We start from the raw sequence: 271,369 nt of genomic DNA on the forward strand, positions 1-271,369 counted from the left end.
CGCAGATCCTATCTCCCGTCCGCGGCGGCCGAAGCAATCGGACGAATTCGTCCCCCCCTGCTTCGCCTCCTCTTCGCTGTGTAGTTTGTGAGCGATGCGAGCGGATCGTCTGATGGCGGAGGGGGGCAAGCGGATCGACCTGGGGGCGCCGCTCCGGTCGGTGCGCCACGCCGACGCGCTGCCCTACTACAAGGCCGACCTCAACTCCGGCCCCGTCCGCCACCCCGGCGCGGTGCCCTTCGTCTGGGAGCAGCGGCCCGGGCAGCCAAAGAGCGTCCGCACCCGCCGCGCGCCGCCGTCGCCCATGACCGCGTCCCATCCTCAGCCGCTGGAGCACGGCGTGGAGGATGAGATCGACGGGAGCCCATACCACGACGCCCTCGGGGAGCACTATGTGGGGATACTCCATGGCGTGGACGCGTCCCCCGCCTGTTCCCGGACTGGCGCTCCGGCGCCGGCGCCGGCGCGTGATGAGAAGAGGGCGCAGGTGGCGGAGGCGGCGGTGTTACAGGCGAAGAAGGAAGTGACGGAGAAGCAGGTGGTGTCCGTGGCGGCGGTACTGCGGAAGGGAGATGACGACGACGACGATGAGGAGAGGTTCTCGGACGCGCTCGACACGCTCTCCAGGACGGAGTCCTTCACCGTGAACTGCAGCGTCAGCGGCCTCAGCGGCATGCCAGAGCCCACCTCCCGTGCCGCCGCCGGCGCTGAGGCAGGCGTACGCGGCATCATGATGGATAGATTCCTCCCGGCTGCGCAGGCGGTGGCCATAGGCTCCCCGCAGTACACCTTCCGGAAGGCCGGGGCAGCCAGCGCCACGAGCAATTCTGGCCGCGAGCTTGCGCGTGCAGCTGGGTCTAACGCGAGTGGAAGCAGTGGCGATGATCCCGGGAGGAGGACGCCCGTCCAGCTCCCCTACCAGCATTTGCCTCCCAATTATTTGTCTTGCAGCTATCCCAGACGTGAGGAGCAGGAAGATGAAGACGACGACGATGACTATGATGTGCATAGCACCCGGGGTTTTGCCTCCAAGGGATGTGGCTTGCTCCCTAGTCTCTGTGTGAAGAGTTCATTGTTACTTCTGAATCCAATGCCTGCGATGAAGCGTGGCAAGCCGCGGGGGAATGGGAGAGTCCGGGAGTTCGCATCCAAAGGCAGGGGACGAGGGGCGCCGAGTCCGCTTGCCCGGAGCTCACAAAACAAGCATCTTGGGTGTGCTTCCAACGGGGTACTGATGCAGATACATGTTACACAGTCCATTTCATGAGTTCAGAATTTATGCTACTTGTTATTAGTGCTAGGGATGAGTAACATCTCACTGTATATTGTGTTGCAGCAGTCCTGGGAGGATGTATACAAGCACAAATTAGAGCAGAAGTATGTTCGTCCAGGAGAGGATGGGAGGAGCAAGCTGACAAGTGAATCAAACCAGCTGACGTTCTGGAGTGACTCGCAGGCGGGCAATGGGTCTTCACCATTCCATCATTCCGCAGGTGGTGGTATGTCTCCCTATTACAGGGATGTTGTCCTGTCATCATCGAGTAAGGCAGATGAGTCTTTTGGAACAGGGGTAAAAGAAGACAAAATGAGTAGTAGTAATGGTTCCAGCTCACTTGGAAGAGACCATGATCGTGGTTCATTGCTTGGATCAGACCGCAGTAGTTTAAAGGGGTCAAGCTCCATTAGCTCAGGGCTGGATAGACCAGTGCATGTAGAATCAATGGATCACCGTGGAGATATTGACTCAGAAACTAGCCACTCGGTTCTGTTACTGGATTCAAGGACATCACTGGATGCTGGTGGGTGTGGCTCTCAGCTTGGAGAACAGATTGTCGGGAAAAACCCTATTGGGAAAGGTGAAGATAATGATCCATTGACAGAAAGGGTCTCTGAAGTTACAGAATGCACGTTGTTAGCACCTTCTGAAAAGTTAAGATCAGTGAATTTGGATGATGGGAAAACTTCTGGTCATCTGGAAGATAGTAGTGTTTCCAAAAGGGATATGCCTTTGCAATCTCTACTCCCATTACCAGTCCCAAGATCACCTTCAGAATCTTGGCTTTCTCGCACTTTACCATCCGTAACAAGCAAACCACCAGTGCCATCTTTTCTTGGAATTCAATTGCAGTCGAAGAAACAAACTCCCTGGGCCTCAATTCAGCCAAAGGAGAATAATGTTAAACCTCCTAGGCCACGACAGATAAGATTTGCAGATGTAATACTTATTTTTCTTCTGTTTTGCTTATATTTCCAATTGTCACAGAGCCATTGCTGAACATTCATTTTGGCTGCTTGTTTTAGGTGGTAGAAAGGCCTAATTCATTGGATGCTGAGATATGATGTCTTCCCTCAAGACCAATATCTGTTCATAATGCCTTGAAGGACAGCACGGCCATGTATCTGCCAGCGCCCAAATTTTCCCTGGATGCCCCCCTCAGTTTGCTGTCGCAATCTTGGCTATTAGCAGCTTTTTTGTATACCAGTACATAGGTAATTGTCGTTGTGCATGCCATATTTGCGTACTCTGTGAACTCAAGGTAAGTTGGCGTTGGCTTAAATCTGTTGTAAATCACATATCTATACAGCATAGCTTCTGTTTGCTTCCTTACAGTCCATACATCATGTAGTACTCTTTAGTCCATAAAAGGTTGAGTTGATCATCAAATGTAATTGCATGTATCATAGAATAAAATGGCACAAGAAGTCAGGCTTCCATGCCTGATATTTGTCAGCTCAAATGTATATCCTCCCTGAGCTTTTTCTCATGTGATTCCAGTAATACTCTCATTTGTCTTGTCTGGTTCATGTACAGATTGCCATGCCATGATAGACAGCAGTTTTATTTGGTACATTGTTGCCGGAATGCCGGCTATTCTATTTGCCACGTTGCTCGTGACTCTTTCGCATTGATCATACTACTGTATCATTAGCATTTAGCAGGAAGCTTGAAAACCTGTCAAGCTTTCGAGGTGTTGTAGTAAGTGGTATCCTCGGATGAACGAAGCAACCTAGATGCTTGACACACGATCTGGACCAAGATGCCCTCTTGTTGAAAAGGGGGAACTACAGGTGGAAAGCACACCTGTTCACCAAAGTGATTCAAATGCTAATCATCGTCACTCATTTGGTCCTGACAGGGTGCATACTTGTGTATCTGATTTCAGGGATTAGAGTAGCCATGGCACTGGGCATAATATTAGATGGTAGTCATCTACTGCTCTGAATATGTGCGGTTCACCTTAGGACACTACTAGTGCTATTTTAGTTAGTGATAGATATTTTCTGCACTTCATCCTGACTGCACAGTAGACGGATGCAACGTGTTCTACTCGCTAATAATGGCACATCATGTTTTGCCATTTGCGATACTCTTATCATCCATTTAACAATCCTGTACAACTGGCCTTTTAGGAGATATTGCCAAGTGAGATGGCCTTTGGCAGTTCGGGAAGATCATGCTCCATTAGCAAGCCTACAATTTAAGTGTATTAAGTGAACTATTCTGAACTTCAGTTTACATGTCCAGACAAGTAGGAGTAGGTAAAATCATCAAAGTAATTTGAATTTCAATGTCCCTGCATGCTTATTTTTTCTTTCATAAACAGATATAAAGTTCAGTTCGGTTCGAACAGCTCTGAATCTCTGATATGCCCCAAACAATCTCTGATTTTTTGGGACGGAGGAAGTTGAAGCAGAAGAGAGTGAGCAGAAATGAGTAGTTGCCGCCAGGGGCACAAGCAAGCCTAGGGCTGCTTGGGTTGAGCCCTAGGCTTGCCTCCATAATCATGCTTAAATTCTCTTAATTCACCATGTAATTTTTCGAGGAAAATACTCCATTAGTTGAGCCCTACTTAGCCTTTGGCTTTGATAATTTCTTGCTCCGCCAACTGCAAAAAACGTTTTGGGAAGTAGTTTGAGAGAGTGATGTTTAGTCAGACAAACAAGTTAATTGCGAAAGGGCATGTAGCTTAGTGGTTATAAGAGTCTCAGTAGCACCTTAGATCCTAGGTTCGACTCTCCGTGGGAGCGAATTTTTCAGGATTTAACGGCGTTGTGCTTTGCGTGCGTGTGTTCATAGGGGTGAATTCTCAAAAAAAAAAAAACAAACTGTCGGAGAATGAACTCCTCCACCAGGGAACTGGGGGCAGCGGGTGAGATTCGAGGATTTGGTGAGCGAAACTGTGTGGTCTTGAGGGGGTTAGGCCCCTCCAAGACGATCAGACCAAAGAGGTTTATACAGGTTCGGGCCGCTATGAAGCGTAATATCCTACTCATGTGCATGATTGATTGAATGTACAACACTAGTGCTTGGGGTTGCGAGACCCAAGCGTCAGTTCACTCGAAAGTCCCCCCCTCCACCACTAGGCCTGGACCTCCTTTTATACCTCAAGGGATTACCACATGGGCCCAACAACCTAACCTAGCTCCGGTGGAGAAGTATTATAATCTTTGCATTAAATGCATGTCTTGTCTCTTGACTTGGGAAGCCAAGCACACGTCGTCTTGATGATGGGGCCCGTCAAATCTTGCCGCCTGACACGGGGGGTGCCCCTATTAGTCACCATTTAATGGGTGAAGACTTCTGGGCTCCTGTTACACCGGGAAACGGGAGCATTGCTTTGATCAGAGCAGGAGGACCGACTCCGGCTGGGATAAGAGGATGAGAACCTCTCACCATCACTATTTGATGGGACATGTCAGGCTGCACACCGCCTGACACACGAGCAGCGCACAGGCGCACTAGCGAGTCCCATTGGTCATTCGACCGGTCACATACCGGTTGAGTGCACTGCACGCCACATTAAATGCGGCGTGGCGCGACTGCTTGGGACGCCATAAATGCGGGTAGGTGGGCACCTGAAGGCGGACACCTAACCCACCGTACGTGGTGACCTAGAGAGGGGGTCGGGAGAGCCCGACCCCTAGTCACAGGAGGGGGCAGCCGCCGCCCGACCTCGGGCCCGATCCCCCCTCGAGGGGGGGGGGGGGGAGCCACGTGGCGCCTGGGGCGGCCTTCTCCCTCTAGTCTCGGCCAGGTAGTGGCCGCCACCCTACCTCGGGCCCGACCCCCCTCGGGGGAGGGCCACGTGGCATTGGAGGGAAGCCTCCTCCATCCAGTCTCTGGGAAGGAGTGGCCGCCGTTCTACCTCGGGCCTGCTTCCCTCCATCCAGTCTCTAGGAAGGAGTGGCCGCCGTTCTACCTCGGGCCTGACTCCCCTCGAGGGAGGGCCACGTGGCATCGAGGGACAGCCTCCTCCGACTAGTCTTTGAGGAAGGAGTGGCCGCCACCCCACCTCAGGCCTGACTCCCCTCGGGGGAGGGCCACGTGGCATCGGGGGGCAGCCTCCTCCGACTAGTCTTTGGGGAAGGAGTGGCCGCCACCCCACCTCGGGCTTGACTCCCCTCGGGGGAGGGCCACGTGGCATCGGGGGGCAACCTCCTCCCTCTAAACCTGATACCCCCGGGCCCATATCACCGACAGTAGCCCCCGGCGTTAGCCCTGACCAAAACTTTCCCCAGGTGGTCAGGGTTGATGCCACTTTCCTAGTCTGATGATATGTGGGCCCGATCTCTTATTCTTTCTTTGCTGGCACTAGGACCCATGCGCCTTTTTTGCCCCAGCCTGAGGGTGACTCGCTAGCCCGTATCTTAGGCTGTGAACTTATTTTCTGTATATATTCAGCAAACGTTGTTATATTCTCTCGGGCCCGTGACCTTACGCCGCGTACCTCGCTTGCCCCTGCCATTTGTTAACCTCTGTTCATGTTCTACTTCATCTATTCAAACGATTATTTTCGTGAGTGTGAGGACTGAACTTTCCATAGCCAGCAATCTTCACCCACGATCAAGCTAAGCTGGGCACCGTAGCCAGCCGGCGGGGCCAAAGCCAGCCGCTACGGAAGAGCTAGCATAGGGGACCCCGGGCGTCGACGGTACCCAAAGCTCGACACAAGGCTAGGATAGAGCTAGGAATCGTAGCCCCCGCACTTTAAGCAAAGAATCGTTTGAATGGATGAAGCGAATACAAACTTTTTGTTACCAAGGAAGGCAAGCCGGCGCGCGACACATAGGTACCGCGGGACCGCGAGGAAGAGATGGGCGAGACATAAATATAAGCAACAATAATTTTATGCAAACGATTATCTTCGCGCGAGTGTGAGGATTGAACTTTCTATAGCCAGCAATCTTCGCCTGCGATCAAGTGAAGCTGAGCGTCGTAACCAGCCGACGGGGCCAAAGCCAGCCGCTACGGAAGAGCTAGCACAGGGGGCCCCGGGCGTCAACGGTACCCAGAGCTCGACGCAGGGCTAGGATAGAGCTAGGAATCGTAGCCCCCACACTTATAGCAAAGAATTGCTTGTATGAATGAAGCAAACACAAACCTTTAGCTCGAAGAGGGCCCCCCACCATGGGTTCCGAACCATCTTGGGAAGCCTGTGACCACTTAGCAAACGAGGTCAGGTTTCCACGAGCCTGTGTCCCCATGCTACACATTCTGTTTGCTCTTTTCTTTCGGTGGCCTCCTTCCAATCTCTTTTCCTTCTACATGGACGATTACTTTCGTATGAGTGTGAGAGCCGAAAACTCTAGAGCCAGCAATTCCCGTCCACAGTTGAGCCAGGCCAGGTACCGTAGCCAGCCGGCGGGACCAAAGCCAGCCGTTACGGAAGAGCCAGCACAGGGTGTCCCGGGCGTCGACGGCACCCGGGGCTCAACTTAAGGCTAGTATAAGGCTAGAAAACTTAGCCCCCACACTTAGCGAAGAATCGTTTATGTAGATGGGAGAGAGGTTGGGCTCTTACCACCGAGGGAGCAAACAAATGCGCAACACGCGGGCGTCGCAGGGCCATGAAAATAGAATGGGGGAAATAAATATAAGATTTCAAGCTAATGAATTGAAAAATTGAAAATACTTGAAGCTTGAAAGGACGATCAGTTGAGCCGGGCCGGGCACTGTAGCCAGCCGGCGGGACCAAAGCCAGCCGCTACAGAAGAGCTAGCATAGGGAGTCCCAGGCTTCGACGGCACTCGGAGCTCAAAATTGCAGGAGTCCTCCCAGGAGTGAACCGAGGCGGTAGCAGGTTCATGGGCCAACCCCGTGCTTGGCCCCTAAGGGTCATGAGGAAGACGTTCACCATGACTCGGTCGCCACCCCCCGCCGCCTCTATGATCGCCGTGCAGATCTGGAGGGACTCCGAGGGGTCGGCGCCATCGTCGTACTTCTCGGTGAGGCAAGGCTGGAGCTTTGGGGGCCCTCGGACATTCCGAAGACTCGCCACAAAGACCTGGTAGCCAAGCTTATCTAGTGGGGATGTGGGGGGCCTTGCCCCCTGCCTAGGGTGGCGCGACACTCCTGAGGATGCTGCGCCTTCCCCCGTAGCGACGGTGCGACACTCACCACGCCAGCGCTCGAAAGAACCTCAAAAATGACGAACACGCCCCCTACCTGGCACGCCAGATGTCGGAGAATGAACTCCTCCACCAGGGAACCGTGAGGCCCCCCTTTGTGAGTTCGGCCGAGGGCAGCGGGTGAGATTCGAGGATTTGGTGCGCGAAACTGTGTGGTCTTGAGGGGGTTAGGCCCCTCCAAGACGATCAGACCAAAGAGGTTTATACAGGTTCGGGCCGCTATAAAGCGTAATACCCTACTCCTGTGCATGATTAATTGAATGTAGAACACCAGTGCTTGGGGTTGCGAGACCCAAGCGCCAGTTCGCTCGGAAGTTCCCCCCCTCCATCACTAGGCCTGGACCTCCTTTTATACCTCAAGGGGTTACCACATGGGCCCAACAACCTAACCTAGCTCCGGTGGAGAAGTATTATAATCTTTGCATTAAATACATGTCTTGTCTCTTGACTTGGGAAGCCAAGCACACGTCGTCTTGATGATGGGGCCTGTCAAATCTTGCCGCCTGACACGGGGGGTGCCCCTGTCAGTCACCATTTAATGGGTGAAGACTTCTGGGCTCCTATTACACCGGGAAATGGGAGCCTTACTTTGACCAGAGCGGGAGGACCGACTCCGGCTGGGATAAGAGGATGAGAACCTCTCACCATCACTATTTGATGGGACATGTCAGGCTGCACGCCGCCTGACACACGAGCAGCGCACAGGCGCACTAGCCAGTCCCATCGGTCATTTGACCGGTCACAGACCGGTTGAGTGCACTGCACGCCACATTAAATGCGGTGTGGCGCAACCGCTCGGGACGCCATAAATGCGGGTAGGTGGGCACCTGAAGACGGACACCTAACCCACTGTACGTGGTGACCTAGAGAGGGGGTTGGGGGAGCCCGACCCCTAGTCACGGGAGGGGCGGCCGCCGCCCGACCTCGGGCCCGATCCGCCCTTGGGGGGGAGCCACGTGGCGCCTGGGGCGGCCTTCTCCCTCTAGTCTCGGCCAGGGAGTGGCCGCTGCCCTACCTCGGGCACGACCCCCCTCGGGGGAGGGCCACGTGGCATTGGAGAGCAGCCTCCTCCATCCAGTCTCTGGGAAGGAGTGGCCGCCGTCCTACCTCAGGCCTGACTCCCCTCGGTTGAGGGCCACGTGGCATCGGGGGGCAGCCTCCTCCCTCTAAACCTGATACCCCGGGCTCATATCACCGACACAAACAAACAGGTTAATTATGATAAAATATTAAAGGAACCAAGCTATTTTTAAAATAAAAAATCGAACGGGATATAGAAAATAGGGTTAGAATTTTCAACGGTATGGCTTGTGCATTGAAACATGTTTGCTAGAAATGATATAGTGCAACATATGAATGCCTAATGATGAAATGGTATACTGGCAAATCTGGCATAATAACATATGAAATAGCCTATTATGTGACATTTTTCTTTAACTTTGAACTTCCTTTTTTTTTAAAAGAGAAAAGCAACGTGAACATCTCCTCCATCTATAATTAGAGAGAACGCAACTGAACCGAAAATCGTAGTTGGTGGTGTAAGTGCAACAAGGGATGGCATTGGTATAATATTAATGGACTATGGACAAAAATAATAATGAATTATGAGACACAATGGAGCAGTATGTGTGAATCTTGTCGAGTTCAAACATAAAAAGAAATAAAAAAAATACAATTACAAGTCATTTTCAATGTAACTAACAATAGATGATAATGCAAGTGTTTGAAATGGTGAATGTATCAACGCCCATCCAATGATCTATGGTGAGATTTACCTAAATTCATGTTGTCAAGGACGCAATGATGTTGATTTTCTGCTGTTGCTAGCCTTTTCTACACATTGCACCATTGGAACTCAGTGCTGCCATATTATTACCCGTTGTTCTTTTGTCGCACGGTCGTGCCTTTCGTTTTTCGATGTTCAATCTATATAGTTTCGAGTAAAGTTTCTTTATTAGGTGAGCTCATGTGCCACCGTTTAGTTGTTGCATAGCCAAGCAAAATGTGTATCCTAAATGACGTGACAGGGCGTGCATACGCAGGAGTTGACACATCCGTTCTGTCACGTTTCAAGAACAGAACATCTGATAGCTCCACAACATCGAAGCAGTGACACTGTCACGAACTCGACCACGCTCTCCACGCTTCGCTCGATTTGGTCCCCCATGGGAAAAAGGCTGAGGCCCAGGTTGTCCACTTGGCCCGTAAGGCGTAAGCCGCGACACCCGCAGCCGCAGGCGGCAGGCGGCATCGCGGCGCGACGGCCATGGAGCCCGAGCCCCACCGCGTCGACGCCTCCCTCGCTCCAAACCCTAGCCGCCGCCAGTCACTCCTCCGGCCGGGCAAGTCGACGGCCTTCAAGCGCGAGGAGCGCCGCAAGCGCAAGGAGCGAAAGCAGCAGGAGCGCCTCGCCCTCGAGCTCGAGCGGTGGGAGCCCCTCGGCGCCCCGCCCCGCCCCGCCGCAGCTGCGGCCTCCCCATCCCGCGCCGCGCTACCGGACACGCCGTGGGTGTGCGACCCGCCCCCGGAACCCGAGCCCTCCGCGGCCTGGGGCTGTGGCTGGGGCCCGCCGGCGGCGGAACCCCCTCGGGAGCCGCCGGTGCCGGCGGCCGTGTCCCCGCAGGCCGCCGCCGTGGAGGCTTGCCGCGCCTTCTTCGGTGAGCACGTCGACCACGACGACGGCGACGACGAGGATGAGGAAGAGGAGGAAGGCAATGTGGCCCGGTTCTTCCAGGAGCTACTGGAGAAGGACGCGGGCCTGAGGGGGTTCTACGAGGCGGAGCGGGAGAAGGGCCGGTTCCTGTGCCTCGTGTGCGAGGGGATCGGCGCCAGGGCGGGCAAGAGGTTCGCCGGCTGCGCGGCGCTCGTGCAGCACGCCGGATCGGTCGCCCGGGCCGGGAGGAGGATGGCGCACCGGGCGTTCGCGGACGCCGTCGGCCGGCTGCTGGGCTGGAGCGCCGGCCGGACCAGGGCTTTGCAGGTAAACATGTCTTCCGCGCCAGTGTTTAGTGTTAACCATATCGCATTGCTGAATGTTTGTTTCTGTTATACGAGATGCAGACGGATTCTGACAATGCTGGCATGTGCGATGAAGATATTCACTGCGAGGATGTTCCGCAAAGCGCAGAAATGGGGATGTGTCCTCATCAGTGATCGGTGTACAAGGACCCAGTAGCCTATTTAACAGCTAATTTCCCTCCGGAAGAGAGTCGTCTTTTGTTCAGAAAGCTTTGCTAATCTGAAGGTCGTTTTTCTTTTGTCAGAAAGTTTTGGTTCTCTGAACGTTCTATGCTGCGAATTGGGAAGATTAACTATTTGAACCCCATGACGTGTATAAGTGTATTGGCACTAAAAGGAAATGGCTTCTTGATGAGTCGATATCCATTAGGCACAAACTATATATCTGTCATTGGCGAAAAGGAAATGTTCCACTCTACAGTCTATAGAATGCCACTCAGAAGATTGTAGTAACAGTCTTATCGCACCTAAAGATTCTGCAGTCATACATGACTACACTGAGGACTGCAGATTTACAAGTCTTCCTCATCCTGGATACATATACAGATTTAATAGGATCCCAAACACACAAGCACAACGTTGCATTATGACATGATAATACGGCAACACCTCACATATAGAATTACACTTTCGGCCTGTTTCACTTTGAAAACCCTTTATCCCATCTTTTCACTCTGGACTACTCAAACTATTCTTTTCAGCACATCAACGATCTTGACCGCATTAGCTCCAAAGTGCTGATGAACTCCCGTAACCATGCACAAGCTATATCTCTTGTCGGAGGAGTTGTTAGACGACATGGCTAGAGACGAGAACAAAATGGTCAGAATGGGCAACAAAGACTGTAATGTAGGATGTTAGCCTCATTTTAGACATCCTCCTAGCCAGTATTATAAATAAATTCTGTTACTGGTAACGAAAACAATAAAATCATACTACAACAATAATAAGTGCATGGAGCTACCTATTCACAAGCAAGCTTTGTGCCAAAGTTAAGCAAGCTTTGTGCCAAAGTTGGAGAGGCAGATAGCAAATGCCTGGAATGCCGACAGAGGCTGCCGGTAGTCCATTGTAAAAACGTCATCGTCAATTTTTCCAAACTGCAGTACTACTGTCTCATCCGACGGCTCCCCTGGTTCGACTGGAGCAATAAGCTGGAAGTTCTTCACAGATGCAACCATAACCCGGCCGTGAAAATTCAAGCACCAGCACTGAAGATGCTCATGCCAACTTGGTACTTTACTGTTCAGAACCAATGAACTAGGGATGCTATTGCTAAGTCGTTTTCCGTCTTGTGGATCTACTGCAGTACCCTTGAGGACGGGACACTGAACACTGCAGCTCATTCTTCTTGGACCTCTTGGTCTGAGTAAACTGTATTTATAGGATACCTCTCCAACTTCTACATCACCCGTGGAAACCAGTGGGCATCTGTGTTTGTTTCCAAACCAGCGACCGGATCTGCTGCTGAACGCCTTAGCACCTTCATATGGTGGTTGCCAATCACGAATGGTGAACTTTGTTCCCGTGAAATTAGACCTAAATACAAAAATTGCGAAGTCATTATTAGCATCGTGGAATTCCAAGGAAAATTGTTATCAATTTATTTGCAATATAAAACTGACCAAAAAAATTGAGAATAGAAGTTACTGAATTACTAGCGGCTAGGCCTCACTTTAGATTTCCAACGCATGACTGGCTTCCATGGAAGAGACCATCAGAGTTAATGGTGATGGCATATTCCTTATGCAACCCACGCCTGCACCTCCGAGCCGCCAACAGAAATTTCCCATCATCTGTTAGTTCTGCTAGAACAGGAAAACCACCCATAAAGAAATTGGACGTGAAAAAAAGATAATACAGTTTACACAACAATGCATGTCAATTTATTCAAGCGTCAGAACAAAATGTCCATTTGTAACTATCTCACCATGATGGCCATTGTAAAGCATAAACATGCAGGTATGAAACTCCTCCCTGAAACGGTCGATAACACTAAAAGGTTGTTAAAGCAGAGTCTTCGTAACCCTCACTGTATTTCAGTTCAGTCTAAAAGCCTCAGGGAATAGAAAGTTTCCTTGTCATTCTTATTCGAACACAAATAACCTTCAGCATAGATGCATGACACCTTCGCCAATGATCACAGTAAAGAAAATAAAACATTACATCCTTTCTTCTGAAACAAGATCTACTAACATTTTCTTTTCAAAAATTATAACCATTGTGGCATCATTTGTCAAAGATAGAGCAAAAACATGGCCAAGAGTTAATATTTTCTGCATAGTGTTTAAGTAAGAGATAACAAAACTGCATGCAGGCTTACCTTGTGTTAATCCAAGATATAGGAAAAAGGTAGAGTTTTTCTTGTTCCTCTTGATGAAACACTGCATTGGTGCGTCCCTTGTTCCAGGCTGCAGCGATAGCATTGGTATAAATATACATCTTATCAGAATAGCAACAATAGTTTCCCAAACTGAACATAGCAAACAACTAAATAAATAGATATTAAAAAGAAAGACCGTATGCACTTTACATTTGAATGATGAAAGATTGAGGTTTTAACCGATCCTCTGATAAATTGGAACACACAAGCTGGAAGCTGCTTTACTCATGCTGTCCAGAGAAACTGACCTTTTGCTCCCCAAGGTACAGAGTAAAAAAATTCTTAGATTATTTGAGAATTAATAGACAACCATCCAATTACTCATATTGAGTTATAGTAGAACTAATGCATTAGGGATTTAGGATCCATTGGATGGGGTCAATGGGAGAAGCATGGATTCCCGAGTTCAGGAATCAAAAGTAACGGACCATTGTCTATGCATCCACCAAGTTTAACGAGACGGCAATCCAATACAGGTTGAAGTTAGGGTATTGATCGGTCGTCACCTGCTTCAATGAGGAGGGGAACGTGATCTTCCCGGACTCGAGCGGCGGCTGCACGACGGCGACGGCGACGTCGCGCCACCGGCGGCAGACGCTGGCGCAGGCCACCACGTCGCGCCGGGGCGGCCACCTCTCTGAGCCGGCCTCCACGCGCCGCAGGATATCTGCCAGAAGGTCGGGCACCAACGCCGACCACCTCTCCTCGCCTGCCCCCTCCTCCCCCGCCAACGGCGACAATTCCGACGAGACGTCTGGGGAGACCCTCGCATTGGTGCGGGCGGGACGCCGCGCGGGCCGCGAGGAAGGGGCGGAAGAGGAGGAGGAGGAGCGGCGCCACGGAACCATCGCGAATCGCCGGCGATCTCTTCCTAGAGACCTAGCTTCGCGGCAACGGCCCGCGGGAGATCGAATGCAACAGAAACAGAGTCGGTGCGAATAATCGGGGGACAAATAAAACCGAGTTCGTTAAAATAAAATAAAAATAAATCGCGCTGTACGTATAGATTCAATCTACTTCAACGAGTGGATTCGATGCTTCGTTTTGAAGTATAGATCAAAATCAAATCACCCGCTAACTGTTTGCTACTTAAGGTTTCTAGCTTAAATATTAGCACGTTTTATCATATTTTGGATATTTTGTGCCCATTTGAACTTGGCCCTTATTTAGTTCCAAACTTTTTTTTTCAAACTTCCAACTTTTTCATCACATCAAAACTTTTCTACACACATAAATTTCTAACTTTTCCATCACATCGTTCCAATTTCAACTAAACTTCCAATTTTAATGTGAACTAAACACACCCTCCTCTTTCTTCATTTATCATGTCATGTTGTAGATGGCAGGTGACCGTCTTATCCAATGAACAGTTTATATGAAAAATCTCCATGGTGATTCCTCCTATGTCCTAGAGTGGATTTTGAACTCTTGAAGTACCACTTGTTGTTTTTATGCCACTCAAATAATTAGGGTATTCTAGTGAATCGTACCTGTCAATCATCCCAGTTGTCCTGGACTAGACAAGTACGTAGAGATCTTCGTGGAACTGGGGAGGGAGTCTCAATCGATCTTTTCTAGGATTCCAACTCACGCCACGCACGAAGGCCCAGGAAGCGAAGGGAATGAGCTCGGCTGCTTCTCCTCCACACTTCTTTATTTCTCCGTGCACCCCAGCGTCGGTAGGGACCCAGAGAGCTGTCTTCGCTTTTGGCGTTCCTTCGTAGATCTACGGATTTCACCCAAAAGTTCTTTATTACTAACTAGAAAGAAAAACTTATCGCCTGCCTTGTTGTTTTTCCCGTTCAACCACCCTAACTTGTGACGTATAACGATGCAGGTATCTGGCCAGCATTGACCGTTCGAGTTGATGAGCGGAACCCAGACCCATGCCAAAAAAATTAAGAAGGTATATTAATATGTGATGTATCACTTCGCAAATATGCAAGTTTCACATAAAAAATAATTTGGACTGTAAATATACATGAATTAACTATAATTTATTTTATTTTTTTAGTTGCGAGATGTAGAAGTTAAATTGAATTTACATGTTTATTTAATTTATCATATATTAATACATTTTCTTAAAATTTTTTATAATTATTTGAGCAACATGTAAACAAGGATAGACATTTTCTTGAGAGTTCAGTTCCAGTCACACCCCTAGTTTTGCCGGGAAAGGACACTGTCCAATGAACCGTCACGTAGGTATAGGCGCGTGCCTATGGTTGGCGGGGCTCGCCGCGACAGCTGCTCGACCCTTCTACGAGGTCGAGGGCTCTCGCCTCTCGCTCTGTATCCTGATCTGGGCTGTCGCGCCGTGCGCCCCGGCGAGGTGCCAGCCGCGATTGATCAGAAAACGGCCAAGCCGCGCGCGCCATTGGAGTTTGGAGCTGGACCCGAGCGGCGCGCGCGCGTCCCCGGGCTGGGTTTTTGTTGGCACGACGGCGCGCGCGGCGCGATGCGCCCTCCGCGCGCGTGCACGCGGCGACGCGTGGCGGAGCCGGCGCGCGCGGCGCGACGACGCCCATGCCCATGCCACGGCGAGCGCCGGGGGCGGTATGTGCGGCACTCGAACGCTAAGACGCGAGCGTTTGCGTCGGTAACATCCTACTGCCCCTCCTGTGACTCCTGCGCGTGTGCGTACCACAATATTCCTCTCGAGTTTTTCCTAGGAATTATTAATTAATTATTCCTCTCGACTTGTTTGGATCCCTGGAGAAGTTGAGCCATTGCGAGTACCGTTCGATCGATTATATATCTTGCGTGGTTGTCCGATCTGTTCAGATCTCAGAACGTGCGATGAACGTACCATGTACGTGACTGCACCAGCCCCCGGCCGCCAACTCTACATGTGTGAATAGATTTCCCATGTCTATACGGCGTACTCTATCTACTTCTTCATTCAACAATTATTATATCATCATCACTATTTTTTTTCAGTGAAAGAAACTGCCGTGTCTAATAACCTCTCTATATATACTTCTTCCTTCGATAATTAGAGTAAGCTTCCGCAGGGCATATTTGCTGTTCTAATTTTCTTATAGGAAAGCTACTTTCTCGTTTAACGTAAACACATTTTCCGAACGGCTAAAAGTACATGTTCTGCGAAAACTTTACATATCAACGATTCTCTAAAAAAATACTAAACACTTCATTTATCAAACTTATAATAATTAATACTTAAAATCATTAGCCAATGAGCTATTTCGTTTGACTCAGCCATAGTAAAACAAACTCAGTGTTTTTCTTTTTATTTTCTTTCCCAGGCTATATAGACATAATGACATATGCCGGTTGATTTAATCCTATCTAAAACAATCATATTACACTACTGATTTCATAAACGGCATATATCTCGATTTCAAAACATGTCTTATTATAAAATCCCATACTACGTAACACAGTAATTTTGGACTTTTTTTATCAACATATAGTTTGGGTGACTGAAAAGATAAAATATTCACGCAGCTGAAATCTTGCAAATAGCTACATAGATACCCCGTAAATCCAAAAAAAAAAAGTACCATTGCGAATTGCAAAATACCGTTGCATGTGCATATATATCGGTCCGAATGCTCTCAACTGAATCTCCCCATCTCCAAAGGAGATAGAGAGAAAGCAAGCATGCGAACTAAGAAAAATAAACATACATAATCTAGCAAAATGTGCACACTATACGATCAGGAGAAAACTTAACCGGAGAAAGCGAGGAAACTTAAACCGGAGAAAGCCACGAGCCACGCAGTCTGCAAGCCAGGTGGAAGGCACTGACAGAAAAATAAAATACATAAAAGTGCGCACCTGATTGCATGAAACCCTCGCTCCATCACTCCTGCATTTGTTTATCTTCTCCGGTGCACGCTCAATTGCTCCTCTCTCCCGCGACAGTGAAGAAAAATCAACGAAAAGGGGAGCATAAGGAGAAAAAAGTCATCCGTTACCCTAGCGGCTAGTCGGCGTCATCCCTTTCACGCCGTCATTATCGGATAGAGATACATCCACGTAGGCTCCAGTTCGATCTACACGCACGCCACATCGATAGCTGGTTAACTCTCCCCCTCTGACGTGTAGAGGAGGTCGCCAGCATCAGCGTGCTCGGTGCTTCCCTCTCTGCTTTGCATATGCCACGAGAAACAAACAAAAACGGATGAGCTATATAGAAGGGTCACGATATGGAGACCGAGACAAAATCCAAGCGAACGAAACGGACCGGCTTGTGTATATGTAGTTAGTGGTAGCTAGCTTTGCTTACTCGTCAGTCGCTTGGCACACGGGCCGGGGCGGAGGGGGTGACCAGCTGCATGCAAGCGATGGGCGCGGCACGGCACGTCGCGTGCTACCAGCGGTGGATCGCCGGCCAGGAGGCGGGCCTCGGGGAGCTCGAGGCGTCGTCGGCCAATGCGGCCGCGGGCCGCGCCACCGACGGCGAGCTGAGGGCGGTGGTGGAGCGGTGCATGCGCGGGTACGCGGAGTACGTCTCCACCCGGCGCGCGCTGGCGCGGGAGGACGGCGCGGCGCTGTTCGCGCCGCCCTGGTGCACGTCCTTCGAGAACTCCGTGCTCTGGATCGGCGGGTGCCGGCCGTCGCTGACCATCCGGCTGCTGTACTCCCTCTCCGGCGAGGGCCTGGAGGAGCACATCGAGGAGTTCATCAGCGGCCGCGGCGCGCTCGGCGCCGCTAGGGGGATGGGCCTCCTCGGGATCACGGCCAGGCAGCTGGAACTCGTCAACGACCTCCACCGCCGGACGCTGCGCGACGAGGACGCGCTCTCGGATCGGCTGGCCACCTTGCAGGAGGACGTCGCCGACCGACCTCTGCTGCCGATCGTCCGGGAGCGCGCCACGGCCGCGGCCGCGGCACTGGGTGCAGGCGCCAGCTGCGACGGCTTGGCCACGCGCACGCGGCTCGTGGTCTCCACACCAGAAGGAGCCGTGGACCACGAGGTGGACGCGGCGATTGGGAGGTACAAGGCCGGGTTGGGCAGGCTGCTGGAGGAAGCCGACGAGCTTCGCATGTCGACGGCGCAGACGCTGGTGACGGAGATCCTGACTCCCCGGCAGGCGGTGGAGACGCTGGTGGCGGCCAAGCAACTGCACCTCACGGTACGCAGCTGGAGCCGACGTGGGGAGGCGGCGGTCACGCAGCCCGCGCGGTCGCCGGTCACCTTGCCGCCGGCCCCCTCTTCAAACCCGTGACAGGCTCGCCAACTCCCCTCACTATCTACCTTCGTAGTACTAGCTAGTATATATGCTCTATATTGCTGTGTACATAATATTATACCGTCGTGGCTCGTGTTCGTTAATCTGTACAAACAGCTGTACTCCAGCTTGGTTTGCTCTTGCTGATGCGCTCTCCCCAGCCTGGTTCATTTTGTCTTTACTGTTCTCTGTTCTTCCGTGCACCGCGCGGAGCTTATATATATAGATGATCGGTGCTCTTATTCTCCCGGGAAACGGACGGGCACTGATCGGATGGTGCCGTAGACGTCTCGTCTTTGTCCGGTTTTTACGGCAGAAATATGAGAGACACGGTCGCGCCGGCGCCGCGTTGGCTTTTTGGGAGGTCGGAGTGGTGCATATGCATGACGGTGGGCGGCTGGCCGGTGGCGTGGTCGATCGACACCGCGCTTCACCTTTTTTTCGCTTTGTAATTCGCATCGATATGTCCAGGCCGACGGTCTCCCATCTCTTTCCGTGACTTTGGTTTCCCGTCGCTTTTCTCACGGCGCGCCGAGCGAGGATAACTGCTGTACATGCATGCATGCATGCATGGTGGTGGGCGCGGCAGGGTCCGAATGGCCCGGCGTCCCTGGTGGCACAGTGGCGCTGCGCCTGCGCGTCAGTTTGGCAGCGTTCGGCGTGGCCGGCGCCTGGGCTAGGACGCTGGCGGGCGGGTGCTTGCATGCGGGACGCGTGTGCCCCGGCCGCCCGGGGGGAGCGTGGCTTGCGTAGTCGTGTGCTTGTTTAATAGTTGGCCCTGGCCACTAGGCAGTCGCGCCGCGCGGCGCGGCGCCAGGCGGCCCGGGGCACGGGCTGGCTGACCGCCGAGTGATGCCAGATTTGCTGTAGCCTTGTCATGTAGCCCTGCAAGCTCAGTCTGTAGCACTGTAAGTTATTAGGGCGTTCACAGTGCGTCCTTATGGTGTTCCGCCTCACCCCAAAAATCAAATATTTGTGGCCACGTTCTCAAACCGCTCGGCCTCCTCAAGACCGCGTGCCTAACTTTAGCCACAGGTTCCTTGTCAGTTTTACAGGTAGGCCCGTACTCGTGCGACATGTCATCCTACCGTCCCCCAACCCCACCTCGCTTCCACCGCCCGACGCTGCCGGATAGAGGAGAGCATCGCCGGAGAGGGCATGGCCCCGTGCGATGCCCCCACAAACCCCATGCAAGGGGGCAGTGGTCGTCACTGGCAAGGTCACCCGAGCTCAATGGGGCGGCGTCAGCGGCCTGGGAGAGATGAAGATAGGGAGAAGGGAGGAAGGAACCATTGTCGTCACCGCCGTCCGAGAGCGGATATGGCGAGCTCGACGGCACCGCCATCGTCATCCACCGGAAAGGAGAGGGGGACCCAGCACCGCCTCCTCCACCGCAGTGGCTCGGGTCGATCCGTCCTCGCTCCTGCACGGAGTCCACGCTACCAACCTCGTTGCCCCCCGCTGCCAGATCCGCGCCGCCGACCTCGCCTTCCCCAGCTCTCGTGCCGACTCCCTCCGTCGCTCCCGCCGCTGAACTTGCCCTCCGTCGCTCCCACCGCACCATCCTCTCGACCGCCCCGTCGCCCGGCGCCATCCTCTCGACCACCCCGCCGCCCGGTGCCGCGCAGCTCGGGCCGCTGCTTGACCACCCCGCTGGTCATCGCTGCTCGGGCTGCTCTACCGGTCGCTCCACTACTACTAGTACTTGAGTGAGAGAACTGAGTGGAAAGAAACAATGCAGAGAGATTGTGAGATGAAAAATGAAAAGATGTACCAGTGGGGCCAGCTACTAGCACTTGCATTGTGGAGCATGAAGCTTATGAGGTTCTTCGTCTACGTGGTACATGAGGAACGGCAAAAATTGGTGACGCACTGTGAACGCCCTTAATGCCTAGTAAGCCGTAGATGGGACAAAGTACACGATTCAGAGTGTGTATACGCACACAGCGCACTTCGAAAGTTCAAATTCAGGATCGACAATGTTTGCTTTTTTTTTTACTAGCAAACTAGCATGATGGCCCCCGCAGATTGTGCGGCTAGCATCATTATATTTTCTCTCATATAATAGCATATATGTTTTGTTAGTGTATTATTCAAATATAGTAAAATGACAACATAATTTTAAATTTTGTACTAACTTTACGAAACTACAAATGTGTAATATTCATATTGTATTTTATATACGTGTTAGTTATTAATTATTTTTAATATCAAATTTTAGTTATTTGTAAATTATATTCCTATATGCACTCTAGGCTCGTCTTTCAATATTTTTTTAATTCCGAATTTTCGTTATCTGTAAATTGTATTTCTATATAGACTCCATCTCTTCTTCCAATATTATTTATTTTTAATTCTGAAATTTTCATTATTTCTAATTGTATTTCTATGTGGACTCTAAACTCATCTTTCAATATTCTTTAATTTTTAATTTCGAATTTCAGTTACTTCTAAATTATATTCCTATATTGACATTAGACTCTTCTTCCTAGGTTTTGTTTAAATTCTTAATTTTAGTTATTCATAAATTATATTTTTATACGGACTCTAAACTCTACTTTTAATTTTATTATGTATATTCCGAATTTTAGTTAGTTTTAAATTCCTATATGGACTCTATACTCTACTTCTAATATTCCTTATTTATAATTCTGAATTTCTGTTATTTATAAATTGTCTTTCTATATGGACTCTAGTTTCCTCTTCCAATATTCCTTATTTTTAATTCTGAATTTCAACAATTTCTAAATTGTATTTCTATATGGACTCTGTTTTTCTTTTTCTCCGATTAATGTGGGAATTTCTAGGCCATTAGAGCGAACATGGAGGCTCCTTTTTCTATTCCATTAATAAGTTAATATATATGCCCATGGGTTGCAACGGATTATCTAAATTATATGTGTATTATTCCTATTTTATTGTGTATTTTTTCTTCTCTTGTACGATAGCGGAGAGATGAATGATTGACATGGGATTTGGAGAGTTTTAAAATGTTTGGCGTGTATGCTTGATAGATGAAACATATAATAGAGATATGGGTCTTACCTAGAGATGGCAATAGGTCCTGAAGGTCAATTTACGTAGGGACAATTTCGTTTTTACCCCCACTTTCATCTCTAATATTGATTTTGCCCCTACTTTTTAGGATTGTCGTTTTCGCCCCCACTTTTTTGAACTGAAAGATACTTTTGCCCCTGTTTTGGATGAAGGACTTAACGGTGTTAAATATGACATTTATGCCCTCTCCCAAATGTATTCATTAATTGTGTTTTTGCCCCCATTATGCAATGGCTTTGGAAAAAAAAATTGTGAATATATTTAAAATTAAATGACAGATTTGGACATTATAATTTGGACAAAATTTGAATTTGAAGGAATGTTGGCAAAATTTCGGCAACATTTTAATAGAAATTGAACAAAAATTGACAAAATTTCAACAATATTTTACACAATCATATGAAGTCAAATTGTACCTCACAAGTATCACAAAGCATCACAACATAATAGCCAACACCAAAATAGCAAAGTTCAGTTCATAGCACCAACATAGACAAGTTCTCATCATAACTAACACAGTATCACATATTACAAGTTCAAATCATAGCCAACATAGTAACAAGTAGTTGTCCAAATCATGCATTCAAACAAAAGCACCAATAGAGCTATTACATATGAGGCCCAAATCATTGAGCTAGCCTCCCTCCTCTTCCTCCCCTTCCCATCCCACCACCACCACCACTAGCAGCACCAACTCCACCAGGGGCAACACCTGCACCTACTCTTCCCCTCCCACCACCACCAGCAGCACCATCACCTCCACCTCCACCTCCACCTCCACCTCCACCTCCATCAGGGGCAACAGCAGCACCTACACCTGCACCTCCCCTTCCCCTTCCCCTTGTAGTTCTACTTGCACTAGCACTAAGTAATGCAAAAAATTAGCGATGACAAAATAAACAAAATCAACATTGGATTAGTTAAAAACAAGGAAAAATGCTAGTAGCAATGAATGACTCACACTGATGTGGGTGCATCACTTGGGTCATTGATCTCCTCTCCTGTTCCACTTTGTGAAGATGAGAGCTTCCTCTTTTGACTTGCTGTGAGACCTCCCTGGCAATGCTTGGCTGTATGGCCAAGCTCATGACATTCACTGCATTTTTTCCTTTTACTAGTGCTAGCCTCATCAGAAGCTCTTATCCTAGCCACTCTTGGTCTTCCAGGTTTCCTTCTCAACCTAGGCTTCTTGATTTATAGCCTAGATCAACATGTGCCCACTCATCCTTAGATGCCTTTGGATTGAACTGTCCCGCATAAGCCATTTTCAACATCTCCACAGAGAAGCACTTATCCACAAAATCATCCATTTGTACCTTCCTATTAAGCTTTGCAATGAAAGCCAAAGCATGATCACAAGGCTTTCCAGTCACTTCCCAAGCCCTACAAGTACATGTCCTTTCCTCCAAATTTACTGCATGTGTAATGGTGCCCACAGTTACTTCAATAGTTCCACATCCACATATCAATACCTCATATGAAGTGTTCAGCTATGAAATTTACTAATTCTAGCAAGCCATAGTTATGCATGTCAACAAGTTGGGTTGGCAATGTTTTACCCTCCATATAGGTCTTTGGCCCTTCATCTAGCAAGCTGAAAAACGATCCAACTCTAAGAACTAATTTCAACTCACTGTGACTTGTCCTACAAATCACAGCAACAAAAATATACATTTAGCTAATTGTTGCATGGTACCAATAGCCACAAAAAAATACAATTCAAAATATATAAGTTTGTTTGAGGGGGAGGTTCAGAGATTTCAACATTGCAAATCATCTAGCTACCCCAAGTCAGCGCAAATAACATTCACATTTCACACCATTCTTTGGATTAAATCCCAATATTTTTCCTAATTTGGCACCATCATTGAAATAAGAAAACATATAAAATGGTTCCTAACAGAACAAGGATGATCTCAACCACATTAAATTGTATTACTGCTAGCTTATTCGTTGTACAAACCAAACTGATAACAACTACACTCACAAGAATAGCACAAAGGTATGAACTACTACACTCACAAGAATAGCACAAAGGGTTACCTGTTAACCTCTACCATGAAAATCTCCTCCATTTGAAAGATTTCCTCCATGATTCACTAATAGCTCACATCACAGGGCCGACGCCAGCTGCATCCGAGCCCCCTGTTGTTCGCCGCCCATCCACCTCAACGCTGCCGCTAGCCCCCTCCCCCGCTACCTACCCCTCTGCCCACCGCCGCCTAGCCACCTCAACGCCGCCGTCTAGCCCCCTCCACCCTGCTGCCTAGCCTTCTTCCCACCGTCACCGCCTAGCCCCCTCCACCCCGCCGCCTACCCCTCTCCCCGCCCCCACCTAGCGCGCTGCTTGGCCACCTCCCTCTCCCCGGCCGCTCTCCTTCACGCGCCAGGAGGAGCGGTCCCTGGCCGACGCCGACGCCGCCCGCTCGCCGCCGCCTAGCGCGCCACTGGGCCGCCGTTAGGGCCCCTGGCCGACGCCGCGCCGCTGTCGGGCCCCAAAACTAACGATTCGGAAATCGACATGTTTAGACTGTATCAAGCCCTGGATCAGTAGATTGATACAGGTTCAACAATCTGGTTCTTTATTGCATACATTTGAACAAGTTTTCGAGGGAGATATTATTACAGAATAATATTAGGGTATTTTCAAGCTTGTGGCTAACTATTACAGCAGAAGCTATAGAATGATTCAACCCTAATGTTTTGCTATAGACTGAAACCATCTAACTAATCTAGACTTGAGAACTAGGTTGAAATGAAACTAACTTATATGATTGAACTCCTAGCTTCGGCAAGAATTCCAAATTAATTCTGAAAGAAGGGGGTTAAAGCAAGGGTGAGTACAACGTACTCAGCAAGCTATTATATCAAGTATGAATGCATGAAATAGTATCTGAGTAGAGCTAGATTTAATTGCAGAAAGCTGAGAAAGTAGAAGGAGAAAGCTTGTAATGTTTTAAATGCAACAGTATTTAATAAAATTTCGATTTAGCTTTCTATCCAAGATGCCATAGTGAGTCCCAATGCCCGATAACCACGAGCACGGCTATTCAAATAGTTTTAAGAATATTCATACTGCAGTTGATGTACGTTTTACCCGCAATCCATGATGTGCCAAACACATTAGCCTTGTTATGGCAAAGCTTTTCAGTTACTAACATCAGTGGTACCTGTTCCATGAACTCTAGTCCCCATGCGCTCTGAACGTAACGTTATCAGCAGCGTGAGGAGTTCTGGCGGCGTTCCCGAGGTCTTTAGAGAAAACTGATTGTATGACACCATGTCATCGCAATCAGGGTTCACAAAATCACATGGCCATAATATAGTCCCCTGGACTATCAATATAAGTATATTTACCTGCGCCTAGGTAAATATCATAATTGCCCTGCTCGGCATAAGTTTACCTCCTACGCAAGGACTTAAAAAGAACCACTATACAGAGGTACCACCTTTGCTAGATAACTTAATCAGCTAGGTCTATGCCCATACGAGAATTGCAGTCATACTCGTATGTTCTTCACATGTACTTGGCAGTCTTATGTCGGTTGGAACAGTACTAGCCACCCGGAAATCAACCATTTCTACCGCACTATTCCAATCTAAGTTCATTATATTTTATGCAATCTAACTAGGCATGGCTAAGCAAAATCTAGCATATCTCTGGTTTGCTATATATTCAGGTTATGCATTCAAAATCATGTATGGCTAATGCACAAGATACTGGAGATATAGAATATAGGATTATTATGCTCAAAGGGGAGGAATAATAACTTGCCTTGCTCCAATGCAAATAAATCTGAGATAGACAACTTGATTATCCAATCCTCGAAATATCGCAGGTTGCCATCCAAAATAAAATAGACTCTAGGGTCAGTGTGTTTTCTTTTCTTTTTCTTTCTCTTCTTCTTCTTCCGTTGCCTCTTCTCTTCCTTTTCTTTGGCAGGCGAGAGAGAGGGAGAAGAGAGGGCGAGCGGGGCGCCGGCTCTCCGGTGGCCGGGAGGTGGGAACGCCGGTGGGAGATGGTGTTCCCGAGCAACACGCACCCGGGGAGGGTAGTGGAAGGGGGAGGGAGAGAGAGGGATGGCTGGAACGGCGTCGACAAGAGCTCTGCTCCAGCGATAAGAGAAGGTGGTGGTGGCGGCTTATCTCTAGGTAGAGGGAGAGAGGGAAGGGGAAAAATGGAATCACCTCGTCGAGGCGAAGTTAATGGCGCGAGGATTTGGCTAGTGGAGCTCTGGTGAGGGAGATCGGCTAGTGGCTGGTGAAGCATGCCATGGCAGGAGCGAGAGAAGAGAGGAGCTCAGTGAGCTCGGCTTGACGAAGAAGGATGGGGCTCTTGCCGGCTATTTAAAGGGAGAAAAGGCGGTGGTTCAAATCGGTTTGGAGGAGGAGGATGAGGAGAGGAACACGGCGCCAACGGGTGGAGGAGAAGAAATCGGCGCCGGCTCCGTTTCTTAGCGGCGACGGAGGGTTAGCAGCGGCGTGCGCGTGTACAACACGCGCACCTGGAGGAGGAGAGAGGCAGCTGCCTCTCTTGGGCCGGCTGGGCCGATCTGGGTCGAGAGAAGAAAAGGGAGTTCCGGCCCAATTTGAAAAGAAGATTTTTAGAATTTTGCAGATAATTAAGGGATGGAGTTTGAATTCAAATTAATATTTGGAAGGAATTTAGGTGGCTAACTTTTGAAATGAATCTATTTTTGGAGATAACTTTCAAAAGAGATATTTCCTAAATATTTGAGTGCCAATAATGTGGTCTAAATATTAAAGCACTCAAATGGGAGGGAATTAATATAATTCCTCAAAATATTTTTGGGAATGAGGTAAGAAAACAAAGAGAGGAAATAAATATGATTTTTAGCCACAAACTACCTGACATGGATTTAGAAAATTATTTGAGGAATTATATTAATTCCCTCCCATTTGAGTGCTTTAATATTTAGACCACATTATTGCACTCAAATATTTAGGAAATATCTCTTTTGAAAGTTATCTCCAAAAATAGATTCATTTCAAAAGTTAGCCACCTAAATTCCTTCCAAATATTAATTTGAATTCAAACTCCATCCCTTAATTATCTGCAAAATTCTAAAAATCTTATTTTCAAATTGGGCCGGAACTCCCTTTTCTTCTCTCGACCCAGATCGGCCTAGCCGGCCCAAGAGAGGCAGCGAGAGGAAATAAATAGGATTTTTAGCCACAAACTACCTGACATGGATTTAGAAAATTATTTGAGGCTAAAAGGAGATTAATTTGGAAAATAAAAATATATCCTTCTTAGCACAAGAGCAATTATTCTAAAAATATTATTCTTGTGCCAAAGAGGGTATCAAACCACATGAATTAAATTAGTGGCTAGATCAAAATGAAGGAATTTGGATTTGGAAGAAAGTTAAGGATAGGTTTCGAATTAAAGGATGGGTCGACAATTAATTCCAATAAAATTGGAATCACTTGGTTTAGGTTCTAGGACAATAGTGGAGAATTTCTTAGACCATAATTCATAAAAGTGGTAAGGGTTTTTAAACTAAATTTGAATAAAAGGAAATTTGTCAAAAGAAGGTATTAAGGTACTAAGAATGAAGAAGAGGATTTAGAGTCAACCTTGATGAATAGGGAGAATCGGGACTATACTCAGAGAAGAGTCAATTTCCATATGGTCTGAGATATTGGGTGAAAAGATTTATATTAAATTATGAAAAAAATAAAAATAGAAAGAATATAGAATAATTTATTTTTGAAATCATCTAAAGAATATCATTTCACCGCATTCACGCATGCACATGAACTGATAATTGCGTCCTGCACAAGCTGTGTGGTGTGGTGAGGGGCAACAGGCCCATTTGTCTCAGGTCGGCGAAGGAGGACCTGTTTTAGACTTGTAGTTGAGGGCTGTTGGGTAGATGTCCCAGCTGGCCCAGAGAGGAGATCGGGATACATGCCACACGGGTCCTACTCTGAGCGAGCGCGTGTGTGCGTGAACTGGTTTTTTGCGCGAGTACAACAGATAAGAAAATCATATACGGGCATTTTTTTTTAATCTCGAACGAAAATTTTTTCTCTGGTTTTTATTTTTATTATGGACAGCGGAAACTCTTTAGAATTTTTAAGTAGTAGAGAAAAGCACAAGTCATTTCCTTACACACACATATATTACCTCGCTGGATTTTTTATGTTTTGGTTTTCTATAACTTATTTTATAAATAGTTGATAATAATCCAGTCCAAGTGGGGTCAGCCGAGGCCTAATAACTTAAGCTTGTCTGGACCCCAACAGCTCTTAGGCACACCCACTCGGGCCTAAATAAACTAGTCCAATAGGCCTTTTAAGGTGGCTTCCTCCTCCCAAGCTAAGCAAGTAAAAGACGTCGGCGGAGGCCCAATAACTTAAGGTTGCCTGGACCCCAACAGTTCTTAGGCACACCCACTCGGGGAAAGGCACAATCTCCCTAAAAATCTAGTCTAATAGGGGAAGGGTGGCTCTCCCTTTTAAGGTTGTTTCCTCCTCCCAATCTAACCAAAGTGGGATTATTCAGAGACTCACATGGTCGCCACCCGACTTTTGCGTCTTTGCCAGCGGGTAATAGTAGAGGATGTCCTCATCAATAGTTGTATAAGAAAAACTTATTTCAAAAAGGATACACTTATATCTTGACATCCTCATCGTCCTAACTGCCGAGATGTAGAGGATCGACGCTTAAGAGAAGGATACCGAGAACCTATCTGTAAAATAATTTTTCTAAAAATGTTCAAAATAAGTCTTTTGACACTGATCTCCTTCGTATAAGCAACTTATTTATCATGGGGTGCTAGGACATAAACACTGAGACAATAATCTCGGCGCCAATGACCCTGGTGCCAAGAAAATGGGCACATTTGTGGAATAAGTTTTTCTAAAGGATTTATTCATAAAATAAATTTTTAAAAGGTTTAAAATATATTTTAAAAAATCCATCATTGCTCGTACTGAAACCGGGAAAGAAAAAATTGACAGTGCAGGTTTAGAACTTTTAACCTCAAAAGACAGGTTATACCGTTTTAGACACTAACGGCCACCTTAAAATATACTAGGATTTCAGTCTACGTTTGATTTCAGTAATATTTTTCTGTACACAAATCTTTTTTCGATAAAATGGCCAAACCATGTTTCGACTAAAATAGAAATGATTCACGTGATTATCACAGAAACGTTGATATATTAACGTGGGTGCATAATTTTCCTGAAGGACACAAATATTAGTTGCGAACTCCGGAGATGATCGGGGCGCTAGCCGTTTCGTGGCTGTGGGCTCTTCTCACGTAGCACACAATAAAAGGGGGAGCTATTGGGGCACGCGATCCAAGGTTCGCCGTGTACACACACTCCCCATAGAATACCCTTCAATTTAGGACCGCGCTGAAGTGAGGGGACTGCTCACAGTCTCGCCGCTGCCGTCGCCCACACCGACAATACCATCCTCAGCGACGCCCTCACACCGCCACACCGTTGACATGGCCACATTAAGCTCCAAGACCGACGCCAGTATGGGTTCCTCTCTCCCTCTCTCTCTCCTGTTCGCTCTCTAATACAACCACCATTATTTCTATGAGCATATCACCCCTAGATCCACACATGAGGGAGCCCTAGAATCTAACAACAAAAATGAACCAACAGTTAGCCGGGAAGAATCCTATTTTTGCCGAGATGAGCTTTTTTTAGAAATAAAAATGACATTTGCGATAGCTGTGTTCTACGAAATATTTCTATGCACTACTTCAAAGTTTTGATCAGCGAGATATCAGTATCAGCTAAAAAAGAGGATATGGAATATCATGTTTTTTTAAAAAAAAAGAAGAAGAATTGGAATGTCACGTCCTACGAAACTCTGATTAGTTTAATCTGACAGCGGAATGCCAACGTAAGTGTAATTCGTGCTTTTAAAAACTCACAGATCAGCTGGACGGTGGTTCACCCATCACCCTTCACAAACACGTACGAGAGATCAATAAGCAGAGAGCATATCAATTACAACGTGATAATTCGATATCGAGTCGGCATATCAAGAGCGCTTCGTGATCGGCCTCCTCCCCGCCGCCGGCACGAGCGGCGGCGGCGGCGGCGAGTCACCTCCCTGCCACGCCCACACCATGTCGCCAAGCGACGGCTTAAGCTCCTGCTTGTAGAAGTCCCGGAAATCCGGTGAGTCGCCGCCGGTCTTCCTCACCTCCACCACGTGCACCTCCGGCGCCACCTTGAAGATCTCCGCCTCGATGGCCAGCGCGCCCTTCCGCCCGTCCTGGCTCCCCTCCAGCTCGACCCTCCCTTTCTCCTTCAGCTTGAAGCTGAACCTCCCCGCCTCCGCGATCTCCTCCAGCTTGGAGACGATCGCCGTCGTGGTCTCCCTGGTGGAGAACCGCGCCTCCGACCTGCGCTCCTCCGCGTCGAACATCTTGGACAGGTCCAGCCCTCTCGACCGCGAGATGATGTCGAAGGCGTTCATGCTCGAGGGCCTCACGTCGATCACCGGCGACGACATGATCACCTTGGACCGCTTCTTCTTCTCCCGTGCAAACCCATCGTCCTCCTCGTCGTCGTGCTGCTGGCTGGCTTCCTTTCTGGCAAGCAGCACCGAGGGCGCGCTCGCGACGAGGGACATGTCGCCGAGCGGGCACGTCGCCTGCTGGAACCATGGCCTGTCCATGATCTTGGAGATGGTGATCCGGGTCTTGGGGTTCGGGTCGAGCAGCCTGGCGAGGAGCTTGCGCGCCTCGACGGAGAACCACGGCGGGCACCTGTAGTTGCTCTCCGTGATATTCCGGTACAGGATCACGAGGTTGGTTTCGTTGAAGGGGAGGTAGCCGGCGAGGAGCACGAAGAGGATCACGCCGCACGACCAGATGTCCGCCTTGGCGCCGTCGTAGCCACGCTTCAGGAGCACCTCGGGAGCGACGTACGCCGGCGTGCCGCACGTGGTGTGCAAGAGGCCGTCGCCGCGGAGGCCGCCGTCTAGCGCGCTGAGGCCGAAGTCGGTGACCTTGAGGTCGCCGCGGGTGTCGAGGAGGAGGTTCTCGGGCTTGAGGTCGCGGTGGTACACGCCGCGGCTGTGGCAGAACTCCACGGCGGTGATCAGCTGCTGGAAGTAGCGGCGCGCGACGGGCTCTGGGAACCGCGGGCTCCGGGAGAGGAGGGTGAAGAGCTCGCCGCCGCTCGCGTACTCCATGACGAAGTAGATCCTGGACCGCGTAGCCATCACCTCGTGGAGGCGAATGACGTGGCGGTGGTGCACACGCCGCATGACGTCCACCTCGCGCTTCACCTGCTCCACCGTGCCGGACCGCTGCACCGCCTCCTTGTCGAACACCTTGATGGCGACGGCCTCGCCAGTGGCCAACTTATAGGCCTTGTAGACCTTGGCGAACGTGCCACGGCCGAGGAGCCGGCCGAGCTTGTACCGGCCCATGATCACCTGCGAATCTTGGCTCGTCGTCTCCATGGCCATGAAGAGCAAGGGAGGTGTTTCAAGTGATCATGGGCGAGGTTCCGCCGTTCCGGCCGGCCGGGAAATTGGCCGGAGGGACAATGAATCCCTCCGTGCACAGATGGAGACGGTGGATGATCGACCATTGCAAATTGGTTTTGGGGTTTGATTTGTTCGGTGAGTTCTGAGGCTAGGAATTGCTAGGAGATTGTTGGCCAGTGGTGTTGGAGAGGAAGGAAACGAGGCGTCTTTGGCTAATTTTAGGATGTGTTAGTTCTTAGTGGATAGGCTTGTAATAAACATAGTAAATTGGAAGTCAATATTCTTTTAGGGAAACTAGCTAGCATGGTGGCCCGCGCAGATTGCGCGGCTAACATCATTATATTTTCTCTCATATAATAGCATATATATTTTCTCATTATATTAATAAAATATATTACAATGACAACATAATTTTAAATTTTGCAATAACTTTTCAAAACTACTAATGTGTAATAACTACTCTAGTCTTCTCTTCTAATATTTCTTATTTTTTAATTCTGAATTTCAGCTATTTCTAAATTGTATTTCTATATGGACTCTGATTTTTCTTTTTCTCTGATTAATGTGAGAATTTCTAGGCCATGAGAGCGAACGTGGAGGCTCCTTTTTATTCCGAATTTTAGTTGGTTTTAAATTCCAATATGAACTCTATACTCTACTTCTAATATTCCTTATTTTTTAATTCCAAATTTCTATTTTTTTCTAATTGTATTTCTATATGGACTCTATACTCTACTTCTAATATATCTTATTTTTAATTCCGAATTTCGGTTATTTCCTAATTGTATTTCTATATGGACTCTATACTCTACTTCTAATATTCCTTATTTTTTAATTCCAAATTTCAGTTATTTCCTAATTGTATTTCTATATGGACTCTATACTCCTCTTCTAATATTCCTTATTTTTTAATTCCGAATTTCAACTATTTCTAAAGTGTATTTCTATATGGACTCTAGTCTCCTTTTCTAATATTCCTTATTTTTTTAATTTCGAATTTCAGCTATTTCTAAATTGTTTTCTATATGGACTCTGTTTTTTTCTTTTTCTCCGATTAATGTGAGAATTTCTAGGCCATGAGAGCGAACGTGGAGGCTCCTTTTTCAATTCCTTTAATTATATAATAGATTGCCAAAATATTCCTATGTGATCCATAAAAGTGAGACTAAAGTTTATTTAGAGGTACAAATGTTGTTGGATGATTTTTTTTCTTCGAAACACGGTATCGACATATACGCTCATAGACATGTGCATACATGCATTCCCTATAAGCGTATCTAACAAGTATGCCAGTATATTTTGAGATTAACGAAGTCACTTAGGTGAATATCAAATTAAAGCTAGTGATTGCTATGTGATTGTTGACTAATGGAATTGAATTGAATTGCTAGGTGGTTCTTGGCTAAATGGTAAGCTGTTGCATAGGAAGGAAACAAAGAACACTGAACAAAGATAGGCGTTGGGACAGCTTCAGCACATACAGAAAATTGTTTTATCACCAAGTTAAATATTTTAGCTCACTTGATCAAATGTTTTGAAGAGATTCAACATTCAAAAAAAAATACCGGTTGCAACACTGATAAACTATTACATGAAACATTAAGTCCCAACAAGTGAAACATTAAAAAAACCCTCATAAAATCAAGTAAAAAATTAGCAACATAGTGGGATTTCAATTGAAACATTTGTATCCCACACATGAAACATTGAATTTCATCGTTAAAACATATATACTTTTCATCAGAAATGTAATCATATGAGATTTTTATTATATTATAAAGATTCAATTGCACTAAATATAATGGTGCAATCATCACAAATCAAATATAATTTAAAAAGATTTGAAATTTGTTGATTAAGTAATTAGGAGGAATAGAGAGAGACAGAGTAGGCAATACGTGCATAAATGTATGTGTGAGAGAGATAGAGAGAGCGCACTAGCCTAAACACATGCGGCGTAGCGGGCAAGCATGTCGTGCAAGCAGTAGTGTGGCTAATTTTAAAAGTCAGAAGGTGTTACTTTCTTAGTGGTAGGCTTTGTAGCTGATTTTCTGTTGTGAAGTTGGATTAAAGTTAATAATGTTGTTCAGCGAGTTCTAAGGCTATGAATCGATGTTGGATTCTTTTCTAACGGTTTGGAAGAGAAAAAAACAGACAAAAACTTTGTTGATTTTAGAAGGCATTAGCTAGTTTCTATTTTCTAACATAGCGGGAGTAACTTTGTAGGTTCGTATCTCTTTCTTAAAATCACCTTATTTTAAAACACTAAATTTAGTAGTAGTATTTATGGCTAAATGAAAAATTAAGAGGGCCATTGGTCTATTAATGTGGTATGTGAGCTAGGTTCATAACTTCGTGAGACGGTTTGGTCCATGTTCATGTAGGCATTAGCGTATTGAGAGGATAGTTCTCTTATATAGAAGAGGACTTAGAAGGACAAACTAGATTAGTGTATCGGGGTAAGAAAATACAATGTTCGAATATTTCACTTCCGTTCCATCTCATTTTATGGCGTCACTGTGCCTTCTATGCCTAAGTCATTTCAAATGCTATTAACAAAAGTGCCTGAGCTACTACAATTGCTTAAGCTGGAGTTACCGTTGGTATTGAAAATATTTAGTGTTTTTCGTTTGGCTTTTCGAGCCTTTTGCAACCCGTAAATCTTATGTGATGAAGTACGAACCAAAAAATTGAGTGTAGTTCATTAAAAGGCCATGTTATTTTTTTTCTTGTGTGTGTGTGAGCCGAGAGTTTTTTATGTGAGGCACGACCCTCATAAATCACAAGGGTGTTGCTACAAGAGGGGGAAAGTATTGTTTGAACTAAATGGTAATAAATAGTAGTAGGCTCTTTTGGCTTGTGGCCAAACCCAACCAAACAAAAAAAAAACTACTATTATCTACTGTTTGATTTGTAGCAAAAGGAAATTAACATTGCCAAATTATTTGGTTTAGTTCACTACCTTTTTTTTGGCTATGCCAATTCTTGCCGTTGCAGAAAAAATTGGCAAGGTTACCAATGGCAGAGAACCAAACGAGCCCAAAATTCGACAAAATGAAATGACAGGACCATTATGTTTATTCACCCCAAGCATATAAGTGATATATGCTCTCTTTTTTTTTTAACCTGACTGTTAAAAGAAGAATAAATTGCACTTGGTAGATTGTACCTTATTTCACTTTGTAATGGGTAAACATATTTTCTCTTTACACCAGAGTACATCTGAACAAGTTTCGTTACACTAGATTGCGTCATATATTTACGAGGAAATTCTGTAAAGTATGAATAAAATTTATGAAACCATGTTACACAAACGTTTCTTCCATATTTTGTAAAGTTCATGAAATTGTTTTTCATGATGTATCGTAGTGTTAAGTGAACCTTATTTCAATACAACATGGTGTAAAGTGAAAGTATATGCTAAACGACCCAGTGCAAAGCGAAACATGCTACGCTTTAGCTAGTATAAAATACAATTTACTCTTAGAAAGAAAAGTGGAGGCAGAATAATTCAAAAACAAGAAGTAAAGAGGTAGTAACATTATAAAACAGAGCATCAAATTCTTATATTACAATAGGCTATATCTTATATTATGATATGATTATAATCATTGTCATTGTCGATCCTAACTATCACATGGAATTTTCATGATTTTACTTTTTAAGCGTATTTCCATTATTATGCTGATCTCTTTCACATAATCTTTGTAGGATGAAATATGATCCCTGTATCTGTTGGGTTAGAAATGCTGCATTTCCACGACATATCCGTTGAGGAGTGTAGATACCAGGAAATCGGCACGGTGGGGAATATCACCAAGAGTACAGGTCGTTATAGTGATAGCTTTCACATAAATCCAAGGTTAATCATGCCATGTCATGATTAAATGAATGCATACCTCAAATTGTTATGTACCTTAAAGCATCTCACTGAGCCATATGAAATCGCCGGTTCGCCACTGTTGTCTCCATCGATGACCACCCGTGTCCATAACTCCATATTCGAAGTTCGAATCCACAAAAAGAGCATTGTATAACAGAATACGACATACCACGGTGATCTTTATCACGGAAATGCGCAACAACGGGCCCGCCGCCGACTGCAGAGCCGTGCGCCACCACAAACGGCGCGGCGCTCTCGTGGCCCGAGCCGGCCGCCACCACTGCCGGGGTAGGCCAACCATGCCACCCACCGATGCTCTCACGTGCTCGGTGACCTCAGCCAAAGCCGCTGCAGTACAGCAGGTCCAAGTAATCTCGACCCCCAGTCCCCACAGGCCCCAACCAACCAACCGCACTGCAGTGCCCAAATCTGTCACCTCGCATCCAATAATGGGCTAATGGCATCAGGAATGGAAGATTCGGAATCCAATCGGTCGGCACATGCCCGGCTCATGCATATCCCTCCCATACCTCAATCAACTGTCCCCCGACCAGAATCATGGTTACCACAAAATTATTCGATGCTGCCAAAGAAACCAAACCGCAGATGCACACAGCCGCTAAGTCGAGAGAAAACTGGCCAGTACAATCCACTTTAAACGCCCACCTGGGCACCACCACAACCAGGGTATCTACATCCACTTTAAACGCCCACCTGGGCACCATCCACAACCGGAGTATCTACATCCACTGTCTCGATCCATTGCCTAAAAACGATCTTAGGCCATCCAGAGAAAGAGAGCTCTTGCTAGTTATCAAAACCACGAGCTCATCAACGGGAACCAGACCGGTCAGGTTTGGTCCGGTAAAAGAGATCTCCCTGTCAACTGCATGGAAGCTCCTGTCTCTAGCTCATGCTGCCTTCTGTTCCTATCAACTTCAGGGTGAGGGGAGCCTGTAAGCTTGAAGACCTGCAGGACAACAAGGAAATAATCAAATGTCAGTCTGTTAGTCTTATCACACTTGTATGTAATAACAGCAATAGACTTCTATTTCCTATTGAGTTCTGAACTATGAGAACCAAAGCAATAGTTTCCGGTTGTAGTAGCATTTCAAACAATTCAAATGGACTATAACAGTTCACTGGCAAAAGCAAAATTCTTCAAGGTAAATTGAAGATTCAAAACAAGACTACAGAACAGCTCCAGGTACACCCACGTACCATGGAGCATATTTGAACCAACTTTCCTAACTGATGCTAATATTGCGCAGTACAGAATGTACTACTCCAATGGAGGAAAATTAGGTTGACAAATGTAACAAAAAGTCTTCTGGAAACACACCTATCTACCTCCGAGGCACAGCTTACGCACATAACCCTCCTTACCTCTGAAGGTAAATGTGTCCCATGTGTTCTTCTATAATGGTGGGTGGCTAACATGTGCACCAGATTAAGTGTTCAACAAAGATCCATCAAAGTATAAAGTTATCATTAATGAAAAAAAGATAATTTATCAATAACAGCAATGAAACTGAAAAGAAAGGAACCTCCTAAAATCAGGAATTAGAGCCCATTTGAATGTAAAAAGAAACTAGAAACCATCAAAAACTCACAGGTTAAAATAGTAGAAATGGTTTGCATGAATAGTATATGGTGTTGCTATGCGCCCTTTCTGTTTTGTAATTTTCAATGCCTCAGCCATGATGTTTGCATTTTCATGGTTTCACCAAATTAAATAGATAAAATCTACCAGGTTTCCCATAAAGCAACCTGTTATTACTATGTCAGAGGGAGCTACACCAGATAATAAACCTATACAGCACTTTCAACATTTACCTAGCATGCTGAAAATCTAGTGAAGCACATGTTCTTTGTAAAAATGACATTTCGGTACTCGGAGGTACTGCCAAGCATTCCCTTCAAGCTCCCATTCTATCCCATATGCTGATGTGCAGCACAATGCCAATCCATGGAAGTTGGTGATAACAACAATGGGGAAACCAGAAGGACATGATATTGGCGGTTCCTTTCTATATTTGTTTTCAAAAGTTTTTTCAATATGAATTATGACACATGTAAACATTAACACCAATAAATGCTGGGGTAACATGGAATCATCATAAATACTGGATTGAATTCCATTATCCAAAAAAAATGGAAACATAAAGAAAAATAAATAAGAGCAGGAAGTTTACAAGCTAAGGTGCAGTAGAACAGTGCATAATCACTTTTTAAAGTAACTCCAAAAGATAGATAAGACAAGCGAAAATGTTTTCATTAACTGATGACTAGAAAAGACATTTATCTTATACAATCTATCACAAGCTAAAAAGTCCATAAGAATAGGGTGCGGGAAAGATTTTACGAAAAATTGAGTTCGTAGCATAGATTAAAAGAGCACAGATGTTAGATAAACCAAATCATGCTCTAGAATGAAGCAAAAAATCTATAATCAGTTTAACAGCCACAAACTAGGATGATTAGAACCATTCAAATTTGCTTCTTTTCACGAAGCACACTTGCAATGGTCAAGTGGCAGCAAATTTCCAGACATACGCATTATCCAAGCGCTGTGAAATTGGATTGCAGGAGGCAAGCTAGTTAATGGTTGGCAAAATCTAACAGCAAAACCTATAGCATTCTTTCACCACTCTAGAAATAATAAAAGTTCCAGTTGTTCGAGGTTTTCAATTGCAAGGCTTTCCTACTTTAAATTGTGTCCGTGCAAGGAAATCTAATTCCTTCTACATACTGGTATTAGGCAATAGGCATGATTGTGAATTAAACATACGTTAACAAAAACAAATAGCATGAATAAAAATCAATTAACTTTTAGCAAACAAACTCTTGAACGCTCAATTTGAAATACAGGATGTATAGTCAAGAAGTGAAACATTGTTATGTAATTATTGGAACTGAAGCATCAATCAATTTAACTTTCTGCCCGGTTGCGCATGTTAAACAACACAAAATCCTTGCTTCCCTATTTAGCTACAATGCATATAAGTAAAATCAGGAGAGAATCATTACCTTTCAACCTTCTCAATCACAGGAGTTCCATTTGGAGCTGGGAGCATCTGGTGCACAAGGTGCTGCATTCCTGGCTTCAACTCCATGTTGCAGAAATCCTCATACTCTTCATTATCACCTGCCTTTCTTTTTACTTCCACTACTACAAGGGAGGGTGTAAGCTCAAATATCTCCGCGCCTATGGTTAGAGGCCCCTTAACTCCTTCGCGTGTACCCTCTATGCTCACCCGCCAGTCCTTCCTCCGCACTGTGAAGCTCTTGACCTTTGCAATCTCCTCCAGCTTTTTTACAATGTCAGACATGGGCTCACCAGATACAAACCTGATCTCGTTCCCCCTCTCCTCAAACAGCCCAGACAAGTTGAATCCTTTTGAGAATGATATGATATCAAATGCATTAAGGCTTGCTGGGCGTGGTAGTGACCCACGGACTCTCTGGCTCTCCCCAGTTGACAATGTGGCCGGGCAGGATACGACTGATGAATCTGACTCAGACCCTGAACCATCAGGATCATCCCCTTGTGGAGGTGGAGGAACAGGAGGTGCCAAACCCAATGGTGGGGGAACAGGATCAGCAGGCTCCAAGTTCAGCACGTCATCAGATAGGTTGTAGAGCTTGTCATCCTCAATGTAAAACTTGACTGGCTTGTATCCTTTCTTGAACCAATCGCTCTCAATGATCTCTGGCACGGTGATCCTAGTTTTGGGGTTTGCGTCAAGAAGGCGCGTTATCAATCTAGTAAAATCCTTGGAGAACCACCTTGGACACCTGAACTCCCCCTTGTAGATCTTCCGGTACAGAACCATGATGTTGTGGTCATGGAAAGGGAGGTACCCGGCCATGAGCGCAAAGAGGATGACACCGCATGACCATATGTCCGCCTTGGCGCCGTCGTATCCGCGGCGCCTGAGCACCTCGGGGGCGACGTAGGCCGGCGTGCCGCAGAACGTGTGGAGCAGACCGTCGGGGTCGAACTGGTCGGGGCCGGCGGCGAGGCCGAAGTCCGAGACCTTCAAGTCCCCGTTCTCATCCACGAGGAGGTTCTCGGGCTTGAGGTCACGGTGGAACACGCCGCGGGCGTGGCAGAAGTCGACGGCGGAGACAAGCTGCTGGAAGTAGCGCCGCGCGGTGTCCTCCCTGAGGCGTCCCTTGGAGACGCGGGAGAAGAGCTCGCCGCCGCGGACATACTCCATGACGAAGTAGATCTTGGTCTTGCTGGCCATTACCTCGAACAGCTGCACGATGTTCGGGTGGCGCACCCGGCGGAGCACGTTGATCTCGCGCTTGACGAGGTGGACCATCCCGCCCTTCACGGCCTTCTCCTTGTCGAGCACCTTGATTGCCACGCACTCGTCGGTCTCCAGGTGCCTCGCCTGGTACACCTTCGCGAACGAGCCCTGTCCCAGGACGCGCCCCAGCTCGTACTTCCCCAGCACCGTCCCCCCGCTACCACCACCGCCTCTCCTCACCAACGCCGCCGCCGCCGATGGCATCGGGGACGCCCGCACCGCCTGCGGCGTCGGCTCCCTCCGCGCCGGCGAGACGGTCGCCATCAGCATCCCAAAGCTAGAACCCCGGGGACACACGCACACACGACTCTCTCTCTCTCTCTCTCTCTCTCTCTCCCCCCTCCTCTGCTCTGTACCACGGCTTGCTCCCTCAATATACGGTTCATATCGCCGTAGGCCGCCGCCGGGTTATTCTCCGCACAGCGCCGCACAGGTCGCGTTTTGGGGGGGAGATTTTTCGCCTTTTTTATCGTGTTGTTTTATGGGATCAAGCCCTTGCCGTTCCCTGTATTGGTGGGAATTGGGATGAGGCGGAAAGGGATTTTCTACACCAAGTTGCTATGGCACCTATCATTTGCATACGACTCAAATAGTTATAGAAAAAATTAAAAAAATTTAGTAACATCGTTTGTGATGATATAAATCTATATACAAACATGCAGGACTAAATTTGATAGTGAATAGTACCCGCACCGTACAGAAAAAATTTGTTATTTTTGTTTCTTCATATATCGATCGAATTTAGACTTGCATGTTTGCATAGTGTCTTATATTATCATGTACTATCTTATTAAATTTTATAAAATTTTTATATATCTGTTTAAATTACATACATATACCTAGATGCCATGGTATCTGGTCTAGAAAATACTTTCTGGGGATGAGGCCTCATCTCGACCGGCTGTTGCGAGTGATCTTCGTGTTTTAACTCCGGGCGCGCCAGTGAGTTACGTTTTTCTTTGCTGGCACTCGGTGTGAGTACAAATTATCAAGCTAAGCTTAAACAGAAAGTGCGGGGAGGTATTGAAGTATAACAGCTGTCCAGTAAATTAGTGGCCATTATAAGCAAACATCCAAGGTGGCTTCCATTTGTTGCTGAGGGACTGGCCACGGCTCACGCTACACCGAGGTGCAATACTAGCTGGCTTGGCTTGATTACTTTGGTACTGGAATTTGTTGGTTAGCCAGGTAGAGTGTAGGGATTGTGTGTGTTCATCGTGTAGGGATTACTCAGCTAGTATTAAATATCATAATGATTTCCTCTTTAATGCGGATCTTTCTGATTTTCATACATTTGTTGCGGTTTTGATTCGAGAGTAAGTTCATAACTTGTGATGTTCCATTCAAGCCATACCGTGCGATGCAGATACAACTTTTTTGTTTGATCAAGTATTTAGGCGGTTAGGTTTCAATACCTAATCGGCTACCTATGTTGTCGTATTCGTATACACATCATCCTCTCCCAGTAATGAAAATGGATGCTAACATCATCGTCGTCTAACCAATCGATATAGTAATCAAGTCGTATTCGTATACACATCATTACTCCGCTGTTGTATCTTATTGTGTACATAAAGCATGGCGTTCCTCATAAAATCCCAAAACTGTTTCGAGCTCCACTTATTTCTTCCGTCCATTTTGACAAATATTGGATGTCTATAACACGATAGTACAATGCTGAATGTCTATAACAAGATAACAATGCCGAACAACGTTAAATGATGCTCCTTTTTGAACATGTAAAATCCTTCGATGATTGTGTAAGAGTACCATATTCACCTTCATAAATGGGGAAATTTAACTAGCCAGGCCAGAGCCGTTGTACGCTTGATGGTTCTTCACGTGATTATGTGGTACCCAGTTCTCCAAGGGCGTACCTTACAAAACGCAACTTAACATGCCCGAACCGCATTGTCAGCCACGGTGTACGTCTCGGCCTCTCGGGAAAGCGTGCTTAATTGAGCCGTTTCAGCCACTTTACTTCTCCTCCGTTCTCTTATTTTCTGTTCTTTTCTCTGAGAAAAAAAAACTACAGTACAATACTAGCAGCAGCAGCAGTACTACCGCTGCGGTACATGTACTATACACAAGAAAATACAGCAGTACGAGTAATACTAGCACTAATAAAAAGCACCAGTACAATAAATTTTCTTTGCTTAAAATAAAGCGCAGCGTCCCCGCATATCGCCTTTTTCTAGACGCGAGGGTTTTGAATCGGATAGACCGCGCGGTGGCGACGTGGTGCACGGGCGATGCCCCGAGCGGACAGGTGGAGCGTCCCGGCTGGGTGCGCGGGCGCGAGGCGTGCCCAAGGTTTGGCCGCGATTTTTCCACACACTTGGCCGTACTTGATGCTCCAGTCCAGATAGCATAAACAAAACGGAAAATGCCGGCGTCGCGCGGCGCGGCGCCATCCCCGGGAAGGAAGGGGGACCCGGGCCTGTGGAAGTGTGGAGTGGAGGCGGCGCGTGGCCGTGGCCTCGCCCTCGCCCGGTAGACGCGCGCCGCGCTCGACCGAAGGCGGTCGGTGGCGTGCACCGACGCGTGGCGCGGTCGCGAGGAGACGGAACCTGAAATCCTGGGGTCTCCCACTAGCTCACCGTCACGGCAAAACCGTTGCCACTTTGCCAACACTTGGAGCATCATCCTGCGCTGGCAAGTACGTGGAGTGTTAAACCGTTTTATCTGAAAACCCAAGCTGCAGGAGCACTGTAAACACTAGCAGCAAATTACGCGTGCAGATGCAGGCTGGAGTACGAGCCAAGACAAGCACACGCCATTAGACCATTTAGGATTAGGTACATGACTCGAGCAAAGCACCTACGGCTCTGGAGTTCTGGTAGATACGCAGCGACAGGGACGGGCACCGGAATGGGCCGATAAGCCGAAAGGGACGTGGTGGCACGGTCTAACTACGGCACGGACGTCGGCGTCAGTCCTGTGGCTTCTGCAACGGGACAAGCAGTATCGGGAATCCTCGTCATTTTCTTCCCGGCTACGAATTGACCTGCCTAATAGGAGTATATAGCCACGCATGACAGGGACTCTGCAGAAATATCAAGAGCATTGGATTTGTAGCGGCCGCAGTTAGTGCAGCAACTATATTCAGATAATAAGTCAGAAGTGACACTAACTGGGAAATTTGGATGGGTTGTTTTAGCAACTCACATGATTGATTGCGAAGGTACTTCGACTTTTGGAGACCTGAACCAGATTCCATTTTGCAGTCACTACAATCTAACCATTTTATGCAAATGATTGATGGACAGATTATGGCCTACTAGGAAATGCTTCATTTGGTGCGATGTTCTGAACATTGACATGGAGCCATGGAAGAACTTTTCTCGACAGTAGTAATGAGGAACTTTGACTATAAAATTTGGCAAAATCACAGTACTACTATAGGATTGACTGCACTTTTCCAACCTAGAATATTCATTGAATCTAAATTTTATGAAATTGAGTAAATTTCAAAAAACTACAGATACTTTAGCTAAATTATCATAAAACTATACAATTAAAGTGATGTATCACGAAACTACAAATTTAACAATTAATTTTCACAAAACTACATGTTTAATGCTAAATATCGCATAACTATAGATTTACTAATGAAACTAGGAAGGTAGCCGCGCAAATGTGCGGGCACCTTATTTAATGGTGTTTGAAATTTTGTGATGAATATTTATGTATAAGATTTTTTTTTCAAAAAAAAATATTTTTTTTACTCTTCTAAATCTGTGTTTATCAATATTTTTTGGGATTGTTTTGGAAGCTTGTTTCGATCACTGGACGTACGGACGTGCGTTAAGAGGGGACATGTTTCTGGATATTTGTCTATATGCATATGTGACTATAAAGATAAGTTGGACCGACAGGACCGTTGGATCCTTTGAGGGGGTGTCTTAGAAATCCTAGTGCAATTACGATGTGGTCTATATTTTTTTATTTAAACGATTTGACATGTGTTGTCTATAAGCATTGTGTGCACATGAGTAGTAGTACTATCTTGCTATTTAAGCAAGAGTGTAGCCAACCTGTGATGCATTGTCCCTCCAACCATATCATTTTTGGGTTGACTATTTTATGCGAAGCGAGAATAAAAGTGTAAGTGAGATGATATTTATAAGTAAGCGTGCCAGTTGGATGGAGGCTGGGCTGCCTTGTTCTGAAGGACGGGTTGTTACAAATTGTAAACTAAAATTACTTGCATCACGTTGTCTTAAATTTATGAGAAAAATATGTCACAATAATGGAGCTGGTTCATATAAAAATATCATTTTTATACTACATGCTTTTATTTTTAAAAATATTTAGCATCTTAATTTAAACTTTATTTTTTTTCTTGTATACTAAATATGTCTTCGTAGATTTGACGATATATTAATATAAGAAATTTTCTATTAAAAATATGATAATATGACATCTTTATCTAATTAAACAAATACTCACGTACTTCTATTTACTTCTACTACCTCCATCCATAAATCAAAGGATTTAAATTTTATATCCTAAAATATAAGGAATTATTAATACTACTCGTTCCATCCAGCCATTCTTCATTTAATTTTTATCCAACATTACACTAACCATCTCCTTATTTAATGAGCCTTATTTAATGATGGGTATCTTAGTATTTTTTTTCATTCCTCCTTGATTTCTACTCCCTCTGTCCCAGAATATAAGAAGTTTCCCTCTGTCCCAGAATATAAGAAGTTTTAGAGTTATGATTAGTTGGGAAGGGAATGTTGGTGGTAATGTTGTTATATTTGAGACAAATCGTAAGTGCTAAAAGTTGTTATATTTTGGGATGGAGTGGGTATAAAATTTTAGGATCCATTATAAGACGGAGATATATAGTAATAAAAAAGAGCTTCATTCATAGACAGATTTATTTGTACCTTTGTAGATTGATTTAGCTTTACATATTTGTATAGGTAAATAGACCTGGTATACAAGTTGAGAAATATAATTAAGTTGGTAGAAAGTCGTTAGATGTCTAATGGTATGAAGTAATTAGTCTACCAGTTTTATTAAAAAATAAGGTGGATATTTTTTCGGGGTAATTTTTAGGATCTTCTTTTATTCAGTGGTTAACTTAATTGTGGTAAGGAAACAAAGAGGCGAGAGCCAGTGGGTTCGTTTCGTCCGTGAGGAGGGAACTGGATACATGTGTTGTACATACGCACTCTGACGGCCTGATCGATCGGTAGGTTTTTTTAATATATAGATCTAACAGTTTAAAATAATGTAGATCAGTTTGGGTAAAACGACTTTAGCTCAATAATGCATACTCTTGCCATAGTTACTATAATGTAGCCAGTTGAGATTCATGCTTGGCACCCTTCAGGGTATGAGTGAGAGAAAATGGAGGTGATGAAAATAGTTTTTTTTTTATGTCTTGAGTTGATTTATTATATAGAGTATACATAATTTGTTTATGGTGTTAATCGATACTACTAAATTTTAGTGGTATATATATAATTTTCTCTTTTAAAAGTTAGCAGGGTTGCTCATTGGACTCTAATTCGAAAAATCTAATAGCTTTGGTGGTGTGGACCACGTAAAAAAATTTGCTCAAACTGTGATCCTTTGCTAACATACAAGTTAATATAGGTTTTAATTTTTTTTCTTGTATTATACATCTAATTCACCATTTCATGTTTGTGGGGATTAATATTGGATAAATTTATTAAAATTATTTGTGCTAAATGTTAATACTATTTTGCTTGGGACGACATAGAAAAGAGATACAATGTTGTTACATGTATGTTTTTTCTAGCGAATAGTAGTCTCACGTATGAACGTTTGTTTTTTTCTTTTTTTTTCTTTTCGGACAAATATTTGTTTATTATAGGAATAGGGTGTGTGTATTTGTATTCATAATGTGCGTATGCACACATTTATACGAGCTCCTGCGATTGCCTTTTAAATTGTTAGTAAAAAAAGTATTTTTAAAAATTTGACAGGAAGAGGGTGGAGCAACGGGTGGCATGAGACAACGGCGTGGCAAGGAGTGATCACTACGTATATGCTCAATTTAGAAAAGAAACCTTAGATCTAGAAAGAAAGATAAAACAACCATATGGGACAAATCATATACACACTCTTCTTTTTTTTCCTTAAAAATTTGACAGGAAGAGGGTGGAGCAACGGGTGGCATGAGACAGCGGCGTGGCAAGGAGTGATCACTACGTATATGCTCAATTTGGAAAAGAAACCTTAGATCTAGAAAGAAAGAGAAAACAACCACATGGGACAAATCATATACACACTCTTCTTTTTTCTTCCTTTTTATATATCTTGCATAGGTATGTACATAGGAGTTGTGTATGTACGTAAGGAGTGATTAGATGGTTTTTAGACAGAGGGATTATTATCATAGATCTAATTTAATGGTTGAAAAATAATGGATCACCGATTTTGTGTGTAAATCGATGAATATTATTTTTATTTTATTTTACAGTTTTTCTTAGATTATTTCTAATTAGAGCATCACATGACATCTTAGAAGCGTTTGCATGAGTATAGAAATGCTATTACTCATAGTCACAATCTACCTGTAGTCAACTATTGTTTGCGGTGGATTAGTTGCATCCTCTACTTACCTATAATTTGTTGATCGTTGCACACTTATAATTGCCCTTTATCATCGGTGTTTGATGACATACATGCTTATTAGATATCAGCTATCCAGCTGTTAGGTGTGTTGTGCACGAATACCTCGTAAGTAATATGACTTGGTGATTAGTAAATAGTGACATATGTATAAAACTTATATATATGGGGATCATTGAGGATATACAATAATTGATATTTTAGGCTAGGATTGACAAAGTATATTGTATACTACATATTAAGTTTTTAATACCTAAGTAATAAATTTAAGATAATAATGTTGTAAAGTGCTTATAAGATTAGCTACTCCCTATTTAATTAATTTGGCTAAAATTATTTATTTAGTTTTTATCTCATTTGAGTAAAAAGAAAAAGAAAAAATAAAAAGAAAGGAAGGAAGGGGAAGGACGTACACTATCGAAGTATGTACATACATGAACGTACACGTACGCGAGTGATCGACGTGGATGTGTGGCTTTCTGAATTCTAAAGATGAATTAAATATATTTGGTATTTTTAGATCTAACGGTTAAAAATATGGGTCCACCAGATTAAATGAAAATCAATGGTTAGATGTTTTAAATGCCACTTGGCAGCCTAGGAGCGTTTGTAGAGTTGCCGTGTGGCGTTTAGGAGCGATTGTAGAAAGTTTAATGGACTTTTAGTATATAATAGATTATCACAAAATTTCAGATTTTGGGGTTTAAACCTTTAGCATTCCTGCTATATTTGAGTTATATATGTCCATGTTTTGTGATTAAATTAATAATAAACATGTGGTTTTGTGATATTTTTGTTACTGAATCCGTAGTTTTGCGACATTCCACCTTAAGGGTGTGTTTGAGGGAGAGAGGATTGGGAAGATTGGGAAGATACGCAAAACGAGGTGAGTCATTAGCTCATGATTAATTGAGTATTAACTATTTTAAACTTCAAAAATGGGTTAATATGATTTTTTAAAGCAACTTTTTTATAGAAAATTTTTACAAAAAAAGCACCGTTTAGTAGTTTGAAAAGCGTACGCGCGGAAAACGAGTGTCAATCTCCCCTATCTCCAATAAACGAACACAACCTAAGTCTATAGTTCTATGATAAATTTAGTGTTGAATCTGTAGTTTTGTGATACATCATGTTAAAAATATAGATTTTTTGATAATTTAACTAAAATAGTTGTAGTTTTTGTGAAATTTACTCTATAAAATTTGACCACATAAAACACATAGGTTTTTTTTAAAGGGAGTCCGTCCATTTTGTAAGGAAAACAAAACTATATATGTATGTGTCAGGGGCGTAGCCAGCTAGGTGGCACCGTGGTCCACTGACCACCTAAAAATTTGAAATTATAGTATATGTCCTAATTAATATAGTAAAAATTGTATAGTGGACCACCCTTTTAATTGACATATTATATATAGATGGACCACTTTTACTTTAAATTCTAGCTACACCACTGATATGTGTGTGTGTCTCCTGTTATTGTTCCTAAATCGTATGCTAGACAACAAAAGAACGAAGCCCAAGGTTAGCCTCCAACAGAGGCAATGACATGTAATAGTCATATGGTGACTTGCTTTGTACTAGTAATAGCAATAGTTTCAAGAGGGTAATCCGTGGATCGTGGGGTACAAGTTGTGAGTAATTACAGGTAGTTTGATCAATCTATCGTAAAACTACATATTTAAAAACGTGTATCACGAAACTGCATATTTAAAAACGTGTATCACAAAACTATATATTTAACGCCATGATTTTTTACAAAACTACAAATTTAATGAATCATAGGACAAAACTATAGATTTAACATATCACAAATCTACAACTTTTGTTACCTCAATAGTGCTATGAATATAAACTCTAAAATCTTCACTATATGTGTAGTCTTATGATACGATGTTTTAAAATATGCAATTTTGCGATATTTTGATCAAAATACACTACTACAGAAAGCGTTTTTGCATATGGGCGGAATCGATCTTCACATGCGGTTGGCCGGCCCGCATGCGCGAAATGGTCTGCAAAGATCACCATTGGCGCATGCGGCCGTCCCAGCCGCATGCGAAGATCGATCTTCGCATGCGGTCACTTAAGACGGCCGCATGCGAAAATAGATCTTCGCGTGCGGTCCATCTAAGAAGCCGCATGCGAAGATATATTTTCCCATGCGGTTGACCTAACAAGACCGCATGCGAAGATCTATTTTCGCATGCGGGCGTCTTAAGTAGACCGCATGCGAAATTCAATTTCCGAATAGCCCAAATAATATTTATTCTAGCCTTTTGGTGAGATGTGTCTCGTAATTAGTATTAAATTATTGAGGGATTTATTATCATATTTCAGAATAGTAAGCATATGAGATAAGACAAGTGCCGCAGTAACAAACATGTAATACATAACCATTAATTCAATCGTAATTTACATACGAAATATATAATACAAGTGCCACAGTTTTTTCATCATATGTATAAGTAGTATACATGTCATTGCATATGTTCTTTCTCCCACTCTCTGAGAGGTTTAAATTTGTCGTCCATTGCGAGTTCACTCTGGTTGTCGTAGAAGAGACCTCTTGCATTGCAGACATCGCGATGGATGAATCGGCAGAGGTCAGCGGCCACGTTCAAGATAGTAGTGTCGTTGAATCATTATGCAATATATGGGATTTCGGGGATCTGCGCACAGAAAGGAAAATAAAATGGTACTCAGTGAGAAGTGTATGCGAGATGGGTTTCTTTGTAGAGAAGAGTTCGATGACTTACTCGGTTACTGGTTGTTTTGTACCTCCCATTTACTCTGAGCATCTCGCACACGTAATAACCGCACAAGTTGGTTCCTGGTGGTTGTTTGTAGCACTGCGATATAATTATGGGGACCGATCTCAGTAGATATATTTAGTATATATGTACTGTTCGATAATTAGTTGTATTGGTATAGATTTGATAGTACCGGCCAGCCAGTCCTGACGGATAACTGCTTCTCGGATGGAATATGTATTGGTCCACCTCTTTTGCGGTAGTACTTGTGTGCTCTGTTTGAAGGAAACAATTGTTTTATTAGTAGTTAGAAGACTGGTGATCGACCTAAACAATTTATAGTAATGAAATGTTTATCACTTACAAATTCAAAATAGTGAGGAATTCCATAAATGTCTCCTTGTCATAGTGTGCGGGGTCCAATGATATGATCAATTGGTCTTTCGGATATACAAGGAATAATATGTAGTGGTCTCTGCATATAAGATAGGCTTATTGGAGACAGAAAATTCTGAAGAAAATAAATTAATTAAACAAAAAGAAGAGAAAGCTTACGTGAACTGGTAGGGGACCATTAAGACATCTTTTTCGGCGTGCGCCAACATTGCTATTGCCAAGTATGTTGCTACTTCTAGCTTCTTCCTCTTGTGCAATGTCTTCACATATTCTTCCTTTTCTTCAGGGGTATTGCCAACCAATTGCTCGCAGTCCTCTCTCAGCTCTACGGTGTGTTGTGTTTTGCATATTCTTGTTGGATCGACGTATCCAACCTTTGCTCTAGTTCTATCAGCTTCGTGGAATTGCATACTGTATGATGAATAAAGAAGAAATGAGATTTGGTTTATTTGTTTGGAATGATACGTGTAACATGTAATATAGAGTTCAGACTTACAGACAGAACGCCGCAACAAGATTAACGTCCATTTTATCTAGCTTGTAGAGGGCGTAAAGGTCTCAGAAAGAGATAAAAAAAATATCCCATTAGGACCACTCATGAAAGCGCCTTCCGGGACGGCGACGCTTATGAAACCGAGACCTTTCCTAGATGCCTTCATATACCATTCGTGCATTACCCTCATTTCCCATGGTAGCTTTTTCATAAGATAAGTTGGCAAGAATGGCTTGCCATACTCATAAGTTTCAGGCACATCGGCAGATAACCAGGATTGCACTTCATCTTGGGCCGCTAGTACTGATTTCTGGGAGTCTGACAAGACATGAGCAAGTTCTTTTCTCTTCTCAGAATTCCTAAAAGCTGAAAACATGAACTTCTCCTTATCCTTGTCAATCTCCTTTGGGTCGTATGTCGATATCAACTTTGGAATTATACGACGAGCTTCCAAAGGATTAGACTTCGGTTCGGATGTAGTACCATCTGGTATGTGCACTTGTTCTACCAGAGCAGATTGGGGTGTAGGTGGAGAGGTTTGAACTGAGGGCGGAGCCGGGGGAGCATGCTGTTTAGCTGGGGAGGTGGGAGAGGCTTGAACTGGTTGCGGGGCCGGGAGAGGCGGCTATTGATAAGGGGAGGGTGGTGGTGTAGGTTGGCGAGGCGGTGACCTAAGCGGTGGTGGTGACGATGGATGTCGAGGTGACGGTGGTTCAGGAGGCGACGGTGGTGCAGGAGCGGCAGCTGTCCTTGCCTGCGATGAGGATGGAGTTGAAGATCCTACTGCTGGAATGGCCGCGGTCAGGATTATGTCTCTGCGGTGCCACAAGATAAACTGATTCACTACATCACCGAGAAGTTCAATCCCCTCAGGTGCAGGTATGTCTAGTTCCAAGGAAACGTGGTCGCTATGGACCTTGTTGACCTGTACCCTTGCGTAATCCTCAGGGATTGCCGTGTTGTGGAATTGACGTCCAGGTATCGCTAAACCCGTTGCAACCTCCTTAGTCTTTCCAGCGCGGCCTATTGGTACGACGAGACTGCACGGAGTTGGTCCAGTTATACTATCCACAGAAAAGGGAGTTGTCTGCACTGAGCCTACACTGCTGGGTACATTAGTTGTTTGCTGTGTGGATTGTGTGGGTTGCTAGCCATCAGGGAATAACCTTGGAAAGGCTGTCGGGTTTTCAACCGCCAACGAGTACAAGTGTTCCTTCACTTGCGCATAGATTTTGTCTGATAGTTGTTCTTTGTATTTGTCTCTCTTCTTATAACTTGGTGCGTCTTGTGGAAACCCTACATTCCAACTCGTCTTTGAGGACAAACCCCTTACACGTCCAGAGTGTTCAGCCATCCCCAACGCCGCAGTAAGCTGGTCTCGCTCCCTCTGTGGGACGAACTGTCCTGATCTTTCTTTCTCGACTATCTGCTGCAAATTAGTAGTCACTTCTTCTATGTCTGGAGTCTCGAATAGTATGTCTCCCTCATCCGAGACTTGACCTGTGCTGCACGCCCAAACCCAGTTCTTGCTACGTTCAACCATGGGGTCTACCAGCAGGGGTTTGCCGGCCGCGGCAAATCTTTGCTCGATCTCCCGCCATTGATTGATGTGACCAGCGTATCCGCTCGACCCCAATCTATGGGGATATCTGTTCTTCTTCGCGTGCTCGGACATTTTTTTCCTCAAAGCCAATGCTTCAGCTGTTGTATGATCCGCAACAAACGTATCCCAGTCAGCCTGCGATATATGTCCATAATCCGTAAACGGTGGGAGATTCTTCTGAACATAATCCCGATTTAGATCGGACTTCCACTGTCGCCATCGATCTCCCATCTTTTTAAGTGCGTAATCTCTCCCCCTGACCTCTGATCCAGGAGGAAACACAAAATACTTCTGCAACTCATTCCAGATAAGTGTCTTGATGTTGTCGTCCACCGTTTCCCACAACTTGACATTAATGGGACAACGCGCCCTGACTAGAGTGCCACAGGCGTTGCTAAACTTGGACCGCACTATCGGTGGCTCGACGGGCTTCCCATCCTGATCGAGAGCAATCACGTTGTAAGTTTCCTTGGGTAATTTATTCTTGCTTCTCTCACCACGTCTTTTTTTCCCACTCTCGCCTGCACTTGTAGATTTCTCCGTACGTTCAGGTGCAGACGTAGCGGTGTCCATCTCAACTTCTTCCTCTCTCCTGTTCCTCCCGGCTTTACGTTTCGAGCGGCGTCGGACTACCATCTGCACAGAATAGGTAACTCTATACACCATTAGGTTCATGTCACATCATAGTTAGGAAATAATACATGGCTAACGATTTTCAGCACTTACGGCCTGTTCCATAGGTATGTAGTCCGGATCATCATCGCGAGGGGCGACTTGTGTTATTTCCATTGGAAACGGGTCACTTGGTGTGCGCCACGTTTCTTCACTAGAAGCGTCTGGCTGCTTGTTGCTACCGGATTTTTGAGGAGCGTTACCTTCTTGAGGCGCTATTGGTGCGTTCGATGGAACCTTATCGTTCAACATCTTCCAACTTGACGTAAAAAAATTTGACATAAGTCCCAATTTTACGTAAGTCCCAATTTAACTTAATTTCACATGTCTCAATTTGACATAAGTCCCAATTTAATACAAGTCCCAATTATACATAAATCTCAATTTAACATAAGTCCCAATTATACATAAATCTCAATTTAACATAGGTCCCAATTTAACTTAATTTCACACAAGTCCCAATTTAACTTAATTTCACATAAGTCCCAATTTAACATAATTCTCAATTTAACATAAGTCCCAATTTAAACATAAGTCACAATTTAACATAGGTCCCAATTTAAACATAAGTCACAATTTAACATAGGTCCCAATTTAACATCACTCCCAATTAAACATAAATCTCCATTTAACATAGGTCCCAATTTAACATAAGTCCCAATTATACATAAATCCCAATTTAACATAAGTCTCAATTTAAACATAAGTCACAATTTAACATAGGTCCCAATTTAACATCACTCCCAATTAAACATAAATCTCCATTTAACATAGGTCCCAATTTAACATAAGTCCCAATTATACATAAATCCCAATTTAACATAAGTCTCAATTTAAACATAAGTCACAATTTAACATTGGTCCCAATTTAACATAAGTCCCAATTTAAACATAAATCTCCATTTAACATAAGTCCCAATTTAACAATCCACAATTAAACATTCTTAAAGTTAAACAATCCACAATTGCACATATCACAATCCACGATCCACAATTAAACAATCCACAATCCACAATTGCACATTTCACATTTCTTTTTTTTTTAAAGTAAATGTTACCGGGGGACTTTGGACCGGAGGAGGTATTGCCGGCAGTGGCGGGAAGGACTTGGCGGCGACGACGCACGAGGGGGGAGAGGTGCTGGCTGTGGCGATGGCGACGACGAGGGGGGCAACTTCGGGGAGGAGATGGCGGTGACGGGGACGACTTGGCGGCCGACGGCAATGACTTGGCGGGGGCGAGGGGGGAGAGGTCCGTGCGGCGGCGACGGCGAGGGGGTAGAGGTCCTGGCGGCGGCGACGGCAACGGCGAGGGGCGGGGTGACTTCGGGGAGGAGCCGGCGGTGGCGGGGACGACTTGGCGGCGGCGACGGCGACGGCGAGGGGGTAGAGAGGTCCTAACAGCGGCGACGGTGACGGCGAGGGGGGCGACTTCGGGGAGGAGCCGGCGGTGGCGGGGACGACTTGGCGGCGGTGACGCGACGGCGACTTAGAAAATTTTGGCAGCCTGGCGGCTAGGGTTTCGCGGGCGCCGGGACTTAGAAAATTTTGGCTCCCCGCGCTCCCTATATATAGGCGCAGATCATCGCATGCGAGCGGCTTAAGAGCCCGCATAGAAAAATGATCTTTCCATGCGGGCGACTTAAGCCGGCCGCATGCAAAAATTATCTTTCCATGCGTGCCGTTAAGCCAGCCGCATGCGAAAAAGATATTTCCGTGCGGGCCGTAAAGCCGGCCGCATGCGAAAAAGATATTTCCATCCGGCTGGCTTAAGTCGCCCGCATGGAAAGATCTTTTTACCAAAAAAACTCATTTTTTTTCTTTCCTCTAAATAAACTGTACATATATATATATATATATATATATATATATATATATATATATATATATATATATATATATATATATATATATATATATATATATATATATATATATATATATATATATATATATATATATATTCCCAATATTTCACCACAATTAAACATTTCAAATATTTTTGGCACTAAGAAAACTCATGAAAATTGCTCAAAACTCGTAACCAAATGTTACATGCTAATGATTACAACATAAGGGAGACTTAAATTCATGCACGTACATTTGGAACACAATGAGAACTAAAGGTTACAAAATAACTATGACTTAATAACCTTGGCAACACCATCTGCTCGAACGTACGACATATTCGCTTCATTGATTGTTCTCTCAACCTTCTTAATTCGCACAGGAAGATCAGTAAACAATGGTACATCGTCGAACTGGTTGTAATCATTGGGGTCTTCGATGTTGTCGATGCCGACGATCTATTGCTTTCTGGATATGACAATAGTTTTTCTTTCATCTGAAGGGTCCTTCACATAAAACACTTGAGCCATACGCTCTGCTAAAACCCATGGATCATCCTTGTGGCCTGTTTTACTGTGATCGACTACCGTTAGCCCGTAGTCATCAACGGAAACCCCTGTTGTGTCTTTAACCCATTCACAACGGAGCACAGGGATCTGGATGTTCAGGCCATAGTCCAGTTCCCATATTTCCTGAATGGTCCCATAATACGACCTCTTTTCTCCACTCGTGTCAATCGCTTCGACACGGATCCCACTGTTTTGTGCGGTGCTTTTCATGTCCTTCGTAGTCGTACTCAAGGTAAATCCATTGATGTCGTAACCTTGCCATGAATTGACAATACTTGAAGGCCCACATGCCAGTCTTTGTAAAGTATGTTCCTCCACAGAATCACCAACTGGCAGGTTTAGATCTTTGAACCACAGAGGAAAGCGACGCTTGTGCTCTCTTGATACCCAATCATTGGACCGCCCTGGGAAGCAGGCTTTGATTTCTTCTAGGTGTCGCTCAATGAATGGCTCAATGATAGCGAGCTGTTGAAGAACGCTGTTGTGTGCCGCGGACACCTTTTTGTAATCATTATTGAAGAACTGCTTCCTACCAACAGTACTCCTTCCAGACAATCTCCCTTCATGTCGATGAACAGGAATGCCAATGGCATGAGCATCCTTTATGTAGTCCATACAACACTCGACTGCCTCTTCAGTTGTGTATCCCTCTAACATTGATCCTTCCGGGTGAGCGCAATTGCGTACATAGCCTTTGAGGATCGACATGTAACGCTCATAGGCCCACATCTGATGTAAGTATAAGGGACCAAGTTCAATAATCTGAGGGACGATGTGAACGATCAAATGCTCCATCATATATAAAAATGATGGTGGGAAATACATCTCAAGCTGGCATACAATCTCGACGGCAAATGTCTGAAGCGGACCTAATTCCAGAGGATCAAATACCTTCTGCGAAATTCGATTAAAAAGGTAGCACAACTTTGTTATAACCACCTTTGTATGGACTGGTTTGACTGCCCTTATAGCAATTGGTAGGAATACTGTTAGCAACCTATGACAGTCATGCGCATTGTATCCCGAAATGGTCAAATCCTTCATTGATACTAGCTTCCTGATGTTCGATGCGAAACCAGTAGGCACTCTAACCCCTTGTAAACATTTACAGAAGGCTTTTTTCTCTTCAAGTGTCAACGAGTAACAAGCAGGAGGAATCTCGGTCTTCCCATTTGGCAGCACTACTGGGTGAAGGTCATGCCGTATGGCCAAATCTACAAGGTCGTTACGTGACTTCAATCCATCCTTCGTTTTACTCGGGATGTCCAACAATGTGCCAATGGTGCTATCAAACACGTTCTTCTCGAGGTGCATAACATCAATTGCATGTCGAATCTCTAGGTCCTTCCAGTAATCTAAGTATTTGAAGAAAATTGAGTGCTTCTTGAAAGGCGACGCAGTACCGTTGTCACCATCAGCTTTCTTCCTCTTTACTGTCTTCTTTCCCTTTCCATATACAACCTTAATCTTCTTTGTTATCTCATACACGTATGTACCACCTCTTGCTGCTGGGGCAGTGTCATTCTCCACTGTATTATCGAACAATCTAGCCATCTTACGGTACCTATGTCTTTGTGGTAGGAACCGTCGATGCCGCATGTACACTGTCTTCAAAGACGACGTCAGGTATTTGTACGAACTTTTCTCCAGACATATCAGACATTCAGTCTTCCCTTTAATCTGCCGAGATAATGAAAAGTTTGCAAGTAGGTCATTGATGGTAACGAATATGATTGCACGTAGATTGAAGTGCTCCCGCTTAAACTCATCCCATAGTCGTAACCCCTCTTTCCAAAGCTCCTCCATGTCCTCCATCAAAGGCTCAAGGAAAACATCTATGTCGATTCCAGGTTGGTTTGGACCTTGTATGAGGATAGTGAGAAGAATGTACTTTCGTTTCTGACATATCCATGTTGGAAGATTATACATTGTGAGAAGGACTGGCCATGTGCTATGCGAGCTGCTTAAGTCACCAAACAGGTTCATTCCATCAGTGCTCAACGCAAACCTTACATTCCTGGGATCCTTAGCAAACTCTGGGTGTTTTACATCAAATGTCTTCCACTGGCGAGCGTCGGCGGGATGTCGAATCATACCATTTATCTTCCGGCTCTCTTGATGCCATCTCATCAACTCGGCATCAGTCGGGTTTGAGTACAGACGTTTCAAGCGGTCCTTAATTGGTAGGTACCATATCACCATTGAGGGAATCTTTCCGCGCTTACCCTTATCAGAATCTGGATTGGTACACTCTGAATCTACGGGCCCATTCCCCGTTTTATACCGACTTGTGCCACACGTTGGGTAACATTCCAAGTCCACATATTCTTTACGGTATAATATGCAGTGATTCTTACAAGCATGAATCTTTTCTACACCAAGAGATAAAGGACATATGAGTTTCTTCGCTTGATACATATTTGATGGTACAAAGTTAGGCTTAGGAAGCAACACACGCAACAAACTAATCAGATCATTAAAACTTGTGTCCGACCATCCATGTTTAGCCTTCAATCTCAGAAGTTCAAGCACTGAACGCAAGACTGTGAAATCCTTATCACATCCCTTTGTTTCATCGTAAAGAAGATCCTTCGATGCCTTCTCTAATGCCTGCCAATTCTCCAATCCTCGTGACCTGCCCGCTAGCACCTCTGGTTCAACATGGCGTAGCATATCCTCTAAATCAAAACCACCATCGAAATCATCACTATCGGTGGAAACATCGACATCCATTCTTTCACAGGACATGTCTTCGATTATAAAATTCTCTGCCTCATTCATCTCGAAACTTAACTCTTCATCGTCATCTTCCGGATTGGCGAATTCCCCGTGATAGGTCCAAACCTTGTAGTTGGCGGTGAATCCGTACTCCATTATGTGACCCAATATTTCACCAGGATCTACCAACAATTTCTGATTCTTGCAATGACGGCACGGACAAAAGATTTTTGTCATATTCTCCCTCAAAGCATGCGCCTTAGCCTGATCAATAAATTTAGATGCTTCCTTAATAAATATCGGCTACGTTCTCCGCATCTCATACATCCATGACGACCGATCCATCTAATTATATAAAGGCAAAAAAGTTATAGATAAAAAAATAGACCGCAGGTATTTCATACAAAAGTTTAAATGCATTTGTCTCCCAAAAAAATTACAACAATACATGAACTAGTATGTACAAGTGATTACATGCAAAATTTGCCCATCAAAACATATATTTTGAAGCTAGATTTTGCAAAAAACTAGTTAGAACAAACCTTGTCAAAATATTAAAAAAACTCCACTTTCCACCAACGAAATATAACAAAAATGGAGCCAAATGAAGGAGGAGAGAGAGTTCTTCACCTTTCGTATAGAGTTCAAGTAAAAATTTCGAGTTGAAAACCTCCCCCCCCCCTCTAATTGGTGCTTGCTTTAGGAGAGAAAGAGCTTCGTTTTCAAATGGTCAAGCTCGGGCCTGGAGGAGCATATATGGCCGATCATCGCATGCGGTCCCTTAAGCCAGCCGCATGCGAAGATCCATTATCGCATGCGGCTGCTTAGGACAGCCGCATGCGATAATGGGCCTATTTTCGCATGCGGCTGTCTTAAGGAGCCGCATTCCCTAATACATGCGGCCCCTTAAGACGGCCGCATGCGAAAATAAACCTATTATCGCATGCGGCTGTCTTAAGCAGCCGCATGCGATAATGGATCTTCGCATGCGGCTCATCGACCCACCCCGGGGGGGGGGGGCGGTTTTTGCAGGCGCCGCCACAAGCGGCCCGCATGGAACCTACCGACCCCCTCGTACAGAAAAACGATTTTTGTAGTAGTGATATATGTCGTATTATGAAATTTACTCTGTTTAACCTAAAAAGAAATTATCAAACGAAGCTCGCTTCGTAACTTGTACGCAAAGGAAGAACAATTTCTTTTGATTTTTTCAGGTAACTCCATAATTTTTAGATTAAATTGATCGATGTTGAGCTATAGCGTGTTCATTTTTCACATTGCTCTGATAATGCTATGGGAGTGCACCAAGTTAATTTTATGTAGCAAAGCTTCTCCTATTATATTGGTATAATCATATTTGATGTACCCTTTTAGAAAAGAAAAGTCAAAAGGCATGTAAAAAAATCACATACATTTTACACTATTTAATGCGAGGTCCAGCTCGGTGTTAGTTTTTTTCCTCAAGTTGGTGGGTAGGAATCATCAGAACGTGTTGGTGTGTTTTTTTCCCTGATTATAGGTTTTCAGAGTTGTAATCTTGTAACCTTTTCTGCTCTATTAATATATTAATATGAAACCTCACATCCTCTAGTGCGTTTTTTTTCTTAAAAAATATATTTTTAGTAAAATCAGAGACATGAGTATTGAGTAATGCAATTGATATCTCCTATATACTAGGGTTGTTATGCTCCACTCTCGTGGATTCGACTCTCTTAATCCCTTGTTTGTGAAGATGTCAAACTGTTACTTTTTGCAAGGTTATGACTTTATTTTATGAGTTATTTATACCAAGAAGTATAGCACTTAAGTCGAGAGAACATGCTGCCATAGCAATAGACACTCATTTTACTCGTGGGCTCATAGCAACGCCAGTGTTATTCCTTTAATCATGTGTTTTACCGCATTGTTTTAATTTGCATTAAGCTCCCCATCTACTCGCCTCACTTTTCATCCTAACAACTGTGCTATTTAGCAATCTACTTCTATTTTTCCTTACACGAGTTATCATCTTGGAAGAAGCTACAACGTTCTCTATCTGATCTGTAAAACTGTTAAGTCGCGCGTGGCAAAAGATAAATGCCTACACAAATTGTGTTGGGTCCACATTTCAAAATGATTCGTATTAACAATTATGTACTAGAGCTATGCCAATTGTAAAAGAAAACATGTAAAGTTGTATTTTCTGGTCATAAGCATTGAATTTGTATTTTTTTTGTTTATATTCAGTAGTTAGATATGGAATCCTTTCAATGAACCATTCCTTTGTTAGGAATGACTTGTAAACTCTTATTACACAATTTAAATATCAATTACCTGTGAAGATCATGCATTTCAATCATACCACATTGGTTTTTCAACTCAAGTTTAATTAATTGTAATCAAAGGACAGCCTAAAATGTCTAAATTTTGAAGGAAGATGCCATAACCATTGTGTTGATGATTGTCAGCTTGCTATTTACAAAGTCGTTATTTTTTTGCATGGTTAATTATACATAGCACCATGGCCCTGTTCTAACTCCATAAAGATACGGATTTTTCCTCATTTTCCGTTAGCACGTTTTTCAAACTGCTAAACGGTGTATTTTATACGAAAATTTTTTATATAGAATTTGCTTTAAAATATCATATAAATCCATTTTTCAAGTTTTTAATAATTAAAACTTAATTAATCACACGCTAATGGATTTTTCGTTTTGCGTACCCACTTTTAGTCTTCATCTATAGAAGATTCCAACGCAACCAAACTAATATATATAGAGCGTTCATACAATGCATAAGTAAGATCTGTGCAAATAAAACCTCTCAACATTTTGGTGTTTAACGAGATATCTTAGATTTAATTGAATAACATGGCCCTCATTTTACCTCCAAGTTATATAGATTTGGAACCAAATTCCAAACAAGGAGGCTTATTTGGCTACTCATGAAACTGAATGAAAACTTTAAGGCTGCTTTGGAACGTAGGATTGTGAAGATACCATAATCCGCTTTCGTTTGTGCTGGTAGGGAGCCTATCTCTCTAGCACGGAAAACGAAATGACTTGTTATCGTTTAATTAATTAAGTACTATCGTATAATGAATTGTTTGTAACGTTTGACCATTTGTCTTATTTGAAAAATTGGTGCAAATATAAAAATAGATAAGTCATACTCAAAGTGCTTTTGATAATAAAGCAAGTCACAAACAAAATAAATAATAATTCTATAATTTTTTAAATAAGACGGATGATCAAAAGTTACAAACAAAAACTCAAAGCGACAAGTATTTTGGGACGGAGGTAGTATTAGCTAAGACTAACTTGAAAAATGGATTAATGATTTTTAAGCAACTTTTATATATAATTCTTTATTGAAAAAAAACATGTTATTTAGAAGTTTGAAAAGCATCGCGCGAAAAACGAGAGAGATGGGTTGGGAACACAGGCTACCGAACACAACCTAAAAAAGTATGGACAGGAACCTTATATCATGGGAAGAAACCTCATGCTACTTTTTTCTCCAAAATTCCTATAAAATGGTTCATTCCATAGAAATTTCAAAGAAACCCTAGAAGATCATTCCTTTACCCCAAATAACTATATAGAAATGTATCTCATAGGAATCAAGTCCTCCAAAATTCCTCTAAAATTTATCAAGTTTTGGTTCGTTCCATTGGATCGTACCATCAAAACGAAGTGTTTGAATTTCCTGAATATGAAGATGAAGATAAAGATTAAGTGTTTCACGCAAAACGATGTGGTAATAACATATGATTAATTGAGTTTTAATTATTACAAACTTGAAAAATAGATTAATCTAATACTCACGGTATTAGAATAACTTTCATATAGAAAGTTTTCACACGAAACACACCGTTTAGCAGTTTGTAAAACGTGTCACTTTTATCCAAAATTTCATCCTGTCCTTACCGCAGAAACGAACAGGGCCATGACGCCATGAAGATTCAAGGCCCATCCATCGTCATCAACCGGCCCGTTCTGTTCGAACCCACAAATCACCAACTTGAAGCTCCTGTAAGAGAACCCATACGGCGGCTGTTTCATTCGCGAATCCTTCACGGTCGGACTCGTCTTCTCCGGTCTCCCCAAATCGCCAAATCTAACCTCTCACCTCGACCCCCACCCCCTCTACGCCTCGCCATGGCGTCCGACACCAAGGCAGTAGCCGCTCTCTTCTCCATGTACAACGACGACGAGGAAGAGGATGACGGCGACGAGCCCAGACCCCCTTCGCCGCCCGCCGCCGCAACCTCCTCGTCGCCGTCACCTCAGACCGAAGGCGAGGGCTCAAACCCTAACCCCAACGCTGCCGCTTCTTCGGCGCCCCCATCCCCTCCCCTCGCCGAGGATCCGGCCGGCCGCAGAACCCTAGCCAGCCCCTACCCCTCGCCGGGGCTCCCGCCGCTGCCTTCGCGCCGCTCGTCCTCGCCCTTCGCGATTTCGTCCCCCTCCCCGCTCCGCCCCGCCGCGGCCATGCCGCCGGCCGACCTGCCGCGCCCCCGTCGGCGTGTCCTGCTTGCTATCGTGGACTACGCTCATGACGAAACGGCCATGTCGCCGGAGCAGGAGGTAGAGCTAGCAACGTATATGTTTAGTGATGCTGCTTGGAGTTTCCAACTTTCCTGAATTGATGTTGTTATGGTCTGGTTGCAGGATGGGGAGATCAATGGCATAGACAAATCGGGTTTGGATGCTCAGGTTGCTGAGGGTAAGCTCCTAGCCTGCTGTATTTGTTGTATTGTGCTATGTTCAGCATACCGTGCTAATATCTAGTGCAAATCGAGATGTCCAGCTAGTATGCAGAAATTGTGATTTTAAGGATTTATGATCAGTCGCATACTCGGTATTGACGGTTATGTAATTTAGTATCAACTAGAAAAAATGCCCGTGCGTTGCAACGGGTGAAGGCTATTTTAATCTTATTATTGTTATATGGTTTATTTAATATGAAATTCACTGTTAAATTCACTTGGATATATATATTTTATTAGAAAATCATGAGCTGCAATTAGGAATCCGACCATCTCAAGTAGCATGCGAGTTTTTTAAAGAGATTTCCTATACAATTCCTTTTGTATTTCCAAAAGCGAACGAACTTGAAAACCGACTCATACACGGATGATGTACCAAAGTACCGGCAAAAACATCTTCAATTTTTATAATAGTAGAGATTTATCACAACGTTAGCACTATTTAGGATATGTCATCAATGACAGAGCACATATCAGAAAACATGTTTGTGCTCAAATGGTTTGTGTACTTGTAGTTGACAACCATATCCAAGAAAGGTGGAGAGCTGAAAACATAGACAAACACTTGAAAATAATAAATGTTTGAGATATTTTGTTTTCACATAATCAGGTTATGCATTATTTGCTAATTACCTCAGCCAGAAACATGTAGGTTCCAAAATACAAAGAATGAACCTTGTTTTACAGATATACCACAATAACATGCCTCAAGATCTTTTGCATTTGTAGTCGTGTGTTAGTAGTCAGTACCAAAATGTTATGTGCAGAACAAGAATGCATGCATTTCTTTTGTTCATCCATGGACGAAACTCTTAATATCATGACAGATTTATTTCCTTTGGTGATTATATATTATGTTTCTGGCCATTCTAGAAAACATTTTGGTGAGTTAGTGGTCTCGTTTTACCATTTCGATGAAACTGAATTATTATAACCTCTAAATTTGCAATGTAGATATAATCTAATTTATATTTTATCCCTCTCCTATAGGGAATTATGAAGAAAAGACTCTCTCAGGTATTGTTCACATACTGACCCCAAATATACGATCAGAAATGTCTCAGCAGAACGATGCACCTGAACAGAATCAAGTAGGGGCAGCTGCAGCAATGAGTGTAACTGGAGCAGAAATGGAAGATGTTCAGGTGGAAGAAGCTGCTGATAACATGCAGAATGATGATCCTCTGAGTCGTTTCCTTCCTCCTCCTGTGACTGCAAAATGTTCTTCTGCAGCACTACAGGTTTCCTTCTTAATAAAATAATATTTCCTACATGTTCTACTTCCATGTAAAAAAATTATCACATTTTTATGCAGAACATTGTGCTCCCTTGGGACCATATTACTATCCTTTGGATTTAATAAACTCCATTGTCTAGAATAAATTTGTTCTCCTGCTCACATAAGCCATACCCCAGAAACCATTTCATGCATTTTTCATGGTATTATTGAGATATGGCTGTGCCATAGCTGTATGCGTTGTTCTCCTTTTGATTTATTACATGCTTGTAAATTTGTTTATCTAGCTAATGACTCTTGCTCATTTGTAATTATTATTTCTGAACAAAAGGTTGATATTTTGAAGCCCTTCTGTTGTTTTTAGTTTGACATATGCTTCTCTTTTCAAGTCCTGTAAACACACTGCAACAGCATGGCCTTTCACATGACATGCATACTGCTTAGAAATTAGAATGCACATCCATACAATCTATTTATTTGGCTATTGCATTAAACATTTATTTATGTTCCAATGCTTTGGATACAGCAAAAGATCAACAAGTTCCTTGCGTACAAAAGGGCTGGAAAGAGCTTCAATTCTGAAGTGCGCAATAGAAAGGACTACAGGAATCCAGACTTTTTGCAGCATGCTGTGCGGTACCAAGAAATTGACCAGATAGGGACCTGCTTCAGTAAAGATGTTTTTGATCCTTATGGGTACGATAGAAGCGATTACTATGATGAGATCGGTATGTTATAGTCGAGGTTTATCCATTATGCTGTACTTGTGGATTATATAGTGCAATTTTGACAAACAATTGAACATTAGAATACAGCTTCACTTGGAAAAAAAAAGAATGTAGGATGTGTTTTTAAACCTCAAAGTAACTTCCAATCTTCTTTATGATATGCTTGTAAACCTGCAGCTTGCGTCTATTCTGGGGGGAGGGTGGAATTCTTGCAATGTGCTTGATTTGCTGTGTTAGCAACATGTGCATACAAAATAAACTAGTAGATGATTGGACAATTCTGAAATGATTTGGTGAATGGTCGCTCTTATGTTGAGATGGGAATTGTTGATCTAGGACAACCTCGCGAAGTGGTTCTTCACTCATAAACTGAACTTGGAGATTAGTTATTTATACATATATTATGCCTGTGGAGTCAATAGTGAATGTTTTAGTTCTTTCTTGAGAAATTTCTTCTAAGATTTGCGCAAGAATATATCCTAGGCATGACGAGCCTCCTGTTTTCTACAGAAGCTGATATGAAGCGTGAAGTTGAGAGAAAGGAACTGGAGAAGAAAAAGAGTGGAAAGGTTGACTTTATCACTGGAGGAGTACAAGCTCCAATTAGTGCAGCAATACCGAAAATTGCAGGTATAGTACATACAAACGAAATTATGATACCAATCTGTCAATTTTGTATTTTGGATGTTTCAGTGCTCATTGCATCTTTTACAGCTGCTGTATCAGCAGCAGCTGCTGCTGGTGCACCATTGGTTTCGATATCGGGAGAAGGCGTACAGAAAGAGGCTAGGCCAAACAAGAAGTCAAAATGGGATAAGGTTTTTAAACCTGAACCAATATATTTACATACTGCAGTGTACATCAGGACTGACTGTTGCTTTTCTGTTATTTATTACTAGGTTGATGGGGATATTAAGAACCCTGTGGCTCCAAGTGGACTTGATAATTTGTCAGCAGCCGCGCTTCTAACTTCAGCAAATGTTGGTGCTGGATACGCTGCTTTTGCGTAAGTTCTCTTATTTCAGCTGTCAGAACTTGGAACAGATGGTTTGCCTCTATGCTCACGGTCTATTAGCGTACAATTCCTTTTTGTATTATCTTGCTGTCAGTGCCAATCAGAAATGCAATCCAAAGCTAATTGAACTGTTCATAGCTGTGCCATTGTTTTCCCTATGAATATTTTGTCTCAGAGAACTTCATCCATATGTTTTTCATACTGTTATGATGCAGTGGTAATATCAATTACAGTGCATAAAATGTATGGTTGATGCGTCAGTTACTCTGTGTAACTTAAACATCTTACTTTTAACCATTAAAACAACAGGATAACTATATGAAGATTTGTTATACATAGGTTTTATGTTAGTTGTTTGAGCAGCTTTTATCTTGATAAATTCCAGCACCCCTCTCTGTTGTTCGTAACATTGATCATTTTACTTTCAGGCAACAAAAGAGGAAAGAAGCTGAAGAAAAGAAAATAAGCGATCATAAATCAGACAGAAGATCGTAGTTAAGGATGTACTATTTGGAGGTTTTCAATTACATAGCCTTATAATGTGAAAAAAAAAACCTTCAAGAATTGGCCAAAAAACATGCTTACACAATGTGTTCCCTATGTGTTGCTATTTTTACTATAAGCTGCTTTTTGGGCGTATTGGCATTTCTCAAGGGTGACATACTAACCTCATCTTGCCATGTTTAGGACATTTTCTTGATTTTGGGCGGATTTAAACTCAATAAATTTCCGCTTTCCCGTCGGTATTCAAGGTGCTGTATTAAATACTCCTACTACACTACTACTAGTATCTGGTTTCTGCGAAGTACTCCGTACCTGTTAAAATTGCTCTCATCATAATATACCAGTGCTACTAGGCTAGCCAGCCTTCCAACTTCCATGCTTGTCCTTTCAGGACCGAAGCCGTGCGGTCTGGACTCTGGACGGCACGGATGGGCGGCCCTGCTATCAACAGTGCTGTGGATCTACTCCAAACAGTATGGTACAGTACACCAATATACCAGTACAGTTTACTGAATAGCCCAACCAACCAACCAAGAGATCAGTTTTCACGGCGCATTACGGCCGTTTTTAACAGTTTAACGCTAGTAGTAATCCTCTTTGCGACCCAAACGGTCTATCGGTGATCAACACCGCAATAACCGCAGCAGCACCATCCCCACGGCCCCACCACGCTTCGAACTGGCAGTAGTAACACCGCAGGCAAGGGGCGAACACACCAACCGGCCGGAAGGGAACGGCAACCGTCGCCCTACCATTAATTACCACTGCTAACCAACCTGACATGCATGTCCATGACCATGAATTCACCAGAGTCCACAGCACGCCATCCGTAGAGATCTGGCAGGAGGAGAGTGACGACGCATCGTCGCAGCGGTGGCGGAGCCCGTTGGCCCGGCCCCAGCAGAGGCGAGAGTTACTGCAATAAAATGGAGTAAATTACCCGCTGATTGGGAGAAGTAGCCCTCTCGGCTTCGCTCCGGTGGCCGTGCGCCCATGCCGCATTGCCACTGCAGGCAAGTAGTAGCGCGTACCAGTACCACCGGTGGGTAGCACAAGCAGCTAGTAGGAGCAGCAGCAGCAGCGTCGCGATGCACCGCGTCGGAGTCCGTGCAGGGGTCGCGCAGGGGCATCATCTCTGATCGCTTTCCTACGGACTGGCTCGCGGGGCCCAGCCGGAGCCGCCGGTCCTCGCCCCCCTCCCTCTCTCTCACTCTCTCTCTCACCGTCCGATGCAATCATCGCCTCGCACGCAGACGCAGGCAGAACAGAACGGCACCCAACGGTAACTTTCCTTGCCCCCCACCCCCCACTTCTCAAGTTCTCAACTCTTGCGCTCTCCTCAATAATCTGTTGCCTATGGCGACTGCGAGTCAAGCGGGGCACGAGGCAGGGCAGGCAGGCTGACGAGGCAACCATTTTTCAGAAGCGGAAAACATCCCCTGTACTTGGACCAGACTGTCAGGTGGTGGTGTGGGTATCTAATTGGGCATTCGTCCCGTCCGTTAAATCGGAAACCAGCAACATGTTCCGACCGCTACCTGCACTACTCGCAATGCAAAACCCGCAATGGTCTTCTGGTGGTTCTGGTGAGTCTTTGCCATTTGCCTTTGCCGCCTCAATGATCACGAAAGGATGTTGCCCTTGGTCCGAAGGACTCTGTCATGTCACATCGGGTAGAAAACGTTCACTGTAGTGTGTAATCAGCGTCCAAGGGCCCGTTTAAGTTGGTGAAACGGAAACTTTTAGGTGTCACATTAAACGTTTGATCGGATGTTGGAAGTGATTTTAGGTCACGAAAGAAAAAACTAATTTCATAACTCGTCTGGAAACCGCGAGACGAATCTTCTGAGCCTAATTAATACGTCATTAGCACATGCAGGTTACTGTAGCACTTATGGCTAATCAAGAACTCATTAGGCTCAAAAGATTCGTCTCGCGATTTACATGCAAATTGTGCAATTAGTTTTTATTTTTATCTATATTTAATACTTCATACATATATTCAAAGATTCAATATGATGTTTGTGGGAAAATTTTTTTTAACTAAATAGGTCAAGTGGGTGGAGATGAACATATTTTTGGACTTCTACTAAAAAATCAGGTGAAAGAAAGATGTTCCAGATTTGCAATTTGTCCTAGGATTATTAGAGTAAGAAAGTGTAGCATCTTCGGTAAACTAAAACAAAACGAAGAAACAGCAGCGTGTTTTACTCGCAGGATTAGGAAAAAAAAAAAAAGAACGGCTAGTCGTAGGGAGTAGTTAATGCACGAAGGGGAAATTGGTGAGTGGCGGAGGGGCAATTCGGTCACACCAAAAAAGCCAACGGCCAGTTCAGTTCCCCGGAAGGAGGGAAGAAGCACTCGAAACACGGATAAAAGGGGGCAAAAATGGAGAAGCAAAAGGGAGAGAAGAAGAAAGCACCACGACGACAAACGGCCCCAGTGAGCGAGTGTGAGGACCAAGGCTGACGAACGAGTGTGAGAGTGAGCAGTAGCCGCGCCGGCGAGAGTGCGAATTTGCTCTTTGCGCTGCCTCCCTCTCTCACGCAGACGAGCCATCCTCTCTCGCGGCTTTTTCTCCAACAGATTTCGTCCTGATCTCCCCCCCTGCGGAAGGGGGACGCTGCCGTGTGCCGTGCCGGAGCGCGTACGCTGAATAAGCCCCCACCTGGCTGGCTCCAGAAGCCTTCTCGAGAGAGAGGCCAAGGAGAGAGCACGCAGCGGCGCCTACATAAGCGAGGAACCCGTGTGTTTTCCTGTTCCCGTGTGTTTTCATTGCTCGGCGGCGGGATCCTGACGGGCAAGGAAGAGGGTGGTGGTGCGGCGACGATGGCTGAGGTGAAGCCGGAAGAGATCAGCCACCCGCCCATGGAGCAGCTGCAGGGGTTCGAGTACTGCATCGACTCCAACCCTCCCTGGGGTGCGTGAGAGCCGAAGCGGCGGCGGCTGCATTGCATTTTTTCCTGCTCGGGATTTCGCATTCTGAATCCGCGTCTTGGATTTTTGCTGTTTCAGGGGAGGCGATCATACTGGGATTCCAGCACTACATCCTGGCGCTGGGCACGGCGGTGATGATCCCGGCGGTGCTGGTGCCCATGATGGGCGGGAGCGACGTGAGCGCCGCCGCGGCCGCACTCTTGTTGATTTCCCCCAATCCATTCGCCACCACCCATGGTTTGAGAACTCACTTTTCTGCTTTCTGCTGTCGCAGGGGGACAGGGTGAGGGTGGTGCAGACGCTGCTGTTCGTCACCGGCATCAACACGCTGCTGCAGTCGCTGTTCGGGACGCGCCTGCCCACGGTGATCGGCGGATCCTACGCGTTCGTGGTCCCGATAATGGCCATCATACAGGACTCATCGCTCGCCGCCATACCCGACGACCACGAGGTAAGCAGAGCAGGCGGACGCTCTTCTTTCTGTCCATCCATCCGTCCAATCGCCTCTACTGTTTCAGATTAGGCGTGTCTGATCACAATCATCTGCTGTTCATCTCTCTCTCTCTCTCTCTCTCTCTCTCTCTCTCTCTCTGAGCAGAGGTTCCTTCAGACCATGAGGGCGATACAGGGGGCACTCATCGTGTCCTCCAGCATTCAGATCATCCTCGGCTACAGCCAGCTGTGGGGCATTTTCTCCAGGTTTGCCCTTCAACTCCTCCTAGTACTACGTTAGAACAACACATGGATGGATGCTGCTGGTTGCGTGCGTGTGCATGTCAGATTCAGTTTCGACAGTGCCTACGCTCCCATACTGATGGGTCATGGTCTCATGCGGTGTTGCTGCTTTTGCCTTTCAGATTCTTCAGCCCGTTGGGGATGGCGCCAGTGGTTGCATTGCTCGGGTTTGGCCTTTTCGAAAGAGGATTCCCTGTGGTACGAGCTGTTCATTTGACGCCTCACATTTTCGACACGCAAGCAGAACATACAATGCAGTATATTTTTTTTCAGACAGGAAAGATTGTTCATTGCATTGCATTGTTGTTTGATTTTACTGTCAGGTTGGGAGATGCGTTGAGGTTGGACTTCCAATGTTAATTCTGTTTGTCGTGCTTTCTCAGGTTTGGCAAGCAACTCCAATGATCGAATTCTTTTGCTAGTGACCATATTTGAAGTTGAGTCTAACTCGTGCATTGTCAATTATGTTTTTCAGTATCTGAAGAATGTACAGATAAGAGATATTCCAATACTGGAGAGGTTCTCCCTGTTCATCTGCATCGCGTTGGTTTGGGCCTATGCTCAAATCCTCACTGCAGGTGGCGCGTATAAGCATAGCCCTGAGGTCACTCAGATCAACTGCCGCACTGACCGTGCCAATCTCATCTCTTCCGCGCCATGGTTTGTCTCTGCTTATTTTCCCATCGAATTTGTGATATCTTTAATGTGCCAAGTAAACTAAAATGGTTACGTGTTAATGTGCTTTATGCTATCCTTAGTATGGGACTTTGGTTGCTAAGCTCTTCTTTGCACTACATGCTCTATGTCAAAGTTTCTTAGTTTAACCAGATTTAGTTGATTGTATAGGTGTTCAGTCACCTAGAAGTGAGACTTGATCGTGACTTTAAAGTTATGATCAATAGATAAAAAAGAAAAGACTAAAGGCCTAAGCTCAACCTTTGGGGCCTCAACAGCCTTGTACATTTTGCATTGGAGGGGTCACAGGACTCGCAAACAGTGACAAATGGGTCCCACAGAAAAGTTTATTTGTCCTACTGAAAGATAGTTCTTCAGTTGATCCTTTTCGATAATTTTATTCTTCAGTTAGTGTGTGTGTGCTAACAATAGGGACTTGCTCCAGGATTAAGATCCCTTTTCCACTACAATGGGGCGCACCAACTTTCAGTGCCGGTCAATCCTTTGGTATGGTATCTGCTGTTCTGGTATCGCTAGTAGAGGTAATGGCCCTCATAACTCGTCTTCAGGAGCCATTTCTTTGCGTGGCAGCCTTGAACTTAACTCAAAGCCTGTCTTGGACAGTCCACGGCTTCTTACAAAGCTGCGGCTCGGCTTGCAAGTGCTACTCCACCTCCAGCACATATCCTCAGTAGAGGCATTGGGTGGCAGGTGGATATTTAAGTCATCCTATTGTTTCTTGTTTTTTACTCCTGAATGTTGTTCAGAGCTGTAATTAAGTTGATACTCCATAAACAACAGGGAATTGGTATCCTTCTTGATGGGCTATTTGGAACGGGTACTGGCTCCACCGTGTCAGTGTGAGTAAACTTCAGAATTTTTTTTTATCAAAGAGTTACTTCCAGCTTGATAACGTTAAGATCAATGCAGGGAGAATGTCGGGTTGTTAGGATCAACGAGGATCGGGAGCCGACGAGTTATACAGATCTCTGCCGGCTTCATGATCTTCTTCTCCATGCTAGGTGAGTAATTTGTTGATAGGACAGTAATTTAACTGTGTGCAGATCATGCCCAATGTTAGCACAGTTTTCCTGAATTCTCCTTTTTCCATCTGGCGCAGGAAAATTTGGAGCATTGTTTGCTTCCATCCCATTTACCATCTTTGCGGCCGTGTACTGCGTCTTGTTTGGACTAGTTGGTTGGTTACCCTGCGCCATCTGATGCGAGTAAATACGCCACTGTTTTTGTTCTTGTCTCACACATTTGCTTTGTTTGACTTTCAGCGGCAGTGGGGCTCTCCTTCTTGCAGTTTACTAACATGAACTCCATGCGCAACCTCTTTATCGTCGGTGTCTCCATCTTTCTTGGCCTATCTGTGCCCGAATACTTTTTCCGGTACAGCATGGCCGCTCAGCGTGGCCCTGCGCACACAAAAGCTGGATGGGTTTGTCCCTCTTTATCACCTTCCTCATGGCTCACCTATGTAGCAAATTGTTCTGCGTTTCTAAATTCAACAGTAACATGTTGACAACTTGATATTAGATAAATGAGATGTTTTACAACTGTCAGTAAAATATATTTAGATCGTTTATCTTTTTTAATTCAATGGGGACATCAACGGTTAAGATTATTTCTACTAAAATGTTTTTTTTTCACTGGTAGTAAAACTCATAAATCTAACGGTTAAGATTATTTCTACTTACAATAATACTAGTTGCAGTGGAGATTCTTCTGAAGCGTAGTTAGGAATTACAGGTACTAACTTTTGTGTGCTGTATAATGCAGTTCAACGACTACATCAACACTATCTTCTCATCGCCTCCGACGGTCGGACTGATCGTGGCCGTCTTCCTGGACAACACGCTGGAGGTGAAAAACGCGGCCAAGGACCGGGGGATGCCATGGTGGGTACCGTTCCGGTCGTTCAAGGGGGACGCCAGGAGCGAGGAGTTCTACAGCCTGCCCTTCAACCTCAACCGCTTCTTCCCTCCGTCTTAAAACCAGCACGGGGAGAAGTTTGAGGGAAACGGGGATTTCGTCGCTGATGCGCGATCGAATCGTTTGTGTCTGTGTCAGAAAGAACTCAGAATGCTGAGCAGAGGCAATGTAGATGTTCTTCTAGTTGGCCATTATTTCATTCGTTGATTTTGTTGTGCTTATGCTGGTGAGGTGAAAGTAGCCGCGCACTCTGTCCCGTTGCAGAAATGATCTGCTTCCTCGATCAAAAGAGAGCCGATCTTGTGAAAGGGAGAGGGAACGAAGCCGTCCGTCCTTGAACAGTGGAACGCGCACGCCTCCGCTACACTCCAAGGGCGCGAGCGGCGCAGTGCCCCCTCTCCCTGTGCTGTGCGCCCGGCACAGAGAGAGCGCGGTGCCTGACTAGTCCTGACCACGAGAAGCGCACCGGAAGGCTGGTGCGCGGTTGTGGGGGACGTCGTGGTGGAGAACCCGGCTTTCGCCGTGCGGCGCGTGCCCGTGTGGTGTTGCGCCAGCGGCGGCAGGCTGGCGCTGCACCTCTTCGATACGGTGTGGGTGGGGGCGGCCCATAGATCTGCGGGCGCGACGCGTTGGGCCCAGTTGGACAGGAGAGCGGTGGCATCGGGCGGTTTCTGCCTCCTGGACATGAGGTCCCGCCGGGGCAGCCATCGGTTTTCGGCGTGTCGTCAGGCTAGCGGCTGGGCAGGGCTCCTCCGCTCCTGGGCTGCTGGAAATTAATCGTTGGTTGGCGGATCGTCTCAGCCGTTGTAGCCTTGGGACGCGCTGTGAGTCCTGTGAGATCACGGCGGCCTGCCTGTCGGATCTCAGGAAAATCGGAGGTAAGAAAAAAAAGTAATTTTCGTAAAATTAGGGATAGTTTGATCTTATTTTTTAAGTTTTTGACAAAAAAACTATTTAAGGTGGTATGTCGTAAAACTATAAATTAAATATTAAATTTAGCACAAAACTATATATGCAAATTAAAGTATAAAAAAGCTACATATTTTATAATATAAATAATATATACAATTTTAAAAAAGCTCTAATGGTGGTGATGAGCAGTGAATCTACCACCGACCACCACCATCAACTCCCTGACAAGGGGGGTCGTTCTTGTTGTCAGGGTGTACGTGCCTTCCAAATTCTCATATAAAAGTGATGGCAAAAGCAGCGTAGATGATTAGAGAAAATTATAGAGATAATTTGTTTAGAGCATCTAAAATGTGTATGATAAGATTTTCTTTTTTAAACTTCTGTTGCAATGTGTGGGTATTCAGCTAGTAAGAGGAAAAAAAGACAGCGTGGTGCCCTTATCCGTATAAGATAACAATTCACGCATTGCAGGTTGACTATAGATGCCCTGATAAGGCAGTTAGACCAGCACTACAATCTTTGCTCAAACATAACTCCTGCCAGGTAGGATTAAATGGATCAATTCGAACTGCAAGATCAACTATAAATGAATAAAAAATAATCCTGCACATATCTGTACCCCATGGATCAGGATCCTACCACGCATAATTATCACATGTTACGATTAAGCCAAGCACATATATCTATTTAATACTACTTCCCAGATCAGATCAGCCGGAAGACTTCTCCACGCTCACGCAGTCACGCTTACGTGGAGAACTCAACACGGATAGGACGATAGGAACCAAAAAGCAAGCAATTAACTTATCGAACTTCTCCTATCTGCTGAGTTCCCCATTTCAAGTTCCAATCACATACCATGTTCTCCATATTAAACCCAGACACCGAAATCCACACGACCAGCTCATCCAAAAAAACAAAGAGCCCCACTACGATAAAAAGAATGAGAAAAACGAGATGGAAAAAAAAAAACTGGTAGCGGAAAAATATCCAACACGGAAACACCCACTGTTTCCAGTTTCACAACCGGACGGGAGCACCCAGCAATTGAATCTGTGCCTCTAGTGCCCGATCCATCCGGATTCCGGGAACTCGTCCAGGCTGGGTCGTTCGCACGTCACGTCGACATGGACGCATTCACGCATCCATCCGTCCTATAAAAAGGGACGAGAGACGCAGCATTTTGCTCTCATCTTTGTGCATTCATTTCGAGCATTGCAACAGAGAAGGCTGGGCAGGAAGGAGTCACAAGAGACGACCACCATGTTGGAAGGGAAGGCGATGGTGGAGGACACCGACATGCCGGTGAAGATGCAGCTGCAGGCGATGTCGGCGGCGTACAAGGCCCTCGACCGCTTCGACGTCCTCGACTGCCGGAGCATCGCCGCTCACATCAAGAAGGTCGGTAATCACTACCATTCGCACCAATCCTTAGCTACTTTAATTGGTCAATCCAAGAGCAAAGTTCTTGTTTTCAGTTTTCTGCATTCATCTGAAAAGACTGAAATCTGAGACCGTAGATCAATCAACCTGAATTTCACCCCTGGCAGCACTTGGATTGAATGGCTTTGCTGCATATGCGCAGGAGTTTGACATGATCCACGGGCCGGGATGGCAGTGCGTGGTGGGCGCCAGCTTCGGCTGCTACTTCACGCACAGCAAGGGAAGCTTCATCTACTTCAAGCTGGGGGCGCTCAGGTTCCTCGTCTTCAAAGGCGCAGCATCGTAGCAGATGAGCTGAAAGCGACATCCACGAGTCGAGAAGCTAGCATGCATCTGATTCGGAATAATCAATCAGAATAACCAGCGGGCGCTACAAGTTTACTCTCCCGGTTTTTGATGACGACGACGAGGCGGCGTCGGCTGGCACGATACATGGAGCGTGATTTGTACTCGCACGATAGCACAGTAGAAAATTGGAAGTAGGGTGTGCAAAAGATTGGAATTGCTCGTCAAACATGCGATTCCACTTGGTGTTGTGTAATGTTTTTCTAGAATGACTTGGTTTCCCTTGTAGTACATAATTGGATCGAGAGCAACAGGGCTCGAGTTTATTCAGAATCGGTATACGAATTGCTGGAGTTGCTGGAATCAAATTCGCGTCTTTAAAGCTTTTTTTAGCAACATGCGCTAGGACGAGTTCAAATCGTAACTCTCATCGAAGTCATTGTTCTCCTCCTCCAAAAAGAATAGGAAAAATAAATGTCTCAGGAAAAATAATAATAATAACACATCTCAAATTGAAGACAACAGAGAAGAGGGGAACTTAAGTTTCACTTGGAAGGACTAAAAAGAAAAAAAAAGAAAAAAAATAATTCCGACCTGCCGGATTCGAACCAGCGACCTAAGGATTAATCTGCACATACTACAGTCCTCCGCTCTACCAACTGAGCTAAGGTCGGTTTCTGCATATGTTCTTCTAAATAATTTTTGTACGTTCTATACACACTAGCAACCCCAAACCTCGCAACAGATTTCATGATACATAATGAGAGCGATATCAACCCAGAGGTCTAAATCCAGTAACCAAGTCTGGAGCGGAGTAGAGTTGTGAAGCGTCTCAACAATTCCACCTCATCTTCAGATCATTCTATCCAGCTCCACTATAAAGACGTTAACGTTAAAATTTGGTATGATTCACCAGTGGACTCGGTTAAAGAAAATAAGCCAATTGGTAGAAGAAAATTTATCCAGATCAAGCTGAATTTAAAGAGAAATTGTGAAGACCATGACAAGACAGTTTCATTTATTAGGAAGTCTTAGTATCGTATTCAATTAGAACTTGTATCAATCCGAGGGTATAAATATGTACACCTGAGATCTTTGTAAGACATCTTCACATATCAATACAATTATTTTCAGCGCATCGCCGCCTTTTATTCCGGCGAGTTCTTACTTTCGAGCAGGGCTGAATCGGTTAAGTTTGATCTCCAGCGAAAAGTAAGTTTTGTCAAGCTTTGTATCGTTGTGGCTAGAACTTCCCGGTTAAGTTCAATATTATATTCAAGTTGAAGCAAGCGTTGCTGTCGGTGATATGGGCCCGGGGGTATCACGTCTAGAGGGAGGAGGCCACCCTCAAACCCACGTGGCTCCCCGCGAGGGGGGATCAAGCCCGGGGTGGAGCGGTGGCTACCCCCTCCCAGCTAGAGGGAGGAGGCCGCCCTCAAACCCACGTGGCTCTCCCCGAGGGGGGTCGAGCCCGGGGTGTTGCGTCGGCTACCCACTCCCAGCTTGGGGTCGGGCAACCCCCCAACCCACGTGGCTCCTCGTGAGAGGGGATCAAGCCCGGGGTAGAGCGGTGGCTACCCCCTCCCAGCTAAAGGGAGGAGGCCGCCCTCAAACCCACGTGGCTCTCCCTGAGGGGGGTCGAGCCCAGGGTGTTGTGGTGGCTGCCCCCTCCCAGCTTGGGGTCGGGCCGCCCCAAACCCACGTGGACCCCCCCCCAGGGTGGTGCAGCGGCTACCCCCTCCCAGCTAGAGGGAGGAGGCCGCCCTCAAACTCACGTGGCTCTCCCCGAGGGGGGTCGAGCCCGGGGTGTTGCGGCGGCTGCCCCCTCCCAGCTTGGGGTTGGGCCGCCCCCAAACCCACGTGGCTCCTCCCGAGGGGGGTCGAGCCCGGGGTGGCGCGGCGGCTGCCACCTCCAAGCTAGAGGGAGGAGGCCGCCCTCGCTTGGGGTCGAGCTGCCCCGACCCCCTCCATGTATCAGCCCATGTGTACAGGGTTAGGTGGGCGCGCCTAACGCCCACCTAACTACATTTAAAGTGGTCTATGCAACTGCGCCATGCCACATGTAATGCGGCGTGCTGCGCATCTGACCGATTTGTGACCGGTTGAATGACCGATGTGACGGCGACTGTGTACCCCCGCCCTATCAGTGTGTCAGGCGGCGAGCGGCGTGCTCCGTCCCGTCCCATCATAATGATGAGGGGCTTCACAGCCTCTTACCCCGATCAGAGCTGGTCCAACCACTCTGAACTGACCCGGGTTCTCGTTTTCTGGTGTGAACGAGAACCCGGAAGTCCTCATCCATTAAATGGCGAATGACAAGGGCGCTGCATGATTTGATGGGCCCCGCGCAGCAACCGACGTGCAGATAGATTCTGGGCTAAGGCACAAGACATGTAATTAATATAGAGAATATTTTCCCTTCTCCCTAGGTAGCACTCGCAGCACATGTGGTATCCCCTTAGAGTATAAAAGGAGGACAATGCCTAGCGAGGAAGGGGGATCGGACTGAGGATCCCTGAGCCAAAGCTTGTCTAACCCTAGCTTACATACCAGGGATTCATGGACTTTCTAAGCACAGAAGAATCATACACACGGGAGTAGGGTATTACGCTTCATAGCGGTCCGAACCTGTATAAACCTCTTTTGTCTCATCGTCTTGGAGGAGCCTCCGAGATCAAGATCACACACAGTTTCGCTCACCAAATCCTCAAATCTCACCCGCTGCCCCCGGCCGAACTCTCAAAGGGGGGCCTCACAGCCTCCCGCTAGAGAGGGTCACCCCTCGACAGTTGCCTATCTGATATATCGATCCTATTTTTAACTGTACCGTTGTTTAGAGTCGTATTGGCTTAGTTAGATCTTCCTCGGTTAGGTCCGATATTCTAATTAAGTTAATATTTCTCCAATCACATTGTTGTTTTAGATTGATTCAATATATCCATCACGGTTTTGTAGATCTATCGGCTAAATAAGGTTTTCTTATTATCTTCAATCTTATACTGTTTCGGTCAGCTCCGATCTATTAGATTGTTGCTAGTAAGTCTGATTCTAGTAAACCGATAGGTTTTTATGCAACGTTTCATCGGAGTTCTAGGTGATGAGTTATCTTGCTACTATTTCTAAGTGATGTATTGGCTTATACTCAAACTCGTATACTCACTAGTTAAATCTCTCTTTATTAACTTCAATCTTATATTGTCTCAGTTCGATCCGATCTATCAAGATTGTATTTGACAAAGAATGGTTTATTGATAATTATGTGAAGTTTAGTTCTAGCCGATGATAGCAAGAATCCCATTGTTTATCTGATATTTGAATCTATATCGAACCCATAACCGTTGATCTGAACCTTATCGATATTGGCTGGTCACTCGACTTCACATCAGCCCATTGGCTGATCAGCTCCTTGATCCGATACGATCTGTCTATTTATCTTGTTAGTTGAATGATCAAACGAATTGACACGTCCTGAACCCGATTGATAGGATCTGCACTGGATTTATTCAGATCTCTCAGGTCTTCATGTGTCATGACAAATTTCACGTAATAAAAGGATGAAGCTAAAACTGTTTAGATGACTTCAGTTCTATAAGAGGTGGAACATAAGTCTACCGAACATGCTTGAAGTATTTAACTATTTAAGTAGGACAACAAACTTTGTTCAGTAAATTGACCCCGACGAATTCTCCATGTGTTGTGTTCGTCTTCTTCCTCCAGCTAGGTAGCTCCCAGGAAATCAGGGTGGCTAAGAATGGCGCTATGGCAGGCAAGGCACTTTCTAATAATAAAGCATGTGCCGCTCCCTAATTATGCTCCCCCTCTTCCCCGGGGCTTCTTCTTACCGCGACAATGCGGACGATCGATCGAACCACCCGGTTCTTGGATTACCGGGACAAACAACAATCATCATCACCTCGGGATTAATCATTTCAACCCTCCCCTTTTTGTTCCTTCTCGTGGCTCTCTCTGCGTGGGTGTTCTGCAGCGCCAATCCTGGATCATCATCGTTTGCTTCTGCACACGTCGCTCGAGGCCGCAGAAAGCTTCGTCCTTTACAGGTATATACACTTTGGGTAGTATCATGGTGGGATTTCCAGTCTTTTCGACGTGTCGTGTCACCGGATCCATTTCTTTGTTGCCGTTGTTGTTGTTGTTGTTTGGTTGGTTGCCGAGAAGCTGGCCACGGTGGAGTTGATCGGTTGATGGAAGCGAGCGGCGGTGGGTCGCTGCTAGAGAGACGAAGCTCGGTGCGACGGTCGCAGAGTATGGTGAGCGAGGAGGGCCGGGGCACGCCGGCCGATGAGGATCTCGGCGGCGGCGGCACGCTCAAGATTGGCGCCGTGCTCGACAAGGACAGCGCGGCGCCCAAGTCGCGGCTCGCCAAGGACACCGGCGAACACGGCGGCGGAGGACCTTCCGGTAAGTCGTCGCCATGATCGAACACGGCCCGCCGCCGCGCATGGACAGAACGGCTTTGGTTTTGAAGCGACGCTAGACGCTTGCGTGCAGAGATGGAGCTGATGAAGGAGAAGTTCGCCAAGCTGCTGCTCGGGGAGGACATGTCGGGGTCCGGGAAGGGCGTGCCGTCGGCGCTGGCCGTGTCCAATGCCATCACCAATCTTGCAGGTAAGGTGACTGCCTGCCCAAATTCCATCTCTATCTTGGGGGGGCACACGCAAGAAATGTAGCAGTGGTGAGAGCAACTTCTTTTGTCATCAGCTTCTGTGTTTGGTGAGCAACGGAAGCTGGAGCCCATGGCGCCGGACAGGAAGGGGAGGTGGAAGAAAGAGGTCGGCTGGCTTCTATCCGTCGCCGATCACATCGTCGAGTTCGTCGCGAAGAAACAAGTCTTGGACAACGGCGTTGAGATGGAGGTCAGCCATGCAGCACCGGCAGCCGCTTGTAGCTCAGGATAGATCACAGCTCACACAAGTCACAGGTGTGCAGCTCCATCAAGTAACCTGCTATCTTTCTCTGTCTCTGCTCGTCTCAGGTGATGGGCACGCAGCAGCGGAGAGATCTCCAGGCGAACATACCGGCGTTGCGCAAGATCGACACGATGCTCCTGGTAAAAGCGCGACATACATCGATCTCACCATCGCTAGAACTCGCAAAGCTACCGAGACGAACAGCGTGATATTCCCCCATTGCGTTGCGTGGCAGGATTACCTGGACAACTTCAAGGATCGGAACGAGTTCTGGTACGTGAAGCGCGACTCGTGCTCGGATAGCGACGAGCAGAGATCAGACGAGAAATGGTGGATCCCGATCGTGAAGGTCCCGCCTGGCGGGCTCTCGCCGGCGTCCAGAGGGTGGCTCCAGCACCAGAAGGAGCTGGTGAACCAGGTGCTCAAGGCGGCCATGGCCATCAACGCCAACTGCCTCATGGAGATGGCCATCCCGGAATCCTACCTCGAATCCCTCCCCAAGGTGAGAACTGGCAGCTCACACGATCCATCCATCCATCCACCGTGCAAGAAGACATCTGTTGACAATGGCAAGAATGTGGGTGGCTGCAGAACGGGAGGGCGAGCCTCGGCGACGCGCTGTACCGGATCATCACCGACGTGGAGTTCGACCCGGACGTGTTCCTGTCGACGGTGGACCTTACGTCGGAGCACAAGATCCTGGACCTCAAGGACCGGATCGAGGCGTCGGTGATCATCTGGAACAGGAAGGTGCACAACAAGGACGGCAAGTCGGCGTGGGGATCGGCCGTCAGCCAGGAGAAGAGGGAGCAGTTCGAGGAGCGCGCGCAGACGCTCCTGCTCATCATCAAGCACCGGTACCCCGGCATCCCCCAGTCCACCCTCGACATCGCCAAGATACAGGAAAACAGGGTAAGATCACACACGATTTTACTTCAGTGTGAGCCGTCCGACCAATGTCGGGGTAGTGTCCAGCTTGATGACACACGCACTTTTCGCCTTTGGGTTGCCAGGACGTCGGGTTCGCCATCCTGGAGAGCTACTCCAGGGTGCTGGAGAGCTTGGCCTTCAACGTCATGTCCCGGATAGAGGACGTCCTCAACGCCGACGACCACGCCAGGGAGAAGGCCAAGAAGGAGGCGCCGCCGGCGCCGGCTATGGCCAACGACGCCGCGGAGCACCACCACCAGCAGGCTGGCGAGGTGGATGCCCCCTGCAAAATGACAGGGTCACCCAACGGCAGGACGCTGCTCGACTTCATGGATGACTGGAACGGTGACGCCGATAGGCCCTCGCCGACGGCGCCTGAGCCGGCCGCACAGGAGGACGGGAGGCTGATGAAGCTGCCCAACATCATGACGAACCTGAAGCAGACGTACATGGACAACCTGTTCGGGGCGCATAGAAGCCCACCAGGTCGCCATTAAAAAGTGGCACGATATTTTGCATGTATTATCACATAGTGTACATATATATTTTGATCAAACTGGGCTCTCGCTTGAGTAGCCCGCCGTTTTCGGCTTCTGGGTTTGTAGAGCTGAGAATCTTCTGTACCATTTCAAGGGGTTGAGGGGTTGACCAAGGTATACGACAGAGACATCTACTGACGTTCATGCAGGTGTGCAAGAAAAGGACAATCCCCAGATGTGTCAACAACCGAAAAACTTAAGATATAACATTTCCTGGATGCAACAGAAATCGTAATCCGAGGGCAAGAACACAGAACGAACACAAACACCAATTCATAATACTACCTCCGTTTCGAAATGTTTCACGCCGTTGACTTTTTAGCACATGTTTGACCGTTCGTCTTATTCATTCTTTTCCTATCATTTGATTCATTGTTGAATATATTTTTATGTAGGCATATAATTTTACATATTTCATAAAAGTTTTTGAATAAGACGAACGGTCAAACATGTGCTTAAAAGTCAACGGTGTCAAACATTTTGAAACGGAGAGAGTATTTGGCAATTTTGACTGGCACTTGCTCTAGTTTGAGCATTGATATCTTTCAAATTGTTTAACTACGATGAACGGGATTTATATGTTCATATTTACTGTGATCATACTTCAATAATATGTTCTATTTTTCAATACTCTTGTAGGTTTATCTATAAAATATTAGTGGTCAAGCTAAAACAATGCCAAGTCAAAATTACCAAGTACTCCCTCCGTTTCTAAATATTTGACGCCGTTGACTTTTTTAAATATGTTTGACCGTTCGTCTTATTCAAAAAAAATTAAGTAATTATTAATTATTTTCCTATCATTTGGTTCATTGTTAAATATATTTTTATGTATACATATAGTTTTACATATTTCACAAAAGTTTTTAAATAAGACGAACGGTAAAATATGTGCTAAAAAGTCAACGGTGTCAAATATTTAGAAATGGAGGGAGTATTATGGAACGGAGAGTGTTATATTATAGAGTAAAATACACCAGTGGCCTTTAAACTTGTAAATAGATAATTATTTAGGTTCACGAACTTGTAAAAGACAGATCCAAATCCCACTTATTACAGTACTCCAATAGCATATAAGTCCAGAGCTGCCTGCCATGTGTCCTTCTAGGACTAGGAGACTATGTGGCACTGATGTACCTAACGCCTTACGCACCTCTCCCGTCTCACCATTTTTATTCTTTTTTCTTATTTATGTGCCACATCACATGCATAGTGTGTCACCTCAACATCCACATCAGCACTAGAAAGGTATATAGTGATTTTGGATCGAGACAGCATACTTAAGCAAATTCAGGGACCTAGATTTGCTTTATACAAGTTTGTGGATCTAAAAGACACCTGCTTACAAGTTTTAAGGACCGCTGACATATTTCACTCAGGTCGCTTTATATTATATACTGTGCAACCGTAAACTTGACACGCCCAATGGTTTTTATGATAGCAACATAAAATTCCTGAAGTAGATCGACTTACCCATTAGATGCCATGTAGATGAGGCATTCCTGCCTCATGGAGGTCGTTTGATCACTGCTGAGTCCAGTGAAAGTAAACATTCCAATTTGCTTAATAGTGTGGCTCCAATTCCAGGTGTTTCTTCATGAAGCTAACAAGGTAATGTTCAGAACATTGGCGGCAGGATTAAAAAGCACTGGAAAAAAAATAGAAAAGGTAGAATTAATAATCATAAAATAACATATCAATAGGCCAGAACTGCTCTGAGCTTTCCCATTCAAAAAAATTGATGTAAAATCTGTCAACCCAGTTGCTGAAGAACCATTAGTTCACAGCAGTTGTATAAATTCTAGAAAATGGGGCAAGCAACTCAAAGTTGTAATAAAAGATCTTGAGAAAAAAGCATAGACTAAAAGGGCAATGATCAAGCCTTACCAAGTTTACATATAACTTTAATTAAATTGCCATAAAGAACGAAATAGAGTTGGTTGAAACTTCAACCATGGTTTTCTGCGTATAGCTGTTGCCTCAGATCTTGGTGTCCACAAATATGGTTCTGTGCAAGGCTGCAAGGAGAGACCAGAACTTATACTTCCATTCTCCAAAAGCTATGACTACAGCTCCACGGTCCATTCGTTGAATGCCTCACTAGTAGACATAATCAATAGCAAGAACTAAGCACTGTTTTTCTTTAATATTTCCTGAATCTGCAATAACCAATAAGCATGCATTTCAACCAGAACTGTAATATGAGTGTTGCTTGTCCTTAACTATGATAGGCATGAGAGGCACCATGAATAGGAGAGTTTGTGTATATAAGAATTAGAATAGTTACAAGCTTGAGTTGAGTTTCAACCCCAATAACAGCTATACAACACTTCCACAGACCTTAATAAGCATAAAATTGCAGTTTTAGTTTCTCAATGCAAATGCCTATTACCTCGTATCTTTTTATCAAAAATAAATCGCTACAAACAATTAAATTGAATGGGAATCAATGTAGAACATTACCTTACTTCAACATCGAAGTATCAGCATCACATGGTTGTTAATTTGTACTATGATCTTTGGAGCTGACAGAAATAAATAATTGTTCACCAACTTTCATCTGGCAGTTACCATAATGCAAGACTCCCATCCAACATCGTGAAACATCTCTAATTATATGATAGAAGAAATCACCTCTAGCTAGAGACTAAAACTGTAGGGATCAGTGGCTGCTGGAGACGACTAGTTTCTTTTGCCTGATAGAATATTCCTCTTTTTATTCATCTTGACACAATTGAGATATACAATTCAGGCATCTGACTAGGTCACTTCAGAACTACCTGAGCTGATACTTTTAATAGAATGACTAATAAAAAGAACAGTTGAGCCAGGGGGAAGACATCCCAAAATAAAATGACCAATAAGATGAGAAATGAAAAGGAGAGAAATGTATATGTTTGCCAGTTATTAATTACTAAGATCAACACCAGAGGAAGATGCCTGAAACCTTGTGCGTGTTAAGACTAGGATCACATCACAAAGGTGAAAGTAACAAGAGAGTGCTTTAACCAAAGAAGCAAACCTGTGCAAATTGTGTAGACAAATTTTCTTTTGTTATTTGATGATCTGGGGCATTTTGTACAGTGTTTATGAAAAGCCACACTGAAAAGAATATATTGGTGAAGTCGTAAGCTATATGAATCAACTAAGCTGAACATTTGTAAGAAGCCTCGTGAGTTTACTGAGGGTTTCTCGAGCAGAAACCGTGTTAGGATGGTGCTCGCCACAAATGGAAGTCAGGATGAATATGGCCTTCCTTATTAGGTCATCTCCAGTGTCATACTGTCCACCTCGAAGCATCAGCTTGGCCCGTGTTTCCAATACAGATGCTTTCAGAAGAGCCAGCTCCTGCCAGAGGTAGGTGTATTGGGCTTCTGACTGAGTTGGCCTGAAACAGGACAATGGTGTTTCTCTCCATTTGCCAGCATGAGATAGCATTGAGTCAGCTGCCCGCTCCAATGCCTCAGTGCATAGACGCAGCAGCTCCAGTGCTGCATTACATCGGGAATATGTGATGAATGTGTTGATTGCAAGTGGCACGACGATCTGCTTCACAAAGAAAATCAACTCTGATGGCCTCGGTTCTACCAGGAAAGGATCAGAACCAAATCCAAAAAACATGAAGCAGGCAGCCCACAGATGTTCAGAAGAATGTTTAATTGAGCCTCGGAGGTAGATCGATTGGACCACAGCTTGTGCCGTTCGTGTGCCTCCTCGCTTTCGAGCATATAGCCTGATCAGATCATGGAATTGTACATATTCAGGCTTTGTGCTGCATCTGGCAATTCCAAACCTCATCAGCATTGCAGCTGCTTCAGCTTCAGATCTCTTCATCCTAGATGTAGCCAAGCCACAAGTCAGCGTTCGCCACCACTTCCTCCACCTTGGACCCCTCCGATGCTTCTTTGGGACTTTATGTGCAGCCAACGCCAACATATGTATTGGGACCGCAGAAGGTGCAAACCAACCACACACTTGAACCATCCGGGTTGCCAGACTCCTAGGACCATCGGCATGGTCAAATATTGATAGGCAGACATCCAGGAGCCGGACAAGGATTTCATGATTTTTCAAACTGATAGCATCTCTCTCATTCCAAGAACAATCTCTTATGGGCAGTGTCCGACTCAACGTATCAAGAAGCCTGCTCGGAGTGATTGGAAGCTCTGAGAGTATAGATCCCACAATACCAAGGCCAAGAGTGAGTCTTCCAAGCTTTTCTTCAATGGCCTTTAGTGCATCAATTTCCACCAGTGGATAATCCTTGACGCCTCCCTTCATCAAAGACATTGCCTCGGCACCAGACAAATAAGAAAGCTTCATTGGCTCCAAGTTCATCACACGTGGAAGGCGTGTTGTTATGATGAAGTGGGTCTCTCCACCAAAATGTGGAAGAAGGTCTGTTATGACTCTCTTATCCCACCAGTCTTTCTCACTCTCAAGATTATCAATGATTACTAAAAACGGTATGTCCCGCATCAGCTCTTGCCGTATTTTGGCAATGGCTTCCTCTTCCTGCTCTTCAAAGCATCGGTCACTTCCTTTCTCATGCAAGTGACTATCAACACTTAAATCTACTTCCAGAAAAGTCCGCAAAGCTAAGTAGTTTTGTCGAATGTACCTGCTTTCCCCTCTGACCCATAAGACCATCTTATATCTCTGGGAGAACCTGTATGCATACTCCAAAACCAAGTCTGTCTTGCCAATTCCAGATTCCCCTGAAATGCAAGCAATACCCTTTCCGTAGAGTATCTTCCTACATCTTCTTTTCCTCCCATACCTGCCATCATTCTTTGTTCTCGATGGCCTTCCATGTCGTGGTGGACTCCCCAGTCTCTGCATCTCAATGTTTTCCTTGGTTTCCTTCCACAAAACCGGCTCCTTTCCTTTACCATCATCAGTATTTACTTGCTCATAATTGTTAACAGACCGTCCAATTACGAGGCCCTTTCTTCTCTGCTTTGTCTTGATCTCAAAATACTCTCTTTCCCCATCTCCGCTGACATCTCCAAATAAAATGAGTTCCAACTCTGAGAGCTCTTTTTTCCTACCAACAAAATCAGCATTACGAGGGAAAGGGAATTCCTCCTTCTCCACCCTTCCTCTCCACCTATTCACCCGATCAACCACACTTCTCCTGCCCAATTTTGTGGCCAAAACAATGATAGTTTGAAGTATGCAATGTCTCCAATTGCCATCATTTGCTTCTAATTGCACATCTGACACCCGAGAAAGAGCATCAACTGATTCCCTCCATTCCTGTTCCATTCCACCATATAACATCCAAAGCTCGCCGCCATGTCTCTCCCACAGTTCTCCTCTCTTCTCAATAATATCTCTGGCAAGGCAATCAGCAGCACCCAAGTCAAAGAATATAGGGATCAGATTTTTCTTGCCAAAGAAGTTCCTCAGCTCCTCAATGGTATAAGGATTGCCAAATGATTTTCTTGTAAGGATGACAACTCCATATGTGGAAGCATTCATAATCCTCTCAATAGTATCATGGCTGTGAGAACTCCGGCATCTAGACCTGTCAGAAGCAAAGCAGCTGATTCCATGGATCTCAAGCTCTGCACGAAGCCAATTAGTGAACCTCAGTAGTGAAGCCTTACGGCCATGAAATCCTATGTACACATCAAAGCTCCGAAGTCTGTTGACAGAGGTAGCTGATGTCGTAGGTTGAGAGGATGAAGATTTCCGATATAATCCCCACTGTCTCTTATGCTTCTCCTTCCGAGTTGAACGGACACCAGTGCTAGTTGCTGATGAACTGCCTTGACATGGGTCACTGAAGGTGGAAATGAAGCTAGGATTGTTATAGACAATTGCTGGAGTGTCAAAATTGCTTGAAGTGCAAATACTAGGAGGAGGAGAAGCATCCGATGGCAATAACCCCACAGTGGCTGATGGTAATTGCTCCCGCTTTAACAGAGTGTCGCTGGAAAGAATATCACTGATTTTCAGCACAGTACCACTCAAGGAACTATTGTTCTCAGGATGTGCGTGATCTGAGACACGGGCAGATAGACATCGTGGCGTGAAGAAAGGGGATTGGTTAGCAGAAACAAATGCTGATGAAGAGGATGATAGGTTCCTTGATGGCGCCGAGAACAAAGTCCCCGCATCCGAGCTTTCCTGCTGAAGCTCCATTTGGTCCCCTTTTCAGCAGTATCCAGCTCCCACAAGTTAGACCGTAGCTTAATGCATCCCCGTGAAAATCAGTATCTGCAGAAGAAACAAAAGATTCCCTCCATAATTTGAACTTCTAGAATAAATTTTCATAAACTCAAACTAGAACTTTGAGAATAGCAACACTTTTTACTGATCAACACGACGCATGAGCATTACAACTTAAATGCCAGATTTCAATGACCTTCATGATGCAGAAACTGCCAAAAGGTGAGCAGTACTAAACATTTCTATTTCAGGCAAGGACAGCTACCTTCCTACCGTTTAAATAGAAAATCAGGAAGAGTGAAAATCGGAGAAACAGGAAAAGAAAAACTGAATGAGAAATTGAAAAGCGCATCATACTGTCCAAGGAAAAATAACCATAACATCTCGGCAGGTACTTGCAGACAAATAGAACAGTTCAGGACGTTGATATGTTGATCTGAGATGCCGGCAAGAAAGAAAACAAAAAAAAAAAGTTGATATGAGCTGTGCGCTTTACCGTGCCAATCAACATGGGTGGAGCAGAAAATAGCATGGAGTTCGGTATAGGGATTGTAAGCGAAAAGGTGAAGGGGATTGGGAAACAGGGGATTTGGGGTTGAAGTGGGCGATTGCGGAATATTTTTTTAGTTTTCTGAACGATTACAAGGCATTAAATACCATTTCTGCGATTCGTGGAGTATATCCTGCTAGCTAGTAGCTAGAGCAGTGGAGAACGACAGGACGGAGATGGAGGAAATGGAAGGAGCAAGGCACCTCGGCTACTACGAGAACTCCGGCGACGAGCTTGACGCCGCGGCGGCGGCCATTGCAGTTGAGCTTGTGGCGCAGCGTGAAGAACAAGCAGACCGAGATGTTGCCGTGTGCCTCCGAGGATGCCGCCAGATTCGGAACGCCTCGCCCCGCTACCGGGGCCGTTCGCGCGGATGAACTCCCCGCCTCGGGAGGCCGACGCGTGGTGAGGCTGGCTCAGGCGAAGACGACGCCGTCCAGATCCACCTCCTGCTCGCCGGACTGCCGCTTCGCTGCACGCGGCGCTCTTCGTCCAGCCGCAACGCCTCCTCGGCCGCTATCAGCACGTGCTCGCCGGCCGGCCGGGCGCCTCCTCCCGCGTCGCTAGCCGCCGGGAAATCGAGTGAGGAGAGATGGGGAGGTCAGATCGCGAGAACGAGGAAGAAAGGATCGAGCTGGTGGCTGGAGGAGGAACCAACTTTCCATGTAAACGAGATCTGAAACCACTCGGTTATTAGGACTTAGTAGGACTTAGGAGTGTAAACGGGTTGGTATTGGGCCGGGAACCTTTTCCAGGGATCCGATAAAAAAATTTAAAATATGCTGGAATGTGGAATCTCTTTCCGCTATTAATCAAATCACGCCATAAAAAGTTGGAACAAACATTTGCTAGTATCCACTCATTTTAAGGGGACATATTTTCAAGAGGAACTCATTTATTTATGAGTTAATAGGGATAGAACAAGAAAAAATTAATCAGCATAGAGTTGAACAAATATACTCCAATTCAACATCCTCCTGACGGCAATGGGTATATGGTGAGAGTCTATTCAGTTTGTGGGTACTAAGTTTCTATAAGTAGATACTTAGGCTTCATTTGAATCAAATACTTGACTCAGCTACTTCATCGTTCTTTTTTTGGAGCATGCATTCTCAAACTGCTAAACAATATATTTTTTCTATAAAAGTTTTCTATATATATTCTTATAAAAACAAATTATTTTTCAAGTTTATAATATTTAATTACTCATGCGATAATGATGATTTGCCTCATTTCACATATAGCTAACCAACACCACATTCGAATGCAACCTTTAGAGCTAGAGATTCTGGGAGTACCTCTCCAGCTGTTAAAAGTTCCTCGAAACTTGGCTTTGTCTTACTCTGGGTATTTCTTCGGTTTGAATTTTATCTAGGAAAATTCCTAAGACAAGTTTGTTCAGTTTTACTAATAATTTATTTTGTTGTTTTCTTCAATATTTTTTGTGGTTTATCAGCCATAGAGTAGGGGATAATAGATATATTGATTAAAAGTTAGGACTACCACATTTGCTCAATATATAGTTAAAAGTTTTAGTAGCTGTGGTATCCATTCCCACACCACCCTTGCCACTAACATTTGGGCTCCACAAATCTATAATATTAACCCACATTTCAAAAATTACTCCCCTATTTTACTATTGGCTCCACCAAATTTTTGATTCACCTACCTGTTCAATAAGAAAAAACCATAGTATTACTTAGACTTATTTGGTTATTAATTGATTTAATATGTTAGAAACTCTATAATTTCTGTTGCGACGCTCGGGTTTAAAAATATGTAGAGATTCATCAGAGTTTAAAACTAAAACTAGTTAAATTTCCTACGCAATTGTAAGGCTGTTTGAACTGAAGTTTGAGTACATGCTATATATCCTCGCAAAAATGTTTACTTATATAACCTATTTTAGTTATATATTTGAACCCATTTCTAGAAATATTTTTATATACAATTATATCTATTAATCTACATGATATATGGAGCCACCATGATCTTATCAAGACGATTAACTTCTGGATGTGGAAGTGAAGGTGATTTGGTTCTTTAACTTTTCTTTATTATTAACATTGTAGTTTCTAGGCCGTCGCGAGTGGACATGTGCATTTCTCTTTTTCTTTAACGAAGTAATTTGCACTTTTGCAGGCCCTCTAAACGAAAGTGGTAGCTTATTACTCGTCTGTCCAGATTTATAGCATTAGTATGTGTCACATCCTTCTAAAATGTCTTATATTATGGGACGAAGGGAGGAGCTCTTTAGTTTCTTCTTAATAGTAAAGATCCAGAGTCTTCAACAATGAACGGTATGGTATAGAAGACTGGAAGTGTGGCCACAGCAAAACGCATGTTTCATTCATGGCATGTTTAGATCTCACCTTAAAATTTTACACCATGTCATATCAAAGGTTTGAACACGTTGCAGCTACTCTGCGAGATAAATCTTTTAAGTTTAATTGCTCCATGACTTGACAATGTGGTGCTACCGTAAACATGTGCTAACGATAGATTAATTAGGCTTAATAAATTCGTCTCACGATTTACTGACGGATATTGTAATTAGTTCTTATATTAGTACCCGAACACCACATTCGACACCCTATATAATACCTAATGTGACACGTCAAAAAAGTTCTTTTATTAGTACCCGAACACCCCTTTCGATATCCTATATAATACCTAAATGTGACACGTCAAAACTTTACAGCTTTACAGCCCTGAAACCAAACACCCCCTCATTCTTTCTTTATTTTTCCCCTTTTTTTAAACAAAGGCAAGAGCTTTGCCCTGTGTATATTGATATAGGGCAAAACGCATGTTTCATTTCATATTAAAGGGCAGAACATGGCGTGCCCTACATAACCCGACTTAAATAGGAGTAATCAATACTGAGTTACTTGTGCATCACAGACCAGGTTCCACCAAATCCACATGTGACCAACTCCGCGAAAAAAAAAATGCATCTGAATGGCACTGATGCTCTGTATCAGCGTATGTCGTATACCCTGTCCGCCAATGGAAGGGAACGGAAGGTACGCATTTGTTCGCATAAAACAAGCACTAGCTTCCTAGAATTCTAAGATTATATAACGCTTCATATGGTAAAAGCATCACCGATGGAGCTTATTAGGTGATTCGAAATCACCACTTTTTCTGAATCCACTGGTACAAAACTGCTCCCAAAAGCAAGTCACACGAGTCTATTACAAGGAAACTTCCAGGATGTGCTCAGCCAGCAAACATCACTGTCTGAATCCTCAGAACACTGCTGCGGATGGTTTTAAGATGTTATTCTTGGAGGGAGCTGCTATGCTACCATCATTCACTTCAGTTTTGTGACTGCGGCATGGATTGCATCTGCAAGATGCGGAATGGTCCTCCCGCTCAAACCAGCCATACTGATCCTCCTGCAAGAGAAATATTTGGCTTGTAAAGATGAGCTAAAAAGGAACATTTAGCAAAGGAAACTACCATAGAAACAGTAAGATAGATCATCTACTGTTATAGAACTAAAAATTATATAGTTTGTATAACTGCAGACTTAGATCATACAAACATAATTGCGAGTGTTGCACAATAGCTAAATTAGACAATTACCCATCAGATGTCATGTAAATGTGGTATTCCTGCCTCATGAAAGCCACTTGATCACTGTTGAGCCCAGTGAAAGTGAACATTCCGATCTGCTTAATGATGTGACTCCAGTCTCCAGGAGTTTCTGCATGATGTTATCATGTCAACAATGATTAATATTTCTGACAATGTACCTCACTTTTAGCCATAGAGAATGGATTCAGAAAAAGGGAAGAAAAACTCCTTTTTAAAACAAAAATATTGAGCAATCATAAAACCCAGATCAACGAGCCAAATACGCATTGCAGCTTTTCCATGTAAAACAATGTCCTTCTATCATTAAGGTTATAAGTGCAAGCCAAGTAGAATCATATAAATGCTTTAAAAATATACTATTGGTTTAGTGCACTATTTGGAATTCAGGGAACTTGTCTCAGGAGCTTGATTAATCAACTCGAAAAAAATAGAATATAAAATTTTCTCATAGCCAAAGAAAATCTAGTTTAAAACAACATTACTGCTTTGACAGTAAGAAACATTAGTCAAAATTCAATTGTAGCATTCACAGAAAAAAGGGAAATAACGCCTCCAGATCAAATAAACATAAAGACTAAACATAAACAGAATTAGTCAAAATTGCTGTCAAAACAGAACTTGAAATAAACGTAAAGACTAAAAGGCCAATGATCAAATTTCTTTGTACATAGCATTAGTTATGTACTTCCAGCAAGGACGATGTAGAGGAGTTGACAGAAACTATTACCTCTCGTTTTCAGAGCATCAAAAAGCTGTTGCCTCATGCTAATAATCCTATCAGCCATGCCCTTCAGCTCCACAGTCCATTCATTGAACATTGCACTAGTAAAAATATAATCAAAAAGAACTTAGCACACACTTTTATTCCCTGAATCTGCCTCTAGGCATGCCTTTCTCAACATAGCTCACTTTCTATGGTTGACTAGAATTATTATGACATCAATGTTACCTGTCCTTAAGTATGGTAGCCACGATAGATGCACCATGAATAGGAGGGTTTGAATACATAGGCCTAATTACAAGCTTAAGTTGACTTTCAACCCTGACAGCTACATCAGCACTTCCACAAACCTGAAATACAAAGTTACATTCCGTTCAGTTTTTCTATGCAACTAAATAGGATATTATTATCTGGGTCGGCATCAACTTAGAATCAAAATTTAATTTCAACAATTAAAGCATCGGTGGCATGTGATTGACAAAATTGAAAGAGATATTTGGAGCTGGAAAGAATAAAAATTCACTGTCCTACTTTCGTTTAGAACTTCCCACCTTGAAAGACTCTCAACCTCATTAAACATCTCCAATATTTTTTGGAGACAAGACAAAAAAACAATTATAATACTTGAATTGTAGCCATCATGGCTCATAGTGATTATATCTCTTACTAGTAGTAAAATAGCCAGTGTGAGATGAAATAAAATAGACACACAAATTTCCATGCATGACAGGTACATCAGTTGCTACTATGAACAGCATGAAGATGACAGCAACCTCGGTCAAGACTACGAACAAAGTATGGGCAAGCCACAAAGCTGAACTTGACAAATATTAGAGTGAAGATATCTTACTATGCTTAAAGCACCGACACGCTCTCCATACAATCCCATGTTCTTAGCGTAGCTCTGAGCCATGAGCAATTCACCACCATCAGCAACAAACATGCGCACTGATTGAGCATCTTGGTCAAGACTTCCACTTGCAAATCCCTGAACAAATAAAGCATAGCAGGCACAATAATGAAGTCAAAGTCTATTTTGAAATAAAATGTCGTATGGACAAAAACCAATGGAATTTACGGCTACAGAAAGAAAAATTAGTATAAGTATTAAGTATAAGAACTAGAAGTATAAGTATTAACCAATGTCATGCTTCCTAAGAACTAGAAGTATAAGTATTAAGGATGCCAATAATTTACCTGATAAGCGCTATCAAAGAATGGCAGCAATGCTTTTGATCTCATCAACTGCCTGATCTGTTCCCACTGGTCCAAAGTTGGGTCTACTCCAGTAGGGTTGTGGGCACAAGCATGAAGCAGTACAATTGCACCTGAAGGAGCTGAACCGAGATCTTCTAACAGCCCTGTAACACGAAAACACATCCTTGATCAAGTCAGACAGGTGCAAACAATCTTGCAATTAATCTTCTTCATAAGAACAAGTTCCTCCATGGAAAATTGAAATTGGTACCTTGGAAATCCAGTCCACGGGTTGCAGGATCATAGTAGCGGTAACTCCTAACAGTCAGGCCAGCTAAAGTGAACACTTTGGGGTGATTCCCCCAGGTTGGCTGTGGGATGTATATAGTGCGCTGGAGAACACGTTTATAATTTAGCGATCATACTTTGCATTGTAATGTAGAACCATATCAGTATCTATGAAGGAGCCAAGGCAGATTCCTTACTTCATGATAATGCCTTGCAAGAAATTCACCTCCCACCCTTAAAGAACCAGTTCCTGACAAGCACTGAACTGTAGCCACCCTATTCTCTTGAATGGCAGGACTGTTCCAATAAATAGTATAATCAGTTTTGTGAATTACCTAATACAAGAATAAGCCAAAAGTAGCAAAGGATCTGAAGAAGTTATCTTAGTGAGATAATTTTACTGTTTGTTACAATTGGTCAAAGGTAACAGATGAGGAAACCATATGACCATATATATTCTTGAGAGCAGGAACGCACCTGTCAGCACCAAAAATAAGCTTAGCACTCAGCTTATTGAAATCGGCCAGTCCAGTGATCGGCAAATACTCCTTAACACGTGACCTAGTCAAAGCAAATAATCACAGGTAAAATACAACTGGGAATATCATCATAAGTTTGCTGTAAAAAATAGTCAATGGTTTTTTCTTCCTGTAAACCCATCCAAGAAATTGTCTATACATAAAAAAAAATGTATACTGTGTACACACACAAAGCTGCAGACCTGCAGTACTCGTAAATTAACATACTGTGCCCCTCACTAAAAATATATATCTAAGTGGTAATAATGGGCCAAACAAACTAGTGGCAGTGTGGCACTGATAAGGCAAACCCAGTTGGATACCCAGCACTGCAACAACATCAATCAATCCTACACGCTAGTATATAACAAAAGCAAAGCAAAAAAATGACCTGAAATATTATAAAAACAGGTAGGTAGAGCAGGAAAGGTCACTAAAAGACCAAAGGTCAACAATTATTTTCGTAGAATAAAATAAGTCAGCCGGACGATTCAAAGCAAGAATGGTGCCAAATACTAATATATTATTAGTACATAACCTGCAAGCGTTCGCAAAAAAAGTACATAACCTGCAAGCTAGGTGGAGTATACCGTATTATCTACAGGTTAGATCTAGAGGCAAGTTGAACACGGAATCTGTACACTCAGCCAGCCTAAAAAAATTCCCAGGTCCGAAATCATGCGGATCATCTGGTTTTCAAATCAGACTTACGGGTTGTTGATCAGCATCTGCTCAGCGCGCCTGACCACATTCAGCACCAGGGGCTTCCCTTCCTACTCCGATCAGACCACAAAATCGAAGTCAAATCCACCACCAATCCAATCCAAAATACGAAGGAGCAAAAAATCAATAGAAATTCCCCCAAAACACCTTACCTCGGTCCGGTAGGCGCCGACACCGAGATTGACCTTCACGGGGCTGGGATCCTTGTTGTACGCGACCGTCACCTACCACAACACCAACGGGAGCACCGATCAGGTCGAGCGAACCCAAAAAACCGCGCGATCACGGCCGAAACCGGTGAAGACAGAGATGGGGAGCGGGAGTGAGATCGGGAGACGAGAGGGGGATCTTACCCCGAGGATGGGGTCCTCCGGCGCCTGCGCGAGGCCAGCGAAGACGGACGACGACGCCATGGTGGGGAAAGCTTGGAGGGAGGAGTCGGCGTCGGCGGCGGAGGAGGAGGTGCTGGTGGTGGTTGCTGTTCGTGCGGAGGAAGGCAGTAGGTGGCGCACCAGCGTACTTAACCTGCGGTCGGCGCTAGGCTGCGCCCCGCGCACGTTAGCGGATGGCATCGTGGCCCAAGCTAGGGTGCGCCGCGCGCGTGAAGCGTTTCTCCCCTTTCTGGCGCGGCCGCGCGGGGGAAACGAGGCGGGGGAGCGTGGCGTGGGGGGGGGGGGGGGGGGGGGGGGGAGCGGCGTGCGCAACCGGGTGCGGCCGCCGAGTCGCGCCTGGAAAAGGGAAAACGGCGGGCGGCCGCCGCGGATGACGTGGATAGCTGTTTCTCGCGGGGCTCGTGGACGCGAGTATGCGGCGTCGAGGCGAATGCGTGCGCGCTATTCTTTGTTCGATGGTGGTGCCGTGGCCCGTGGCAGTGTGGCACGACGACTTTTTATATAGGCAGCTTGGCCCGATCCGTCAGGGAAAGCGTACCGTGGCGGCAAGGACCAGCTCCACGCCTCCACGAGGTAAGGCCCGAAATTTTGCGACAAAGGCCGAGTTTAGTTCTAAACTCTTTAAACAAAGGTTCTGTTTAGATTCCAATCTTGTTCTATAAATTTTTAACTTTTCTGTCATATTAAATTTTTTTATACATATAAACTTCTAATTTTTCTGTTCTATTGTTTTAATTTATTCAAACTTTCAATTATGGTGTAGAATAAATACAGCCAAACTTTCAACTTTTCCATCGCATCAAAACTTTTCTACACACATAAACTTCCAATTTTTCCGTCACATCGTTCCAATTTCAACCAAATTTCTAATTTTGACGTGAACTAAACACACAAATTGGAGAACTTCATTTAGAGCAAGTTTAATAGTATAGCCAACTATTAACTACAAATCATCTATAGCCAATATAATAGTCAATTCATACAATAGTTGCTTACTATACTATTAACAAGCATGGTGGCCTGCGCAGATTGCGCGGCTAGCATCATTATATTTTCTCTCATATAATAGTATATATGTTTTCTCATTATATTATTAAAATATATTACAATGACAACATAATTTTAAATTTTGCAATAACTTTACGAAACTACTAATGTGTAATAACTACTCTAGTCTCCTCTTCTAATATTCCTTATTTTTTAATTCTGAATTTCAGCTATTTCTAAATTGTATTTCTATATGGACTATGCTTTTTCTTTTTCTTCGATTAATGTGAGAATTTCTAGGCCAGGAGAGCGAACGTGGAGGCCTCTTTTTTTTCCGAATTTTAGTTAGTTTTAAATTCCTATATGGACTCTATACTCTACTTCTAATATTCCTTATTTTTTTAATTCCGAATTTCTATTATTTTCTTAATTGTATTTCTATATGGACTCTATACTCTACTTCTAATATTCATTATTTTTAATTCCGAATTTCTATTATTTCCTAATTGTACTTCTATACGGACTCTATACTCTACTTCTAATATTCCTTATTTTTAATTCCGAATTTCTATTATTTCCTAGTTATATTTCTATATGGACTCTATACTCTACTTCTTCTAATGTTCCTTATTTTTAATTCCAAATTTCAGTTATTTCCTAATCGTATTTCTATATAGAATCTATACTCTACTTTTAATATTCCTTATTTTTAATTCCGAATTTCAGTTATTTCCTAATTGTATTTCTATATGGACTCTAGTCTTCTCTTCTAATATTCCTTATTTTTCAATTCCGAATTTCAACTATTTCTAAATTGTATTTCTATATAGACTCCAGTCTCCTCTTCTAATATTCCTTATTTTTAATTCCAAATTTCAACTATTTCCAAATTGTATTTCTATATGGACTCTGCCTTTTCTTTTTCTCCGATTAATAAGAGAATTTCTAGACCATGAAGCGAACGTGGATGCTCCTTTTTCTATTCCTTTAATTATATAATAGATAGATACCTGGTCTCACCTGTCATACGCACATTACGTCTTGGAGTTCATGCTGCAGCTGGCTATAGTTCTGCAGTCCGCTGCTTTTCTCTCTCTTTTTTTTATCTCTTTTTATCCTGCTTATAGACGAATTTTTATTGTGTTTGAGTTTTTATTTTCGTGTGCACACCCAGTGGCGAAGCCACCGGGGGTGCCGGGGTGGGCCTGGCACCCCCATCCCCATGCACCGTAAACCCCCCGGGTGATTAGGCATCTAATCCATACAATTAACTCATTAGTTAGTTGCAAGTTGAGCCTATACATAACTGACCAATAGATTTTAGCTTTACGTGATTACCTGAGTTAACGTAACTAAGTGATGTGGTTGCAAGTCTCCAAAACTAAAAAGGATGAATAGCAATGATGTCTTGTCATTCATGTATTCCGTAAATTTGGTGCTATTTAGTTGCCTAATTTTAAAAAATTATTCTTTTGGCGACTACGCATATTAGAGCGAACAAGAGGTGAGGTGAGGCCAATCTGCTACTCAGCATGAACTGAGCCATCAAGATCCACACAATTGTCTACCGTGGGGTTTACCGAGGAGCTGGTGAGTTCTTACATCTCGTGGCCAGCACCCCCTATCACTAAATCCTGTCTTCACCACCGTGCACACCTTTGACCAGCCTAGTTGTGCACTGTTGCTACCAGCGCTGCACGCAAAATTGTTGAGAGGGAGAAGGGACTTGGGAAGCGGCGGCGACGACGTGCCGAGCAGGAGCGACGCGGTGGTCGGATTTGTAGAAGATGATACGGGCTCACCGACGCAGCGGCCCAACGTCATCGGTGTGGAGACGTGATATCATTACGTCTTGGGCTGGTCTTTACGTTTTGTTGCGTTCCATTGCAACGGATATGATCGAGTTCCAAGAAACCGCCCATGGCACGGCTCTCTGCTAGTTGCGGTGACCATAAAGAAGTCTGCAAGACGGGGGATTTTTAACGCTTAATTGTTGACTTTACAGTACCGTGTAGTTCTATAGTACGAGTATCCCTTTAGCTGTACACTTATGTTCATGGTAAGTCACGATGCAAATTTACTTTGCAAACATGGTCACGTGGAGTCGTGGAGTATCATACGAATAACGAATCCGAAGTAGGAGTAGAAGATTTCCGCGTCCCGTGGACTAGAATTCCTCCTCGCACGAGTCGCACCCCAAGGCTTTCCTGATGTTACGCAGAGTGGAGGAGACCAGGACCGTCACGGCCTCCACCGAGTCCGGCGAGAGCGTGGCCGCCGCCGCCGACGGGCTGGCCGGGACCTGGAACGCCACAGTAACCAGCGATCCGGGCCCCGAAGCCTCGCCTCCCCTCCTCGACGCCGTGATCACCGCCGGCTTGGACTCGAGCCCGTCCGGCATCACCGAGATGAATCCGCACGGCAGGAGGTGCACGCCGCTCGACTCGTGCCCGGCGATGACCGGCTGCAGCGCGGCGGCGTCGATCGCCGCGTACGCGATCGTCGACTCGCAGGGGTTGGTGCAGACGTCCTGGAGGACCCACTTGCCGCCTCTCTCTTCTTCTTCTTCCGGTCGAGCGGCCTGCAGTTCATCCATCCGAAGGAAAGCAATAATGTACGTGTCGACGAGATGCACATGTAGCTGCCAGGGAAGGTTAGCTTACGTAGGCGGTGACGCAGTTGGTACGGTCCTTCCCCTTTGCAAGATTCACGCGGCTCTGAACAGATTTTCCGGGTAGCATCACGTCCCACTACAACAATTTGATTAGTGAGTCAGAGTGTGCATAATGTGCATGCAGGGTAAGTTGAAATGCGCGCAGCGGCGGCTCACCTCTGGTCGCCGTGATTCATCCCTCAGTAAGTCGAGGAGAGCCGTCGGATTCACCGGCAGCCACGTCGACGCCGCGGCGCACGCGATCAGCCCCTGCGGCTCGCCAGGGTCGTCGCCGGCGTTCTCCCGGGACGTCAGCCAGATGTCGTCGTCGCCACCGCCGCCGCTGCCTCCTTTCGGCGCCCTGCGCCACGCCATGTCACGCGATCCGCCGGTGGTGCGGCAGAGGCTCGACGTCATCCGGTGCGCCAGTTTCAGAACGCTCCTCCTGCCCGCGAGCGTGGAGACCCCTGTGTACGGGAGAGATCCGTGAGACGGCCATGGATGATGATGGATCACGCGGCGCTGCATGCGACGTGTCAGTAATGGTTTTACCGGTCGAGTCCCTCGTTGGAACGTTGGTCGCCACGGCGAAGACCATCCTCTCGCACTGGAGCTGGAGCGCGGCCACCCAGCGTCTCGCGCCGAACGCCACGCCGCTCGCGGTGACCGCCCGGTACAACGGCGCGACCGTGCACCGGCGGCATCTGGTGTGCTCCACCCAGGTCATCTAGTCAAACCACGGTGCAGAGATTTGGTTGAAAGTTGAAACGGCCGTACGCCAGCTTGAACCATACTGTGTTCTACGTATATACCTTGCACCGGCCGTTGTTCTGCTCTTCGATGAGGCAGCCGGATGGGTTCTTCCAGCACCTGACCGCCGACGACGCGTGGACGCCAGTCTCAGACTCGTCGAAGGACACGTCGACGATCGCCCATCTCTCCGCGGCCAGCTTCTTGCAGTAGCGGGCGAAGTACAACTCCCTCGTGGGCACCATTGGTGTCAGTGTCTGAAGCTCTGCATACATCTGGAAACCATATCGAGCAAGGTATGACACGTTTAGCACTATGAATTTCGTCGGTCAGAAGCAGAGAGACACAAGACGGGTCACCAGTTGCAGGACGCCGTCTCGGCCATCGTCTTCGCGGTTGCTGATCATTTCCAGCGTCGCTGCCTTTGAGATCATGGTAGGGAATAGGTCCTTCCACTTGTCCTGCACAAAAAAAAAAAAATCATGCAAGGTGTATGCATGTATGAGCTAGTGTCCGTGTGTTCACAATATCGGCATATCGCCATGCACATACCACGTCCATGAAAGTGTGCACAAGCTGCATCGTGTCAAGGTAAACTAGTCCACATTCCCTGGAAGCCTCAACCGTCCAGCCGGCCATCTGATCGCCGGAACCAACGTGGTCGCGGCGGAACAAGCGCACGTACTCGTCGTAGTTCAGAATGTCCCTGCCGGTCTCGACGCCCCGCACCCACACAGGCTCGCCGGAGGAGCACATCCCAACCAGCTCGTCCAGCGCACGGGTGGCCAGCTCCAAGATCCTCGGCTTGTCGTCGTCGTGGCGTAAGAAGCCGCCGTCGTGGTCGTGCAACGGCGGGCTCCTGCTGTTCGTCTGCATGGCGCCCGCGGACGCGGAGCACGGCGGCGAGGCGACTCCATCGGCGGCGGACTTTCCTGGCGTCCCTCGCAGCCTCTCTATCTGAAACAAGTTCAACATCGCCAGTTCGCCGGAGTCAGTGTCTTGCAGTGTAGCGCACTGGAAAGGACGGGCGCGGCTTCGCGGCGGCGGCATACAAACCTCAGCTTTGAGCTTGGCGTTCTCGAGTCGCAGCCGCTGTTCACGGGTGTCCGCCGCCGTGGCGGCGGCGGCGGCGTCGCTGGAGGTTGCCACGACGCCGCAGTTTAGGCAGCGAGATGGCTTCTTGGCGAGCTCTCTCATCGCGCGGTGCTCGTCCTGGAGCTTCTCCAGCTCGGACTTGAGCAGCGAGTTCTCGTGTCGCTCCTGAACCGCCTGCACAGATCAAAATCCCCATGCATTCATGATTCATTTGCTGTTTGCTGTTGATCGGTGGGACGAGCACACTGGTATAGTTAAGACTGAGCACTAGTAATTAACCTTGATCTGAGTTCGTCGGTTCTGAAACCAGAACTTGACCTGGCGTGCAGAGAGGCCGAGCTGCTTACTGACCTGCTGCCGCTGCCTCTCATCCGGATGTGGGGACTCTTTGAATAGCCTGCTCATTCAATCGATTCAGAACAAAATTCCATTTTGAAAAATATTTTCATGTCAGATCATTGAGGAACTACTGGAACGCTTGCTTAAACTAAAAAAATCTCCCTCTCATGCAAGTTCATCCTTTCTGGGCCTGGCCCTATCTGATCCATGGGCCTGGTGAAGCACCCCTTTCACCCGCGGCCCAGGGGACAGGAAACACCTGACGCTGATATTCACGCAACAGAAATGGAGGAAATTCTCACGCTTCCATGATCCTGATTTGTTCGGCGGTGTGCCTGTGGTAGTTCTTCCTCCTCCTCTTCTTATTACTACCCTCTCCGTCGTCGTCGTCATGGCCGCCGTCTTCCCCAGAGCCACCGCCGGACTGGGACTGGCTACACCCCGGCCCCGCGTTCTCGCTGCTGATCTCCACCGCCGCCTCGCCTGCAGCCTGCACCTCCTCGTCGCCTTCCTCCACCCCGTCTCCACCCGACGCCGCAGGTCCATTTTTCCGGCCGAACACGCCTGCCTACGCACGTACATAAACACAAACAAGCACACAGGTGATTAGGTGAAAATTTCAGACAAAATGATCTACACAAAGATCGGGCCGTCGATAGAACGATGTGACGAACCAGTGTGAGGGAGAGCGCCGGAGCTGCGAAGAAGTCCTTGGTTCGTGGCCGCGGCCGGTTGGTCCCCATCTCTCTCTGAACTCTGAAGGCTAAGCTAACACTAGCAGATGGATGCTGTCTTTTGTAGGGCTTAGAAAGCTAGGGTTGATCGACCGGGCAAGACGGCAATGGCGTAATTGAAGAGAAAGGGAACAAAGAAGTTACGTGAGACCATCAGGAGGTAGTACAACTGTTCTACTGGTACTAGATACATGGCATTTTACAGACCGAGATGGAGAGAAATGGCAGACAGGCAGTTAGGGATTTGAATGGTAGTTATCTACGTACGCGCGGCGCGGGGCGTGCATGCAACCGGACGGTGCTTCTTGAATGAAATGCGTGAGCCGGTCGATCGATATGATGTTGAGCGGGCTCATCGAATTGGCATAGCTTGTGGCAGGAGCTTACTACTTAATTAGTAGTTATGCGAGTGCTTTTAATTAGTCACATGATGGGCCAGCTACCCTCAAGAATGTCGCGTAAAAAGCGAAATTCCTTTATACTACTACTAGTAGTAGCACGCCACAGTACAGTACGAGAGTTGATTCACACCGTTATGAGAATTACTGCATGTATATATATGATATATCGGGATTCGGGAGTTGATTTCTCAAGCACAAAGGAAAAGATGCCCTGAAGTACTGAACGTACATGTATTTTTCCTTGATGATGCAGAATTTGCTGAATTCGTGTTCAGGTTTCCTTTTTACGAAGTCATCGGAGGGGAGAGATTCCTCACCTGAATCTTTGTCATTGATAATAAGGAGACAGATTAAAGTTTGTTACATGATATTGAGAGTTTGTAGAGGGGAAGAAAAACTAGCTTTCCAAGCAGATATTACTGCTCGATCCTTCAAGTTTGTTACATGTTCAGGATGATCGGGCCGAATTTACTGCTGGCACAAATGCAAAGCTAAACATACATGATGGTCAATGGACACTGGTTTGACAGAAATTGGGGATTCAGTGATATTAGGTTGTACATTGTTGCCAATCAATACTGAATTCATTAAAGTATGCGTGCATATATCCAGTCTCGAGCTATTCCGGTGGCGCTTTTGGCTCTTACGCATGCCGTCTACCTTTCCTGAGAAATGACAAGATATTGCTGCCATGATTTGCCTTCTTCCTGTGTTCAGCTAGAACAATGGGAACGTCCTGCAAACGGGCATCTTGTTATGCTAAATTGTCACAAAAAGGGTAGCACGCTAACTGGCTAGTATGAAACTATTCGCCAGCGTTTTGATTTGGTAAAGTAAATAATGTTTAAAAACATATTTTTTAATTTGAAAAAAAAAGGAGCTCTTTGCTCTTAAAGAGAATACCTCTGCTCTGAAAGAGAATGAACTCTTTGCATCCGTTGTTGGGCTTTCAGAGTCTGTAGTTGCCACCGAACGTTCTCTCCCTAAAGACAAACAACATCATGAAAATAAACAAACAGTCAATCTACCACAAATATCAAGAGAGAAAGCTTAACACATAACTCGGGATAACATGCAGATGCTATTATTATACGGAAAACAAAACTATAACTGTGGTAAGCTATAGTCTATAGAAGGTTGATGACAAATCTATTCCATGCATAAAACATACACACTTAGGAGAAAAAAAATGTACAGATTCCTCTATCAGTTAGTTTGTGTCATCACGTAATACATGTTGATTAGGGATCTTCACAATTTTCTTCAAGTTCATAACACAAGGAAACTAGACAATTATGATCTCATCAGAAACATATCAGAATTTCATATAACATTTCTTCTAAGATTTACATAGTTACTTGTAAAAAAAAACAGATTTACATAGCTACTACTTCCTAGTTCTTAAATTGAAGATAGTAAGGAGTACTAATCAATGAGAAATGTATATCATACACTGAAAACAATAATAAGCATACATATCTTCATAACATGAGCAAGATACCGAATTTACCAATGGTTGACTGAATATCATATGGCTTGAAAGTACGAATTGCTCCAGGTATGGTTGGGCTGTTGTACTCCACAAATTTTACATCATCTTTCCTGTGTGCAGAACTACTAATGTTATAAATCGATATGATGCAGGTCACATGCTATAATAGTAAAATGATCAAAGGAAAATTTTAGTTGGCATAGACCTGGAGTTAGCACCATTTTCCTCTTTGGTTCCTCCAGTAGCTGTAGTGAATAATATAGTTAGTCAATGATAACAGAGTTGAAGCTGTCCAAATGACCACATATCAGCAACCCTTTTTTTTATAAGATGTAATGGCGACAGCACAAAATCAAATGAGTTAGAGAATTTACATTGCGAGAGGTAACGGCGATGATACTGAATGGCATCATTGTCCCCACGTACGGTCAATAGTTTGAGAGTAATTGCATACTGTTCACATGTCAGGAGCCTCTGGTACCATGAACATGAAGAGACTAAAAATTAAAATAAGTGGCAGTACTAAAGTGTCGTTTGATCGATGTTCATCAGCAGTAACCATGAACCGTTCACTTTCAAAATCTATTACACTAACTTCTTGAAATTGGAACGGAAAATTTATCCCTGAATCAAAGAACGGAAAAAGTTGAAGGAGTACAGGATCTTCACTTGCCTTTTTTAGATAATGAGCTAAGTTACCTAATCATATTAAAGTACTAAGCATTTAAGCAGTGAGTACTCTGTTTCTTTCAACTACTTCTTCATCATTGAAATGGTTCAAGCTACTAGTCATGTTGCGAGCTACTAGTGCTATTTTCTGTAACTACACTGACTCTTATTGTCATGCGAAATTCACGGAAAATAGGTTCAGTCGACGGATGTCCTGACCTGCTTCAAGAAGTTGAGCTTTTTCTCTGTTTGCGTGATCTCAATCTTCTCCTGCAGCTGTTGCTCGAGCTTGGATGAGACGGTCCCCAAATGATCAATCACCGCTACAATCGCGTCGCAGATGTAACCTTTCGTGCTCTCCAGAATTCTTCAAGCAAAACAGTGGCAAGTGAGAGGACATGTTAGGCACGAGAGAAACAAAACAGTGGCGGGAGAAGTGTATAATTAAATGTGATAGCTGAAGCTTTGCACTGACAGCTTCTTCTTCTCGGTGTCGAGGAACGCCTTCTCGCAGCAGTCCGCCGCCTGGTGCAGCTGGGAGCGAAGGTCCTTGAGCTCCTGCGGATCACAAGACCAGCCCAAATGTTCAAGGTCAGAGACACAACGCACACGGGAGACACGATCGGGGAAGAAGGCAAGAAGGCAAGAAGCCAAACAAGTGCTCAACTCTCAGCGCGCCGTCGAATCCCGCGGCGCCGATGAGCGACGAGGACCTGCCGAACGGCGCCGCGCCGGACGCCTCCTCCTGCTGCCGCCTCCCCGCCACGCCGTCGACGCCGGCCTCTGCTACCTCCATCTCTCTGCTCAGCCCTTCGCCAGTTCACCCTCTCTACACGCGAGCGTAGGATGCTAGCTAGGACGGACAGGCAGGCAGGCAGCAACGGAGTGGGCACTGCTCGGTCGCTACTAGGCCAAGTAGTGAATAGTAGTGATGGTGATGATGGAAGCTGAAAATGGCATGTGCAGACGCGCGGGAAAGAGGTTCGCCCGTCCCGGTGACAAGAAGGAACCAGGGAGGAAGACGACACGGGGGGCTGCGCCTGTGCGCGCCAGGCGGTCTCGTGACACCCTCCGTGGCGCGGCGCGGCGCCGAGCGCCAACCCGGCGTGCGTGCTCGAATCTATCGAGCGGGGCGCGGTGGCAGCCGCGAGCGACGCGTAGCGAAGCAACCGAGCTGGACAGAGGCGACACCGCGGCTAGTCCGAGGAACGTGGGGGCGCGAGAGGTGGTGGAGGTGAGTGAGACTCGAACGCTTGGACGGCGCCACGCTGCGCCTGTGCACGGGCGGGGTCACGGGGGGGCGTGTACTGCCGTCCTGCCGGTGCCACAGGGATCACAGCCTCAGTCGCAGGTGGTCTCGGACAGACAGATTCTCTCTTCCGCGAGAATTTTGGTTAAAGCTCGCCGTCGATTGTACGACCCCGATGTAAGTTAAGGAATCCGATGTTTGTTTACTGCTCGTTTAGTTTCTACAGTATTATGCAGAGTTACAGGGGAGCTTGCAGCAGTGCTGGTTTGTCGTTATCGTACAGATTCCAGTTACGTAGCGCTCGTAGTATAAATAAAGGAAAAAAATATGGATTTACTAGAAAGAAATGTTCACACATATCACGCGTAAAATCTCAACGTTAGCTAATCAAATCATAGTTGAATACGAGTTTTATAAGTTATATCGTATTTAAAATACAGTTGCAATGTAGTTATACTTTAATTATATTGTAGTTATATTTTTTAACGAATCGGTAAGCTGCCAATTTCATTGAATAGAGGAGGAGTAAACTTTACAAGAGTGAAACAAAAAACAAAGCTCAGGGCCTTCAGTTCGAGCAATTAAAAAGAAAGCCAACTAGTTACATTTGAATGTTTTTACTTAAAAAAACTTGTGACGGTTTAGTTTTTTAATATACTCCAAAAAAGATACAAACTGAAACATCTGTGTGTCACTAGTCAGTCACTATAAACCTAGCGAAATCTGAAGCTGTATCCCAGCGTGAACTTCCCCGGTCTCCCGGACAGGCAGGCGGTACAGTAATACTCGTAGAATGGAAATTAATCAGAATATCTGCAGAAGGCAAGGGGCAATCTGCAAACCTGCCAACCGATGGTGCTTTCGTGGACGAGGAGCCTTCCACTCGCATCCGCTGCAGCAGACGAAGGCCAAGCAGTAGTTCTTCCCAATATCCACCGCTCGCGACCTCCGCAATTCCACCGTATTCTCGGGGGAAGCTAACCGCGATGGCCTCTGCTCTCGCCGTTGCTCGGCCTGCGGCTCTCGTTCCGCGCGGCGGCAGCGAGAGCATCACCGGGAATCTCCCCATGCTGCCTGCAGTGCCAAGCACCAGATTTGTTTCAGGTGTTTTTCTTTTTAATTTCCTCCAAGGGTCCCAATCAATCTCAACCTTCTCTTGCACTTCTTTTTATATTGTTGTTTCTTTGCAAACGAGCCATTGAGTATCATGTGCTCTAATGTGCTCGTATGCAGGGAGGATGAGGAGTCGCAATGTCGTCGCTGCAAAGGCTGCGCAGGACAGTTCAGAACCGTCATCCGGGAGCGTTGTGAAGTATGTCCAGAGTTCGGTGAGTTTTTTTTATCTCTACTAATCAATTTGAGCTTTGAGGTAGATAGTAAGTTCAGGAACCCTGATGACATTGGCAATTTTTTTTTTTCTGACGCAAGTTCAGAAAGCTTCGTTGTACGCACTTACGCTTCTGATCAGCTTTCACAGTCTGCTACTTTACCTGGAGTAATTATGCGCTGAAGACAACTTGATACCATAAATTGTTCTGAATTGTGTTTGAGGCACCTGATTATGTATGGAGGTTCTCATCATACTTTTGTTTCCTGAAAAAAAACTGAAACAGTTCAGCACTCCTGAAGACCTCTTTGCTCTAGCTGGTATAGGATTTGCAGGGATTGCCGCATTATGGGCTTCTATAAATCTTGTAGAGGTAACTTCCAGATGATCTAGCTTCAAATGTGCAGTTTTTCGATTGTTGGAATAAGAGCGTTTTCATGATAATACAATAAATCAACTTCAGGTCATCGACAAGCTTCCTGTTCTCCCTCTACTCTTTGAATTAATTGGCATATTGGTTGCATGGGTAAGTTTTAGGCAGCGACTATTCTCCTTTATGAATTATATTTTCTAATCTTATGAATCTTCACTGTTCAACTCTTTGCAGTTGTTCATATATCAAAACCTACTATTCAAGCCAGACAGGTAACTTTGTAATCGCCATATATCACACTTGCAAAAGTTTACATGGATCTGTTTGAGAAATGGCTCCATTTCTGTATATTTACATAGCAGATGCTTCCAAGCTTGAAAGATCTAACTTGCTTTGTATCATTAACAAGCCCTTAGAGATCTTACTTTTTTTGAATCATTGATGAGAAGATACTGATAGTTTGATATACTTTACGATGAAGTTCTATGGAACTTTCACATTTACACACAACATAACGTCAATTTCTTTTTGGTTTGCTGCACTATGCCTGCATACCTGCACCATTGAGAATACTGGATATATATTGAACTGGCACCGTACTGACACTTTATAATGCAGCTCGGGACATCTGTATTATCGTTCTGAGCACCATAGTTGAAGAGTTTCTTTTGTTGCACTTTCTTACTAGCCCAGTTGTTTTTCTGCAGGGAAAAGTTTCTGAACAACATCAAGAGTTCCGTATCTCGCGTCTTGGGGCAGTAATTTGAGGCAAAAATGGAGCACAAGCAGCCTTAACTCTTGCCGTCGTGATTCGCTTTCTTCAGGCCTGGAGAAACCAATGAATATTTAACTGTATGTGCAAAATGTGAGAAGCTTGTTTTCGCCATTGTCCACTCAAGAAGCAATGTCCATTTCATGTACAGGATATAGTGATATCAAGTGTTCTATTAATAGAAAAAAAAAGTCTTTCTTGATCCCTGCTCCCTGCATTATTTTCAACAGAAAATTGCGGCTGATCGATATGATATTTAAGGATAAATCCATGAAATAGACGTCTCCACTTTCCAGTACTCATATGCATCCATGTTTTGCGGCACATTGCAGCGGAATAACTTCATCGGAAAAGAGTGTTACAGTATGAACTGAAGGCAAATTTGGAGATAAGATGGTTCTGCAATTCTGCTATTCTGGTAGTTGCCAATAGGATGAAGTATGGCTTCACACTTTCACAAAAAAGTTTGAAGCGTAGGTGAACCAGTCTGGAACTATTACCATTTACAACCAGCCACAACCAATATGAATTAATCGCGTAAAGTGGAATAATCTCATCTAAAATACTAGCATGGTGATTGGCAAAATTTCACGAGGGAAATGGTAAAGGTAAAGGAACAAACAATGTAGACACTAAGATAAAGGCTAAATGCATATTTATGACTAAGCTAACTATCCAACATTACACTTATTTTTACCAATGAGAACAAATTGGAGCTTTCTTGAACCTAAGACAAGAATGAAGACTGATACAAGCTTCTGATCAACATGTTAGAGGGAGAAAACATGATTCTCTTGACCATGCTTCCCAAAATACAAACCCCGGACACCTATGTATTTTCATGCTTGGGTTTTTTGTCCAAATGCCCAGTTGCGGAGTTTCCAGCAGCAGGATGTCTACTGGAACTCTGTAGAAATGTTTTTACAACAGGTACATCTACTTCTTTTGAATAAGGTATTCGTGAAACACCATTCGCCTGCATGGGATGGGCAGGCACTTCAGATTTGATTGCCATGGAAAAGTTCTCCTCTGCAAGGAAGAACCATCAGGATCAAACTGTACACGTTTTACAAAGCAAAAAATGGAGAAGTTCAATAATTCTGTATTAGCATGACACATGGGAAATTTCGATGTACCTTTCATTCTTCCGAATGTCACAAGCTTATGGAGACAATCACGGAATTCTGTAAGCACACACCTTTCTTGTTCTGCAAACAATTCAGACTGGTTCTGGTTGACAGGTGCTGGCTGCTGCGGAACTACATTTTGGGAAGTCATAAACATCGTGTCTTGTTCATCACACATCAATGCTAGTGTTCCTGGAGACATTGGCCTATTGGATTTCTGATCATCATTGCAATCATGTTTAGACTCTTCTAGAGAAGCTTTGCCTGCACGAGTTCCTCCAGTTGATGGGTCATCAGCTGATGCCTTTTGATTATTTGGATCTTTATTGTTTTCTTCTCTGTCATGGTTTGTCGATGCTAGGGAACCTCCAATCTCACCTTCCCTCTTCCCTCCCATCTCATCTTCCTTCTCTACCACCTTATCTTCCTGGGATTTCTTACCTGTTTCCCAATGAGACAGTTCCCAATGTATGAATGTGGTCATGCCTTATATTAACAAACATAAAACATGCTAATAAAGACTTGGTTATCATTTAAAAACATCAAGCATAACTATGATAAAACCATCACGCCTATTACAGCATGGTTTCAACAGGGAAAAGACATTAACCCTGATAACATTGGAAGTTACAGAATGGTGTTAATGGGATGCATCATGCACCAAATCAAGCCTGGAATAGCTTCATATTCATTTAGGGTTCCAAAAGAAATCTTATAAAACCATTTATTTGAAATACAAAAAATGGAGAGGAAGCAGCACATGGAACCCTATAGTGTTGGGTTTTTTCTCTCTTCAAAGTGACCAACAGATGGGGCATTTAACTATTTGCCACTTTTAGATTTGCCGTTTAACAATTTGCCACTCACGTGTCTATGATATGTGGGCCCTCATTTGTCTAAGATATGTGGGCCCATGTGGCAAATTGTTAAATGCTGCATCTAAGAGTGGCAAATAGTTAAATATCTTCACTGCGTAGGTATCCAAAATCCAAGCCCAAGAAAAGATGAGAGTTGAACTAAAAGCTTATGTGCTAGTGCAACTTAGTTTTCAAGAAAAGTAAAACATAGTTTGAATCTGGAATGGTAAAATGAAACAAGGATGTGCAGATTAATTGAAGTTGATTGAATGGCTCTAAGCCTCTAACAAAGATTAAGTTATGTGCAGTACAGGATGCCCATGAATACTTTCTCAAGCAAATTAATAAAATCCCAAAATGTAAGACCAGCAATACCAGCGTATGCCTTTGCAGCATTTCCAGATACAACCACCAAAAGCTTGCAAAGTTCCTTTACGTCTCCTGGTTGGACAATATCCGCTAAAAGAGGCCTATAATGGAAGGGTACAAAGCCATCAACAAAAACAGGTATGATTGATCTTCTCAAGGAAAAGTGATAGAAGTTGACAGTTACCTGTAGGTGACCTTAAAGGGCCCCAATGTTGGAGGATGCACAGGCTGGTTTATTGGAAGCGGGCCATCGGATGGCATTCCATTCTTCTGATAAAAAACCTAATTAAATCACAAAGAGTATACAAAAAACCCTACCAGAACCCTGAAATAACTGTTGCTATTAGCAGCTTATGATTATCTGGGTTAGTCCAATTTTTTGGTGAATCTGTTGTAGAGGAATTTGTATCCCTCAAGAAAATATTTGCATACTCATTTATAAGTAGCAGTATATGAGGAGTTACCACTTCTGTATCACGGAGAACTAATAACTCAAAATTTATCTATAGTACAGTTGTTGGCCCCTTCAAAAGAGCAGTCCAGTGCATAAATTGCTGGTACAAACCCAAGAGTGAGGTAGATATTGTGTTAGTTGTGCTAAACTGATGGGGATGTCAATTAGAAAGGTATGTAATGTAACAGTGGGTCGTTGTAAACGTGCGGCACTGATACAAACGGAAAGTCCTTTTCCTTTCTGATCAAAAAAGCAATAGCGCTAGTCAATAACTATCCTATCCCTCAGTGCCACACATCTGAAACACCGTTCATCAGATGACTTGTATGCATGGTATAAATAATTTTTTTTTGATGGAGCAGACCACTTCCACCCATCACTGAAGTCAATACCTCAAAAACACAAAGCTATGCAGTATGCACAGACGGAGGTATTAGGGAAAAACTGAACTGCCTGCTGAAATCTAGAAATTGTCATTACCTGAGGTACATGATTAGTCCTGTGAGCTCCATTTTCCTTGGCCGAGTGGTCAAGGGAAGGATCTATGTGCTTTCTCTTCCTGGATGTGGAAGGAGAAGAAAAGGCTGCTGCTCCAATAGCACCATTTACTGCTGCATTTGCTGCTTGCTGCATGTGAATGGAATTTTTATGATCCCCTTGGAAAAGAGCTTTTCTTTCTTCACTCCCTTCGAAATTCTTGCAATCCATACACTTGCAATTTTCAGAGCAAAGTATGTTAGCTTGGAAGCACTCACAGTACTTCTTGAGACAACCTGACTTCTTGCAGTGGCACCCTTTATTATGCTTCCCAACTAATGGAAGATCACCAGCCGCCTCCTGGCAATTTCAGGGACTAACATTAAGTACACGCATCATAGCAGGGCAAATCAGATAATGAGATGTACAAAAATGAAACATGGCATCCAAAAAATACTCGACCAGTTGGGGAAAGACCATGTTCACAGCTTTTCATTAAGAAGAAGAAGCTTCAACCAATCCGACCGAGAAAGGCCACTAAACCCAGCCCCCCACACGTGGACTCGCTCCCTATGGATTGGTCCTTAACCCATGCTCGTCCTCCATAGGTCAATTCTTAACACGTTTTTATGAGGGGCCAATGAGTGACCTTTTCTAACTAAGCTTGAAATTCGCTCCCATGGGGAGTCGAATCCAGGACCTAGAGGTGCTACTTGAGCACTGTAACTACTAGGTTGCATGCCCTTTTACTGAAATATGGCATCCAAACTGTAAATTTCTTAGTTGTAGAGAGTAGCAATTTAGTTCCTCATTGAACTTGTGTAATTTCCCAAGCCTTCCCCTGTTCTACATTTGCATTCAATTAGTTTATAGCTTCATTTCGATTTTCAAATGAGAATTACATGTGATTGCACCATATGCACGGACATTCCTTGTATGAATCATTAATACTCCAGAAGTAACGGACATCAATTATTGAACACCCTTAGCATGTATATCTAACTACTCATTTAAGACATGGAACTCAAAACATACCATATTATTCCGGTTAGCATGCGGGCTACTCCCAATCTTAGGCCTGAATGCATCAGGGTTGCGCTCCAATGTAGCATCAATAGCTTCACGCCTAGCAGTCTCGTTCTTAACATTATTAAAACAGTTGGAACAGTTGCATCCATCACAGTAAACACCCGATGCAAAGCATTCACAATACCTAAACATAGAAAACCATGAGATCCAGATTGATAATATCAACTATCAGTACACAAAACCTTACAAGCATAGTGAAAGAGGTACCAGAGACAACAGAGGTATGCGTTTTGAGTCTACAGTGGAAATCGAACAGAAACGCATTAAACTGCAGAACCAAATCATGTTCATGTACCGTGAATCAGATGAACCACATTTCTAGTATACATCGTTTTGGATGCATATTGGAACTTAGATGGTAAAAGCCAGAGCCCAGAGCTAACCCATAAGTTTTTCCGGATACATATATAATATAACATTTTATAATTATCCAGACCAGCTAACTTGCGACAAGTATATACTAGAGAAATCTTACAATACCATAAGATCAAGTATTTGGTCACACTGTGAATGCTATTGGTCAAGTTTGGGACCATGCTATTATCATCCAGCTTTTTATTAAAAAAAAGGATTGAGCATCCATCTATATAAGCTTTTGGATTAAAAGAAACTCAAGACAATTTCACTTTACAAGTTTACATATGTCCTAGCATCTGTAGCAAATAAAATAAACTCTTTTGGATCCAACGTTATCCAGACTAGAGTTACTCAGAAGGGTACTCCAGTTGCAACATTGCACCGTTTTCAAGCTAAGGCATGTAATCTGACTTACAACTTCAAACATTTGGAGTGCTTGCAGTTGCAGCACTTCTTCTTTGTCGGGGTGCCATCTTTCCCTTCATAAAGCCGTGCCCGTGGTGGCTTTGGTGACTCTGGTTTCCTACAATACAGATTCAAAGCACAATAAGAACATCTTGGAACATGACGCAAAATAACAAGAGAAAAAATAGAAATAGGGAATTTGCATCAACTAAGATCGTAATAAGAACGAGGGTAATATCAAATATAGATGCAAGTGAAAAAAAAAACAAAGGGTCCATCCTTCCATTTCCAAGGAAAGATAAGGGCAAAGTAAAATCGAAACCAAGTTTGAAACTTTGGCTTACAAACAAAAAGAAAAAGAAAAACAGTCTTCCTCCGATGAAATGAATCACCAAAAAGGAGTTAGAAGAGAGAAATTACCCAATTGAGAAGTAAAAATGTAAAGCTTGATGCTAAACATAAATCTAGGTACTGGCACACTCACAATGGAACGGCGACCGGTGGCCGCGGCACTGGCTGCGGCTGCGCCGGCCGAACCTGTGGCACGGGCACCGCCACGGCCACCGCCGGCCGCGGCAGCGGCACATGCACCACGTGGTGCGACCGCATCACCGGCAGGCCCCGGGGATGCAGCTGCTGCGGCACCCCCACCGGCAGGTGCGCCCTAAGTTGCTGCGGCTGCGGGAACCCCACCGGGACCGCCCTCGGCTGCAGCGCCCTGGACACGGCGGCCGCGGCCGCCGCCATCGCGGGGTTACCCGCCAACGCCGCCGAGGTGAAGTCGAGCTGCCTCACCAGCTTCTTAATCGGCGGCTGCGACGACGCCGCGGGCACCGGCGCCCGCGGCGGCGGCGGCGGCCCTCCTCCCCCCTGTTGCTCCTTCCCCGCCATCTATCTAATCCACCCAACCCCCACGAAGCTACCAGATCAACACGCCGCCCCTTCTCCCTCCCTCCCTCCCCGCCACACCTATCGAAACTCCACTCCACCCCACCCCCACCCCCAATTCGCCGCAGCCGCCGAGGCGCGCGGCGAGATCGCGGCCGCCGTCGCCAGATCGGGGGCAAGGCGTCCCCGCGCGGCCGGGGCTGGCGAGGCTGGATTCGCCGCGAGCTCCCCACGCGCGCGTGTTTGCGGCGGAGGGGTAGGGAATGGCGGATTTCAGAGAGAAGAGGAGTCTCCGAGTTGGGGATTAGTGGATTTTCCCTCTTGCTGCAGCTTCTCTCCTCCCCCTCTTCTCTCTCTTTCTTTCTCCACCCCCTTTCTTTCTCCTCCCACTCTTCGCTTTCGAAATCAAATTCATATTCTACGGCCGGATCCTGGGGGCGTGCGGGGATCGGACGGCGGAGCGCGGCCGGGCCACATCCTGCGGCTCGAATTCATAGACGTTAGGTTGTTGGGCCGCTCGCCGTTCGATTCGACGGGGTGGGGGGGTGGCTGAATGCTTCCGCCCTTCGCGATGAGGTGGGCGCGTTACGCGTCACTCGCCCGAGTCCACCGCGGCTGACGCGTGGGGTCACGGGCGCTGGAGCTTTCGGTGGGGCCGCGCAGCCAGTGGGTGGGGTGACGTGGGTGGGCCGGAGATCGGGCCTTCTTGCGGCGTCGGCGTCGTTGATGTGATCCGTCCTGTCACACGTGGAGTTTGTTTCTCTGGAAAGTGCTGGTGGGTTTGTTATTCTCCATGACGGGTGGGACCAGGCGCGGGTGATGTACCCACCTGTCATTGGTGTAAATAGATGAAAGTGATGTACACCGTGCGTTATGCTGAATCTCTTGTGGCGGGTTTGAAAGATGTGACTTGCAGTTCTGTCAGTTTCAGTAAGGCCCATTTGAGGCCCACTTGTTGATTCCGTCGAGGTTAACGCCGTATTAGGTTCGCAGGCTTTTCTTTGGATGGGCTAAGGCTTGCATATTTTGAGCCATGGGACACATATTTTGCTTTTCAAAAAATGCTACTGGTAGTTTCTAGGATAGCACTATGTGATGTATATTCAGATATCGCATATGAAAAAGGTATTTTGGAATAGATGTATGATACGGAACACATAAAGTTTCACAGTAAAGACACCTACAGTTGATGAGCTTAAAAAATAACAAAACAACCAAAATAGTTTATAAGTGAAACTTTTATTAGCATTTTAAACACTAAGATTGAAAGTAGACTGCAATAAACAAAATCCCCAGTATACTTAAAATTAAGTTTTAGAATTTAAAATTCCGTTTACGTTTGATAATCCAACAAACAAGTGAGGTGATTGGTAAAGTGGCAACTAAGAAGAGGCATAATTCAACCAAGGTTTTGAGTTGACGGTCAAGGGCGCTGACTCGTGTATTTCTAAGGCACGAGTTTTTTTAAGCTTATCCATTCATTTACAATGAGCTATTCGAGAACACTGGCTGCAACAGGCCGCGCCGCATTATAGCCGTGTAGCATGGTTATCTTCAATGCATTCAGCTGGTTAGTTGTTGCAGGACGGCTATATATAGCACTGCCAAACAACCCTAATGGTCTTAGGGCTTGTTTGGCACGGCTCTAGCTTCAGCTCCACCTCTTCTGAAACTGGAGCCCAACCAAATAGTTTCAACTCCACCTAAATTGGGAGCAGGTTTGGGTGAAGCTCTATCACAAAATAAACTAGATAGGTGAGCTAGGTTTACGCAGCTCCACAACCCCACTCCAGACTTAACTCCTGGAGCTAAATTTAGGAGTTGGAGCTCTACCAAACATGCCCTTAGTTCTATGTTAGAGACCCAACAATTTTTTAAAAAGTATATGTCACCCTTGTACTATTAAGTCAAAAGCTATTGTCAATGTGTAATAGCAGATAGAACAAGATTTGACAAACACGAACGAATTATACAGGTTTGGGCCTCCGGAGAACAATAAATCTACTCCCGTAGTCCCGTTCTCTTGATTAATATGTGGAAGTTCGGCTAAATCTGGGGCACTTAGAGCTTTTGTATATTATCGTGTATCTAACTGTGTTCAACCTTCTTCTTGGCAATCCCTTGTCAATTTATACACCTTTCAAGGTCTACCTAACTCGGGGGAAGGGGGGTGCGTTGCTAAGGTACTGTAGATATACATCATGATCTACACTGTACCTGCTGTCATACCGTCTATCCCTTGTTCATTCTTCCATGTCATGCTACGCAGCCCCGCCTCAAACATGCTATTGACCGTGCCTCTCTCTTAACAGAATGGATCGGTCAAAGAAAAGATAGTTTGGGGAGGTGCGATTCACTGAATCACCCATATTTAATGTCCTCAACTGACTTTGAGTGCACTTATTAATATGGAATGATGGGACATGCGAGCCTTGGTGTCAGGACATAGGTATGTGTGGTTCCCCTATTGGGTTTCTCGTGCATGAGCCTACGCCCTAGTGCGAGGGCACACCATGTGTGAGTGTCAAGAATACCGACACAACGTACCTGCTGGCTCGGGCATCACCATGCGTTGCTTCTTGGGATAATCTCTTTACGAGTGCTCCCGAGTTGCCCTGAGCATTCGCCACGTGTTGTCCCTAGGACAATTTTCTCGTGGGCGCCTTTGGGCTATCTCAATCACTGCCACATGTCATCTCTCAAATAGTCTTCTCGCAGGTACTTTTGGACTTCCCTAAACACACTGTGTCACCTTGCAGAATGTCTTCGTGCAAATGGTTCCGCCCGAGTACCCGACTATGTGTAGGTCCTAGACAACCTCGAGTGAGGGGTACAACCACGTATGTAGTTTTAGATAGTACAGGCCATCACCAATCTTCACTGGCTTTCTATATAGGTCTTGGCTACACGTATCCTATTGGGCGAGAGGAATGGGCCAACGTCATGCCTCCCAGCATAGCGGTGAGGATTTTAAAAAACATCTTACTAGTGATGATGATATGCATGTTTAAATGGTTTTTTTCTTATGTGAATTAGAGTAGAACTATACATTTGAATTAAAGTATAAAATCATTAAAAAATAGCTTAAAAATTTAAACTAATAAACTTATACCAAAAAAAATGGAACGCTTTATTAGAGATATGGATAAACAAGGAAAGAACATACTCCCTCCATCCTGAAAAAAAAATCTAGGACTAGCTGTGATATATTTTAGTATAATAAATCTGAACAGATGTATGTCTCACATTGATAATCTTCAGCAGGCATTTAGGGCTGTTTGGTTAGTTGCCACATATTACTACACCACATGTTAGGCATGCCACATATTGTTAGCTTAACGTTTGGTTGCTTGTTTCAGTTGTGGCAAGCCACAACTTTCTTGTTCCATGGGCCTACATGTCATATACTCAATTTCTAGCCAAACATTGCCACACTTGTGGCTAACAAATTGTTGGCCACACTTTAGGGCTGTTTGGTTCAATACTTCAACTTGCCACACCACACTTTAGGTTGTCACACCTCCTTAGTCTTGTGTTTAGTTCATTGCCATAGTTATGGCAAGCCACACTTTCTTACCATCTTACCACGCATGTAATAGACTTAATTTTTTGCCTAACTTTATCACAAGTGTGGCTTACAATTTGTAGGACACAAAAAGTGTAGCAAGCCACACTTGTCTAACATTGTCTAAAGTGAGTTATGACAATGTTAGTTAAGAACCAAACAACCCCTTTATGCAATGTCAGGCAACAGCCATACAGACCCTCGTTGACGACGCTGTGGCGCCGATAGCAGTCGATTGACAAGCCGTACCAACGTACGCCGTCGACGACCAAACCAGTACAGCCGGAGAAGGAAAAAATAAAAGAAAGGAAAGGAAAAACCGAAAAAACCGAGCAAACTGACGGCCCCGTGCCCCCGTCCGTCCGGCTCTTCCTCTTTCCCCCTTCGCGCGAACACGCGGGGCGCCACCGGCCCGCGGCCACCAGCGAGCGAGCAACCTACCGCCAGTCCGCTGCTGTGGTACGAGTACGAGCACGGAACAGTGCCGCGGCCGGGGGAGTTCACCTACCCGGCACAGCCTGCCCGTAAATGCGCGCACAGGCGTGGGTGCGCGGGGCGGTGGCGCGCTTGATGACGCCATTCAATTGCCCCGCGGCCCACGCCTCCTCCTCCCCCTACCACCTGCTCCTCCTCCCCTCCTCCTCTTATTCCCTCCTCTCTCGCCTCCGACGCCACTTCGCCTCCTCCTCCTCCTCCTCCTCCTCCCGCTCCTCCTCGCCAGGTCAGTCTCCCCGTTTCCTCTCCTCTTTTTTCTGCCGCGCCAGGTGTTCGTCGTTTTGCCGCACCCGCGTTTTGTTTTCGTTCAGGGGGGACTCTGTTGCTCCTCCGTGCTCTGGGTTCACGATCGGGAGGTGTTCGCTGTTTTGCTTCAGTGGCGGGGTGTCTCGCCTAGTAGCAGTATCCAGCCGCGGGTTCTCTCGGGGTGTGCCCCGTCATGCTTCGTTTTCGTTGTTTTGATGAGGGATTCGGTGTGCAAGTGGTCGAGCTCGAGTTGATCAGTGAATAAGTTGCGTCCTCTCCTCATGGAGATGGAAGAGTGGTCCTAGTGGGTTTCTAAAGGGCTACCTGATGAGTCTGCTGCGATGATGATCAGTGGTACAATCTGCGTTATCATGGAGGAGTGGTCCGAATTTGCTTCTAAACCTGTCTGTTGGGTCCTACGATGCTACGTACGCAGAATGCAGTTAGCTCTATATCCAATATTCCTAGTAGGTACAGCACGCATGGGTTGGTCGGTGGTTACTGATTAGTGAATTGTTATTGTTGAACAGCCGAGCCACTTCCAACTAGTCATTGATAATCACATCGACATTGATACGTCACGATTCATAACCACTCCTTCCTGGTTTGTGCTTAATTGAGTTCACCGGTAAGGTTGTGCCTCATATAGGTGTTATGGATTACCTAGTGGTCTATATTGATTCGGTCTGTTCCGTGAGGAGCTACTGCCGATTGGGTATGCAAGGCCAGAACGGTGAACCATATGAATTAATTAGCAATTACTATTTTACTGTAAATTCTAGTGCATTTATATTTTCTGATATTGAAACTTTCATCTTGTGTTTTACTAGCTTACAACACCACACAAAATACTACTAGTACGTTCATGGAGGTTGTTCAGGAAGTCCTTAAGCATGGTTCGACACAAGGTGTCCGTGCAGCCATCAGATCTGACCAAAAGAGTTATAACCTTGTCCAGCTCATTGCATCTGCACTGGATGTCTACAATATTCTGCGCAATAAAAATGTACCACCGCTCTCCTTCTCTGTATGTTGTTTTATCTTCGTTCACTTGAGATTTCCTGTTATGTGATTATAATATGTTTATCACGATCTTATCTTAACCTGATCAATGGCTGTTGATGATGCCTGATCACCTCTTCTGCTGTTTTTCTTGTAGATGACACAGAATGGAAGTACAGGTTCATCTGTCAAAGGAATAAATGGAACTGGATTCCTTGGTGGAGCTCGTATTGGCATAGTGGCTAAACCTTCTCCTGAATTTGTTGCCGGGATATTTGGAACCTGGCTTTCTGGTGGAGTTGCAGTGCCTCTAGCACTTAGCTATCCTGAAGCTGAACTCCTTCATGTCATGAATGACTCGGTTTGTTCTAAAACTTGTTGCAGTGATTTATTTTTGCAATAGATGTACTTACACAAGAAAGATGCCATTCTACTATCATACTACACACCTCTCTCTCTCTCTCTCTCTCCCAAAAAAACCCCCAGTTTCAATGAGAAAGCAGCAAGGTAAGAAAAAAAGAGGAGGGGCAACACCAGGAAAACACATCACGAGTTTACTTCTCTTGCTATGCATTTCTTTTCATCTTAATATTGTAAACTGAGCCAAAATTAGAAATAGATGTTTAAAAAGGGCTACGCAGCAAGCAGCATTTCTTCAATGGGCCACTGGGGGACAGTCTAGACACCTTCTTACACAAATACAAAGTCAACATTTTTTTGTACAAGGGCATACATTTACAATTTACTATAAATTTTGAAATATGTCCCTTTTATTCTAACTGCTGAAACCTATAGGACATTTCGCTGATTTTAAGCACCAAGGAGCATCAAGACATCATGGAGAATATCTCTACCAAATGTTCTGCTCACTGTTCTCTTCTTCCATCTGTGACAAGTATACCAGTAAATATAGATTGCCAAGAACCATCAAGTACTGAAGTGACTTCGTCTATTTCTAGCTTAATAGCTGAGATTGACAGTTCAAAGGAAATCAGAGGTGAGTGATTCTGTTTTTCGTGGCAGTCATACCTATTGATTTCTGCTGCTACTTTTCTATACTGTATTTTGTGTCATTTTCAATCATTGATTTTCTCAATAATCAATATTAATTCCAAAGCTGCCTAACCATGCTGGGGTTTGATACTACAGGAGATGATCCTGCTCTCATCCTTTACACAAGTGGGACAACTGGTAAACCAAAAGGAGTGGTCCACACTCATAAGGGGATAGTCTCTCAGGTGCATTTTTTTCTAACTTTTAATAGATTATGCCTCTTGGGACAGTCTGAATGAAGTTAGCAATTTTCACTTTACTGATGTTATTTCTATATTTTACTACCTTTCACGATACTGCTTATCTACTTTTGACTGATCTAAAGGTATTTGTGGTTCATGTGGTTTGGCAGGTTCAAATTCTGTCAGAGGCATGGGGATATCGAAGTGAAGATCAATTTCTGCACTGTCTCCCACTGCACCATATCCACAAAAAGCTAATGCTAAATGCTATTTTAAGTACTTAGCACAATGTTTTATAGTAATGGATTGCATTAGATTTCCCTATAATTGTTTTTGGAGGAACCATGCCTTCTTTTGCGAGATTTATTAAGGTCCTTAACTTCAAATTTACATGTGCATGGCCTGTTCAATGCTCTATTTGCACCCCTCTATTCTGGATCAGTGGTAATTGACCTTACTTTTACTAATATCTCAAATGCTTTATTCAGCATGTGCATAGTGCTTCACTTGATCGATTGATGTTGTGATTTTGTTTAAATGAACCAGTCTTTTGTAGCACTTGGGTTTCCTTTCTGGCCGTATGATGTGTTACTTTAAGCCTTTAATTTTGTTTTAGGAGTCACATACAATGCATCTTGTGTCAAAATTTCTTCCATGCTAATATATATTCTCTGAGGTTGCAGGTTGAGTTCATGCCGAAATTTAGTGTGAGGGGAATATGGCAGAGGTGGCGTGAGTCATATCCCAACAATGGCAGTAAAAATGATGAAGCAATTACAGTATTTACTGGAGTACGGTTCTATGCCATATATTTTTGGTTTTTTAGATTTATGCTAAACTATTACCTGTCCTTAAATTGCTCGAGGCATTATGGTTATTCGATACTTTTGGACTACCAGGTTCCAACAATGTACACACGGCTATTGCAAGGGTATGATGGTATGGATCCTGAACAACAGTCTGCATCTTCCTTTGCTGCAAAGCAATTGAGGCTAATGGTCAGTTGTATATATATCTTGCAAGTAATTGTATTGATTCTTGGACCTTGGTTAGACTAAACTTCACGCGTCAGGCAAAATTACAACTCATGTGTTTCAGTCCGTACTATGTTCCTGAAAAGACTAGTAGATAGTTACTATGGACAAAATCTGATTACTATCTGTTGAAAATGTGCAAATATATGTATGTTATATGGTAGTACGATAGATAGATCAAGGGTCATGAACCCTTCAATCCTGCTATTCAACTTGCAAAGTCCAACTGGTTCATTGGCCATGCTTGCTCGATCAAGCACTAAAGTACTTAATTAAGCACCTCAGGACTCAATATATCCGATAACTGTGGTCTCACTGACTTTAGGTTTCTAACACCACGATAACTTGAAAAGCAGATGAAGTTTCTTGCATGATGCCTTTGTGAGCTTGCAATATGCATCTATATTTATTTTAGGTGTTTTATTTGATTCTGCTGGGCACTGAAGCCAAATGACTTTGTTTGTATTCAACTTTTCGAGCTCTAGGTAATGATGTATAGTATTCTTTGGCTTGTAGGCTTTATTAAGCACTATCATAATGTGGACTGATGTAATTATTATCTAAATTTTTGTTATTAACATTATATGAACTGGTGCAGATGTGTGGATCATCGGCCCTTCCTTCCCCACTTATGAAACGGTGGGAGGAAGTGACAGGTCACCGTCTTTTGGAACGATACGGCATGACTGAGGTTAAAAACACGAACTCTTCCTTTTCTATGGACTTACATTTCATAAATATGATATCATTTTTTCATGTTTTGACAGTCTTATTGGTTGTAGTTTGTCATGGCACTGTCTAACCCATTGCATGGTGCACGTAAAGAAGGTACAGTTGGCAAACCGCTTCCGCGTGTTGAGGTATGCTAAACGATTCCATGGAAGTTAGGATAACATCAAACTAATTTATTCTGTATTGCCTCATGGCACTTACAGAACCTTTCTTTCCCAGGCCAAGATTATTATGGAGGATGGGGCTGAAACTACATCTGAAGTTGGCGAGCTTTGTATTAGAAGTCCATCCCTTTTTAAGGAATATTGGAGAAAACCAGAGGTATGGTTGTGTTTTCATAAACAAAAATATGAAGTCTATGATTGATAAAGTATTTTCCTCGTCAATTAAAACAATCATTTGCTAATTCTCCCAACAGTCAACCTTTATCTATTGTGAATGATGCACAAGAAATAAACTTATACATTTCATTTTGATTGCGTACATTATTTATTTGTAAATAATCTCCATGAGTTGCATCCTTATTTTACCAAAACCCATTCGTTGTAGATTGCTAATTAAAGGGTATTGTTGCTTCATATTTTTTTCACCCAACTCTGTAGCCTGTTCTTTGTTAATATGGACTATACTTGTTGGTATGCTCTTGCCTGTTATTTGTGTCTTAATAAGAAACCAGTGTGGTGCATTCCTTTTGTGGGTGTTGTGATTGACATGACTTCTAAGCTGCACCATACAAACTTAGCAGAATTTGCTAACCACTAAGGAACCAAATGAAGGGTGCATGTTGAGAATCAAATGTCTTTGTTTCGTTGTTCAGCACGGTTAATTTGTATTGCAGGTTACTGCAGAATCATTTATTGATGGTGGGTTCTTCAAGACTGGTGATACAGTAACTGTAGACGATGAAGGATATTTCATAATTTTAGGGCGTAAGGACCACTTCATCGTTTTCCACTAGTTGTGTTTTTTTGTTTAAGTTGTGGTGCTACTGTCTATTTGTAATCGTTTTGGGTTATCTGTCTCATTTGTATTATCCTGTGTAGGCACAAATGCTGACATCATGAAAGTTGGTGGTTATAAGCTGTCTGCATTAGAAATTGAGTCAGTGCTGTTACAGGTAAATATCCCCACACTAGACATTATTAGCAAACGTACTGCCTTGAAAGAACTTGCTGATACGTAGTACTTTCCTTGTGGTAAGAATAAAGGTAGACAATAATAAAGGTAAAAACTTAAAATCTCCATTTCACTTGAATAGTTTCCAATAGTCACTTTGTAAACCTATCTAATTGAAGACAGCCCAATGGTTTAGTTGAAGGTTGCTCATCTTGTTTACTCTGGTTTGATTTCTTGTTTAGCATGAAATTGTCCTGGAATGTGCTGTTCTCGGCTTACCTGACGAAGCTTATGGAGAGATTATCTGTGCAATAATTGTGCCTAAGGAGGACTCAAAGAAAAGAGCTGAACTGGACTCGAAACCAGCACTGACCTTGGAAGCACTGACAAGTTGGTCAAAAGATAAGCTTGCTCCATACAAGGTTTGATTTTCTACATGTTTTCCCCCTTTCCCTAGCAACTTTACAGTATGGCCTTATTTGTGAGGTTGCCTTTTTTAGTGTTCTCTTTTGACTGTTGCGTGATACTCCCTCCATCCACAAAAATTACACATATTACCTTGGAAGTACTATGAAGTTCTCAATTTATATTTTGCGTGCGCAAGGGATGGTTCCTGACTCATGTTTTTCTCAACCACTTCTAGTTAAGTTTACATATCCTTTGCTTATATTAACACGTACAGCTTAGCTTTTATCTGATCCCGAACTGAAATCTTTTTCCCCGCTGGAGTTAATTCTTTTTCTATGCATGATAGATTCCTACGAGGTTGTACTTATGGGATTCGCTTCCTCGGAATGCCATGGGAAAGGTGCGGGCTGAAAATTTTTTCTTCTTTGCAGTTGTGTTGAGTTTGTTACTTACCTATTGCTTTTATCAGGTCAACAAGAAGGAGCTGAAGAAATTATTAGGAGCTTAGCTGTGGTTCCAGGAAGGCAGACATTGTAATGGTTAGCTAATAAATATTTTTCGCATTGATAATTTTGCTGAATAACCAAAACCAAAAGGAAGTCACTTCTAGCAAAACACTAGAGATATATTCATAGATTTGGTTTTTTATTTTCCAAATAAGAGATTCATAGATATAGTGTTTTCTAATAAATGGCCAACTGAGTTGCCGATATTTTTCCTTGGCCAATGCCACTGCAATGGACAAAGATGATCAACGTGACGATATTGCGTATGGTCCAGAGAATCAACCCTGCAAACTGCTATTTTCATGGGGCAACCAAACCATAGGCTTCATATTAGCATAACCATAGGGAAGGTTCCACATTGTCACAAGTTCCCAGCAATCCACATGCATGCTTCAGCACAAAACTACTAAGCTATAGTCGTCTCTCCCTCACCTTCGTCTTCCCACTCCACGTTCTGCCCCTCCTCGCCGTACGCCCAGCCGCACCAGAGGAAGTAGACGAAGTTGACGGCGCCAAGGCCGGCGAGAAGCCAGTAGTAGTAGTCGTAGCGGCCGGCGCTCAAGTCCTCCGCCAGCCAGCTCGTCCTCCCTCCCCGCCCGCTCACCTCGTGGACCAACTTGATGATCAAGCTCCCCACCAGGCTCCCCGCCCCCAGGGCCATGTAGAGCAGCGCCATGCTGAAGCTGGCCATGCTCTTGGGCAGCTCGGTGTAGAAGAACTCGATCACCCCGATCACGCCGAACGCCTCGGCGAGCCCCGCCAGCGCGTACTGCGGCACGAGCCAGAACGCCGACATGCCGCCGCCGCCCAGCGCCTGCCTGCGCCGCGCGGCCTCCACCACGGCGGCCGCGGCCATCGCCGCGGTGCCGAACACCAGGCCCCCGCCGATCCGCTGCTTCATGGTCAGCCCCCGCGGGTTGCCCGTCAGCCGCCGCAGCGCCGGCGCGGTCCACCGGTCGTAGCAGCCCGACCAGAGCGACATGGTGAGCATGTTGAACACGGCGAACGTGCCGCTGGGCACGCGGAACCCGCCGGCGCCGACGCGCCGGTCCATCGCGTCGGCCTGCGGCACCGCGAAGTACTGGTTCATGGCCTGCGCGAGGAAGATGGTGGACGACCAGATCGGCATCACGCGGATCGCCGACTTGAGCTGCTCCACCTGGTCCACCGTGCACAGCCGCCCTCTGTCGCTGATGCCGTCCGCGCCGCCACTACCGGACTTGTCCTCCTTCGTGTTGCTGATCATGCACGCCTTGTTCAAGAACCTGAACAGATCGATCACACCACATGAACTTCGAATCATGCATCTTTGAACAGCAATTCGCACCATTGTCAAGCTGCATTGCTGATCGATCGTCGCTTACCTCAGCCTGTCCGTCGGAACGGTGAGCTTGCAGTCCTTGAGGTGATGGTACACGCCGTCCTCGGTCTTCGCCGGCAGCCACGCCCTACGGTTCCTGACCGCCGCGGCGACGGCGGCGCCTATCCCGGCGAACATCCGCTTGGAGCCCCTGTCCTTGATGTATAGGCCGGAGCCGACGAGGAAGCTCGCCGCGGAGAGCAGCATGAGGCACGTCGGCACGGCGAGCCCCACCTTCCACCCGAGGTTGTCCTGCACGTACACGACCACCGTGACGGCGACCATGAACGCCACGCCGATGGAGCCGTAGTAGGCGTTGAAGTACACCTGCAGGATCCTGGACCTCCTCTCCTTGGGGTGCCTGGAGAACTGGTCGGCCCCGAACGCCATCGAGCACGGCCGGACGCCGCCGGCGCCGACGGACAGGAACACGAAGCCGGCCAGCAGCCAGGCCATGTGCCTCGCCTCCGGCGGCGCGCACAGCTCCGGCGAGGCCCTCATGTCGCACGGTGGCGGCCTCGCTCCGGGTATCATGGCGCTCAGCCACAGGAAAACCATCCCCTGAAACAAGCAAAGCAAAGCACATCAGCTCGGTGTTCGATCTCCTCCGGTGTCAATGGAAATCTCATCTTCTTTTTGCACTCACAACGAAGCAGGCGATGGAGCCGATCGCGACGACGATGAAGCGGCCGAGGTACATGTCGGCAATGACGGCGCCGGGGATGGGCGCGAAGTTTGATACTGCGCCCCACACGAAGAGGAGGCTTCCGGCGTTGGCATGGCTCAGGTGGTACTGCATGTTGAGGTACGTGATGAAGTTGATGTTGAGCCCGAATCCAGCAACCTTCTCCAGTATCTCGTTTGCTAAGGAGATGCAAAGGAAACAAGAAACTCCGTCAGATTGAATTTACTCAATTGAAGGGCACAGTCACCATTGATGGACATCACTATCCTGAAAAAGTTCACATATGAATATCATAGGCCAATCATATGCATCTAGATTCTAGAACTTGACTCATGTCATCTCAAAGAAAACAAGAAAGAAACGAAGGATTTCATAAATCCATTTGCATAAATACTCTGATCAGTGGTTTCTGAAATCCATTTGCATGAATTTCAGTTCGAACTTACAGATGATAAAAGGGAGGGCTCTGAAACCACCCTTGGCCTTGGCCTTGAAGAACACTTGTGCTTCAGCCTCAGCAACAAGAGAGTGCTCCATGGCGCAGTAGAAATGAAATGCTAATTGCTACGCCTACAGGATTTAGCAAAGAGTGGCAGGATCTTGTACCACGGCGCATAACCTCGTTAAATTATATCAACCGGTAGACGGTAGTTAGGTCATAAGGTGGACAACTACTACTAGCTCTTAATCTAGGCAAAGCAGTAGCAAGTAGGAATCCTAGTAGGGAGGGAAACGCCTCTTCCGGAACACAGCATGTGAATATGCGTCACTGTAATCTTCAGTTTACCTGTTACTTGACTAAGTTGGAGCACTTATGCTGAAAATAACTAAGATGATATGCTTTAGCTATTTCTGAAATGCAGATGAGTTCACATATGTATCTCTCCTGCAATCTTCGGCAGCGCACAATTTAAGATGGCCGTTTTTTCCCTGCCAGTCCAAAAAATCTCTCTAGTACTCCATCGGTGGCTTTGCTTTCTGGAATTCCCAACTGAACATTACCATTTTCCCTTGATTTGCCCTCAAAGTGACAGCTTTATCGCCAGCGATCGTTCTAGGTTTGTCATTCTACCGCAGTGCCACTGAACTGCCACTGCCACACCGATAATCAAGACAGTTCTACCTGTGGTCCATTTGGAAATGCTCGGTGTGTCCAAGGCGCTTGGTTCAGTTTTGTTCCTTGTAGGAGGACATGGCAAGCTATGCAGTGCTCAATACATTCAAAGATAGGAAATACATAATCGAGTACATTAATTACTGGAAAATAAAGCGCGTAATTGCGTAAACCATTTGAAGTCACTAGTAAGTTAACGAATGTATAAAATGAAGGTACTAAATCTAACAGCTTCAAGCGTGCAATTTGAGGTGATCTAACTATAACAAGAAAGATAAGGGCCTCACTGGAATGCACGGTTCTAAAACCGCAAGAAAAGGGAAAACCCATGAATAATTTTGGACATGCTACCTTATCCCACAAGATTTCAGGACACATGAATATGGGAGTCATTTGGCTGGCCCTGATCGGTTGAGCTACGATTGATATGTTATAGAAAAATAAACAAAAACAAAAAATAATTTATAATTAAAACTTTTATATCTCTATTATTAGCAGTCTAAAAGCCTTGGCTAGAAAATAGTCTATGACGAAAAAGCCCCCAAATCAATTTTGAACTTAAGTTTGAAAATTCAAATTTTGGCTACACTAGATAAGCCAACAAGCAAATGATAATGAATCCATAAGAAAGTATATTTGTTTTTTTCAATAGAGAGTCAAAAGAGAGGAAGATAGAATGCACTGAACTTTAGAAAGTAAAAACATGGGTGTTTGAGCTCATATTTATTTGCTTTTAAATTTATTTTTTTTGAAACCCCACGGGGTGTATTTGTATTGTAGAAGGAGGAAAACTGTACAATATTTGCTTTTAAATTTAGGGCATATGAAACCAATTCATCAGAATATAATTGCTTCGTTTGTATGTTCCAAACAACTATTGCAGGAAAAAAAGATCTTAGTATCAGAATCCTCCAAAATTCCTTTGAAAATTCTGCCATCCAACGATACCCTTGAAGTAAAACATAAAAGACGAAAAAAAATGGTAACATACCTATGATGGACGGTAGGGCTACAAATCCACCTTTCCATTTCACTTTGGAGGCCTCACAGCTTTTCACATCACCTTCTTGAGCTTCCATCTTCTGCAAAGCTAAAAGGGCAGTAGCTGGTAAGTGGGTGGAGGTGATTAACCATGGGCAACGCTTTATACAGATGCATCTATCAGTGAACAGTATTTCTTATGTGTTTGTTTCCGTTAATGTTTACCTTAGAGGCTATAATGTACAAGTTATGTCTGTTGCCTAGCAGGAAAATGTAACTTTGAGGAACAGCAAAGAAAAAGGGCACTCTTTCTGGGACCTGTTTTTTTCCAGGAAAATTGCATAAAGGATCTTGCAACAGAGAAACCACTGCACCTCTTTGATCCAAGGTAGGAGATAGTGATCAAACTCGTGACCCCAACCACCGAGCTCAACACATGGTTTTCCCATAGAGATAAAGGAAAACGTATTCTTGAAATTAAGAACAAGCTATAAAATCATCTACCGATGCAAATGGTGGAGTACTATACTACTATTGCAGTTGGCGTGACACAAGATAGCGCTAAGAGGAAGAGAAGAGAAGATAAGCTAAGGAAAAGGATAGGGAATCGAGCAGTTACCTTAGTTTACCCGGAGCACACAGAGAAGCAACAATTTGCTATAGCACCTGAGGGAGAAGAGATTTATATCCGAAGTCTCCAAGGTTATGGCTTTCTTATCGGGAAATCGGCAGAAATAGTGGCAAGCAAACAAAATGTAACGCCAGCATTTAAGTGTTTAATGCCTATGATGGTCAGCAACAGTTGGACTGATGAAGACCATGATGAGAATTGGGAAACAAGGAGGCCTCGTTGAATTTTGTCTACATCGTATTCAACCACTGAATGATCCATGCGCTACGTCGAGCAAAACTGCATATTGATTGCAGTGCGTAACTGGTTTTAGCGGGAGCTATCTTGTCTGTTGGTTCATCAGCATTTTGGCGCCAGCAACAAGCACTCAAGCAGCATTAATGCTGAAGGCTGCAAGAGAAGCGGTGATCATCTTATCATGTCCGTTTGATGCTGGCGAATGCTGACGACTGCTGACGAGTAGGTCTCTACGGAGGATCGAAAATGGAAGTATCTCTATGTAAACGATTATCGGTCAGTCGAGAATTAGCTATACTTTTTTTTTTTAACGAATCGGCAAGCTGCCAATTTTATGAATAGAGGAGGAGTAAATTTTACAAGTGAAAAACATTAGCTATACTTGCCACCATTGTAATATCACATTAAGGTCTTGTTTGGTTTGGAGGGGATTAAGGGGAATAATTCCACACCACAAATAGGTGTGGAATAAATACCCTCCATTGCCTCCCTCATGAGGATTAACCGAAGAAGGGTTAAAAGAAATTAGAAAAGTCAAATTTTATATTTACTACAGTAGAATCGAACCATACTACTTTTACCAAAACGATGTTCGGTCGGTAGAAAATTTCTGTCACCGTTTTTATCCCTACTTATATGCAACCCATCCGAGTAACAGAAAAAAAAAAAAAACTGCTGCTACTACTAGCATTTTAACGTTGCAGGTAGCAGCCTGTGCCCTGTAGGATCTTTGGATCCGGAGGACTGATAGGATTCGAGGTCGAACCATCCATTTTTGCACCAACATATACATGTAAATATTACTACAATTTTCACAAGAGAGAACTAGAGAAGTAGAAAGCTGAAGCAGAACACAGCAGCAGCCTGCCTCACTAAAAAGGTTTTACAGTTTCTGCTGCTGTTCTTCCTTGGTCTTGGTGTCTTCCACCGCTTCCTCCTCCGCGGTCACCCGGTTCTGGCCCTCCTCGCCGTACGCCCATCCGCACCACACGAAGTAGGCGAGGTTGGCAACGCACAGCGCGGCGAGGACGAGGTAGTAGTAGTCGTAGTGCCCCCTGTTGAGGTTGCTGGAGAGCCAGCTGTCGCGGCCGCCGCCGCTCCTGGTGCCGGCGTTGATGGCCCCGACGATGGCGCTCCCGGCCACGCTGCCGAACCCCATGCCGAGCGCCAGCAGCGAGACGCCGATGCTGGACATGGTCTTGGGGAACTCGGAGTAGTAGAACTCGATCTGCCCGATCAGGTTCAGCGCCTCGGCGAGTCCCGTGATGCAGTGCTGCGGCACCAGCCGCATGGCGGACATGCGCACGGCGCGGCCCGACTGCGGGCCGTAGTCGCGGAGACCCTCGGCCAGCGCCTCGGCGCGGCGGGCGGCCTCGGTGCGCGCGGCCACGGCCATGGCCACGGCGAAGAGCGCCAGGCCGATGCCCATCCGCTGCCGCAGGGTGACGCCGCGCGCGTGGCCGGTGAGCCGCGACAGCGGGCGGACGAGCGCGCGGTCGTAGACGGCCACCCAGACGGTGAGCGTGAGGATGCTGAAGACGCCGAACGACGCCGCGGGGATCTCCAGCCCGCCCACCCGCCGCTCCATCGTCTTCGCCTGCAGCACGGGGAACATCTGCTGGCCGATGATCACGCCGGGCATGAACCCCGTCGACCATATCGGCAGCACGCGGACGGCGGCCTTGACGTCCTCCACCTGCTGCACCGTGCACAGCGTCCACGGGTCGCGCGCCGAGCCGTCGTCGGGGTTCACCTCCTTGTCCGGGTTGTCCCCCAGCGCGCACGCACGGTTCAACCACCTCAACCTGTTCGACGGAGTCCTCGGCTTGTACCCGGCCCGGTTGTGGAAGCGCGACGCGTCGGCCGTCTCCGGCGGCAAGGGACCCCTCCTCTTCCTGTAGCTGGCGACGAGCACCTGCACGAGGCCGACGAGCACGCTCCTGTCGGCCTCCGCCTTGAGGTAGAAGGGCGAGCCGAGGAGGAGCAGCGTGAGCGCGGTGAGCATGAGCACGACGGGCACGGCGAAGCCGATGACCCACCCCTTGGCCTGCTGGATGTACACGATGACGGTGGAGGCGAGCACGATGGAGAGGCCCAGCACGGTGTAGTACCAGTTGAAGAAGGTCTGCAGCGTACGCACGTTCCGGGCGCTGTTGTCGGGCCGGTCCAGCTGGTCCGCCCCGAACGCCAGCGCGCACGGCCGGATGCCGCCCGACCCGACCGACATGAGAACGAACGATGCGAACAGCAGCGGCAGCTGCCACGGCACCAGCTGACAGTCATCCCGCCTCGCCTCGCACTCCGGCGTCCTCCTGTCCGCCGGCAGTATCGCCGTCAGCCACAGCAGGCACATCCCCTGCACGCACGCACGTCTAACGTGTCATCGCGCAAGAAACTCCGATGGATGGATGGATGGTTTGGTTGGTGTTTGTGCTTACGGCGAGGCTGACGACGGAGCCGAGGGCGATGACGCGGAAGCGGCCGAGGCAGGAGTCGGAGAGGACGGCGCCGAAGATGGGGAGGAAGTTGGAGAGCGCGTTCCAGAAGTAGAGCACGACGGTGCCGGTGGCCGCCGTCATGTGGTACCTCTCGGTGAGGTAGAGGATCATGTTGGCGTGCAGCCCGAACGTGGCCACCTTCTCGAACACCTCGTTCGCTGACACCAACAACACAAAGTAAACCAAACTTGCATCTCGATCCAGGCCAGCCAGCCTCGTACATATGTCTCGTGCAAAGCCGGCGTGCAGATGATGCCGGCAAAATCAGGGTGAAAGATGGATGGAATGCATGCAGGCAGGCAGGCTCGCTTCGCTTACAGATGATGAATGGTATGGTCCTGAGGCCTCCCTTGCTCGTCGTCTTCTTCGAGAGGGCCTCCTCCATGGCTGAGGCCTCCATGCTAGCTGGATCACTCTAGCTAGCTAGTGTGTCTACCTAGTACACTCCACTTATGTCGACGGACACAGCAAGGGGATAATATATATACTGCCACGAACAGACGACAAAGCATGTAGTACGGCGGTGTGGCAAGTCGATCGGCGAGGCTACTGAAACTCTCAGATACATTTGGAGAAGGATTTTCATCCTAAGAGATGTGACACATCTCGTTTCTCTCGGACCATCTAAATAATTAGTATTTTTTTAAAAAATGATAAGATTAATTAATATGAGATATAACACTTTACAAACATGAGTGGTCAAACTGTACAAATGGTAACAAAAGGAACTCATTAAAAAATAGTTAACGCATATTTAAATTTATATTTGTTATTTTAATATAACTCGTAGAAATTAAATTTGAATTTGTATATTTGTGAAGTGATATTTTTAAAATAATCTATATTGTTAATTATTATTTTTATAAAAAATATAAATATTTTAGACATGGTAAGAAACAAGAGAATATCTTCTTCAAGAGATGAAAACACTTTTCTGAGACTCTCCGTAGCTAGAAACAAACAAAGACGTAGCTAAAAGCAAACAAAGACGCGACGGTGGCCGCTCGATCGGAGCTTGACAAGATCCTAAATTCTGGCAGGGTGTTCGCGGCAAACGATCAACGTTAACAGCACGTACAGGGGATATCGACATGGACCAGTTACTGCGCGAACGTACGAAGTAGCACAGTGTAGCAGGAGGGGTATCGCGCGCCGATCGATCTTTTGTTAGGTGCACCGGCTCCCCGTCTCCGGCGGAGTCTGGGCTCGGCCGGAGGCGTCTTTTCGAGACTGGGACGAATGTGATGACGATGAAGCCTTTAAGGCTTTAGCTGGGATGGGTGGAGTGTATGTTAGTGGTAGTGGGAACACTTGTGTTGTGGGCACGTGTGTGGTACAGTGCGCGCGTTGATGTGTATGAAGTATGAACAGGTCATGGCTTTATGGGGGAAGTTCTAAGAAAAGATCTTCTGCATATATAGACAAGATTAATTAAATCAACAGAATCTATAGTTAGTCTTAAGAAACCTTTCTTAATTCAGCATGAAAGCCCTGTCTCCATTTGGAATCTACATACGAAGCAGCCGTATAAGCCAGACCTTAAGTAATTAAGAACCTAGCTTAATGATAACATGATTTGATCGTACGCCATTGGTATATTATATCATAGCTCAATAGACTCGCCAAAAGCATAACTTTGGTAGCTACAAAGCATCACAACCACGAAAACCTTAATTGATACCGGTTGAGAACCCTACAAAGATATCGGATTTTCCAATCGACACCTAAAAGACGACACTGATGTGGAGGGGAAATAGGTGTCGGTTCTAGTGAAACTGGCACCTTTAAGGTTCCATGAATAAAACAAAACCTCGACCCGATCCATCGAGAAGCTCTCCTTCACCCCGACCAATTAAGAACATCCAAGAACACTAAGAACACTAAAAACACCAATATTGAGTTGATGTTGGGGAGGGCGCCGCCACCTCCCTTCCCGCCGGATCTGGCGGAGGGGAAGGTGTCGCCCCTGCTGCCACCTCCCCTTCCGCTACCACTTGCCGCAGCTGTCACACGCCGCTACGGCTGCCTCTCCTCCCGCCAGATCTGGTGGAGGGGAGGGCGCCGCGAGAGAGAGAGGCATGCGCGAGGAGAGAGAGAGAGACGCGGTCCTCCTCTCTTGATCTACTCGGGCGCTCGGGAGGATAAGAACGAGCGGTCGGTTCGGCTTGGTTTTTAGGGGCACTATCATATATTATATGTCGGTTTTTAATTAACCGGCACCTATGATAAATTATAGGTGTCGGATTTAAAAAAAACGACAATTATAGTATTGGTGTCGTTTTTCTATAGAACCAACACCTATAATCGCTTAAAGGTGTCGCTTTTTATATTTTTAGCCTTTGTAGGTGGGAAAACACTATAGGTGCCGGTTTTACCTGTTCCGACACCTATAGTACCGATCTGTACATGTCTTTTTGTAGCAGTGCATCAACATCAAGAGAACATATTGGGAGATGGATTTTTATCTCTTTTTTTTATATCATCTAAGTAGTTATAAAAAAATTAAAAAACAATTAACGATATATAATATAAATATATCTCTCAAACATGCAATGTTAAATTTGATTTATACAAATAAAAAAATCTATCTAGAATTTGAACTTGCATGTTTATGAATTGATATATCTCATATTAATGTACTCCCTCCGTCCCAAAAATCTCAAATATAGTTCAAATTTATTGTACTAGGAGGGGTCCTAGGTTAAGTTTTTTTTTATAGAGGAAGTATCTTGTTATTTTTTTAAAATTTATTTTACTGTTTAAATGGTACACAAGAAATTAGAAAATACCCTTTAAGCAATGAAAACACTTCCCCGCACTGCCGAAACTGGCGAGCTAACTATAGCTTTAGCCAGAGCCAGCTCGATGGATGGAAGTATAATTGTTCTGTTTTTTACATGCATGTGATTGTCCTGTTTGTACATGTATGATTCTTTCCACTTTCGTCGCAGCATCGGCTTGTCGTGCCAAGACCAGGTCAATGGGCGATTCATCATGCTAGTATATACCACGCACTGCACATGACAGACATTGGATACATCACCTCATGAGAGTTGTTCCTCACTGAAATAAGGAACGCCCAACCTGTGTTTTTTTCTCAATGTTCCCAACCCATCTCCCTCGTATTCCACACGCACGTTTTTCAAACTGCTAAACGGTACTTCTTTTAAAAAAAAGTTTCTATACAAAAGTTGTTTAAAAAAATCATATTGATTCATTTTTTTAAAAAAAGCTAATACTTAATTAATCATGCGCTAATAGACCGCTCCGTTTTCCGTGCAAGGAGAAGGAGTTCCCAACCTACTTAAGGGTGTGTTTGGTTCGTGGTCAAGGCTGGATAGGATATGACCATCCATACTTTGAGGGATATGGTGGTCCAGTTTTTTGTTTGTTTAAGTGGATATGGCCATCCAGTTTCTTGTTTGGTTGGGTGGACGAGAATGGATTGAATTAAAACAATAACATATTAATTAATATTAAAATATGTTAATTATCATTAATATAGCTATAATTTATACTAATTAACAATAAAATAGAGTAATTATATCTAATCAACACTAATTTTGACAAGTTAATTACTAATTAACAACAATATACTTTAGTTATTGCTAATCAAGAACTAATGGTCAAGATTAGCAAAGGTGGATATCCTCATCCGGCCAATTTAGCCGGATACACTCATCCAACATCTTCGTGGAATATTTCCTCTTCAGGCCGCCCTATCCACCCTCACCCACCAACCAAACACACTTAAAAACTGAACCGCCATCTCCCATCCAAGATATCCCTCCAACTAGACACACCCTAAAAGAACGCAGAATTCCATGTCTCTCTCCGTTGGACGTATTACCATGTCATGTGAAACGCACAGCACAGAGAACTGCAGAAGCATCGACCCGTCATGCCGTGGATTCCACCAAGGGGTACCAGTTTACACCAAAATTGATTAAAGCTGTATCAACAGGAGAAAAAAGATGTGCACAGGAGCCAGGACGATACGTTGTTGTCCCCTCCTGAACCGCATTGAGCGATAGGCACGTAAAGATAAAGCCGAGAATAGGTACATGCGCTACTAAAGGGAAGATCATGAGATCGATCGGAGAAGAAAAGATCCGGCCCACTTTAACGATCGACCAGACGTTCGATCGATCCACTTACACGTCGTACGTTTTTGCTGCGTGATTTGTCGTCGATAGCGTTCGTTGGAGCAAAACACTGCTTAAATAGCTGATTTGAGGCATTCACAATCGTTGAGACATTTGGAATGATGTCTAATTTTACTTAGACGGCGCACCGCGCACTGGAGCAGTTGGGATAAAATAGACGTCTGCCTAAAAATAATCTAGTAGTACTATAACATATGTTGTGGTTTCTGTGCTATCAGATCAACTGAGATCGATGCTATCGTGTGTCTTTAGAGCATTCCCAGCAGCAACTCATCTATCACGTCCTCTATCAACAAAATAGTGTAGGGGGGTAGGGGGGAGAGAAAAAACCGGCTCGAGCACATATACCATCCGGTCCTCCAAATTAGTGCGTCTGCTATATCCTGGAGAAAGAAGCGACAAATTTAGCATTTCTAATTCTCTCCTCGCGCCATATTGCAACCCTTTTTTTCTGCACCGAGCTCATGCCCATATCCGGATTGACCAAACGACGCCTTGTCTATTGTTGTTGTCATCACTGCTCGGTGCAACTGAGCCCCCCCCCCCCCTCTACTTTTTTTAGCGGCAATGGCAACAACGGGGCACCGGCGAGTGGAACCACAGAGGAGTGAAGGTGGAGAGGAAGGAGCATACTAAATCTGTAGGTAGGGATGGATTGTAGGGTGGTGGATGTGGTTGGCGGCGGCATACCTACTCTGCCTGCAGCACCTCCGGCCATGCACCGCCCACACGGACCCCAGTTGCGCCATCCTTGCCCTAGGTGTCTGCGGTTGAGGTGGGGATGCCTAGGTGGCTGTGGCTGAGGTGGGGCTGGATTACTTGTGTTTGTAAATTGTATACATAATTTAGATTTCTTACATAATTAAGATTGCATATATAATTGAGATTAGATACATAATTAAGATTACATATATAATTGAGACTGCATACATAATTGAGAGCCATTAAAAAAATATCCATTCCAAAATATTCCGTTCAAATATAGGTGTGTTACAAATATAGCCGTTAAAATTTAATCGTTGAATTATAGTGTTAACGACCAAATTTGGTAATATCAGCATCGGAAAAGGAGATTAGATCAAGGTGGAGTCGAAGGCGGAGATTGATCCGAGAACAGAGCAAGAATCAGCTGAAGTCCAGATCGGCTACGATTAGGATCGGCTGGGTCTGAGTCGGACTAGGTGAGCCGATGCAGCCGATTCTGACAGTATAATTTGGTGTATGACATTGGGTTGAATTGAGGTGCTTCAAGATGATTGCCGCACATGGATAGAGTCCTGAGAAGGCAATTGTATCTATTAATTAGGATGTTTTATGTAACTTTCTTAGAGATATGTTTGGGCAAAAGTCTGTCGCAAAGACTTATGGTATCTTAGAGTTTGTTAGAGATAGTGGTCGTGTCCGGTATGGACATATCTTGTAATTCTCGGATATAAATAGACCCCAAGCCCTATGTAATTTTTAACACACACGTTCAATACAATCTCGGCGCATCGCCACCTTTTTGCTTTAGTTTTATTTTGACGAGTTCTTGCTTTCGGGTTGAGCTGCATCGGTTTCGATCTTCAACAAGAGGTAAAACTTGTTATGACAGCTTGTGTTCTCGGGATTAGTGCTTCCATCTTTATGACACTCTAATCTTGTCTATATAATCCGTCAAGTTATCATATATCTTACATAATCTTTGGCAACATCGTCATCTAACCTACAATCGACTAACATCTGTTGATAGAAGGCAGCCGATTAGGTTAAATAGCGACGTTGTCTTAGATTATATAAGATATCTACCATTTTATGAAACACCCATCGGCTTGATTGTCTAGATATTGTTCTTCTTTTCATACTTAATGCTGCATCAGTTGAGTTTGATCTATTAAGTCGTGCTTACAATATCAATCTGTAGCCTGTTCTCTGGTTGCCGATTAGGGTAGTATCGGAGTTTCAGCCGACCTTATCTGATTTAACCATATTCGGTCTATGTGTTTCAATGACATGTTAAATCCGCCCTTTATGTCAAGATCTTATTGCATTTAAGTATATTAAGCTTTTGTTTGGTATATTATATTTGTTTTGATATCTTTATATAAAGTAGTATCGGAGTATTAGCCGATACATGCTAGATCTATCTGATCGGCTATGCTATAAACATATATAATCCTGTTATTAATATATATTTCGATTTAAATGATTTATACTGTCTCGGCATGGTGACCGATCTATCCCAATCACTTGATTTAAGTATATATTAATATAAGAACTATATATCGTTAATATCTACTGCCGATCGAATAGATTTAGTTCCTTACTATCTATTTATAACCGCCGATCGATTCATATATGACATCGGCTCAAAGATAAATGATATGTCATCGGCACCTAGCCGATCGGCTATCATTTATAGATTTAACCACGAATTCTTTGTCTCTATTTCTTGTTGATTACAGGATCAAATCAATTGGCACGCTCATACATTCGAAGGTGAGCTTTGGACCTGCACTGGAGTTAAGCCGATCTCCCAGGCCTCGTGTTTTCTATCAATATATAGCCATTTTGATATAAAAAAGAATAAATTTATTTTACACCCCTCAACTATTATGTTTGTCTATAATACACCCTCCAACTTCAAAACCGAGTGTCCATAGCTCTTAAGTATCAGAACCGTTCAGCTTACCCCCTCGTTCCAAATCAAGCGGTTTTCATCTATGTTGCTTCCAATATGGCAATTCGGTAGGCGAAAAAAATGTAAAGAAACTACAGGGGCCATCTGTAAGTTGCTAACAATATCTCTTTAATCCATCCTCTTTCTCTCTTCTCTCTCGATCTCATCTCTCCCCTTTCACGCGAGCTGCGATGCATAGCGAAACAGGATCACCGCCACCATCGGAGTCCTCCATGTGGAGTGTTGTTGCCGAGATCCTCCCCGAGGACCGCTGCCACCGAGTCCTCCAGAGCTACACTACCATTCGAGGTAAACCACTCAAGTTCGACCAGCAACAACGGCCAGAGGAGAGAGGCTGGATTCCACTACGGTTCTGTCATGCGCCTCTCTGCTTCGAGTATGGCACCGATGAATACCACCATGTTCTTGCTGCCTCGCACTCCTTGATTTGAAGTGCCCACAGTGACCTCGATTGCATACCTCATTTAGATTGCTTACTTAATTGAGATTTACATACATATTGAGACTGGATACATAATTGAGATTGCATACATAATTGAGAACCACTAGAATAATATCCATTCTAAAATATATCCATTCAAATATAGTTGTTTAAAAAAATCTATCCATTACCAACATAGTTGTTAAAATTTAGTCTTTCAAAATGTAGCGATTACGAAAAAAAGATAAGTCTATTTTACACCTCTCAGCTATTACATGTCAAAAATACACCATTTAACTTCAAAACCAACAATCGAACACCCCTCAACCATCAAAATCGTTCAACTTACCCCCTCATTACAAAACCCACTATTTTTTCCTCTATGGCATCTACTGTGGTACTCCCTCCGTCCCAAAATAAGTGCAGTTTTGCACTATTCATCTCCACGTTTGACCGTTCGTCTTATTTGAAATTTTTTTATAATTATTATTTTTATTGTTATTAGATGATAAAACATGAATAGTACTTTATGTGTGGCTAATTTTTTTAAAAAAATTCATAAATTTTTTAAATAAGACGGATGGTCAAATGTTGGACACGTATTTTCACGGCTACAGTTATTTTGGGACGGAGGTAGTAGTTCGGTCAGTGAAAAAAAAAACTACAGACCCATATATCAGTAGCCAACTATGGTTCTGTCCCGCGCTCCTTGCTTCAAGTACAGCACTGACGAATACCACTGCGTCCTTGCTGCCCCGCCCTCCTCGATCCTTGATTCAAGCTGGCTACGGTGACCTCAATTGCATACATAATTTAGATTGCTTAATTTGCATACATAATTAAGAGTCATAAAAAAACTTATCCATCCTTAAAATATATATCCGTACAAATATAGTTGTTTTTAAAAATAATCTATTCGGTACAAATATAATTTAGTCATTCAAAATATAGGCATTATGAAAGTTAGAAAATACTTCCCCTATTTCATATTATAAGTTACTTTGATTTTTTTCAATTTTTTTTTAAAAAGTTTGACTAAGTTTATAATATAGTGACATTTTTTTCAACACAAAATAAATATACTATTAATATATATATTTATTAAAATATATATTTAATGTTAAATTAATGAAACTAATTTGGTATTATATATGTTACTAATTTGTTTATAAACTCACTAAAAAATAATTAGGGAAAAATCAAAATAACTTATAATGCTAAATAGATATTGAACGATGTATATATAATATGAAAGACGTAATATGAATGATCTGTTGGAGTAAAAGGACCGTTCAAATGGAAATACGCAGAATCAAATTTGGCTGGTCTATAACTCTTTATAGCTATGAGCATTTCCCGTAGCGCGGAAAGGTGAGCAACAACCGAGCCCCGATCGGTGGCCGGCTTGTTACCAGATCGGTCCCGTTGACTAGTACCTGCGCGCGTACGTGCCCCGTCGTCGTGCGAGAGGCCACGGCCTCACGCCCTCACCACCGATCAGCTTGCCCATGCCGGGCCAACGGGGACGCCTATCACAGCTGCCGTCCGGGCAGCGATACGTCGCATCGCGTACAAACCACCCTCGCTGCAGGGAGGCCGTGGCCGTAATTAGTACTTTTGCTTGCGTGGGTGGAGGAGGCGGCCGGGCTGCGCGGCGCGCGCGCGCGGAAGGCGTGACTACGCGAGCGCAACCGCGTGTCCGTCTTCCGCGGCGCGTGACGTACGCCGTCGCCTCCATCGGCTGGTGGTGGTTGACAGACAGGGGAACGGCCAGCCGTGGTACGTGTCGCCGTGCCGGCGGAACACGGCGCGTGCGCGCGGTTGGGTTCCAGGGATCGGGCATGCTTGCGTGCGTGCGTGTGCAGTAACCGTCATCGATCGACGCGGTCCGGCCGTCGACGCGCCGGGCGTTTTGGGTCGCAATCGGCACTGAGATTACTACCTTTGGTGTTACACGTTTCCATCATGCAACCACGGAATCAGGCACGGTTTCGTGCTCAGGTTTAGACGGATCATAAATGATTGGAAAAGTACTAATTACCCAGACTGAATTACCCCTAGACCTGAAAATCAGAATCACTCATCCTAAACTTTTAATACCGGACGAATTATCGCCCTCGACATCCAGGACGATTTTGTCCTACGTGGCGTACGCATAGCACTTCAGTCAACATTTTCTTTTTTTCAATAGTGAGCCTACTTGTCATATATAATCTCTCACCTCCTCTTTCTCCTCTTCCCCCCCTCTCTCTCGGGCGTTCTCGCCTCCTCAGCGAGAAAGAGGAGGGGAGAGAGTATATATGACAGGTAGGCCCCACCATTAAAAAAAAGAAAATGATGACAGGAGTGCCACGCTTACACCACGTAAGACAAAACCGTCCTGAATTGGGTCAAGGGGATAATTCGTCCGGTATTAAAAGTTTAGGATGAGTGATGTCTGATTTTTGGGTTTAGAGGGTTAATTCGGTCGACCGTTATAGTTCAGGGGGCTAATTTGTACTTTTTCCATAATGATTTTGCTTTATATCGGTCCAAACTGCACAAGGCTCCCTTTGTTTTTTATTGGAAAAAGTCCACTTTGACTCCCTTAAAAGTCACCCGAATCTAATCCGTGACCCTCAACCGTAAAACCGGATATGATGACTCCCCGAACTATTCAAACTAGTGCAATTTGACTCCCTCAGCGGTTTTGGATGGCGGTTTTGCTGACGTGGCACTGACATGGCGGTGTTGACCCGGTCTTCATCCCACGTGGCGCTTATGTGGCATTACAATTAAAAATATTATGTGGGACCCGTCTGTCATTTACACACAAAATATATTGTGGGACCCACATGTCTTCCTTTCTCTCTCCAACCCTTCTTCCTCCTCCCCTCTCTTCCTTCTCTCTCTTTTCTCCTGCAGCCGCACCCGCTGAACATGCCGGTGCAGTTGAACCCGTGCGCCACCTCGCCGGTGCCGGACACCGCGATGAGCCCGATGAACCCTTCGTCCAGCCGTTCCTTGACGCAGTAGTCGATGGCCTCCTACAGCCCGGCGCCCCTGTACTCCATCACGGCGGCGACGTCGCGCGCCAGCGTGGAGCGTATGATGGCCTTGCCTTCCCCCGACCCGATCAACGGCGAGTCGCCGATGCGCCCGGTCATCTTGTTTATCAGCCCGCCCATGGACATGGCCGCCGTGGTGTGGCCGTTTGAGTGCACCACTGCGCAACCCACCGTCTCCGGCGCGGGATACGGCAGTCAAACTGCTTGTATCAATTAATCACAGGATGTCACGGTTAGATGTTAACAATTTTCATAGGCGAATTGGTAACACGAGTCAATGCACTGATCGACAAACCAAGATGCTGTTAGCCTCCTTGGTGAGCTTCAGCATGCCGACGTTGTCCTCGGTGATGAAGTAGCTATTGTCTACGACCTCAAGACCTTGCAAACAGTGACCACAAAGAATAAAATCAGACCAGTCCACGACCTCAAGATCTGTAGGACTCGGGTAGACCACGCTGGTAGGACGGATTCGTCCTGCAGCTGCTGGTCCTGCCAAAATTAGACTGGATTCCATGGCGGCCGCGCCTTGCTACCCCACACCGGCGCTGCACTTGCATCTGCTAGGCAACGCTGTGCACATGCATGTTCTCCGGGCAGAAAGAAACAGAGGCGGCACCCCCTGCCGGCGCAGACCGGGAGGCACGGCTGGGGCTGGCGGCATCTCAGGCTACGCCGTCTGCATTAGCCCTCTCGTTCGTCCCAGCCTGGCGCGGCACCATCATGGGGGAGGCCACCGGCCGGACGCCCCCACCTTCTCCTGCAAGCTGAGGCCGTCGCCGCCGAAGCCGCCGCTCGACCCGCTCAAGTTCCTTCCTTTGTGCCGGCCCTCACCCTGTCGCCGCCGCCGCTCCAGATTCCGCACCGAATCTGGAGGAAGAGAAACATACAGAGAAGGGAGAGAAGGGAGAGAGAGGGGGAAAGGAGGATAGATAGAGGATGACATGTGGGCCTCGCAATTTTTTTTATGTGAATGACGAATGGAGCCCATATAATTTTTTATTTTAATGCCATATAAGTGCCACATCAACAACACACATCAGGTCAACATCGCCACGTCAACGCCACGTCAGCAAAACCGCCATCCAGAACCACTGAGGGAGTCAAATTACACTAGTTTGAATAGTTCGGGGAGTCATCCTATCCGATTTTACAGTTGAGGGTCACGGATTAGATTCGGGTCATTTTTAAGGGAGTCAAAGTGGACTTATTCCTTTTTTATTCTGATCCGGACGACTCCTACAGACTACAGATAGCAGGGGCCAATGGTTTTTAAGTAGACATGGACGGGCCCACGTCTAGCATTTTTTCCGATGGTTTTGTCAGCTATCATACATGTTTGCAAAAGTTTAACGGGACGCCAGTGCTGCAGTTTAAAGTTAAGTCTCACAAAAATGTGACTACCATGTCACAGTCAATAGGTGCCGTACATGTAAAATATATTTATTATGAGATAAATTTGTGACAAGTCAACAACCATGCATAGAAATAATATATTAGGTTAGAAGAAACCAAAACCAAAAGCATATACTCCCTCCATCCCAAAAATGTTTGACGCCGTTGACTTTTTTAAAAATGTTTGACCGGTCGTCTTATTCAAAAAATTTAAGTAATTATTAATTCTTTTCGTATCATTTGATTTATTGTTAAATATACTTTCATGTATACATATAGTTTTACACATTTCATAAAAGTTTTTAAATAAGACGAACGGTTAAACATATTTAAAAAAGTCAACGGTGTCCAACATTTATGGAAGGAGGGAGTATATATTTTCATAAACAAACAACAATGTGTTTGTCATGTAACAATACAATAGGTAATATGACGTGGCTATGATTTATCCACCTTCCGTGACCACATAGCAGGCACAACTGATTGTTTTACATCACATAATGAGATTACGACTTATTTATCTTTCGTAACTCCAAAACATACTAATAAATCCAACCGATTATTTTAAATCATATGCTCAACCAAAACATTTCATCACAAAATTAAAGCAATACACAACATGCGGTCCAGATTAAAAACAATCTTTTAATTGTAGAACATGACAAGAAGGATCCCTATAAAATAAAAGGAAAAGAAAAGAAAATTGAAAATAACAATGTGCCGCTCATGCATGTTTGTGAGTCCACACTCATCTATCCACCCTCCGTGTACCTTACTATCTAATGAGTCATTCCACATCTGGACATTAACAAACTCTATCTTAACTTTTGAACGAAGATACTTCACATCAGTATAAAAAGACCAAAATATATTACCGTTTCACACAAAGCATTGAGTTTAGTCCACAAGAAAAATAGCAACCACCAAATTCCCAGTAGTTTTCTCTGCCATTTGCTTGTTCCTCTTGTGTCATGGCTCGTTAGCCCAATTTCTAAGTCAAAGTACTAGTCAATGGCAGAGTTCCCACCGTGGAAATCCAAGAGAGTGCAGATTTGATCATTTGCAGGCATTCAAGCCGATTCGCACAGTAAGGTCCCAAGCTGATACAACCGAGGTTTACGATATCTCTAATAAGTTATTTCAATGTACCGGAGTATTTGTTGTCCGTCGAGTTATTGAACCTAGAGGTCTTCTACTACCTAATTACTCCAATGGAGCAACTCTAGTGTATATCATCCAAGGTTCGTGCATCTATTTAAGTATATATTGGATAATTGTTGCTTTTATATCCTTTTATTAATGTGGAATCCTGGATTTGTAGGTAGAGGTGTAACAGGACCAACTTTCCCAGGATGTCATGAGGCTTACCAACAATAGTTTCAACAATCCGGGCAAAACTAATCATTCAAGGGACAAAGCCAAAATTATAAATTCATAGATGAACATCAACAGATCCATCGTTTCAGACAGGGAGATGTTGTTGCATTGCCTGCTGGTGTAGCTCATTGGTGCTACAATGATGGTGATGTACCAATTGTTGCCATATACGTCACTGATATATACAATAGTACTAACCAGCTTGATCCTAGAAAAAAGGTAATTAATCATAGCTTATTTATTGCCAACAACCCAAGCATTCTTTGAATTCGTTTGATTTATTGCACTTCTCTCTTTGACATGCTGATTTATTTTGTTTATGGATTGATAGGATTTCTTTTTAGCTGGCAACAATAAGATTGGTCAACAATTGTATAGATCCGAGGCAAGGGAGAGTTCGAAGAACATCTTTGGTGGATTTAGTGTTGAACTGCTTAGTGAGGCTCTTGGCATTAGCAGTGGAGTAGCAAGGCAACTCCAATGTCAAAATGACCAACGCGGAGAAATTGTTCTTGTCGAGCATGGGCTTGCATTTCTAAAACCATATGCATCAGTGCAAGAGCAACAACAAGAACAGGTGCAACCAAGTGAGTATAGACAAACACAATATCAACAAAAACAATTTCAAGGTGGTCACTCTAATGGTTTGGATGAGACCTTTTGTACCATGAGGGTAAGATAGAATATCGACAACCCGAACCTCGCTGATACATACAACACTAGAGCAGGAAGGATCACATATCTAAATGTGCAGAAGTTTCCAATTCTTAATCTTCTACAAATGAGTGCCGTGAAAGTAAATTTGTACCAGGTAAAATCACAAGATATATTATCTTAGCAAAGAAAAGCTTTAAAAAAATATGCTGACAACTTTTTATAATATTTTTGTTGTAGAACACGCTCCTTTCACCTTTTTGGAACATCAATGCTCATAGCATTGTCTATATTACTCAAGGTCGTGCCGGGTTCAAGTTGTCAACAACAATGGAAAGACAGTGTTTGATGGAGAGGTTCGTCCTGGGCAGCTGCTAATTATACCACAACACCATGTAGTTGTGAAAAAAGCACAAAGAGAAGGATGCTTATATATTGCATTCAAAACCAACCCTAATTCCATTGTTAGCCAAATCGCGGGAAAGAATTCCATCTTCCGTGCACTTCCTAACAATGTTTTGGCAAATGCATATCGTATCTCAAGAGAAGAAGCTAGGAGACTCAAGCACAACAGGGGAGTGGAGTCAGGCGTGTTCACTCCTAGTCATGCCTACAGGAGCTTCCAAGATATCATGACTGCATCATTATAGTATAGGCTTGGATTGCTAGGGATGGTTTCCAAATAAATTACAAGAAATAAAAGACTGCATGCTGATTGTAACTATGTAATATTGGATGGTTGGAATAAGAACAATAATAATTTTGTTTCCCGTCTAAATAGCTATATTAAATATTATGAGTACACAAGTTCCATTTATCTAATTAACAATCAATACATATTTAACCATGTGCCTTCAAGAAATATTAATTTGTGATCCATAAAAAGGAGCATAAAAGGAGTGTAAGAGATAGAGTGACTTGCATATATGTCATAATGAACATGTGAGGAATATTTTCCATCACTTCTATGAACGCGGTTAAAGTCTTGAGATGCAAACAACTTTGAAACCTTTCAAATATTGAAACGTGTTAGCTTGTTTGTAGATCATATAAAAAAATATCACTTATCTATTATATACATTAAAAGTTGGCTAGGCACTCAAATCACTAGTTGGACTTCCATTAAAAGTTTGGCGAGTCTTTTGAGCACCACAAAAACTGTGGCTTTGACTGCTTGTGGCACAAGAGTTCAGCATGTCAAAAGCAACAACACGTATCCAAAATTTTGGATTTGAGCATGCACAAACCAATCACATAAGTTGACTCACTATGCGTAGTTTACATCATGTATTGTAGTACCCATATTTTACTCCAAAAAAGAATGAAGTAATCCAAAACAATTTATGGGTTATTACCAGTTCAAAAGTCAATACTACAAAATAAACTATGATGAATAAATCCGAAAATTAACTCTAAAATCTAAAACTAAGTTTCAAACATTCAAATTTTGGTTGCAGTTGATAAGCCAATAAACACACGATCGATCTTGTTCCTTGGATTATTGATTATCACGAGCACGCTTCCCAAGCTCCCCAACGGTGCATTTTTTGCAAAAGTTTTCTATCTATAAGTTTCTTATAATACTTTTTTTAGAAACAACTTTTCAACTTGGTAATAGTTAATTCATACTTTATATCTTGGAATATCATCATAAATTTAGATAATCAATCATCCATTTAGCTGAGAAGAATTGGACTTCTAGACAAAATACACATTGATTTCCTATAGCAAGGGTATTATTATCTTTGGGTGTTTGGACGACAGAGAAATAAGTGGTATAAAACATGTTCATTTCTACTTCACTGGATTTTTGATGTGGATTATTTGTTCCACACCTTTGAGAATATGTTTTTTTTAAAAAAAAAACTTTCTTCTAATGCATTGCTTAGACCACTTATTCTAAGCCATTTATAAGTTTAGATTAAAAATATTTAATTTATCCCAGAATAAAGTAGATAGCCCGCAACAATAATCCAGTCAATAATCTCGAACAGGTAGAAACCGCTACGCATATTTGAATTCAAATTAGTTGCACCTAGTAGTAAGTAAGGCAATGCCATTGTATCGCCTTTTGTTTTATACCTTTGCTCTAGGTCATTGGTTAGCAGAGGCTAAATTACGTGCCAAGGCAACAAGGGACGCACCTTCTGTTCTCTTCTCGGGTGAACACTAGTAGGATAAATTGCTTCACATGATTCACTTCCAACCTTTGGTGGACAAAGTGGCAATAAGACACTGGGAAGGAAAAAGTCCTAAACCAAGAAGTAAATTTCACATTGCACCATATATTTTTAACAAAGTTTCACAATGGGAAATGGCCAAATCAACCTTTTCACTTAACATCACATATCTTTGCACTAGTTGGCACTTTGGACTTGGGATGAGCACATCAAAGGAAGTTGTCAGAGAAAAGCTAGTTTAAATCATCATCCGTAGTGCCATAGTATTAAGATAAATATCTTTAAAAAAATATTTGCAAATCACAAAACAACTTTTTTTTTAGTAAATCACACTAAAATAATGATGTGAACATGTTTAAAAGTGGCACAAAATGATCTATACGCAGGGGCAAATGAACAAAAATAAAATAGAAAATAAAACTAGTTATTTTTGAATTTAAATAAAAATATAAAATAAAACTAGTTAATTACCACTCACACTGAAAAGAAGGAAGAAAGCATAAAATGTTTTGCCTTTTATAATTATCCGTATGCAAATCATATGAAGTTCTCTCACATATTCCCTTGTTTCGATTACCCTTAGACCCTAGTCCAAACTGAAAACTTATGTAAAGATGTATATTGTTAAGTGAAAATATTGATTTAACCTTAGTTTATAACAAAATCTTGATCAAAACATATGGCCCAATGTAAAATTTACTTAAGAAAAGGTAAAACTAGTTAATTACCGCTCACACCGAAAAGAAGGAAGAAAACATAAAATGTTTTGCCTTTTATAATTATACGTGTGTAAATCATATGAAGTTCTCTCACATATTCGCTTGTTTTGATCACCCGGAGTCCAAACTGGAGACTTATGTAAAGATGTATTCCCTCCGTCACAACAAAATTTGGTCAGACTTCTTTCCAGATTTGTTGTATTAGATTATATCTCATCCCATACTTCTTAGGCTCCGTTTGGCTTCTTAGGTTGGTTTTTTTTTTTACAGAGGGAGTATAGTGTTAAGTGAAAATATTGATTTAACCTAGTACATGTGTTCCAATGTACTTTAAAAAAAGGTAAATGAAAGGCGTTTTCAAAAATCAAAATGCAGCTCCCTCCGAGCCAAAGCCGTTGGCTTCTGTCAAACGTCAAATCCGTCAGGCTTACCAGTTTTAGTACTACCACACTCCTACTGCACCTAGCCTGACGAAATGAAAAGGTTGCAAAGAAAGTTTTGAGTTTTTAGCCGTTGCGCAGCAAATTTGCAATCAAGAAGAAGAGAGGGAGCGAATAGCGATGGAGCAGAGCGCCGGGCAGAGGAGCTCCGTCGCCACCATTGCCACCGTCGATCTGGAGGTACTCGACGGCACCGTCTGCTGTCATCCCCTCAAGCCTCCAGTCTTGCAGGTACTCAATCATCCTTGTCTCTAATATTGTAAAATTGGTTCCTTTTCTGTCTTTCTACCATGGATGTATGAGCAACATTCACCATGTATTGATCTTGATTAACCTGTTTTTCGGGTCCTCTTTTTTTTTTTGGTAGTGTGGAGTTGGGCATGTCATTTGTTCGTCCTGCCATGGCAAGCTCCCGGACAAGAACAGGTGCCACGTCTGCGCCATGGACACCGCGTACAACCGCTGCTTCGCCGTGGAGCAAATTCTGAGGTCCATCCTGGTGCCTTGCCGCAACGCCGGCTACGGGTGCGACGCCAAGACGGCCTACCACGACAGCGACAGCCACGAGGACGGGTGCCCGCACGCGCCGTGCTTCTGCCCGGAGCCCGGGAGCGGCTTCGCCGGCGCGACTTCGTCGCTGCCCGCGCACTTCACCGGCGGCCACGGCTGGCCGCCCGCCACCGAGTTCAGGCGCGCCAGGGCGTTCGACCTGCAGGTCCAGGAGGGCAAGCGGGTCCTCCGCGACGTGGACGGCGGCCACCTGTTCCTGGTCGACGTCGCGCCGGCCGGACCCGCCGGCCTCGCCGGCGCCGTGCTCCTCCTGGATCCCCATGCCGGCGCGAAGGCGAAGCCCAAGTTCGAGTGCCACGTCGCGTTCCACTGCCGCGCCACGGGGTGGCGGTCGTCGTCGGAGTTCCCGGTGAGGAGCACGGCCCTCGCCGGTGGGTCGTTGCCGGCCGACTGCTACGCGTTCGTCGTGCCCAGGGTTGCTCATCCGCCCGCCACCGCCAGCATCATCGTGTCCGTCTACGACGTCTCCAAGAAACGACCACGCAACGGTGACATTCGGCAACACCTGAAGTCCCGGGTCAACTAATTAGTTTTTGTATCTCTAAACCTAGTACTCCTACTCCCTCTAGTACAATGTACCAACTAATCATCACCCTGATGATGCTTAATCTTCCACAATTGTACGAACTGATCATCACCCTAGTGATAAGGTGAGCGAATACTGCGCAGAAGTGGAATTTGTTTTGCTTTTGTCAAGCAGCAGCTTCAACAAAACCATTGACATTCTTTTCCTATTTACGAGGAATTTCATCAAGTTCAGCGACCTCTTTCCCTAGTTCACTAACCTACAATACATAACAAGATATTCCGTAATGGCGCACATCTGCATATGATTTACAACGAGCACTGAAGTTGTTTTTTCATATGATAAATCCAAAACTTCCCTTCTTGTCTTGACTTCTAATTGGTTCCTGAGGTGCAAACAACTTGCATTTCCTCGGAATTGTTGGTGTTGTTGCCCTCCAAAGTAGAACTGCAAGGCCCAGCTTGTACCGTTTCTGTGTCCAGGAATGTTTCCACTGGAGATCCGTTATGCTGCTCAACTTCATCTCTTCTAGATATTGGAGCATCAGCTTCGGCAATGAAAGTTGTAGCCATTATTTCACTCAAATTGAAGCCACCAGACCTATCATCTTCCAGAACTGAAACAGGGTATGAGGTTAAAGCTTCTACATTCACTTCATGATGTTGCCCAGTTTCACAGCTTTCTGAAAATATAACAGTATCTGCTGTTTGAGAAAAATAGGAAAATTCTTTATTAGCAGCCCCTGAGTCAACTTCTCCCTTCCCAGCACCTGGATTGCTGATAAATTCTGCATGCACTGTCCTCAGTCCTATTTTTGCAGAAGACCTCTCGTACACACTACTTTCCGTGCTCAAGATTGTTGGACGAATCTCCATACCAATATCAAAAAGAGATGAACCCTCTGATTTACTAGTAATTGTTTCAGCTTCACAATCTACTGAAGAGGACAGATTTATATTTTCTAGTGAAGACCCCTGGTGTTGTGTATTTTGGCTGCTCATGTTTGCTCTAGGGTCAATTGCTGCTTCATCACCAGCATTTAATCCCACGTCGTCGTCATCCGAAGCATCATCAAGGCACTCTGTCTGAATTGTTTCCACGTCTGGTTCCTGCGATGTTCCCTGAAGCTCAACTCCACCTGTAGGTGTTAGAAGAGTATCCCTTCTCACAACATTAAACAGAATACCATTTTCAATCTTTTCGGGTTGCAGTAAGTCGCCTTCAGAAACCATGATACTTGTTGAACAACCAAATGGAGATCTAGGGACATTACTATCATGAGGATCATAACCTGAATTGCCCAAGCTCCTATCAGGAGTAATAGGCATTGCACTGTTGTCAACAGATTCTCTACCAATTGCCTGAGAAACCAAGAAATTAGCATTTGGTGTTACAACATCAGTTCTGTCTTCCCTCGATGAAATTGTTCTGAACTCTGTGTCAATCTCAAGATTCTGAACAAAACTGACGAATTTGTTGGCTGAGGCTGTCCTCATAAGAGGGCCACCACTTCTTGTCCATGAGTTTAAGTCTATACTCTCAGATTCACTGTCACTGCCATCATGTACATTTTGTTGGACATGATGGTTTTTGTTAGATGGTCCAGCAATTCCTCCATCTGCATGATGGTTTGTACGAGGAGATATAAGGAATTCTTCTTCAAGGGAACCAGATGAATTTTCTCTTGCTATGAGATTCCATGATGGAATCCTTCTAGATGGGCAGAGTCTGATTGTAGGACCATGTCCTTGTGAAGCTGCTGCTCTTTCCGCGCTTCTCTTTAGCCTACGCATATGGTTCAACAGGGCAACACATTCATCTAGTACCAGCTCAATAGCACAATTTGCCCTAATGGCTGATAACTTCTCCCAGGTGCATCGCCTACCCTGATTTGCAGCCTTCTGAAGCTCAGCGTAAGATGGATTCTGTATGATCTTGGAATACTGATGATAACAAGAAAGAATTCATTTGTAAGTTTACCAGTTAATGCCAAGGATATTTGTGAAAGAAAGGAATGGGAAATATTAAAGACCTGAGCAAGCGTGGCTGGCATAACAACTGTGACATCACCTTCCCAATCTTGAGCAAACAACTTGGCTATTCCTCCTAAAGGAAATCCAAGTTCGAGAATTTGGTTGCACCTATGCTTAACTTCCATCTCAGCAAGTTCAGCCAACTACATACAGATAGTATTGAAGAATCTATGAGATCATACAACAAAGCACTTAAATACATGCTTGCCCATAGAGGCAAAGCAAGGAAATTCATAAGCCTAGGGCTAAACTAATCTGATTTGTTAAATTTCAAACTTTTACATAGTTTTTTCACTTTTTAAATGGATTTCGAAGAGATTAAGGAGACAAGCCTAGAGTTCAAACCCTAATTTCCCTAGGCTTGTCTCCTCCCCTGCTTGCCCATAGCAGTTTTAGTATATTGAATTATTCATCAGACATAAAATTCAACTAATATCTGCAGTGAACTAAACCTTGCTGAGCATAGTTCTACACTAGGCTACTAAGCCACAAACATGCCTGAAATACTGAAAGTTATATCATGTAGCAATCCAAGTGAAAATAAAAATCCTTCCCACCATGAAATCGATATCAAGTTATATCACAGACAGCTCAAGTAAATAAACAATCAAAAATAAAGAATGCAATATGGAATGTTTTTGACACGCACCTTGGCAGCAAAACTGCCTCCATAAGCCCTGATAATTTCCTTGAGTCTCAACAGTGGAGCTATGTGAGGATTGGCTTGGCTTACTATGAAATGATTCACATTGAATAATTCCTTCAATTGCTTCATTGGCAAATCACTTTCCAAGCTCCCATCTCTCCAACGCCGAGTTGTAGCACCAACTCTTTCTTCCAAGCCCAACAGGAAAGGAGCATGAAAAGGAACTGTTTCTCCAAATCTGTCTTTTGCCATCAACTCTTGGGCCTCAAAAAGACCAGGAAAAGCACAGGAAGCAGTTACTGCACTCCAGATGAGAACATGAGGTGATGTCAAATAGTTCAGGCATCGAGGTGGCTCATGCTTCCTTGGAGAACACACAGTGACAACAAGAATCCGGCCCGTCATGTCATAGGCCTCTTGGAATGTCAAATTGCTGGTAAGATTTCTCAAAAGCATCTGCAAATGTCTAATGTCATGAACAGCTCCATGAGTCAAAATCCTTTTAACTACGGGAAAGATCCCGCCCATCTGGTCAAAGAACTTCAAGGAATGCCACTCCTCGAAAAAGCTCTCCAGCTCTGGCCATGACCTTGTTGCTACTATGGAGCACATTATAGAACCAACGCTAGATCCTGAAATTATCCTTGGCAGAAGCTTATGTTCTACCAATGTTTTCACAACACCCACATGGAAACAACCTAGAGAAGCACCCCCGCTTAGCAGCAAGGCTGTTCTACCGAAGGCATGTCTTGTCTCATGCATAAATGCAAGTTTCTCTTCGAGAGGCAAGTCGTCTGAATCAGAATTACATACCATTTTCAGCTGAGTAGATACTTCCTCAATGTACTCCTTTATGAGTTTCGGCACCTGGCAATATGACATAGTGATATATAAGAATAGACATTTGAGTAGATGCTCCAATGGGGACATCAAAAGGGGATCCTATCAGGCTATCACTATGAATATGAGTACTTCGTATAATTTGTTGCCGTACTGACATAACACAAACAAATCATCCGAACAAAGTGAAAAAAAATTCCAAGACTATCTTGGTGTGTGTAATGGAAGTGGATCCACTTCGCAGATTTAGTGTAATGGAATTACTTTACTTCAGTTGTAACAAAGGGAAAGTAGAAGCATTGCTGAAGTTCTGAGAATTAGCTATCCTAACTCCTAACAACCATCTAATTGCATCAAATTTGCGGGCGTAATACAGGTTAAGATTAGAGCAGTTACCTGCAGCCTCCCCTTGTGGAGCTCGGAGTTGCACATGTTGCCGAGATTCCTGAGCAGGTCGGCGCGCATGCAGAAGACGATGTCCCTGAGCGAGCCCTCCTGGCGGCGGTGCCTGAGCTCGCGGAGCTTGTTGCGCACGAGCTCCTCGTCGTAGAGGTCGGCGTCGGTGGCGCGGCGCGGGGTCTCGCGGTCCAGCATCCGCGCGGCGTGCGCCCACTCCTCGTAGGTGAGCGCGGCGCGCATCATGTTCCGCCAGAACTTGCGCCGGTACGCGGACTGCACCCGCGCCCGGACCCCGGCGCGCCCGCCGCCCCGCCCCCGCACCCGCAGCAGGAGCGCGACGGCGCAGACGGCGAGCAGGATCCCGCGGGTGTTGTCCCGCGGGTGCAGCCAGCCCGCCGCCACGGGGAGCGCGGCCCGCAGCGCCGCGGCGAGGCGGTGGCGCAGCCGCCCCAGGGAGCCGCAGAGCAGCACCCGCAGCGCCAACGCGCGGCCCAGCGCCGTGGACGGGCCGATCGCGAACACCCCCACCGGCGCCTCGCTGCTGATCGCGTCCATGGCCACGGGCGAGCGGACGGGCTCAGGAGGCGAAAGAGCGCGGGGGGGTTTGATGGCTGCAAGCCGCGGGCGCGATGGGCATGGCGTGTGGGAGTCGCCGAGTCGGGGAGCTTGGAGATTTGGAGGTGGCGCGGCCGCCGAGCGAAGCGAGACGGGGGATCAAGAGGGGGACGAGTTGGTTTCGTCTCGTCTCGCGGTCGCGGGCTCGCGGCGGCGGATCGGCGGGTGGGGACAAAAGGGCGTCCGAGTCAGAGCCCAGGAATGGGAAGCGAGGAGATAAGGGAGGTTACGCGACGGAACCAACTAAACTGCATCCGCGGCAATCACGCCAAGTCGGGATGGGCGCGCCGGCTCTCTGGAACCGAAGAGAACCGCGCGTCCGGCGCGCGCCGGATCTAAACCGATCGAATGGATGGTGCGACGATTGATGTCAGGGGCGCGACCAGCAGTTTGGGCATCAGGAAGTAGATCTTGCCAGGAGTAGATGGCAGAAGCCGCAGAACACACCATGGTTCTTTTTCTGATAATGAAATATAGTATCTCGGTCTTTTTTTCCAAAGAGTTACAACCAATTATTACAATCTCACACTCAAAATGATAAATTGATAAGTGTTGTTGTGTTGGTAACACCAACTTACGATTTTTAATCAGAAAAGGCTCATTACGGGACTCTGTGAGATCATCCGATGATTTAGTTGGATTTTGGTGTCAGCCTCATACCATTTTACATTAGCCTAGAGAGATGAGGAAGTGACCCATTTAACAATTAACATCTTGTATCGTGGTCCTCGAGTCAAACCAGACGCACACGTGGAGACGATATGTGATCTTCTGGGCTGAAAGACAAGTTGAACTAAACATAAACCTAACTACTCCAGTTATTATATAGTCCTTGCGATGAAAGTATGAAACCTATGTAGGAGTATTTAGATTCGAGGCCAGACTCAGTTTGCTCATATTGCAGACATGGGTTTGTTCGGTGATCAAAACGCTTTGCATTGACGAACGAATAAGCTGAGGCATCACGAAGTAGATCTTGCATACATGACGAACGAAACGTGTATGCCGCTTTTGGAAGGTTATAGTTTAGCTTGATGGCTAGATAATTCTTGTTTACAGCTCCAGAAGACCACAAGTAGTTGTCGTGACCGCACGTCCCATGAGATTTTGGGCTGATAGACTCTCAGAGGATGGTCATATGCTGCGTCATATACATGGTATAGACAGAAGAACCATGACCATGATTACAGTGTACTATTGTGATACATCTCGATGAACCTATTTGGCCATTTGTAGTGGAGATATGTTATAGACAACAACTATAAACACAATATTGACCTGGTCTGGTCATGCCATATCCTCCTTGTCCAACTCAAACTGCAGTGCTAGTGTTAATCAACACGATTCAAATTAACGATTTTCAGCCGGTGAAGAATCTTCTCCATGACTGCCACGGAAGAAAACCGCCTGTCAATGAAGCACGGCGACACACATTGTCAGTTATCATACTGTCAGCACACCACACAGTTCAAGTCCTGAAAAATTGCTACTGCAAACATACTGAAACAGAGGATTCAGTACGTACCACACCCTTGGCAGCGAACGTAGTAATCCTTCTTCATCACAAGCCCAGAGCCTCCACAGATTTCACATTTCTTCTGTGCAATCTGAAATACAGGAGAAGACAATAATCAAGTGAAGGACAGTAAAACTTGGTAAGGAATGGTCTGAAACTCTGAATGTCTGATCGATAAGCACTATCCTCTTCACACTCGTATTTCAGTGTCAAACTGTCAATAAGAACTGTTTAATGAACATTAGTACTAACAACTAGCTGCTCCATCCGTTCCCAAATATTTGTCACTATTGCATAACACTCACTTTCATGATAGGTACTCCCTCCGTCCCAAAACATAGCAACTTTTGGTTGGATGGGATAAATCCTAGTACTACGAATCTGGACATGCCTCTATGTCCCATCCAACTAAAAGTTGCAATATTTTGGAACGGAGGGAGTAGTATTTTTGCGTTCAGTTTAGAGGGGCAGCAAAGAGGACTGGAGTCTGGAGGGTGCAATTCTACTCAGCAGATTTCATGCAGCTAGCGACTAGCGAGCAAGGAAACAGTAGACCAACACTCACAATTCTCTTGCCGAACTCGACCCCGGCGACGACGAAGGGAGTCACTCCAGCTGCACAAAACCCGGTCAATACCATACCATGATCAAGCACATCACAATTTGTGGGAAGTGATGAGGAAGCGAAGCCGAACCGAAGCGTACGACAACATGGACGCACCTACAGCGCCGACGACGATCTGCCACGTGATCTGCGGGGGCGGGACGTCCGCCGCGGCGGCAACGGCCGCAGCGGCGGACGGCCCGTCCACTGCGCGAGCGACGGCGCCCCGGCCGGCGGGAGCGGGAGCGGCCCTCCTGCCGACGACGCTGCCGGCAGCCGGGAAGAGGTCGCCGCGCCCGGGGACCGCCAGGCCAGGCAGCGGGCCACTGCCCGGCAGGCAAGGGGGAGCAAAAGCGCGAGGCCGCATCGCCGCCACAATCTGCACGGGCTCTGCTTCTGGTTGGTCGGGCGAGCGTCCACTTGTATTCGTTCTAGCCGGGAGCGAGGCTCTACGGCCTCTACCACACGATGCTTCTTTCCACGATAAATACTCTATCCACGATAAATACTCCGAGTTTCCAACATCAAATTTATCCACATTGTGAGGCTTGGCGAGGGGTGAGGATTTTTTAAAAAAATTCTTTTTGCCAACACTTTGCTTACTCACAAGTCCATAACTACATAGGAGTATTCACAATTCCAGATAAAACTAAAAATTCCCGAGTTGTAGAGTTCACCTTGTTACGCCGCACGAGATTGCAGCAATCAACAAAATATTATTACGCCCGGAACTCATGTGAGCGAATACCAAACAAAATTCTTTTAATGACATGTTCCTCACTTGATCGAATGTGCTTTGATCATAAAATTCCAGCGTAATTTGGTTAGATATCTATCCCTCGGTACAAATAAAAAAAGGGGGGGGGGGGGGGGGGGGGGGGACGTGCAATAACTATCAAAGTAAAAGGTATCTCTGGGACCCAAGTTGACAAAATTACAATTCCGAAATTAAAAGGCTCACTCAGAACTCAGAACAGAGGTGTCGTGCCTGTAAAGTGTTGTAGATTACTCAGATTTCCTTCCAAAAGATCTATAATCATCTCCGCCATAAGCGGCCCTGATGCTTTTGCTCCTGCATGCGCCTACAAAAATGGCAGATTATGTTCGTTAGGTTGTGGTAAAAATGTGGCTTGCAACACATTTTTTTCCATGTCCAGGTTAATGTGAAACAGATAGTTTGTTCGTTTACATCAGAGAATCCACAACGAAATGCTCGTTGCCAAACAAGAAAGAAAAATGTCTTGTAGTTACAAGCATAACAGCATTTCCTATATTCGCGCATTCGCACGACTATAACTCTATATTAACAATATTGAAGAATAATATCGTGTGAAAAACATATAAAATATACGGTGATTTTAATTAATATTTTTAAAATTTTGAGTATTAGCATGAGAAAAAAAAAATATAAAGGCCAACATTTTGGGATAGTACAATATGAATTTAAATGGAAGGTCAGTTTAATAAATATTTTAATGTAAAAGCAGAGCATAAGAATTTTTTTTTTATTCAATGTAGGGGATCTATTTGATATTTGCTAACTAAATATAACTACATAAATCAACATAAAAATTAATTTTCTGTTCTCTTCCTTTTTAATTTTATTTGGTTTGCAGGTGAATCGAGCTGGCTAGCTAAGTAGTACATTCATCGTAAAATAAACCTACTTTTATACATAAATGTTGACATAACCTATGTTGAGATTTATATGCATAAAATAAATAAATATTTTTTTATATTAATATGGATATAGATTACGAATAATGTATAAAAATAGTTTATTTAGGCACAAATCCTATTGTTAGTAGGTGATGATGTGACATGGTTACGTGTTGAGCTTTAGGAGTTAATGGATACCAACTTTATACTAAGATACTCCCTCCATTCCATAATATAAGGCACAACCACTTTTTTAGATGTTCCATAATACTGCCTCCGTTTTTTAATAGATGACGCCGTTGACTTTTTCTCACATGTTTGACCATTCGTCTTATTCAAAAATTTTATGCAAATGATAAGATATAAATCACACTTAAAGGACTATGAGTGATAAAACAACTCATAACAAAATAAATTATAATTACGTAAATTTTTTGAATAAGACGAATGGTCAAACATGTGAGAAAAAGTCAACAGCGTTATCTATTAAAAAATGGAGGGAGTATAAGAAATGCATGCATGTAGGCAATTAATTATGACCCCTTCTCCATTAAATTATTACTTTTTTAAATCCTCCACTCTCATGTTCTCTAATTCTATTGGATGCATGCATTGTATTTATTAGGATAATCCAAACTACAAGATGATAATAATTATTTTCTTGGTCTTTGGGTTAAGGGCGGTTATGACTTATATTTTGGAATAGAGGGAGTAGGATACGGCAAAAATTGAAAAGGGTACGGGTACATATAGTTCTTTCTGTACTCTTCTTGCTATTCTCATTCTCAAGAGTGTTGGAAGGGTCCAGAGTTTTAACGGTAATGTTTGCTTTTTTACTGCTCCTGCTCTCTTCGATCCAACGGTCTTTTTTCATTTCAATTGTGCATCTGATGAGTCATACTTGTTAGATGGCGTGGCTTATTCTGGTGCAATCCATGGATTTACTTTCACTTGAGAAGATTAGCATCAGCTACAACTATTTGAAGATTATGGAAAGCATCTGCTTACCTCTGGTGCTCCTTTGAACGCTCAATAAACTCAGCAGGTATATCACGGCCTTGATAGGACGCAAGGACAGCCCTGATATCCGAAGGTCTTGCCATAGCAACATCTGCCGCACAGATTGACAAGAATCAAAAACAGAAATACCAAGGATGCAAGTGGGGCAATCAAGCATGCTTCAAAAACCACAGGAATGAAATAATATGAGGGGTTAGTTGGCTAATGCACTTGCATTCCTAAGAACCACAAAAATGGAAAAAAAAATAACTGGATGACAGGATAATAAAAGAAATTGATTAAAAGTCTTACATTCAAGAAAGGGAATAAGATCAAGCAGTTGAGTGTCATCATTTTCAAGCTTCCAAGGTTTGATCTCAACACAATTTTCAGGCTGCAGGCATGATTCCAGAGCATGCCCACTGATATAAATGACTTGTGCGGGATTTCTGTTTAGCTTTGATAAATCCTGTAAATGACAACATAACATAAAAGACACAAAAAAAAAGTTATATGCTGCAAAAATACAGCTGCCCAGGTGTTTTAATTACAAAAGAATAATATTGCCTCGTACTCCCTCCGTTTCACAATGTAAGTCATTCTAGCATTTCCCACATTCATTAACATCAATATGAATGTAGGAAATGCTATAATGACTTACATTGTGAAACGGAGGAAGTAGATTATACTACCTACATCCCTAAAAGATAGTCTTCTTGGTTATGATACTTTAGTTTTAAGAAAACAAATCCAAGTTCAAATTCAAAGTAGGATTTGTCAAGGAAAAAAGAACACCTAACTGTCAGCAAACTGTTCGGTGAGCAGCTTATCAGCACTTAGATAAACAACATGGTCCATGGTTGATTTCTATGGTGGAAATAAGCGCAAAACAAAAGCACCATAATCAAGAGTAGGCTGCAAGCTGATCCTATTCACCGTGCCCATCATAAATGGAAATAGTTAAACAGCTTAGAAAATAAATGCCTGTGTAATAGCTAACAATGACCAATACATGTCAAGCTCAAGGAAGGAAACCTTATACTGCAAATTTCCAAAAGTTTAAAAGCATTAAAGGCCATTGAAGAAATTGTAGATACAGGGTGATCCAGACTTTGGACTTACACTGTTAACTTTAAGTAACAGTCATGAGCAATAGAACATGCAATGATATTTACCCCAGCCAAATAATGCTACCAGCTACTAGTTCACACCTTATGTAAAGTATTTGTTGCAAGAAAAGTCTAAGATGACAGCAACCTGCTGAGAAGAACAACTGACGATGTCATAAGGAGAGGGAGCTTTTCGATAGGTGCCGTGCAGTTCAAAGAGTTAGTTAGCAGTAGGATGAAGATTTTTGCACATGGCAATGAGAAGTTAATTATGGTGTAGGCAACCCAAATGAAACACCAAAATATGCACAAGACAGTTTGTTGTATTCTGTAGTACAGAATAAACTAAAGTAATGAAAGAAGATGGTGTTAGAAAATGAAACAATATTATGAGTAATGTGTGAGCATTATGGGACCACGAAATAAAAAATGAACATTTTTATGAGCAGTGTGTTCTCAATGAGCCTTGAATGTTATCTCACCCAGGATAAGAAACCCTTAAGCAATGAAATATGCAAGCGTTTAATGTGCAAAGTTGGCATTCTCCACGACATAATGCAAAAGAAGATATAATCTATGACATAGCAAGTCATGCATCATTTCATGCCTCTGTCAACCTATTCATTTCTAGTCATCTAGGTAAGTATCTTAAGCTAAAGTGTTAGAACTTCCCATACATAAGTCATAACTGATGACAATTGGGTGTAACACATGACAAACCAGAGAGTCAAGCAAGATAAAGCAAAAGGATGTGTACATAAAACTACAGAGCTATATGTCATGTTGCGAAAAAAGGAGAGCTTATAAGACAAGCCATGACTCAAAAAAAATTCACATGCCTACTGTGGCCCATATATCATGCAACAATCCAAAAACTCACAGGTCTCGGTGTTGATCGTGTCAACATGTGACCACCCTAAAAACTCTTCACTAAATATTAAAGTATTGCTAGAACAGAGCTTCAAGATATAAGTCATGATCACCAACAACCATGTTCAAAAAGAAATAGAAAGCTATGGCACAGCAACAAAAAGCAAAAGCATGCATGGATATAATCTTTAACATCATCCATGTCATATTGCAAAAGAAAGAAAGAGAGAACAATACAAATGATGTGTCAATTACACATCCATCATTATCCATCCACCTTCCGTGTACCACACTTCATATATCATGAGTCACTTCATGTCTGGACATTAACAAACTCTATCTTAACATTCAAATGCATGAGACTTTATCTCACTATAAATGCACAATGATTTAGCATTGTTTCTCACAAAACCATTCAAGTTCATTAGTACTACAACAACATGGCATCCATAAATCGCCCCATAGTTTTCTTCACAGTTTGCTTGTTCCTCTTGTGCAATGGCTCTCTAGCCCAGCAGCTATTAGGCCAGAGCACTAGTCAATGGCAGAGTTCTCGTCGTGGAAGTCCAAGAGAATGCAGGTTCGATAGGTTGCAAGCATTTGAGCCAATTCGGAGTGTGAGGTCTCAAGCTGGCACAACTGAGTTCTTCGATGTCTCTAATGAGCAATTTCAATGTACCGGAGTATCTGTTGTCCGTCGAGTTATTGAACCTAGAGGCCTTCTACTACCCCATTACACTAATGGTGCATCTCTAGTATATATCATCCAAGGTTCGTGCAACAATTTAAGTGCATAATGAATTAATGATCAGCTTCCATGTTTATATTGCTTGTAATTAACATGCATGCCATACTTTCAGGGAGAGGTATAACAGGGCCAACTTTCCCAGGCTGTCCTGAGTCCTACCAACAACAGTTCCAACAATCAGGCCAAGCCCAATTGACCGAAAGTCAAAGCCAAAGTCATAAGTTCAAGGATGAACATCAAAAGATCCACCGTTTCAGACAAGGAGATGTAATTGCATTGCCTGCTGGTGTAGCTCATTGGTGCTACAATGATGGTGAAGTGCCAGTTGTTGCCATATATGTCACTGATCTCAACAACGGTGCTAATCAACTTGACCCTAGGCAAAGGGTAATTAAGCAGAACTTTTCCAAAGCTAAACATTTTTACTACTATTTTGATATTTTTATTCCACTTATCTTAGATGATGATTTAGCCTTTTAATCAACTGTTAGGATTTCTTGTTAGCTGGAAATAAGAGAAACCCTCAAGCATACAGGCGTGAGGTTGAGGAGCGGTCACAGAACATATTTAGTGGCTTTAGCACTGAACTACTTAGCGAGGCTCTTGGCGTAAGCAGCCAAGTGGCAAGGCAGCTCCAATGTCAAAATGACCAAAGAGGAGAAATTGTCCGTGTCGAACACGGGCTCAGTTTGCTGCAGCCATATGCATCATTGCAGGAGCAGGAACAAGGACAAGTGCAATCAAGAGAGCGTTATCAAGAAGGACAATATCAGCAAAGTCAATATGGAAGTGGCTGCTCTAACGGTTTGGATGAGACCTTTTGCACCATGAGGGTAAGGCAAAACATCGATAATCCTAACCGTGCTGATACATACAATCCAAGAGCTGGAAGGGTTACAAATCTCAACACCCAGAATTTCCCCATTCTTAATCTTGTACAGATGAGTGCAGTCAAAGTAAATCTATACCAGGTAAAATGAACAGCACATTTTTTTCTTGGTAAAAGCTTTAATGCACACAATATGCTAATGATGTGCACCTTTTCTATTGCAGAACGCACTCCTTTCACCATTTTGGAACATCAACGCTCACAGCGTCGTGTATATTACTCAAGGCCGTGCCCGGGTTCAAGTTGTCAACAACAATGGAAAGACAGTGTTCAACGGCGAGCTTCGCCGCGGACAGCTGCTTATTATACCACAACACTATGCAGTTGTAAAGAAGGCACAAAGAGAAGGATGTGCTTACATTGCATTCAAGACCAATCCTAACTCTATGGTAAGCCACATTGTAGGAAAGAGTTCCATCTTCCGTGCTCTCCCAAATGATGTTCTAGCAAATGCATATCGCATCTCAAGAGAAGAGGCTCAGAGGCTCAAGCATAACAGAGGAGATGAGTTCGGTGCATTCACTCCAATCCAATACAAGAGCTACCAAGACGTTTATAATGCGGCAGAATCCTCTTAGGTCGGCTTGCGGATAAAGAATAACTAAATAAATAAATTGCAAGCAATTGTTTTGCTGCTATGTACTGTCCAGTCTTTCGACTAATGATGATAAAGCCTCTCTTTATCCTTATGTTTGTTCTTTCTTTCTACAGTAATGTTCGAAAATAAGCAATTGTTTTGTTCTGTAATCCATAAAAATATAACACCCCTTTAAGTAGTTATTTGAATGACCCACCATAAAATTAATACGCATGCCACGGCTATCAAGGTTCCACTGCACCGAGGCATTTAGGGAAGCTCACAGCACTGGTCTTCTTACTTCACAGGAGAAGGGCAAAGGCCTTGGCCAAGATGCAGATAAGAAATGACTACTCCAATTCAAAGATTTTATTACATTCAATGAACATTGGAAGGAAAATTTTAATAGGAGTATGAAAAAAAAACAGAACTATTTACAGTACAATATAAACCCATCATGTTGGATTGATATGATTTGTAGACATTTTTACTGTATAAGAGGAAACTATACAAGATAAAACATGATGTGTTCTCTCGGTCATGAAAGCCAGATCCCAGAGAGCAAAGTGGACAAAGTGGTATATGCTTAATGCATGGACAGAAACAACTTTGTCATAACATCAATTTTCACTCCTGCCAGTTATTTGAAGAACATAAAACACATTCTAATCCATCTCATGCATACATATGCGTAGCATACAGTTAGTTACTCAATAATCACAATACTATCCAAAAAAACATAGAACAAGCTAGTGTGCAACTTAGCTTACCAAAAGGGTGCTTAAAGGATAAATATATGAAACTGTTTCAACCAGTGTATAATACAACTAAGAGAACAGATGATAAGAGCATAAGACTACCATACCCGATAGTGTTTTCCATTTTCATATTTAGTTGCAACTCTTGATAACCTGTGCCGAACACAGCCCTTTGGATCCAGTCTTTCAATAACAGGATCAACATACTGTCCATGTAAAAAAAAGTTCATCTGGGTTTATATATTTTTCAGAAACAACCAAATTGTTGAGGAAATTCTGGTAAACCTACCATACTCAGCTGATCAGAGTACACAACAATTTCATAGAATTTTCCAAGATGTTCCAAAAAGGCATCCACTCCTGGCCTCTTAAAAGTTCTCCATCCTCGCTCACGCTATACATACATAAAATAAATTATGGGTCAAGCAGCCTCCCAAGGGTCATAAACATTTTATACTATATGATATGCATGCTTGAAAACTTAACTAGAAAACATAAGGACTTCCACAATAGTTTGGCAATTTTGCAGTAGACATACAGAAAGTGATTACCCTTCTCTAGAGAGAGAGCACAAAAAGACAGTATATATTGTTTCTTAGGAAGTTTAAATTTAGATCAAAGTTGATATAGGAGAACAGAGATACAATTGATAGATGAGTGAACTGAAGAAAAATGATCACAAGCTTCCAATCGAACAAGCAAATAAGTAAAACCATTTTAAATAACCATCCCTTTTTAGATCAATCTGAATGGGGATTACGATACTTAGGGCCTGTTTGGATCTCTGGTTGTACCAAGAGTCCAAGACTAGATCTTGAAAAAAAAAGATTTTAGAGGCTAACAACCTAAAACTTTGTTTGGATCACATAACATATTTATTATGTGTCCCAAACGAAATTTAATAAGGCATTAGGTTCTCAAATCTGTGTAACAAAACAGTTCTGGTAAAACCAGAGAATCAGAGATCCAAAACAAAATCAGCATGAGCACTTTCGAGTTATGCCATACAGCACAGATGGTAAAGTTCAAGTGCAAATTTGTGGAGAGACGGGGAAGCCAGAGCGTTAAGAGTTTGCGTAACTGTTAGGATTGGGTCATATTGCATACTACATAAGGACTACATATCAAATACCAAGATAAGTAACTTCGTAGAAAACATAAATGTTCACCTTCCAATCTGAGTATACAAGAGTCTCATTCAGATCCAGAACTAGGGTGAAGACATGCTGCTCTTGAGGAAGTAGATCCGGAAGAAGTTTATCTGATGATGGTTCACTAAAGCCCTTTAATAAAAATGAGTATTAGCATGATCTGCACGTCTGTTCACAATAGCCAACATGGATAATGGAGAACAAAAGATTTAATATTTTTTACTGACCCGAATTTGATCTTCTATTTGGCTCCTGGTATCCAAATAGAACTCAATAGCAGCAACAGGAACTGCAAAACAAAACATATGTGTTTAAGAATTGAGACGCAAAGAAAAGGAACAACAATAATTATGCCATGCAAACAGGAGGATAACAAACAATTTATAGTACATGAAAGGGTTAAATGACGAACCCCTGCTATCTAGGGCACTCATACCATGCTTCTTCCCTGTGGTGTATGTTTGTCTAGAGCCATAGAGCGCTCTAGACAATGCATCAATTTACTAGATATTTAACAAACAGCTTTGTACCAAAGACACATGCCCTCCGTAGCAACTAGGTGCAGCGCATGTAAATAGTATAATGGTTAGATCACAGTTGCTCTAGCTAACTGATTGTTACACAAAGTGGGTATTCCCTAGCTATTTTACACGAGATTATAGTACCCCTAGTTTTTTTTTTCCAGTTGTGAAGTTTGGGTTACATATTTGGAATTTATTGTCAGCTTAACAACTGCACCATGCATACAGTAAAGTAGATCTTTCTGACTACCATTACTTTAGTGCATACAAAATTATATTTCAGAGAGTGACAAGGCTTAGTTATTCACTGTGAAGCAGGGTAAATTTCCCTAAGGTTGGCTGCAAACAAGTATTTTACAAAGAAAAAATAACATGTAATGGTAAATTGCTCCTGATGTGGATGAAGAAAGGTATGCATGACATGTTGAAACTCTAGAATCCCGAGGTAATATGGTAAGATAATGAAGGAGTCATGTGGTCAGAACCTTTCATAGCTGCTGAATAAGCCATAGCCTGAAACTTCTGCAGAGAGGAAGCAAATCGTCTATTAGACATGGCTGAAATCCAAATTCTTTAACCCAGTTCAGAAATTTAGCTTTTATCCATACTCTCAGAATGCAGGTCTACAATAGAACATATTGTGTCGTACTAGAATAACTTTTAGTTTCAGATGCCCAAATCTCAACTACCCTATAGCTGTGTACAAATATTCACCCCATGAAACCAAGTTTTTTTACACAGGAAATCAGAATTATGCGGTCATATTTCCAAGGGCATCACTGCTTACTTATGCAGTCACGCTACTAACCAACTAGCGACAAGTTATCACACACCCAAACATGACATATTGACATGCTACCATATTACCTCGAAACCGGACAGGTCATCACGGATGGGCTGCTTCGAGTTCTTCCGGAACTCCCGCGTCCTCTGATCAATTTCATCCAGAGAATAAGCTACACAAGACAAAAACACGAGCACGAATCATACGCACAGCACCAAACCGAACCCCTCCCACTTTAAAATTGAGAATGGTAGTAGAAACACTGCAATGCGAAGTAGCAGGGCCGAGAGGCATCTAGGAGTTTTAGGGATCAGAGATCGCACCATAGCTGACGTAGCCTGTGGCGCCGAACGCGGCGGCGACAACCGCGAGGACGCCGCCCTTGAGCAGGCCCAGCGGCTTGCGGGCCGGCGGGGGCGGCGCGGACGAGGGATCGCCCGCGGAGGACGAGTAGTCCGTGGCGGCGGCCGCGTCGGAGGCGGCGACGGCCGCCGCAGCCGCCGCTGGCTCTGACGCGGGGGAGGCGGCGGAGAAGGAGCGGGCGGAGATCCTGGGGAGGAGCGGGACGAGGAGGCGCGACCTCGCGACGCCGTCCATGGCGTGGTGGCCCCGCGAGAGGAGGGGGAGAGGACCTCGGTGGGTGGGCTCGGGTTTTGGTTTTGCTTGGAGAAGACCAAGAGAGGGTTTAAGCAGGGAGAGAGGCGGCCGAGCGCGAGATGGCGAGGAGCCGAGGAAGGGGGAGGGGGGAGACGGCGGATAGGCGAAAGCGGAAGGAGGTGGAGGCCTGGAGGGGAGTCAAGAGTGTTCCGATGTGGCCCACTTGTCAGAGAGTGGCCACTTTTTAACGAGTGGGCATATACGCCTACACGATACTCTTCTGTTTCAGGTGGGCCACAGCCCATTAGAAGTGAGCCATAAACGCTGGCCATTATGGGCCGAGACAAAGATTTGAGGGCTTCTTTGGTTGGCTTGGGTTGGTTGGTTGCCTAAGCCAACCCTACCAAATTTTGTATTTCTAAATGGAATAAGTCCATTTTGCCTCTCTCATGTCTTGCGCTGGTGTGAATAACATCCCTCAACCGGAAAACCGGGTATAACGCCTCCTTCTTCTCTGAAAACCAGAGCAAATCACCTCCCTCGGCGGTTTCGGAGGCGGTTTTGTCCTACGTGGCAGCTGAGTCAACTTGTGGGTCCCACTTGTCAGCGACTTATCTCCTCTTCCTCTATTATCTTTTCCATCCCCCGTGGCAACTACGAGACGAGTGCCGAATGGAGGACGCCGTCCGGGGGATCTAGCGGCATCATCTCGTCGGAACTCTACTGCAAGATTTGCCGAAATGTGATGGCCGACGCGGTACTGGCGAGCAAGTGCTACTTCAACAGCTTCTGCGACTGGTGCATCCAGGACCACATCGCCGCCAAGTCCAAGTGCGCGTGCGGGCGCAGGCGTGCGTCGACGACCTGATCCCCAACCCAACGCTCCGCACCACCATCGCCAACGTTCTCACCACCACCGGCGGCACAGCGAACGCTTCAAGTGGAACTGAGAAGCCGAGGAGCTCCGCCAGTAGCAACGCGGCAGAGGCGGCGCCGCAGAGCCTGGCCGCTTTGCAGGCGAGCCGCAGCAACGTGTCTTCCAAGAAGAGCGCCACGATCTCATCAGGTGTCCTCGGACCAAGAAAGGCGTGGGAGACGGTGGCGGGCGACCACTCCGCAGAATATGGAGTCCTCGCCGTCGACGGCGATCACCACGGCAGCTATGGCTTCCCGTTCGGCCCGGTGCCAGGCTACATCAACCCCTTCTTCGGCATCGGCGTGCCATTCGGAGCCGATCCTTCCATGTACTACGGCGTGCCTTACGGCTACTGTGGTGCTGCTTACGGCTACTACGGCGACGAGGATCGCCGTGACACGAAGAGGACGCGCCTGCGATGATCACACGTCATCGGCCAATTGTTGCCTGCTGCCCCAACGCAAGATTGGATGGCGACACTACCAGTCGCTGCCGACGCAGCGAGAAGAGTGCCGAATGTTGGATGGAGGACGCCGGAGCGCGGGAAGGTCGTGGTGGCGGCGTTCCGGCTCCGTCCACGTCGGACCAACGACGCGTGGTCGATGACCCCTGTGCTGCATCCTACCATGCCAACTTTGCGTATCCGTCGGCGTCCATCTTCGCCAGGATGCCAGGGAAGGAGAAGAAGAGGCGGCAGCGAGGCCGAAGAGGCAAGGATAGGGATGAGGTGGCGGAGGAGGGGCGTGGGAGGGGAGGCAGCGAGCTCTCGCCGCCCCGTCACTCCTGCCGCTCCCGTCGCCCCGCCATTCCGCCGAGCTTCCGCCTCCCCGTCGTTCCCGCCATTCCGCCACTCCACCGAGCTCCCGCTGCCCCGCCTCTCCCGCCACTCCACCGAGCTCCTGCCGACCTCCCGCGGCCCCGACTCTCCCGCTGCTCCACCGAGCTCCCACCGCCCCGCTGCTCCGCCGAGCTCCCGCCGCCTCGCCGCTCCACCGAGCACCCGCCGTCCTGCTGCCACCGAGCTAGCTCTCTCCATCTCGCTTGCCGTGAGGATAAAGAGGAAAGGGAAAGGTAACTGACATGTGGGCCCAATATTTTATTTTTATTGTTTTACTCACTAACATGTGGGTCCCATTTACATTTGTTTTTATTTTAGTGCCACGTAAGCGCCACGTCGATGCCATATGGAAGTCAACCCGCCACGTAAGTGCCACGTAGGACAAAACCACCTCCGAAACCGCCGAGGGAGGTGATTTGCTCTGGTTTTCAGAGAAGAAGGAGGCATTATACCCGGTTTTCCGGTTGAGGGTTGTTATTCACGCAAGCGCAAGAGATGAGGGAGGCAAAATGGACTTATTCCTTTCTAAATTATGGTACACTTTTGGACTGCTATTTTTTTAGGTTGTGTTGTGAGTTGTGACGAAAATGCTTCTTATCAGACATCCGACGCCCGACAAAAAATCAAACATTCCGTCAGAGCAAGCAAAACGTAGCACGAAAATGGATTATTTATGGTGGAGATAATGGCAGCATGCAACAAAGCATGGAAGGATGTGATGTGATGAGCTGCAGCATGCAATGGATATGACGTAACCAACTATTAGCTTTTTATCTCTCCCACCTCCTTGTTTAAAATGATTTTTCTTCTAAACAATTTATCTAATCTATAATTTTATTATACAATTATGTTTCTTATGATTAAATCTTTACAATGACATCTCGTTTGACTATATTCTAATAAAAAGTATGTATATGTTTCAATTGTTTATATTTGATGTTTCATGCATATGAGCAAAATGTTTCAACAAGCATTTTACTGTGTTGCACGTATCGACACTATTTGGCCAAGAGAATTGAACGATCTAGATATTTACGTATACATGATCCTACACATGTAGAAGAACAAATAAATAAGGAAAATAATATTGTTAAATCCTAACTAAAATATTTTTACATTATACATGACATCGACTTATAACTGTTGAAACATTACAAAACATTTGTTGAAATATCCCAAGAATACCATGTGCAACATTTCAAATGAATAAGTGAAACACAAGAAAATAGTTATTAAACCATCCAAACAACACCATGTGCAACATTAAAATTAAACAAATACCGCAACAAAGAAAACTTAAAATCTGCAACAAACTCGAATTTCATGTGAAACATTTGCTTCCCTCGCATGAAACATCAAATTTCACTAGTTGGAACACACACACACACACACACACACACATATATATATATACACATACATATATACATATATATACATATATATATATATATAATCAAAATATATTCATGTGACATCTTATTGTAAAGATTTAATTGCTATAAGTATAACGACGTAATCAGATGGTAGATCAGATAAAGAATTTAAGAGGAAAAATTGTTTATAGGTTGTTGATAAAGTGGTCATAGAGGAGAGAGAGTGGTGAAGAGAGTAATCATGTAGGAATAAGCACCGATGAAATCGATAGGGCAGATTCGTTCGGTGCATGCAACAGTGGTAGGTACTGGGGTATGTCTGATTTTTTTTAATTCTCCAGACATCCGACGCGTAGTCTTCCCTAAGTTGTGACCCAACGTCATGAACATAATGGGGATAGATGAGGAAGTGTTTTCCTCACCTATCCTTGTAACGAGATGAGCTTGATATGAGTCAAATGACACTCACGATCGCTATTTCAGTAAAGTATAAATCGTGTTGCTATATAATTAGATCGGCTTATATAGCCATGGTAGTTACATGCGAAGTTACATGGATAATCCAAAGGACTAGAAACCCTAGGGAACTTGTAAGAGAATATTCTTGCTTGGTAACGTAGCCGCCAAGCTTCTTCTCCATCCTCCACGCGCCGCTTGCCTTTCTATAACAAGCTTGAATACTATTTGCCCAATTAACATGTTTCCGTCCATAGCAACTTGAACTCTTTTTTTGTCACCTGCTTTGAAACTCAGGAATATGCCCATCAAGGCCTGAAGTCGTGTCTTGGTCGAATAGGAGGTATGACACCTAGTCCTCACTGCTACAACAAGTAGTACGTGTTTCGGTAAATCTGGTTCAGAACATTTAATAATTGCAGTACTATATTTAGTGGTGGACATTTTCAAAATTATCATTTTTTGTAAGATATCACTGTGTAAAATACATTTGGTGGTCTTGGAAATTTAGGTAGCATTTGGCTAGCTGTGAAGCACCATAAGTAACACCAAAATTTAGTAGGATAACATTGTCAAAAATATGTTTGCTATGTTATTGATAGTTTTCTAACTAGGAACCATCGATGATGTGTTAGTGATGTCATAGGTGCATAATCTTGTATTCTAAGGTTTTAAATCCTAATGTCCATAGATATTGCGCAAAAGTTGTAGCGGTTACGCCGCTAGCCTCTTCTGTTTGAGCGTGTGTTAGCATGTTCACAAGGATGTGTGATCGTGATGTGCGTACGTGATGATGTGTGTGCATGTGTGTCTTTCAAGTTATTGGAAAAGACATACTTCTTCCATTCCAAAAGAAAAACCAAACATCGTACTAGGATATGACGAATCTGGACACATGCAGTTCTAGATTCGTTCTTTTTATGGATGGAGTATTTACTAACTACAGAACTTCACATCCATCATGACCATATTCAAATCCATTCGAGACAAAAATATGTTTGTTATGTTGTTGATAGTTTTCTAACCAGGAACCATCGATGATGTGTTAGTGATGTCATAGGTGTATAATCTTGTCTGCTAAGGTTTTAAATCCTAACGTCCATAGATATTGTGCACAAGTTGTAGCTTTATCAATTAGAATTTATTATTGATGTCGCAGTTACGCCGTTAGCCTCTTCTGTTTGAGCGTGTGTTAGCGTGTTTGCGAGGATGTGTGACTGTGATGTGCGTGCGTAATGACGTGTGTGCATGTGTGTCTTTCAAGTTATTGGAAAATACATACTTCTTCCGTTCCAAAAGAAAAATCAAACATCGTACTAGGATATGATGAATCTGGACAGTTCTAGATTCGTTTTTTTGGGACGGATGGAGTATTTACTAACTACAGAACTTCACATCCATCATGACCATATTCAAATCCATTCGAGACAAAAATGTTTGTGCATTTTTCGGTGTCCGGTCACCTTCTTCTCCTATCGTCCTCTCGATGTCAGTTAATCAATAGAATTGGCTCATTAGCATATAACTACGTAGCTAGTAAAACCTGCTTCAACCTGTTCAAGAAAAAAAAACATATTCAAGAAAAGAAATGCCCCAACTAAATTCATTTGTGCCAAGAAATGTCATCATGGAAGCCAAAGCTCAAAGAGACCATTACGTCAGCACCATGGAAGCACCCGACCAGACCACGCGGTGGCCACGTCAGACGCATTGACCTATGCACCAGAGAATATAGCATGACGGCCTCGTCTTCCTTTATAAAAACCGTATCAAGTTCAGCCTCGTGACAGTGACCATCAGGCCTGCGTCCGCTCGATAACAGATGAGAATTAGTAAGACGGGGTCCTACTACGGCGACAACGATGGGAGAAACGCGCGTCCGTGACCGTCCGAACCGGCGTCGCGTACGAGCAAAACTGGACGGCTGAGTGACCGGTTTAGCAACTCCTTAACACCGAAAGAGTGTCGGTCTCCGATTACGCCGAAAGGGCATCCTGCTACCACGCTACTATCAATCCATTTCTCTTTTCCGTCTTTATAGCTTTTCTCACGGAACATCAATGATGCGAAATGAGATTTACAATTGCACCATTTCTTTTGCTTTCAGCTCTCGATGAGTGAATCTAGCTTTCTAAAGCCGGATGAAGAGGAGAATTTTGAGGCTCGAGGAGGATTGGCAGACTCGCATATTCTTCGAGCGTAAGTATAGCTTAACTGCTTAAGACTCTCGCCTTCATCTTCATGGCGTTACAGCGAACCTGCGTTGCATCAACTCAAAGCAAGACGCGATCATAATGGAAGTCGATACCGAGTAGTACTAGGACGAATTTATGCCATGTTTTTATTGAGAATGGTATTGTACACCCCGGACCACAACGGAGGCGGAATCCTACGCTAACACAGAGCCCACGGCCGCACCGTACACCGGGGGTGGCACGCACTTCCAGGTGGGCCCATGCTGGCGATTACCCCACACAACCCCACCGCCGCCCGGCGACGAGGCGCCGCTGATTCCGCCGGCCGCCCGCGCCACGCCCGCCACCCTCGATTTTCTAGATCTCCGGCTCCGGAGGCACGTCCACGGCGGCCTCCGCCGCCTCCGGGGGGTGGTGCTCCGGGCGGCACCCGGCGACGAAGTCGATGAGCTCCTTGCCGGACTCGTCGATGGTGCTGGAGGGGGGCGGCGAGATCCGGAGCAGGACGGCCACGGCCACGAGGAAGAACCCCGTGGAGACGAGCAGAGGCCAGAAGAAGGAGACCACGGCGCCGAGCCTGGGCCCGATGGCGGAGATCGACACCACCGTGGCCGCCACCAGCGCCACCACGGCCGCCGCCTGCAGCCGGTGCTCCCACATTACCTCCCCGAGCTTATTCCCCTTGGTCGCCATCGCCGGGTCGATCTGCCCAGCGCCTCGCGAGAGAGAGATCTAGAGCGCTCTCTCTACCTCGCTATAGCTACTAGCTACTACTACGGTGGCTAGGGCTTTTGGCCTTGCGAGATGTGGTGGTGGCTACTGGTGAGTGGGGAAAGGGATGGAGGGGGAGAGAGCTTGGGGTTATCCCGGACTGATAAGGAGATTCGGCCTGCCGCCGCCTCCAGCCAAGGTTGTGTGCTCTTTTGGGCATGTTTTTGCTTGCAGCGCCGGGGGGATGGTGCGGACTGTGGATGACTCCGCCTGCCTTTCTGTCCGGAGTTTACCAAAATGCCCTCACTCTGGAGTCAGCTTTGTTTATGCTGCCCCTGGTTGCCAAGCAATTTGATCCACGTGTATTATTTGTGCGCTAAATGACGTGAACCATGTTACCGCTAAAATGTTTATTAAATGACTTTGTAACCGTTATATCTATTACCTGAAAAAATAAAGATATCGTTATGAAATCTTTAACGATGTGACCATTACCTTTATTGTTTTCTCTAACTAGAAACCTATATCACTACTTTAAAAACTTCTTTTTGACGGTGATGGGCCATCGCTGCTTATGGGGCAATAATCCATGCAAAACTTAAAGTCTATTATCGATATAGTTGACTGCTCAGCACTTTTCATCTCATCACGTGAATAGTTTGGTAATTAAATAGTTTTAGGTTTTTAGATGTGTTATAATTTTTTAAAATATTCTGTCATAATGCACGGATGCATATTTATCATTTTTGTTTGTTCGGCTACTAGATTTGTGACTGCGCTATACTCGACATCAACAGTGCCATGCACGCACACAACGACGGCATAGCCATAGCCGCCGTTGTCCGCCTACTGAACAATCCATTTCTTTCTTGTTAAGATCTTAAGTGTTAACTATAATATTTAACATTAAATCAACACTCGTATACTAGTGGAGTCATATCGCTTAGCATCAATTTTTTTTAACAAATATCGGTTAGCATCATAAAACTTCAGTCATCTACTAAGGGTTTATAAACTAAAAAGAAAAGGTTCTTGAAACACAAAGGGTTTATAATCAAGAACACCACTCGATCGCCGGAATAGTCACAGCTGGTCCATATCCAACCCGTGCCAACCACCGGTGGTGCGGGCAGTGTGCCGGCAACCAAAAAGGGTTCCAACTTTGGGGAGGGCATTTCGGGGAAAGCGATTGGTGTGTATCAGCGGCTTGGATTTGTCGGGGCCCATTTGGCGAGACACGCGGCCGCAGGCAGAGGGCACAACGTCGGGAACGTGCGGGAGCGCGCGTGATGGGCGCAGGCGGCTGCGTCGCTCACGTGCAGGGCACCCGCCGGCCGCACCACTCCCCCTCCGGCCCTCCCGATCTCGACTGGGCCGGCCGTTGCCTATCGTCCCCGCAGCTCGAACGGCCTCTTGCTTGCCTGCCTTGCTTTGATTTGGCACGAGATGAGAGTAACGTTACGTGGTGGGTTCTACTGTTCGGATGAGATCTCGTTTGTTTTCTTTTGTTTGAAAGAGGGGGAGGAGGAACAGGTGCGGCACTGGCGGAGGGAGTCTGGTCCATGCCTCGACGCCGACGGGATATCGGATCATGGGAGACGAATGCACACAACGGCACCGGGCGGCGGACGATGCCGAATTGCCGAGACACTTGTTTACTGTTTTTGCGTGTTTTGTTATGGAAGGTTTTGATGTCCTGGCCATGCTCTGACATGACAGTAGCAAACGTGGGCAAGATTTTTGGGTTAATGAACCCGAGCTTCAAGAAGGAAGCCCCTGTTAGAGCAAGCTTAATAGTATAGTCAAGTAGTAGCTACAATTCATCTATAACCAATCTAATAGCTCATCCATACAATATTACATACTACACTATTAATACCTGGTCCCACCTGTCAAACACACATTGCGTCTTAGAGTCCGTGCTACAGCTGGCTACAAATATGTAGCTCGCTGCTCTTCTCTCTCCTTATTTATCTTCTTAAAATACAAATCTGTAGCTCGCTGCTCTTCTTTCTCCTTATTTATCTCCTTAAAATATGTTTGTAGCTGGCTTATAGCCTGCTATTGTACATGCTCTGTTTAGTTCCAAAGTTTCTTTTTTCAAACTTTCAACTTTCCATCACATCAACCTTTCATACACACACAACTTTTCTATCACATTGTACCAATTTTAACCAAACTTCCAAACTTCAGCGTGAACTAAACACAGCCTTAGTAACAATAGTATACTTTTTACGTTTCAATGTATACGAAAAATTTGGCAGCCCGCTAAATAAAACCGTAAACATGAAGAAAACAACCTCGCTTGACATGGAGGGAAGAACAGAACAGAGAACATCTTCAAGGGCATCATGCACGCAATAAGTTGGTAAAAAAGAGAATAATAGAAGAGCTTTTCCTCGGAATAATAATAAAAAAAAGCTGATCCAGAGTTCCGGACACACCGATAAGCTGCATTATGGGGAAAAGACATGTAAACCGGAAAAACCGCAATATATGCTACTTTCCAATTCTTCAGTTTGAACAAGCACAGACGGAATGGGAGCACACACTGATAAACATCTGATAGACGGAAATATATCTGCCAAAACTAATACACTTGTTTTCCGCAGTGGGTGGGATTACCCACCATGTAATGTAAATCACCACATAAGGCTATATAAATCCTTTTGCAAAAGAAAAGGTTTCTGAGTTCTAAAATTAATCTTCTACAAAATCCCTGGCCTCTTCTTCATCTGAATCATCTTGCTGTCTAGCTTGTTCAGCATATTCGTCAAGGGATGCAGCAGGGAAAATGTCCCCTTCACGACTTCTGTCAGCAATCTTTGGAACCGACGGTCCGCTCTCCCCGCCACCTTTGTTCATCTGCAACAAAATGTTGATGTTAATAAATATGCATGGAATTACTAGTTCACGTGAATAACTAAATGGACCAGCAATTCTAAAAAAATGATTTCCATTTGGTTACCGAAATGAAAATTAGAATAATAAGCTAAGGCTTCAGTTCCAATAAGGTACCATGATAATTTGGAATCTTAATGCACTTTCATCTCGACAATTTCAAGTCAAAAGTTTGGCAACCAGTTTGTTTAAGAATTGATGTTCCAAAGCTGAATAATAATAATAGTACATCTCATGTACTATGGATCTTGATATTGCAACCATTCTAAGCAAGCATGCTATGTTTTTCTTTTTCCATACCTGAAAAGCTAAATTAACAGATCATATTTACATTCTACAGGGAGCGGGGTATAAAACAATCTTAACTGATACTACTAATTAGTAATTACAGGTCAAAATGTTTCAAGACAGGTGAAACTTTAGAACATGGACCAGCCATTTATATTCACATGCTCAGATTTAATGTATAGCAATATAATAGAACTCCAGATAAAGACCTGTAAAGAATCCTTACAGTTAAACGAACCACTGATGCCAGAGCAAACAATTGTGTACAAGAATTTGAAACAATCAAAGTTCTATTGACATTTAATGCTACATATTGGAACAACAAAAACCATGAATAGCACAAGAAGAGAAGGTGCATAATATTAATTCATTCAACTTGGACATCGAAACAAAGGCAGTGGCACCTTAATACTAGAATACACATAATTTAGAGATCTTCATAATTTAAGTTGTCCAAAATAACGATGCATCCAAAGAAACACATAAAAGGGAAAAATTCAAGGGTATATGCGAAATACTGTGGTGAACTGGGGATTATTTTCAAATGATAAATCAAACAATACAATTATGACAAAATCTTTGTTTTAATTTCTTGCAGTGCTGCCTTCAGATATCATGGGAAACATATATTGTGATTAGGCATCCCTTGAAGACAAACATTCGCTATACCTAATCAGATAAAGATATATCATTAAAAACATGCCATAGTAAGTACTCACAAGGCGAAGAAGTGTGCGCCTCTCCCTCTCCCTAGCACCTCTTATGGCCTACAAAATAATTTAATAGTCAGCACAAAAGAAAACGTTCACAACAATCTCCATTCAAATATAGCACAACCAAACCTCCTCTAGTTCCTTGCGCTCACTCTCCTGTTCACTAAGATCCCTAGAAAATGGTAGAAAATTGTTAGCCACCTAAGTTTCAAAGTTAGGATATCATTTGGTTATGCTAATACTAGTACCACAACATAGTAAACAAGCAGGGATCACCTTCCGACAAGCGCTTTAACACAAGTGCAGCACTTCGCGCAAATCCCAAGGTCCTTGGAGCAAGCTGCATTGAGCATATGCAACAGAGAAATCAGTAACAACATCAACACCATCATAGCAAAAGACGACATGGTGGAGTAGCCGAAATTCACCCGTGCAGACGTTGTGATACGCCTGTCGGACGTTCCGTTTCCCACACTTCTGACTGCAAAAACCAAACGAGAACTATCAGCATCCATCACTGCCCACTCCTCCATAGTTCCATCAATCGAGTGAGTGCGATAATTACGAAAAAGGGCAAGAGAAGGTACCATTTTGCCGGCTCAACGATAGGCTTGTACTTCCCGTATCTGCCAAGAAGAGACAAACAGATCGGACCGAGAGGCCAAGAAGCTAAAATTACGAGCTAAGATTAACGACGACTACAGAAGGGGACTCCCGACCTTCTCTTCCAGTCGATTTGGTCCTTGCAGCGCTGGCAGACGCCGGTGATCTCCGAAAAAGGACGGAACCTGCCGCCGGGCTCCTGCAGCGGCGAGGATTCCAGCCGTGAGACTCAGGCCTTGAAAAAAAGAGGATAAAGAAGGAGAGGGAGGCGGCTCGAGGACTCACGGTCTCGTTGATCTTCTGCCCGAGGTTGGGCTTCCACGCGTAGCGGTTCTGATGCTTCGGGGGACCCTGCCGCTTCGACATCGCTCTCCTCCCCCCGCGAGACTCGCGCGCCGCCGGGAAGGTTTCCGTCGTCCTCCTCGAGCTGAGCCCCCCTCCGCCGCGGCGCCGCCTACCCTTAAAACCTTCTCGCTGCGTCGGCTACGCAATCGCGACAGCAGCAGCCGTTCGATCGAGAAATCAACGGCCTACGTGCGGGGAAAGCGGTTGTGGACGTTTGATGGGCCGCGGCCCAAGCAGTAGGCCCAGCGATTCCCCCTTCCGTGTCCTTCCCGAAGCCGGAAGTTGAGAAATTGGAGCTGATCAACCGGAGAGCGCAAAGCCACCGGCCGCGCCGCCGCGAAAGCCCGAGGCGGAGGAGACGGCGGCGGAGCGAAGAGTAGGCGGCGGGGAGCTAGGCTGGAATGGCAACGGGGAGGAGGTTGCTGCAGTTCCAGTCGCTCCTCGCGCAGCAAGCCCTACGCCTCCGCGCCGCCCCGAGACCTAAACCCCAACCAAACCCCCCCCACCGATTCCTCCACGCCCCATCCAGTCCCGCGGCCGCCTCGCCCTCCCGCCTCCCCCTATGGTGCAGCACTGGCTCGCTCCTGCCGGTGAGCGCGGCGGCGGCGGCCGCGGCGGCGGCGGCCGCGGCGGCGGCAGCCGCCCGGGCCGCCGCGGCGCGGTGGCTGATGGCCGCGCGCGAGGCGGGCTCGCTCGAGCTCTTCTCGCTGCAGCGGCGCAGGTCCTCGGGGTGGTTCCCCTCCTCGTCCATGTTCCTTAGCGGCGTGTCCTGGTGAGGTTTCGGTTCGTATGGTTTGAAATGGGGGATTTTCGTGGTGGTTTAGTGATTTTTTTTTTTGGGTTGGTTTTGATGTTCAATGAAGGGCGAAGTGGTTGCCGTCCGCCGATGGGGCAGTGTTGATGCTCGTGGGCGCCAATGTGGGCGTGTTCATGCTATGGCACCTGGCTGATCCTAGCTTCATGAGGAGGCATTTTATGGTTAGTGATCAGTCGAAGAGCTTCTGCTTTTGTTTCAGAAGTGGTTGATTAAGTGTGGCTTGATTATTGTTTGATGAGCAGATTTCTCTTGATAACTTCAAAAGCGGGAGGTTACACACGTTGCTCACGAATGCCTTCAGCCACGCAGAGAGTGGTCACCTCATCAGCAATATGATCGGTCTCTACTTCTTCGGATCAAGTGTAAGATGTTCAGCTGCTCACCATTCTCTCTTGTTATTACAATGCAAAAGTCTGTACTCCCTCCATTATCAAATAGATAACATTTTAGTATCAAAATATTAAGATTTAATGTGTGCAAATGACATCAGCAGATTTTCATGATTTTCATGTAGTTATCTTCGATAATCTTTATAAATATATGATTAAAAAAAACAATGATCAAACAAGTGCATTGGTGACTATGTTGATGTCCTAAACGACAAGTAAAAAGGATTAGTTTGTCCTTCTATGCACCTATGTGCAATTTTATGCATTCTCAAATCCTAAATAGAAACAAAGGAATGGATATGGTGACTTGTCAATATAGTGGAAATCATTACTATTACTAGTTTGCTTTCTGAAACACCTGAATTATAGCTGTTTTGAATTATCAAATCAGTCAAAGAATCATAAGTTGAGTGTAGACTAAAAACATTATCTAACACTTGATCCAAGACATGATCTTGTTGCTATAATATATGCTCATCTGAATTCCAGCATCTTTTGTTGAATATTTCAAGCAAGTCTGAATTACCATCAACTTGTTGGCATGATTCATGCTGGGTGAACTTGACCGTGTAAAATTAAGAAAGAGTAATATATTTGGTAGTGGAGTATTGAATTTGATCTAGCAATTTTTCTTTATTTTGACATTATTGAATTTGACCAATCAAATTTTGATTATATTTTTTCTCTAGTAAAAAAAATTAAAATTGGCTTGATGTTTGTAAAACAATTCTTTGTTTCATTAGTTTCTTGCAAAGGTCACATGTAATGAAGAGTTATAATACTTCATTGCCAAGCCCCCCTCCATCAGTCCAGAGACACACAGAGAGGTTATTGACATTTCCTGTGCTAGTTATTCAACCGAGCCAATCAGAGTTGTACGTATTGATGACTGATGAAGGCACCATGCAGGAGAAGATGTGAGGCTGTTTTTCAGGTCTGATGAAATAGCCAGCTAGGTAGAGAGATCCTGCAATGATTTGCCATGGGAATTCGATGTCTACCATGGTTTGAATGTACTAGATACGGTTTATCCATTTTATAAAAACAAAATCAATAGCATATAACTATTCCCTTCTAATTTTAGTATTTCTATTTATCATGTTTAGTGTAGTTAAGATTCGTTCTCCAAATGAAGGGACTAGTATATATATTGTACTCTGATTTTCTATTGGCCATTTATTACTTATATTGCATGTGCTGAATTGCTTTTTTTTTCCTTTGTGAATCAGATTTCCAACATGTTTGGTCCTGCTTTTCTACTGAAGTTGTACGTAGCAGGAGCACTTGCTGGATCTGCATTCTTCTTGCTAGAGAAAGCCTTCCTAGCTCCACGAAGACAGGTAAGCCTGGATATGATGTGAATTCTTATGCATCAGGGAACCAGGATTTCTAATCCTGGACCAGGATGTCCTATGTCATCCAATTCTGAAACAAAATCCTATGTCAACGTGATTTCTAGTTAAGAAAAGCTAACCTGTGAAAATGCTAGTACCTGGTAGTTCGCTGCTAGCTACTAGATGCCAACCAGCCTCTTGGTATTGGCACTCGTGTGGGACATATCCTGCATGAAAAGGGTTCAATATTTATGATTTTGCAATAATCTCCCTAATCTAATATGTAATATTTATTTTGCAGTTTTATGGCGGATGGGACAATTCAAGAACTCCTGCGCTTGTATGTGATTTATTGATTTCTTGTTCTTGCAGTTCACTTTATTTTGCGCTGGTATTCAGAAAACAAGCATTATTATGACATAATCACATCAGTAGTCTGATGGCAGCGATTTTTTCCCACCTACCTATTATGTGTTCATCTTATACACCCAAATAATTAATTAAAAAGCAGTACTGCAAATTTGAATCGCTATGATAGTTTAATTTAATGTATATATAGCCAACAAAGGGATGTCCTATTTGCTACTGTACTCAGAGATGTCAGTGGAGCCTCGTTCCCTGTTCCCCCACAGGGAATTCTTCCACAGGGGACGGGGATGGTTGCAACTGATTCTCCACGGGAAATTAAATGTGGAAAAACTTATGCCCCCTCGGGTCTAGCATGGGCGGGGATGATCTTCTGTTGCCCATCCCTGTCCTTCGTGAGGATACCCAATTAAAAATCGGGATAGGGATCCAAGTCCATTGCAAATTATGTAGGCCTAAAGGTCCAATCGAGCCATAATTAGTGGATGAAGATCTTGTGTTGTTGTCACGTGGATTAGTGGATATATGCTAGTATATTTATATAAAGTGTGGATATTATTTGTTAATTACATTTCGATTTGAGATGTATATGTTGTTTTAAACGGGCCCTCCATGAGGATTAATTCCCCGCGTGGGGTGGGATGGGAAAATTGTTCCTGATTGCAGTTTACGAGGGTGGGGAAATTTGTGGCCCGCAGGGATAGGGATGGGTTGTATTCCCCAGCGGGGATTCCCCGTTGCCATCTCTACCTGTACTAGTACTAAGTTATTACTTGTTACACCCAAAACATAACCTATTATATTCATGTGAATCAGGGTGCAAGTGCTGCTGCTAATGCAATTATCCTTCTTGACATCTTTTTGTATCCAAAGAAACTAGTCTATCTTTACTTCTTCATTCCTATTCCAGCTGCAATTATGGTGAGAAGCTTTTTTTCTTCAAAACTTTCTGTTAAGTATGGTTGCTATGATGTAAAACAAAAACTCTTTGACTTTTCAGGGGGCTATTTTGATCGGTGCTGATTTGCTGAGGGTGAAGGTATGCAGTAACTTAAAATGTGACTTCTTTTCATGTGGATTTGCTAATGTAATAAGTGCTCCTTTTGGTTTTTTGGTGCTACCCTGTTGCTTTTCCATGAGTTTTGACTGTGGTAGTGTGCTGGTTCAGCAGATGCATTACAGTATAGCTGTTGGACACTGCTACTTTCATTTTTATTTCAATTTTGGGATTTTTGTGAATCGCTTACTCTGTGAAGTTCCTGCCTGCAGTAGCTCTGGTCTTAAATTAACCTGATATTTTTTAAAAAGTTGATATTCACATTTAGGGTGGCTAGGAATATTTTACTGATTTTTCCATGTGATGTTTCTGTTTCTAGAATGTACTAGCCTTTCCTGGCTAGTTGAAATTCTATGTTTTATATCTTTCTTCTTGATGATTACATTTATCTAATTTATGCTTTTTATATATATACTTCCTTTTCCCCAAAAAAAGTTGTACAGAGGCTGATATCTGTTTATTTTTTAGAGGCAAGGTCAGGTATCAGGTACTTCTCATTTAGGTGGTGCCCTAATAGCTGCTCTTGCATGGGCTCGAATCAGGAAGGGTTGGATCTGATCATGTACTCCATCTGGTGGGCTGATAGTTGCAACATGTCATTTGACGAGTTACTCATGGACCATGCGACTCGTCCAAGTCTCTGATGTAGGAATGCTTAAAAACTTCCTGGAGAATATCTCGGTAGCATCGTACTAGATATTGTTGACTGATTGGCAGGAAACCATCCTTAACATAATAACATTTATCCCTGTGGTGGATTGCAAGGGCATTTTCATGGCTGGTCATCACAGTTTGTCAATAGCATACTAACATGTGTGATGCAGAAATGTCTCTGCTCGCGTGCAAGCGGGTGCTATAATTAGCTGGACAGATGGTACTGTAGTAATTAAGTTCAGAAGTTGCCAGGGAACGGGAGGTCGGGATCGAAGGCTCCAAGCAGATGGCACAGTTGGTTTATTATAATCCGACTGCGTTGGAAACCCTAGGAGAAGGTTTAGCTCGCCACTACTGCTCTATCCTGCAATGATAATGCGATGCTACACGCGGTACACCTGTGCTGTGCGGCCGGCTGTGTCACGCATCAGTATTACCATTTGCCAGTCGCCTCGCCTGGCATGGATGGAACCATCGATGCATGTTCTCTTGATGAGCCTACAAGTCGGCCCATCAGGCTGCAGGCCCAGCTCGAAGTCCACTGCAAACACAGATGTACCAGCCTCTTAAGGGCCGGCGACAGGTTGATTGTACACACATGCGTCAGCTGCAAAGGAACAAGGTCCAATTAATCCTGCATCAGGTACTCCCTCCGTCCCAAAATATAATAACTTATAGCCTCTAAAATTTGTCCCAACATATAACAATTTTTACACTAATATTGTCTTCTCAACCAATCACAACCCTCCACCATTCAAATTTTCCACATACCTCCACTTATCGAATTACAACTCTCCTCTATTCAATTGTATCTACTTTTCTTAATAACCATGTCCAACTCTAAAAATGCTTATATTGTGGGATGGAGGAAGTAATACCCGTGCATACTGTAGCGCCAGGTGAATTGTACATATGCAATGGGTCTGCTGTATGCTGCAGTAGTTATACGTACACGTGCAATCACTACAATATATTGGAACCGTTTTTTTTCCTTCACAGGTAGAATTCGTCAGGACCGTCGGTTAACACACTGATTTTTCGTGATATGGACGTACGACGGCCTTCAGAAGACATTCAGGTGATTTTTCCTTCTTAATAAAAAACGAATTAACGCAGTTGCAATATGTTCGCCTTTTGTGTTCCACTTAATTAAGCTTTTGTGATTTTTTTTTTGAAAAATAGCTCAAAATATGCAATAGATCATGGGGAGAATCAGTTTGACGACTAAAATACCGCGAGGAGCAACCGCCCTTTGCATGCATCGATCGCATTCTGTTAATTAATGAAATGCATGCATCTGCTTACAGAATTTAGGTTGGTAGCAGCTAGTTAAGGTAGCTGATTTTCTTTTCTCCCCATTTCTAGTTAAGAAACTCACGGTTCGATCTGTACCTAGCGGCTAGCGCACGTACCTACTATAGAATTAGTCATGCTACAGAAGAGATAAACGAAAGAGTGATCAACGAAATGAGGATAATGCATGGTACAGGCTATGCATTTGGTAGGCCACTCCCCTATACTGCTCTCCAAAGCATAATCTTACGAGAGTATCATTGCTCGTGTGTCCAATTTGCTCGTCTGTCACGTACCATGCAAGACACATCCATTTGCCACAGCCCACACTACACAGTTCATCATCATCTCCCTTAATAATAATCAACCTTAACTGCCATACACCATATAATCACACCTAAGGATAGCCAGCGTGCAATCTATTGCTCTAGCTAGTTGGCTACATTGTCGATCAAAATCGGTTCATGTGTGTGCATGCATATAATTACATAATTACTAGATGCGTAGGCTAGGTTACTTTTCCAGCATGAGAACAGCTAGTCTAGCTAATTACCGGTTTGTTGCTAAGCTAGTTAGCTATACTCAAAGTTAACAAACGGATGAGACTAAAGATGAAAGGAAGATGAGTTTGATAGGAAAAATGTGGGGAGGAATCGTGGTAGCCTCAGGGGACCATTCATGTGAAAGGGTATATATTGGTCCATGTCTCTCCGTGGCAAAAGATACGAAGGGTACATCTGCTTAGCTAGCTGCTTGCTGCATGCATGCAAACCCTAGCTACAGGGCTATGCAGACACAGTGCACGCAGAGAGAGAGAGAGAGAGAGAGAGCGCTTTAACCGTAGGGGGCCTAGCTCAGCTCGCCTCCAAAGACCAGCCCCCCGGCCAGGCCAGGCCAGCCACAGAGCCAGCCCCACTGCTGGTCTTTTACTACTCATCAACCCCACTCACTGGTCACTTCCCTTCGCTTGCTGCTTGCTAGCTATAGCAGCTTGATTTTTCTTTTTTTCTTGGGGAACTGCTAGGCTAGATGATTGGTGGTCACGGAGACAAAATTTTTGCAAACTTAAGATGCTTGTCCTTTTGTTTTAGGTATGCCATTCAAAGATAAGACATGGTTGTGTGTGTGTATATATATGCCTCTGTACATACATGTGTACATATACAAATCAACCAAAAGGCTGTCTTTTCTCAGCTGGGCAATGTCTTTGCAGATATTCATGTTTTATTCAGGGGTGTAGAGCTGAACCTAGAGCAGAGCTAATGTGCCCTTGGTAGCTACTTCTTAATTTATGTTTTGAATTATTGTATAGTATTTTTTATAGCATGTAAATAGGATTATGGAGCTAAAGCCTAACTCCTAAGGCTCAAGTCCTAGTAATTACGAAGTAGTATCTTCAAAACCCTGGCTTTCTTTTTGAAACAAAGTCCTAATTACTCTTAGCTTGTCTTTGACTCTGCAGGGTCTTGTCCACGGTAGACAGCAGGAGTTGTTTGGAAGGGTTTTTGTCAGGAAATGTTTTCGGCTCTACTAGCTAGTAGTAGCAGCTGCTAAGGCAGGGGAACAGCGTCTTTTTTCCCCAAATAAGCAGAGAAGCACATATACGTGCAGATGATCGAGTAGCTATAGCTTGTTAGATCAGTGCACAAAAGAAAGGTCGCTTTGGGATTTGGGTTCAGCTTTGGCAAAGGTGCGTACGTGGAGGGAAAAAGATCTACCTAGCCCTGATATATTGCTCTCAATCGATCGATCCGGCACGCAAGATGAGATAGTGACCCCCACGTACGCAATGCTCGCTTTCCTCTTGGTCAAATGGGTAGGATGATGGCACGCAGAATGAACCGCTGATACGCAGGTCTTAGCTGCTGTTTGGTCTGCTAATTAATAATCTCACTTAATTACCAATTAGTGATCGGTCAAATATTGGTGGTGACTGACAACAAGAAGAATAACTGTCATGTTGGGTTAATTAAGTTTGCTTGAATAATATTAATCTAATACATACACATTGTCAATGTATTCTAGTATCTCAGTGGCTAGCTTTCTTGTCTCAGGAATGATTTTCTTATGCCGCATGGTGATTCTCCATTCATGGATATTGGTGGCTCAACATGTAAGACAGAATTTTCAAAGAAGAACTTCAGTGCGAGTTGATAGTACGTCTTAATTATGATTTTCACCAAGGTTGCTTGGCAAATATGGGACCGATTATCTTAAAGCATGAGAGGGTGTCTTCACCATAATTTACTGGTCGTACCAATCAATCCTCCAAAGTTGTCGAGAATGTTGATCTGCTCCGGTGTTAATTTGGAGTACAGTGGGAGTTGTTCATTGCCTCCATTTTTGGCTACATATATATGGTCAGTATGGAGATCTTTGATGTGTGCCTCGAGATCTTATAGCTGTTGTTCACTTGTTCGGTTTGTTCTCTTCTCCTTTAATTTATTTGTGGTCTGTTGGTTGCCATTGCTTCTTAACGTACACCATACTGTTAAATTTTGTGGTTAGCTAGGTCTTTGTGTATTACCCACTCAATTTAATGAATGGTGTGTAGAAGCTTTTCTTAGAAAACTTTACATTATTACACAGTAGTAATCCAACAATGAGGAACATTATATTTCTAAAACTTTAGGACTTGTTAAGAGATGCATGTGTAGTTTTTTTCATAGGCTTAAAGTATATAGAATATTTCCTGTAGAACCTTTTTGAATTATCGGATTTTTTTAGATTGAAAATTACCATGGAATCCCTTTCCTTCCTCCATATTTTGGATGACTTCAAACATATGCTGAGACCTCATATTTTCATTTCCTTTGAGATGTTTCAGAGCATTCTGATCTTTCTGATCTCTGTGTGTGTGTGTGTGTGTCTAAGATAAATTGTGCAGACTTTTTCTTTAAGAATTTCTGCAAATTTCAGTGCCTAAACGATTCTTCATGTTTAATTCTTGTATGATTAAACTAGCCATGCATGACATGCATCCAAATTCTTGTATATATAATACATTACATTCCAAATGGGCCCTATATAGACTGGAGCAGCCTATATATGTCTAAAACAACTACTCCAGATCGTTGTGGAATATCCATAGTACTAGTTAATTACTCCCTCCGTTTCAAAATATTTGACACCGTTGACTTTTTAGCACATGTTTGACTGTTCGTCTTATCAAAAAAAAATTGTGAAATATGCAAAACTATATGTATACATGAAAGTATATTTAACAATGAATCAAATGATATGAAAAGAAAAAATAATTACTTAAATTTTTTGAATAAGACGAATGGTCAAACACGTACTTAAAAAATTAAAAAATCAACAGTGTCAAACATTTTAAAACGGAGGGAATAGGATATTACCACTGCTTCTGCTGCTGCGGATAATTCTTAGTTCAGAATGTTAGGTGGTTGTGTAGTAATTGTCATGCATATACAGTACCCGTGATTTGATTAACAGATAATTTCTTGCGTGTAACTGTGCATGCCTTTCTGCTGATGATCTTCCTTTTACACGATTGGTACTTTTAGCTAGCTAGGTAAGCTAGCTATCTAGGCATGTTACCATTTACAAAAGTGATATGCATATTATGTTGATGCATGCATGTTGTCTATACTAGCCTCTAGCTTAATTAGGTTTGTGCTAAGCTAGCAGCTAGCTGGCTGTGCGTTAGTTGGTGGGTCTGCGCCAACAAAGTGTGTCCACCGTGTCTTATTTTGTTGTTTTCTTTGGGCATCCCGTTGCTGGTGGGGGTGACGCAGGATGATGTTTACGGGTCAGAGATCTACCAGAGAGAGAGAGATAGAGGACAGATCAGTACAGGGTCGAGTTGAATGTGCTAGCGAGCTGGTCGGTAATACTGCTCTCTTTACATCGCTACTTTACCATTATGTTTTGTGAGCTGTGACCATCTAACTAGCTAGCTAGTCCCAACAGGTAGGAGTGTATGGTGTGAACAGTGTTTGAGCTGCTCAGTTTGTCTTTCTTTCGCCAACAATCGTCTAGAATTAAATGCATTCTGCATGCACGAACTAAATATATAATGAGTGTAGTCGTCTGAGGACAGGTCTTGACTTCTGAAATACTTTGTACTAGCTGGCTCTGAAAACCGGATTGTCCGAAAAACAAGTATGTATAACTCTTCTCTACTATTATAAAAATTAAAAATATTTTTGCCAGTATTTTGGTACATCATCTGTGTATGAGTTGGTTTTTAAGTTCCCTTTTAGAAATACATATCCGTATTTGAGTCGGTTTTTAAGTTCGTTCGCTTTTGAAAATACAGAATTCGTCGTATAAGACATCTCATTAAAAAAAACTCACATGCTAACTTGAGACGATCCTAACTGTAGCTCATGATTTTTTAAAATATATATATATCCAAGCGAATCCGCACAGTAAATTTCACCTTAACTAAACTGTATAACAATAATAAGATGAAAAAACCTTCCCCTGTTGCAACGCACGGGCATCTTTTCTACTATATATAAATATTTATATTTATAGAACTGGTGTGGATCTGAGGTCATTTTGACTTTCCAGAAGTGCACATATCTATTCATATGAAATGAAGAATGTATATATTTCCCATATACTCCTTCCGTCCCAAAATAAGCGCAATCATGAGTTTCCGTGCCCAACTTTAATCGTCCGTCTTATTTGAAATTTTTTTGAAAAAAAAACTAAAAACATAAGTCACGTATAAAGTATTGTTCATGTTTTATAATATAATATCAATAAAAATACTAATCGTAAATTTCAAATAAGACGGACGATCAAAATTGTACGCGAAAATTTATGGTTGCGCTTATTTTGAGACGGAGGGAGTATATACTTCATGAGTATTCAAATACTTGTCATTGTATTCATTTTCAAACTTTGACCATTCATCTTTTGTTAAGAAAATTTTTAAATGCTTAGAAGTATTCCATATGAACAAAGTGTGTTGCATCCTAAATATATTCATGAAACTTTTGTACATCATAATCTAACTATTAAATTAAATTTATTGATGATCGAAGACTCAAGGTGACAATTATTTGAAACCAGATATAGTATATAGACTAATGAAAGAATGGTATATATATATATATATATATATATATATATACAATCATATTGTTTTCTTTTTTTTTGTATGGGATCGATCAAGCCGCATAAAACTTCAAAAGCATTTTCAGCTCTACCATTAATTAAGTTTAATTATTTTTTTCTTGAAGGAAGTTCCATCTTCCATGTGATAAGCACAATCTTTGCTTAAACATGTCCGTATTTTAAGAAATAAACATGACCAATATTTCCTTATTTGAATTTATATCAACTCAAGTCAGTCATGATTTCCTGTACCTAGTTTAATTTATTATTTCGGTAAAATCTGCCTTTAATCATGTTATATACTAAATGAAAAGTGTAAAGCATATGCATTTTTTTCATAACAAATTGGCAAATTAATTAGTGAGGAGCAGATCAATTTGACTGAGAAAGTTAATTTGGGAACTTAATTGACATATATATTAATTTGACAATAATACGTATGAGAAAACATAGTAATTGATGATTTCTTAAGCTATATAGGATTAGCCGGCTTATCAATCAAGTGAAAACATATATGCCCCAATACATATACTAGGAGTATAATTTATTGATCTTCCTTTTTCACATGTCAATCTGATCATCAATTTGATCAGTTGGTACGGTTATACGTATCTTTGACCTAATTAACAAATGGATCGAAAATCATTTTTGCTGCATTTTTACAATTTCACAATTAATTGCAACGTTGTGCTGATCCTTTCCTAGCCTCAATATACTTTTTCCTGGGTACTTCAGCATCCTCTTCGAATTTACTTTGCTACTAGCTTCTAAATTAAGTTCTTAATTTATCTGTGACTAGGCAATATAATGCTACACTTGCACGTACGTACAACAATAAGATGATGCTTAGCTAGATTATGTTTATCTTCCTATCATGCTTCAGTGAGCTGCTTGCCGTTTTCATAATTGTAGGCATGTACTATCAATGTGTTTCATGGAAGAATGCCTACTATTTTACATAACTCTATATATTCATGTGGACCATGTCCCTAAGCGGCCTAAACTCTAAACTGAACTAGCTAGGGTAAGAGTTGTAAAGAGGTTCCTTCTCTAGTTAAACTTAGCTAGGTAGGAGTTGTAAAGATGTTTGGGTGTTAATAAACATTAACCTGCAGATAGAACCTTATCTTGTTACTTTGGCACGGTATATATCTAGCTATATATATGTGACCTCATGTGTCGTTCAAAATAACAAGATGTGTACACGTAAGATTAATTGTACTGGTAGAGATCTCAAATTAATACAATGACGACGCATGTATGTATTATTCATACATATCCATTAACCCATATATAGATATTTCATTGCATTATGTATATTATGACTGCAATTAATAGCCTTGTGGAATCACATGGATTGACTATTACCCAAGCTCATATATATATATATATATATAAGTTTACTTTGTGTGAGTTGTAGCCCTTTATAAGTTTTAATTCCTCGAAAAACATTCAAGCATAGGGTTAAACATCAAAGCATACTATACTATTTCCATGTTTCTGAAATAATTTAGAAATACCATTTTAATTTATTGGGACAGTTAAGAAAAATAATCATGTGTATATATATGCTTCCTTCACATAAGAAACCAGCATTTTTTCCAACATTAAGAAATATCCACTGTAAGTTTCTTTGTTTCACGTTTAGAATATAAATAATGTATACTTCAGGGTTCAGTCTACATATACCTGGAAGGAAATTAGTATTTTGCAGGGAGTGTATTTATATTTCGCAGAATGAACTGGGAAAAGGGACATACTCCCTCAGTATGCAGTGTGTCAACCAGATATTCATTGCCCAATGTTTTGTGTACAGCCAGGAAGCTTGGGATGCAGCAACGGCGTCAGAAAACTGAATACACACACAAAGAAGTTTCCCTTTTGAAAAAATAAAGAAAATTAAGGCTAGGCAGAACTGAAAGGTTCAAAATTCAGAACTTATTAATTATTACACAAGCCAATACATCAATTACTTCTTTGCATAGAAAAAGAAGTAACAAATCCGTATTGCACACAGGCATATGCAGCAAAGCCCTGCATATTTCTTGCCCTAGTTTCAGAGCAAAAGAAATTAGCAGCCAGCTAGCTGGCAGTATCTTCCTTCTTAAATCTTAACCCACAAGCTTAATTGTTCCCTTGAAAGAAATTAATACATAGATCAAAGCAATGCACACACTTGCACTAGCTAGCTTAGATTTGTTCTTTTGGTAGAGCTCATCGATCCTTACCTTGTCGACGATCGAAGAGTGTTGTTCCAGTGTGTGTACTGTGTAGATCGAGCTTGCTTAGCTTCCTGTCTGATCATGGAAAGCTCTCGCCGAGCTCAGGGACAAGCCCTGCGAGCCAAGGTTGTCTACTGTGAACTGCTCGGCCTCGGAGGAGTAGAACACCAGCTGATGATGCGGCCCTGGAGCCAAGGAAAGCAGTGAAGGGAACGGCGAGGAGTGGTGAGCCGCGGCGGCGGCCACCTGCGGCGAGCCGGCGCCGCTGTCTTGCACGCTGCCATTATTCCATGACTCACCGGCGTAGTGGAACGGCATGGCGGCGCCGGCGGCGCTGTTGACCATCCCCAGCGGGTTGTTCAGCCCCATGAACCGGTGGTAGCCACCGGCGGGGAACCTCCCCACTATGTGCGCCGCTCCGCCGCCGCCCCCGCCGTCGACGTCGTCTCCCCCTCCTCCTCCTCCGCCGCCGGCCGCCGCCGCCTCCTTCTCCGCGGCCAGCGCGGCCGCCGCCGCCGCGACGTGGTACTTGTCGTCGTCGGCGTGGTGGTGGTGGCCGTGGTGGTGCATCAGCGGCATGGCCGACGGCAGGTGGTGGTGGTGTCCCATGCAGAGGTGGTCCTGCGGCGGGAACTGCAGCGGCGGCAGCTTGTCGATCTCGTGGCGCGCCGCGTTGAGCAGCCAGTCCACCACCTTGCTGGGCTGGTTGAGCCCCAGCCGGTCCTGCAGGTCGTACAGCTGGATCGCCGTCGGCACCGACAGCCGCACCCGCCGGTCGCGCAGCCCCTTCACCGTCTTCACCTTGCTGTGCCGGTCCTTGCCGCCGAACACCCGCGACACGCGCACGATCCGCGACTCCGTCTGCGCCGACCATTGCCGCGACGTCGCCACCGCTGCCGTGTGCTTCCTCGCTAGCTCCGCCGCCTCCTCCTCCGCCGCAGCCGCCGCAGCCGCGGCGGCGGCCGCTTGGTTGCTTCCTAGTATCATCCTTATCAACGCCTCCTCGAGCTCATCCTCCCATCGTCAGTCCTCGATCCACCTAGCTAGCTAGCTACCCAATCATTACACACACAACAACACCTAATTAATTAGGAGTAACATCGCATGCAGACTGATTAGCATAAAATTTCGCGCCATAATCAACCAGCACTACTAGTAATTAACCCGGGGTAAATAAATCTCTCCTGTGCACGGAAGGGTCTACCACCCGATCTCGACGGATTATCTCTCTCTCTCTCTCTCTCTCTCTCTCTCTGCTTGTGTCACTGTTCCATTGGGGAATGGGGAAAGCGAGCCAGCTTTATTCGCTGCGTATTTGCGAGCAACAGCTAGCTATATCTCTACTCCTATCAATCGATCTACCTAGGTAGTAGCTAGTAGCGAGATCGAGATCGAAAGACCGGCTCTTCCCTGCTGCGCTTGCAGCTCTAGCTGGGTGAGCTGCATGCGAGCCATCAGCAGTGGCACTATGTGTGGGAATGATATGATTCCATGATTGAATCGAGCAGCCATGCATGATTCGTCTCGCCGGTGGGAAGAAGAGCTATGAATTGGATCGTACAAAGGATCACTATTTGCCCATGGGAATGAGGAACAGGAGAAGGCTGGGTCGGGGGGTTTGTATTGAGTGCTAGCCTTTATGCCGAGACGAATAGCTTTTGCTAGCTAGCTAATCCTGCAGGGCCTGCAGCATGCACCCAGTCTTTAACTGTAGCAGTCATTAGCTTTTAAATTGTGCTCTTTGAAACCAATCGATCGAGGGAGGAAATTTGTGTGGCGAGCGAAAAAGGTGAAATTTTTTGGAGGCTTGACAGAGGATTAATTTACTCAGTTGGGGATTCCTAGAACTGAACACTATATTCAGGAAAAAAAAAGGAAAAAAAATGAAGAGCAGTGGGCAAAATGGATAATTAAATTGACAGATCGATCAACCAGGTCGTTCCGGAAGCAAAAGGATCAGAGAGAGGCGATCCGGTGCAATTGAAACAAAGATTATTTGGTTGGCGACCCAGTACTGCAGGTTCAGAGAAGAAACCTTCCATGGAAAAAGAAATGGAACTCAGGTACGAAAGAAATCCAAGAGGGAATTGTACAGTCTCACAGAAAATAATTGAAGAAGAATTAACAAATCTGGGCTCAGATCCACAGCATAAAATCCTAATCAAGGACCACGGAAAGCTGGGGAGATTAAAAACTCTCAAAAGGCACACACACATAATTTTGTGATCCCCAAATCCATAGAATAATCGCCAAGAATTAACAAATCAAACACCCAAACCGGCTCCAGATGTATTCAGAGAGAGAAACACTTACAAGAACTCAGCCATGCATATATATGGCCTCCTCCGATCCCTTCAAGTCAGCCGAGATTTCCCCTTCCCGCCGGTGAGCTAGATATATATATAGCTCGCCAATTAACCCGAGCAAGAAGAAGATCCCGCCGCCGCCGAGCTACCAACCACCGGCGTTGGTGGTAGCTCCGATCAGCTAGCGTAAACCCTAGCCTGCCAGCTACAGAGCAGCAGCTTAGCTAGGTAGCGTCGTCGGAGAGAAGGATGTGGAAGACGACCTGTGAAGCTTTGTGGTGGGTATTTACACTGAGGAATAAATGATCAGCGTCGTCGCTGTCGCGTCACTGTCCTTTTACCACCATATGCTCTCTCCCTTGTTGCTCCCCCGGCTCACTTCACTCTCCCTGATCGATCGATCGTATAGATCGTATATTGGCAATTTGGCCAGCAGAGGATCGGAGCTGACCTGGCGAGCTGATAAGCTTATTAAGCTCAATGCCATATGTTAGCGGAGTGTATATACGGGCATATACATGCTTTCCTAAATTTACATATGTACACTTGACCTGGCTAAACCTCTCATGCATCGTTTGCTCGATCTATGACTAGGCAATAAAAAATAGTTTATAGATAAAACTATTTATAACTATTTTTTAAGAGAAAACTCTTTATAACTATTATTTTGAGGGAAAACAATTTATAACTTTCCTAATTAACAATTTAAAGACAACGCTGGAAAATAAACTATAGTAAAAAAACTTAAATCAACTTAAAAATAATTTTTAAAATTTAAATTTTATTGCGGTTGATATATAAGCCATCAAACAAACGATGAAATAAACTACGCTTGACCTAATTAATCAACTAGCACCCCCTGTGTGCAGTGGACAACAAATCAAAGTGCTACTAGCATTAACATGGGGTTAGATTAGCAAGATACAAGGATGCCAATGCCTAGATATGCTTCTTAATTTCATAGAACACCTTCTATTCCTCGGATTACACTAACTTCGTCTGGTGAATTAATTAGGTTGAACTAATTAAAGAGTTTTTAGTGTTCCATGAGTATAGCTATATCAGCTGGAATTTTAATTGTTTTTCTTTGAATTAGTATGGTCTTGAAAGCTGATGAGAGTTGTTTGCAAAAAGGAAGATCCTTAGATGTTATATATCAAAACATTTGGTGTGAAAGGGCACGTAATCTAGTGGTTGCAGTGACCTAAGTAGCACTTCAAGATGCTGAGTTCAAATTTTCGTAGAAGCAAATTTTAGATTGGATTATTTGAGGGCTAAGTTTCTAAATTAAAAAGGCTGCATATATCCGCTTGGATTTAGAGGCCGGGTAAAAATACCCTTCTCTAAAAAAATCAACATTTAGTGGCAGGTAGTATGTATACTTGATTTTGAATTTTGTTAGATTGTTGAATAATATTCTTCTTCCCACTAAAATACAGTACCTTTACAAATCTTTCAACATCGAAATCTAGGAGGCTAGTTTAGTCTAGGGACCATCCATCTTTTGAGCATCAACTAGTAGCTAGCAGGACCACACCTACTTTTATCCTCAGTAAAGACATAAATTTGGACCCAAAAAAGGGAGAAATAATCAGATAAGATCATTTCTATGAAAAGGAAAAGGATTTGGGATTAGTATCATCTTCTCATGCTCACAGAAAACTGTCAGCAATAGGTCAGTTCAGTTGTTTGATTTTGATTGTTCATTGCTCTAGCTAATTAGCAGTATCAAATACATAATGCTGGCTCAAGCTATCCTAATTAATAATTAATATCTCTCCCGTTATGTTAAGTCAAACTATTTTTAATTACCCAATAATTTGCCTTAAAAATACTTTATGCCATCCGTTTCAAATTATTTGTTGTTTTTAGCTTTGTTCTATATGCCAAATATTACTAACTTTGACCCTTTTTTTAGAAAATTATATACTTTAACATTTATAAAATTTAGTATTGTTTTAGGTTCACCATGATAAATACTTTCATAACATAAATAATTCATATATTATAAACTATATGAATATCTAAAATTAATATATAGCTAAAGTACTTAGGAATATTTGACTTAGGACAAAGCTAAAACAATAAATAATATGAAGCGGAGGAGTAAATATAATTGAAGTCATTTCGACACAAAAGGATGAATTTTGAATGGATCCTCAATAAGCGTACAATATTATTATTGCTTTATTTAAAATAAATCAAACTTTTATATATAACACTTTTAGAGAGATGTTATATGTACTTACGAAATATATGTGTATATTGAGCTGCAGAGGTATACTCCCTCCATACATGAATATAAGAGATTTTTTTATCAAATTTATCCCAAAATATAAGGGGTTTTAGAATTCCAAGACAGTATTATGTTCTCCAATTTTTGTACTAATTTATTCATCTACCATCTACTTTTATACTAATTTATTCTCCCACCTACTAATTTTTATACTCCCTCTGTCCCATAATATAAGGGATTTTATATTAAGGGACGGAGAGAGTACTACTTTATTCTTTCACACATCACATTTTATCTCATCACATGTCCTTTTCTTACTTCCTTAATTCTTAAAAAAAAGTATAATCTCTTATATTCACGGATAGAGGGAGCAGCTTTATATCTTAGGATGGATGAAGAAAACATATATGGATGGAGTAAATATCAGTCTAGCTAGCTAGCTGGTGCATGTCATAAATCAGAACAATGTTCCCTAGCTAGCTGCTTTATACGGTGGCCATATGAATAGTAGCTACCACCCAGTGACGATGATACCCATCAGAATCAGCAGTGTATCATTTGCAATGTTTCTCACGTTCTCAAAGATCGAGCATAGTTCTCAGTTCTCACCTGTGCCTCCCCGGCTCCCCCTTATCTTTCTCTTACACACATACACACACAATATGACACTGATGATTATATATTTATTTATTTAGTTAATTGACATTTCCTCTTGCGATCTTGCCCTTTCTTTCTCACCATTTTTAATTGTGCCTGTTCAGGAGTAGGTAGGAGTATGTGAAAGGAGATCAATGATATATCCAATAAAAAATCAATCTTAACTTAGAAACCTGGACATATTGTGTGTTCAGATTCGTAGCCAGGATAGAAATTCTTTTAGGACGGAGAGAGTATATTCTGCAGCGATCTTTCCGTTGCATTGGGCCGTGCAAGCAAGGCTGCATCACTGCAGCATAATACCCAGAAGCGATGAGCTACCATGCATATATCACTGACATCCCATTGGCAAAGTCATGCTCATGCATGCATGCGATGCGAGAATCGATCATGCATAGTACGAGTATATAGTATCATCCCAGATACAGTAAAAAAGTGCAAAGCATCTTGCATGCCATATCTTGCATCTTGATACATGCCTGCTTGCAGCAGGCGCTACACACACTGCACCGCACAAAACCTATGAATATGATCCTCCTCGGTAGGAGTATCATCCATGTCTCGCCTCAGAGCATTCTCCCCTTTCTTGTGTGCAAAAGGTTTATTGCAATATACTACTACTACTAGCATGCACAGACACATCAAGGCGACAAACACACACCACAACATGCAGTGGCAGTCATCAGAACATCATTATAGATTGTTCCTTGGGACAACTCATTCAGAGGGCCCAAACTAACTGAAGGTCCCCAATGGATAGCAAGCACAGGAATGAATGGATGGATGGATGAATATAAGAAGAGGGCGGTGGTGATGGAATTAAAAAAGAACTGGGTCACGCACATGTACACCTGCTGTAAGTCCATAATTGCTGTAGGAAACACACAGAAATTGGCCATGGAAACACCTGCGATATCCTGCTGCAAATGTGAGAAAAACATACATGAGCAATACTAGCATATATGACAGCTTTCCACCATATGGTTGCAACCCAAGCAAACAATTGTTTTGGGGTTTGAAAGGCATGCATGCAGATCGATCTGTTTCTAGGACCAATCTCTTTACGAGTAATATCCATATCTCTGTTCCTCGCTGAGGCACACTAGAAGACATGGAGGCTCGCACAGCTAGCTGCCTGTGAGCAGGCACAGTCAAGCAAGTAGCTAGTGCCTGCCCCTGCAGTGTTTCATTGCCCATCATACAAAACATGCATGCATATGCTGCCTCGCCCGCGCGCCCGGCTCAGCTCAGCTCAGCTCAGCTCAGCTCTTTCCTTTTGAGCTCGTTTCAGCAGCTAGCTAGTCAGCCAGTAATTGCATGCTTCACCGCTCTGATCTGAGCAGTGACCACTGCGGCAATGCAGCTCGGTGAGAGAGAGAGAGAGAGGAGAGAGTTGCGGCTGGTGCAGCTGAAAAAGGAGGGAGAGAGATCGAAGAGGTGGTCCTGTGGTTGTGTGTGTGTGGTGAGGGGGGGGGGGGGGGGGGGAGGATGGAGGCAGGCAGAGGAGCAGTGTTGGGGACAGCGGCCACTAGCGAGGGGCAATGAATGAAAGGCCACCTTTAAGTTTGTGTGTGCAGTGCAGTGGCGCTAGCTGCAGCAGCAGCCAGCAGCCTCCCTCTCCTGCCTGCTGCCCCTGGAAACCAAGCTGAAATGGAAATGCATGTAGTATATGGATAGATCGATGTATACAGGCCGGCCAGGCATGCAGGGGTATGCAGCCCTTGGGCATGCATGCAGGGAGCAGAGCAGCAGCATGCATGGCTGCCAGTCTCAATATCATCTGAACTATCCGTAGCAGCAATCAAGCTACTACCCTCACAGCTAGCAGTAGCTCCCGCCCCATTTCAGCTGAGGGCCTGAGGCCAAGACAGTAGCTCCCGCCCCATTTGAGCTGAGGCCAGCCAAGACGACGCATGAGATGCCGTCGCGTACGTAGGCGCAATGGCCTCGCATATATCAGCAGTTCGATCAGCAGCAGGTGGCAGTACGCCGTCCGCCGATCGATCGATTGATCGCGATCGATGCAGATGCAGATCAGTGTGATCGATCGAGCTGCAGATATGCGTGGTTCTCTGTGTCTGTTCGTCGCCGGCCCAGTAGTAATTGTCATAATTAATTATCGATTTCTGCTCTCATCCACATAGCTAGTAGCTATAGCGATCGATCGTCGATCGATCGCGCGCGCGAGCTTAATTAATTTGGGTGTCCTTCTGCCATCGTACGCATGTCTGCAGCCTCTGCACAATCGATCGATCGATCGATCGATCCATGCATGGATTAATGGATAGATCTAGCGATGGCCACGGATGGGTTCTCTTGGCTGCATCCTGCATGCTACGTACTCCATCTGTCCTACAAAAAACGAATCTAGAACCGGATGTGACATATTATAGCACGATAAATCTGAACATATGTATATCTAAGTTCGTAGTATTAGAATGTGTCACATCCGATATTAGTTTGGTTTTTTATGGGATCAGGGAGTAGCTACTGCTCCCAACGTTTCAAAACATAAAGCATCCTTAGGTTGCCAAAAATTAAGGATAAAGGAAAATATTCAGTCACCGCGTTGAACAAATTTAAAGACAAACATGATAAGGTTGCTAAAAATCTGGAAAGAGTGAAACAAGAGAATTTTTTTAGCAAAAGAGGTTGTTTGTGCTATCGCTTCTAGCCAAAATCAAGGAAGAAGGGAAAACTTGGGTGCTCGTTGGTGTAAAGATCGGCTAGCGCAGCTAATACCATAAAGCAAGAGTCATAGGGCATCTATAATGTTGCAGGCTAATACTGGATGCAAAGTAACCTTCAGGAATAAAGTAGTATTTTTGTTCTACCTTTATGCATTATTAGGAGAGTAGCAAAGCAAGGAATATTGCTATGGGCAATCTTAAGCTTAAGGTTAGATCATAAAAAATAAAAAAAAATAGTTCACGCCTTTGCAACATGTATGATGCTCTTTTATTTCTACTGAATAGAGTTTTTTTTTATCAGTGGGTCCTAGCTCAAGATCAAGAAAAGACTATTGGTTCCCACCTTATTCCTTTAGCGACCTTAATCATTGATGATGCCCTAGCATATCTTTGTACAACTCATATTTTTTTCACTTCGTGTACATAAATTTTTACTCCCTCTATATTTAATGAAATTGGCACGGTCTGTGCTGATTCGTTAAAGAAAATTGAATTGCCTAAGTTCCCTCATAAACACCCCTAAGAACACTTGTATTTTGTTAGTTAAAAAATGCTTAGAATCCCGTGCATTGAAATTAATGTTTCAAAAATACTTAATAGTATTTACAAAATTTATATATATCCTATAAATGCTTATATTCCCTCCGTTTCTAAATATAAACACCTCTATATTGTTTAGCGTAGGTAAAGCTTAAAATGTACTATATTAGTCATCTTAATGGTTAAAATTTAAATTTTGATTTGCTTGGTTTCCCTCGATTATATCATCTTGTATATTGGAATTAATGTCTTAGGTGTTAGAAAATGCTATTGTGTGGTAATAAAGTTTAAATCCTGAAAATGTTCATATTGGCCTTTGAAACGGAGTGAGTACCTCGATCATGCACTCTGCACTACTGCATGCATGTATGCACGCTATCACCGCGGCAGCTAGCGCCTCGATCTATCACACATGCCTGCATCTCGTCTATGCATGCTTGCTGTCAGCAACGTGCTGCCATCGATCGATCACTCAGCTCGTCAGGCATGCATGCATGCATATATTCAGGCTACGGTACACAGTACTGGCATGATGGCTCGCTAGATATTCATCACATGCAGTTCTAAGGTTGTTCAGCGAGGTCGTACGTGTAGTAGTGTGACAGCGAAGAGCATGCAAATTAAGCTCCGGCTGTCTTTAGATCAAAACTTCCAACTTTTTCCATCACATCAACATGTTATACATAACTTTTCAGTCAGTACACCATACCAATTTCAACCCAAATTTCTAACTTTGAAAGGATCTACACACAGCGTCGAGACCGACCACGCATTCATTCTGTCTGATCATGTGTACGCACACTCTGCTATATATACTGGCCTTTCCATTAATCTACCTCTGCTAGCACGGTTAGTACCCATGCATGCATGGTCGGAGACAAATGGGCCACGCATGCTTCGACATTAATGGACACCAAGTGGTGTATATGTGTAGTACTATACAGGCCAACCCCGGATTTGCAGCTTCAAACAGCTAGGAACGGTGTAAATAAGGAAGTAGCTGAACTCCTGTGCATGCATTTGCTACGGATGAAGATGAACCATACATGTTCAGAGCTTCAGATGCTCTAATACTGTTCAAAAATAATAATGCGTGTGAATCTTCATCGATCATGTTTAAAAGAGGAGAGTTTGGTAGTGTTTCCACAAGCTAACTGCATAATTGAATCAGGGGACTGCTAGAGCATCTTGAATAGTACTACTCGCCAATCCGGTACCAGATCGATCTGATACCCCCTCTTTGTACCAAGTGATACCCATCAGTACAAAAATGATATCATCCGGTAACAGGCCGATCGATACCTAGGTGTATCAAGCCTAATACATGTCGGAAACTCGGAATCAGGCGTAAATTCTCAAGAGAGCACTACCCCATGATGAATCAAGATATAGCCACCTTGCATACTTAGCCCAGTTTTGCAACAATGACAAGTACGTACCCATACAGTTGTCTCGGAATCTGGGAAAAGTATATTGATTCTAGAAGCAAGAGGATGTAGCAAATACATCGACTCAAATCAAAATCAATCCAGGAGGCTCATGGCTACCATGTCCATCGCAAACTTCTTTCAAGTGGAAGAGGAGGAGGACATCAAGTCATTGGCAAATTAAGCTCTCTAACTGTAGCAAGGCATTTTGGTGTCCTGCTCCGTAATGTCTAGACTCTAGAGGATGCTGCTCAGGCTCATCGTCACATTGTGTATTACTCGTTGTTTGGCGGTGCTAGGCCGACATAGGGAGGCGACTGCGCATGCGGAGATGGGGACGGTGGCGAGGATCTGCGGAGGAGGAAGAGGAGCAAGAGGCAATAGTGTTGGCGGTAGGCGGTTTCGCTGGTTGAACCATGCAGCGGCAAGGCGTGCCCCTCCCTCGCATTTGCGGAGGAAAGAGCATAAGAGCATCTCATTCCATGCCTTGGAATGAGATAACGTTATGTAGCATTACCGTTTGAAATCATATACTCCCTTTATTTCATAATGTAAGACTTTCTAGCATTGCCCACATTCATATGGATGTTAATGAATTTAGACACACATATATGTTAACTGTAAGCAATGCTAGAAAGACTTACATTATGAAACGGAGGAAGTAATTAGCTAGGTTATCTCAAATGGTTGTTTGTTAAGTTATAATCTTAGAATGCCAAATGAGTAAAGAAATGACGATAGATTCAGCTTATCTTAAATTTACCCTAAGATCGACTATTCTACCAACTTCTTTTAACTGGGAATTGATTTATTAATTATGACTGGATGAAAGTTACTCATATACGGGTAAATTAGATTAAGGCTGTGTTTGGATCTAGTGGTAAAAATTTTTGCCGTGTCATATCGGATATACGGACATACATTTATAGTATTAAACGTAGCCTAATAACAAAACAAATTACAGAATCCGCATGTAAACTGCGAGACAAATTTATTAAGCCTAATTAATCCCTCATTAGCAAATATTTACTGTAGCACCACATTGTCAAATTATGGAGTAATTAGGCTTAAAAGATTCATCTCGCAATTTACATGCAATCTGTGTAATTAGTTTTCTTTTTTTTTTGTCTATATTTAATACTTCAAGCATGTGTTCAAACATTCAATATGACAGGGTGATAAAACTTGCCAGGGATCTAAAACAGGTCCTAAATATTATAAATATAACAAATGTGGATGTAGGAATTTTGTTTGACCCAAAAAGCGCAATTTTGAAAACGTGGCATGAATAATACATACCTCCATTAACTGTTTAGAGCGTTGCCCTAACTATGCACAAAGTCATATGGCTAAATATGGAAGCACCGCTAGCAAAATATCGCTAGCACAGTCGACTGTATGACGTCATACGGTTAAATACTGGAGTAGTTCGTTAATTAAAGCAGATCTCATTATTTAGAGTTTGCACTTAATTTGTTTGTAAATGTTGTTTCAATTCCCCTGAATCTCTACTACTGTCTCCCAACTGCACCTATCGAGCGACAATGCATGAGCTGATGAGCGTGATGATGGTTGGGCCATTTTTAGGTTATAAAAAAATTGAAAAAAATATAGTAGGATAAATTAATATGTTATATGTCACTTCCCAAATATAAAAAATTCAAATTCAACTTATATAAGTAGAAACAAAAATAATAAATTTGACTACGAATAGAACGTGTAATTCACGGTCATATTATTTTTGTTTTGAATTGTATAAGTCAAAATTTAACTCGTATGTTTGCGAAAAGATATATCTTGATAAATATTTTATTTTTATTATTATTTTTGAACGCCATATATAAAACGATGTGATGTCCCTGGAGGGACAAATTAATATAAAGTCTGCTTCCAATCTGCAGAGAAAGCGATCGATGGGTGGAGGAGGCGCTCGGCCGGCCGGTCCAAGCGCAAGCGCGCGTATGCACGCACGATCAAACAATGAAATGGCCCCCGCGCATGATCATTCATGTTGCATGTTCGATCTCCGCTAGCGGTTTGTCGCCACGCCCTTTTTGCAAGCTGGAGTTAGGTTGCATGCTCCAAAGGCGCTTATTCTGCCCTGCATCGCATGGTCGTCGCTGCAGCCGGCCGCCCGGCACAATGCAGGCCCTGGCACAGATCGATCGAGACACGAATCGCCATCAGCACCACATGGCATATCCATCGTACACATATATGTGTATGCAACAACTGTGTGTGCACCATTGCGCCTGATCAGATCGCACTCATAAATCTATCTTATCACAGAAATTAATCGAACCATATACTTCCTCCGCCCAAAAAAAAATACAACCTTAGTATTAGAATATGACGTATCCTAATCACGTCGTAGTACGAGGTTGGTTTCTTTAGACGGAGGGAGTACTTCTGAAACAAAAGCACACCTACCCATGCGTCTTCTTAGAGCATGGCATACGTATACATATATACATATCAGCCTAACGCCTTTCTTCCCCCTTTAACTACGTACTCTCTCCGTTCCCAAAAAAATGAATCTAGAACTAGATGTGACATATTCTAGTACAACAAATCTAGACAGAGATATGTCCAGATTTATAGTATTAGAATATGTCACATTCAGTACTAGGTTGGTTTTTTATGGGACGGAGGGAGTACAATCAGATCGACCGTGAACCCTCTAGCTGCTCCATCTGTCCCAAAATATAATAACTTTTAGCCCTCAAGATTTATCCCAAAATATAACAACGTCTCCACCAATATTCTCTTCCCAACCAATTACAAATCTTCACCATTCACTTTTCCCACGTACCACCACTATTTAACCAATCACAACCCTCCACCATTCACTTCTATATACTTTCTTAATAATTGTGTCTAACTCTAAAATGTTTATTTTCTGGGACAGAGGGAGTAGTCTCTAACCCAAAGTACTAACATAGCAGCAAAAGGAGCAGCTCGATCCTCGATCTGAGAGAAAATTATACTCTCTTCGTCTTAAAAAAAAATACCTAATCTTAAATAAAATGTGATCTATTCTAAGACAACCCGAATAAAATAATTGTCTTAAGATTAAATTAGGTTGTGCCGTTTTGGGATAGAGCGAGTATGGGCAAAGGCTAACCGTCAAACTGTGGTACAAATCATGCATGCGCGAATTAACCACGCCTGTACGCGCGCCGCCGTGGGACCGTTCGCGTTTGTAGCGCGCGCGAGACGAGCGGAAAAAAAAAATTAACGAGGGGGCAATGGGACGCACTGCACGCGCCATCGGACGGAGACAGAAGCAGCGCGCGGCAGACGGGCAGACGGCAGGCGGCAGGTCGATCAGGTGTGTGTGTGACCGTGGCTGACTGCATGCATGTGTCGCGGGCCGGGCCGCGGCCGGTGGCCAGACGAGAAGAGTTCAGCCGTCTCCAGTACCAATCATCAACACATGCATCTCCTGTGCGTTTCGACGTCATCGCGCGCGGTCTTTTTCTTTGATGTTGTTGCTGCCTGCTGCATGCAGTGCATTCATTCATGCTGCTTGAATGAAAGCATGAAAGCTGCGGCACACGCTTAACTACAGATGGGTCAAGGGCGCACGAAGCTGACAGCACATCTGATGACACGATACGGACGGAGTTTTTTTTTTCCTTTTTCTTTTTCCTTCTGGTGCACGGTCGTAGTCCTCGCCACTGTACCGTGCTCCGTAAAAACGGGAAACTCAAGGTCTCGAGGGTATACACTAGACAGACACGTTCGGATCGGTTTTTCAAAGGGGATCGACGAAAAAACGTAGCTAAGCCTGGAAAGCGAAGATATTTCTGCTTCCAATGCGAAGAAATTTTGGCGTGGTGGTGGTGGTGGTACCGTGGACTACTGTTGCAGAAGCAACGTGACAAAGTTAACCCTGGGGGTCCCCTTGCCTCTGTCAGCCCATTTTTGAGAGGGTCGTTTGACTGCTAGTGGCCATGAGTTAATGCGTAACGATCTGTAGACAAAACAAATGACATTTTCCACGAGACAGCGATGCCAGTAGCACTACTTCATCGTCGTGCTTTGCGTACATAGATCGAGCGACAATTTTTAGCCTGCCGGAGAAGTACTCTGCATATGCATCCGTCCATGTAAGAAGTCGGAAGTCCAAGCAAAATATGATGCGTCTGCCAGTTTATCAAAAAAGAAAAAAAAGAGAGAGTAAAGTCCATCAACGGTCCCTAAACTTGTACCACTGTGTCATCCCGGTCCATAAACTCGCAAATCGACCGTTTAGTTCCTCAAACTTGTTCAATCGTGTCATCCCGGTCCCTAAACTTGCAGATCACTCGTTTAAGTTTTCCAACTTATTCAGTTGTGTCACACCGGTCTCTAAACAGGACGGTCTAAAAACTTTATATAAAAAATAATTCATAACTTTTTCATGTGAACTCTAATGAAGACAAACTTTATATCAAAATTGTAGCCCTCGACGCGACCTACAACTTTGTAATTGAAAAGTTTTTGAATTAAAATTATTTAGGGTCCCAAAATATTGTTGCATGTTTATAGATTTTGAAATTTTAATTTTAAAATTACATATTGGGACAAAAATGACTTGAAATAAAAAAAATCAACTATAAAGTTGTAGATCGCGTCGATGGCTACAAGTTTGATATAAAGTTTGTCTTCATTAGAGTTAACATGAAAAAGTTATGAATTATTTTTAAATATAAAGTCTTTAGACCATTCTATTTGACCCAGATGATATTTAAATCAAGTTTAGAAACCGGGGTGACACAATTGAATAAGTTGGAGGACCTAAACGAGTGATCTGCAAGTTTAGGGACCGGGATGACACAATTGAACGAGTTTGAGGACCTGAGCGGTCGATTTGCGAATTTAGGGACCGGAATGACACAGCGGTATAAATTTAGGGACCGGTGATGAACTTCACTCAAAAAAAAAATGGTCGGTCAATGGATTATGATAGCAGTTTCTGGTCCTGTTTAGATCTCTTAGTTGGAACAAGAGGAATTTAAGAGGACTTTCACATGAATAAGTTTAATTCCTATGAAAACCATGTAAAATTACTACTTCATCTATCCAAACATAAAGTTCATTTCTTATAATTGAGATTTATTTTTTTTTCTGGAAAAAAGACCAAAATATTTCTCATTAATAGAAAATTAGTATTGGTAGATGGATAAAGGTATTGAAGGAATCAAATTCCTCAATTTGCGAACGATGGTAGATAAATGATAAAAATAAACTTACTTTAAAATAAATATTAGAATAAATGGGACAGATGAAACAGAGGGAGTACATTCTAAAGGAGACCTTTAGCAAGGAGCACTTTCTCGAGAATCTATCGTCACAAGAAATCTTTCAAGGATCAGCAAATCTAAAGGCCACAAGCAAGCAGAAGAAAAGATCAAGGCACATGTTGGTTCCCACCTTTGCTCAGTAATCATTGCCACGAGTAGATCCAAGAGGAAAACATCAAGACAGTACATGGTGGTCATGTTCTTCCACATGCTGGGCTGATTAACAAGACCAAACAGCAAACAGTTTGCATTTCCAGCACCAACCATGAGTGCACATGCCATTCCACAAAGCAACATTGGCAGCAATAGTCAAACTAGACAGCCTTATTACTGGCATGAAATCAGTGAGACCCCTGACACCTTTATCCTGATCAGTAGTAGTTAAGCCTAACTGGATTCATTAATCTGAACACACAATTCAGCACATGCCGGCAGAGAATTTTTTTCGGCTATCTGCACAATTCCACGAAGTGCAGGTTCAGTAATGGCCTACCAGTTGCTGCTAGCTGGTCATGTGGCAAGTTCTTCGCCACGATTGAGCCAACCGTGTAAAAAGTTTCGTATGCCAAAACTTGTTAGCCATACTGATATTCTATGGGTGTGTTTAGTTCACACCAAAATTAAAAGTTTGGTTAAAATTGGAACGATATGATGGAAAAGTTGAAAGTTTGTGTGTGTAGGAAAGTTTTAATGTGATGGAAAAATTGAAAGTTTGAAGAAATAGTTTGAAACTAAACTCGGTCTATGTTGAGTAGTAGAGTTCTACTACTTTCAATTAAGGCCCTGTTTAGATTCTAACTTTTTTCTCCAAACTTCCAACTTTTCCGTTACATCGAATTTTTCTACACACACAAACTTCCAACTTTTCCATCACATCGTTCCAATTTCTTTAAACTTCCAATTTTAGCATGGAACTAAACACAGCCTAAGAGAACCTTTCAATCGATTCGTTCAGTCAAAATAATTTTGCAGTAAGAGTAGATGATGCGGCCATTACAGAAGGAAACATTTCATCTTTCATTGAACCATACTACCAAAGCATCAGCATCAGGTAGTTCCAAGTTTTAGGATACAACTTACAAGAAAGATGCATTCAGCAAAGTCCACAGGTGTCATATTATTGCCGCCATCATCTTTTACAACCAGATTTTTTTTCCTCTGAAATACAAAATGGATTTCAAGGGCACAAATGAAGACAATGCAACTTCTGACGAAGGGCAAGCACAAGAAAGGTAGATACCTGAAAAAAAAGATGAATGGTCGAATCATTATCCTTTTTTACAATGATGATTCATGAAGACAGCAATAATTAAGCAAGAATTCAGATTCACGTCTGGAATTAGGTAGTTAAAAGTCACAAACCCCACCTAGTCGCTTCAAGTGCTGCATCTCATTTTGAACTGAAGGTACCAGAAATCTAGAGATGACTAAATAGTATATGCAATTCTAAACGTAGTAGTGCACCTGTGCCTATAAATGGAGTACTAGCATATACTCCTTCCAGTAAAAAATATTTGACGTAACTCAGTTCTCCCAACGTCAACTAATATTGACTGGAGGGGAGTAACTTGGACACAATTTGCCACACAAAATGCATGACAGAGTCAGAAATAGATGCTACTAATTGGGGTTGCAATGCACTTGTTGGACAAACAAAAAGGACAGGCACTGGGAGGATTATTTTCATGAAAGCTGTCAGATTATAAATACAGTGTGAAACAGATACTGCAAAGCACCGGAGAGCGTCAATACTTCTGGACAAGTCAGAAATGCAACAGAAAACTTGTAGTCCACATGGGATACTGAATTAGTCATACAAAATAAATCAGTTAGGGGCAGTTTAAAATGTCGAACTTCCATGCACAAAGAGGCAACATGGGTTCTTAGTTGTATGGCAAGGTTATCTAAAACTTCCTAGCCAGAAAATATAAGGCAGCATTCTCTTTATTCTTTAATGCATGATATGTTGTACAACATAGTATCAACACTCAAAACTACAATAGCCAAGCAGCTGTAAGGGAAGGTCTGGATAATAGTGACCCAAATGCAACTGAGTTTTCTCTATACAAGAAAACTTTTTCCCTCTTAGGAACGTGATTTTACAAGAAAATAGTGGATAAACATTTTTGTTAATGCATTTTAAAAAATCTACCCCAGGTCACATGTTATGGTGGGACGTATGTATATGCAACGGAGGCAGCCTGTGGCAGAAGCAGTGAAGGTGGAAGGATAAGAAGCAGAATGCGTGTGGGAAGGTTGTTACGGCTTGCAATCAAATTAGGTTTTGAGTTAGTTAAAGATATGAGTTGTTAGTAGTTAGTATTTCCCTTCAATCAGCAGATTAGTTCAATTTGTAAGCCTATATATGGGCAGTTCATTCAATCAATAAAGCAAGCCAAGAAATATCTCTAACCCTAGCTCGACACCACCATCACGGCTCCAGGGCGGTGAGGTGAGCAGCCTTGACCTCCCCCTGAGCATGCCTACGCCTTTCGTAGTCTAGGGCCTCCTCCTGCTCGCAACATCTTGGTATCTAGAGACCATGGTCATGCTCGCTGATGCTGCGCCATGTCGACCGTCACCAACGTCGCTGGCCGACGACTGGAAGACAGGACTTGCTGCGGTGATCGAACGCCTCAATGCCATCCACGGCCAGATCTCAGACCTCAACAACCAACAACAAGCGCACCACGTCGCAATCCAGCGCCTGGAACGGGCTGGCAATGACAACACTCCACACCATGGTGGCTGTGACGCAGATAGCGACAGCTTCACCCTGGGGCACGGAGGTGAGGGATGCCACGGCGACCACCCTCCATGCTACCACAAGCTTGACTTTCCAAAGTTCGATCGTAAGGGTGACCCGATTCATTTTCTCAACCGCTGCGAGCAATTTTACAGGGGGCCGCGTATGCTGAAGGAAGAGAAAGTGTGGCTGGCGTTCTACCACCTGCTCGACAGTACCCATCACCACCATCACTAACCCTAGCTTGACGCCACCATCACGGCTCCAGGCGGCGAGGTGAGCAGCCTCGCCCTCCCGTTGAGCACGCCTATGCCCTTCTAGTCTATGGCCCCCTGCTCGCAAACATCACAACATGTCACCGTAATAAGTACAAATTCCATAACCAATCCTAAGTCCTAACCAGCTCAGGCAACACAATAGCCCTGGTCCAATCATTCTAAACCAGAGTCATTTCAGGTACCTATCTTCACCGTGTTAGCCTCAAAATTATAATACTTACAAAGTTTAGCTAGCAATGGCTCATAATTGAATATTAATTTAATCGGTTTAATCGTCCATAAATCCCAATAAGTTGGAAATTCTTTTCAAGTTTAGCTATTGGAAATTCTTTTCAATTTTAGCTAGCAATGGCATATATTTTCTTATAATGTCGATCGTGCATAGATGATAGAAGTCATAGAACTCAATAGCGGGAAGTGATCCATTTCTTACCCGGAATATTTGGTGACTAACTATTGTTTTATTGTAAAAAAAGATCAATTGAAATTTAGAATAAAATATATGCTTGCATCTGCAACTAGAGGGAAGAACCTAAACCAGACCTCACATTACAAGGCCTAACCATGAAAATAGAGCAGCAGCACCGCGAAGCTTTTGATAGGGAAAGAAACTTCTATGAGAACACATTGTATGTGGTATGGACTCACAGGTGTACATCTTTATAGAATTTTTTTTTTCCTGCTGCGGCACACACCTCTGTGGCTCTGTTGCGTCCAGCAGAATGTGAGTGAACCCTTGAGTCAGGTCAAATGGCCAAATTAAGTTGAGTGCACTGTGCCTGATTCATATTAGCTAAGCGGCAGCTACACTAAGGCACTGTTTGATTTAGCTTAGGATTATTATAATCTGGATTATTAGTAGTAAGCTGAAACAAACAGATAGCTTATTATAATAGATTATTACAATCTATAAGCCAGATTACTATAATCTAGTAATCCACTCTAAAGGTGCTTTTTTTAGATTATTGGGTTGCTAACAGCTAACAAACAGCAAATAATCTAGAGAAACAAACAGCTAACAGCTTATTCTATGTCGGCTTATTATAATCCAGCTTATAGTAATCTGGCTCAATAATCTAGATTACAATAATCTTAAGCTGAAACAAACAGGGCCTAAGAACACAGATCGTTGCACTTTGCAAACACTAGCTATTGCAAGCAGACATCTGATGTTGTTGCTATCAGTTAAGAGGAAAACAAAATACTTCCAAAATAAGCTGATGAATATGAAACCAATTTTAATTTTTATCTCTAGATCAAATTTGTATCAATATAATCTCTAAAGAAGCTAACCAAATGAGATCACAAAATGAAAGAAAAAGTTGCTACTATATTCAGAATGCAGGGAGTTGTATTTCTAGCAAAGAACTGGTATTCTGTACTAATATCCGACAAAATAGAACAACCCGACAGATAAGTCTCATTTTAATTGAGATGTCATTGAGAATTGACTAGTTAGTCATACTCCCTCCTGTCAGGATTTCAGACAGCCAAATACTACTAAGTGCAAGTCATTTTCACTGTCTGAAATGACAAATTATTCCATCCAGAGGTAGTAACAACATTTGAAGGCGCTATACGCATCAAAAACTCAAAAGAAGATTCCACCAAATCCAGTCCAAAGATAAAAACAACAGGCAAAGTAACAAGGTCAGCATTTGGTGGCTCTTCTTGTTTCTGCTACGGACTAATGCAAAGTGATTTTGAATTTTAAGAATAATTTTAGGTAGATTTTTTACTTGTCATCTTAGCAATCATGAAAAGAGAACAAGATAATAAATTGACAATGAAAGCCCATAAAATTAAAATCCTAATAAAATCAAAATGTTAGAATTCAAAATCAGCGGCAGAATCATTCATTCTGATTTTATTACGATTCTCACTGTTTTGCAAGCAAATTCAAGAGCCGCTACATTTGAGTAACTGTTTTGCAATCTAGCAATAGCTCATTTCACAGCATTTTCGTTCCAGTCTACATGCATCTAAATCATATCCTCAACTCTAAATCATAAAGGAAAACAAATGGATTCAACGGGGAGATTGAAACCGTATGCCTGTATGGTAACGTTTCGCACAACTGTTTTCGTATGGCAAATTTGGCAACACAACGAGGAGATACGGAACCCTAGGTCCGTCCAATCCTAGATCTAGAAAGGTATAGTAGCAAAGGATTTCCTCACCTCGACCATCACTTCTGGTAGCCGCCGCCGACGGCGTCGTAGTCCTCCTCCACGGCGGTGTTCACGTAAGGCACGGGGAAGTCCTTGGCGGGGTCGAACTGCTTGGCGGCCATGTAGCGCTCGAGGTCGGGCTTGCGGAGGAGGGTGCGGCGGACGGGCGGGCGGTCACGGCGGCGGTCGCGCGTGTAGTATTTGATGTCGTGGACGGTCTCGGGCTCGGAGGTGGGCACGACGGCCATCGTGTCCTTCGTCAGGGTGGCCGGGCAGCGGTGGCGGTACTCCAGGGCGCCCGGGAGCGCGCTGCGGTACTCGGGGGAGGCGCACGGGCCGGTGATCTCCCACGGCTTCTTGAAGAACTTGCGGAAGGTCTGGAACAGCGACTTGCCGGCGCCGGCGCCAGCGGCGGAGGCGGAGGCGGCCATCGGGATCGGGGTTGGCGTCTGCGGCGCGACGGAGGAGGAGAGAGGAGAGGAGGGAGATCGACCGATGCGAAGAACGCGGCCGATGGATACAGCGAGGTGGAGAAGATGCTGGATCTCTTCGATGCGCTACGTGGCGCGTTCTGGACCGTCTGATCGATGTAGAAAGGCTCAAGAAGAAAAAGCATAATCGTTCATGAAATTCACTCGGGTTTTTTTTGCAAAAATATAAAGGCCCCAACATTTCGCTTATTTGGGGATAAGCGAAACTGCATATTTGCAAACTAAAATAGTTTGTAAATAAAACTTTTATATATGTGTTCTTAGCGATTTAAAAGTAAAGGCTGAAAAATAAACTTCGATGAAAAAAAAAATCAACTCCAAATTTAATATTGAAAATTCAAATTTTGATTGGTAAGCATAAGCATAAAGCGAAAATATTGATCCATAAGAATGAGAAGAAGTTAGGATATCACGTAGGTGCGAATTCTATTTTACTATAAAGTTGATGTCCACTACCGCTTAACATGCAAGCGTGTCACATCATTACCCACTTCACTAGAGTATTTTAAATCACATGCAAGTGTGCCACATCATCATTCACTAGCAATTGTTATGAGTATTTTAAATATCATACAAATATGACATAACATTTACAATCTTTTTGTGTTTTTAGAACTCAATATGCAGGTGGTGTTCTTTTTCTCCTGAAGATGAAGATAAATATTAAGTTTTTTTACGCAAAACGATGTGATATTAACGTATGATTATTGAGTTTTACTTCGTAATTATTATAAACTTGAAAAATAAATTAATATGATATTTTAGAGCAACTTTCATATAGAAAGTTTTCGCTTGAAACACACTGTTTAGCAGTTTGAAAAACGTGCCACGAAAATCTTAATCTTCATCCAACTCTTGTTGGAGAAAATAACGAGACCGCAATCAATGTCAAATCATTATCCCCATATCATTTTTCATACGTATATTATTTTTATAATGTATAACATGCATTCATTCACATATTCCGCGACAAAAACACATGAATTCAAAAAGTAACGTGTTTGGATGGTTCACATAAAAATAACAAAGGATTTTGGATGTGCTTTAATAGAGAAGAGAGACGGGAAAAAGTTGCATTGGACTTCTCAAAGAAATGATAAAAAGATGTTTGAGTTCGTGTGCTTTTTTCCTATTGATCTCAAAGGAATTTGGAATGCTCCTTCATTCAATCATTCATTATTCAATCTTTACCTTCTTTCAGGAAGATGGTCCTTAACGTTTGTTGTTGTCAATTTCTTGCAAAACGATGTTTCAGGGAATGTCGTTCCCTCCCATGTACTCTGTTTAATATGCAATAAAACTTTATGAGTTAAAAAAAAGAATTTAGAATGCTGCAATCCTTTGTTAAAAAGAACATATATAGTGATAATTCATATGAATTGCTATCATTTGAAATTCCCATGAATTTTCTTCAAATCAAATGAGCCCTCGAACCTGCGTGGGTTCGACAAAAATAGCTCTAAGAAATTTTATAAGACCAATAAGCTTTAAATAGAATTTGATTTATATAATAAAACTTATTGCTAATGTTTTCATGAATAAAATTATATTTCAAATAAAATACATGGTCGTTCCATAAACTTTAACTGGGATGTAAATCGGAGAGTGGATCTGGAAATGCCATATTGTAGTGGAGAGACCTAAATACAAAATTCTGACCATCATAAAGTGACTATTTATGATGGACCACATGTGACATATTAAATCAAAATTAGGGATTTAGTTGTATATTTTATAAGTCGATGGATGTCTCGGTCTAAGTTTATGGATTATTACCGAAATTTCTTAAAAAGTTTCCTTTTTTACTTTATATTTCTTTTCCATCATCTAGCTTATTATTGTCCATCTCTCCTGTCGAAATGAACACCACCGAGACCGTGTTTGTTCTTTGATATTAGAAACTAATCCTTTCCAGGAGGAAACGTCCTGAAGGTTACAACCCAAAGCAGCTAATTCATGCGCTACCTTATTACAGTTTCGTGGGCAGTAATTAATAGAGAAAGAACAAAAACAGCTAGCAATCACATGCTTGATCTCAAGGATTACTCCACCCATCACTGATAAGTTGAAAGAGTTGCTCTGGAGTGCATTGCACAGCATCAGGGAATCTGTTTCCAGTTCAACTCGCGCCATACCCTTCTCCTTTGCCGTTCTGATAGCCACAGCACTGGGATGGAACGACTGGTGACCAGTGATTTAGCTGATCAGTTATATAAAGTTTCGGTTTCCCTAAAAAAAAAAAAGAAACTAATCCCTTCCGCACGTAAAACGAGCACCGGCAACGGCCATCGCTCTATCCAACGCTCGGTAGTTGCATCAGGTCCCACATGTCAGCCAGCGTATAGCACGAATATTGTTCGCCCATCCAAAATCCTCGGAAAACCCGCCGTTATCCCACGAATATTCCGTCCACAAGGCTGGAACCGGTATAACAAGCGGAACGCCTCCAGTGTCGCGGACAGGTGGGTCCATGTCCCAGCATCGCGGAGGTGTGTCCCTACATGTCAGTGACGGTAGGTGTCGCTACCGTGTCGTGGAAGGTCATTATTGGTTGGGATAGCGTAGCGTGCTTGGTAAGGGTGAGGAAATAATGGCGTGACGAAAAGAAAAAAAAAAGCAGGAGTGGAGAGGAGAATCCGCCGCCGCGCCGTCTTCTTCTCCATTGAAGCCAAGCTCCCCCAGGCCTTCTCGTTCTCCCCCTCCTCCTCGAGCTCTCGCTGGTGCGGGGAGCGAAGTGGAGAGGAGAGGCCGAGAGGGACGAGAGATCGAGAGGGAGAGGGAGCACCGAAGCAGCGGGCGGCAGCATGCGGCCTTCGCTCCGTAAGTGTCCCCTCCTCTCTCTCCTCCCCGATCGATCCGCCGGTTCTTCTCCGATTCACCGGAAACAGATCGTCTCTCTCTTTTGGTCATTTTTCCGGCCCCTTGGGTGATTTTGCATTTGCGATTGGTTGTGAAATCTTTCGATCTGTTGCATTCGAAAGGCCTGGCACAAGAATGGCGCTTCTTCAGGTGGGTTGTTTGTCTTCTTGACACGGAGTTAGAGGCAATGGTTGCCGTTTGTTGAGGCAAGAACCGTGAAATTATGCAAAAGTGAGCTGTAGTAACCAACGAACTTGCTTCTGAATTGCTTAGCGGTAGCTCTTACGACTTAAGTTGGTACGGAGTAGTAGACTACTACTACGAACTTACGAGTGATTCTGTATCTCTGTGCCAGTTGATCCGATCAAGTTGGTACGGAGTAGTAGACTACTACTAGTACTTTTCCGGGTGTGAATATTTATTTATTTTTGGTTATGACTAGGTGAAAGGAATATAGTAACATGGAGTTGAGATATCTTCTATATTTAGCGCAGCTGCTCCTACAAGTGGAATTGTGGATTGATCGGTCTAACTGGACCAATATATTAGCAATTGTTTGCCATGGAACTGAGTAAATGATGGCTTGGTTAGGCAAATTTGACCAACATTCTACTATTTTTATACTGGAGCCCTGGAGGCGGGAAATTCTTATAGAGTTGTTAGTTGTTATCTAATTTTGTCATTTGATATGTGCTCCTACATTATCTAGTACTAGGTTGAGTTCTTGTGGGATGAGGGAGTAGAGAACAACTTAGGTGTGACGTATGTTGTTCCGAATGAGTATTAGAAACTTTCAGATTCAGTCCCATGAATTCTAATCTTGGAACACAGGGGGTGTTTAGATCCATGGGTGTAAAGTTTTGGCGTGTCACATCGGATATACAGACACACATTTGAAGTATTAAACGTAGTCTAATAACAAAACAAATTACAGATTCCGCTTGTAAACTGCGAGACGAATTTATTAAGCTTAAGTAATCCGTTATTAGCAAATGTTTACTGTAGCACCATATTGTCAAATCATGGAGCAATTAGGTTTAAAAGATTCGTCTCGCAATTTACACGCAATCTGTGTAATTAGTTATTTTTTTCGTTTATATTTAATACTCCATGCATGTGTCCAAACATTCAATGTGACAGGGTAAAAAATTTTGCCAGGGGATCTAAACAGGCCCACAATGCAATAGCATGGAAATTGACACAAAATAAAAGGCGATGATTTTTCTTCTTTTGGACAAAAAGGAATCTTTCCTTTTCCTTTGTCCAAAAAAGAAATCTTTCATTGGCCGTATTCATAGCCTGGATGTGCACGTACAATTGTTCTTAGATATATAATGAAGAAACAGAAACCAGTGAGAGCAGCTCAATAATTTTCTAGTTCATCTTATATTCTCCATGTAGCATCCAACCTGAAAACCATACGATTACTGCAGCACTTGTTTCCAGCAATAGACCATATTCGTGAGCAGATGATGACATCTTTGCGCTGTAAGCTATTTTTGTAGGAGTATTTGTCTTAAAAAGTTATATTTGGTAATGTGTCTGAATCTATCCATTTTTAACCTTGAGTTCAGGTTTCTGCAGTACACGATCCCTTAAAACAAAATTAAATGGTTAACAATTTAATTACTGGTATTCAGAGGACTCTGTGACTTTTGTACTTATCACTGATGGTAAATTGAGAACACTTACCTTTTCCTGGATAGAATCTCTGCTTTGACCAGATAACTTTCTTATAACATGTTAAGGCATGGTATCACATATACACATTGAAAAATATTCCTGAGATAACCAAACATGGTTACTAATGAAAAGTTTGGGAATTAGTTGAATTTATAGTCTTATTGTGTTGACCTTTTTAATATGTTTGTATTTGCATTCTGCACATGAGCTTGGTCCTGTATTTATTTGTCTTGTCATCATTGGCAGGTACTATCTATTTTCTTCTTTTGCTACTTCCACATGTGGTTTTTTCTAGACCACTCTTTCCACTACCAAGCAAGAGTAATGGAATAGAGAAGAGACCCTTACAAACTTTTCGACCATATAACATTGCTCACCGTGGCTCAAATGGGGAAATTCCTGAGGAAACAGCTGCTGCTTACCTGGTACAACTCAGAGATATGCCACATGTACTCCTTTTTAAAAGAAGACAATGGTGGCGGTGAATCAGATACCCCACTTCTTCCGCATCCATTTTTTATGAACTTCCTAGTTCTTCAATATTACTTGATAGTCCTTCAAAAATCAACATATTGCTATCTTTTGTTTGGTCTTCCACAATATAACACAAGAGGTCTAAGATGACTAAATTTTCACACTATGTATACAAGCTAATTTTACAATTATAATTGTGTGAACAATTTCAATTATTCGTCGTAACAAACATTTGAATGGTGCATATATAAAAAAAAGCATTATTTGTTTTGAACAATATTAGGCCATGTTGCTTCATTTTTATTCATAGCAGAAGTATAGGCATTTAGTAATACAAAACACTTCATGCTATTCTATTTGCATGGAATGCAATAGCCTATGTTTACGATTGCAAATTTATTGTATTTGATTCCAATATGTTTCTATCCTGCAATATTTCACCATTGGAAAAAGAATAGGACCATATAAATAATAGAGCACTAAATAATATTTATCTTTCGCAGAGGGCTATTGAAGAAGGTGCGGATTTTATAGAAACGGACATCCTTGCTAGCAAAGATGGGGCCTTGATCTGCTTTCATGATGTAACACTGGATGCTACAACTGACGTTGCCAGCCGCAAGGAGTTTTCCAATAGAAGAAGAACCTACGAGGTGGAATGGTTCAACATTACTGGCTGGTTTGTAGGTTTGCACATTACAACCAAACCTAATTCCATCCCTCGTTCTTGTAAATGTTTGCAGCATCAAAAGTCAGAAATAGGAAATAATTGTGCATGCCATTTGATTATTTCTTGAGACCTTAGCTTGAACTTATTACAGTTGAAAGTAGTGCACGCAAGATTTTCTTAAAATCATTACCTGTAGTGTTATGCCTGCATTAGCAACTGGTATTGTGCCATTTTCAGATAATGCCATAAACTATCTGGTGTTTGCTACTCCCTCCATTTTAAAATTACTTGTCGTTTTAGGCTTTTAGCTTTGTCCTAAGTCAAACATTTGTATCTTTGACCATCAATTTCTAAAAATTTGTAAGTTTAACATCGTAAGATTTGTGTTTTTAGATCCACCATGAGAAATATTTTCATATATAATTTATTTGTTGTTAAACTAGTTGAATTTCTAAAATTTGATGGTCAAAGATAGAAGTGTTTGACTTAGGACAAAGTTAGAATGACAACTAGGGAGTAGCATGATTGGCATAGGAAACATGTATATCATCTTATCTTTGGGATTCACAAGGGAGAATATATCCATATTTATTTCTTCCACTTACTTTTTCTCCCTTTATTTTATGTTTGTCATATCCTTTCCTTTTTCTAAATTAGTTAAAGGTTATACTGGTTGATATATGTTTTTAAACTGCATATTGCTAGGGTGGGACTGATGAGGATGATAAACCTGTGAAGCTATATCTTTTTGATTATTCATCCTAAATATACATGTGTTGATATGCAGTGGACTTCACACTTGAGGAACTTAAAACACTGAAAGTCAATCAGCGATACCCATTCAGAGACCAACAATACAATGGTATGCGGTCATATACCCTTTGAGTATCTTTTTTCTTTTGTATCTCTTTGTATTATCATGATTGTCAGACACAATATCATTACTCTCTTCTATAGGTCATGTTGTTATAATTTTAAAGATCATTCACGTGCATTCTTTTTATTGATAATGCAATACTGCTGGGCTTCATCTTTACCAGTCTTTCTACAGATGTGGAAGTTAACTGCCAATGTTTGTAAGAGTGCACATTCTGGTGGCATATAATTGTGAATAAAGGATTAACACTATTTTTTTTTCTATCTGATGGTGCAGGCAAGTTTTCAATTATCACATTTGAAGAATTCATTTCTATTGCCTTGGATGCAAGCAGAACTGTCGGAATATACCCAGAGATGAAAGATCCAGTTTTTATCAACAAGCATGTAAGGTCCCCCATCCTCAAGAAGCAACATTTAAAATTCACATCATTGTCAAGTGTTTTCCAGCACAAATTTGTGCTTACATGTTATGCAGAAATTTTCTGTGAAATGATTTTAATATGTCTAGCTGCATACCTTTGCAGGTTAATCAAATAATTATAATATGAATCATGTGGACTTTAATGTATTGCTTTGAATTTCATGTTTTAGTTCTGTTATTTTTAAGAGAATAGGTAATTGCATTACCCGGCTTTGCAAGAAAACCAAAGGAACAAACATAGTGTTTTACACATGAACAGCAAAAGAAAACATGTTTTAGTTCTGTCAAGAATTTCTTTTTGTCATAAATCTTGAGTTAATATTTAATGCTATTTTTCTGTCTGCAAGAATATATATTGCATGTAAATAATGACGCAGCAGCAGCTGATATGCCTTTTACCTCAAAATACTTTAATTTGGTTTAGATAAGGTTTACAATTCACAAAAAAAAACTTTATTCATAACAAATTTCCAGTTTCGGATGTGCCATAAGTGAGGAATTTTGTATTCTACTCTTGATAGGTCAAGTGGGATGGTGGGAAGAAGTTTGAGGACAAATTTGTGGATACCTTACTGAAGTATGGATATAAAGGCCAATATATGTCAGAAAATTGGCTGAAGCAGCCGTTGTTTATACAATCTTTTGCTCCTACTTCCCTTGTACATGCATCAAAGTTGACAGACTCTCCCAAGATATTCCTGATTGACGATTTCTCAGTGAGAACACAAGATACAAACCAGGTACTAATCTTGTTAATAAAATGTTTCATATCCATTGACTTCTTTCTTTATTCTGGAAAAGGTTGATATCCATTGGTTTCAATGTTACAAAAATATAATGAATCTGGCTGGATAGTCTACATCTGAATGCATATAACATATGTTTTTTTCTCATGCAGTCATACTGGGACATCACTTCTGATGACTACCTAGCATATATTAGTAACTATGTTGTTGGCCTTGGTCCATGGAAAGATACGGTTGTTCCAGCAGCCAAAAACTATACGATGGCACCGACTGATCTTGTTGCAAGAGCACATGCTCATAATCTTCAGGTATGGTATTTGTTTATATTCTTTACAGTTACCTGGAATAGCACGTTTCCATGAGCTATTGCCTACTTGTGATATAATCCGTACAAGATGCGATAAGTTTTATGCATTAATTTCCATACTTCAGGGTTCATAACACCTTCAGCATATTTTATGTTTAAATCTATTATGGTTGATTTGAATAATGAGAAGAATGGAAACATTATCGTCATTGTCCACTTTTTGGTCTCATGTGTCATGCAATGAGTATTGCACATTGAGTAACTGAATGATTTGAACAAAATGCATAGCATGTCTTTAAATTTCACATGACTCTTTGTACATCATTAAGGTGCATTAACTTTCTGCTGCACGTAGTTCAGATAGATCGATTTGTTGCCCTACTTTATGTTGCCTTTTGTTGGCCCATAACATGCATACTTCATGACAAAATTGGCAGGTAATTTTGTATCTAGATAATTAAACTCTTGCTGTCATTGCAGGTACACCCGTACACATACAGGAACGAGAACCAATTCCTGCACCTCAACTTCCATCAGGACCCTTATGCTGAGTATGATTTCTGGATAAACAGCATGGGGGTCGATGGATTGTTCACTGATTTCACTGGATCCCTGCACCGTTACCAGGAACTGGTAGCTCCACATGCGAAGGATGAAACTGCAAACAGCCTCCTAGTAAAAATTGCTCAAATGATCTCCCAATATGAAGGTTTCTGATCATGTTTTCCATTTTTCCGTTACTCGACATGCTTATATACACGCATTAGTGATCAAGGGTGACCTTGAATGTTACAGAACAAAAAAAAAAGAAAAAAAATACTTGTTTTCTGGTGGCTAGCAGTTAGAACGGATTGTAGACACCTCTATAACTATAAACTCCTGAATTGCGGGGAGAAATTTCTACAGTTGTAATAATTGTCTTTAAAACAGTTGTATCTGATTAGTTCCTTGAAACAAAGTTCATTGATGGGTACATTGAGATGGAGCTGTTTGGACAAGTTGTCAGGAACTCAGGATGTGTGCATACCTACCAGTGCAGATGTGAAAAGCAACAACAGGAAGTTGGAATTGGTATTGAGAGTTGAAATGCAAACTGGAAATCAGTAATGACAGTGAACACAGCTGACCTCTGCTATAATAAATAGTCGTCTCCGGTCTGCCACTTGTGCAGTGGCGGAGACCGGAGTGATCAGGCAGCCGATGTGTGGTCGGTAGTCGCATTTCAAGTCCCTTTCTGTTCTCACTGGAAGGGAACCAAGGGGGTGTTTGGGAACTAGGGACTAAATTTAGTCCCTCTCACAAAAGTATAAGTCCCTACCAGTCCCTATGGTAGGGACTTAGGTGGTGTTTGGTTGGAGGGGCTAAAGTGGGACTAAACTTTAGTCCCTCTCACAGAAACATAAGTCCCTACCATAGGGACTTATACTTTTGTGAGAGGAACTAAATTTAGTCCCTAGTTCCCAAACACCCCTTTATATTTTTGTGAGAGGGACTAAAGTTTAGCCCCACTTTAGTCCCTCCAACCAAACACCACCCAAGTCTTCTCCTTTTGATAACTGGTACAACTCACCAATCTCAATGCAGATGGTAGTGAATAAAGAAGAGCCATGAAGGATAAGGCATTCAGCTAAAGCTTTTGAAGGGAAGATTTCAGGCCACACAACTTGAGCAGAGGAAGGATGGAAGCGGCGGCGGCGGTGGCGGCTGCCTCCACCGGCGAACTTTTGACAGGTAACCGCAGCTCTACCCACTCCTGTCCTCTGTCAAAAGCTACGAGAATGCCATGATGCAACACTTTGATCTTCTTCGTTGTGACCCGGGTCAGTTTGATAGTACTAGATTAGTAGATTGTGCTGTGAGCTCCAGTGTTAGGTGATAAGATTTCTGAGAATTTTTTTTATTAGTATCTTGAATTGGTCATCTAATCAACTTCTAGAGAAGGAATATGTTCATGGCAATAGAATATTGAGTTCTAGGGACGACGACTTTGAAGGATAACGTGCCAAGTGCAGCCAATATTTCTTTTCTTTCTCACACCCCCTTTGACCAGGACAATCTAGCTAAACAAAACCAATATGCTCCAGTCCTGCAGTTCAAGTAGAACATGACTGCATAAACTACATGTCTTGGAATTTGGAACAGCAACCACTAACTAAAGTTCAGTCCTAGAGTCTTTACCAAACTACTACTACTACTACTAAAAACTCTTACTGAAAAATATCATGGGTACACACCTCACGGTATAATAGTAAATACTGAAATATCTTGGAAAAAGCTTGCTCTTTTCTCCCCAACTTTAGCACCAGCGCCCCATGCATCAGTCTATCTTTGAATCGAACAACCTTTTGAAAAGAAAAAAAAAATCAACTCCCATGTCTTCTTTTATTATTTTTGATAACGACTTCCAAATCAAATGCTCCCGAGCTTTTCCACCAACAGTCAAAAGCGTCTTGCTGTTACAGTTGCTGCTACTACTCCTTCAGTTCAGTCGCCTGCACTGCCTACCACTACCGAAATCTTGCAATTTTCAGTGTCAAAAGCTTGTTCCCTCCAATACAGGCAAAAGAATTTCAGTGTCAAAAGCTTGTTCCTTCCAATACAGGCAAAAGTTCAGCGCCTCTACCCCACAAGAGGCGATCGCGAGACACTACGCTCTGCTGCTGCGCGCATCGCCAGCAGAAAATCGCAGCATTTGCAGGCTCTCGCATCATTTTCAGTCGCCACGTGATCCAGGTAAAGTCTTCAGTCTCACTGCGGCTACCGGCCGCCGGCCGGTGAACCACCGTAGCGGTCAGCGTGGGGGCTCATCGATCTCACCGGCGAACTGCTTGGTTTTTGTGTGTGTGTGCGTGTGTGTTTCAGGTGGTGGTCGTCTGCGCGGCGCGGCGGAGGAGGGCGGACATCCAGTCGGAGACGTACGTGCTGATGGAGCCAGGGGAGGAGGAGGAGTTCGTGAGCAAGGAGGAGCTGGAGGGCAGGCTGAGGGGGTGGCTGGAGCGGTGGCCCGGCGGCGAGCTGCCGCCGGACCTCGCGAGGTTCGACACCGTCGACGACGCCGTGTCGTACCTCGTCCGGTCCGTCTGCGAGCTGGAGATCGACGGCGAGGTCGGCTCCGTGCAGTGGTACCAGGTTCAGCTGGAGTAGAGTGGTTCTTGTGTGGAATGGAATGAACGCGCGATCGACGTGGAGTGATAGTTTATACACGTAGTAGTAATCTTCAACGCGACACCATTTTTCTTTTTCAGATTTAGAATTCTACGGAACCGATACTCTACTCTGAAAAGTAAGAATTTTACAGAGACTAAAATTCAACCCGTGCGAAATTCCTGTAGAATTCATTCGTCCAGAAAAAAAAAGGGCACATTGTGTCATGGTCCCTCGTAGCGTAAATGATGTCCCTCGTCGTTCTCTCGTGTCACAATTCTTTTCTGTTTACTTCATATAATCTGCTCTACGTTTCTAGAAATATGTTTTCTTATACTCCCTCTATTACTATATAATTATCACCATCGATTAAAAATTGTTGTAATTTTGACCTTTAGTAATCTTTAAATGTTTAGATTATAACGAACGAAACTTAAATACTTATGTTTAATATGTACCCGATACACTTCAATAAGGGAGCATCTATTTATCAGTTTAGAAAGTATTTTAAAAAGATAAATAGTCAAAATTTCAATATAATACTTCGATAAGTTTCTTGGAGCACTTTCCACTTGCTCTGAGTTAGGGTGTGTTTAGTTCATATTAAAATTGGAAGTTTGATTGAAAATGGAATGATGTGACGGAAAAGCTGAAAGTTTGTGTGTATGAAAGTTTCGATGTAATAGAAAATTTGAAAGTTTGAAGAAAAAGTTGGGAACTAAACCAGGTCTCAGTACTAATTTGCTAAATTTATTTTTTATATTTAATTTATTTTATAAACAGATAAATAATCTAGGATAATCATCCGTTTGAAAAGCTAGTTTGGTTTATACACCTGCAGTTTACAGAAAGTCTAGCCATGCTAAAAGCAGTCACGGTCAGCCGTCAGCGCAAGCCAAGTGCTGTACCCTGTACGAAAGCACGCTCTCCTCTCTCCCGTCTCACCATTCCACAGGTCGCCGCAACTCGCAACAAACGAGCTGCAGTGCAGTGCAACTGTGGAAGGCTGCAACTGCAAGAAAAAAGGGGAAAAACAAAAGAAAGAAAGAACGGAAGAGAAGGCCGCCGGCCGTCAGAACAGGAACGGGAACGGAACGGTCAGCGGCCCTTTCAACGGGAGACCCCGGCAGCACGGCATCCGTTCCCGTTCCCTTTTATTCAGTCCCGTCCTTTCCATTGACCGTCCACATCCTCCCCCCTCCACCCGCTGCCACACCATCCGTCGCCGTCGCCGTCGCCCAGCTCGCCCTCGGGTTGACTTGACTCCTCCTCCTCCTCGTCCTCTCTCTGTAGTTGTACATACACCTCCCCGCCCTCCGCCTCACCACTCCATTTCCGTCTTCTTCCTCCTCTCTATCTCTCTCCTCTTGGATTTGTCAGGTTCTTTACCACGCCGGTTTGATCGGATCCCCAATCCTGGGTTCCGGTGGCTCTCGAGCACAGCGGCGGTCGGGACCGGCGAAGAAGCGGCTTTTCGCTGCGGAGGGAGTGCGGTGAGTCGTCTTCTCCTCCCTTTACTGCTCTTGCTTAGTAGTATAGGGGGGCTTCAGGGCTTAGCACCTTTTTTGGTATGTGTATTTCTGTGTTTGTTAATTTCTGGCCCGGTTAGAACTGGAGCTCTGATGATGGAGGTGGGCTGTTTCTGGCATGAGTTTTTTTTTTTCGTTCTGAGAGCTTGATGTGTTAGATGATGAGCTGGGTTTAAAAATTTCTTGGGAGTATGAGATTTCTTGATTGGAGATAGGCAAAAACGTGCAAAGAATGGTGGAGGTGTTTCTTTTTGTTATTGTTTTTGGGCCTAATCGAGTAATTACTGAACTATGGAAGAACTAAGTCTGTGTAATAGCCATCGAGTAAAAAAAATACTGTAATATATATAAAAAGTAATCTTTTGTGGACAAAAATTGAAAAAAAGGCGATTGCGACTTGATTTTATGGTAACCTCAACTCTTATGGAGATTTAAGAAGTTGTTTTGTAATAAGTATAGTACTAATTGCATCTGTATTTGTTGTTCAATTGGAACAGCTGAACAAGTTCTATCAAATAAGTTTTTACTCTTTGAAGTTGTTTGGTTTTGGTGTAAGAAGTGGCAAGATGTGCTCTTACTATGAGCCTTCGTGGTATCTTATCTAATCAAATCCAGCTAGATAATACATGTTCAGACATTCAACATATGTACTGGAGCTTATTTATTCCACAATCCAAGATATATATACCGGAACTTTTCTATTGTCTTTTTTTCTACAAAATCAAAGAAAAAGGAGAATTGGCTGGGTAATGAAAAGCTTTGGGAAAAGGAGAATCGATCTTCAACCATGATGTGACTTCCATAGTGTATTTCTTTCTGTTTCCACGTTTGCTTGCATATTGTTATGCTTAATTTTTTGAAACTCATGTTTCATTTTCATGACTTTATTTTATACTTGCATCTCAAATTCTCAAGATATTCTTGTGAGTCGTGAATCATTGCTGTATTCATCTTTGAACGTTAGCTTTTCCGTATTTCCAAACTCCAAAGTGGAATGATGTTGACTTGCTCTTTTGTTTGAACATGTGAAGCAGGGAAGAAAATCACCTCCACTGATTTTATAGAAGACGTTGAATATATAGTCTACAAAATGATGACTGCTGAGTTAATTAAGCAGTTTTCAAACATCACCCTGGGAGAAGAACAGGAGTTATGTGATATTGAGCATGCACTCAAGGCACTGCGGAAGAAGATTCTTACTTTGGATTTTGAAAATTCCATGCGTGTTCATGATCCACAAAACTCATTTCAGTACTTGGAAGTGCTGTACAAAATTCGGCAGCTGACTGAAAGGTTAGGGAGCTTACACCCTGGTGGGGAAGCCAAAGAGCATAATGAGCTCATAGTATATGCTGGCGACCTTTTTGATATGGCAATGGCAAGGCTTGAAGAGGAATTTGTTTATCTTCTTACGCATTACAAACAACCAATAGAACAAGGACTTGTTTCTTTCCGGTCTACAGAGGATGGCAGTGTGGATGATTTTTCAAGCAGCTCATTCAACGAGGAACAATGTGACGGTAAGACAACACAGACTGAAACTACTGGAGGATCAGAATATTTTGCGACTGATTTGATTCAACATGGTGCACTCTCTGCTGTCAAGTCCATTGCCAACTTCATGGTTCTGAGTGAATATGATAAGGAGTGTTCCCAGGCTTACATAAGCACACGACAGAGTGCAGTAGATGAGAACCTTGGGTCTCTTCGTATTGACAAGCTCAGCATGGAAGAACTTTTGAGCACCAACTGGACCAAGTTAAGTTCATTGATAAAGAGGTGGAATCGTGCAATGAAGGTCTTTGTCCAAGTCTACCTTACAAGTGAGAAGCGCCTTAGCAATCATGTCTTTGGTGAACTTTCAGAATCAACCGCAGACTTGTGTTTTTATGAGATTTCATTGAGCTCAGTCATGCAACTTCTGACCTTTTATGAATCTGTAGCAATTGGACCTCCTAAACCAGAAAAGCTTTTCCGTCTGCTTGATATGTATGAGGTCTTAAATGATTTACTCCCTGAAGTAGAATTCTTGTTTCAAGAAGGATGTGATGATATAGTTTTGACTGAATATAATGAAGTCCTGCTACAGCTGGGAGAATCAGTAAGAAAAACAATTACAGAATTCAAGTATGCTGTCCAGTCCTACACTTCATCCAATGCAATGGCCCGTGGTGAAGTGCATCCCCTTACAAAGTATGTTATGAACTATATAAAAGCTCTCACAGCTTATAGCAAAACTCTTGATTTGCTTCTAAAGGACACAGATCGAAGATGCCAGCATTTCTCCACTGACATTCAGTCTATGGCAAACCAATGTCCTCATTTTACTGTCAGTGCACTGCATTTGCAGTCAGTTACTGCAATTCTAGAAGAAAATCTTGAAGCTGGGTCCAGATTATATAGAGATGATCGATTACGAAACATCTTTATGATGAACAACATCTACTACATGGTCCAGAAAGTGAAAAACTCAGAGCTTAAAATCTTTCTTGGTGATGACTGGATCCGGGTGCACAATCGGAAGTTTCAGCAGCAAGCGATGAGCTACGAGAGGGCATCGTGGAGTCAAGTTCTCTCTTTTCTGAGTGATGATGGCTTGTGTGCTGCTGGGGATGGTGCTTCTCGTAAAATCATTAAAGAGAAATTCAAAAATTTCAATCTGTCATTTGAAGATGCTTATCGAACTCAAACAGGATGGTCTATCCCAGATGACCAACTCCGTGAAGATGTCAGGATTTCGATATCCCTGAAAATTATACAGGCCTATCGTACTTTCACGGGACGATACTATAGCCGCCTTGATGGCATTAGGCACCTAGAGCGATACATAAAGTATAAGCCTGAGGATTTGGAGAAACTTTTGCTCGATCTTTTTGAAGGAGCTCAAAAAACATTGTAGCTTGCAGAGTGTAGAACTTAAAACACAGTTATTCTTGATGAAATGTGCAGTTGTAATATTTGGTTTGTATTAAGTAAAATGGTATAGTTGGTGATTATTTTTATATGCTGTTTTCCTGAAGTTAACCAGTTCAATTTTCCCTGCTGCTTGAAGTATTTCATAACTATCTGAATTACAGAGGATGATTATGCCTTAGTAATCTAATATGGAGTTTTTTTTTTGCTACAACTGTTCTTTTAACAATCTTATAAGCAAATGTGTAATTTTCTGAACATTAGTGTGCTGCTGCTGACCCGGTGATCAGATTGTATGCACTCTTCACTGTACCTGTCCAGAATTAAACGTTTGAATCATTCAAATGATAAATGGCATCACAGTTCTTACAATAGCTTTTAAAAACAGAAACAGTCAAGCTCCTATCCACCTATATTTTTGCAGCAGCCATGCTTTGTCCTAAAAAAATGAACCCTTTAAGTAATTTTATTCCTGGATCATGGCTGAATTACTTTGCAATTAGACAAGAAAAGAAGAAGAAAAAAAATGTTAAGGAATCAAGAACAAACCCCATACACCTATGGCCACCTCTACCAAAATTCAGGCCTGCATGGGATCTTATTCTAGCCGGGCGGGTCAGCCGGCGCGCTTCTCGTCGATGTCCTTCTTGAGGTCGGAGGGCGGCAGGAAGTAGTCGGTGGTGAGACCGTACAGGTTGAAGTCGGCCTCCTCCACCGTCCACGTCTCCTCCAGCTTCCGCTTGTGGTTGACGGAGCCCTCGCCGTAGCGGAAGAGCGTGACGGCGGTGTGGCCGCCGTGGGCGATGTTGATGCCATCGATGTGGCGGTAGTCGGAGATGGTGGACTCCATGGTGGTCTCCCAGAAGATGTTCTCGCTGCGGCGGGCGCCCTTGCCGGACTTCATGCGGAGGAGGTGCGAGTCCTCCAGCTGGATGAGCAGGCCCGTGCGCTGGCTGAAGTAGCCCCACACCGTGTGGTGGATGATGTCGAACGCCGCCGCGCTCCGGGCGCGCAGCGTCGCCGCGCTCGCCTCCAGCTTCAGGATGAAGCACTCCTCCCCGGTGATGATCTTCTCGCCGATGCACACCGCGTCGGAGAACAGGTTCGCGATCGACCTCGGGTCCAGCCCCTGCATCGTGATATCGAAGCTCGTTGAGAGGGAGGGAAGCGGCGGCGCGGCGGCGAGCAAAGTGCGATCGACCTGGAGGGAGCGGCGGAGGGGGCGGGGAGGGCCGCGGGAGGCGTGGGAGTTCTCGGCGGCGGACTGGCGCCAGGCGACCTTGCCGTCGCTGCCGGCGCTCATCTTGTGGCCGGCCATGATGAGCTCGAAGTACCAGACCTCGGGGCACTTCTGCCAGAGCACGAACCCGCCGACCTCGGCGCGGCCCTGCGCGGCGGTCACGTTCTGGTCGCCGAGGTGGAACTCCGACGCGCACATCCGCACCTTTCCCACGGCGTACATGCTCTGCAGCCCCTGCAACGCCGCCTGCCCGCCCGTCGCCGCGATGTACTGCTGCATGATGTACTTGGCCGTCGACGCTTGCTGACCACACACACGCGCACACACACGAGGAGGGGGATGAACGCGTCAAGAACCAACCGGCAGCGGTGCATGCATGGACGCGCGCGCGCGCGACGCGGGCAGGGGAGCGGTGGCTTACGATGGAGGAGTCGCGGATGGAGCGGCTGAAGGCGCGGTCGTGGGGGACGGGGCAGGGGATGAGCGGCGAGCCGACGACGTTGAGGAAGAGCTGGAGCTCGGCGGTTGCGTTGGCGGGGCCGCCGACGGTGGCGCGGTCGAACGCCTGGTTCTTGAGCCACGCGCGCATGTTGGCGCCGCCGGCGCCGCGGCGCTTGTCGGTGCCTGGAGCGTTGATGAGCATCTCATCGGGGATGGGCACCTCCAGCACGGTGTCCAGCGAGTCGTCGCGGTCCAGGTTCGGGCACAGCTTCCTCATCGCACGCACGCCCACCACCGCCACGCCGCGCCGCGCATCAACGCCGATCTCGCCACGAAGAGAACACCCGCGCGCGCAGCCGCCGGAGCTCTCGCCCAAACAACGCGCGCAAGACGCACACAGATCAAGAGAGGGAGAGAGAAACGAGGGGAGAGAAAGAGCGAGAAGAGAGGCCGGGGACGTGGAGAAGAAGAAGAAGCATGCGGCCATGCATAGCATTGGGAGCGAGGAATAAGTGGATCGCGGCGAGTCCGGAGGTGGCTCGTGCTCTCGACACGCGGAGCTCGGACATGGCGATCCGGCAGCGACGACGCGGGGTTTCCCCACGCTTTCATCGCGCGAAAAACACCAGCAGACGAGTACACGACTTGGGTTCATGGGCCGGTCCAGCAAAAAAAAGCCCACTAACTTTCTGCTCGGGAGTGGTTCGGCCCAACTTGTGCCCTGAAATTGGGCTGGACCAAATCTGCTCGAACCTAGTTAGTATGATCTCTCCTTTTGAAATGATTTCACTGTAATTTCAAGGCATTTACTTGAGTACTGAGTAGGAAATTCAGTAATATCAGTGAGAATGTGCTGACACTAGCACGATAACATACTAAACATGCCATGATGCAAACGGCCAGTTCACTGGGCACTGGTACAACAGGTGTAAACACCCAGGACCTGCAGTTCTGGTAAAGAAAAAGAACAGGCCGCGACAAGCTCCAAAGCAGAAAAGGAAAGCCAAATCTCCATTCTCCCACAGTATGCTGCTTCAGTTCACGTTACTTTCCGGCCAAATTACTACGCCAAAAGAAAATTAGAGAGCAGCATGGAGGCAATGCACGTGAGGAGAAGATGACGTCCAAGGGACGGGGACGGTGCTTCGCTGCTGTCAGGATTCATGGCGCTAGTCGTCGGCCCAGACGCGCCGCCGCCGATCGGCGTAGCGAAGGTCCCTCCCATGATCGGCGTACCCGTGGCTGCAGTTGCAGAGCCCGGGGAAGAAGTGCTCGTGCTCGTGCTCGTGCTTGTACCGGTGCCTGTGCCTGCACCCGCCGTGCCGGTTCCGGTGCTTGTCCCTGCAGCACTGCACAAGAACATGTGAAAAGGAAAATGCTTCAGTTCATGAATCATGGGTTCATCTTCCAAGCACAGACGCTAATTTTATTCAGTTTGAGTTTGGCCATTGAAAGTTGAAGGTTAATCACCTTGCGGTTGCAGGGTATTTGCAGGTTCCTGAGCCTGCACAACATAAACAGAATAATATCGTGTTAAGTAAACACATCGAAGATCAAAGGTACTAGCAGAGTCGAGGTGAGAAACGTACTGGGGTCGGTGGAGGAGAGGGTGGCGGCGCCGCCGAAGTCGCAGGTGGCGCCCTTGGCCTGGGAATTCCGCTGGAAGTAGCTGTTGGCGGCGTAGGAGCAGTGCGCCGCCACGTTGTTTGGGCTGTAGCACGACCCGCTCGGCGTCACCGGGGCGCAGTCCGCGCCGTGCCCGCACGCGTAGTCCAGCGCCTTCTGCAGCGCCGCCTCCGCCACGTCCCGCCTGCACACGCACCACGCCCCCTCTGCACACCGCACGCGCGCGTCGTGTGAGCTCGGCCCGTGACAACGATATACCCGCTACGTAGCTAGCCATTTCGATCGCTCACTCACCTGATCCTTTCAGCGACATGCCGAGCAAGAGCAGCAGCAGCAGCAGAAGCCGAGTCGCCATTGCTCCTCTGCTCACCACGCGTGTACGTTCTGCACTTCTGCCTCTGCCCCTAGCTCGGCGAATCGTCGATGCTGCTGGTTTGGGTGTAACTGCGCTGCTGGTTGTAGGAGTAGTTGGCTAGCTTCTCATTCTCTTTATTTATTGGCGAAAACGGCAAGTCACCACTCACCGACGGGCTGGTCCGATTCTATCGCGCTTTCCGACCATTCCGCGAGCTGTCGCCTTTGCGCGTAGCTGCTGCCCCGGCCGCGCGACGAACGGCGCTGTTTAGGCCGGGTTTGCGAGCCGGCGTCGCCCAAAGTAAAGGCATGCAATTGCAAAGTCGCGAGCTGCAAAGCCGTCACCTGTGTGCTGTGCCGTGCTCTGGCAGCTTTGCTGTACTTGTGTTCTTCGTGGTGGACAGTGAGTGGTAGTGCTTACCAGATAATCTTGAGCTTTTTCCCCCCTCCTTTTTTTTTTTTCGAAAAGCAAAGTTATGTATACACACAGTATGGTATATAGTAGCACATTCTTTTGAAGAAAAAGGAAAAGGTTAGGGAGTTAACATGTATCCTGCACATGCTGGGATAAATTGAACGTCCGCGTGTGATGTCTGTCAATCATCACTCATCAGCTGTTCTATCTGTATTTTCAGCTCAGGCTGCTTTGCACTACTACATTCGGGGACTGCTAACTTCCAGCAGATGCACAAAGTGACAAAACCAAGATCGAGAAATTGATGGAGGAACACTAATTGGTTTATCAGTTCTCAACCAAGTCAGAACTCAGAAGTCACCAGGCCTGTTCATGTGGCAAATATCTCCAACATAAGAATCATGTACTCCTCCGTCCCATAATGTTGTAACTTAAGATGAGATGAGACCCATCCTAGGACTACGAATCTGGACATGCCTCCATAATGTTGCAAAGAATGGGATGAGTCTCATCCCATTCTAGATTGCAACATTATGGGACGGAGGGAGTAGTATATTGTAACACATGAAAAATCTCTTCCCCCTTGTTCTAGATTATCTAATTCCACAACAAACAAACGCACACAATTGCTTGCACTTTCACTTTGTTAAGTTAAAGCCCGATGATATTCCGTAAACTCCAGAATTGTATCAATTTTAACTTCATAAACATGATCAACGAATCGACGAATGAAAAATTACCAAGGGCTAGGTGACTAAAAGCAGAATTTATTATAAGGTTCTCAAGAGCGAAGGCCAGAGCACAAGAATGCTCATAGCAGTACAAGACTTAGGTTGGATCATATGCAGCATAACAACACAATCCTGATTGCTTGAACATTCAACATCCAGGACACACATAATAACACAAATCCTTAAACGAGCAACCAACTGGGCACACCTCAGCTTATTCTGTGGACCATGGACGACAAACCTGTGCCTAGAACAACTACCTTAAGCAGGAGGCTTCATCAGTGAAGCCACCTTCTGGGAAGACGGCCTTGCCATCAGGTCAGTCCACCAGGCCTTCACATGCGGGTATGCGTCCAACACGGATGCGTGGGGAGTAGCCCCCAAGCACACAGTGCCAGCCACATGGCTTAGGTCCGCGACACTGATGTAGTCTCCAGCCAGGTACTTGCACTTCGTCAGGCGCGCCTCGTACACCTCCAACACCTTCTTCAGCTTCTCAAGGTTCTCCTCAACAACTTTCTCGTCGGGGGGTGCCCCAAACAACATCGGACGGATTAGGCACTGAAAAAGAATGGGGTTCAGTGCAGGAGTGTACTGGTTGGACTCCACTTCAAGCCACACATCCACCATTGCTGACTCCTTGAGGTCGCCATCCTTCAACAGCTCTGGTTTGTTCTTGCGGCATACATACTTGCAAATTGCACGTGATTCTAACAAGAAGAAATTAGACAGAGCTATCAGTTATGGTTAAAAAAACAACATTTGTAAATGACCAAGATTCTACAGGCATATGCTCAACAGTGGTCTCTTACTCTAAGAGACTGGCCCAAAACTGCAATACTATGCCTGTCGTAGGAATTAAAATTATAAACATGATTTATAGGCATTGGCTTGAACTCGTAATTGGCAGTAATAGTATGTATTATTTCATCATATTCTTCAAAAGAAATTTATTGCTTCATCAGTTTGAGACCATCCCGACCATGAGACTATGGTGCATGACTAAAAGGCTCAGTTTGGTTACTCTTAATACTTAACCAATAAAAACCTTAACCCTGACAATACAATGACAGTTCGCGATGGCAATGAATTGTACTTTTCATTGGGTGAGGTGGTTTGTTGCAGGGTTGTTCCCACAGCCCACCTGGGTTTGAATCTTGAATCTGCAAATTTTCTCCTCGGGGATTTCTTGAACCTTTTCTTCTTAATTCCAAGATACCTAGCCTCCTCCTGGCTATTCCTTTTTTTTATTAATTGTATTTTTCACCATAATGTATTAATGAATTTCGCAGACTCCTTTTATCTTTGTAGACACCTCCTTTTAATCTTAATGCAATTGGTTGGTCGCTTCTTTTGGCCAACCCGGCAAAAAAAAGGACTCATTTATCCTTTAATAAAGAATATCCATAACACTGAATCAGGTGCTTCCAGAAAAAAGGTCATGTGAGGATGTGCTAGCGTTGTTAGTATATGTTAGGAAAAGAGGCATGATAGTTTCCACGGTGAAAGAAAAATCAGCTAAAGCATCAGTTCCCTTTATTTACGAGGGGGAAAAAAGGATAAAACACCAAGAGATAGCATCATACCCCAGAGGAACAAGTCACCATCTTGCAAAGCCGGCACCTGACCAAAGGGCTGCAGAGGATATCACAAGAAACAATGAGTTTAGCAAACAAATGTCATAGTTATCCCCCAAGTGCGACAAATGTATTTATTGTCAAAGTTATGCTGGTGAGATAATCCTATGGATAGGGACCTTCACTCACGACATAACAGATTCCAGAAAGGTGACATATGGTAGCAAGTGTAAAAAATTAAATTGCTACATCACAAACCAACTAAAAGCATACACATATAAATATATCACCATCAAATATGAGTAATATAAAAGAAGCTAATGGTGGTGCCGGTGGTGAAATGTGCCAGCCCCTACCACCTCTTTGAGTTGGCAGGATTATCTAAGAAGTTGATATTTGTGCATGTGACTTTTAATAATGTCCTTTATGGATTGATGTTTGGTTGAAAACTATATTTATTTTAGGAGTTCTCAAATTAAAAAATACGACATATTTATTAGAAAAATAGAAACCATTACAACGCATGGGCATCTGGTTAGTTGTATAACAAACGTGTAAAAGATGGCATTCCCATCTATTCCTCTGTTCAATGGTTGGAAGAGGCAAAAAGTCCATAAGTTGGACACTGAAAATGTTAGAAGTAATAGAGCACAGCCAGCAAATTTATATTGGTCAGGATAAGGCTGATGAAGCATGCAGAGTTGATTAAAAAAATTTCTCCTCAAACAATACTGTACGGTCTACCAGACAATATTTACTATAGGAAACACCTGGCAGCGACAAGTGGTCATCTACTACCTCCTTTTAAATTCTAAACCTCATCACCTAATTATCACGCCTCCTTTGTTCCCCAGAAAATTAAATGGAGGCATTTGTTTGTTCTTTGCCTACCTATAGCTTCCTTCACTCCAGTCACTTTTCCCTTTCCCTTTCTCTCAAATGGATTTGGAGATCAGGAGTAACTAGTTCACAAATTAACATGGCAGGAAATCAATTCTTATTAGCAATTCTCTCGAACAGTTTATTAGAAGAACTACAAATTTCTGTTCTTCGAACGGATATAAACAATAAACTTTTCCACATTTGATCCAGTTCACCTTCTCTCGAACAGTTTATTAGAAGAACTACAAATTTCTGTTCTTCGAACGGATATAAACAATAAACTTTTCCACATTTGATCCAGTTCACCTTCTCTCGAACAGTTTATTAGAAGAACTACAAATTTCTGTTCTTCGAACGGATATAAACAATAAACTTTTCCACATTTGATCCAGTTCACCCACCCAAATCTTGCTACATACTCTTGAACTTAAAGCTGCGCACATTTATCATCAGGGCCTGTTTGGTTCACACCCTGAGAATAGGCGTCCGATTTTGGTGGCCTGTGGTTGGATGCCAGTGAGAGCGCTTAGGTCAGGGCACCATCCAAACAAACCTCTCAAACAGAAAACTGGAGATCGTCTAAATCCCAGGAGCAAATCAGAGAAGCACACCATAATTTCTTTGGGTCAACATCAGCCATTCGATCTAAGATGGACAGATCAGATCTTCTACTTGAGGGCTATACGAATACGACATCATCAAAATGGTAGCCTAATATAGCATGATCATGACATACCATAGTGCTGTGTGTACGTGGCAGCGTCGGTGGTGGTTGCAGGAAGTGAGGATGTTAGCCTTGTGGGGGGGGGGGGGGGGGGGGGGGGAGAAAGGGTGGTTTGATGCTGAAGTAGCAAAGCAAGGATTACTACCGTCTACGCTGTGGATGACAGAACCCAAAATTCGTGGTATTGAAGGATTACCGGAAGAAACTATATATACCTCCTTCATATGTCTACTTGGAACACAGTACTTCTTAAACATATTTTATTTTCGTCTTAAACCTAAACGCCTCATCGTAGAACTCCTAGATTTCTTATTGGGTGATAACTCCCAAGTCCCAAGATATTAGCGGCCGCAGCAAAATCGCTCCCGTTGACTGAAAGTGAGGGCATGGAAACAACATATCTCGTCGTCGACTGAGGGAAATCGTAACAAAAAGAAAGGAAACAACTAGCGAGCGAGGGGAGGGGCGGTGGGCACGTACGTTCCTGGCGAGGTGGTCGGGGGCCTTGTGCTCGCCTTTGGAGAAATCGAGCGGCACGATCTCGTACTCGGCGCCGGCCTCCTCCAGCACCGCCACGCACCTCGTCACGTTCCACGACAGCGTCGACCCGTACAGCTTCATCGGAGCCATCGCTTTGCCCTCCCCCCCCCCCCCCCCCCCCCCCCTCCTTCTCTTCTCGCTACTACGCACCGCGCGCGGATGGATGGATGGTGGAGGAAGCCGAGAAGGGGACGCCGGGCTGGGTTCCCGTTTAATAGGGGCGATGAGGAGGCCACGGATCGGAGGGGAGCGGAGCGGAAGCCTCGCGCGGGTGCGGTGGAGCAGGAGGAGCGGGTGTGGTGGTGGTGGTGGTTGGTGGGTGGGCCGTCGAGTTTCGGTTGGTCAAATGGCCCCGCGAGTCTAGATGCTTCCGGCCTCCGAGGCTTTGTTCCACTTTTTTTTTTCCTTCTTTGTAACCATAAAAGGACAACCTCAATGTATAATGTATGTTGCCGAACTTGATAGTAGTGTGGGGTCCAAGAGCAGGTGGTAGTAGTACATGATAGGGTCCACAATGTATCTGTGTAAGGACTAGGAAATAAGGTGGGACTCTCTCAAAGGAAAGCATCTATTCTCAGCATCATGTGACCCTATAGTACTGTACCAATATTGTAGTTTATTTTTTATTGCCGGCAATAGCACTATGACCTGGTTGTTGTTGTTTATCACTTTCACAATGCTTCTTACCAGGTAGTAGGGGTCTTTTCCATGCTTATTACATGGTTTTTCATACATTGTGGATGCCAAGAGCAAGTAATACTTTATAAATCAGCTATAAACACGTGCGAAAAAAATAAGAAAAAGGAGAGAAGAAGAATAAGTTAAAGATTTATAGCCAGATACAGACTCCAAAACATTATGTATATGTGAGATGTGGGATTATATATTAATGATGTAGTAGATAACTATTATATAAATGTGTTATTAAATTAAATATAGATAATTTGAAACTAGTAGTTGACTATAATATTACTATTAAATTTGTTCTAATAATCAAGGAGTGTCCCTTAAGAATTAAGAGTAGGAGTACTGGTTTGCATTGGATTGATGCTAAAACAATATCCTACTAACTTTTTATAGTTTAAACAATAAATGTGATAGTTTAGTTTGATCATATATGGTTGGTAAAGCTGATGATTCATTGAAGTATAGATCTAGAATTTTTTTTACTGTATTATAAAATTTGTCTCAGAATTGATAATGCCAATATTTACGAAAAAATTAGTAGTGTTTGCTAGTTGTACTGCTATCAAAATATTGACAGTACTATTCTTTTCCTCCACCGATGACGGATCGTACCGCGAGATGCGAGTACGAATATTTTTCGCACATCAGTAACAAATCGGGAGGGATTCAAGTCCGACTACGAGTACAAGTATTTAAAGTTGTTACACCTCCATCCTAAAATAAGTACAGCCGTGGATATACGTGTTCAATATTTGACCATCTATCTTATTTAAAAAATTTATGAAAAAATAAAAAATAGTCACACATAAAGTATTATTCATATTTTATCATCCAATAACAATAAAATATTATATTGACGAACGGTCAAAGTTAAACTTTGAATATAAACCGTACAAAATTGCACTTGGGACTGAGGGAGTACTTGCTAGCGCGCCAACGAGGCGTCGAGATCCGAGCAGCACTGGAGCAGCACGATCGAGTGAAGTTCAATACTGCTCATATCTGCCGTTGTCTTTAAAAGACCATCCATATCATAGAGATGCTAAGAGATACTACAATACATGTATCTTATGAATAAATTACATGTACGCGGTTTTCTTGTACATACATTTGGATTTCAATCTAACTTCAATCCTACGATCCATCGTACTCTTCTTTCTCCTAACCCACACACTGCAGCCTCTGGCATCCACTCGTCTCATCTCAAAATAAAATAAATTAGAAATATAGTATTAGTTAGGTTGCTTTATTTTAAAGTGAAGAAAGTAAACAACTACTCCCTCCATTTCATATTGTAAGACTTCTTAGCATTATTCACATTCATATAGATGTTAATAAATCTAGACACTATATATACTTAAGTTTATTAACATCTATATAAATATCTATATGAATATAAGTAATGTTAGAAAGTCTTACATTCTGAAACGGAGAAAATATCACTTTGTAATGCACTAGTGTTCAACCTCACTAATTGGAGCCTTGTCAAGTTGTCATCGTGGTTGAGGCCAAGGAGAAATAATTCAAACCATTTCACATATGATCAATAGGTATTACCATGTAAAATAAAGCCACTGAAAAGATACACATTTCACGTTGCATAGTATTTCTAGGGGCTCATAATCCATTTTTTGCCTCCAGTTCAACACTATATTTTTCAAATCAGCTCCTAAACTATTTTAATTTATACTTCTGTTGAAACATTTTACAATGAGAACTTCATTGCTAGAAACCAAATAAAAAACACGTCCCTGAGTCCACCCACAAATATCTTGTATATGATTATGTCAACCTACGTGGATCCACCCATCATTTCTTCGCTTTCTATTCCACATCCTCCTCTCTTCTTCCCCATGGAATCGGCGCTGCTGACAACTAGTCTACCACTCCTAGCCAATCCATCGTTGTTATCGCTCCCTCCTTCGCTCGACTCACAACCACCGTTGCCATCTCCATATATCACCCACTGCCCCATCGAGCTCGCCAGACCTGCTACCCCTTTCCTTGGTGACGTGTGAAGCTCGGTGGCAAGTTTACAGCACGGATCGGAGATAGAAGCTAGGTGGCGGTGAGCTTGCGGCATGTAACACTCCACTTTTCGTGAGACGTTAAAAACTAATTCGGTAAAATCCTAATTGCGAAAATTTCGTTCTTTGAGTGTGAGTCTAAGTCGTGCCATGGATCTCAATTCAATCTCCATCGTTGTTCCCTCTCGTCGCCATCAAAATCGTCCACCTCAAGATTCCAATTCCGATTCAAGTCTCCAAATCAAATTCCAAAATTCAAGTCCTCTCTTTGAATCCTCGCCAAATTTTCGCCCGACCCCCAAAATATCCAAATTTTCCCCTTTTGATCTCTTCCTAGACCCTTCCTCTCATCCAGATCCCAATCCAGAAGTCCAAGTCAAATTCCATGTTCAAATCTTCTCCAAATCAATTTCTTGGAGAAGTCTATTTTGCCTCCCTCTATTTTGGATGGACCAATTTCCTCCTTTGGCCCATCTCTCTCTCGGCCCGTCCTCTCTCTCAGCCTTTCCCTCCCTCGCTCCGCATGTGCGCCGCACGCGCGTGCGCGTGAGCCATCGCCAAGCCGAGCTCTCTCCCTCTTCTCACCTCAGTGCCAAAACTCCCGCCGCCGCCGTTTGAACCCGCGCCCGCGCTCCGTGCGCGTGCTCCTGCGCGGTGGCCGACCGCCCTGGCGCCAGCTGCGTCGCACGCTGCCGCTCTGCCGCTGCACACCGCTAGCATCCAAAACCGGGAGGCAGAGACCTCCGTGGTCACCACCGGCGTCACCCCCTATCCGCTGCTCCAAGCCGCGTCCTTCCAAACAATGGAGGCAGAGCTCCTCTCCCTCCCTGCCCCCACTATCTCTCCCTTTGTCTCTCATCCAGTTTTGGGCAAGGAGCAGAGTCCCCTTTTCCTCACCCTTTTTTCCTTTTCTCGGCCTCAGCCGCTGTCTCCTTCTGCCGCCCGTGGCCACCAGCCGCGCCCTAGCACCAGAGCCAGTTGCCGCCTTGACCGCCCTACGTCGGTTCCCCCTCCTAAACCGCCTCTTCTCCGCCTATAAAAGCCAAGCCGCTCCCTCCTCTCTCTGCTCTTGCCCCTCCACCGCCGTCGCGCCATTGCCGCGTTGCCGCCGAACCATCTCTGCCGCTCGTCGCTTTCGCCTCCTCGCCATCACGCGTGCCTCGAAACCGGCGCGCGAGCAGCCGAAGAGGACTCCGGCCACCCCTCTTCTTCCCCTTCCCCGGCCCAAGGCCGGAGAACTCGCCCCGCGCCGTCGACCGCCCATCACTGCCCACCCGGTTCGGTAGTGCCTCCTCCCGTTCCCCTTCCTCGCTCTCCCTCGCCCCCTCTAGTCTGCGTGATAGCTCGGTGGCACTCCCGAACGCGCGTAGACGCCGCCCCTAGACCCGCCGCCGCCTGGCATGGCCTCGCCGCCGTTGTCGCCCGCTCCCGGAGGCCGCCGCTCGTCGCCGGCCCTCCTCGGTGCTCTTCCGCCCCATCCGACGCCGGAAACGGACTCCTTGAACCCCGGAGATGCTTCCACCGCCTCGAATTGAATCCTCGTCGCCCCTCCGCCATTTGCCCCTTTTCTCGCCGCCGGCGAGCGCCGCCGCGATTCGTCGTCGCTGGTCTCCCTTCGGTGAATCCGAGCCGGTGGCGCACTCTATCTCCTCCGTCTCATCGTTCCGGTGTGCTCCCTCTCTCTCGAATCGTCGCGACAAGCTCCGGCGAACTCGGCCGCCGTCCGCCGTCCATTCGGCCGCGCCCCCTTTCTTCCTCCTCTCGCCGGCCCGTGTGGCCGCCGCGTAGGCGCCACGTCGGTGCCAACTCGGCTAGACCGAGTCAAACCGGCCAGCCTCGCTTCCCCCTATGTGCGTGCGCGGACCACGGTGTGCCATGCGGCTGCACGTGGGCCCATCGCGCCTCGCTCCACCCGGCGCACGCGCCCGAATCGCATCCACCAAACCCTATCGCTGCCCCTCCCATGAGCCCTTCCCCCTAATGGGCCGACCACCCGCGCCCGCGCCGGCCCAATGGCCTGACCGCGCTGCGCATGACCCCTTGGGCCGCGCCTAAGCCGCCTGAGTAAGTCTAAATGACATCCCTCCTTCCTTTTCTTTTCCAAAGGATTTGATAAATCCTTTTCCTTTAGACAGAAAATCCAAATAATCTTAGGAAATCCATATCTCCTCAACCGCTCGTCCGATTGACTCCGTTCCACTTCCAGTAATTCCGTAAAATTGAGATCTATTTGATGGCACTATTATTTAGTCTAAATAGGGTCTTTTTCTTGGTCTTTTGTCTAGGTTTTCGATTGTTTGCGTATAGTTGCGGTTACCGGATTTTCGTCGATCGTGGATTTCTCGAAGATTCGAGAAGCTCAGTGAAGACTTTGAGCAAGGCAAGTCACCCTTTGACCAATTGCTCCTATAATTGGAAAATCATTATTATTTTGTTTACAACTTGCATTATTAGAATCACACACTTAATTTGCTTGGCCTCAGTTTGCGTGCCAAACCGACGGACCTACCAAGTAGTCGCACTAATTCCTGTAGGTTGTACTACCCTGATTCCTTGTCGCTCCACCCTTGTGGTACTTCGGTATCCGTGCTGTCTGAGCGCGTGTACCAAATATCCCACATACACCGTTGATTGTCGAAAACTTGGGAAATGGGTTTGTGAAGCCTTCAAAACCCGACATGTGGTGTCGGTGTGTTTGAAAATAAAATGAATTGTGAAAACTCGCGATGCGGGGGTTGTGCCTATTTGGCACTGTCCCGTATTCGCATATAAGGACCGACTCCTGTGGGAAACTCATCAAACATAATCAAAGTGCAACCACAAGGTGGAATGGGACACCCTGGCTAAGTAACTAGTCGGTTTAGGGAAACCTCGCATGCCAATAGTTGGGAACACCGGGGCGGGGTCGGTTGGAGCCAAACCGGGTTCCTAGTAAGGCAAGAACGAGAAGCTTGCTAACTTACCGATCGAGATGGTTGGAGATAATTTGTGAACGCCTAAAATGGCCTATGTTTATGTGAGGATTTGATCCTTCTATGTGGCATGAGGTATCCCTAGGTCGGCTTGGGAAAGGCTTTGTCGTGAACCTCTGACAGCGGCCAGTGTCTGGAGTAAGTTCGTGTCTTGTGGGTAAAGTGTACCCCTCTGCAGAGGTTAATTAACTGTTCGAATAGCCTTGCCCACGGTCATGGGCGGATGTGAGGTGGTTCTCGTTGCGTAGATTTGTTTGCGTGTGCTTTGTGAAAAGTTGTTGTGGATTGGGAATCGTAACCAGAATCAGCCTATGTGGCAAATGGATGACCTGAGTGGTCAGAAATGAATCTGTGTGATTCGAGATGTCTACAGGCATCATAGACTAGGCTTCCTGAGTGGCAGCGGATTGTTGTGCCGCTGGGCAGCTAGACTCTGGGAGTCCGAGAAATTGAAAAAGGCTCTGGGAGCCGGTTAATCAAGTGAAATGGCTCTGGGAGCCGATAAGTAATGATCTGACTCGGGAGGTCGGTACATAACCATTTGAGTTGTTGAAAAGCATCTCTTAAGTCGAATCGAGACGCAAGTCTCCTTTCGACCCAAAGTTAAAAAGAAATAAATCACTTAGTGATTTCAAAAATGATTTCAAACAAAGGATTTGCAAAACAACCTTGCCTCTCTTCCACGCTTGCATTAAACACCTAAATTCCCGTGACTTGCTGAGTACGAAAGTACTCACCCTTGCTCTATATAAATATATATAGTTCCTGTCACACCCCAATCTGGCACCGCCGTACAACACACCTGACAGGAGCGTGTCGTGGGAAAAACGGCGCGAACCGCTTCCTACGAAACCGCGATCTCAGTACCAGTCCCAGGACATAGCGCTGGTACCCACGGTGACAAATATGAATCATTGCAATCCTTAAAATAAATAGAGGACTTATTTACCTTAACTTAGGTTGCAGCTCAGAACAACCCGAGATTGCAACCGACGACGCGGACGAGGAAACACCAACAACAGCGGCAGCAGCAGAACCAACGGACTAACACCCAACACCACAGGCGACGGCTGGGAACCAGGACGAAACCCTAATCTTCACTTTACTTCATCTTTAACTTCCGGGCGGAGGAACTATATATATTTATATAGAGCAAGGGTGAGTACTTTCGTACTCAGCAAGTCACGGGAATTTAGGTATTTAATGCAAGCTTGGAAGAGAGGCAAGGTTGTTTTTGTAGATTCTTTGTTTTGAAATCATTTTGAAATCACTAAGTGATTTATTTCTTTCTAAGTTTGGGCCGAAAAGAGACTCGCGTCTCGATTCGACCTTAAGAGATGTTTTTCAACAGCTCATTTGGTAATGTACCGACCTCCCGGGTCAGATCATTACTTCTCGGCTCCCAGAGCCTTTTTCATTTTCTCGGACTCCCAGAGTCCAGCTGCCCAGCAGCACAACAATCCGCTTCCACTCGGGAAGCCTAGTCTATGATGCCGGTAGACATCCCGAATCACACAAATTCGTTTCTTGACCACTCAAGTCATCCATCTGCCACATAGGCTGATTCTGGTAACGATTCCCACACCACAGCAACTTTTCACAAAGCACAGGCAAACAAATCTACGCTACAGGAAACACCTCACATCCACCCATGACCGCGGGCACGGCTGTTCGAACAGTTAGTTAACCTCTGCAGAGGGGGTACACTTTACCCACACGATATTACTAACCCGGATCACCCAGCCCGTGAGATCAGCCACGTCGGGAGACCCTAAGGCTTTCATGACAAGGCATTTCGAAAGCCGACACAGGTTTACCATATGCCAACGAGAGGGGTCCCAGACCAACACCAGGTTAGGTCCCAGACCATACTGTGCCAGGAAGCCCGAGGGTTCTCCCCGACACCACCCCGTTGAATCCACATGTCTCTTGGCATCATGGCTCCCCCGATTAGCCAATTACTCAGCCAGGGGCATCCCATTGCACCCGTGTGGTCGCACTTATTATATGCTCGGATGAATTTCCCACAGGAATCGGTCCTTATATGTGAATACGGGACAGTGCCACACAGGCACAACCCCCGCATCGCGAGTTTTCACAATTTATTTTATTTTCAAACACGCCGACACCACATGTCGGGTTTTCAAGGCTTCTCAAACCCATTTCCCAAGTTTTCGACAAACAACGGTGTATGTGGGACATTTGGTATACGCGCTCAGAGAGCACGGATACCGAGGTACCACAAAGGTGGAGCGACAAGGAGTCAGGGTAGTACGGCCTACAGGAATTAGTGCGACTACTGGGTAGGTCCGTCGGTTTGGCACGCAAACCGAGGCCAAGCAAGTTAAACGGGTGATTCTAATAATGCAAGTTGCAAACAAAATAATAATGATTTTCCAATTATAGGAACAATTGGTCAAAGGGTGACTTGCCTTGCTTAAAGTCTTCACGAAGCTTCACGAATCTTCGAGAAATCCCACGATCGACAAAAATCCGGTAACCGCAACTATACTCAAACAATCGAAACCTAAACAAAAGACCAAAAGAAAGATCCTATTTAGACTAATTAGTAGTGCCATTAGATAGATCTCAATTTTAGAGAATTACTGAAAGTGTAACGGAGTCAATCGGAGTTACGGATCAGGAGATATGAATTTTGGAAGTTTATTTGGAATTTCTGGAATAAGAGGAATGGTTTATGGAATTTATAGAAATAATATTCTCAAGAATGTTATTGACAGTCACAGACGCGCGGGACCAAAGGAAATGATTTATGGAATTTTGGGAATAAGGAAATGATTTATGAAAAAGGGAAAAGGATTTACTAATCCTTTGGATAAGAAAAGGAAGGAGGGATCGGATTTAGACTTCCTCGGGCGACTTAGGCGCGGCCTGAGGGATTCACAAGGCTTGGCCGGCCATTGGACCGAGCGCGGCCACGGGGAGGCGGCCTATTAGGGCGCGCGGGGAGAGGGAGAGGCCCGACGGGGTGGGCGCGGTCCGCCGCGCGGGGTCCCGAGATGGGCCCGCATGGCGGCGGTCGGGTGTATGGTGGGGAGGGCGCACGCGGGGACGGGTGAGACGGATCGGTGGATTGGGTGCGGATGCGGTGCGCCGGTCGACAAGGAGGCAGCCTCAAGGCTCACCGGGGTCTGCGCGCACGGGGATGAAGGGGCGAGGGCGAGTGGCTGACCGGCTTGACCGGGTCAAGCCGACGTGACACCTATGCCAGGCCACGTGGGCGGTGAGAGGAGGAAGAAGGGGGATGCCGAGATGGACGACGGACGGTGGCCGAGTTCACCGGAGTTTGATGCGGAGGTCTAGGGCCAAAGGGAGCACACCGGAACGATGGCTAGGATAAGAGGGAGTGAGCCTCTGGCTCGGATTCGCCGGGGGGAATTCGATGGCGATGGATTTCGACGGTGGCGGCCGGCGGCGATCAAAAGGGGAAATCGCGGCGGGGCGACGAGAGGTCGATTCAAGGAGGAGGGAGCATCTCCGGGGCGCGGGGAACTTATTTCCGGCACCGGATGGGGCGGAGGACTGCCGAGGAGGGCTGGCGACGGCGGCGGCCTCCGGGAGCGGGCGGCAACGGCGGCAAGCCTATGGCGGGCGGTGGCGAGACCTGGGGCGGCGTCCATGCATGTTCAGGGGGCTAGCCGAGCTACCACGCGAGCTAGGGAGGGAGAGGGCGAGCGAGAAGGGAGAACGGAGGGTGGCACTACCAAGCCGGGACGGGCGCAGTGACGAGCGGCCGACGGCTCGGGAGCGAGCGGCCTCGGGCCGGGGAAGGGGAAGAAGAGGGATGGCCGGAGTCCTCGTCTCGCATCCACGCACGCACCGGCCTCCGACGCGTGCGACGTCGAAGAGACGAAGGCAAGAGGTGGGAGCGGCGGCAAGGCGTCAACAATGGCGCGGTGAGTGTGAGGCGAGCGAAAACGAGAGAGGAAGGGGTTTGGGGGCGGCTTGGGTTTTATACTGGAGGCGATGTCGGTTTGGGGAGGGAGGGAAACCGACCTTGGTGGCGGTCAAGGAGAGCGAGCTGGCGGTGAGCTGGTGCAGTCGCACGACCAGCGTCCGCGCTTTGGCCGCGAGCGGCTGGGACCATGGATGACATCAGCGGTGGTCGGGAAAAAGAGGAAAGGAAGAGGGAAAGGAGGGCTTGACCCTTGCCGAAACGGGAAAAGGAGGAGGGAGAGGGGAGTGAGACAGGGGCTGCCTCTCTCGGCCTTGGAAGCTAGCGGCGTGGAGCGGCGGAGCGGCAGCGCGGCAGGGCACGACGCAGGCGGCGCCAGGGTTTGACGCAGCGGCGACCGGGGCGTTGGCCAAGCGCGAACCCTCGCGGGAAGGGCGAAGGCGGTGGGAGCGGCGTCCTTGCCGGTCGGCCATGCGCGAGCGCGCGGGAAACGGCGACGCGGCCGGAATTTTGGGGCGGCGTCGGCAGGAAGCGACGCCGAGAGAGAGAGAAAAAGGAGACGGTGCTGTCTCTCGCTCCCGAACACGTGCGACGCACGCGCGAGAGAGCTGGGCCGAGAGGAGGGGATGGGCCGGGAGAGAGAGGAATCAACCCATCGCTAAGGGAGGCAAAATAGACTTTTGCTGAAAGATTTTGATTTGGAGAGATTTGGAGTTTGGGTTTTGAATCTAAATTTGATACTTTGTACACAAGGGTTCAAGGAGTCAAGGAAGGAAACAAAACGGGAGTTTGGATATTTTGGGATTCGGAAATGTATTTGGCGAGGATTCAAAGGAAGGGATTGACTTTCGGAATTAGATTTCGGAGACTTGAATTGGAAGAGGAAAGTTGAGGCGGAGGATTTTGATTTCGATGAGAGGGAACAATGGGATTTGAAACCGAGATCCATGGCACGACTTAGACTCGCACTCAAAGGACAAAATTTTTCACAATTAGGATTCGCCGAATTAGTTTTTAACGTCTCACGAGAAGCGGAGCGTTACAGTTCCTCCGCCCTGAAGAGAAGATAAAGTGAAGTGAAGATTAGGGTTTTGCCCTGGTCTCCAGCCGTCGACTGTGGTGTTGAGTGTTAGACCGTTGGTTCCGCTGCTACTGCTGTTGTTGGTGTTTCCCCGTCCGCGTCGTCGGTTGTATTCTCGGGCTGTTCTGAGCTGCAACCTAAGTTAAGGTAAATAAGTCCTCTATTTATCTTAAGGATTTGCAATGATTTATATTTGTCACCGTGGGTACCAGCATTATGTCCTGGAACTGGTTCCGAGATCATGGTTTCGTAGGAAGCGGTTCGCGCCGTTTTTCCTACGATACGCTCCTATCAGGTGCCGTTGTACGGCGGTGCCAGATTGGGGTGTGACACGGCCCCTCCTCACCTCACACATGTCAGGGGACTTGGAGAAGCTAGACGGTGTGGCATAGAGGAGCCTGACGACGTTGAGGGGTTGCCGGCAATAAATCTGCTTGGGTCGTTGTTTGATAAACCATCGTATGTTACTCCAGTTCCCTCCTTTATCTCTTGAGCCACACGCGTGGCATCACGCTTGCCCAATGTCGTTCCTTGCCTATGGTTTCGTGCGCAGATCGCCTGCTTACGGCCAACGTATAACGTGGAAAGGCAAGACCACTTACTAGCTCATCGCGATAGGCTCGTAAAAGCATATGATGCATTGTTTTCCATGCTATCACTATATCTGGATCAAAGGTTAACTCTGGTCTCTTTGAGTTCTTTAGTTGAAGTTTTCAACTCATCTTTCTCGTTTTTCACGCGTACGTTTTCCAAACTATTAAACGGTACATATTTTTTTTAGAAGTTTTATGTATGGAAGTTGCTTTAAAAAATATATTGATTAATTTTCTAAAACTAATTAATTATACGCTAATGATTCGTTCCGTTACGTGCGCTTACGTGCGCGATGATTAGTTACCAATAACAAGTGCCAAACACAGCCTAAGGCATGAACTGTCCTGGTGTTTTTTTTTTTTTTGAAAAAGTACTGTAGAAAAGTTTCCTAGAGATGAATTGCCCTAGTACGTCGCAGTTTGTTCCTTTGTCTTCATTTTCATTTTGCTCTGCCTTGTTATTTTTCCTGGTTTTTTTCTTCAACAAGCTTGGAATCTCTATTATGGCTTTCTTAATTAGACAAATAAATTTATCCTCTAATCTGATTAAACAAATGTCGCTCTTATTTGACAAATGACAAGTTAACTACCTGAAATATGAAAAAGAATGCATGTACAACTTTTAGGTGAAACATCAGATGGGAAAACGTTCAATATACCAAGAAAACTATCCGGTCGTTCAGCTTGGACGGTTCTGAACCGTTCAACGACGTCGAGTCGTCGACGCAAGCGATCGATGTATGTCAGCAGTGACCGAAGATGCACGAGCTGTCATGGCTGATGTACATTCCAATTAACCAGCACCTAATCTAGCAATCAATTATTCATCCACATGTTAAATCTTCTGAAAAACGGTTTTCTGTAATACTACTCCGTAACTAATAGTTGAGCTAAGACAATTCACTATTAATCGGGGACCCCAGCAACGTCTATAATCTGAAAAAAAGATGTTCTTGTTTGTAGATAATGGATGAGGGAATAATCGATGATTCGTGCTAGCAAATGCGTACTACACTGATCAACATGTTCCTTTGCATGATAGCATAGCAAAGATCACTACGCGTGACGGCGTGAGCTTTCTAAAATTAACATTTCGCGAGAAGGAAAATAGAATGTGTGTGGTGGCTACAAAGGCAACCTGAAAGTGAAAAAGGGAAGAGCTAAGCTTGAAGCATAAGCAGGATTGGCTACCTGACGAGCAACCAATCCAATTTTTGCAGGTTATCTACTAAGGGCCTAGCTAACACAAGGAATCTTTTTTATTATTTTGCATATTGTAGGCAAGTGTTGTAACCATCTACAGTGCCATTGTTGGTTTCAAAACTTTGAGACAGCAAAACCTCCATAAACAAAGAAACTAATAGCTGGAAACTAAGAGTGAGCAATCAGTTTCAGACAGTCGGCCATGGCCCTAATTGGCTAATTATATACCGTATGGTCCGTATTTCAATGAAGTGTTCTTTGGTGCGACTTGTAACTTGTAAGTAGTAGTTAGTCTCACTAATTAGACTGCCCTCTGAGTTTTGGACATTTTTTATTGGTGTCTAGATGGACCTTAATCATCAAAATAATTAAGTTGGTGATACTACATTTTGGCTAGACAAATAAATGTGAATTATGTTGATTTTGTGACCTTATCAAACTGTGCTGTGCTTCTAAGGTGAAAAAAAATATATATCCAAAACTAACGAATCTCTGTACAGCTGTGCCACTTGAAGTTAGTATGGCCGAGTTAGTTACAAACTTTTTCTTTAAACTTTTAACTTTTTCATTATGTCAACATTTTTCTACACATAAACTTCTAACCTTTTCGTCACATCGTTTCAATTTCAATCAAACTTTTAATTTTGATGTGAACTAAACACACCCTATGTTCCACTTGGTGCCATGAAATTTTGACAGTTTTGGTAACGAGACGAATATTGTCACCAACTCTTTCAAGCTCTAGCAGACTGGTTCCACAAATCATTGCACTTGCTGGTCGCCGTCGAACCGTCGATGTCCCATGAATGACATACCGACGAACGTCACAAACCAACACATGTGTTGGGATCTGCTGCGCCTGTGATCGGTTGGATGATAGTAACAGGCATCCTTAATTGTTCAATGTCACTGGAGCAATAGGAGCAAGTTTAATACTTCATCCATCTACTTTTGATAGTCATATTTCATCTTGGCACAATGACCAAAGATAAGTAATTCTACTTATCATCCATTTAAACATGCTATAATTATTCCTCGTAAACAAGCGATTTATTAATATTTACATTTCTCGATGCCCATGTAACTAATCTTGTATGGAAGAATAGAGAGTCACGCATTAAATCCGAGAAAGTTATAAGAGGATAGGTGGTTGGATTGAAATATGCCTATTAAAAGTAAAATTTTTCATATTTGAAAATATACCTATCAAAAGTAGATGGAGGGAGTAGTATAGCTAACTACTAGCTCCAAATCATATATAGTTAATTTAATATCTTATTTATATAATAGTTACCTATAAATATATACTACACCATTAATACATGATCCCACATCTTAAATACATAATATTTTAAAGTTCGTGCTGCAGCTGACTATAAATCTGTAGCTCGCTTTCCTTCTCTCTCTTCTCTTATCTCATCCACATATGCTTATAGTTGATTTGTAGCCTGCTATTGTACTCGCTCTAAGATGGGATCCACTTTCTTATATTCTTTTGTATATAACACATACTATATGTATATTACATATATCTTTTCTTGATCTTAAGCTAGGACCTAAAAAAATTCTACTCAACATGAATGAAAAAGCACCATGCATGTTGCAAAAAGCATGAACTAATTTTTTATTTCTTATGATGTAGACTTAATTTTAGGTTTGGCCATAGCAATATTCTTTGTTTTCTCCTGTCCCAATGCATAAAGGTAGAAAAAAATATTGCTTTATTCCTTAAGACTATTTTGCATATAATATTGTGGATGTCCTAAGACTGCAGCGGATACAGACGGATAGTGATAATATCATATTCATTTTCATATAGCTAGATATAAAAATAAATACGAATAACTCGGATACGAAATTAAATACAAGTTATCTTGAATATAAATAATAAGAATTGAATATGATTGGATACAAATATGGAAACAATATTTCTCGAACATAAAAACCATCAATACTTCTAATAGAAACAAATACCATGTTTTATCTCGTTTCATATACAAAGTTTCATCGTGGAGTAAATAATGTTCATTAAGTCCAACACATGCAACATTATCAGCACAAATATGTGCCTAACTGATATTAGAACAAATAACATATTATAATTTGTAAAAGTTTTTAGAAGTTCAAATAATATTAATTGTGTAAAATAGGGTTAGTGTGATGTGCTGCTATTAAAATTTTAAAGAGGTAGACTGATAGTCCAGAGTTAGAAAGTGCTTATCGCCTTATCCAATTAGACAACTTTTATAGTGACCATCGACAGAGTCACGTATTTGCGGTGTCTTATAGTGAATTACACTATTTTTGGATGTTCTATAGTAAATTTTGTGTTACCGAAATGAATCATGATCACATAACACAAGAGGAAGGAATTTATTTTCAAGTTAGAAAAAAAAAGTTGAAAGAAAATAAATTAATGAAGAGAAAAGCTTCCCTGGGGTGCTCTTTTAACGGTGACCGCTCAGTTTGTTACTCGTATTCGTATAAGAGAAGTTACTTCTGCTAGGAGCTCTTCCTTAGATGCTCCTTGACTCTTCAAGCCTTATCGGTTGGCCTAATAAGTAAAAGTATGAATCAAAATTTAAATTTTTGAACTTAAAATTAAAATATTTTTAAAGTAATTTCTTTTTAACATTGGCTTTTAAGTCGCTACGAGCAAATATATAAAAGTTTTACATGTTAATTTTTATATTTACTAATAAGTCGTTTTAGCTTATTAGAGAATATGGATAACCGATGAGACTCTTGGTACACTACACAGCACCAAGTAATTTGAATAACGATATTTCTACCGATGTGATGTAATGTAAGGCATGAGCTTCGTTGCGGTTGACTCCACAAAATAGTCTGAAGTCAACGATCAACGCCCAGTACTGCACTTCTGCGAAATACTCCCTCTGTCCCAAAATATAAATATTTTTAGCATAGTGCCAAGTCAAACCTTTTTGAATTTAACTATTAACAAAAAAATAAAAAGTCAATTATATAAAATTGATGTTAGTAGATTTATCATTAAACAAACTGCCATTATATGTAACTCTTTTTTATTTAAAACATCTTATTTTATAGACATTATTTGTTAAAATAACATTTCGAAGACTGTGTCAAAATAAAAAAAAACTTATATTTTAGGACGGATGGAGCAGTATATATTATTACAGTATCAATTTCTCTTCAGCAATGTTCCTGAATACATATACATAAAAACATCAACCATCGGCCCATCGCCCATCAATAATTAACACTTACTCTCTCTCTCTCACACACACAAAAAAAGAAGGGCAGGGGCATATGGCCTGTACAAACCCATCTAAGCTTCAAATCGACAAAACATTGTATTTTGGAATAAGTGTGTTTTATAACTCTCATCTCTTTCTTTCTCTTGATTGAATCACTCTCTTAACCATAAAATCGAGTATAACGGCTTCATCATGTTCAAAAACCGGTGTAAATCTACTCCTGCAATGTTTTAGAAAATAATTTCTGTTGATGTAACAGTATGATCACGACTGACTTATTCAGTTAGCAGATATGACCCACATGTCACCAACATTTTCATCATCTCATCTTTTTCCTCACCTCTCCCTCTCCCTCCCTCCCACTTTTTTGTAGGCATCCAAAGTCACGCGACTAACTGGCTATTGGCTAGTATTCCTGCATGCTTGTACTTCTCAAACATTAGCCACTACAATTCAACACTTTTTTTATAGGAGCAATTCAAACCCTCATACACATGCAAATAATAACTAGATGATGTCCCGTGCTTTTGCTACGGATATATGTTACATATTGGAGAAATGATAACAAGATTTGGATTGAAATATTATAACAATGATTTGATAATGATGATTTAGCATGTGTTTGTTTAGTTTTAGAATAAAATAATTTATAGGCATAATTACTATATGTTTAAATGTTGAGCTTTATATGTTCGATGGGTTGATGTGATATGCTTACATGGAGATACTAGTAGTGCTAGTAAATATTATGCTTGTATTTAAGCTTTAGATGTTTAGTGGAGAGATTCAGCCCTTCTACATCCTACAATAAGGCTGCAAGCCATGGGCCATGGCCCGTACACGCCCAACTTTAGGCCCGAATTCGCATTCGATCCGCTAATAACAATCCAGTAGCACCGCGAACTGTCATCCGTTAGCAAACTTCCCTTGATCCCAACAAATTTCGCTCGAAAACACTACTCTCTCGTACACTGCAGGTTGTTCGCTTCAGAGTTTCAGAGCGTGTCGCGTGCAACCGTGCAGTGAAGCTCTCCGTCCCCGACCGTCTCCGATTTTCCAGCCGCTTTCGCGATCTCCTCTCATCCCCCTGTTATAAAGCCCCACTACCCTCCAGACACGCCTAGCCTCTCATCGTCTCGATCGATCTCTCACACGCGCGCGCCTCCATTGTTCTCGGATCAACAAGCTCTCCAAGAACAGCAGCAAAGATGAAGCCTTCGTCTTCCTCCGTCGGCGTCTGTACCCTGCTGGTGGCGGTGGCCTCCCTGCAGCTCCTCCTCGTCGTCGCCGTCGCCGCCTCGGCGGAGACTGCACCGGCGATGCCAGACGAGGAGTTCTTGGGCCGTCTCTGCGACCAGCAGCAGGGGGCCACGCGGCGGCGGCTCCCGTGGTGCCAGCAGCTGCACGCGAGGCGGCGCCACCGCGGTGGCGGCGGCGGCGTCGGCGTCGGCAAGCGGCGGCGGGTGCCGATGCCGCCGCCCAGCCGCGCCGGCGAGGAGATCGACGCGCGCTACGTCGTGTCCAAGCGGGTCGTGCCGAGCGGACCGAACCCGCTGCACAACTAGACTGATCGATCGATCGTGTATCTGCCGCTTGCATTGCATGCGGGCGTGCGTCCTCATTGATCTTTCTTCCCGTTGCGCGGGGGCGGCTGATCGGCGGCTGGGCGCGCGCCCGCGGTCAGTCCGCCCCTATAGTACTACTGTACTACTACTATACTAGCACTACTATACTACTATACCTACTACTATTCCTACATACAATATATGAATGTATATACATACGAATAAACATAAAAAATTTATGCATATGCATATGCATACATTTTTTACCTATATACAAAATACATACATGTATATGCTGTATACGTATATACAATTTAACTTTGTATACGTGTATACGAACTTTATATATGCATACATATACAAAGTTTGTTTTTTTTTGACAAATTGATCCTTGTAGAAAACTTATTTCGAAACTAATCTTTGCCAAAAAAAACTATATCCAGATATAGGCTGTTGGCTCAATGCCAAAGTTGTTAGCACTGAGGTTGTTCCTGTCAGCGTCAACAGGACTGGCGCTGACATCGTGCCGGCGTGGCGGGCGAGGAGCGACGTGGCATGGCATCAGCATTTGGTGCTGACCCCTTATACATGGTAAATAGACTGATGTCTTGCAATGAATAAGTTATGTACTGCTGCAATGCTAAGTTCCTTTGCCTGGTGTACCTTAGGACTAGGGTTCGAATCCCAGGTCAGCCATTTTCGTTTTTTTTCCTCGTATTTTTTTTCTTCAAACCTTCAATCTCCGTGCGTACATATAAATGATTAATGATGATTTCTGTTTTTGAAAAAAAAATATATACGGTACTAATCACCCTATTACCCACCAAACTGAAAGAAAACATCGGCCAACGAACAAAATTAATGGAAAAAATGTTGATATGTCAAGGATTTGAACCCATAATGTACGGCATACAAGTCAAAACATTAAAAGAAATAACACATTTTTTGTTTAAATTAATTTTTATTAAAAAGAAATATCACATTCAGTACAGATTTAAAAAGTAGAAGAATGGATTAAAAAAGTTTAGAGTCAACTTTTAAAAGAAATATCATTTTTTATAAAAAAGAAATTAGAAGAATGGAAAAATCTCACCTTTCTAGAGCAATACTGCTAGAGGTGCTAGGAAGTCGACGACAGCCGCTGGAGGCGATCCCGCGTCGCTCGTGATAGCAATTGCAATATGCCTGCATCGGGAGCATCGCGTGCAGCAGCTCGCTATAGGCCCGCGGTGGGAGCAGCAGCAAGCTAGCAAGTTGGTAGGGTTGTAGCAAAAGCAGCAACAATGGTGGACGGAGGAGGTACCACCAATTAGGGTTGGGGGGGGGGGGGGGAACCAATTTTTGGAAAAATCCATCTTCTAATCGTGTTATTCCTGGCCTTGAATCCAATGGCAAGTATTATGGATTTACGGGTGCCAACAGTTTTGATGGTAAGCATGTAATTACGTTTTTTAAGTTGTAAATTTAATAAAATACCGGTTCAAAACAGTTACAAATATGCAGTTGGCCTTTTTTTTTTTTGGAAGAGAAATGTCATCGAGCCCAATGGGCCATCTATCAATGGAGGCTAAGTACGTACTCAGGCCCACCGAGAAGAGGAGTACTGGCCCATTTCTTGCGGCGCAGGCCTCCGTGTTGCAGTTTATGGGCCCACCCACCACGTTCCTCCCTTCTTCCTCTCCAAGTCCAAGACGAGACTGGAAGCCGCAGAGGAGGAGGGAGAGAGAGAGCCCTTGGCGGCTCGCGGCGCCGCACCACACCACCACCAACACACGCACGCACCGAACGCTTCGATGGGGCGGCTGCGCGCGTGCACCCGCCTCCGCCGCCTCCTCGCGACGAGGCCTCCTCATCCGGCTCCGCCGCCGCCGCTGCCGAGGACGACGACGACGGGCCAGACTCTCCCGCGCTTCTCCGCTAGGGCCTTCTCGTCGGCCTCGGCGGTCGCCGTCGCGGTGCCGCACGAGGCGCGCGACTCCGGCCTCGGGAGCTCGGCCTACTGGGCCTGGATCCGGGCGGCGGCCGAGTCGGCCCCGGCCCCGCCTCCGCAGCAAGAGGAGGAGGATGAGGGCCTCGCGCGCTGCATCCCCGTCAAGGCGTACTTCCTCTCCACCAGGTACGTTGGAAGCATATGCGCGTGCTTGCACGACAGGTGTTTGTTGATTTTTTTTTTCAAAGGTGTATGTTGCTATCATATTGTGCTAATTCAATCTTCCTTATGCCATTTTGATGGATGGGCACGACTAATAGATGCAGAGGACTAAAATGATGTTTTGTTTGTCTGATTTTTCTTTCCCCCTGTGGCAGCATTGATTTGAAGAGTTTGCAGGCGGACCATGGGAGCGACGTGGTACCTCCGTCGACCCGATCATTGAACTACATTGCACTCCGATACTCAGAATTCCCTCAAGAAATCATGGTTAGTGATTCCAATTTACCATCACATAGTTCCTGGTCCAAATGCTTTTGAATCAACAAATTTAAGTTATTAACTCCACCTTGGTAATTTGTTGAACGCAATTTTGTGAAATCTCTCTTTTTCTGCACTGCAAAATTTAACTTCTCTGCAATGATTGGCTAACATTTCTGTAGGACATTGGAGTTAAGGACAACAGATTTTGCTATCGCTATGTGGTTGTGTTCCAATATGGTTCGGCTGTGCTTTTCAACATTGCTGACCATGAGGCTGAGCACTATCTTGATATCATCAGGAAACATGCTTCAGGATGGCTTCCGGAGATGAGAAAAGATGGTATTACACATGCTATTCACTATCTTGCTTGTCATATTTTACCTTGTGAACAAAGACATTTTACTCGGTACTTCTAGTTTTCTTCACACTGTTCCATTATATTGTGTGTACGACTAGCATATAATTCAATTGCCTTCTATGTTAGTGAAAATTACATTTTGATAAAATCCCATAGAACTACAAGAGAGTCCATATGCATCTGATTGATATTGGACGTGATGCATTCATAGGCTGGTAATATGTGAAGTCATTTAGAGTTGAGTAGCTCCCCTTCTACCCCCTAAACAGTTGCAAAAGCTTTTCTTTCACTGGGACAAAACTGGCTCATTTGCAAAGTAGTGGAGTAGCGTGTAAGGTTAAGAATTTAAGATTGTATTACATCCTCACATGATATCAATTCTACAATGACCAGATTATGCAGTAGTTGAGAAGCCCTCCCTGACAACATGGATGAAAGGAGGTCTTGACTATATAGTTCTTAAAAGCCTAGATACAGATGGAATTCGCATCATTGCAAGTGTTCTTGGCCAAAGTATTGCTCTTGATCATTACATACGGCAGGTACTGAAAAGGGGCAACGTCGACAAGCTTTTTCCATGTGGTGGTAGCCTTGAAATTTTGTTCTTAAGGTTCTAAAAAACACTAATTTTGGTAGGTTGATGACATGGTTGAGGAATTTACTGAAATTAATCGTGTCATGGAGAAGACTGGGAACTTTACCATGCAAAGAAAGAAGCTGTTCCAACTTGTTGGCAAGGCTAATTCTAACCTTGCTGATGTTATCATCAGACTTGGCCTTTTTGACAGGTATCTCTTCTACAATCTAAGTACCACATTCCCTTTTTAGATGGTTCATGTCTTCCGTTGCAATTGCATAATTTCCTCTCTTTTTTATCATGTATGGAAGTAATCCCATTGTATACCAATCCTACGTGCATTGTGACAAGCTATGCTGTGGGGGAAGGAGGCATGTAAAGCAAGATGCTACTCAGATATTTCATGTAGACATCCTATAAACATGGGTTACTTATTTCGCACAAATTTTCCTTTTGAGGAAAACAATCAAATGAGATTTACACTGAGTAGTTTGATATTCTTTTCTGGTGTGTTTAAAAGGTTAATGCATTTTAGCTCTGAACAGTAAAATTGGAGTTTACATGTCACAGTTCTGTGTTATAAAAGCACTTTGTTCATTATACAAATGTTATGTTATTGTTTTCCCTGATGCTTTGCATTAACCCTAGCTCTGCAAATGCCATTTTACTTAAGGAAGCATACTCATTTGCCATTTAAGTAAGGGAATAATTGAAGGAAAGGAAGAATTATATGGCTTCTATAACATAAATTATTTATATTCTGAGTGAAGGTGGCATTTTTTGTCGGAAGTCTCATTAGTTAATGCTGATTTGCCATAATACTCCACCTTTTAATAAAATTCCTCTTTCCATATCATGCTTAGCTTATGAAAATTGCAAAACATTTTGGTGTCCTCAACTGGCTGTTTCCAGTTGTAAGGCTTGGAATTTGCCAACTATCCACATGGTTTGATAAGAACCCAAGACTACCATGACAAAAAAATATGGATAAAAGCTGATCTAAAGGGAATTTTATGACATCGTGGATATGGTCTCCTTGCGTATCTTATGGCAGCCCCTTAAAAGAATGACTTTTTCTTCAGGTCTGAAATCGCTTGGAAAAATTCAAATTATGCTCAAATACTTGAGTATCTTCGGGAAGAATATGAGCTGAACCAACGTTTTGGAAGCCTTGACTTCAAATTGAAATTTGTGGAGGTAAGTTCTTCGATTTGCGTTCATTTTCAGTGTATTAGCTGATTTTTTAAAAAAATTTTGAGTTCCCATTCGTGCTTACACTTTATTATTGCAACAGCACAACATTCATTTTCTTCAAGAAGTTCTCCAGAATAGAAGATCAGATTTGCTGGAGTGGGGTGTCATTATACTGCTGATTATCGAGATTGTCATCTCATTATACGAAATTATCAAGGATTCCAGCATGATGTCCTGAGAGCACACTATCCAACATCTTTGACAGCCATCCACCCACATCACCCTACTGTTATGCTAACCCACACTCTACTCCCCACAATTGATGCTAACCTTAGTTGAAAGGAAGTAAAAGCTCCCTTTCATAGCTTTACTTTTGTGTTATACTGCCTGGGATGCATTTTTGTTAGTTTATTTATTCTGCTGGTTCCAAGTATACCTTACAGCTAACAAGAGCAGTTAATTCTTTCTCCAAATCCCAGGAATTCAGTTCCCCAGGTTTCTACGGGAAGAGTTTTGGTTTTCCTCTTTATGCATTTCAACAGATGTTCTTGGTACATGCCCCATTTGCTGATACCACTGCTGTCAGGGTTTACTTACTCCTGTAGGACCTATGTTGGTCCCAAACTCCCAATTTTGTGGTAAGACATGAGACCAGCAGGCTGCTGGCTATTAGAAGGGATGTAAAAATGATGCGAAAACGTCCAATATTTAATGGCATATCCTCTGTACTATAAGCGTCCCTACTACTATATTTGTCTTTGTATTGATATTTAGCGAGATGCTATGATCTCTGGTTAAACCACTCTTCTTAAATTACCTGTGCTCAAGGATCTTTGTAGTTTGTACAACCCAGGCGATACACAGAAGTGCTTCAGTTCTCTCCCACTAAAGACTGCATGAATCCTAAATCACTACTCCCTCTGTTGAACATAACCTACTACTATTATTATATGAAATTCTATGAATTTGGAGACTCCCAAATATGGCAACTTATCGTATCCTAGTTGTAGAATATGTTCAATTCAGGATTAGGTTGCTATAGTTTTGGATGAAGGAATAATAGTTTTCAAGTTCAACATGCTGGAGCCCTACCAATTTTCAGGAGTGCGCACGGCCTGAAGTTTAGGAAACCTGCGATGAATTTCTGCCACATTACGGAGATGCGCATGTCCAGATCATCGCAACCGATGGCTGCGACCGATCATTACATAAACAATTCCAGTACACACAAAAACGATGCAAAAAAGATGGTATAAATCTATTATATTATATGCAACATCTCCATATCATTTCATGTGATATCCTGCTTCTGCTTGTTCTTGCCACAAAATATAGTGTAAACCCGAATAAAATATTTTCTTTCAGTTGTCCCAAAATGGATACCTATGGTTGTCTTTCCCCTAATTTATTCTTTGATGCCAGGAAACCGAAGCTGGCAGTTTACAATCGTAAACAATCAATCCAATCTCCTCAGCAAGTAGGCTACTTGAACCTCCTTGGTTAGCGGCATGATCCTGTAGCTGTACAGTTCAGCGACCAAACTGGGCCTTATCTTGTACACTGGTGGAGCGCCGTTGTCTTCAGCGCCTAAATCCACCTCCTGTCCAAAGATCTTAGCCTTAGCTTCCACCCTATGTTCAATAGCACGCTCCACCGTTTCATAGGTGAGGAGGTGCATTAGTTGATCGCGGTCCTGAAATTCCCAGATAAAAATAATTAGCCGCTTGCATAATAGACTCAACTTTGATATGTACCTAAAGTAATGTACAAGAAAACACATGGAATTTATTTGCTTCCCATGATAAAGACAGATTATACAGCAAAACAGAACACAAACCTGTGCTATTATCGCAGGCATGTAAGCTTCAGGAGACTCTTGAAACTTAGCCTCTGCCACAAACTTACCATAGTGAATTCTTTTGGAGAGCGCCTGGATGATAGAACAGGAAAACAAGAACAGGTGAGCATAATTTCCCAATATAAAAATGCCTAATTGCATGAGTCACCAGTGAACAACAGTATAGTACTAATACTATGAAAATGACATCTGGTGAAAATTCTGGTAGCAGAACATCTTGAAGCAATACTACAACAAGAAATGGTTTTACAAGAATTATTTTGCTAATGCTAAATTATTTTGAGCAAATGAAAGCTACAGCACAGTAGCCAGAAGCAGTACGAGGCCAGATTATAAGAACATTTGGTATACTAACTGTAGTACCTGCAAGCAGATTGTGTCACAAAGAGCACTGGATCCATAATTACCATCACTTCCTTCTTTCACTAATCTTGGAAGAAGCTCATCAAAATACATTTTCCAAATCTCCTTGTTGATATTAATAGAATCAGCAATAGGATGCAAAACCTAGAAAAGACAATAACAAAAATATGAATTTTATCCAAATTTACTTATAACAATACAACAGCACAGTAATCAATTAGCAATGTGAGTCTCAATAGATGGTACTCCACTTCGTATCAAAAGTTGTATTATGTTGCAGGTGGACAGTAAGCACGATATCCCACCACAGAACCGATATACTAGTGGTCAGTCAACAAAGGTACATGCTTGCCTTCACTGACAAAAGAAGCTACGCAAGCCCACACAGAAGAATTCAACATCTACGAATACATAAGATGCATAACCAATTCATCTACTGTCAGTTCAGAGAGAGAGATAGGGAGAGAGAGGCAAGCATAAACCCATATAATAAAACCTGATATATTAGTGATTAGTCAATGAAGGACTATGTTTGCCTATACTAACAAAAGGAATGCTGAAAGACTACAGAGAAGAACTAGATGTCTAAGAACACATGAGTTTATGCATTACCTTTGGATACTGGAGAGGTGGCAACAGTGGTTCAGGCAGATCCTCCGGAAAGAATGGGTGCTCATCAGGGCTCTTGTATCTCCCAACCTACACAAGATGGCCAGAACCATCAACATTTTGCAATTTTTGGCATACAGTGAACAATTATATTGCTAATTACAACCCTGCTCTACCTGTTGATGTAGTTTTTCGGTTTCTCTAACCATGAATTCAACCAAAGAGCCATCAAATCCATCCACATGGAAAGCATTTTTATCATATATATCAGCATTGTAGCAAAACTGTGCTCTCTCTAAGAGGCTGAATATGATGCTGTCTTCTTGCCTAACCAAGGAGGTTCTAATGTTGTCCAAGGTCAGTATTTCACTTTGATCTATCCTCTGTTTCTCCTCCCTGCAAAAAGTACAAGAGAAAAGGTATTAATTTCTTTGATGTAACACAAAAAGGTTTTGTAGGAGTGCCATAATGACTTAACCAGGTTATCAATATGTTATTTGTCCCTTGCAAAGAAAAAAAAAGTTCTTTGGTTTCCAAGTCAATTCCCTTTTAAAAGGTGCACATGTTTATCTAGAAAGTTTTGCTGCGATTCAGGGATTAATACTACAGCAGTCGTACAAGAAAAATAATTCACCCTTTGTTGAGTTTTCTACACAAAGACTTTGGTCAAGTCACCAGCTGCCCACGATTTTTGGTCGAAATGGCAAAATACCTTGCATGAAATTTACATGTTTAAGCATCCTTGGCATCACACAATGATTAAAACCATAATATGGATTCAACTAATCAAAACTCAAAACTACAGTATGGCTTTAAGTCAAAGCTGGCAAGCACAATCATTAGCACAATCAACTCCATGTTGTTAAGAAATCATTTGAGAGAAAATATTTCCCAACTAGGAGACCAATTCTCAACCATCAACTCGACATCAAACCATTCCTCATTTTTCTTACGAACCAGGGACCACCTCGAATCGGATAGTATACGATTCATGAATCCATCAATTAAAGCATAACGCTAACCCGGTCTCGATTCGCAAAGCACTAATGCACAAATCGCACAGACGAAGATGCTATATGCTACTACACCACCAACGCCAAACAGAGAATCACGCATCCGATTCATTCCAAGACCGGGCAGGCATAAGGAGACCTCGCGAGCAGGGGGGGGGAGACTAGAGAAGAGTTTCATACTTGGTCACGGGGGTGACGGAGTTGTTGGTGGCCGCGAGCCGCGCCCGCCGCGACGACGGGCCGAACTCCACGCGGCTGGCCGGCCCTCCTCCCCCGCGGGCCATCCCCACGGGCGCGGGCGAGGCGGCCCTGTAGCTGGAGACCACCTTGTTGAACTCCATAGCTCGCACGCTCGCGCGCAATGGAATCCGGGGTTGGTAGGGTGGACGTCGTCGGGAGGGAGGGAGGGGTGGGTAGGCGTGGGGGAAATGAAATGCGGGGCGTCGTCGTCCGCGATTTTTGTAGGCGGCGGGAGAGCGAATAGGAGACGACGACGGGAGGTGAGGTGACGGCGCGGAAGGGAGGGGTGGGGGGATGGTTGGCGGAGGCGGAGGACGGGAGGAGGAGGAGGAGGTAGGAGGTGGGAGGTGGTGTTTGGATCTCGGGACTTTAGTCTATATATTTAGACGCTAATTTAGAATATTAAATATAGACTACTTACGAAACTAACTATATAAATGAAAGCTAATTCGCGAGATAAACTTTTTAAGCCTAATTAATCTATAATTAGAGAATGTTTACTAAGCATCACATAGGCTAATTATGGATTAATTATGCTTAATAGATTCGTCTCGCGAATTAGTCTAAGATTATGTTCAAAATTATAGATGAGTTTTATTAATAGTCTATGTTTAATATTTATAATTAGTATCTAAATATTTAATATGATAGAGACTTGAAAGAAGTTTTATAGGATCCCGACGTCTCGTCTCGTCCGGTAGAGAGGCCGGCGTGAGAAAACTGAGAAAATTGGGGGCGGTAGCCGGTACCAGGAGGACGTTAGGTGTGTCGGGGTTTTTCACTTTTTTGCTCCCGTGTTCTCGGCGGAGGTGAGGTGGCGCGGGCGCACGGCGTACCACGGGGTTACGGGGTTGGTATGGTGGGGTACGGTGCGGCGCGTGGTGTGTGGCGCGAGGAGGGCCGGGAGAGCGTGAGGCTCGCCACCACGGCACGCGTCAGCTTCGGCCTCGGGTTTGAGGCGAGGCGGAAACGGAAAGCGAATGGCCAGGTCCAGGTCTGAATAGTTTCTGCTACCGTCAATTGAGACCAAACACAAGAGGCACCAAAAACATGAAAAGTGTTTTAAACTCCTGATGTCTCCGTTTATTTTTTTAAAATTCTTCGAGTGGATGCCCTCTAATTTATTAAAACACTATCTAACATTTATGATATAGACATAAACTACTTTTTAAAAAATCAAGTCAAAACTCAACCCACACGTTAAGATATTATCAAATGTGTAGATTGAATTTGAATATGATTTTTGGTGTAGTGGTGGAATTTAATATACTCGTTCTTAAATTATTTAAAATTATACTTGAGAAAAAAATTATATGAGAGCATATTCCCTTGAGAGTGAGAGATTAGAATCATCCCCCCTCAAATAAAAAAGTGCTCCTACCATGTGAACGACACTAGTTTTGCTGGTCGTGTAAGGGTATTAGTTACTCCATCCGTCCCAAAATAAGTGCAGTTTTACACTATTTATCTCCAACGTTTGACCGTTCGTCTTATTTGAATTTTTTTTATGATTATTATTTTTATTGTTATTAGATGATAAAACATGAATAGTACTTTATGTGTGACTAATTTTTTTAAAAAAATTTAAATCAAATGGTCGGTCAAACGTTGGACACGGATTTCTACGGCTGCACTTATTTTGGGACGGAGGTAGTACTAGTCCACGAAACTTACTTAAGCTAAAATAAACTATGAACCTGTTCTATTTTGACTTATAAATAAGTTCATAGGTTAGCCGCTACACCCCTATAGCTGTGTACCACTCTATGTTCGTTGTTAGGATTGGGTTTTTTAAAGACATAGGGGTACGGATTAAGAAGCAACTAGTCTAACACAACGGAATCTACACTACTAGTAGTGCTAGTAGGCCATTAGCTGTGCAAACACTATGTTTAGTTTATGTGCTAATTTTTTTAAGTATACGGACACACATTTGAAGTACTAAACATAGACTAATGACAAAATAAATTACAGATTCCGCCTGTAAACTGCGAGACGAATATATTAAGCCTAATTAATTCATCATTAACAAATGTTTACTGTAGCACCACATTGTCAAATCATGGCGTAATTATGCTCAAAAGATTCGTCTCGCGATTTACATGCAAACTGTGCAATTAGTTTTTTTTGTCCATATTTAATGTTCTATGCATGTGTCCAAGCATTCGATGTGATGGAAAAGTTGGAAGTTTGAAGATAAAATTTTGAATCTAAGGGTGTGTTTAGTTCACGCTAAAATTGAAAGTTTGGTTGAAATTGGAATGATGTGACAGAAATGTTGAAAGTTTATGTGTGCAGGAAAGTTTTGATATGTTAGAAAAGTTAAAAGTTTAAAGAAATGGTTAAAAGTTAAAAGTTAAACTCGGCCTAAACACGGCCAATATGTAAAAGCATGGCATCCTGACGATATCCGCCGCTTCAAACGTGGGAAGGTTGTCCCTGTCACGACGACTTGGGCAGCCGGTCGTGCAAGTGGGGATTCTACGACGTTTTTGCACTCCCTTCTTCTCAGGCACGGCAGAGTTTATCTAGTTCTAGAAAGCGGCATTTCAACATCAGCAACACCAACACTGCCGGAGCATTTCTTTTTTTTTTTTGGGGTCTTCCCTTCTTATTTTCCCTGAGCGTAGAAAATTCTGTGGTTTCCAGTTTTCCACGGAAGTAAATTCCAATTTTCCAATAGATGTACGTCAACCCTTTGCTTCCTCTCCAGCTGCAGAGTTGCAGGTTTGACGAATGCAGCTTATCTACAAAATTCCCATCAGAGGGAACACAGTTACAGAAGAACTAGGGAAAGTACAGATTGCAAATCCATAAGGATCTTCTTTAGAACCGTATACGTAAAGGGCTTCATGGATTGGCCACTATATATGGGTGTTACCCTCAATCGTGAATCTGCAAGGTCAGATATCAGTATATCAAATGCAGATTGCCTCATTGCAGATTGCTGTGGATTGTTCAGGTTCCGGGTTAGCCCAGTCACCAGTCTTCACTGACATTAGCCCGCTGTGGTTACATCAGATAGTAACAAGCTCCTTCATCATTTCGGAATTCAGTCGGTGGTAAGGCATCGGAAATGGCATCAAAACAACTCTTGCTGCCTACCTGAATGTATCACGCAGGGACAGATTATATTAAGTTTGTGGTCCACTTGCCAATTAAACGAACGCCTCATTATAAGTGAAAAGCTCACCTTTCAGCTATCCGTGCTGCCATCATCGTCATCTTCATCCCCAGAAGCTTCATAACGTGGCTGATCATACTTCTCACGAAGCTGCTTGATAGGAATGAAGTCCCCAGCAGTGTCCTCGCCAAAAAACAGAAATTCAATATAGGGGTGATCAAATCTTCCCTATTTATAAACGGGGACAGCATTAGTTCAATTTGACCAAAAATGAAAACCACCAAGCAAATGAAGAACTCAAACTCACTTTCTCTGATATTTCAGCTTCTGCAAGATTTTCTTCTGCAACTGAAATTACACAGACATAACATGTCTCAAAATGGCGCAGCATAGGCATAAAACAGTAAGTGAAGATGGATTTGATCAATTGACTACTGCATAGCCTACTATCTTGCCTTCTTCTGCCATTTTACACAAAACAAGATTGCTCATTAAAAGTTACAGATCTCAAGATAGAATTTCCACCAGTGGTCATGTCTATCAAAATAGTGGAAAAGAAAAATCAATACCATATGCAACAAGGAGTTCTGGATCAGCATATACATCAACAAGGACCTGCAAGATTTCAGCAATGAATCACAGAGGATCACTAAGCATCTCAATTCTCAAAAGACTAAATTATGCAAACACATCAGTAATTCAGTATGCATGGGCACTATCGTCCAAAAGAAAGCATTAATTGCATAGAGAAACAGTCAATTGCAGGCTAATAAAATTGCATCATGAACGGCCTGATTATACCCAAAAAATCCAAAAGGGAGGAGAAAAAGGCAATGATGAATATCACCATCTCAACTCCATAAGTGAGTTTGCAAATTAAGAACAAGAACAGGTAGGTATTATTACACATAATCGCCATCCATGATAGCTAAGTCACAACTGATGCTACATGAAGGAAATGATATTTCTATGAACTATGGGCATTGAGGAACTACTAAATCGGAATAAGTCAAGCAGCATTTACTTGATAAAAAGGTTGATTCGGTCCTTTGGACAAGTTTTCCACATTTGCTGTCTCCATCCATGACTTGGATTCACAGCACACAGGATCCATGCCACAAATCACAGCTCTATATCCTTCAGCAGGTGATGTTATCATGTAAAATTAAGAAGAGAAACTAAAGTGTGTTCACTGAAGTTAATATTTGATATAAAGTGTGCTTCAACACATGCAAATGTTCCATTTAAGGATAATGGCAATTATGAAAAATTAACTTTTCATATAAAGTTTGAAAAGAAATTGTAGTAGTTATCCATTTTCTGAACAGCTTCAGAAATAATGTGTGAACAACAATACGTAGTAGGTAGTATAGCAGTACTCACCGTGTACCTTATGACGTACTTTCTGCCCTAGTCGAAATGCATATTCCACATTTTGATATGCAAGGGCCTTAGCGGAGACTGCCAGAGACTCTGTCTACATGATGTTTGAAGTTAATATGTTATTAACACATTACCATCACATGGTCGGTGCACTACAGTTTTGTTGTACCTCAAGTTTAGCAATTTCATCACGCAGTGCAGCTGCCAAAGCATAATTTTCACTGTCAACAGCCTTTTGCAAATCCGCACTGAAACAAATGGATAAAGCTAAGTGATCTACTGATCTCTCAAATGAACCAATGCTACATAACACTGGAACATCATGGAGAAATGGAAACTATTAACATACCGCACGCGTAAAAGGTTTATAGCTTTGTCCTGAGCTTCAGTCTTTGATGAGCCTCTTTTAGCTTCACGTTGCCTAATTATCTCTGTTTCAATCTAGACGAGGATATTTTCTTTAGCAAGCCTCATACAATGAATTCATTTATCTTCAAGTGAAATCATTTGGTACCTCTGTGAGTTTTTCCCTCAATTGTTTTGCCACATCAAATTGCTCTATATTCAATGCATACTGGTAAGAACCAAGAAATTAATAGTTAGGCTGGACGTGCATAGATAAGTATCAAACATTTGCATGGACCAGTAGCCAGCAACTAAGAATGATGCAATTATCATGATAGTAGATTTCATTAGCCGATTGCTACTAGTCTATGGAATTGATCCGTGAAAAAAGAATCGTTGCCGGCTGGATTGGTAACTTTATTCGCTTTAGAAAATGATGGTAAGGAAGCAACAACTCACCTGTATTCGGGTTTGTAGGTCCAATTGGAAGTAGAAGATTAAGATGTCTTCGTTAGCAGACTCACTGCGTTCCAGCCTTGCATTACTACTGCTACGGTCATCTCCTCCAAATAGCCATTTAGCGTTAGTTCTCACTGTAGTACCCATTTGCCTTCTATTGGTCCTCATATGTAGTTTTTTCACACACCAACGCCACGAGTACGCTCCACATGTTATTGAATTTATTTTGTAAAACAACCTCAGATCATCCACTGCAAGACAAGCTGGTCTAAAGCATGATCCATGGGGCGAGGAAATTGAACCACATGCAAAAATGCCTTGCATTGTATTGGTATGAGATTTGACCAGTTCAATTCCCACAACTGATGTAGTCCAATCACCACACTGACAGTTGCAATCAGCAAGCCAGTGGCATCTCCAGCTGCGCAGAGAACAAAAACATTTTGCTTAAAACTAGTACAAAATGCCCTAGGTAACTAAGAAAGGCTTTGAATTGTGGCATCTAAATAATTACAAACTACTATTAACTAACAAACTAACAAGTAGTGCCTGGAACCCTACCATATCGTAAATGTGCAATAAACATTTTACTATCTTCTTTTTTTTTTTGTCCGTAGATACTGATCAATCTATTCTGAATTATTGAAGGTAAATCGCACCTAACGTGGTCCAGGCGAGTAAGCAAAGAAACCCTCAAACTCTTTGGAAATAATAAAGTGCTAGAACCTACCAGTACGCTTTGTTTCGAGTAATATCTATCAGTGCTCTCTACTATCACGCAAAAAAACAAAATCCTCAAAAACTAATGGGTTATACGGGAGAGGTAAGGGGTTGCCCGCAGCAAGATAAAACGCCAGAAAAAAAAAAAGCTACGAAACCAATCAAAGAAGCCACAGTTCATCACCAACCGAAGAAACGAAACCAATCCAACCCTTTTCAGAAGGAAGAAATCCTAATGGGACTCCGGTCTACGCCGCCGGCCATGTAGCGAGCGTGGAGAGAAGGATAGATACCTTTTCTGGCCGAGGCGGCGCGCGCTTCGGTGGGAGGAGGAGGCGGGGAAGCGTCGACGAGTCTCGGCGAACGGGGAAGAAAGGGGGAGGGCCGCGCGCTTCTCGGCCGTAACTACCACTGGCTCAAAGTGTGGCGGTCGTCGACGGGATACCGGATAGAATGTGTGACCTGGATCAGGAGTGCATCGACTGCAGGTTAAGCACTTGGGTGAAACTGACCGTCCAAGAACCAGCGAACGTTTAGGATTCTCTGACCTCGCCTTCTCCTTCCCTTCCCTTCATCAAGATTTGGTTACAATTTTGGGGCAATTGCATCTGCGCCCCCACTTTCAAACTCAATTGCTATTTTATCTTCACTTTTTAGGGACATGTATACCCTCTGCATCCAGCAACATCGTGCAGGGGAGGACCTGGAACAAGGGACGGGGAGGAGGGCGCCGTAGGCGCCGACGTCGACGTCGAGCAGGATGGGGTCGTCGCCGGCCACGGGAGCAGTAGCAGCAAAAGCGATGGTGGGGGCAGGCGGAGGCGGGGGCTGACGACGATGCCTCGGCGTGGAAGCCAGCGGCCACGGGAGCAGCAGCAGCAGCCGCCGCCGTCGCCCGCACGCCGTTGCCGCGCGCACGCCCTCGCCGCCGCCCGCCCTCGCCGCGGCCGCCGCCCACCCTTGCCGCGGCCGCCGCCTATCGCCCGCACGCCGTTGCCGCGCGCACGCCCTCGCCGCCGCCCGCCCTCGCCGCGGCCGCCGCCCACCCTTGCCGCGGCCGCCGCCGTCGCCCGCACGCCCTCGCCGCGGCTGCCGCCCCCGAGCGCACGCCCTTGCCGCCACCCGCCCTCGCCGCAGCCGCCGCCGCGCCGCGCGCAAGCTCTCGCCGCCCGCCCGCCCTCGCCGTCGCCGTCACCGCGCCTTCCGCCGGAGCCGCCGCCGTCGCCGCGCCTTCCGCCGGAGCCGTCGCCGTCGCCGCGCCTCCCGCCGGAGCCGCGCACGCCGTTGCCGGAACGGTCGCCGTCGCTGCACGGTGCTTGACCTGAGCAGAGCTGTGCTTGACTGCTTGGATCCTTATGAGAAAGACTACACAACGGTATATACCACTTATCCCTCATGCCGCGGCCCCGCGGCCCCGAGTATATCGTGTGCTGCTAGGATTATCATCACGCAGGTTTGCTGTGTGTATCAGTGTATAGTCTTGTTCCTGACAGCTAGCTAGTACGCAGCATGCCTAAGTCATGCCTTTGATACTAGCCTAGCTAGTAAATAAAACCAGAGGTACTACTAGCTTGTTGTGCATGCCAAATCCCTGTAATAGCTACTAGTAGACCTGTACCCTAGCTATGTAGGGTACTTATTATGGAGGAGCCTAGTACCCTAGCTATGTGTCTAAGATAGGTTGCATCTATTTGTTGTATCCTATACCATGCACGAATTATACCGGACAAATAATTACCTAGATTATACATGGATACAATGGATTATTCTAATTAGATATGTCATGTTGGGCTCTTGGTTATACCACATCTTAGAAACTCTAGTATGTGATACATAGATGCTAGATTATCATATCTGATATCCAGGTATTGGGTCGAATACCTAGGTACCAAGTATGAAACCTATAAATACAAGATCTGATGCTGAGTTATCCGGCATGATACCTATAAGTACCGGATCCGATAACTAGGTATCGTGTCTGATACCTATGAGTACCAGATTGGATACCCGGGTATTGGGTATCTGATCTCATACCTATGAGTATTTGTTACAATACCTATGCGTAACGGGTCGGATACCCAGGTACCGAGTATGATACTTATGAATACCAAGTCTGATACCTAAGTATCGGGTCTGATACCTATGAGTACCGGATTCGATCCCTAGGTCAGGTTTGATACTTATGAGTATCGGATCCGGTATCGCGCATGATACCTATGAGTATTGGATCGGATACCCAGGTATCGGGTATCTGATCTTATACCTATGAGTACTGGATCCAATACCTAGATATCGGGTTGATACATATTAGTAGAGGATCTGATACCAAATATAGGGTGTGATGGTATGAGGCTTCAGATGTGATACCACTAATTCTAATATTTATGGGTTATATACTTCTATTCAACAATCAAATAAAAAAATGGACCATGCATAGCTAGGCCAGAAAGTACAGCCAAACTTGCTCACGTGCCGCTGACATGCTTTGTTTAGGCTAATGCTACTAGCTCTAGTGCTTAATTCTAACTTTACTAGTTGAAGCAGGTGTTAGACCCATATGGACCTAAAGAGGTGTAGAAGTAGTGCTGTATTAGAGTATTTCATAGCTATTTTGTACTGTAGGAGAAAAGAGACCTCTCGTCAGTCATCACTAGTCGGTAGCCTCCATGTGAAAAGACAGCACACGACACGCTTTCAGAGAGAAAAAGAATCGGTGAGTGATTGGTAAGTATAAATTATAAACTATACCGTTGAGACGGTACACCATCCCATAGTTTTTCTCGATCCTTATCCATTCATTGAAGGGTACAACAGTAAATTAATATTTCATAAAAAGAAATTTCTATTTCTCTTTGTGGGACCCAGTGCCACCTAACAGGCCCATTTTTAACCCAAAACTGTGGGACCCATCTAACGGGGTTAAAAGTGAGGGCAAACGGTGGGTTCATGTTCAAAAAGATGAGGCAAAATTGCAAACTCTAAAAAGTAAGGGTAAAACAGCAGTTGAGGTTCAAAGTGAGGGCATGAATGCAATTATCCCTACAATTTTTGGCCCGAAAGGAGGAACGCGGTTCCCCGCTCGTCTCGTCGCCTGTTCTTCACACTCGTCGGGCACTCGAGCACAGGCGCACGGCTGTCAGATATGGCAGCGGACCACTGATTTGGCATTAGGGACACGGGCACACGAGCCCGACGTCGGCGTCTAGCACTCCAGCGTAGATGTGCACCGAGTGACCAAGGCCATAGAGATGCGCTGACTACGTTGTGCTGGTGCGCCTGGTGCCTCGTACATACAATACAAAAGTTTTGAGACCCTCATACAATACATTACTCCCTCCGTTTCAAAAAAAACCCATTCATTGCTTTAGGAAGGGTCACGTTCCCTTCTAGATTAAGTTTTTTTTTAAGAATAGAGAGTGTGGTTGTTATGTCTTTTTTTTTTCTTATTCGTGTGCAGTACTGTAATGCATTAGTACTGTAATGCATTAGGTACAAAATGTCTGATGTTGTTCGAGGGATGAGTTCA

At 44.0% G+C, this 271,369-nt stretch overlaps 38 protein-coding genes, 1 non-coding gene and 2 pseudogenes across 50 annotated transcripts in view; 17 read left to right on the plus strand and 24 right to left on the minus strand.

The window, feature by feature from the left end:
* LOC127760077 (uncharacterized) overlaps positions 1 to 2,805 on the plus strand; it is a 3,014-nt gene extending 209 nt beyond the window's left edge. The window contains exons 1-3 of one of the 2 annotated variants that reach the window (XM_052284285.1): positions 1 to 1,228; positions 1,337 to 2,215; positions 2,302 to 2,805. The exon at positions 1 to 1,228 is cut by the window's left edge and continues 209 nt beyond it. In XM_052284285.1, coding sequence (XP_052140245.1) covers positions 95 to 1,228; positions 1,337 to 2,215; positions 2,302 to 2,340 — 2,052 coding nt within the window. In that variant the 5' untranslated portion in view covers positions 1 to 94 and the 3' untranslated portion in view covers positions 2,341 to 2,805. The remainder of the gene's footprint in view (positions 1,229 to 1,336; positions 2,216 to 2,301) is intronic. The other variant, XM_052284287.1, reaches the window with a different exon arrangement.
* Positions 2,806 to 9,591: 6,786 nt separating this feature from the next.
* LOC127786172 (uncharacterized) lies at positions 9,592 to 10,901 on the plus strand. Its single transcript, XM_052277735.1, has 2 exons — positions 9,592 to 10,390; positions 10,471 to 10,901. The coding sequence occupies exons 1-2, from the start codon at positions 9,677 to 9,679 to the stop codon at positions 10,561 to 10,563; spliced, it is 807 nt and encodes a 268-aa protein (XP_052133695.1). The 5' UTR covers positions 9,592 to 9,676; the 3' UTR covers positions 10,564 to 10,901.
* On the minus strand, positions 10,795 to 14,274 carry LOC127784359 (tubby-like F-box protein 2). The gene is made up of 5 exons (XM_052311958.1): positions 13,318 to 14,274; positions 12,752 to 12,839; positions 12,104 to 12,233; positions 11,393 to 11,967; positions 10,795 to 11,230 (listed from the first exon to the last, which is right to left on the minus strand). Exons 1-4 carry the CDS (start codon positions 13,657 to 13,659, stop codon positions 11,421 to 11,423), a joined length of 1,107 nt encoding a protein of 368 aa, XP_052167918.1. The 5' UTR covers positions 13,660 to 14,274; the 3' UTR covers positions 10,795 to 11,230; positions 11,393 to 11,420.
* A 2,847-nt stretch (positions 14,275 to 17,121) lies between these two features.
* On the plus strand, positions 17,122 to 18,176 carry LOC127785207 (protein DOG1-like 1). The gene has a single exon (XM_052312970.1). The coding sequence runs from the start codon at positions 17,122 to 17,124 to the stop codon at positions 18,004 to 18,006; it is 885 nt and encodes a 294-aa protein (XP_052168930.1). The 3' UTR covers positions 18,007 to 18,176.
* Positions 18,177 to 28,900: 10,724 nt separating this feature from the next.
* Positions 28,901 to 30,709, minus strand: LOC127770366 (CBL-interacting protein kinase 30). The gene has a single exon (XM_052296048.1). The coding sequence runs from the start codon at positions 30,539 to 30,541 to the stop codon at positions 29,102 to 29,104; it is 1,440 nt and encodes a 479-aa protein (XP_052152008.1). The 5' UTR covers positions 30,542 to 30,709; the 3' UTR covers positions 28,901 to 29,101.
* A 3,232-nt stretch (positions 30,710 to 33,941) lies between these two features.
* LOC127752684 (CBL-interacting protein kinase 12) lies at positions 33,942 to 39,192 on the minus strand. Its single transcript, XM_052278089.1, has 2 exons — positions 37,476 to 39,192; positions 33,942 to 35,415 (listed from the first exon to the last, which is right to left on the minus strand). The coding sequence occupies exons 1-2, from the start codon at positions 39,032 to 39,034 to the stop codon at positions 35,352 to 35,354; spliced, it is 1,623 nt and encodes a 540-aa protein (XP_052134049.1). The 5' UTR covers positions 39,035 to 39,192; the 3' UTR covers positions 33,942 to 35,351.
* A 21,275-nt stretch (positions 39,193 to 60,467) lies between these two features.
* LOC127772151 (uncharacterized) lies at positions 60,468 to 64,799 on the plus strand. 2 transcript variants are annotated; one of them, XM_052298141.1, is made up of 8 exons: positions 60,468 to 60,998; positions 61,083 to 61,137; positions 62,171 to 62,421; positions 62,944 to 63,145; positions 63,656 to 63,775; positions 63,860 to 63,963; positions 64,045 to 64,151; positions 64,589 to 64,799. In XM_052298141.1, exons 1-8 carry the CDS (start codon positions 60,570 to 60,572, stop codon positions 64,653 to 64,655), a joined length of 1,335 nt encoding a protein of 444 aa, XP_052154101.1. In that variant the 5' UTR covers positions 60,468 to 60,569; the 3' UTR covers positions 64,656 to 64,799. The 2 variants fall into 2 exon arrangements, with proteins under 2 accessions (XP_052154101.1, XP_052154109.1); XM_052298149.1 differs by having other exon boundaries at positions 62,234 to 62,421.
* Positions 64,800 to 66,984: 2,185 nt separating this feature from the next.
* Positions 66,985 to 71,143, plus strand: LOC127772131 (nucleobase-ascorbate transporter 2-like). The gene is made up of 14 exons (XM_052298123.1): positions 66,985 to 67,584; positions 67,680 to 67,777; positions 67,876 to 68,052; positions 68,200 to 68,300; positions 68,459 to 68,534; positions 68,660 to 68,719; positions 68,812 to 68,996; positions 69,457 to 69,553; positions 69,636 to 69,722; positions 69,813 to 69,871; positions 69,942 to 70,033; positions 70,132 to 70,209; positions 70,295 to 70,455; positions 70,797 to 71,143. The coding sequence occupies exons 1-14, from the start codon at positions 67,494 to 67,496 to the stop codon at positions 71,007 to 71,009; spliced, it is 1,575 nt and encodes a 524-aa protein (XP_052154083.1). The 5' UTR covers positions 66,985 to 67,493; the 3' UTR covers positions 71,010 to 71,143.
* A 1,648-nt stretch (positions 71,144 to 72,791) lies between these two features.
* LOC127772164 (uncharacterized) lies at positions 72,792 to 73,957 on the plus strand. Its single transcript, XM_052298161.1, has 2 exons — positions 72,792 to 73,262; positions 73,447 to 73,957. The coding sequence occupies exons 1-2, from the start codon at positions 73,125 to 73,127 to the stop codon at positions 73,588 to 73,590; spliced, it is 282 nt and encodes a 93-aa protein (XP_052154121.1). The 5' UTR covers positions 72,792 to 73,124; the 3' UTR covers positions 73,591 to 73,957.
* Positions 73,958 to 74,177: 220 nt separating this feature from the next.
* Positions 74,178 to 74,263, minus strand: TRNAY-GUA (transfer RNA tyrosine (anticodon GUA)). Its single transcript is given in 2 exon segments — positions 74,178 to 74,213; positions 74,227 to 74,263. It is a non-coding gene; the product is annotated as a tRNA-Tyr (tRNA).
* A 3,048-nt stretch (positions 74,264 to 77,311) lies between these two features.
* On the plus strand, positions 77,312 to 80,124 carry LOC127772121 (rop guanine nucleotide exchange factor 9-like). Its single transcript, XM_052298112.1, has 8 exons — positions 77,312 to 77,647; positions 77,766 to 78,008; positions 78,099 to 78,215; positions 78,309 to 78,463; positions 78,583 to 78,657; positions 78,753 to 79,019; positions 79,109 to 79,429; positions 79,531 to 80,124. The coding sequence occupies exons 1-8, from the start codon at positions 77,341 to 77,343 to the stop codon at positions 79,942 to 79,944; spliced, it is 1,899 nt and encodes a 632-aa protein (XP_052154072.1). The 5' UTR covers positions 77,312 to 77,340; the 3' UTR covers positions 79,945 to 80,124.
* A 75-nt stretch (positions 80,125 to 80,199) lies between these two features.
* On the minus strand, positions 80,200 to 87,393 carry LOC127772105 (uncharacterized). 3 transcript variants are annotated; one of them, XR_008017285.1, is made up of 3 exons: positions 86,917 to 87,393; positions 82,450 to 86,211; positions 80,200 to 82,145 (listed from the first exon to the last, which is right to left on the minus strand). XR_008017285.1 is itself a non-coding variant. In XM_052298095.1 (2 exons), the coding sequence occupies exon 2, from the start codon at positions 86,134 to 86,136 to the stop codon at positions 83,128 to 83,130; it is 3,009 nt and encodes a 1,002-aa protein (XP_052154055.1). In that variant the 5' UTR covers positions 86,137 to 86,211; positions 86,917 to 87,393; the 3' UTR covers positions 80,200 to 83,127. The 3 variants fall into 3 exon arrangements, 1 of the variants encoding a protein (XP_052154055.1); XR_008017286.1 differs by having other exon boundaries at positions 80,200 to 81,634; positions 81,874 to 86,211; XM_052298095.1 differs by having other exon boundaries at positions 80,200 to 86,211.
* A 2,413-nt stretch (positions 87,394 to 89,806) lies between these two features.
* Positions 89,807 to 94,405, minus strand: LOC127772140 (aspartate aminotransferase, cytoplasmic). The gene is made up of 12 exons (XM_052298133.1): positions 94,117 to 94,405; positions 93,916 to 93,987; positions 93,752 to 93,813; positions 93,000 to 93,083; positions 92,720 to 92,819; positions 92,506 to 92,626; positions 92,235 to 92,398; positions 91,888 to 92,025; positions 91,266 to 91,387; positions 91,044 to 91,138; positions 90,305 to 90,425; positions 89,807 to 90,114 (listed from the first exon to the last, which is right to left on the minus strand). The coding sequence occupies exons 1-12, from the start codon at positions 94,333 to 94,335 to the stop codon at positions 90,030 to 90,032; spliced, it is 1,383 nt and encodes a 460-aa protein (XP_052154093.1). The 5' UTR covers positions 94,336 to 94,405; the 3' UTR covers positions 89,807 to 90,029.
* A 2,704-nt stretch (positions 94,406 to 97,109) lies between these two features.
* On the minus strand, positions 97,110 to 100,722 carry LOC127760343 (homeobox-leucine zipper protein ROC9). Its single transcript, XM_052284582.1, has 11 exons — positions 100,654 to 100,722; positions 100,282 to 100,547; positions 99,920 to 100,037; positions 99,602 to 99,814; positions 99,098 to 99,502; positions 98,905 to 99,006; positions 98,608 to 98,820; positions 98,348 to 98,522; positions 97,973 to 98,262; positions 97,806 to 97,892; positions 97,110 to 97,723 (listed from the first exon to the last, which is right to left on the minus strand). The coding sequence occupies exons 1-11, from the start codon at positions 100,720 to 100,722 to the stop codon at positions 97,310 to 97,312; spliced, it is 2,352 nt and encodes a 783-aa protein (XP_052140542.1). The 3' UTR covers positions 97,110 to 97,309.
* Positions 100,723 to 101,362: 640 nt separating this feature from the next.
* LOC127768596 (probable protein ABIL5) lies at positions 101,363 to 104,353 on the minus strand. The gene is made up of 8 exons (XM_052294209.1): positions 103,943 to 104,353; positions 103,751 to 103,833; positions 103,495 to 103,642; positions 102,981 to 103,080; positions 102,812 to 102,851; positions 102,625 to 102,716; positions 102,018 to 102,097; positions 101,363 to 101,850 (listed from the first exon to the last, which is right to left on the minus strand). The coding sequence occupies exons 1-8, from the start codon at positions 104,069 to 104,071 to the stop codon at positions 101,758 to 101,760; spliced, it is 765 nt and encodes a 254-aa protein (XP_052150169.1). The 5' UTR covers positions 104,072 to 104,353; the 3' UTR covers positions 101,363 to 101,757.
* A 1,035-nt stretch (positions 104,354 to 105,388) lies between these two features.
* Positions 105,389 to 107,198, plus strand: LOC127784418 (protein CURVATURE THYLAKOID 1C, chloroplastic-like). The gene is made up of 6 exons (XM_052311718.1): positions 105,389 to 105,628; positions 105,758 to 105,852; positions 106,138 to 106,224; positions 106,315 to 106,377; positions 106,459 to 106,496; positions 106,932 to 107,198. The coding sequence occupies exons 1-6, from the start codon at positions 105,511 to 105,513 to the stop codon at positions 106,984 to 106,986; spliced, it is 456 nt and encodes a 151-aa protein (XP_052167678.1). The 5' UTR covers positions 105,389 to 105,510; the 3' UTR covers positions 106,987 to 107,198.
* A 438-nt stretch (positions 107,199 to 107,636) lies between these two features.
* LOC127784405 (protein tesmin/TSO1-like CXC 5) lies at positions 107,637 to 113,063 on the minus strand. 2 transcript variants are annotated; one of them, XM_052311706.1, is made up of 8 exons: positions 112,616 to 113,063; positions 112,142 to 112,249; positions 111,316 to 111,493; positions 110,284 to 110,640; positions 109,534 to 109,616; positions 109,356 to 109,450; positions 108,133 to 108,564; positions 107,637 to 108,025 (listed from the first exon to the last, which is right to left on the minus strand). In XM_052311706.1, exons 1-8 carry the CDS (start codon positions 113,020 to 113,022, stop codon positions 107,826 to 107,828), a joined length of 1,860 nt encoding a protein of 619 aa, XP_052167666.1. In that variant the 5' UTR covers positions 113,023 to 113,063; the 3' UTR covers positions 107,637 to 107,825. The 2 variants fall into 2 exon arrangements, with proteins under 2 accessions (XP_052167666.1, XP_052167659.1); XM_052311699.1 differs by having other exon boundaries at positions 109,534 to 109,619; positions 112,616 to 113,062.
* A 3,856-nt stretch (positions 113,064 to 116,919) lies between these two features.
* LOC127786442 (probable CoA ligase CCL8) lies at positions 116,920 to 123,564 on the plus strand. Of its 2 annotated transcripts, none has more exons than XM_052313852.1 (17): positions 116,920 to 117,305; positions 118,156 to 118,352; positions 118,485 to 118,688; positions 119,123 to 119,324; positions 119,477 to 119,565; positions 119,733 to 119,801; positions 119,953 to 120,006; positions 120,246 to 120,353; positions 120,462 to 120,560; positions 121,195 to 121,287; positions 121,379 to 121,456; positions 121,548 to 121,649; positions 122,167 to 122,257; positions 122,372 to 122,445; positions 122,687 to 122,866; positions 123,199 to 123,252; positions 123,322 to 123,564. In XM_052313852.1, exons 1-17 carry the CDS (start codon positions 117,113 to 117,115, stop codon positions 123,358 to 123,360), a joined length of 1,926 nt encoding a protein of 641 aa, XP_052169812.1. In that variant the 5' UTR covers positions 116,920 to 117,112; the 3' UTR covers positions 123,361 to 123,564. The 2 variants fall into 2 exon arrangements, with proteins under 2 accessions (XP_052169812.1, XP_052169821.1); XM_052313861.1 differs by having other exon boundaries at positions 116,921 to 117,305; positions 118,156 to 118,331.
* A 142-nt stretch (positions 123,565 to 123,706) lies between these two features.
* LOC127752400 (protein NRT1/ PTR FAMILY 1.2-like) lies at positions 123,707 to 126,090 on the minus strand. Its single transcript, XM_052277740.1, has 4 exons — positions 125,850 to 126,090; positions 125,365 to 125,582; positions 124,723 to 125,279; positions 123,707 to 124,623 (listed from the first exon to the last, which is right to left on the minus strand). The coding sequence occupies exons 1-4, from the start codon at positions 125,938 to 125,940 to the stop codon at positions 123,765 to 123,767; spliced, it is 1,725 nt and encodes a 574-aa protein (XP_052133700.1). The 5' UTR covers positions 125,941 to 126,090; the 3' UTR covers positions 123,707 to 123,764.
* A 3,029-nt stretch (positions 126,091 to 129,119) lies between these two features.
* On the minus strand, positions 129,120 to 131,423 carry LOC127766443 (protein NRT1/ PTR FAMILY 1.2-like). Its single transcript, XM_052291488.1, has 3 exons — positions 131,183 to 131,423; positions 130,805 to 131,022; positions 129,120 to 130,722 (listed from the first exon to the last, which is right to left on the minus strand). Exons 1-3 carry the CDS (start codon positions 131,262 to 131,264, stop codon positions 129,250 to 129,252), a joined length of 1,773 nt encoding a protein of 590 aa, XP_052147448.1. The 5' UTR covers positions 131,265 to 131,423; the 3' UTR covers positions 129,120 to 129,249.
* A 6,475-nt stretch (positions 131,424 to 137,898) lies between these two features.
* Positions 137,899 to 141,695, minus strand: LOC127753754 (probable isoaspartyl peptidase/L-asparaginase 2; annotated as a pseudogene).
* LOC127753838 (glutelin type-A 3-like) lies at positions 141,694 to 145,254 on the plus strand (annotated as a pseudogene).
* Positions 145,255 to 147,837: 2,583 nt separating this feature from the next.
* On the plus strand, positions 147,838 to 149,039 carry LOC127783548 (E3 ubiquitin-protein ligase SINA-like 10). The gene is made up of 2 exons (XM_052310744.1): positions 147,838 to 148,174; positions 148,311 to 149,039. Exons 1-2 carry the CDS (start codon positions 148,064 to 148,066, stop codon positions 149,037 to 149,039), a joined length of 840 nt encoding a protein of 279 aa, XP_052166704.1. The 5' UTR covers positions 147,838 to 148,063.
* Positions 149,040 to 149,217: 178 nt separating this feature from the next.
* On the minus strand, positions 149,218 to 153,773 carry LOC127783538 (triacylglycerol lipase SDP1-like). The gene is made up of 4 exons (XM_052310732.1): positions 152,955 to 153,773; positions 151,722 to 152,585; positions 151,072 to 151,215; positions 149,218 to 150,982 (listed from the first exon to the last, which is right to left on the minus strand). The coding sequence occupies exons 1-4, from the start codon at positions 153,510 to 153,512 to the stop codon at positions 149,414 to 149,416; spliced, it is 3,135 nt and encodes a 1,044-aa protein (XP_052166692.1). The 5' UTR covers positions 153,513 to 153,773; the 3' UTR covers positions 149,218 to 149,413.
* A 710-nt stretch (positions 153,774 to 154,483) lies between these two features.
* LOC127777948 (uncharacterized) lies at positions 154,484 to 156,168 on the minus strand. The gene is made up of 4 exons (XM_052304573.1): positions 155,810 to 156,168; positions 155,654 to 155,703; positions 155,098 to 155,179; positions 154,484 to 154,979 (listed from the first exon to the last, which is right to left on the minus strand). The coding sequence occupies exons 1-4, from the start codon at positions 156,057 to 156,059 to the stop codon at positions 154,933 to 154,935; spliced, it is 429 nt and encodes a 142-aa protein (XP_052160533.1). The 5' UTR covers positions 156,060 to 156,168; the 3' UTR covers positions 154,484 to 154,932.
* A 126-nt stretch (positions 156,169 to 156,294) lies between these two features.
* LOC127777937 (mitochondrial import inner membrane translocase subunit TIM50-like) lies at positions 156,295 to 166,522 on the minus strand. The gene is made up of 10 exons (XM_052304562.1): positions 166,081 to 166,522; positions 165,841 to 165,929; positions 165,459 to 165,495; positions 164,680 to 164,741; positions 164,471 to 164,584; positions 163,591 to 163,695; positions 163,409 to 163,507; positions 158,663 to 158,819; positions 158,360 to 158,462; positions 156,295 to 156,774 (listed from the first exon to the last, which is right to left on the minus strand). Exons 1-10 carry the CDS (start codon positions 166,352 to 166,354, stop codon positions 156,729 to 156,731), a joined length of 1,086 nt encoding a protein of 361 aa, XP_052160522.1. The 5' UTR covers positions 166,355 to 166,522; the 3' UTR covers positions 156,295 to 156,728.
* LOC127777927 (glutelin type-A 1) lies at positions 160,042 to 162,704 on the plus strand. Its single transcript, XM_052304552.1, has 4 exons — positions 160,042 to 161,100; positions 161,190 to 161,464; positions 161,569 to 162,048; positions 162,131 to 162,704. The coding sequence occupies exons 1-4, from the start codon at positions 160,770 to 160,772 to the stop codon at positions 162,542 to 162,544; spliced, it is 1,500 nt and encodes a 499-aa protein (XP_052160512.1). The 5' UTR covers positions 160,042 to 160,769; the 3' UTR covers positions 162,545 to 162,704.
* A 5,733-nt stretch (positions 166,523 to 172,255) lies between the features above and the next one.
* Positions 172,256 to 173,066, minus strand: LOC127767744 (uncharacterized). The gene has a single exon (XM_052293184.1). The coding sequence runs from the start codon at positions 172,826 to 172,828 to the stop codon at positions 172,493 to 172,495; it is 336 nt and encodes a 111-aa protein (XP_052149144.1). The 5' UTR covers positions 172,829 to 173,066; the 3' UTR covers positions 172,256 to 172,492.
* Positions 173,067 to 175,320: 2,254 nt separating this feature from the next.
* On the minus strand, positions 175,321 to 177,822 carry LOC127755141 (uncharacterized). Its single transcript, XM_052280787.1, has 8 exons — positions 177,637 to 177,822; positions 177,468 to 177,550; positions 177,336 to 177,374; positions 177,177 to 177,229; positions 177,025 to 177,088; positions 176,878 to 176,920; positions 176,755 to 176,802; positions 175,321 to 175,711 (listed from the first exon to the last, which is right to left on the minus strand). Exons 1-8 carry the CDS (start codon positions 177,715 to 177,717, stop codon positions 175,547 to 175,549), a joined length of 576 nt encoding a protein of 191 aa, XP_052136747.1. The 5' UTR covers positions 177,718 to 177,822; the 3' UTR covers positions 175,321 to 175,546.
* Positions 177,823 to 177,941: 119 nt separating this feature from the next.
* Positions 177,942 to 182,428, plus strand: LOC127755126 (RHOMBOID-like protein 12, mitochondrial). 2 transcript variants are annotated; one of them, XM_052280768.1, is made up of 8 exons: positions 177,943 to 178,468; positions 178,560 to 178,674; positions 178,756 to 178,875; positions 180,132 to 180,242; positions 180,538 to 180,576; positions 181,419 to 181,523; positions 181,603 to 181,641; positions 182,128 to 182,428. In XM_052280768.1, exons 1-8 carry the CDS (start codon positions 178,098 to 178,100, stop codon positions 182,215 to 182,217), a joined length of 990 nt encoding a protein of 329 aa, XP_052136728.1. In that variant the 5' UTR covers positions 177,943 to 178,097; the 3' UTR covers positions 182,218 to 182,428. The 2 variants fall into 2 exon arrangements, with proteins under 2 accessions (XP_052136736.1, XP_052136728.1); XM_052280776.1 differs by lacking the exon at positions 181,419 to 181,523 and having other exon boundaries at positions 177,942 to 178,468.
* Positions 182,429 to 190,618: 8,190 nt separating this feature from the next.
* On the minus strand, positions 190,619 to 193,559 carry LOC127763789 (transcription factor PCF6-like). Of its 2 annotated transcripts, none has more exons than XM_052288591.1 (2): positions 193,233 to 193,559; positions 190,619 to 191,966 (listed from the first exon to the last, which is right to left on the minus strand). In XM_052288591.1, exon 2 carries the CDS (start codon positions 191,904 to 191,906, stop codon positions 190,983 to 190,985), a length of 924 nt encoding a protein of 307 aa, XP_052144551.1. In that variant the 5' UTR covers positions 191,907 to 191,966; positions 193,233 to 193,559; the 3' UTR covers positions 190,619 to 190,982. The 2 variants fall into 2 exon arrangements, with proteins under 2 accessions (XP_052144551.1, XP_052144544.1); XM_052288584.1 differs by having other exon boundaries at positions 190,619 to 191,970; positions 193,233 to 193,551.
* A 13,497-nt stretch (positions 193,560 to 207,056) lies between these two features.
* On the minus strand, positions 207,057 to 211,771 carry LOC127760460 (uncharacterized). Its single transcript, XM_052284724.1, has 2 exons — positions 211,268 to 211,771; positions 207,057 to 207,303 (listed from the first exon to the last, which is right to left on the minus strand). The coding sequence occupies exon 1, from the start codon at positions 211,687 to 211,689 to the stop codon at positions 211,276 to 211,278; it is 414 nt and encodes a 137-aa protein (XP_052140684.1). The 5' UTR covers positions 211,690 to 211,771; the 3' UTR covers positions 207,057 to 207,303; positions 211,268 to 211,275.
* Positions 211,772 to 214,329: 2,558 nt separating this feature from the next.
* Positions 214,330 to 223,122, plus strand: LOC127753936 (glycerophosphodiester phosphodiesterase GDPD6-like). The gene is made up of 11 exons (XM_052279417.1): positions 214,330 to 214,569; positions 216,538 to 216,716; positions 217,269 to 217,452; positions 218,223 to 218,297; positions 218,589 to 218,698; positions 219,257 to 219,475; positions 219,634 to 219,789; positions 220,269 to 220,497; positions 221,427 to 221,519; positions 222,391 to 222,521; positions 222,651 to 223,122. Exons 1-11 carry the CDS (start codon positions 214,554 to 214,556, stop codon positions 222,930 to 222,932), a joined length of 1,674 nt encoding a protein of 557 aa, XP_052135377.1. The 5' UTR covers positions 214,330 to 214,553; the 3' UTR covers positions 222,933 to 223,122.
* A 269-nt stretch (positions 223,123 to 223,391) lies between these two features.
* On the plus strand, positions 223,392 to 227,463 carry LOC127770404 (exocyst complex component EXO70E2-like). 2 transcript variants are annotated; one of them, XM_052296111.1, is made up of 2 exons: positions 223,392 to 224,425; positions 225,493 to 227,463. In XM_052296111.1, exon 2 carries the CDS (start codon positions 225,552 to 225,554, stop codon positions 227,358 to 227,360), a length of 1,809 nt encoding a protein of 602 aa, XP_052152071.1. In that variant the 5' UTR covers positions 223,392 to 224,425; positions 225,493 to 225,551; the 3' UTR covers positions 227,361 to 227,463. The 2 variants fall into 2 exon arrangements, with proteins under 2 accessions (XP_052152071.1, XP_052152078.1); XM_052296118.1 differs by having other exon boundaries at positions 225,496 to 227,463.
* A 67-nt stretch (positions 227,464 to 227,530) lies between these two features.
* On the minus strand, positions 227,531 to 229,710 carry LOC127770416 (uncharacterized). Of its 2 annotated transcripts, XM_052296140.1 has the most exons (3): positions 229,036 to 229,415; positions 228,576 to 228,917; positions 227,531 to 228,503 (listed from the first exon to the last, which is right to left on the minus strand). In XM_052296140.1, the coding sequence occupies exons 1-3, from the start codon at positions 229,330 to 229,332 to the stop codon at positions 227,991 to 227,993; spliced, it is 1,152 nt and encodes a 383-aa protein (XP_052152100.1). In that variant the 5' UTR covers positions 229,333 to 229,415; the 3' UTR covers positions 227,531 to 227,990. The 2 variants fall into 2 exon arrangements, with proteins under 2 accessions (XP_052152100.1, XP_052152091.1); XM_052296131.1 differs by having other exon boundaries at positions 227,531 to 228,917; positions 229,036 to 229,710.
* Positions 229,711 to 229,894: 184 nt separating this feature from the next.
* Positions 229,895 to 231,322, minus strand: LOC127754335 (PLASMODESMATA CALLOSE-BINDING PROTEIN 3-like). Its single transcript, XM_052279831.1, has 4 exons — positions 230,976 to 231,322; positions 230,645 to 230,887; positions 230,526 to 230,559; positions 229,895 to 230,404 (listed from the first exon to the last, which is right to left on the minus strand). The coding sequence occupies exons 1-4, from the start codon at positions 231,034 to 231,036 to the stop codon at positions 230,119 to 230,121; spliced, it is 624 nt and encodes a 207-aa protein (XP_052135791.1). The 5' UTR covers positions 231,037 to 231,322; the 3' UTR covers positions 229,895 to 230,118.
* Positions 231,323 to 232,201: 879 nt separating this feature from the next.
* LOC127779994 (probable glutathione S-transferase GSTF2) lies at positions 232,202 to 236,027 on the minus strand. Its single transcript, XM_052306940.1, has 3 exons — positions 235,845 to 236,027; positions 233,768 to 233,816; positions 232,202 to 232,891 (listed from the first exon to the last, which is right to left on the minus strand). Exons 1-3 carry the CDS (start codon positions 235,992 to 235,994, stop codon positions 232,443 to 232,445), a joined length of 648 nt encoding a protein of 215 aa, XP_052162900.1. The 5' UTR covers positions 235,995 to 236,027; the 3' UTR covers positions 232,202 to 232,442.
* Positions 236,028 to 252,766: 16,739 nt separating this feature from the next.
* On the plus strand, positions 252,767 to 253,408 carry LOC127760762 (inactive protein FON2 SPARE1-like). Its single transcript, XM_052285060.1, has one exon. The coding sequence runs from the start codon at positions 252,831 to 252,833 to the stop codon at positions 253,185 to 253,187; it is 357 nt and encodes a 118-aa protein (XP_052141020.1). The 5' UTR covers positions 252,767 to 252,830; the 3' UTR covers positions 253,188 to 253,408.
* Positions 253,409 to 253,611: 203 nt separating this feature from the next.
* LOC127754266 (protein RETARDED ROOT GROWTH, mitochondrial-like) lies at positions 253,612 to 258,475 on the plus strand. The gene is made up of 8 exons (XM_052279747.1): positions 253,612 to 253,778; positions 254,714 to 255,303; positions 255,495 to 255,606; positions 255,780 to 255,939; positions 256,352 to 256,500; positions 256,595 to 256,746; positions 257,618 to 257,732; positions 257,830 to 258,475. The coding sequence occupies exons 2-8, from the start codon at positions 254,981 to 254,983 to the stop codon at positions 257,965 to 257,967; spliced, it is 1,149 nt and encodes a 382-aa protein (XP_052135707.1). The 5' UTR covers positions 253,612 to 253,778; positions 254,714 to 254,980; the 3' UTR covers positions 257,968 to 258,475.
* A 500-nt stretch (positions 258,476 to 258,975) lies between these two features.
* LOC127754274 (chorismate mutase 1, chloroplastic-like) lies at positions 258,976 to 262,094 on the minus strand. The gene is made up of 6 exons (XM_052279756.1): positions 261,753 to 262,094; positions 260,736 to 260,955; positions 260,563 to 260,649; positions 259,951 to 260,094; positions 259,567 to 259,659; positions 258,976 to 259,422 (listed from the first exon to the last, which is right to left on the minus strand). The coding sequence occupies exons 1-6, from the start codon at positions 261,911 to 261,913 to the stop codon at positions 259,186 to 259,188; spliced, it is 942 nt and encodes a 313-aa protein (XP_052135716.1). The 5' UTR covers positions 261,914 to 262,094; the 3' UTR covers positions 258,976 to 259,185.
* Positions 262,095 to 264,100: 2,006 nt separating this feature from the next.
* LOC127759564 (clp protease adapter protein ClpF, chloroplastic-like) lies at positions 264,101 to 268,505 on the minus strand. Of its 2 annotated transcripts, XM_052283988.1 has the most exons (11): positions 268,137 to 268,505; positions 267,124 to 267,544; positions 266,834 to 266,893; positions 266,669 to 266,760; positions 266,489 to 266,567; positions 266,320 to 266,413; positions 265,961 to 266,073; positions 265,506 to 265,551; positions 265,244 to 265,284; positions 265,006 to 265,164; positions 264,101 to 264,917 (listed from the first exon to the last, which is right to left on the minus strand). In XM_052283988.1, exons 2-10 carry the CDS (start codon positions 267,445 to 267,447, stop codon positions 265,009 to 265,011), a joined length of 1,005 nt encoding a protein of 334 aa, XP_052139948.1. In that variant the 5' UTR covers positions 267,448 to 267,544; positions 268,137 to 268,505; the 3' UTR covers positions 264,101 to 264,917; positions 265,006 to 265,008. The 2 variants fall into 2 exon arrangements, 1 of the variants encoding a protein (XP_052139948.1); XR_008014834.1 differs by lacking the exon at positions 264,101 to 264,917 and having other exon boundaries at positions 265,057 to 265,164; positions 265,244 to 265,397.
* Positions 268,506 to 271,369: the final 2,864 nt, after the last annotated feature.

This window comes from Oryza glaberrima, chromosome 1 (assembly GCF_000147395.1).
Source record: "Oryza glaberrima chromosome 1, OglaRS2, whole genome shotgun sequence".
Taxonomy (NCBI): Eukaryota; Viridiplantae; Streptophyta; class Magnoliopsida; order Poales; family Poaceae; genus Oryza; species Oryza glaberrima.

What these genes read in the sequence shown, in the direction of transcription:
- LOC127786172 (XM_052277735.1), top strand. Translation starts at nt 9,677, where the DNA reads ATGGAGCCCGAGCCCCACCGCGTCGACGCCTCCCTCGCTCCAAACCCT. An exon ending in GCCGGACCAGGGCTTTGCAG is followed by an intron (nt 10,391 to 10,470) that starts GTAAACATGTCT and finishes TACGAGATGCAG; the next exon opens with ACGGATTCTGACAATGCTGG.
- LOC127784359 (XM_052311958.1), bottom strand. Translation starts at nt 13,659, where the DNA reads ATGGTTCCGTGGCGCCGCTCCTCCTCCTCCTCTTCCGCCCCTTCCTCG. An exon ending in ATATCTTGGATTAACACAAG is followed by an intron (nt 12,234 to 12,751) that starts GTAAGCCTGCAT and finishes CTGTTCTAGCAG; the next exon opens with AACTAACAGATGATGGGAAA. An exon ending in TCATGCGTTGGAAATCTAAA is followed by an intron (nt 11,968 to 12,103) that starts GTGAGGCCTAGC and finishes TTTTGTATTTAG; the next exon opens with GTCTAATTTCACGGGAACAA.
- LOC127785207 (XM_052312970.1), top strand. Translation starts at nt 17,122, where the DNA reads ATGGGCGCGGCACGGCACGTCGCGTGCTACCAGCGGTGGATCGCCGGC.
- LOC127770366 (XM_052296048.1), bottom strand. Translation starts at nt 30,541, where the DNA reads ATGGCCATGGAGACGACGAGCCAAGATTCGCAGGTGATCATGGGCCGG.
- LOC127752684 (XM_052278089.1), bottom strand. Translation starts at nt 39,034, where the DNA reads ATGCTGATGGCGACCGTCTCGCCGGCGCGGAGGGAGCCGACGCCGCAG. An exon ending in GTGATTGAGAAGGTTGAAAG is followed by an intron (nt 35,416 to 37,475) that starts GTAATGATTCTC and finishes GTTGTCCTGCAG; the next exon opens with GTCTTCAAGCTTACAGGCTC.
- LOC127772151 (XM_052298141.1), top strand. Translation starts at nt 60,570, where the DNA reads ATGGCGTCCGACACCAAGGCAGTAGCCGCTCTCTTCTCCATGTACAAC. An exon ending in AGAAGTCAAAATGGGATAAG is followed by an intron (nt 63,964 to 64,044) that starts GTTTTTAAACCT and finishes ATTTATTACTAG; the next exon opens with GTTGATGGGGATATTAAGAA. An exon ending in GCTGGATACGCTGCTTTTGC is followed by an intron (nt 64,152 to 64,588) that starts GTAAGTTCTCTT and finishes TTTTACTTTCAG; the next exon opens with GCAACAAAAGAGGAAAGAAG.
- LOC127772131 (XM_052298123.1), top strand. Translation starts at nt 67,494, where the DNA reads ATGGCTGAGGTGAAGCCGGAAGAGATCAGCCACCCGCCCATGGAGCAG. An exon ending in CCATACCCGACGACCACGAG is followed by an intron (nt 68,053 to 68,199) that starts GTAAGCAGAGCA and finishes CTCTCTGAGCAG; the next exon opens with AGGTTCCTTCAGACCATGAG. An exon ending in TCGAAAGAGGATTCCCTGTG is followed by an intron (nt 68,535 to 68,659) that starts GTACGAGCTGTT and finishes TTTTACTGTCAG; the next exon opens with GTTGGGAGATGCGTTGAGGT.
- LOC127772164 (XM_052298161.1), top strand. Translation starts at nt 73,125, where the DNA reads ATGTTGGAAGGGAAGGCGATGGTGGAGGACACCGACATGCCGGTGAAG. An exon ending in TCGCCGCTCACATCAAGAAG is followed by an intron (nt 73,263 to 73,446) that starts GTCGGTAATCAC and finishes GCATATGCGCAG; the next exon opens with GAGTTTGACATGATCCACGG.
- LOC127772121 (XM_052298112.1), top strand. Translation starts at nt 77,341, where the DNA reads ATGGCGCTATGGCAGGCAAGGCACTTTCTAATAATAAAGCATGTGCCG. An exon ending in GAAAGCTTCGTCCTTTACAG is followed by an intron (nt 77,648 to 77,765) that starts GTATATACACTT and finishes GTTGCCGAGAAG; the next exon opens with CTGGCCACGGTGGAGTTGAT. An exon ending in AGATCGACACGATGCTCCTG is followed by an intron (nt 78,658 to 78,752) that starts GTAAAAGCGCGA and finishes GTTGCGTGGCAG; the next exon opens with GATTACCTGGACAACTTCAA.
- LOC127772105 (XM_052298095.1), bottom strand. Translation starts at nt 86,136, where the DNA reads ATGGAGCTTCAGCAGGAAAGCTCGGATGCGGGGACTTTGTTCTCGGCG.
- LOC127772140 (XM_052298133.1), bottom strand. Translation starts at nt 94,335, where the DNA reads ATGCCATCCGCTAACGTGCGCGGGGCGCAGCCTAGCGCCGACCGCAGG. An exon ending in TCGGCGCCTACCGGACCGAG is followed by an intron (nt 93,814 to 93,915) that starts GTAAGGTGTTTT and finishes TGATCGGAGTAG; the next exon opens with GAAGGGAAGCCCCTGGTGCT. An exon ending in GTGTCGGTGCTTTAAGCATA is followed by an intron (nt 91,388 to 91,887) that starts GTAAGATATCTT and finishes TTTGTATTTCAG; the next exon opens with GTTTGTGGAAGTGCTGATGT.
- LOC127760343 (XM_052284582.1), bottom strand. Translation starts at nt 100,722, where the DNA reads ATGGGGACCAACCGGCCGCGGCCACGAACCAAGGACTTCTTCGCAGCT. An exon ending in CAAATCAGGATCATGGAAGC is followed by an intron (nt 100,038 to 100,281) that starts GTGAGAATTTCC and finishes TTGAATGAGCAG; the next exon opens with GCTATTCAAAGAGTCCCCAC. An exon ending in AGAACAACGGCCGGTGCAAG is followed by an intron (nt 98,523 to 98,607) that starts GTATATACGTAG and finishes TGGTTTGACTAG; the next exon opens with ATGACCTGGGTGGAGCACAC.
- LOC127768596 (XM_052294209.1), bottom strand. Translation starts at nt 104,071, where the DNA reads ATGGAGGTAGCAGAGGCCGGCGTCGACGGCGTGGCGGGGAGGCGGCAG. An exon ending in GATTCGACGGCGCGCTGAGA is followed by an intron (nt 103,834 to 103,942) that starts GTTGAGCACTTG and finishes TGTGATCCGCAG; the next exon opens with GAGCTCAAGGACCTTCGCTC. An exon ending in AGCTCAACTTCTTGAAGCAG is followed by an intron (nt 103,081 to 103,494) that starts GTCAGGACATCC and finishes TCATGGTACCAG; the next exon opens with AGGCTCCTGACATGTGAACA.
- LOC127784418 (XM_052311718.1), top strand. Translation starts at nt 105,511, where the DNA reads ATGGCCTCTGCTCTCGCCGTTGCTCGGCCTGCGGCTCTCGTTCCGCGC. An exon ending in AAGCACCAGATTTGTTTCAG is followed by an intron (nt 105,629 to 105,757) that starts GTGTTTTTCTTT and finishes GCTCGTATGCAG; the next exon opens with GGAGGATGAGGAGTCGCAAT. An exon ending in TTGGCATATTGGTTGCATGG is followed by an intron (nt 106,378 to 106,458) that starts GTAAGTTTTAGG and finishes AACTCTTTGCAG; the next exon opens with TTGTTCATATATCAAAACCT.
- LOC127784405 (XM_052311699.1), bottom strand. Translation starts at nt 113,022, where the DNA reads ATGGCGGGGAAGGAGCAACAGGGGGGAGGAGGGCCGCCGCCGCCGCCG. An exon ending in GGACTAATCATGTACCTCAG is followed by an intron (nt 109,620 to 110,283) that starts GTAATGACAATT and finishes GTTTTTTATCAG; the next exon opens with AAGAATGGAATGCCATCCGA. An exon ending in TGCTGCAAAGGCATACGCTG is followed by an intron (nt 108,565 to 109,355) that starts GTATTGCTGGTC and finishes ATTGGGAAACAG; the next exon opens with GTAAGAAATCCCAGGAAGAT.
- LOC127786442 (XM_052313852.1), top strand. Translation starts at nt 117,113, where the DNA reads ATGCGCGCACAGGCGTGGGTGCGCGGGGCGGTGGCGCGCTTGATGACG. An exon ending in CAATTACAGTATTTACTGGA is followed by an intron (nt 120,354 to 120,461) that starts GTACGGTTCTAT and finishes TTGGACTACCAG; the next exon opens with GTTCCAACAATGTACACACG. An exon ending in ATAAGCTTGCTCCATACAAG is followed by an intron (nt 122,867 to 123,198) that starts GTTTGATTTTCT and finishes TATGCATGATAG; the next exon opens with ATTCCTACGAGGTTGTACTT.
- LOC127752400 (XM_052277740.1), bottom strand. Translation starts at nt 125,940, where the DNA reads ATGGAGCACTCTCTTGTTGCTGAGGCTGAAGCACAAGTGTTCTTCAAG. An exon ending in AGCCCTCCCTTTTATCATCT is followed by an intron (nt 125,583 to 125,849) that starts GTAAGTTCGAAC and finishes GCATCTCCTTAG; the next exon opens with CAAACGAGATACTGGAGAAG. An exon ending in GTTCCGACGGACAGGCTGAG is followed by an intron (nt 124,624 to 124,722) that starts GTAAGCGACGAT and finishes CGATCTGTTCAG; the next exon opens with GTTCTTGAACAAGGCGTGCA.
- LOC127766443 (XM_052291488.1), bottom strand. Translation starts at nt 131,264, where the DNA reads ATGGAGGCCTCAGCCATGGAGGAGGCCCTCTCGAAGAAGACGACGAGC. An exon ending in GACCATACCATTCATCATCT is followed by an intron (nt 131,023 to 131,182) that starts GTAAGCGAAGCG and finishes TGTTGGTGTCAG; the next exon opens with CGAACGAGGTGTTCGAGAAG. An exon ending in GCTCCGTCGTCAGCCTCGCC is followed by an intron (nt 130,723 to 130,804) that starts GTAAGCACAAAC and finishes GCGTGCGTGCAG; the next exon opens with GGGATGTGCCTGCTGTGGCT.
- LOC127783548 (XM_052310744.1), top strand. Translation starts at nt 148,064, where the DNA reads ATGGAGCAGAGCGCCGGGCAGAGGAGCTCCGTCGCCACCATTGCCACC. An exon ending in TCAAGCCTCCAGTCTTGCAG is followed by an intron (nt 148,175 to 148,310) that starts GTACTCAATCAT and finishes TTTTTTTGGTAG; the next exon opens with TGTGGAGTTGGGCATGTCAT.
- LOC127783538 (XM_052310732.1), bottom strand. Translation starts at nt 153,512, where the DNA reads ATGGACGCGATCAGCAGCGAGGCGCCGGTGGGGGTGTTCGCGATCGGC. An exon ending in TCCACAAGGGGAGGCTGCAG is followed by an intron (nt 152,586 to 152,954) that starts GTAACTGCTCTA and finishes TCATATTGCCAG; the next exon opens with GTGCCGAAACTCATAAAGGA. An exon ending in GAGGCAGTTTTGCTGCCAAG is followed by an intron (nt 151,216 to 151,721) that starts GTGCGTGTCAAA and finishes ATCTGTATGTAG; the next exon opens with TTGGCTGAACTTGCTGAGAT.
- LOC127777948 (XM_052304573.1), bottom strand. Translation starts at nt 156,059, where the DNA reads ATGCGGCCTCGCGCTTTTGCTCCCCCTTGCCTGCCGGGCAGTGGCCCG. An exon ending in GATCGTCGTCGGCGCTGTAG is followed by an intron (nt 155,704 to 155,809) that starts GTGCGTCCATGT and finishes GGTTTTGTGCAG; the next exon opens with CTGGAGTGACTCCCTTCGTC. An exon ending in CGTTCGCTGCCAAGGGTGTG is followed by an intron (nt 154,980 to 155,097) that starts GTACGTACTGAA and finishes CTTCATTGACAG; the next exon opens with GCGGTTTTCTTCCGTGGCAG.
- LOC127777927 (XM_052304552.1), top strand. Translation starts at nt 160,770, where the DNA reads ATGGCATCCATAAATCGCCCCATAGTTTTCTTCACAGTTTGCTTGTTC. An exon ending in AACTTGACCCTAGGCAAAGG is followed by an intron (nt 161,465 to 161,568) that starts GTAATTAAGCAG and finishes ATCAACTGTTAG; the next exon opens with GATTTCTTGTTAGCTGGAAA. An exon ending in TCAAAGTAAATCTATACCAG is followed by an intron (nt 162,049 to 162,130) that starts GTAAAATGAACA and finishes TTTCTATTGCAG; the next exon opens with AACGCACTCCTTTCACCATT.
- LOC127777937 (XM_052304562.1), bottom strand. Translation starts at nt 166,354, where the DNA reads ATGGACGGCGTCGCGAGGTCGCGCCTCCTCGTCCCGCTCCTCCCCAGG. An exon ending in ATGACCTGTCCGGTTTCGAG is followed by an intron (nt 165,496 to 165,840) that starts GTAATATGGTAG and finishes TCCTCTCTGCAG; the next exon opens with AAGTTTCAGGCTATGGCTTA. An exon ending in AAATAGAAGATCAAATTCGG is followed by an intron (nt 164,585 to 164,679) that starts GTCAGTAAAAAA and finishes TTTTTATTAAAG; the next exon opens with GGCTTTAGTGAACCATCATC.
- LOC127767744 (XM_052293184.1), bottom strand. Translation starts at nt 172,828, where the DNA reads ATGGCGACCAAGGGGAATAAGCTCGGGGAGGTAATGTGGGAGCACCGG.
- LOC127755141 (XM_052280787.1), bottom strand. Translation starts at nt 177,717, where the DNA reads ATGTCGAAGCGGCAGGGTCCCCCGAAGCATCAGAACCGCTACGCGTGG. An exon ending in GTATCACAACGTCTGCACGG is followed by an intron (nt 177,089 to 177,176) that starts GTGAATTTCGGC and finishes TGCTCAATGCAG; the next exon opens with CTTGCTCCAAGGACCTTGGG. An exon ending in GTTAAAGCGCTTGTCGGAAG is followed by an intron (nt 176,921 to 177,024) that starts GTGATCCCTGCT and finishes ACCATTTTCTAG; the next exon opens with GGATCTTAGTGAACAGGAGA.
- LOC127755126 (XM_052280768.1), top strand. Translation starts at nt 178,098, where the DNA reads ATGGCAACGGGGAGGAGGTTGCTGCAGTTCCAGTCGCTCCTCGCGCAG. An exon ending in TCTACTTCTTCGGATCAAGT is followed by an intron (nt 178,876 to 180,131) that starts GTAAGATGTTCA and finishes TTTGTGAATCAG; the next exon opens with ATTTCCAACATGTTTGGTCC. An exon ending in CTGATTTGCTGAGGGTGAAG is followed by an intron (nt 181,642 to 182,127) that starts GTATGCAGTAAC and finishes TTTATTTTTTAG; the next exon opens with AGGCAAGGTCAGGTATCAGG.
- LOC127763789 (XM_052288591.1), bottom strand. Translation starts at nt 191,906, where the DNA reads ATGATACTAGGAAGCAACCAAGCGGCCGCCGCCGCGGCTGCGGCGGCT.
- LOC127760460 (XM_052284724.1), bottom strand. Translation starts at nt 211,689, where the DNA reads ATGGCCGCCTCCGCCTCCGCCGCTGGCGCCGGCGCCGGCAAGTCGCTG.
- LOC127753936 (XM_052279417.1), top strand. An exon ending in CATTACTGGCTGGTTTGTAG is followed by an intron (nt 217,453 to 218,222) that starts GTTTGCACATTA and finishes GTTGATATGCAG; the next exon opens with TGGACTTCACACTTGAGGAA. An exon ending in CACATGCTCATAATCTTCAG is followed by an intron (nt 219,790 to 220,268) that starts GTATGGTATTTG and finishes CTGTCATTGCAG; the next exon opens with GTACACCCGTACACATACAG.
- LOC127770404 (XM_052296111.1), top strand. Translation starts at nt 225,552, where the DNA reads ATGATGACTGCTGAGTTAATTAAGCAGTTTTCAAACATCACCCTGGGA.
- LOC127770416 (XM_052296131.1), bottom strand. Translation starts at nt 229,710, where the DNA reads ATGAACCCAAGTCGTGTACTCGTCTGCTGGTGTTTTTCGCGCGATGAA. An exon ending in CCATCCGCGACTCCTCCATC is followed by an intron (nt 228,918 to 229,035) that starts GTAAGCCACCGC and finishes GTGTGTGGTCAG; the next exon opens with CAAGCGTCGACGGCCAAGTA.
- LOC127754335 (XM_052279831.1), bottom strand. Translation starts at nt 231,036, where the DNA reads ATGGCGACTCGGCTTCTGCTGCTGCTGCTGCTCTTGCTCGGCATGTCG. An exon ending in CCTCTCCTCCACCGACCCCA is followed by an intron (nt 230,560 to 230,644) that starts GTACGTTTCTCA and finishes TATGTTGTGCAG; the next exon opens with GCTCAGGAACCTGCAAATAC. An exon ending in AAATACCCTGCAACCGCAAG is followed by an intron (nt 230,405 to 230,525) that starts GTGATTAACCTT and finishes GTTCTTGTGCAG; the next exon opens with TGCTGCAGGGACAAGCACCG.
- LOC127779994 (XM_052306940.1), bottom strand. Translation starts at nt 235,994, where the DNA reads ATGGCTCCGATGAAGCTGTACGGGTCGACGCTGTCGTGGAACGTGACG. An exon ending in CCGACCACCTCGCCAGGAAC is followed by an intron (nt 233,817 to 235,844) that starts GTACGTGCCCAC and finishes TATCCTCTGCAG; the next exon opens with CCCTTTGGTCAGGTGCCGGC. An exon ending in TGGTGACTTGTTCCTCTGGG is followed by an intron (nt 232,892 to 233,767) that starts GTATGATGCTAT and finishes TCTTCTTGTTAG; the next exon opens with AATCACGTGCAATTTGCAAG.
- LOC127760762 (XM_052285060.1), top strand. Translation starts at nt 252,831, where the DNA reads ATGAAGCCTTCGTCTTCCTCCGTCGGCGTCTGTACCCTGCTGGTGGCG.
- LOC127754266 (XM_052279747.1), top strand. Translation starts at nt 254,981, where the DNA reads ATGGGGCGGCTGCGCGCGTGCACCCGCCTCCGCCGCCTCCTCGCGACG. An exon ending in GCGTACTTCCTCTCCACCAG is followed by an intron (nt 255,304 to 255,494) that starts GTACGTTGGAAG and finishes CCCCTGTGGCAG; the next exon opens with CATTGATTTGAAGAGTTTGC. An exon ending in AATTCCCTCAAGAAATCATG is followed by an intron (nt 255,607 to 255,779) that starts GTTAGTGATTCC and finishes ACATTTCTGTAG; the next exon opens with GACATTGGAGTTAAGGACAA.
- LOC127754274 (XM_052279756.1), bottom strand. Translation starts at nt 261,913, where the DNA reads ATGGAGTTCAACAAGGTGGTCTCCAGCTACAGGGCCGCCTCGCCCGCG. An exon ending in CACCTCTCCAGTATCCAAAG is followed by an intron (nt 260,095 to 260,562) that starts GTAATGCATAAA and finishes TGTCTTTTCTAG; the next exon opens with GTTTTGCATCCTATTGCTGA. An exon ending in TGCCTGCGATAATAGCACAG is followed by an intron (nt 259,423 to 259,566) that starts GTTTGTGTTCTG and finishes TGGGAATTTCAG; the next exon opens with GACCGCGATCAACTAATGCA.
- LOC127759564 (XM_052283988.1), bottom strand. Translation starts at nt 267,447, where the DNA reads ATGCAAGGCATTTTTGCATGTGGTTCAATTTCCTCGCCCCATGGATCA. An exon ending in CGAATCAACCTTTTTATCAA is followed by an intron (nt 265,552 to 265,960) that starts GTAAATGCTGCT and finishes GAAATCTTGCAG; the next exon opens with GTCCTTGTTGATGTATATGC. An exon ending in AGAACTCCTTGTTGCATATG is followed by an intron (nt 265,285 to 265,505) that starts GTATTGATTTTT and finishes GTGTAATTTCAG; the next exon opens with TTGCAGAAGAAAATCTTGCA.